At 39.7% G+C, this 288,358-nt stretch overlaps 3 protein-coding genes across 26 annotated transcripts; all 3 read left to right on the forward strand.

The window, feature by feature from the left end:
* The first annotated feature begins 12,026 nt into the window (after positions 1 to 12,026).
* On the forward strand, positions 12,027 to 44,144 carry SINHCAF (SIN3-HDAC complex associated factor). Of its 5 annotated transcripts, none has more exons than XM_045873673.3 (6): positions 12,027 to 12,422; positions 26,684 to 26,831; positions 28,418 to 28,517; positions 30,485 to 30,611; positions 37,926 to 38,076; positions 42,088 to 44,144. In XM_045873673.3, the coding sequence occupies exons 2-6, from the start codon at positions 26,704 to 26,706 to the stop codon at positions 42,245 to 42,247; spliced, it is 666 nt and encodes a 221-aa protein (XP_045729629.1). In that variant the 5' UTR covers positions 12,027 to 12,422; positions 26,684 to 26,703; the 3' UTR covers positions 42,248 to 44,144. The 5 variants fall into 5 exon arrangements, with proteins under 5 accessions (XP_045729629.1, XP_045729632.1, XP_064447502.1 ...); XM_045873676.3 differs by lacking the exon at positions 12,027 to 12,422 and adding an exon at positions 12,614 to 12,764; XM_064591432.1 differs by lacking the exon at positions 12,027 to 12,422 and adding an exon at positions 13,455 to 13,475.
* A 73,075-nt stretch (positions 44,145 to 117,219) lies between these two features.
* On the forward strand, positions 117,220 to 164,383 carry CAPRIN2 (caprin family member 2). 19 transcript variants are annotated; one of them, XM_064591444.1, is made up of 19 exons: positions 117,279 to 117,412; positions 118,549 to 118,814; positions 120,769 to 120,831; positions 132,282 to 132,368; positions 137,478 to 137,716; positions 139,043 to 139,125; positions 141,544 to 141,711; positions 142,757 to 142,800; positions 143,660 to 144,331; positions 146,760 to 146,882; positions 148,015 to 148,096; positions 149,317 to 149,372; positions 151,955 to 152,059; positions 154,365 to 154,511; positions 157,344 to 157,512; positions 158,815 to 158,997; positions 159,727 to 159,827; positions 162,029 to 162,092; positions 163,418 to 164,383. In XM_064591444.1, exons 2-19 carry the CDS (start codon positions 118,563 to 118,565, stop codon positions 163,486 to 163,488), a joined length of 2,709 nt encoding a protein of 902 aa, XP_064447514.1. In that variant the 5' UTR covers positions 117,279 to 117,412; positions 118,549 to 118,562; the 3' UTR covers positions 163,489 to 164,383. The 19 variants fall into 19 exon arrangements, with proteins under 19 accessions (XP_064447516.1, XP_064447514.1, XP_064447503.1 ...); XM_064591433.1 differs by having other exon boundaries at positions 163,462 to 164,383; XM_064591445.1 differs by having other exon boundaries at positions 158,818 to 158,997.
* Positions 164,384 to 174,900: 10,517 nt separating this feature from the next.
* IPO8 (importin 8) lies at positions 174,901 to 242,674 on the forward strand. Of its 2 annotated transcripts, none has more exons than XM_054507130.2 (25): positions 174,901 to 175,183; positions 180,904 to 180,985; positions 188,145 to 188,301; positions 191,991 to 192,149; positions 193,432 to 193,588; positions 197,075 to 197,164; positions 198,336 to 198,430; positions 199,039 to 199,123; positions 202,468 to 202,602; positions 204,232 to 204,331; positions 207,431 to 207,507; positions 207,772 to 207,888; positions 208,327 to 208,416; positions 210,543 to 210,708; positions 211,697 to 211,857; positions 212,683 to 212,808; positions 216,491 to 216,557; positions 219,909 to 220,034; positions 220,698 to 220,795; positions 224,787 to 224,882; positions 227,752 to 227,972; positions 229,176 to 229,381; positions 231,661 to 231,861; positions 232,406 to 232,575; positions 240,718 to 242,674. In XM_054507130.2, the coding sequence occupies exons 1-25, from the start codon at positions 175,100 to 175,102 to the stop codon at positions 240,874 to 240,876; spliced, it is 3,225 nt and encodes a 1,074-aa protein (XP_054363105.1). In that variant the 5' UTR covers positions 174,901 to 175,099; the 3' UTR covers positions 240,877 to 242,674. The 2 variants fall into 2 exon arrangements, with proteins under 2 accessions (XP_054363105.1, XP_045729633.1); XM_045873677.3 differs by having other exon boundaries at positions 232,459 to 232,575.
* Positions 242,675 to 288,358: the final 45,684 nt, after the last annotated feature.

Raw genomic sequence — 288,358 nt, forward strand, 5'->3', positions numbered from 1 at the left:
ATTTTATTTATTTATTTGACAGAGAGAGACACAGCGAGAGAGGGAATACAAGCAGGGGGAGTGGGAGAGGGAGAAGCAGAATCCCCGTGAGCAGGGAGCCTGACCTGGGGCTCGTTCCCAGGACCCTGGAATCATGACCTGAGCTGAAGGCAGACGCTTAATGACTAAGCCACCCAGGTGCCCCTAAATAAATAAATCTTAAAAAAAGATGTCAAGACTACCCAAAGTGATCTACAAATTCAGTGCAATCCCTATTAAAATCCCAATTTTTCAGATATAGAAAAACTCATCCTAAAATCCATATGAAATCATAAAGGACACCAAATAACTAAAATAATCTTGAAACAAAGCTGAAGGACTCACATTTCCTGATTCCAAAATTTACTACAAAGTTCCACTAATCAAAACAGTGTGGCACTAGCATAAAGACAGACATATAAACCAGTGAAATAGAACTGACAGCCCAGAAATACACCCTCACATATTTGGTCAAATGATTTTTGACAAGAGTGCCAAGACCATTCAATTGGAAAAGGACAATCTTTGCAACGAATGGTGCTGGGAAAACTGGATATCCACATGCAAAAGAATGAAGCTGGACCCTTTGCCAACACCATATGCAAAAATTAACTCAAAATGAATTAAGGACTTAAATGTAAGACCTAAACTTATAGAACTCCTAGAATAAAACCAAGGACAAATCTTCATGACATTGGGTTTAGAAATGATTTCTTGGATGTGACAACAAAGGCATGGGCAATAAAAGAAGACAGGCAAATTGGACTTCATAAAAATTTAAACATTTTCTGTATCGAAAGACAATTTCAACAGTAAAAGGCAACCTAAAGAATGGGAGAAAATATTTGCAAATCATATATCTGATAAAGGAGTAATATCCGTAATATATAAAGAATTTCTAGGGCGCCTAGGTGGCTCAGTCGTTAAGCGTCTGCCTTTGGCTCAGGTCATGATCCCAGGGTCCTGGGATCGAGCCCCACATCAGGCTCCCTGCTCAGCGGGAAGCCTGCTTCTCTCTCTCCCACTCCCCCTACTTGTATTCCCTCTCTTTCACTGTGTCTCTCTCTGTCAAATAAATAAATAAAATCTTAAAAAAAAATAAAATTAAAAAAAAAATTTCTAAAACTCAGTGACAAAAACCAAACAACCTGATTCAAAAATGGGTAAAGGATTTAAATAGATATTTTTCCAAAGAAGATATACAAATGGCTAATAAGCACATGAAAAGATGCTCAGTCTTACTAATCTTCAGGGAAATGAAAACCGAAACTACAATGAGATACCAACTCACACCCATTACAATGGCTACTATCAAAATGACAGAAAATAAGGTGCCTGGGTGGCTCAGTTAGTTAAGTGTCTGACTTCAGCTCAGGTCATGATCCCAGGGTCCTGGGATTGAGTCCCATGTTGGGCTCCCTCCTCAGTGAGGAGCCTGCTTATCCCTCTCCTCCCAGCTCATTCTCTCTGTCACTATCTCTGTCTCTATCAAATAAATAAATAAAATCTTTAAAAATAAAAAAAATTTAAAAAACAGATAATTAAAAAAAAAAGACAGAAGATAACAAATGTTGGTGAGGATGTAGAGAAATTGGAACCCTTGTGCACTTTGGTGAGAATGTAAAATAATGTAATTCCTGTGGATAACAGTATGGTGGTTCCTCAAAAAAATTAAAATAGAATTACCACATGATCTAGCAACTCTACTTTTGAGTATATAACCCCCCAGAATTGAAAACAGGTTCTTGAAGAGATATTTGTATACCATGTTCACAGCAGCATTATTCACAATTACTAAAGCATGGAAGCAACCCGAATGTCTATTGATAAGCTAAATGTGGTATATAAATACAATGGAATATTATTCAGCCTTCAAAAGGAAGAAAAATTTCACTTATTCTACAACATGAATAAACCTTGAGAACATTATGCATGTGAAATAACCAGTCACAAAAAGACAAATACTGTATGATTTCACTTATGTGAGGCAGTTAGAGTAGTCAAAATCATAGAGACAGAAAATAGAATGGTGGTTGCCAAGGGCTGGAGGAGGGGAGAATGGAAAGTTATTTTTTAATGGGTAGAGTTTCAGTTTTACAAAATGAGAAGAGTTAAGGAAATAGATGATAATGATTTGCATAACATTATAAATGTATTTAATATTACTAAGTTGTACACTTAAAATCAAGATGATACATTTTTTATGTCATATGTATTTTACCACAATAAAAAAAATTGGAAAAAAGAAGTTCACAGATGATTTTCATGCCCTTCAAGGATTGAAGCTATTAGATTTAGTTCTCATTGTCATATAGAGAAACAAGGCTGCACATGAGTAACTGAAATAAACTGAAATAAAGTAGAAATTGATGGGTGTCTTAAGATGCACTGACAACATGTTAGAAGGGTTTGAGAGGAGGAAAATACTACTTTCTGTTTGAGAAGTCAGCGTGAAGTCCGTAGAGGAGTGCAGGAGAATGAATCTGGGATTCGAACTCAAGAGACCTGGTTTCCTTGCACCTCCACCACTTACTATGATATGGATTAAGCCTCATAACTGCTAAGGCCCGTTTCATTATGTATGAAACAATAAATGAATTTATTATTGTTTCATACATAAATGAGAAGGACTCATATCTATGTCACAGGATTATCACGAAGATTTTTATTTTATTTATTTATTTATTTATTTATTTATTTATTTATTTATTTATTTATTTATTTGAGAGAGCGAGAATGAGAGAGCGTACATGAGAGGGGGGAGGGTCAGAGGGAGAAGCAGGCTCCTCGCCGAGCAGGGAGCCCGATGCGGGACTCGATCTCGGGACTCCAGGATCATGACCTGAGCCAAAGGCAGTTGCTTAACCAACTGAGCCACCCAGGCGCCCTATCACGAAGATTTTAAACAATGAAGAGAAGAAATAAAACATGCACATAGAGCAATGCTATATACAGAGCTGGCAATAAAAAAATGGTAATTATGTCTGAACCTGAGCTGGCATTTGAGTCAGGCCTTGAAGCATGGGTAGGATTTAAACTTTCAGAGATGAGGGGAAGGAGAATTCCAGTAAAAAAAAGAAGAGTGTTTATGGGCTGTATGGTTTTATAGCTGTTTATATGCACACATCATACGAAGTATTTCGGAAGCTTTAAAGCCAAACTGGATATGGATCTAACAGTTACCTCAGTAACTCGTCAAACTGATACAGACACTTTTCTTTTTTGTATTCCTAATGTGCTACATGTGTTTCAACAGGTGTTTTTCTACCTTAAATTTTTTGTTATAGAAGTAATTGATGCTCAGAAAAGTTCAGAGAGGAAAAAATTATATAAAAATTATTTAAAATAAAAATCACTACTCCTACTTGCTTTCTGATTTCTATCCTCAGAGGTAACTGTGATTAACATTGTGGTATGTCTCCTTGCAATCACTTTTTATGCACATACAAACGTGATATATACATATATGTATATACACTTTCCCCTTATATTCTTTTTTGCTCCTCAAATGAAATTATACTTTACCTACTATTTTAGAAGTTTCTTTTTATCCACATACCTGTGTTTCCTGTATGAATATATCTCAAGGAAAATTCCCAGAAATGGGACAAAACAAAAGGTTTTACATTTCAATAGATAATATTAAACTGGTGTCTTACTTTTTAAATTTTTTTAAATTAAAAAAAATTTTTTTTTAAACTGGTGTCTTAATGGAATGAATACTTTATACTCCCAATAACAGAGGATGAAAAATTTTTTTTCCTACATGGTCATCAACTGGATATTATCAAACAAATTTATTTACAGTCAAATCTAGATTAACAAATAATTGATTCATGGGGCACCTGGGTGGCTCAGTCGTTGAGCGTCTGCCTTCTGCTCAGGTCATGATCTCAGGGTCCTGGGATTGAGCCCTGCATCCGGCTCCCTGCTCAGTGGGAAGCCTGCTTCTCCCTCTCCCACTCCCCCTGCTTGTGTTCCCTCTCTCGCTGTGTCTCTCTCTGTCAAATAAATAAAATCTTTTAAAAAATGGTTGATATCATTTACATTAAAAATTATTAATAAATTTTTTATTATAAAATTTTAAAAAAGATTTTATTTATTTATCTGAGAGAGAGAGGCAGAGCGAGCACGAGAGAGAGAGGGAGAGCATGTGAGAGAGAGAGAGAGAGAGAGCACCAGAAGGGGGAGAGGCAGAGGGAGGAGAAGCAGATTCCCAGCTGAGCAGGGAGACCCATATGGGGCTTCTCCCTCTCCCTCTGTTCCTCCCTGCCCTGCTCTTTTTCTCTCTCAAATAAATAAATAAAATGATAGCAAGAGAGAGCATGAGCAGGGAAGAGAGAGAAGCAGGCACCGCACTAAGCAGGGAACCCAATGCCTTTGCCGGGCTTGATCCCAGGACCCTGGGATCCCAGGACTCTGAGCCAAAGGCAGACACTTAGCCTACTGAGCCACCTAGGTGCCACAATAAATAAAATCTTAAAAAAATTTTTTTTGATATAAATTTTTAATTCCATCCTTTAATTGCAATATTCTTTTTAAGTAATATTTATGACATGCCAAAAAGAGGAAAACGTTTATAAATTTTCTCTTTTGATTATATTATATCAGGTATGAGAAAAGTTAACAGGAATACTTGTGATGAGCACTGGGTGTGGTATGTAAGTGATGAATCACAAAATTCTACTACTGAGGGGTGCCTGGGTGGCTCAGTCGTTAAGCATCTGCCTTCGGCTCAGGTCATGGTCCCAGGGTCCTGGGATCGAGTCCCGCATCAGGCTCCCTGCTTGGCGGCAAGCCTGCTTCTCCCTCTCCCACTCCCCCTGCTTGTGTTCCCTCTCTCGCTGTGTCTCTCTGTCAAATAAATAAAATACTTAAAAAAAAAAATTCTACTACTGAAACTAATATAACACTACATGTTAACTAACTGGAATTTAAATAAAAACTTAAAAAAGAAAAAAGTTCATAGGGATATGTTTTGTTTATATTCAGTTTTCCAAATCAAGAATTTGGATAAAAAATAATTATTTAAATCTGAAATTCATTCCAGCATGACTGGCAACTCTTCTGATTTGAAGAAATGAGAGAAGGTAAAATTTTAAAGAATGCATTTTTTCAGAAATGATTTTTTTTTTTAAGTGGTCTCCACATGGAGCCCAACGTGTGCTTGAACTCACAACCCTGAGATCAGGACCTGGGCTGAGATCAAGAGTCGCACACTTAACCGACTGAGCCACCCAGATGTCCCCAGCATTGGCTTTTTTAAAAAAAATTTATTTTTATATTTAAAAAATATTTTATTTATTTATTTGTCAGAGAGAAAGCACAAGCAGGCGGAACACAGGCAGAGGGGGAAGCAGGCTCCCCCCTGAGCAAGAAGCCCAATGCAGGGACTCAACCCCAGGACTCTGGGATCATGACGTGAGCCAAAGGCAGACGCTTCACCGACTGAGCCACCCAAGCGTCCCAATGGCTTTAAAGATCTTGGCATTCTCTATTCTCTTCCACAAAATCTTATTTTGTAAATTATTAGTTTAAGTGTAAATTATATTATTAGCATTACATTAGCACTTTAGTTGTCAACAAACTGAGTACAAATACCTTCCCCTATTTTCAATACATCCGAGAATGTTTCCTAATTCTATTCCTGTAAAGAAATTTAAATTATGGGGCGCCTGGGTGGCTCCGTCGTGAAGCGTCTGCCTTCGGCTCAGCTCGTGATCCCAGGGTCCTGGGATTGAGCCCCGCATCGGGCTCCCTGCTCTGCGGGAAGCCTGCTTCTCCCTCTCCTGCTTCCCCTGCTTGTGTTCCCTCTCTCGCTGTGTCTCTCTCTGTCAAATAAATAAATAAAATCTTAAAAAAAAAAAAAAAAAGAAATTTAAATTATGTTCATATACTAAATTTTGCCTGCTAAGAAGATAGTATGCAGTATATTTTACTCTCTGATGGTTCCATCTTCTCTAATCACTGCCATAAGTGCAGTATGGTACATTAATTACCTCTGTCTCATCTGCTTTGTATTTCCATTTCTGGAACACTACAGCACTGCTAAATTAACAATATAGCTAGATAAACTTTTTTTTTAAGTTTATTTATTTTTTTTAGTAATCTCTGTACCCAACATGGGGCTCAAACTCACAACCCTGAGATCAGGAGTCATATGCTCTCCCCAAGCCAGCCAGGAGCCTTCAGATAAACTGTTAATGTTTGTATCATCTAAACTATGGGATTGCATTCTATTTTTTTAAAATTAATGTATAAGAATTTAAATTCTTAAAAATATATATTAAAAAGTTTTAAAAAATAACTATAAGAAAATATTAAATTCTAGATTCCTGAATATTTTATTCCCAAAGCTCGTAGAAATGGCATGTTTCTTTGACTTTCTGCACCATGTGTCTGCTTGTTCACTTGTTTATCTGTTGATGATGTCGCATGCTTACCTTCAGGAATGATTTGAATAATTAGAACAGGGATTCTTCCAGGAAGTGGACTCTGTGGAGGGGGGATCAATTTCTTATTGACATTTAGAAAAATAAATTTTCATAGAAGAAAAATATATTGATTAAACCAATTGTAATCCAATCATATAGGGTTTGATTCTGGAATACTTTTTTTTTTTTTTTTTTTAAGATTTTATTTATTTATTTGACAGAGAAAGACACAGCAAGAGAGGGAACACAAACGGGGAGTGGGAGAGGGAGAAGCAGACTCCCTGCCGAGCAGGGAGCCCGATGCGGGACTCGATCTAGGGACTCGATCTAGGGACTCCAGGATCATGACCTGAGCCGAAGGCAGTCGCTTAACCAACTGAGCCACCCAGGCACCCCTGATTCTGGAATACTTTTGGCATGTAACTACTTCTGACTCAATGTTCCAAATGCATAGGGCTTAAATCCTGATTTCTCTTGGTCTCCAGCACCTGACACCTACTTTTCCCTGAAACAGGATTCATGTATGACTTTTATTCAATCAAAGACATGCGTCTTCTCCTAATCATGTCTTTCCCACCACCCAAAGTACCACGGCTAAGAACTTGTTCCTGATGTTGCCACTTCACATTCTCCATCTTAATCCTGCTCTAATAGTTCAACTTCACTTCCTCAAAAATGATTTTTCTTACTTCCAGTTTAGATCAGATTCCCCTTCCATACATGATTAGGCTCATAGTACCTTTTTTTCCCTTTTATTTCTCATAGTTCATAATTACATTTGCGTGGTTATTTGGAATGTCTGTGTCCCACATTCCATGAGAGACTGTTTCTGCATTTCATATCATTTTATTGTCAGAGACTGGCAATTAGTAGAAACTCAGTAAGTATTTGTTGAATGAATGAATGAATGAATGAATGAATGAAGTTCAAGCTCAAATCCCATCCTCTCCAAAGACATTCCTAACCTCTTTAGCCACAGTGATAAATCCCTCTCTTGAACTTGAGGCGCTTATTGATGGTACCACTCATTTATCCCATGGAATCATAGATCCATAGAATTCTATAGGAGTTCAGAGGTAGCAAGCTTTATACTGTAAATAATGTCTGTAATTCATTGAAATAAAATTTTTGCTTTTATTTTTGTGAATACCATCATTAGTGATGGGGAGTTAATCTATGAAGTGTTTTGAACAATCTTTGGACTTACTCGTATGTGTCAAGATTTTTCTGATGTTTAGCAGAAATTTACATTCTTGTGATTTTCAAAACAAATTTGGTTCCTAGGCATAAAAGAACAAGCCCATTCGTTTTACTAATGATGGTCCTTCAGATTGTCGAAGATTGCTCTCTTGCACAATCAAAACACAGCCCCTCCTTCAATTACTGCTTTTATGCTGTGGTTTTCAGCTCTTTCATCATCCTGATTTACTCTCCTGTGAACTGACTCTAGTTTGTCAATGTCCTATTCATTCATTCATTCATTCATTTATTTATTTATTTATTTATTTATTTGACAGAGAGAGAGAGAGAGAGCACAGCAAGGGGAGCGGGAGAGGAAGAAGCAGGCTCCCCGATGATCAGGGAGCCTGATGTGGGGCTCGATCCTAGTACCCTGGGATCATGACCTGAGCCATAGGCAGACGCTTAACCTACTGAGCCACCAAGGCGCCCCAGTCAATGTCCTTCTTAAAATAAAATTACTTTTGTTACCAGTAATTTTATTTTTTTTAAGGAGCTATTCAAATGTCATAAGATGGTAGTATAAGACTTAAAATTTCTATAAATTTAGAGGTTCCTCTAAGAATAAATTTGTGATGATTCTTTAAATCTTTAAATTCAAAAATTTGAAAAGCTAACTTTAATTAAGTAATAGATATATTTTTCTGGCAGCTGTCAAACGGTTGTTGGAGGATTGCTTAGATCACATAACCAAATCTATTCCTTATAGTATATTCCTTATAGATTATCTGGCTTGCTCTGACCACTTGCTAGTTGAACTTCAAAAGGATTTAAACAAATAAGTAACAAAATACCATGTTTGTTTTAGTGTGAGGAAAAAGTTTAGTCCTATGGCTATTACCTGCTAGGAACTAAACCCAATGTTTTTTTTTTTTTTTTCTAAGATTTTATTTATTTATTTGACAGAAAGAGAGAGAGCGCACAAGCAGGGGGAGTGGCAGGCAGAGGGAGAAGCAGGCTCCCGCTGAGCAGGGAGCCCGACTGGGGACTCCATCCCAGAACTCCCGGATCATGACCTGAGCCCAAGGCAGCCACTCAACCAACTGAGCCACCTAGGCGCCCCTAAACCCAATGTTTAATAATAATAATCAGCTCTTTCCTGGGCTAAACAAAATGTTTTGATGTGGTTGGTACAAGCCTCTAATGAGGGTATTAGCCTTCATTTAAAAACGATCATTAGTTTGAGTTGGCATTACAAACATTACTAAATTGCTGATAATATCCTTCATTACCAGGCAAGAATTGTCCTTTTCAGTCCTCTACATATAATTTATCATTATGCCAAGAATATTATAAGAAATTGTAAAGTAGCTTAATCGTTCAGTCTCAAAAGAAGGCAATGAATGCTACAGAAGAAAAAGTAGCCAATAAAATAGAATTATATAGAAATAAGTTAGAAAACGTAAGGAGGGCTTGAGCTCCTCTACTTCTGAAGTGGTTTTACTATCTGGCACATAGTTATGATCATTAAATGTTTGCTAAATGAATAAAAATGTTCAAGCACTAGGGATAATTCTACAGTGAGGACAACAAATTATAAGGAAGGTAGTTGGCTTAACCAGAATATCTTGTAATTTATTTTCAATTTCAATTTCAATTTTTACTATTTATTTTTAATTTATTTTTATTTATTTTTAAAGATTTTGTTTATTCATTTGAGACACAGATACAGAGAGAGAGAGAGAGCATGAGCAGGCGGTGGGGAGGGAGTCAGAGGGAGAGGGAGAAGCGGGCTCCCCGCTGAGCCAGGAGCCTGATGCAGGGCTCGATATGGGCTCGATCCCAGGACCCTGGGATCATGACCTGAGCTGAAGGCAGACGCGTAACCGACTGAGCCACTCAGGCGGCCCTACTATATTTTTAATTTCAACATTTTTGAGAACTCAGTATGAGTTCAACGTAGCACTATAGTCATTAAAAATACTCAAATATTTTAACATTGTGTAATTTAATCTCTTATTAACCAAATTTATATATTATAAATTACTTCTTTTTTCCCCTTCCTTCTTTCTTTCTTTTTCTCTTTCTTTCTTCTTTCTTTCTTTCTTTCTTTCTTTCTTTCTTTCTTTCTTTCTTTCTTTCTTTCTTTCTTCTTTTTTTCCCTTTCTCCCTTTCTCTCTTTCTTTCTATGAAAAATTCACTTGGGATATTTAGGTAATAGTATTTTAAAGTAGCCCATAAATGAGCTATTGGACCTGTAGAGACAGTCATAACAACATGTTCAAGCAACAAAATGAACAAAAGAACCTTTGGAATGTATCTGGTTGTTCAGAAATAGGAGGTTCTTTCTTTTTTTTTTTTTAAGGCTCTAAGAAACTAAAATTCCTTTTTAAGGATTTTGTTGCTACCTTTCCTACAAAAAATTACCTGGATTATTCTACTTTGAGAGCACAGGAAGTCTTGCTATACAATATTAAGTAACTCAGTAGCTCTGAAGCTTACAGGTAGTTTTTTATCTGAATAGTATATCCTAAATACTGTATGTAATTCCTGAATTTCTTGTACATTTGAACCTATTCCATCCCTGGATTATAGTATATATTCCTTATATAAACTTTTAAGAGAAAAGGCATTCAAGGTACATTTTTATATTTTATATACATATATAAAATAATATATATAGATATATCCTGTAAGCAATAATTGAAGTTTGGAAAATATTATCACACTTGCAACTTTCATACTTGGAAAAACATATACTAATTTGAAATTATTTTTGGAAGATCTATCATAAGCCAAATAAGTATGTGAGAATCCAGGACAACTTAAAAAATTTTCTTCAAAAAGAAGGTAAGTGTTTATGCTCAGGGTCCAGTTTGTTACCAACGAAAGCCCAGAAACAGCTAGGAAGCCTACTCCACTTTATTTATTATGATAAGAACCATTTGAGCATCATAGGCATCATATTAATCGAGGTGATCACTATAACTTCCAAACTCATTTTAGTGTAAATACAAAAATTTTACACTAAAGTAAAGCTGTTTTGACTTGAGATAAGTCTGATAAATAATTTTGAAAATGTCCATCAATTTATTATTTTGCAAGCAGTTTTTCAATTTTTCTGCTATGCACTGTTTTAGGCAGTGAAGTACAAAAATGAACACAATATAAAATTCTTGCCCTAAGGGAGTTCAGATTTTAGTGAGGGGTGTCTTTTTTTTCTCTTTTTCGCAGGTATTTAATATGTAGTTTTCATATACAGTTAGGGAAACAGTATGTTACAGGACCCAAAGAAAAAAAAAGAAGCATTAGTTGAAAGACGTTGGAAGTGGGTTTGTCTTGACTGTACTCTGAATTGGTTGTTGAATTAAATTAGCGTTTCAGAAGTATCTACTTAAATCCATATTGCTGACATTACAGTGAAAGCAGTGAAACTTGTCAGCAGATGATTAAGTTTTATGGTTGATGTCCACACTTTTGTAGCTTGGGAACAATATCAAGTTTCTGGGAAAAACATCCTTCCTCTCTCCTCACCCTCCCTCTATCATTTCATCAGGGGCTCAGTCTGTTGGTGTTAGGTGTGTTCTCCAAATAAAGGTGTATCACAATTATTCTTTTTTCATTTTTCACTTAGCATGAGAAGAGTTACTTCAATTTTTCAGTTTTTTTTTTTTCTTTCCTCCTGGGACAGGAAGCTTTTCAAGTGTTGGTTTATTATATATTTCATTAGGGAAAGTCTGCACTTGACTGGCTACTTTTCCATTCCCAAGACCACCAGTTACTGGTATTAGTTCTGGGTGAGTGGAACACCCTTTACAAGCAGCTGGAGGAGGGATGCATGTTCCTAGATTACTGACTTTCCACCGACTAGTCTTTTAGGAAAGCTACACTGTTCCCACGGAAATTAACAACCATTCAACTTGAAATCTTAAGGCCAAAGTGGGGGAAAAATTGGATCGTTATCGGCTGGGTTACTGCTTGAGGAGGGCAGGCGGGAGTTAATGGACAGAGTGTCAAAATGGGACTTTATTAAACGTCTCATTAAAACTGCAGGAAAAACGAACCTCTCCTGGTCCCAAAGGACTAAAAAAAAAAAAAAGCTTCAAAAACCCAACTTCAAACAAAATTTAGGAAATATAGGAGGCATAAATTCAGTCTGGTTGCTTGGAAGACCACCTCCCCTGTCGCCTCCAGCCTGAAAGTGGGCACAAGTGTGACAATTTTGCAAAAACAGCTTCCAAAACTATTTTTCAACGAGAAACGGTGCGTCCCAAGAACTTCAGGGTGTTTCGAAAGCACGACACGCAGCCAAACGTTCTCCCTCCGCCGCTAACCTTTCCGCCTTTCCCAGCCCGCCACTCCCCCTCCACCGCAGCCTCCAGCCAGGGGGCGTTTGTTTACGTGACGTCAGCCGTAGTAAGCAGTCCCCGCCCCCGTTTCCCTCTGGCCGCCTCGTTTCCCGCGCCGCGGCGCTTCTCCCCTTAAAAGGACAATAGAGGCCCCGGGAGCGCGCGCGGCCGCCGGGCCTTCTCCCCTCCCAGCCCTCTACGCGCGCGCGCCCGTATGCAAATAAGTTCGATTCAGGAGAATTTTGTACCGGGAGACGCGCGTGCGCAGAGGGAAAGCGGAATCTACACCTTCCCGGCCAGCGGTAGCAACTGCAGAACTGCAGGAGACAATCTTTCTAGACAAGGCAGTTGAGGAGGAGGGAGCGATTGGAGGGGGGGTTGGCTTGGCGTGCACTCCGCACCTCGGGAACGTTATTGCGTGTGGAACGGCTGCCTTTGGAAGGTGAGTGACTAACCATTACTCTGGTGCAAAACTGTCTCATAAGGCTTTGATTTCAGAGTGTTTTTTTTTTTTTTCCTCTTTTCACCTCCCCCACCTCCCCCAGTCCTTCCACACACACGCACACACACACGCACGCACAGGAAGTTTTGTCTTGGAGATGGCATTGCTGGGAGCAATGTTCTCGTGATTTTCAAACCCCGGGTTCTTTTGTATACACATGTTTAGTGTGTCTTTTTAATTGGGGAGGATACTGGAGGCAAACCGAAAGTCTTGGGGTGGGGGAAGTGAGTGGAGGCTGCAAACGAGTGAGGAGTCGCCGGAGTTGAGGGATCCACGTTGAAGGTGACAATGACTTTTCTCAGCCGTAGTGTTCTCTGGCGGAAAGGAGCTCGGTGGCTGGAAGGCCCGAGAGAAAAACGACTTGCTGCCAATTGCGGAGGGGCCCCGGGCTGGTGCATCCGCGTGGGCGCGCGCCCCGGGAGTGGTCGGGCGCCGTGGTTGAACCTCGTGGTTTAGTTTCATTGCAGCCCCCCGCGCGTGTTTGAGAAGGGTGGACAATAAACGCCATTCGCTCGGAAACTTAAGTTGCCGTCTCCTTGCGAGCTGGCGGGCGTGAGGGGGTTTTAAATCGGCCATTTGGGTCAGCGCCGGTGTGGCCGGGGTGCACGCGGCGTGGCGTTGTTTGCCGAACTCCGGAGGGATGCGGATGCGACAATGAGAGCCAACACGCGGCAGCTCCGAAGCAGCCCGGCTCCCAACGCCTCTTCCCCCCCGGACCGCGCCCAGGCGGCGCGGGGGGGCCGATGTGTCTGTGGAGCCTCAAGTTTTGTTCGCAATTTATTCACCTGTAGCGTAGATGTGGGCGCCACGGCGGGGGCTTTCTGGGGTAACCGTGTGCGGCTTAAGATGGCCAGTCAGAGCCAAGTTGACTTGGGGATGGAGGCAGCGGCGTTGTCTGCGCCGAAGGAGTGAAAGAACTCTTGAGGGCACAGCTTTTTGTGCTGAATATGACAGACCACGTGCTTGGGGCTGCGACCCTGGTTTTCGCCGGAGGTCTGTGTGAGTGTCCGGCTCCGGGCCGGCACTGAGATGCGGGTGGTGGTGGGGCCGGCCGGCCGGCAGGACAATGTGATTTGCTGATGATGGCGTCTTGCCAGTTTAAAAAGCAGAGTGAAAGTCGCCAACTCTCCGCCGGTGCGGGGCGGGTAACCGGGCGTTTCTCATCAAGGACACTGAAAAACTTTGATTAAATGGGCTTGCTGCTGAGGGGAGGAAGGGGGGACGGGCTCCGGGCTTTCGGGGCGCGGGGCCCGGACCCTTCCCCAGGGTGATCGTCAAGTGTCTCGCCTCTGAGAAACAATCCGACATCCCTGATGCTGCACGTAGGCAGCGCCCGGCTGGACAGAAAACAAAGAGCTGCATGTGCCCGTGCGGGCCCCGCCGGCGCTCGGGGCGGCCGCGGGGCGGAGGGCCGTGCGGGCCCGGGCCCCCGAACTTCGGGCGAGTTTCGAGAGGGGCTTTTGTTCCTCAGCCCCTCGCGGGGAAACTTTGGCGGCGCTGCTGGTGTGAGGTGCCATGCTGGTGCGCGGCGAGGCGCCGTGCTCCGCGCTCCGGGCGGGCAGGGAGGCGGCGGTGTCGGGGCCCCGGCGCTTCAGCACGGGCGCCGAGTGCCGCGACGGCCGAGGGGCCGGGAGAGCGTGGCCCCGAGTTCTTGGCCCGTTACCCGCGGCCCGGAGCCTGTGTTTGGGAGGTCTGTGGATTCGCCTTTGAAGTCGAACTGTTGCCATGTTTGAATTACGTCAGGGCAGAGCCATGAGGAGGAACAAGCCCCGGCAGCGCGGCGTGCGGGAGGCGCGGCCTGCGGGAGGCGCCGGGCGGGCGGGCGGGCGTGCGCGGGGGCCCGTTGTTCCGGCGCAGGTGAGGGAGGAGGCGGCGGGGGACGCGGGTCGCCTCCTGCCGCCCTCGCCCGGGCGAGCGGCTTTCCGCAGGAACTTTCCGACCCAAGTTGTTCTATTTACCAACAAACCCACCGGGGAGCGTTTCTATTTGCTGCCGTGGTGCCTCTCTCTCGGCCGTCACCGCGTGCCGGGGTGGGGGGGGCGCGTTTGGGGGGGGCCGGAGGGCCGCGGGAGGACTGGGGAGGCATCTTGCTGCTTTCTGGGAAGCCGGTGCGTGCGGCGAGCACCGCCAACGCCCCGCAGTCGAGCCGTGGCCCGCACGTTAGGGGACCCAGCCCCGACGACACCCGAAAAAACCACCGTGGGGAAGTTTCGGGGCTCCCGGTTGTCCTACAAAGGGAAGTGAGCACTGTAGCTGAACTGTGCGTGCTGCCGTTTTCTTTGTGTGTTTACGTGTGGGAGGGGGATCCGGGAGGGGCGAGGTTTGTTTTGGTTGCGGGTGGGGTTGGTTTCTTGGGGTGGCAGGGCGGTGCAGTTTGTTCCGGTAACCAGACCTAGTAGGTTTCTTTGTTTTTATTTTCGCCGTCTAACCTGGGGTAACCACAGGCGCTGGGAAGACTAGGAATTACTGATGAGACCAATACGGAGCCTGTGTGAGGCAGTTCTACCCCAGCAGTGCTCCCCCAGTCCCCACGCCTCACGTTGTCGTAAGGAGGTTGAAAAAACTTTTCTTCTTCTTTTTCTTTTAAAAATTAAAAATATGAATTTGACCTTGTCATTAAAAGTACACCGAAAGCACCTGTTTTTGAACTGGAGTTTGCCAGACTTGAAAAGCCTTTTAATAATGTGGGTCGCAAAACCGAACATGTTTATTTAGTTGCTCAATCTAAAGTCTGGGAGTTTGTTTCTGGTGGAGTTGGAGAAAAGCCTGATGGCATTTAAAGTATTTATATAACCATTTGGGGAAGGGGAAAATCTCTCTTAGGCCTAAAGGTATGCCTGGCTCAATGTTTGGTGATTGTTCACTGCGTTATCTTAGGATGACCTTGAAGAAGCAAGCTCGTAGAGACTTGGGCCTTTCTTGGAGATTTTATATGGGGGTTGGGAAGGAAGCTAATCAGGGGGATGACAGGGTAAAAGCCTATACTATCCCTGCTAGCTGCTTCCTAGTTCCTGTGAACTGGGGTTGACCTTCTGGTTACCCCTCTTAGATTTTCTTTTCAAGCCAACTTTTTTTTTTTTTTTTTTTTTTTAGTGTGGCCCCAGGCATAGCTCAAAAATTATGCTGGTTTGACACATGGATGCTTCTTTGGTATTTGGGGTTTGCTTGCAGTCTAGACAGCCGATAAGCAGCACTGTATCTGCTGCTTCTTTCCTGATTTCTCCTGCATTTGGATCATGTTTAAGGGTTAGAATCTAAAAGTGGTCGTTACCAAAAAATAATATCCTTAGATGCCACGCCCAAACAACAACAAAAAACCTCTACAGATTGTGCTTTTCATTGTTCTGTTATTAAATAGACATGTTTCTCCCAAGTTTTGGTTGACCAAAGTACAAATACTTAAAGGCAGCCAATACTAGTAACAGTACATTTCTCAAGTGGGTAGAAGGAACATGTCAAGAAAATGAAAAAGTTTGTATTTAATAACTTTATGAATTTCTTTTGTGCAGTTATTTCTCTGGGTTATTTAAGAAGCATAAGAGATGCTTTAAGTACACTAAAATTCTTTGATTTGTTTTTCTTAATTAGTATTTTATATCTGGGATACAGCTAGAATTTCAGGGTTCTGGGAGATTTCAAATACAAGAGCTTAATAGTTTTTACTTTACATATCACATGATATGTGCAAGGGAGATTTGATTTATCAAGGTGAATGAATGGAGAGTGGGAAAGACTGACAGACAAGGTCTACCACCTTCCTTTTTGCGTTACTTTTTGAGGGAGTTTGGACATGAAAAGTTGAATAGGTAGCGCGTTCTGGAACTTTGGTGGGCAGCAGGCCTGGGTAGTGTGCAGGGTAGTGTGTAGTACCTGCACTAGGCAGCAGTGTTCTTAACTCCACAGGTCTGGAACCTGGATGGTCAATTTATTTTCCCAGTTGTAATCAGGCCCTGGAAAAACCTGGCTCACGGGGCTCAGACTCCAGCGGTTTCTGTCAGAAAAGCAATTTGAGAATGATTTTCCATGTAAAATAAGTTTTTCACTGGTGAAAGCTTAAGCTGACTTGAAATCTAAACCAACTGCATAAGCTGTTGGGACAAATTAATTTACCATGCTAACACATAGTAGGTTGCTTTAAAAATACGACCATTTATTTATTTATTTATACTTAAGGGGAATATAATTGGCTGAGAAAGAAGGGAACCCATTTGTGGATGCACTAGTGGGTTGTTGGGAAGTTGGGTTAAAATGCCTAGGTTTCAGAGCTGTGATCATGTTAAATAAGTCACTTTGTGGTCCAGTTTTCTCCTCTGCAAAATAGTAGTAATAATACCTACTTCACAAAGCTGTAAATAGTTAAGCAAGTAATGTACTTGGTAAATACTGGCTGTTCTCACAACTTTGGGAAGTGGACATTTTACAGGAGACAAAACTGAGGCCTGGGGCCAGTAACATTGCTGGAGGAAATAATTCAGTAAATGTTGAGTGGAAAGAATGAGTGTCTTTGGCCCTCTCCCCCACCTTCAGAAACTGGTTCTGGGAAGACATTGTCTTCTACACCAGGTTGCCTGTCCAGTTCTGATTGAACCATTTTATATCAGAAACTTGTGGAAATCAAGAAAATGCCATTTTCTTTCTTCTGATTTCTCTTGTCCACAAGAGTCCTGGATTTCCCACAGTTTTGACTCTGGAAGGTTATAAATGAAAACATTTCATTGTCTTTGGCTCTTCAGTTTCTTTTTTATTTATTTATTTTTTAAAGATTTTATTTGAGAGAGGTAGAGAGCACAAGTAGGCAGAGAGGCAGGGAGAGGGAGAAGCAGGCTCCCCGCTGAGCAGGGAGCCCGACGTGGGGCTCGATCCCAGGACCCTGGGATCATGACCTGAGCCACCCAGGCGCCCCCAGTTTCTCTCTTAATTGAGTCTATAACTAAGGTTTTCTGTATTATGGAAATGATCTGGAAATGCATCTAGTCCAAGAGAAGGCAGTTTGTTTTCAAGGAAGGTTTTCTTTTTGTACCAGAAATATGAGTTGCAATTGAACTAAAATAATTCATTGCTAGCTTTTTATTGAGTTGTTTCCACCTATTATAAGTTTGATCTGTCTTAATGTAATTTTAATTTGGTTCATGTTAATGTATGCTGAGTTTAAATAGCTCTCATTTTGAGGTTTCATTTTGTTCCACACTATTCTCCTAATCTTTCCTTCCTCCCCACATGCCTGCTTCAAATAAGAAATATTTTTCTACTGATTGTTATGAAAGCATTGAATTATTTACTGTTAATCTTCTCTAATTAAAGTAATTCACTTGGTTTACATTCCCTGGAAATCTTTGAACCTCACAATTTTTTTTTTCTGCAGAAGTCTATAGACAGTGTTAAAAATGACTCCATTCAAAATATCAGTTAATACACCTTTTTATTGTGGACGCCATTTCCCATCTGTGCCCTTAAGTATACTGTTCAGATCTGTTTTGCCTATCCCACTCTTCAGGTGTTCACAAATTCTTCGTGTATCTGTGTACCATATACAGGCAGCACCTGGTTGTAATATAAGACTTAGTTCCTGCCCTGCAACAGTTTACCATTGAGAGGAGAAGATAATATAGCAAACAAGTATGTAAAAATCCTATGTTAGGTATTATAATACAGGTATAGACAGCTTTTGTTTAAAAAAAAAAAAAAATATATATATATATATATAATTTCCTGAGTTAAGGCGATGGAGGTGAAACCATCCCAGACAGATAACAACCTGAGTAGAGATGTGGCTAGTTATTGAAGTTGGTTTGACACTCCTGGAATATCAGGATTCCAAGTTGGGAGCAGCTGGTAGGCAGGACCAGATCCTGAAAAGCTTTGCATTTCTTGCCAGGGAGCTTAGATATTATCCTAAAGCCCGTCTTAATAACTTGGAAGAGATGATTAATGTTTGAGCTTTAGGAAGGGACCACCTGTTTGAAGGTTCTGAGGAAGTCAGTTATGAGGCTCCAGCACCATAATGAGGAACAAATGGGCAGTGGGCACAGAAGGGACATGAACCAGAGAAGTGAAGGAAGAAGTAGAATCTTTAAGGACTTCATAGTAGAAACATGTTGGGAGCCATGCAGAGGATGAGAAAGGAGAGCCCAGTTGACTTCCAGATTTTTTGTGTGACTTTATAGGTCATAACTAAGGTGAACACCAGAAGAACATGTCTGGAAGAGAAGATTATAGAATTAGAGTATTTAAAGGTTAGGACTTGCCAGTCCTTGTGTTGATGCTTTAATAGGTACTATTCAGAAATGGAAGGGTCAGAGAGCTTAAGAAAATTTTCTGAGGTTTGGGTCAGACCAGGTATATGCTACCATGTCCCGTTTCTTAACATTTTTCATAAGTTTGGAAACACGACAGCTTCACAGAAAAGAATATGGTCCAATTTCATGACCTTAAAATCTCCCTGAAAAGACCAAGTTCCTCTTTTTCCACAAACCTGGGCTTAAAAGAAAACCTTCAGAAATCAGGATTCTATCCTCAGTTTAATTTGTTGGACATGTCCTGGGATAGATTGAGCTTATATTTCTATAATGTGCAACTCATTTTTTTTTTAAAGATTTTGTTTATTTATTTGACAGAGACACAGAGAGGGGGAACATAAGCAGGTGGAGTGGGAGAGGGAGAAGCAGGCTTCCGGCCGAGCAACGAGCCCGATGTAGGTCTCCATCCTAGGACCCTGGGATCATGACCCGAGCCGAAGGCAGACGCTTAAGGACTGAGCCACCCAGGCGCCCCTATAATGTGCAAGTCTTATAAATTCAAGGAAATAGATGGTATACAGACACTGGTATTTTCATACCCTTGCTTCACAGCATCCCTGGAAAGTAGAAGTGAGATTTCACCCTAATATTGCAGAGGGGCAAATAAAATTAGAAGTGACTTCCTATTCAGTTATAAAGACAAAAGCAGAAATAGACTCCAGCTTGACTCATTACAGTGCTTTTTTCACCAGACTCAACAGTAGTTACATTTCTTAAATGATAATAATCATCCCTGAGAAGCAGTCCCCAACCTTTACAATTTTCTCATCCATTGGAATCACTCCTAATCTAGAATTGGGATACCCCGTGTTTTTTCACACTATTAAAAAAATGGGAGGGGTGCCTGGGTGGCTCTTTCATTAAGCGTCTGCCTTTGGCTCAGGTCATGATCCCAAGGTCCTGGGATCGAGCCCCGCATCAGGCTTCCTGCTCCGCGGGAAGCCTGCTTCTCCCTCTCCCACTCCCCCTGCTTGTGTTCCCTCTCTGGCTGTCTTTCTCTCTGTCAAATAAATAAAACCTTTAAAAAAAAAAAAATGGGAGGACCTAGTATTTTTTTTTACACTATCTAAAACTCAGAGACCTGGATTTTTTTGATTTTTATTTTTAACTTATGCTATTTCAGTTGAAGACTTTATTTCTGAGTTTGACCTCTTTCCTGTAGGATGAGTTCTAGGTTCTTCTGCTAAGTGTGGATTCCATAGGCAGCCATAATAAATAATACTTAACCATATAAATTCTCAGAGACTGGGTGCATGTGTGAAGAAGCCAATGGCAAACAAGTGGGGTCCACAACCCTTTCTCATTTTTCCTCCAGGCAAGTTAAAATTTGTCCCTTAAAAGTGAATAAGTAAGTTCAGAACTTTTGATGTTGGGATATGGATTGGCATCAAGGAGGTAAGAGGGAATAATCATGTTCAGTTGCTCCATGGCTTTCCTTAATTGCTGATGAAACAGGGCTCGTTGTGAGGGAACATTGCAGCAAAGTGGCCTAACAGCATCAGAACACAAAACACACTTAGTCCTATTTGACTCCGTGAAGTGTTGCTCCAGTTACACTGTTAGTGTTTACTGGATCCTGTACTTACAGGTGATTGAAGATAGCATACCACTGACTAAAAATGGTGTCGAGGGTGACATTAGCAATTACAGCAACTAAAGGTTGCTCATAACTTCTGATCACGGGTGTTTTTCAGTGTTTATCTCTCTTCCTTTCCCATCATCCTGTCATTTAAGAAATGCCATCTCCTTCACTTCAAAGTTGTCTTTGGTTGCTTGGTTTCTTTTGTCTTTGTTCACCGCTGCTTCCTTCCCACTTTACAAATCTTTTGCTTGTCTCTTCTCTGCAGCTTCCTTCCCATTCTGCTCCATGTCTGTTCTGTACTCTCTCTGCTGTGGAGCCTATTTCCTAATGTGTATCTCTCCATCTTGTGTCTTTGAGGAAGTTTGTTTAAGCTCTCTGGGCTCTTTCAGATCCCTCTTTATTAGTTAAGTCAAGGTGTGCGATGATAACTAAGGTTTTGGGGCGTGGTGCTAGAAAGAGGAAAGTGAAAGTAAGCTGCTTTCATTCTTGCTCCCCTCAGAGGCAACCACTAGTTATTAGTTTTTAAAAACCTATTTTTTTTTAAAGATTTTATTTATTTGACAGAGAGAGACACAGCCAGAGAAGGAACACAAGCAGGGGGAGTGGGAGAGGGAGAAGCAGGCTCCCGGCAGAGCAGGGAGCCCGATGTGGGGCTCCACATCCCAGGACACTGGGATCAGGACCTGAGCCGAAGGCAGACACTTAACGACTGAGCCACCCAGGTGCCTCGAAGACATCATAATTTAACCAGTCTAAGAATCCATGGACATTTAGGATGCTTCCAGTATCTTGTGTATTTTTTTTTTTCTTTAAGGTCTGTCAGTTAGTTTTTAAGAAAAAGTGATGATTAGAAGCTGTAGGATTTTGGTCTATTGAAAATGAAAAACACTTTAGGAATACTTTTTTGGGAGGTTGCACTTGTAAATGTGTTAATCAGAATTTCATTTCCCTAAGTGGCATGGACAAATTGTGACATTAACTATAAAGTTGATTTCTCACCCTTGGCATACATAACTTCTCTTTCAGTTTTCTTCTATCCAGTCCATTCAGTGGCATTTTGAGTTTTGAAAGGTATTTTTGAAACTAAAAAAACCCTTTACTTCCTGAAAGGAATCTAGAAAGTGGAATTGGGGAAGTTGTATTTAGGAGGAACTGTTGGTGTCCTTCAAAGTGTACCAAAAAAGGTGAGCCAATTAGATGTTGTATTTATCATAAGAAGATAAATCTCTATTTTTCTAAATGTTAAATTAATACCCTTGTAAGATATAAAAGACAAGAATACTCTGTAGAATTAAGTTTTTCACCTCACTGTCTCCAATTCCATATTAAAAAGGGTACTAAAAGCTTTAAAATTTGCATTTCACTATTCTTCATACTGTTTCCTGATTAAAGTCAAGTTTAAAATTAGTATTGTTAAAAGACCCTCTTTAAGGCTAGAATTATTTATCAGAAAACTTGTTAAATAGCATTCCTTCAGTATTAACTATTGCTGTGAAGATTCCTTTTCTTTCCCATTTATATTGTGTTGCACTCAGTATACTTACCATCTGCATGTTGAATTAAGTGTAAAATAGATACCATCCCTGCTCTTTGGCTTCGTAATCTCATTAGATTAGATTAGAATTGGCCCTTTTGATGGGGCTCCTGGCTGGTTCAGTCAGTCAGTAGAGCATTGGACTCTTGATCTTAGGGTTGAGTTTGAGCCCCACATAGGGCATAGAGATTACTTGATACATAAATAAAGAATAGAATTGGTCCTTTTGTATCTTTGATACACAGCGTTGACCCCACTCTTTCCTTGTGTTAACACTAAGGTTGCATTCCCCATCCTTTAATTAATTTGATCATTAGATCTTATATGAAGTGTGCAGCTTTAAAGTGGGGAAAAAACAAACCCCAGGAAATTAATCAGATGTTTAGAATTAATTGTTGCATTTTTTTTAAATACACTTTTTGTTGTCTATATATGATATTTTGCCCATATAATTACAGTTCTCTTACGGTTTTTGCTGACTTAACTATTGACTTTAATCTTATTAACTTTGGGAGATTGGATTAAGTTGGACAGAACAGTAAAAATTTGTGGCTATTTGGCTGACAGCAGCCAAAGAAATAATGTTAACGAAAGTGCCTTATAAAACATGAAATGCTATATAAATAGCAACTTTTTAAAAGAAATAACTTGTTAAAAAAGTTTGATCACATTTATTGAGTACTTACTAAGTGACGGGGATTATTCTAGATGCTGAGGTTACAAAGATGTATAAAGACAGGAAAATTCCTAACCCAGTCTGTTTTCATTTTTATTTTTATTATTTTTTAAAGATTTTATTTATTTGAGACAGAGCATGAGCAGGGGAAGAGGCAGAGGCAGAGGGAGAGGGAAAAGCAGGCGCTCCCCACTGAGCCAGGAGCCCAATGCGGGGCTCAATCCCGGGACCCTGGGATCATGACCTGAGCCAAAGGCAGATGCTTAACCATCTGAGCCACCCAGGTGCTCCTGTTTTCATTTTTAAAAACAAGCTTTTTGAGATATAATTCACACACCATAAAATTCACTCTTTTAAAGGGTACAATTCAGTGGTTTTTAGTATATTTACAGAGTTTTGCAACCATCACCACTTTTCTAATTTTAGAAGATAAATGGCAGTTTTTAATAAGCATTTTAAGTCTTTCCTGATTTTTGGCTTTATCTCAAAGCTTAATTTTCTTCTTTCCCCACACACTTAAGAGCAAGATTGTATGGTGCCCATTCTCTTCTGTAATTATTCATCAATTAGGAAGCAGATGGTATTAGCTTCCGTCTGTGAAAACGGTGCCGAATGATGTGACTCCTGTGAGAATAGATGCAAAAGTCACAAATAGTTTAATAGCTTACAGTGCCTTTGAACAAATAAAATTGTTCTGGAGGAATCGTTTAATATTGCACAAATGTGGGACTAGGAAAGGAGTATTCCAAGGAACTACCAGGTTTGTTGAAATAACAGAAATTCCAGGTTTAAAATCTAGTTGTGTCACACCCACCTACCACCTTCTCAAATATAAAAAGTAAGTTGGTTTTAGAGCCATTTTGTGTCCTTTTCCTCCAGACAGTGGGTAGGTTTTTTAGGGTTGTTTTTGTTTTGTTTTGTTTTTTTAAACATTAGCGGGTCTGTAGATTCTGTGAAAATACTTTCCTTAATTTCTGGGCTCTCCAAAGCTCAAAATGGTTAAAACACCAACCACTGCTTAACTGGGTTGCTGTAAACAAAGCCCAAAATGAAACCCCTGTGTATTTGCTGCAGATTCCCAGGTGCCTCTCAAATGCAGGAATAAGCTCAGAAAAGGTTTAATAGGTTTTAAGTGATCCATTAAAAGGTTCATACACTACTTGTGTGTTGCATCAGGTGAGTGCCTTGTCCCTTACTGCATTTAGCACTGCCTAGAAGAGCGTGGACCCTAGGATTTACTCCCTCTCAGACATTGAAGCAGAATTATATCAGGACGAACATTAGAGGTCTCAGAGCTGCATAAAGGATTGTCAGTCAGAAGATATCAGGCGATTTCCCCTGATATCTAAAAAAATATTACTCAATCTGAAGACTGAGATGTCTTGTGGGGACTGTTGGGTAAGTTTTGTGGAGATCCCCACCAACAAAAAAATCATATTGAAGATGAACACTTGATTCACAATAGCTGCTTATAAAACGGAAGGCCTCAATATTTAGCTGTAACCCTAGCATTCCTTAAAAGCTTGCTAGTGTAATAACTGGCACAAACTCTGTTTCTTGGTCAAATCCAGCCTCATTGAAGATAGTTCCTATCTCGGAGATGACCCGAATGCTGTATGGTTTTGATGGTATGTTTATTTGTGGAGAGGGAAGGGGATTGTAAGTGGAGAGATAGGAATCTATCTGTTGTAATAGGATTTGGTCTGTGTATTAATGGAATGAACTGGCCTTTCTTGCTGTACTTCCTTTGTCCTTGCTGAGAAGGGAGGCTGAAGTTTCCTAGAGCTATTGATGAAGCTGGCGGCTGTAAGAGGAAGTGTGGACTTTTGACCTTGATGGTAGTAATGGAGAATGTTAGGGGAGTTTGGAGAGCCCACAGGTTAGTTGTGAGGACTGGAAAGAGTAACATTTTTGCCTCAAAACAGGAATACACAGTCATTTTCTTTAGGACACTTTTTTCTAAGATTTTATTTATTTGACAGAGCAAGAGAGCACAAGCAGGGGGAGAAGGAGAAGCAGGCTCCCCATTGAGCAGGGAGCCCGATGCTGAAATCAATCCCAGGACTCTGGGATCATGAACCCCCAGACGCTCAACCAACTGAGCCACCCAGACACCCCAGGATATTTTCTTTTCATTTATCGTTTGGGTTTGTTTGGGAGAAACTCTTATCTCATTTCACAGGCCTTACTTACTATACCTCTTCCTACTATATAGAGTACCTTCCTCATTTTTTTCTCTCAAAAAAATCAAATTCCTTAGTGCTCCATTTAACAAAAATAATCAACTAGGAATATTTTGTTTTCTTGTTTTAACAATTCTTAAATTGAAATAACTATTTAGGCTTAATTATTGAAATGCATCAGTGGCCTTCTGCCCCGCCCCATCTCCCTTCTTTGCCTGCCTCCCTCACCAACAATAACATTAAAGAACACTTGATAAACAATAGCCCCTGTTTAAAAGGAAAGCTTCAGTGTTTAGCTAATTGTTTGCTCATAAAACATTTTCTTAAAAATAAATCATAAATCCTCTGTCCATATTTCAGAATCCCTCAATCTCAGACACACACACAGCCTGGATATTAGATTATTCCTGTGAATTGCTTTTGTAAATACTTGCTCTGGTATACTAACCAGAATTGAGATGGAATGGGATCAGATAGATCATCCAAAGACATACCAAAGTTTTTGTTTTACTCTATATTTCAGTGTGTTTCTAAAAGACCTTTAAAAGCCTTTAAAAGAGGATGTTCTGTGGTTATGACTCCTAAAACTATGGGCACCAATCTAATTGGTATTAATTTTTTCTTACTGATGCTGTATGTGATGCTTTTGTGATGATTTGTATTTGGACTCTTAACACTTACCCATTGGGGTTTAGCTTCTATATTCATTGCCTTTTTAGTCCCTCTCTTATGGGATACCATAAAAGAACACCAGATGTTCTGGTGAAACTGGCCCTTGGTTTGGATATTCTTTTTTTTTTTTTAAGATTTTTTAATTTATTTTTGACCGAGAGAGAGTGTACAAGCAGGGGAAGCAGCAGCAGAGGGAGAGGGAGAAGCAGGCTCCCTGCTCAGCAGGGAGCCCAATGTGGGGCTGGATCCCTGGACCCTGGGATCATGACCTGAGCCGAAGGCAGATGCTTAACCGTCTGAGCCACCCAGGCGCCCCTGGTTTGGATATTCTAAATTTCTTCTAAGGTGGTTATTTACTGCCAGCTACATTTTTGTTTGCTACATGTAGCTCTAGAGTTGTGTCTTCCTTCCTTGCTTGATGTTGAGAATTTTTTTTTATCATGAGAATCATCATTTATCTCACTCTACATTTCTTGGACATCTGCCTCTCACTGTTTATTACTGCTTTCAGGCACAGGGCTTCATAGAAGAGCTCCAGAAACTTCTGTAACAGCTGAACTAGACCAATGGTCAAGAAATAGGAGCTTGTTTTTAATTCATAAAATTATTCTTCTTAAATCCTGACCCTGGATTTTTGTGAATTTTACATCCTCCTTTCAGTAGTTTTAATTCAGAGTCAACTTGCTGGCTTAGAGCTTCCCATTTATCACAGAAGAAATCCCCTCTAACTTCCCATAGGGCAGAGTATTGTGGATTGATGCATATTGAGCTACTTTTGTTCTTAGTATCAAATAGTGGTTATGGTAAATGCTCAGAACTTTCCCAGTGGGGAATCGTATCCATGCAAAGGTGCAAAATAGAAGGGGGTGCCTTATCTTAAATTTTAGGATGTGTCCTTCATTGTGTATGATTCCATCATTTTATAGTGGGGAGAGTTTGTTGTATTTTCTACTTAAAAAGTTGATTTCTAAAAAATGCCTCCCTCCCCTCATTTTTGGAATGAGTGTTGCCAGTGGGGTAGAAGGACGTGTGGTAGAGGCCTTGTTAAATAACTGAGCTATTCCGTGTGTTTTTATGCACTTGCCGTGCTAGTGCCAAGAATGGAGGTAGTTCCGGGAGGTCTTCCCCAGAGCCCTCCTGTCTGGCTTGGTCATGTAATAGCAAGTTGCTGGGGGTGTGGTGGAGCAGAGAACTCTTCTTTTAATGGTTCCTTGTTACAGCCCTCAGCAAAGCTGTGTCAATTCCCTTGGCTTTACAGACTATTGCCCAGAAGAAAAGATGTTTGGTTTTCACAAGCCAAAGATGTACCGAAGTATAGAGGGCTGCTGTATTTGCAGAGCGAAGTCCTCCAGTTCTCGATTCACTGACAGTAAACGCTATGAAAAGGACTTCCAGAGCTGTTTTGGGTAAGATCATCTGATGTTTTTTTACCATTCCTAGAGTGAAAAAGATCACAGCTTACGGAACTATTTCCAAGCAAGGCAGGCAATTGGAGTAACGTGCTAATAAATTAAAATCGCTTGCATTCTCGTCTAGGCTATTTTAAGGCTCTTGCTTTGAAAACGAACCAAACAATACTGACCACTTAACCCTTTTCCAGATTATAAGGAACTACTGTATTGGAAGCCCCTTAGTTATACCAAACAAACTTTTTTGTTTTTAACTCCAAGATATATGGAGACTTTACTCTTACTCTCTCTTAATAGTCGTCTTCGATAGTTTTCTATTCTTTGCATTGTTTTTCTAAATTATGGAAACGTATTTTAACTCAGCCTCCTGAGGATAAGAACAGGACTTACTGTTCTGCCCTGAAGTCTGTCAGGGTATGTTTCATTTTATAATTTTGTTCTATATTTATCTTTTTTTTTTTTAAGATTTCTTTATTTGGGGGGAGGGGCAAAAGGAGGGGTAGAGAGAGAATCAAGCAGACTCCCTGCGGAGTGCAGGCAGTAGGTGGGGCTCCATCCCGGGACCCTGAGATCATAACCTGAGCTGAAATCAAGAGTTGGACGCTTGACTGAGCCATCCAGGTGCCCCTCATTTATCTTTTGACAATAAACCTCTGGTTAATAGAATGGAATTTACTTTCTGACAAATACTTGGGTAAAATACTTAGTGTTGAACCATTTCCCATGTTAGAAGTTATTTTTACCACCTTTTTTTAATCAAAATATCTGTTGATTGTTTATTTGTTAATCCTGGATTTTGTAGTTATTTTGAAGGTTGTCAAAGAATTTCTCCTGACCTTGCCTTTTTAAATTACATTTTTCTCTTACTGTTTCCAGTGGTATACATGATAAAAGTTACCAGTATTTTTCTGTATGTATATATAATACAGGAAAGGTGTATTAAATGGAAGTTTCTCAAAGATAAAATTTAAAGAGCTTGGTGACTAGTCCTATAGATTTTTCCCCCTATGCAGATGCAGTCATTTTGAAAAAATTACAGTGCCTCTCCAGTTATGTGTCTTGTAAAACTAGAATATCATGATACATTATTTTACTTAAAAGGTGACATTTTGTTTGTGGAAGTACCTACACACTTCAGAAAGATTAACTGGACTACATTGTTTGAAACCGTGGTGACAAGGATCTTCTCTAGGTCTTAAATTTTACTATTATTTAATTTTAAAAACATCATTTTAGGATGACCAGATTGTAGTACATAGAATTGGTTCATTGGATCAAGGATTTAATTATATTTACAAAAAGTACCACAGAAACAATGGAACTGGGTCACCCAGGACAATTAGAAATAGCATCTATAAACTATAATCGGGTGTATTTTTTCCTAAAAGAAATGTAATTGCGTGAATTCTTTTTTTCCCTCGTAACATTTTATTTTTATGTAATCTCTACACCCAACGTGCGGCTCAAACTTAAAACCCCCAGAGCAGGAATTGCATGCTCTGCCAACTGAGCCAGCCAGGTGCCCCTGCATGAATTCTTTAACGTAAATGAGACTAATAAAGGCTTGATTGTTTTCTTATCAGGTTGCATGAGACCCGTTCTGGAGACATCTGTAACGCCTGTGTCCTGCTTGTGAAAAGATGGAAGAAATTGCCAGCAGGATCAAAAAAAAACTGGAATCATGTTAGTTCATCTTTTGTCTTTGTCAGTTGTACCTCTATTACATTTAAAGTAACTTTAGTTTTCCCCCTAATTTAGGAAGTAGTACATCCCTCAGATGGAAAAGTGGAAAAAAATAAAGAAAAACACTGGTTACTGCTCAGATATAATTACTTAACATTTTGGCATGTTTAGAAGCAAAATAGCTTGGTGTAGCATTTCCCTAAGGCTGTATCCAATATCCTCATTTTGGAGATTCACAGTGTACATTCACATATTTTTAGGTTTAACACACATTCCTCCAGTTAATTAGACATGGATCCTTTTTTCATCTCTTAGGATAACATTTATCCTAACTCACTGTGGTACCATCATGAGCACATAGGGTTTAGAATCAACTGGATTTGAATCCTGCCGTTACCACTTAGTAATTGTGAACTTTGGGGCAAGTTACATTTACTTATAAAGCGCAAGGATAATAGCTATCTCGTAGCTCTTAAGAGAACTGAATGAGATTATATAAAGTCTAACACATAGTGATCAATTATGTGGAAGCTATTCTTATTCTCTATATTTAAATCTAGTTGAGGTCATACTGGTATGTAAATGTGTGTTCTACTTGCTCATGGTCACTGGTTTTCAATGACCAAAAACAACACTGTTAAGTCTTACTTATTCTTTTGTATGCTAGCTTTTAGAACGTTTATGGCATTTATACAGAATACTTGTTTTTAAGCAGGCAGACATTTATTCTTTTACTTGACAGAGAGAGACAAAGCGAGAACAGACACACAAGCAGGGGGAGTGGGAGAGGGAGAAGCAGGCTTCCCGCGGAGCAGGGAGCCTGATGCGGGGCTCGATCCCAGAACCCTGAGATCATGACCTGAGCCGAAGGCAGACGCTTAACGACTGAGCCACCCAGGCGCCCCTCTTTATCTTTTTTCCTAACACTAGCCTTACATTGTTGTTTGGTGACCATGTTACATTATTATGATAGGTTTTTGTGGGTCTTATGACTTAAAAAAAGTTACTTAAAAAGTGAGTTTTCTCTTATTAATAGCTTATCCAGAGACAATCCAAATTGTGATTTTTGAAGGTGATGGCAACCTTTTTAAGGGTGGAAATTTGCAAAAATAGTAAAGGTGAATGAGTTCATGAGAAGTGGTACCATGCAGGGCTGGACCAGTGCCATGCTAGGCGGTGAGAGAACATACCATTGCCATGTAAATGACCTCAGGGATAAAAGCGTATAGTGAAAAGAGCATAAAGTGTAGGTGTGAAAACCTTGATTTGGTCTTGTACCCTTTCTACCCATTCTCTCCCATTTACTATCTTAGTGAAATAAGGCAAAAGAGAATTTCTCTTGTTTTCCTTCACCCTAAATTGGAGTAACAAAAATAGTTCCCTTACTACTTTGTAGTGAAGGGTAAAATCAAAAGTGTATGAAAGCTTTTTGTAAACCTTAAAACACTGTCCTATAGAAATGTTAGTTTTTGTTAGGCTTGATTTTCTTTAACCTCTTGGTCATTCTTTTTTTTTTTTAAGATTTTATTTATTTGCGAGAGAGAGAATGAGAGACAGAGCATGAGAGGGAGGAGGGTCAGAGGGAGAAGCAGACTCCCTGCTGAGCAGGGAGCCTGATGCGGGACTCGATCCCGGGACTCCAGGATCATGACCTGAGCCGAAGGTAGTCGCTTAACCAACTGGGCCACCCAGGCGCCCACCTCTTGGTCATTCTTACCATATATAAATCTATTCCGATTTTTTGTACAGCACACTGTTACTATTGCTTGCTTCAAAGGAAAAAATACTAGATGAACTGTTTATTCTTTACTATCATGTGGTGATTAAAAGTTCATGTGGACTCAAACACTCTGAGTAGAAAACTGGTTCTCAATTTTGGCTTCTTCAAATAGGCATTTATCTGAACCAAAGGAATACAAGAGGTGTCATTTTTTAAATGGTATTAAATATTCAGTATTTTCTTCCAGGTGGTAGATGCAAGGGCAGGACCCAGTCTGAAGACTACATTGAAACCAAAGAAAGTGAAAACTCTATCTGGAAACAGGATAAAAAGCAACCAGATCAGTAAACTACAGAAGGAATTTAAACGTCACAGTAAGTTTGATATTGAAATATGGGTACTTAAGGATAGTGTTTGGTTTTTATTTTTGTCTGGGGGTGGCATATGGTATGTATAGATTTCTTAAATTTCTTTTAAAAATGTGAAGGCATTATGTACTGTAGAGATATTTCTATGGACTCTTGAAACTCTAATTTTGATACCATCAAAGTACTTTGAGTAGCCACTTCTTCAGATTGTGTGGAGACCCCTCTGACTGCTCTGATCTCTTTATTACCATCTGAAATTTTTCTAGATGTGTTCACTTGTTTTTTATGCATAAAGAAATTGAGGTCTGGAGATGTGCAGAAAAGGTATGTAAATAATTAGTGGACAATATGAGACCAAAGCCCAGGTTTTCTGGAAAGTAACTTTAGAGATCATAACTCACATATTGCAGTAAAGCTAGCCTCAGGACTTTAGGTTTCTGGGGCAGTGTGTGTTGTGTGTGATGGAATGGGAAAGGAATGACAAACTAATATCAGGTTCATATACTCTTTTTTTTTTTTTTTTTTAAGATTTTATTTATTTATTTGAGAGAGAGATAATGAGAGAGAGCATGAGAGGGAGGAGGGTCAGAGGGAGAAGCAGACTCCCCGCCAAGCAGGGAGCCCGATGTGGGACTCGATCCCGGGACTCCAGGATGATGACCTGAGCCGAAGGCAGTCGCTTAACCAACTGAGCCACCCAGGCACCCAGGTTCATATACTCTTAACGGAAGTTGTTGAAGGAGAGAGTACCTGTAGTGGCACTTAAATACTTTGGAGTTTAGAATTTCAGGGTTTGAAAAGGAAATGCAGTGCATATAATGTTATATGTAGCCTTTGCATCAAGTGGGAGGGTTTCTAAGGCAGCACTACTGAATCACACACATTAGTATTTCTGTAGCACAAATTTAGGAGTATTCACATAGGTGGAATAAATAAAACTTGCATGGGCTAGTCAGGTTTAACTACCCTAATTTTTTTTTAATAAGATTTTATTTTTATTTTATTTATTTGAGAGGGGGTGGGGAAGAGAATGAGACAGAGAGCACAAGCAGGGGGAGCGGCAGGCAGAGGGAAAAAGCAGGTTCCCCGCTGAGCAAGGAGCCCGATGTGGGATTCGATCCTAGGATCCTGGGATCATGACCTGAGCCAAAGGCAGACGCTTAAGCGACTGAGCCACCCACGCGTCCCTTAGCTACCCTAATTTTATAATTCGGGTTAGGCCAGATTTTGTGGCCGAACTTTCTGTTTTCAGAGCTTTTTCAAAATTGTAGGTAAGGGGTTGTGGACTGGTAATAGAGTTTTCAGGATTAAAAGAACAATCTTTTGGACCCTGTAGGACAAATATAATAACAATTTGTAGGACAAAATATTACCAATCAAAGCTTGTTTTAGAATAATGGTAAAAGATAGTTAAATATACTAACAAGGTAGAGTGAGGAAAGGAGAACTATCATCTCTTGGGCATTTTGGTATATGTACCAAGCACTTTACATACATAACTATCTCAATAATTTGTTTTAGAGATTAGGATAGGAAGTAGAGTGGTGATTTAACCTTGACCCAGGTCACTTAGTAAAGATGGTAGAGATGAATTCGACCTCTGGTTTGTCTTGACTTCAAAGCCCTGTGCTCTTTCTGTAATACCACCCTGCTCTCTGGGGTAGTATAATCAATACCCACGACTCTGAAATCTTTGCAGATCTTCTGCTAACTTTCTGCTCTTTTAAGTAGGTGTTACTAGTCCATAGTTATTCTGATGATATATTTAATCTTTGGCTAAAATATTTTAATACTTTATAGTAAAATATTTAGGTAATATCAAATATGTGTGTATTTTAATTATACATGTTCTTTTTTATTTAAAAAATGTTTTTTTCCCCCAAGTTTTTATTTAAATTCCAGTTAGTTAAAATACAATGTAATTTTAGTTTCAGGAGTAGAATTTAGTGATTCATCACTTACATATAATACTCATCACAACACGTGCCCTCCTTAATACCCATCCCCCATTTAGCCCATTTTCCCCCCCGCCCGCCCTCCAGTAACCCCTAGTTTGTTCCCTATAGTTAAGAGTCTGTTTTCTGGTTTGCCAACCCCCCCATGTTCATCTCTTAATTTCTTACGTTCCACATATGAGTGAAATCATATGGTATTTGTCTTTCTCTTAGCATAATACTCTCTAGCTCTATTCAAATCATTGCAAACCTTCTTTTGTGTAATACTTCTGCATGTGTGTGTGCACATATACATACATGTGCAACCCCCCCATTTTTATTTGTTTATCTATATAGATGGACACTTGGGTTGCTTCCATACCTTGGCTATTGTAAATAATGCTTCAGTAAACATGGGGTGCATACATCTTTTCAAATTAGTGTTTTCATTTTCTTTGGGTAAATATTCAGTAGTGGAATTACTGGATCACATATTTCTATTTTTAATTTTTTTGAGGGAACCTCCATACTGTTTTCTACAGTGGTTGCACCGGTATGCATTCCCAACAACAGTGCACAAGGGTTCCTTTTTCTTCACATCCTTGCCAACACTTACTATATTTTGTCCTTCTTTTCTTTTTTTGGAAAAATGTCTATTAAGGTCCTCTGCCCATTTTGTTACTGGATTATTTGTTTACATATGTTCCCTTCTTAATCAGCTATCACCTGGGGAAAAGAAAAAGATTAATTCTACCTTCTTTTCCACCTAAGTTTTTTTTTTTTTTTTTTTTTTTAAAGATTTTATTTATTTATTTGACAGAGAGATAGCGAGAGCAGGAACAGAAGCAGGGGGAGTGGGAGAGGGAGAAGCAGGCTTCCCGTGGAGCAGGGAGCCCGATGTGGGGCTCAATCCCAGGACCCTGGGACCATGACCTGAGCTGAAGGCAGACACTTAACGACTGAGCCACCCAGGCACCCCTCCAACTAAGTTTTAATGAACATTTGGGAAATAGTAATTTCTTCTACCACTTGAAGGTTAGAGGAATTGATTATTCATATGTATATTCTTAGCTCCTCCCTTTAATTATAGGGAAAGTGATACCTGACTCAGTTTTGCCTTACCTAAGGGAATATTTCCAGTGTAATTTTAGATTTTTATTATAAAGCTGTGTTGTGGAGGGAGGGATTGGAGACTGAAAATAAGTCCCTTTGAAAAAGGTGTGTGGGCTTTGTACGCTTAGACTGAAGCAGGGTTTTCCCGTGTGCGTTGTGAATTGCTAGCACCTGTGTGCAACACAACAGTTACTTGAATTTTTATACATCACCCACTAAATGGTGTTCCCACCTCTGGTTATGTATTTGCTTCCATGCATCCTGTGTGTACCTGACCTTTATTTCTCTTTCTGAGATATTCTTTCTTTTGTGTGGTGTACTGGAAAGGCATTAGACCTAGAGCTTAAAGATCTGGATTTGAGTTACTGTTCTTGAAACTTAACAAATATGTGACCCTCGTGGCACTGAACATTGAACCATATTTTTCTAATCTGAGAAATGGGGATAAATCAGGTTAAAAAGGGTTTTATAAAACAAAACAAATTCCTATATAAATGTTATTCTTTTTGTCATCTTTTTTTTTTTTTTTTTTAAGATTTTATTTATTTATTTGACAGAGAGAGAGACAGTGAGAGAGGGAACACAAGCAGGGGGAGTGGGAGAGGGAGAAGCAGGCTCTCCGCCGAGCAGGGAGCCCGATGCGGGGCTGGATCCCAGGACCCTGGGATCATGACCTGAGCTGAAGGCAGACGTTTAATGACTGAGCCACCCAGGCGCCCCTGTCATCCTTCTTAAAATCTACAATGAATTCTGGTTGCTATGGAATAAAGTTGAAAATCCCTAGTGAGTCTTTTGGAGGTCCTATTTTAGGCAAAGAATATTTGGGCTGAGTCAGTTCCCTTCCTGTGCATGGTGAGTTCTGCTTCCACTACTTTGCTTATCATCTCTACCTGCCCCATGCTAGATAATTACTCCTTTGTGCCTTTTCAAATTCCACAATTTTTAACATTTTAAAAATTGTAGTTCTTTGAAGAATTTCTAGGCCTGCATTCTAGAAGGGAATTTTCTTCCTTACTGCATTCTTATATAGTTAGTTTTATTCTAGTATCCCAAGTGTTAGATTAAACCATATGAAATTGCCATTTTTATAGGTAGAAAATGGTTTAATAAACTGCAGCTTCAAAATTGTTTCTTAGATACTAAGCACTTCCTAGGATAGTGAGTTTTCTTCAAAACCAGCATCGAGCTGATTGCTGCTGCTTCTGATTGTTGGGGAAGTCTTTTAAACATTCCAGTAGACGTATTTCTTAAAGCCTGCTATTCTTGAGGATTTTGTAGGTAAACTTTTGTTAATACAAAACACTATAAGCTCTCCTCAGGGTTTTTTTAAGTCTGTTTCTTGCCATGTAGCATATGAAATGGGGTTTGATATGTAATAGGTACGTCCTTACTAAATACTAATTGGGGGGCGCCTGGGTAGCGCAGTGGGTTATGTGTCAGACTCTTGGGTTGTGATCTCTCAGGGTCAGGAGATGGGAGTCCCCATTTGGGCTCCATGCTCAGTGTGGAGTCTGCTTGAGACCCTTTCTCCCTTTCCCCCGCCCCTCCCCCCACTTGCATGGGCTCGCTCTCAAATAAATAAATCTTTAAAAAAAATAATTGGTTCTTTGAATTGGAGGATTGCTCTATCCACCTATCCTGGGATGGGGGAGTGTGGTAAGCTTGACCCTTATTTGTGATATTGTTGTGACTGGAAAATAGCAGCATGAAAGCCTTAGAGCATGGTGACCATCAACCAAAACATTTATTTTCTGGCTTGTAAATTTGACTTGTCTTTTAAGGGCAAAAATACTAAATCATGTTTAGCTTGTATCTGATGAACTGCCTTTATTCCATTTGAAATCAAAATCTTACTGTTTTTCCTGTATAGGTAAGGTATTGTTTTTTTCTTTGGTGGCTTTTAAGATTTTTTTCCCTCTATCTTTAGTTTTAAGAAATTTAGTTAATGGTGTGTCTTGGTATTGATTTCTTTGAGTATATCCTGTTAGGGGTTTGCTCAGCTTCTTGAATATATCGGTTTATGTCTCTTGCCAAATTTGGCGAGTTCTCAGCCATTCTGTTTCTTTGAGTACATTTTCGCCTCCACCCTCTCTCTCTTTCCAGGACTGCAGTGGCACAAATGCAGATTTTTTTTGTTATAGTCCCAGAGGTCTCTTAAGTCTCTATTCAGTTGTTTTCTCTGTGGTGTTCGGGTTGGGTAATTTTTGTTGTTCTTTCTTCCAGTTCATTGATTATTTCCTCTGTTCCCTCCATTCTGCTGTTAAGCACATCCACTGAGCTTTTTATTTCATTTATTCGTTTTTTTCTTTTTTTCCCAGTTCAAATTTCAGTTCCACTTGGTTCTTCTTTGTAGCTTTTATTTTTGAAACTGAGATATATTCATGGAGACTCTTATTTGTTTCAGTCATGTTCATGATGGCTCACTGGAGCATTTTTGTCATAGTTCTGTTAAAATCTTGGTCCGTTAATTCTAACATCCCTGTCATCGTGGTGCTAACATCTGCTTACCTTTTCTTTCAGTTTGAGATCTTGGTTCTGGATATGGGTTTTTTTTTAATTTTTCTTTTATGTATGTATGTATGTATGTAAACTCTGCCCTGGGTGTGGAACTCGGACTCATGACCCCAAGATCAAGAGTCAAATGCTCTACCAACTGAGCTCTACCATAGGTGCCCCTCTGAAGGATTTTTTTTTTTTTTTTTTTAAGATTGACTTATTTGAGAGAGAGTGCAAGGTGGGGGGAGGGAAGGACAGAGGTAGAGAAATCCTCAAGCAGACTGCCTGCTGAGCAGAGTTCTGGATGGGGCTTGATCCCATGACCCTGAAATCATGACCCTGAGCTGAAATGAAGAGTTAGACATTTAACCAACTGAGCCACCCAGGTTCCCCTCTTTTTTTTTTTTAAAGTAGTCTACATGCCCAGTGTGGAGTCCAAAGTGGGGCCCAAACCTGCAGGCCCTGAGATCAAAGACCTGAGCCCAAATCAAGAGTCGGGCCTTTAACCGGCAGAGCCACCCAGCCACCCCTGAGGCATTTTTTTATATTGAAACCTGTGGAATTTAAGAAACAAAACAGAGAACATAGGGGGAAGGGAAGGAAAAATAAAATCAGATGAAAATAGAAAGGGAGACAAACCATTAAGAGACTGTTAACTGTAGGAAACAAACTGAGGATTGCAGGAGGGGAGTTGGCTGGGGGGATGAGGTAACTGGGTGATGGGGATTAAGGAGGACACTTGAGGTAATGAGCACTGGGTGTTATATGCAACTGATGAATCACTGAACTCTTATCTCTGAAACTAATAATACCGTATATGTTAATTAAATTGAATTTAAATAAAAAATTGAAACCTGGACATTTAAAAATTATGTTATGGATCTTATTTAAACCTTTGATTTTACTGGGTTTTTTGGACACCCCTGTAGCAGAGGTGTTAAAAGTTACTGCCCAGTGGTGTTAAAAGTCAGGTTCCCCCCTCAACCTCCATTGACACCTGAGGTGGGAGGAGCGCCTCATTGCTATGGGATGGGGGTAGGAGTTAAAGCTCCCACATGGTGGGGGTACTCATTCCTGGTGGGCCATGATGAAAGTCCTGAGTTTTCAACAGGCTTCCTCTTGACACCCTGGTGGAGTTGTTGAGGGTTTCATACCAATCTTATAAGGATGGAAATCTTAGGCTCCCCACTTGGCCTATGCTGGGGTGGGTGGGGTTGGGTCCTTTTTTTTTTTTTTTTATGGTGCTTGAGTAGAGTGATTATTGTCTAATAAAAGTTTGCTGTCTTTTTAGGCTACCACTTTGCTCCTGGCCTTTTGTTTAGAGAGCAGGGTTTTGTTGGCACTTTTTATTTTTTTTTTTGGCTCTATACCCATTTGGCATTTCTGGGTTGCTGGCTTCTATAGCTCCAAGACTGGGATTTATGAGGCAAAAAGAAAACCCATAAAAACTAGGGAACTCAGCACCGTGTCTTTCCTTGGGTCAAGCTCTCTAACTTGCCAACTTTTAGAGTCTTTTAGGATTGTTTTATATGTAATATCCAGGGTTTTTAGTTGTACTTATTTAGTAGTAGTAGGAGGAATGGGGAAAAAGTGTGTCTATTCTTATCTTCCTGGAAGCTTATGTCCTCATTTTCTTTTAGAAACACTTTAGTACAAATGTCTTCAAATACAAGTAGTGAATAGAAAATAAATCCTTTTACTAATTCATTCACAGTTTTTTATGCTGAGCCTTAGTTGCAGATAATGAAATTATACATTTTTTTTCTCCTTATTACAGATTCTGATGCTCACAGTACCACCTCAAGTGCCTCCCCAGCTCAATCTCCTTGTTACAGTAACCAGTCAGATGATGGCTCAGATACAGAGATGGCCTCTGGCTCTAACAGAACGCCAGTTTTTTCCTTTTTAGATCTCACATACTGGAAAAGGTAAAAGCAACAGAAAATATCTCTCTAACCAGCAAACCTTCTTAATTACAGGCAATGGTTTCCCACTTCCTTAGCAATTAAATGGCATTTGGCCAACAGCTGGTAGCACACATGGTTGGAGGTGGATTAAGCAAGAATTGAGCTGAGAGTTGGGATTTTGTGTGCTTTTCCTATTAAAATTGATGTAAAATAAAAATCATGTTAGGGAACCTAAATTTCCTATAATGGAGTAGACTAGGTATTCTGACCAGTTCTCTCACTGAAAAAAGTAAAAGGTAGAAATACATATTTTTAAGTCTTTAAAAATAGCATTGATAGGTGAGTAAATTAAAAAGGAATAATCAAAGGCCAAAATGCTAAGTGAATGTGGGGCCCCAAAAGTCAAAAAAGAGAATAGACCAAGAAAGAGAATATTCAAAGAGAAAGTGATTAAGCGTTTTCTTTTTCACAGATTTGGGGAAAACTAACAAAAGTGGGATAATAAGCATTTATCTTATGGTAGAGAAAATTCACCCATAGATGACTTGTTACAGTGAAACTGTGGAACATGAAAGACAAAATAGATCTTTAAGCAGTGGGAAAATAAAGACATTATTATTATTATTATTTTTAAAGATTTTATTTATTTGACAGAGAGGGAACACAAGCAGGGGGAGTAGGAGAGGGAGAAGCAGGCTTCCTGCCGAGCAGGGAGCCTGATGTGGGGCTCGATCCCAGGACCCTGGGACCATGACCTGAGCCAAAGGCAGCTGCTTACTGACTGAGCCACCCAGGCGCCCCCCCCCCCTTTTTAATTGTTTTTTTAAATTTATTTTTTTGAGAAAGAGAGCGTGTACATGGGAGCATGCACGAGCAGAGGGGAGGGGGAGGGAGAGAGAGGGGCAGACAGAGAGGTAGAAGTGAACTCCCTGCTGAGCAGGGAGCCCCATGCAGGACTCGATCACAGGACCCTGGGATCATGACCTGAGCCGAAGGCAGACGCTTCACCGACTGAGCCACCCAGGCGCCCAAGACATTATTTTCAAAGGAACAACAAACATACAAAGCTGAGTTCTCAGCATGAACAAAGGAAGCCAAAAAACAATAGATTAATACTTTCAATGGACCAAGAGATAGAAATTCTCAACCTAGAATTATATGTAGCAAAAGTATCCTTTGGGGCGCCTGGCTGGCTCCGTTGGAAGAGCATGTGACTCTTGATCATTAGATTGTGTTTGAGCCCCACGTTGGGTGTAGAGATTACTTAAAATAAATAAATAAACTAAAAAAAAAATCTTTCATGAACAAGGGTATAAGACTTTTTGACTGGGGAAAAAAATTTGAGAATTTGCTGCCAAGCTGACCCTAAATAACAAAGTTCTACAGGCAGAAAAAGAGATCCTAGATTAAAATTCTGAGGATAGTTAAAGAAAGTAGTAAACATTTAGGTGAATTTAAACAAACACTGACTGTTTGAAATAACAATAGTTGCGGGAGTAAAAAAAAAAAAAAACGAATTACAAGACAGTAACATAAGTCTAGGCAATAATAGTGATAAGAGTTAAGGTATCCTAACATCCTTTGCATTGTTGAGAATAAATATATTGAATAACATTGGGACTAGATTAACTATGTCACCACTAGAAGAATAAAAAAAAAGAGTGAAAACCTCCAGAGTTGAGAAGGGCAGGGCAGAATATTTAAAAATATACCTAAATATACCTAGCAAAACAAGATGGAAATAGAAAACTTCTATGTATTTGTAAATTAAGAAACCATGAGTCCAAAGAAGAAAGTATAATATAAATGAGAAAACCTTTATAACTAAAGAATAACTGAAAAATACCACGAATCAGAACAAATGATACGAAGTTGCAAAGAGTTGGAAGAAGAGTTAATGCATTCATTCATTCATTCATTTATTTGACAGTGTGCGCAAAAGAGAGCACGGAGCACGTGCACAAGCAGGGGGATGCATAAGCAGAGGGGAGCAGAAGAGGGAGAAGTAGGCTTCCCACTGAGCAGGGAGCCCGATGTGGGTCTCTTATCACGGGACCCTGAGGTCATGACCTGAGCTGAAGACAGACGCTTAACCAACTGAGCCACTCAGGCGCCCCAAGTTAATGCCTTTAATGCTTAGAAAAAAAAGACTAAAAGTAAATGAAGTGATATGTGTCCAATTTAAAGGTTAATGAAGCCCAATACAAAGAAAAATGAAAGCAAAGTCTTAAAGATATGAGTAGAGGGGCGCCTGGGTGGCTTAGTCGTTAAGCGTCTGCCTTCGGCTCAGGTCATAATCCCAGGGTCCTGGGATTGAGCCCCACATTGGGCTCCCTGCTCTGTGGGAAGCCTGCTTCTCCCTCTCCTACTCCCCCTGCTTGTGTTCCCTCTCTCGCTGTCTCTCTCTGTCAAATAAATAAATAAAATCTTAAAAAAAAAAAAAAGATGAGTAGAAACAAATGGGAGTAGAAAACCAGTATGCAGCGAATAGGATCAGTAAAGAAACAAGTTAGATCTTGAAAAAGACCAAAAAAACTACTAGAGATGAAGCAGATAAAGAAAAAAGAGATAATACACATAAGCATCTTGGATAACGAAAGGGAGATTTAGCTATAAATCAAATTTAAAAGACACACATTATAAACAACTGTATGCCAATAAATTGAACATATAGGTGAAGTGGATACATTAGTAGGAAAAGTTTACCTAAGTTGTCTCAAGAAAAAATAGAAAAAAAATAGAAAACCTGTATAGTATAAAAAGTTGATTCATTGGTCAAAGTCTTGCCTCCAAAAACCCCAGACCCATTTAGGCAAGTTCTGCCAAACATTCTAGAAACAAATGATTCTGATCTTGCATTGGCTTTTTCAGATGATGAGTAAAAGAGAGCGTAGGCTCCAAGCATTCTATGAGGCTAACATAACTTCGATAGCAAAAGAGTGTATCATGACCAGATTAGATTTATTCTAGGGATATAAGATTGGTTTAAACATTAAAAATCAACTGATAGAAATTTGCCACATTGACAGTTGGTAAAGGAGGGGAAAAAATGCTTACCATCTTAGCAGTATTTTGAAGATGTTTGATAAATTTGAATGTTTCTTCAAAACTTAAAACCTTTAGTAAATAGGAATACAAGGGAACCACATTGATAAATAATTGGCATTTTTGAGTAAACATGAACATGTTTCCATTTCTGTATCCCAGCAACATAACCTAGAAAATGTTTAAGCATGCATTGATGTGTGTATAGCATATTTGTAGTAGTGGAAGTTGTCCCAGTAAAAGGACAGTGGATGAATGTATATTTACATGGTACAATTCTATACATAAAATGAAATAAAGGCTCTGCCTAACAATAGCTATGAACTTCAATGTTGAGCAAAAAAATTGCACTATAGAGTATAATTCCATATATGTGTTTCTTTTACATAGATAACCGAGCAATATCTGTCGAGATGCAGATGTGGTAAAACTATGAAGTGTAAAGAAAAAAGTAGTGATAGGCTTAAAATTAAGGAGGAGAGAATGAGATGGGGTAGGGTGGGATTGGAGAAGGGCATACAAGGGTACTTCATAAAAAAATGATTTTTTTTTTCCCCATAGAGTATGTGATCCATGGATGTTTTGTTGTACTGTCATTTTTTATGCCTTTATGTATATTTGATGGTATATATATTTACCAGTTGTATCAGCCTGTTTATGATGGTGGGTTTTGTTTTGTTTTGTTTTTTTCCAAGAGTCGGTGATTTTTAGAAGAAACAGTTTACAATGTTAGGAGCAGCTTCCGAAACTGCTGTCTCTCAGAATGACCCCTGCCCCCCTTAATATTTGATAAGATTCCAGTGTGAGATTTAAGGGACCTGGGTAATTCCCATAATTTAGCTAATTGGGGATCTCTCTAGGAGCCTTTCATTTGGAATGCTTGCTCATGTGGTACTTAGTTATAAGGATGTAGATTTTTCCCCCCTTTGTTTTCTTGTATTACTAGTTTTCTACCTTATTAATCTGTTTCCCATTTTTTTCTTTTAGACAGAAAATATGTTGCGGGATTATCTATAAAGGCCGTTTTGGGGAAGTCCTCATTGACACGCATCTCTTCAAGCCTTGCTGCAGCAATAAGAAAACAGCTGCTGAGAAGCCGGAGGAGCAGGGCCCAGAGCCTCTGCCCATCTCCACTCAGGAGTGGTGACTGAGGTTTAGGGAGAAGGGGAAGAAAAACGATTTAAATTTTGCAAAGAAAACAAAGCAACAAAACCCTTTTATTTTTAACTCTGATACCTGCTATTCTGCCAAAAGACAATTTCTAGAATAGTTTTGAATGGGTGGTTATTTCTCCTCCAGTTCCACAATCTCTGAAGCCAGTGTCTAGCTTACTAAAAGAAAAAAAGAAGTGTACATAATATTTAAGATGCTGAGTATTTCATAGGAAAGCTGAATGCTGCTGTAAAGTGCTCTTTAAGTCTTTTTTTTTTTTTAATCCCCTTCTAATGAATGAAACTAGGGGAATTTCAGGGGACAGAGATGGGATTTGTTGTATGATAAACGTATGTAGTTTTAGTCTTTCTATATTGAGAAGCAGTGGTTGGGGCATTTTTTAAAGATGGCTGGCTATACTTGTTTTCCTTCATGATAATAAATTTGTCATAACTCAGTAACATGGACTTGCCCCTAGAGGTAGTTGTTAATAATTTTGCAATAATAAGGTCTTGCCAAGGTTCTGATGATTCAAACCTGTACTACTGAATATGAAGCAGGACAGACTAAGCTGTCTGGTGCAAATACCTTGAAGGAGTAATTTCTAAATACACAGGTAACTTGACTGTATATGTCGCATCCTGTGTCACCTCCCTCCATATTGATATTTGATAAAGATTCTAATCTATATTGAAACTTCTAAAGCAGAATCAAAGCTCCTCTGGGGAAATGTCAGATTTTAGGATGAGCAATCCTAAATGAATAGTACCAAAGCATTACCACATGGTAGAGATCACATTCTATTAAGAAGGTTAAATTATCTGAAAAAATGTGCAAGTCTTCAGGATGGCATACACAAATAAAGGTTAATGCTTCTTGGGGCACATTTCTTAGAGGGCTTGCCTAGTGTGTAAATAATTGACTTTTGTTTGTGTTACATGACTGGTGACTTCATTGAAAATCTGCACAATTCAGTTTTAGCTCTGGATTACTTCAGTTGACCTTTGTGAAGGTTTTATCTGTGTAGAGTGGTTGTTTGACTTGTTTTAATCTATTAGGGTTTTGGGTTTCTTTTCACTCTATTAAAGTAAAATTCTACTAAAAGAAGAGAGGTGTGTGTTAATGCTGAGTGGGTTGGTTTAGGTTTGGCTTCTTATGGTCAGGCTTTGTGAACCTTGAGATATTAGATGATAAATCCTGAACACAGAGCTCTTCAGTTCTAAAATCTTCATTTGAAAGCCTTTTACTTGAACCCAAACCAAAGTACTCTCATTGCCTCTTTTCTAAACATTCAGGAAGAACATATCACCAGTTCAGACTTTTCATAATAAGGGAGGATCATTTGCCTACCTTACAGTAACATGACTCAGTGCTTATTTTTAAAACTGGATTTTTAAAATTGGATAGTATAAATAACAAGGAGTGAGCCACTTTCTATGGGCACCCTATAGTTTTATAGTTCTTAATCTAAACTTAAAATTTTATATTTCTTATGGCACAAACTACAAGCCACCATATGCATAGACTACGCAGTGAGTTGGGTTGGCTCTCCCACAGCCTTTGAGGTGTATTCCAAGAGTCCCAGCCATTACCATCTTCCTCCCGTTATTTTGAAATGGTTTTTTGGGGTTTTTTTTGTACATTTTGGCTACAGTATTGGTGGTAGAATATACTATAATATGGATCATCTCTACTTCTGTATTTATTTATTTATTACTAGACCTCAACCACAGTCTTCTTTTTCCCCTTCCACCTCTTTGCCTGTAGGATGTACTGTATGTAGTCATGCACTTTGTATTAATATATTAGAAATCTACAAATCTGTTTTGTACTTTTTATACTGTTGGATACTTATAATCAAAACTTTTACTTAGGGTATTGAATAAATTTAGTCTTACTAGAAAATAAAAGAAGCTGTTTTGTGGCTTTGTTTAAAAGGTGTTCTTAGGTAAGAATAACTAACATTTTTGGCCTTCACAGATACTCAGTTTAACTCCCTAAGTTTTATAATAAGCCATGAAGGAACAAAGTCCTCCTTACTGAGAAGTACTTTAAAATAAAAGACGTTTTAACAGACATGCCCAGTAACTAACCTTAGTAGATAAAATGATTTTAATAATGAAGGACAAACTTTCTCCAGTGGTTGGTTAGTTGATTTCTTTTTTTCTTTTTTCTTTTCTGCTCTTCTGTTTTTTATTTTTATTATTATTATTGTTTTTTAAAGATTTTATTTATTCATTTGACAGAGAGAGAGATAGCGAGAGCAGGAACACAAGCGCGGGGCAGCAGGAGAGAGAGAGAAGCAGGCTTCCCGCGGAGCAGGGAACCCGATGCGGGGCTCGATCCCAGGACCCTGGGATCATGACCTGAGCCGAAGGCAGACGCCTAACGACTGAGCCACCCAGGCGCCCCTATTTTTATTATTTTTTAAAAATGTCTCCGGTGTTTTAATGTCTATGATGTGATTTTATTGTTACTGTCTATTGGCATAATGGGAATCATCATTGAGACTTCAAAGAAATTATCAAAACTGGTTGGTTATAGGGAAAGGTGGATTTTGGCATTGGAGTCAGACGTGGTCTCTAATTTCTGGCTCTGCCCCTTTATTAGCCATTTGAGTCACTTGGCCTTTGTGAGCCTCCAAACTTCTGTAAAGTAATTTACTTAACAAAATTACTTCATAGAATTATGAGGAATCTAAAGGGGTGTAATCCATATCAAAGTTTTGTGGGTTTTTATTTTTTTTAAAGATTTTATTTATTTGACAGAGACACAGAGAGGGAACACAAGCAGAGGGAGAGGGAGAAGCAGGCTTCCCACTGAGCAGGGAGCCCGATGTGGAGCTCGATCTCAGGACCCTGGGATCCTGACGCGAGCCAAAGGCAGATGCTTAACGACTGAGCCACCCAGGCGCCCCTGTGGGTTTTTTTTTTTTTTTTAAGATTTATTTTAGAGAGCACAGGTGCAGGTGGGGGGCGGGCAGAGAGAGAAGCAGACTGCTGCTAAGCAGGGAGCCCTACATGGGGCCCCGGGACTCGATCCCAGGATCCTGAGGTCATGAAGCTGAAGGCAGACACTCAACTGACTTGAGCCACCCAAGTGCCACCATATCGAAGTTTTAAAAGTAGATTATTAGTTGGGAAAGGTGGATCCTGTGGGCCAAACTTTCTATGCTACAGCTAGAGCTTTTTTTTTTAAGATTTTATTTATTCATTTGAGAGAGAGCGCACAAGTGGAGGGGAAGGGGCAGAGGGCGAGGGAGAGAAGACTCACCGCTGAGATGGGAACCCAACGTGGGGCTCGATCCCAGGACCCTGAGATCACGAAGGCAGGCGCCTAACCATCTGAACCACCCAGGCGCCCCATAGGTTAGGGTTTAAATTTGGTTTGGGATAGTCCAGATGAGTTGCCAACACCTAATCCAGTTGCTGTGAAGTTACCAAGTTAACCTGAAGTTAAGCTCAGGTTGTTGGCAGAAATCATTTCCTGTGGCTTTAGGATGGAGAGCCCAGATTCCTCACCTGGCTGTAGGGCCCCTGGGTGGTTCTGAGGTGGCTGCTTCCTGCATCATGCCAGCAGGTCTCCAGAGCCAGTTTGCTAGCAAGTCTGTCTCCTCAGGTCCTGCCCACATTCAAATGAGGATTACACAATGAACACCCCGTGCTGGGGTGTGGGGCTCTTGAGGGACATCTTGGAGTGTTGTCTGCCACAGCACCTCATTTTCTTTTCTGACTGAATCACTTGAAATTGGGCCTCTTTGCCCTACATTACAAGTGCTTTCTGTAGCAAGTTAAAAAAATAAAAAAAAGCTCCCCTACCGTGGGTCAGGTGCTTTTAAACATTGTTTAAACAACTGCAAAGTTAAAAAAACAAACAAACCAAAAACCTGTTCACAGGTAAGTGGAGGTGCCAGGAGGTCTTTTGTAACTTAAATGAAATCAACTTCCCTGATTGCAAAGCCTTTCCTCACTGAATTGGCCCCGTCCCTGCTCTAGCAGTGGGACGGTCTTAACCTGCGTTTGGAGGTGGTTACCTTCCTCTGTTTTGAAGGCTGAAAATGAGAGGCAAATGTTACCCTTGCTGAGAGAATGACTTACACAGTTTAAATCAGTTGATCAAGTTAAGATTCTTAATTTTGATGTACCTATTAATATACTGTCTTTTTGTGTAGTGAAACAACTGGATATTCTAAAAATAAATGAAGGTAGCCAGAGCTCATGGCTTGCTCCGCAGTGAAGGATGGATGCCAGGGAGCCTCTCGATTCAGTGGTCCTGTAACACTTTTCCTAATTCTCCAGATTTAGCATTGTGGTACTCTGGCAATCAATTTTGTGTGATGTTCAGTGAACTGGGAAGGGAGGAAAAAGCCAAATTGGATCAAAGATAGATAATTTCACAGGCTTATGTTCTCAAAGAAAGGGATCTGAGGGTTCTAACAATTTCTCGAGCTGTGGAGTTTGGTTACTCATTGTGATCATGAGAATGCTTTGGGTTTCAGATATCTTGCACCCTGGTTAGAAGCTGCTTGTTATTGTATGTTGAGTTAGGGGGTCTTGGACATACTTAGTTGCAGGCTTCAGTGTAAAAGAGCTTAATCTTGTAGTTTAGAGAACTGAAAATATTTTGGCAAAGCCTGTCCTTTGTTTCAGTGCTTGAAAGGGGGGGAAATAATTAGCTCCATTTAGAACTTCAATTGTCTATACTCAGCTTACATTAGCTTTAACATTGCCCTGGGTTTTTGTTTTGCTTTTTTGTAATTACAAGAAAGAGTGGTTTTAAAAAACATATCAAAAATTAAGACTCAAAAATCTCAAGATTATTCAGCAAGTCATTGGTAGGATTAAAATAGGAACCTGAACAATTATGTCCGTCCCTCCCCCCCCCCCCCCACCTTTTTAAGGTAACAAGTGTATTCTTTGCCTCCAACCACCTTAACAATCCACTCCAGTGTTGATTCTGTCCCCACCACTCCAGGGACCACTGATGGCTTTCTCATGGGGAATTTCAGAGCCCTCAATTTTCTCATTCAGCCCCTCAACAGCACTTGATATTATGCATAGTATCTTCAAATATTCTTGGCTGATAACACTGCAGCTTCTAGGCTTTCCTATCTCAGATGCTCACTGGCCAGGGTCATCTTTGGCCCTCTTCCTGGGCCATCTCCATTCCCACCATCCCAGATACTATCTAAAATATGCTGGCATCTCTCAAGTCTATCTCCAGAGCTTTTTATCAGTCAGGGTGCTGGCAGGAAATAGATGACTTACTGAAAGTGGGTAATTTGAGGAAAGCTTAATAAAAGGAGTTTACAAAGCTGTGCACAGGGTGTGGGGAAATCCCAGGGGAGAATACAGTTCTGAGGCCCAGTAACACTGGGACTAGTAGTATTGGGGGGGTGTTACCACCTTTAGGTCTGAAAGGTTGAAGGGAGGAAGTGCTTAATGGGACCAGGAGACCAGCTACGTAGAAAGGGTGGGAGACTGGGAAGCAGCAGGAATACATACTCTTGTCACTTTCCAGATTGACCAACTCCATTCTTCGTGCCTTCACACATACTGTTTGGTCCCCCTGACCAATTCCCCCCCCCCACCTAGCTAGGCATCACCTACTCACCCTTCAAGTTCCCTCTCAGTACCACTTGGGGAAGCCTTCCAGAGCAGCCACCGTACCCCACCCCCATCACTCATAATTACATGCTGAGTAGGTTCCATGAAAGCTGGAACTATTTTTCTCACCACTATTGCTCCCACAGTCTAGTACAGTGATTACTATTATGTAAATAGCACAATACATATTTATTGATTATAATTTTGTATTTTCAGAAGTCCATAGAAGAGTTGGATTTATGCTAACGGTCTGTTTTTTAAAAAAATATTTTAGAGCACATGTGGGGAAGGGGGAGGGGCAGAGGGAGAGGTAGAAGCAGATTCCCCGCCGAACAAGGAGCCCTGTGCAGGGCTGGATCCCAGCACCTGGAGATCATGACTTGAGTCGAAGGCAGAGGCCCGACCGACTGAGCCACCCAGGTGCCCCTATGCTAATGGTCTCGATGAATTTCAAGAATTAAAAATACAGTTAAAGTTGAAAGGGCAGTACAATAGAATAACTTTTCCCTAGATCCACCAACTGTTAACATTTTACCACATGTACTTTATCTAATTTGTTTTGCTGAAGCATTTGAAAGTAAGTTGTGACAACATGGTACTTCATCCCTGGATACTTGAGCATTCATCTTGGAATAAAGATTTTCTACATAAAACCATAATGCCATTGCCACACCTGAGATAATTTTTTTTTTTTTAAGATTTTATTTATTTGTCAGCGCACGAGCGCAAGCAGGGGGAGCGGTAGGCAGAGGGAGAGGGAGAAGCAGGCTCCCTGCTGAGCAGGGAGACTGGATGTGGGCTTGATCCCAGGGCCCTGGGATCATGACCTGAGCCGAAGGCAGATGCTTAACGACTGAGCACCCGGGCAATCTGCCACACCTGAATAATTAACAATGACTCAATAACATTTAATATAATCTGTATGGGATAATTTGCCTTATTATCCCAAAATGTCTTTTAAAACCTTTTCCTCGAGGCACCTGGGTGGCTCAGTCGGTTAAACGTCTGACTTGATTTCAGCTCAGATCATGATCTCAGGATCCTGGGATCAAGCCCTGTGTTGGGCTCTGCTCAGTGCAGAGTCTTGCTTGAGATTTTCTCTCTCCCCTCCCTTTGCCCCCTATCCCCCCATCTTCTCGCTCTCTCAAATAAATAAAAATCTTTAAAACTTTTTCCTCTTGTAGGATCTAATCAAGGGTTTTGCATACATTTTAATCTGGAATAGTCCTCCCTTCCTTTTTCTCCCCTATGACATTGAATTTTTTGAAATGTCCCAGTCAGTTGTACAATGTCCCATATCCTGGGCTTTTTCTGGTTTTCTTAGTAGATTTGGACTATACTTTTTGGTAAGAATATAACAGGCTATGTGGTTCATCTCTTATTGTATCATATCAAGATGCACATAATGTCAAGTTGCCCCACTGGTTAATGCTAAGATTGATCATTTGGTTAAAATGGTGACTGCCAGACCTTTCCATCTTAAAGGACATTTTTTTCCTTTTGTAGATAGACAATCTGTGGGGTGGTAAGTACTGTGAGGCTTTTTAAACAAACTTTCAAGTATTCATTGAGCATCTATGTCAAGACCCTATTACATGTCCTAAATAGTCCCTTACACTTGAGAAATCATGCCATCCTTAACTCCTTTGAGGATCTCAGCTCACTTAGGGTGTTGTGCTTATTCTTGTCCTTTCATTGCCCTTGACTCATTTTCTTGATTTCTCTGTGGTTTTCATTCAGAAGTAAAGTTGTGGTGGATAAGGTGCAGGGGTTATGTTTGGCACATGAGCTTGTTAGTAAATATCGCCAGGGCATATATGAATAAACAATGGAATTAGAGTCAGAAGACTTGAATTCTGGGGAGCCTGGGTGGCTCAGTCGATAAGCATCTGCCTTCGGCTCAGGTCATGATCCCAGGGTCCTGGGATCGAGCCCCACGTTGGGCTCCCTGCTCGGTGGGGAGCCTGCTTCTCCCTCTCTCACTCCCCCTGCTTGTGTTCCTTCTCTCACTGTGACTTGCTCTGTCAAAAAAAAAAAAAAAAGACTTGAATTCAAATCTTGATTTTGGTACTTTCTGGCCTTATGATCTCTGATAATTTCTCTGAGCTCATTCCCTCCTCTGTAAATTGAAGGAAATATAGCAGAGCTGTAGTAAGAATAAAATGAGGCTCCTGGGAGGCTCAGTCGGTTAAGTGTCTGCCTTGGTTCAGGTCATGATCCCAGGGTCCTGAGCAGGGAGGCCACTTCTCCTTCTCCCGCACCCCATGCTTTTGCTCACTCTCTCTCTCTCAATCTCTCTGTCAAATAAATAAAAAATAAAATCTAAGAAAAAAAGAATAAAGTGAGAGAATGCATCATAAGGGCCCTGGCCTGAAATAGGTGCACAGCGAAAGGTGTGTGCCATCATTCGTTCTTTTCATCTTTATGAGGTCTAAGTGGTTACCAGAGGAATGAAAACTTTTATAATCTATTAGCTATGGTGAACACAGGAAAGGTCTTCAACATTGCACATCAAGACAGCTATCCCCTCAAAAAAAGCTCTAAAGCTTTCTTAAGTTTCAGTGCTTACAGGAGAAAATGTATTCACTACAAGATGATTATGCTTTGGCAGCACATGAATCCCAGGATTGGGAAAGTGTACAAAGGGCATGAAGTGGTGCCAGATATACAGTAATTAAGCTGCACAAAAGTGTGCTGAAATGCAGGGAGTGGCCAAGATAGGCTCTTGGGATGATTTTTGAAGGGTAAAATTTGGCTGTGTTGTAACAGTGGAACCAATTCATAAAACATGCTGAAATTGTTCAGAATACCTTTTAGCCTCGAGGCCCAAAGCTCTAAACAATTTAAGCCGGGCCAGTTGCCTGCTTCCACCAGCCTGGCCTCCTGGAACAGCTCCAAAGGAGCACCATTCACATTGTTTTTTTTTTTAAGATTTTATTTATTTATTTGACAGAGAGTGAGAGCAACACAAGCAGGGGGAGTGGGAGAGGGAGAAGCAGGCTCCCCACTGAGCAGGGAGCCCGACGTGGGGCTCGATCCTGGGACCCCAGGATCACGACCCGATCCGAAGGCAGACGCTTAACTGATTGAGCCACCCAGGCGCCCTGAGCACAATTCACATTGTAACCAAAATGCTGTCCCCTTTCCCCCGTTAGGCTAGTGCCGAAGACAGTGGCACCAGAGTGCAGAATTTCAGGGGTGCTCTTGGCTCTTGCAGCTTGAGACTCTGCTTCTTAAACTCTCCATTAGACAGATTTCAGATTTCTTCGTAATGTTTTCTTTCTTTTCCAAATAAGCCAGTGATGAGAGAGGAGTGCTGCCGGGATAGGTTTGGCTGTCTGTAGAGCGTCCTGGGGATGTCAGTCTGTCAGGTGTTAAGAGGAAGAAATCTGTCATAGCTAAAAATTACAATTTTCATTTTTTTTTCTGAAGAACTAAAAACATTTCACATATTCCCAGTAAACTATGAATTATCGAGGAGACTGCCAGGAAGAACTGAGCGACTAAGGCCTTCACTGCTATTTTAACCAGCAGCTTTTCTACTCTGGCCATGTAACTTCCCTTATCATGTATTTCTATACGAATGTCCACAAGGTGGTGCTAGTCACGCATCATACTTTGAGACGGTTTTAGCATCATCCAGGTTAGCACCCTCATTTTGCAAATGAAATTTACCTAGCGGTCACCTAGGTAGGTAGTTGTAGAGCTAAAACTGGAGCTAACCCATTGCTTCATCCATAGCTAAGTAGTCATCTAGCTTAAAGGTAAGCCTTAGAAACATGTAAAATGTTGGGAGAATCTTATTTCTAGTACCTTTTGGAAAAGACAATTTTACTCTTCAATAAGAACTAAAAGCCAGCCCTTACTATTTTCTGCAATTAACTTTAAATTACTACAAAGGAGAAAGAAAGTGTTCTCCTCTGAATGTCCTTATCCCAGAAGACTGCCATTTCTGTTTTTTTTTTTTATTCTTATTTCTCCTATCTTTTTTATTGAGGTATATAATTGACATGTAATGTATTAGTTTCAGGTATACAACACAGTGATTTGATATTTGTATATATTGCAAAATGGATCACCACAGTAAGTCTAGGTAATGTCTGTCACCATACATAGTTACAAAAATTTTTTTCTTATGACAAATTTTGAGATCTGTTTATGTATTGTTTTATGTTTTATATATAATATCAGCACAGTGCTACACATGCATAGTATGTAAAAAAAAAAACACGGGTATGTACTCATTTCTTTCCTAATGAAAAGTAAAGAGGGATCAGAAAGGTTTGGAGAGTTGTGTACCTCTCTGTATGTGCCTTACATGTCAGTAAGATGGAAAGTGTTTGAAGGAAACCATAGCGCCATGGAAGGTTGGGGGTGAGAGCTGTTTATTTTCAAGTCCAAGAGATGATTTTGATGAAACTGGGTTTATTAACTGTTCCTAGATTTGGGGGACAAGGAGGAGGGTCAGCAGCACAGAGCTGTTTTATATTACATGCTTATCAAACGGTTGTTTCTTCTTGCCTTTATCACACTGTGTTTTTCAGAATGAAATATCTTCCCTCAGGAGTAAAGTTATTAAGCGTGCCATGTCATCAGTGGAAAGAAAACAAAAACCTGGCTTTACCTGGGGACTTCTGGTTTCTTCCTTCGTCTCCCATTTAATTGGATGCCCACAGTTCTTAGCCCCAGATTTTTTTTTTTTTAAGATTTTATTTATTTGACAGAGAAAGACACAGCGAGAGAGGGAACACAAGCAGGGGGACTGGGAGAGGGAGAAGCAGGCTTCCCACGGAGCAGGGAGCCTGATGCGGGGCTCGATCCCAGGACCTGGGGATCATGACCCGAGCTGAAGGCAGATGCTTAACAACTGAGCCACCCGGGCGCCCCCCAGATTATTTTTTCTTAATCATGTTAAAACGTTGTAGAAATTAGTGGGAATGGCCAAACTGGTTTATTCATCAAAGATAAGTCTCTACATTTGGGGCCAGAGCAGGAAAAAATTAAGACTTGCAAGGCTTTTTAAAGAAGGTTGAGTGGAGAGTAGAAATGAAGTTACTTAGATTTAGTAGTTGTAAAACTGAAGTTCTACAGCTACCCTAACAAGAAGGTAATGAAGAATATGAGGGAATAGTAGAAAGTCAGAATATTCTGGGAGAAATTATTAGTGGATGATAGAAACCAAGAAAACTTGTTTCAGGGAAAATAAATGTGATTCCATAATTTAGCAATAAAATAGGTGCTGCAAAGTGTCTGAAATTTATTTTTTCAATCATCTTTTTAATAAATATCCAGTTCTTATTCTATACCAGGTGCTGAGCTGGACTCTGGGAATAGTGTATACTATGCAGTATCCCAGCTCTCAAGTGCCTCAGAGTCTTGGAAAAGAGATAGTAAAAAATGCTAAGACTGGGGTTAGTACAGGATGCTGTATTAGCCACAAGGGAAGTCCCACTGGTTTAGAGAAAAGTATTAAGTTACCATTGAACATTTTGTGTCAGGCACTGTGCTAAGCACTTTAAAAGTCCTTTTCTTTCTTTTTTTTTTAAGTTTATCTTTTTTAGTAATCTGTACACCCAACATGGGGCTCGAACTCACAACCCCAAGATCAAGTGTTGCATCCTCTTCTGGCTGAATCAGCCAGGCACCCCTAAAAATCACACTGGCTTTTAAATTCTACTGTTGTCCTCATTTTACAGATGAGAAAACAGAGGTTCGGAAAGGCCAACTGATAAGAAACAATTTTGATGCCAATATCAAAAATTTTGTAAGTAGAAATCCGAAAAACTAAAAAGTAATTTGAAAAGTATTTGCAGATAAACTTTTTTTTTTTTTGCGGATAAACATCTAGCCACTAAAAATCTAAGCTTCCCTGGGTACATTTATTTTCAAACTTTTCATCAAAGTATAATACATAAAAAGAAGGGCGCTATCGGGGCGCCTGGCTGGCTCAGTCAGTAGGGATTCTTGATCTCAGGGTCATGAGTTCAAGCCCCACATTGGGTGTGGAGCCTACTTAAAAAAAATAGAAAGGCATTATCATAAATGTATAGCTCAATGACTTTTGCTTACTGAGCACACCCATGTAATTTGCATCAGTTTAAGAAATGCAATATTACCAGGTTTTTCAGAAGCCCCCCAACCCATGCTCCTTTCCAGTCACTACCTTCCCCTGACTTCCAACAATATAGATTAATTTTGCCTATGTTTGTACTTTATATAAGTGGAATTGGATAACACTATTCTATCTGGCTTTTTTTGCTAAACTTTATTTTAAGATTCATCTGTATTGTTGTGTATAGTTTTAAATCACTCCTTTTCCTTACAGTATAATTTTCATCATTTGAATGTACCATAATTTTTTCATAGATATTTTGGTAGCTTTGATGAACACTGCAGTACATGTCTTCTGGTGAACATATGGATGCATTTATGTTGGGTATATAGTAGGGGTGGAATTATTGTGTCGTAGGATATGCGTATGTTCACTTTTCAGAGATATTGGCCAATGATTTTCCTAAGTGTTCGTACCATTTTGTACTCTACCAGCAGTGTATGAGAGTTCCATTTGTTCCATATCCTTGCCAACAATTGCTATTTAACATCTTTTCATTTTAGCCATTCTGGTCATGTTTTAGCTTTAATCCACATATCCTTGATGACTGATGAGTTGAGCACTTTTTCAGGTGTTTATTGGCCATTCATATAGCCTTTTATGAAATATCTGCAATATCTTATCTTTTCCTATTTGACTATCTTTTTTTTCTTACTGATTTGTAAGAGTTTTATACGTATTCTGTATATGAATCCTTTGAGGGATATGTTTGTGTGTGTATGTGCGCATGTGTACATATATGTATTGCAAATATCTTCTCCCACCGTGTAGGTTGCCTTTTAGATCTTTTTTTTTATTCTTATGTTAATCCCCATACATTACATCATTAGTTTTAGATGAAGTGTTCCATGATTCATTGTGTGTGCATAACACCCAGTGCTCCATGCAGAATGTGCCCTCCCTAATACCCATCACCAGGCTAACCCATCCCCCCACCCCCCTCCCCTCTAGAACCCTCAATTTGTTTCTCAGAGTCCATAGTTTCTCATGGTTCGTCTAGCCTTTTAGATCTCTTAATGCTATCTTTCAAATGTTCTTAATTTAATTTAATTTGTGTAGGGAGGTGTGCCTTGCGTGGTCAATTCCAGGTTTGGAGAAACTGAGACCTGAGAACTGTTTTTTATAGTAATTCCAAATACTTTCAAATAGATAACTAATTACTGTTTTTTTTTTTCCAGCTTTGAGGTATAATTGACAAGTAACATTGTAAGATATTTAAAGTAAACAATGTTATTTTATATTTATATATATACATACATATATATACACACACACACATATGTAGTCAAAGTATTCCCCAATTGATTAATTGACATAAATGCTCTTCATTTGAATACAAACTAATTTATCACCTTTTTCTTTCATGGTTATGTTTGTTTGTTTTTTTTAAAGATTTTATTTATTTAGGGGCGCCTGGCTGGCTCAGTCGGTTAAGCATCTGCCAGGGTCCTGGGATCAAGCCCCTCATTGGGCTCCCTGCTCAGCGGGGAGCCTGCTTCTCCCTCTCCCTCTCCCTCTGCCACTCTCCCTGCTTGAGGGAGAGGGACAAGCAGACTCCACGCTGAGTGCAGAGCACAGAGCCCGAAGTGGGGCTCGATCTCACTACTCCCAGACCATGACCTGAGACCAAATCAAGATTTGGAAGCTTAACTGACTGAGCTACCTAGGTGCCCCCATGCTTATGTTTTTATGTCTTCTTTAAGAAATCTTTGCTACAGGGCGGTGGGTGGCTCAGTTGGTTGGGCGACTGCCTTCGGCTCAGGTCATGATCCCGGAATCCTGGGACTGAGTCCCACATCGGGCTCCCGGCTCAGCAGGGAGTCTGCTTCTCCCTCTGGCCCTCTCCCCTCTCATGCTGTTTCTCTCTCTCTCAAATAAATAAATAAAATCTTAAAAAAAAAAAAAAAAAGAAAGAAATCTTTGCTACAGGGGTGCCTGGGTGGCTCTGTCGGTTGGGCATCTGCCTTCGGCTTGAGTCATGATCCCGGGTCCTGAGATCTAGCCCCTTGTCTAGGATCGAGCCCTGCATCGGGCTCCCTGCTCGTTGGGGGGTCTTGTTCTCCCTCTCCCTCTGCACCTCCCCCCTGCTTGTGCTCTGTCTCTCTTATGCTCTCTCTCAAAAAAAAAAGAGAAAAAAGAAAAAGGAAAAAAAAACTTTGCTACAAGGTATCTTGTGAAATGGACTTTATATATAATGGAGGCTTGCCATTGATAGGAAGTATGGGAAAAATAGCATCATGTGGAATGGTCTCTCTCCGATCAAAGAAGCTCAGAAAGCAGCATTGCTTGGGATTTGTAGGGTATGAAGTGGAACTGCAAAGTGTGCTCTCTACAGAAAAACTGCCAACTTGACCCTTACTGTAGTGCCTATTCCCTGTATCAGCTATGCCAGATGGCTTAGAGAACCAAGCTGCCTGGTGTTTTACTCATCTGAGGGAGAGAGCTTTTAGACCTTAACCATGTCTAAAGCCCACATTTTAGTTATTTATTTTTTCACATTGTGAGAGAACTCACTACTTGGTCAGATATAGGTTTCTTTTTTTATCAATTTAAAAGAATATATATGTATATATTAGGTGAGTAAGTTCACATGATTTTTTCCTTGACTGCAGATACCTCATGTTACATAGGGTGGCATGGTGCATTAAACATGACCCTGCTTGCATCAGAACAAATAACCATAGCCACAACGCCAAGCTGTCTGGCTTTAGAAACACGTATTCTCATTGTAAAGATAATGGAACAACATTTTTAAGAACAAAGTAAAAAAATCACTTGTAAATCCAACTTTCCATTCCCAACCCCCAGTGTACTAATGGCCTTGTCTTTGTCCTTGGCAGTGGAGTTCAGTATCTAGTCCTGCTTTATTTGAGAGAGAGATTGAGAGAGAGCACACATAAGCGGGAGAGGGGCAAAGGAAGAGAGAGAGAGAGAGAGAGAGAAGCAGCCTTCCTGTTGAGCAGGGAGCCCCACGCTGGGCTCAGTCCCAGGACCTTGAGATCATGACCTGAGCTGAAGGCAGATGCTTAACCGACTGAGCCACCCAGGCGCCCGTTCCCTAGTTTTGTCGGCACAACCCAAATGTCAGCCAAATATTCAGCCATAAAAAGGAATGAAACACTGATTCCTATGGCACCAAAGTGCCACAACATGGATGAATCTTGAAACGTGTTGCTAAGTGAAAGAAGCCAGACACAAAAGGCTACATATAGTATAATTCTATTTGTATGAAACCCCCGGGGATAGGTAAACCCATAGGACAGAAAGTAGATTAGTGGTTGCCAGGGGATGGGAGAAGAGGGGAATTGGGAGTGATTGCTAATAGTATGGCGATTCTTTTGGGGGTGATGGAAATGCTCTGGGACTAGATGGTGCTGATGGTTGCCCCATCTCGTGAATATACTAACAGTTTCTGAATTGTACATTTTAACACTGTTAAAATGGTAAATTTTGTTTTGTGAATTTTATCTCAAAAAATTTACGAAAAAAATTTGCCTTATAAGGATGTTCACTAATTTTTTAAAAAAGATTTACTTATTTATTTTGAGAGAGAGAGAAAGAGCATGAGTGGGAGGAGCGACGGGGGAGAGAATCTTTCACATAGACTCCCTGCTGAGCACGGGCCCATCGTGGAGTTCAATCTCACAACCCTGAGTTCACAACCTGAGCCGAAACCCAAAAGTCGGATGCTTAAATGACTGAGCCACCCAGGCGCCCCTAAACTGTTATTTTTAATATAAAAAAAGAAGGAAAAGAAAAAATTTTAAATGTTCCATGATGGGATATTCTTTTTTTTTTTTTTTTAAGATTTTATTTATTTATTTGACAGAGAGAGACACAGCGAGAGAGGGAACACAAGCAGGGGGAGTGGGAGAGGGAGAAGCAGACTCCCCACTGAGCAGGGAGCCTGATGTAGGGCTCGATCCCAGGACCCTGGGATCATGACCTGAGCTGAAGGCAGACACTTAATGACTGAGCCATCCAGGCGCCCCCATGATGGGATATTCTTTGAATAAATTGTGCTACAGACATGTGCAAATTTGTAGAAATTAATTTATTGACATAAAAAGAAGTTCATGTGGGTGCCTGGTGGCTCAGTTGGTTAAGCGACTGCCTTCGGCTCAGGTCATGATCCTGGAGTCCCTGGATCGAGTCCCGCATCGGGCTCCCTGTTCGGCAGGGAGCCTGCTTCTCCCTCTGACCCTCCCCCCTCTCATGTGCTCTTTGTCTCTCTTTCTCTCTGCCTCAGATAAATAAATAAAATCTTAAAAAAAAAAGTTCATGATATTGAGTAAGGAAGAGCTAATTAGAAAATAATAGTTAAAAGGAATAACAACAAAATAACACAAGAGTGAAAGATGGAAGGGCATGCACTAACATGTCAGATAGCCTTTGAAAGTTATGTTAAAAACAAAGCTAAAGGGGCGCCTGGGTGGCTCAGTCGGTTAAGCGTCTGCCTTTGGCTCAGGTCATGATCTCAGGGTCCTGGGATCGAGCCCTGCATCGGGCTCCCTGCTCAGCGGGAAGCCTGCTTTTCCCTCTCCCACTCCCCCTGCTTGTGTTCCTGTCTCTCTGTCAAATAAATAAAATCTTAAAAAAAAAAAAAAAGCTAAAGAGCCAGAAGATCTCTATTGAATGCAAAGGTGATCCCAACTCTAGCTCTACAATTCGCCCCCTAGGTTTCCCTCTACCCTTTTTCTTTCCCTTGACAGATTATGGTGAAAGAGTCGGCAGGAATGGAGGAGTCTAGAATTCTGAAGGCGTTGTCAAGAAAACATGACAATTGAAGGGGAAGGAGAAGTGTCTCTAGTAATAAAGAAATCGATTTAGAAAATATCATTAGGCAAATGGTGTCTGTAACTGCTAGACTGTCTGCTGCTTGACTATTTCCTCTGGCCCTTCATACCTCCCTAGTGTAGGAGGTAAAAGAGACCAGTGTGTTGGCAGTAAAATTGTTATAGCAGCACCTGGGAGTGCTACTGTAATTATGGGTCTCAGAGCGCTTTCCTGCAATTCCAGTTTTCAGATGTTTAGAACTACGTTGTAAACTCTTCATCCACACTGAAACTTAGCACCTTTGCCTGAAGCCCAGAGATTTAATTGTTAAAAACACCACCACCTTTTGACTGGAGGGAAAAGAAAAGTAGGACTGACCATTTCTGGAGCTTGGAATATATTCTCCCACATCATTTTGCTTTTCTAAAATGAAAACTTTTACAGAGTAGTCTTTATTATTTTTGGCATGGTGGTCTTTTTGTATACTTGGCAGATTTAAAAAACAATATGAAACAGTTAATATTTTATTTTATTTTATTTTTAAAAGATTTTATTTATTTATTTGAGAGAGAGAGAATGAGAGAGAGCACATGAGAGGGGGGAGGGCCAGAGGGAGAAGCAGACTCCCTGCCGAGCAGGGAGCCCGATGAGGGACTCGATCCCGGGACTCCAGGATCATGACCTGAGCCGAAGGCAGTCACTTAACCAACTGAGCCACCCAGGCGCCTGAAACAGTTAATATTTTAGAAAGGCAATTTTAAATGACTGAGTGATGAACGTTGAACATTTCTAAAAATCCCATTAAATTATAAAATAAGTTTTACTATCGGCCACAGGGAACAGAGGAGACATTTATTAGCTCTTTACTGGTTGTGTAACTTCAGGAAATTTACATAACCTCTATGCTTCATTTTACTTTCCGAAAAGCAGGGATCATAATAAAACCTCCCTCGCTGTGGCAGCTGTGAGATACACCACTCAGATCTCCCTGCAGGAAGGAATTTGCTGTTCAGCTCTGAGCAGTGCTTTTAGCTCTTAGGACCTTCAGGAGCCACTTCCGATTTTGAGGCGAGATCATGATCTTCCTAGGTAACCCCCTGGCCAGTGACTGAGCTCAGTGGCATATGGGCATTGTCATTTCAGCCCAAGATGAGACTCCTCCAATGGGCAAAGGTTGCTCCAGAGTTCCTGATGGCCAAGGCTCTGTCAGACCACGGCGAGGTCTCAGTGAGACTCTCCCCGTCCAACCTGACATTTAACAAATGTCAAATCTGCAGTGTGGTCTGAAGACTGCCTGCCCAATCCTAATTTTTCCACCTTTTATCTTTCACAGGCATTGTCCCCCAGTAAAGTTCCATCTGCTTCCCAGAGGATCCAGCTGACACAGTCATATTGGTTGTAAACTTTAAGTGGGATTGTACATAACGAATGGTACATGATGCCTGGCACATAGTAAACCCTCTCAATAAATGTTTAATATTACTGGCACTGTGTGATTGGTTTTAAAAATGAGTTTTTATTTTTGATCACTACTGTTTTCTCATTCCTGGTTTGTTTTTCACCATCCTTTTCTGCTGGTATATAAATGTGATTGCATATACACTGATTATGATTTTTAAATTTTTTTTTTTTTAAGATTTTATTTATTTATTTGACAGAGAGAGACAGAGAGAGAGGGAACACAAGCAGGGGAGTGGGAGAGGGAGAAGCAGGCTTCCCGCCGAGCAGGGAGCCCGATGTGGGGCTCGATCCCAGGACCCTGGGATCATGACCTGAGCCGAAGGCAGATGCTTAACGACTGAGCCACCCAGGCACCCCTGATTTTTAAATTTTTTTTATTTTTTATTTTTATTTAAAGATTTTTATTTATTTATTTGAGAGAGAGAGAGAGCGAGCACAGAGGGAGAAGCAGACTCCCCGCCAAGCAGAGAGCCGATGTGGGGCTCAATCCCAGGACCCTGAGAACCGAAGGCAGACCCTAACCTACTGAGGCACCCAGGCACCCTGTTGTTGTTGTTGTTGTTTTTAAATAACAGTTTTATTGTGGTAAAGAAAAAATTTAAATACTGGCTAGCATTTGGCAAAGAAGTTAAAGACAGTAGAACAAAGAGAGGAGAATAAATTGTGCATGAAGTGAATATAATAGATTCTGTGAGGAAAGAAAATTTTATTTAATATTTTTAAAATGTTACATGTTGTATTCTCTTAACCACTTACCTGCTTCCTCCACTCCATAAGAATTCTTTCTTGTCAGTATTTTAAGAAGATTCTTGGGTCCGTAGCTTAAATCTATCACCATCTTTTGCTAAGCTAGGCATTTTTATTTCCCAAATGATTTTCCAGAACTGTTGCTTTCATTAGTTTGTCCAGTTCAAATATAGGCTTCTTCAGCTTTTATCCTTTTCTAGTAGATTAGATTGGTTAGATTTTTCTATGTCATTCCCAAGCTTACTGACCATTTATTTGAAGTCATTTTTAAAATACCTTCTGTGACATGATTTCCATCATTTTCCATATTTGAAACACCTACTGGATACTGATGAATGCAGCTGGCCATCAGAGATTTTAGAAATCTTGTGTCCTTTTTGGTAAATCCAGTATGCAAATCCAACATCTAAAGAAGGCAAATATCCACTGCTTGTTTGCCATGAACGTGTGCATCAGAGTCTGTCCCTTTTTGATGGTAGTACACGCTTTATGAATAAGATCTACCACAGAAGTTGGTCAGGCAGCTTTTTGCCCTGAACATCCTTGGTAATTAGTTGGAACGTCAGAAATGTAACTTTGCCAGAAATATTCTCTCCAAGAAAAAAAAAAGAAAGAAAGAAAGAAAGAAATATTCTCTCCAAAAATACAACTGTAAAGAACATCGATACAATTTTGGCTCCTTCAGTCTTTGTGACCAATATTAAACATGGCTAGCATTTTCACATTATTTGTCAATCTAAACAGAGCATTGTCTGTTTTATTCTTCATTCTTTTTTGTTTGTTTTTTTCTATAAGATGCTGGTTCTTCCTCACCGTGGTTACTGGTCAGAAAAGCAAAGTCAGTTTACTTCTTAGTCAAACGGGGCAGAGTGGAAGTTACTATGAGTCTATAGGAAAGGCACAGCTCTCTAAGCTTAAAGATAGCTATTGTTCTATGTCTAATTGTATTTCCCATAATTCTTATCATTAGTGATGTGCACATCAGATTTCTGGAACAAATTTAGGGAGTGTGTTAAAATATATGTGTGTTTGTAAATTGTGGAGTGAGCCATAGTAGTTTATTAACTTGCATGTGTTTATAATAAGGTTAAACAAAATATATACACCCACAAAATATGGATTTGATTATTTTTTTAAAAAGATTTATTTATTTGAGAGAGAGGGAGAGAGCATGCGTGCATGTGCTTGTGCTCAAGCAGGGGGAGAGGGAGAGAGAAAACCTCAAGCAGGCTCTCCACTGAGCACAGAGCCTGTCCTGAGACTTAATCCCACGATCCTGAGATCACCACCAAGCCAAAATCAGGAGTTGGGTGCTCAACTGACTGAGCCACCAGGCACCCCTCCGTGATCTTAAACATGGATGACAACTGGCTCTTTTGGTATTATGTGGTTCAAATTTTTATGAAATCTTCATGAAATCTCCAGCCTGGTTAACCAAGTGTTTTCCAAGCTATTAGAATGTTGTCTTTGGCAACTAACATCCTTAAAGATGGGACCATTTGCTTTGCAGAGAAGTGAGCACCTGTTCCCTGGGGGTACTAAGAGGCTGGTCAGGGATACGACAGTAGGAATAGATAACTGCTCAATAAACTGTATTATGGGGAACACATTCCCTATCCTTGCAGCATTCAAGCCAAAACCAATTGACCATTTATTAGAATCCTGAAGAGGTGATTTGTATATGAGAATAGGACTGGAGGAAAAGACTGCTAAGATCCTTGTATTAAAAAGAACTGTATTTGAGAACTGGATTCATAAAATTGATAATGTTTAATGCTTCATCAAGGGCATTCTTTTTTTTTTTAAGATTTTATTTATTTATTTGTCAGAGAAAGAGAGAGAGAGCAAAAGCAGGGGGAGAAGCAGTAGAGGGAGAGGGAGAAGCAGGGAGGGATGCGGGGCTCAATTCCAGGACCCTGGGATCGTGACCTGAGCCAAAGGCAGACGCTTAACGACTGAGCCACCCAGGTGCCCCCATCAAGGGCATCCTTAAGTGAAATGGACTTTTTGTTCTGGTAAGTGCCCGGCAGTGAAAAATACAACGGCTATTAGTGTAGTTTGGTGTCACTGCATGGACTTGGGTCAGGTGCTGGCAGTTTTCCCACTGCTGTCTTTTTCGCCATCAGTGCAAGTGTCAACAGAGTGAAAAAGGCATATAATGTCTTATTTTTATTATAAAAACAGAATCATTTTTTAATCCAGTCTAACAACCATCCCCTTTTAGTCTGTTTACAATTAATGTAATTACTAATATATTTGGACTTAAAAATAACATCTTACGGTTTGTTTTCTATTTTATCCAATGTGGTCTGTGTTCTTTTTTCCTCTTCACGTCTTGCTTTCTTTTGGAGTAATTATCTTTTATTCTTTCATCGCTGCCTACTCCTTTTCCCATTAGCTTGTTATTTTTTACTATTCTTTTAGTGGTTACCCAAAACATTATAACATGTGGGGCACCTGGGTGGCTCAGTCGTTAAGCGTCTGCCTTCGGCTCAGGTCATGATCCCAGGGTCCTGGGATCGAGCCCCACATCGGGCTCCCTGCTCGGCAGGAAGCCTGCTTCTCTTTCTCCCACTCCCCCTGCTTGTGTTCCCTCTCTCACTGTGTCTCTCTGTCAAATAAATAAATAAAATCTTAAAAAAAAAAATTATAACATGAATCCTTGGTTAATTAAATTTGATAATTTTTTTTTAAGATTTTATTTATTTATTTGAGAGAGAGAGAATGAGAGAGAGCACATGAGAGGGGGTAGGGTCAGAGGGAGAAGCAGACTCCCTGCCGAGCAGGGAGCCCGATGCGGGACTCGATCCCGGGACTCCAGGATCATGACCTGAGCCGAAAGCAGTCGCTTAACCAACTGAGCCACCCAGGCGCCCAAATTTGATAATTTTTTTAAAAAAAGATTTATTTATTTGAGAGAGAGCGAGTGTGAGTGGGGGGAGGAGCAGAGAGGGAGGAAGAATCTCGAATAGAGTCTGCGCTGAGCACGGAGCCCAGCGTGGGGCTTGATATCATGACCCTGAGATCATGGCCTAAGCTGAAATCAAGAGTTGGACACTTAACTGAGCCACCCAGGTGCCCTAAAATTTTAATGTAAATATGTGCTTTTCCCACTTCCTGGATAGTGTGAGGACTTTGGGCACTTTTACTCCACTTACCTTCCTCCTGCCTTTACAAAAATTTTTGATTCTGAAAAAAATTTTACACCTTCAAAAAGTTACAATAACAGTGCAAAAAACTTGACATAGATTCACCAATTACTGACATTTCTCTCCCTATCCCCCCCCTTCTCTCTTTTAGTTTGCTCTTAAGGCCTTTCACCTGATTGTATGAGGCTCACCCAGATTTTCAGGATAATCTCTTTGACTTGAAAATCAACTAACTATGGATGTTAACTATATCTTAAAAATACCTTCACCTAGATTAGTGTTTAGTTGAATAACTGGGGTACTATGGCCAAGCCAATTTGACACATAAAACTAACCAGCAAAAAGCACGTCAAGTTTCTTTCTTGCTGTAGGTCAGGAAATATAACAGCCATTTCTACTTTCCATTTGTTTGTTCATTCCTTTATTCCTTTATCTTTTTTTTTTCTTTTCAAAGTTTTTTTAAAATTCTACTTAGTTAACATACAGTACAAATTTGGTTTCAGGAGTACAATTCAGTGATTCAGCATTTCCATATAACACCCAGTGCTCATCATAGCAAGTGCCTCCTTAATACCCATCACACATTTAGCTCATCCCCCACCCATCTCCCTTCATCAACCCTCAGTTTGTCAAGAACTATATCCTGAGCACCAGTCATTTACCAGACACTGTGATAGATGCATGGATACATATTCTACGATTCAGACGACTGACTTATAAATGACTATTAGAATATAACCTACTTGTTAGTTGGGACCCTATTGTATATTTTTAGGGCTATTGCCTTATTTCTTTTTGAGTTATTTTATTTCCCTCCAGGATGTAGACAGGAATGTATTCATTTTCATGACTTTCATAAATCTTGCATAGTTCCTTGTCAAGTAAATATAAATGTCTTATCAAAAACATTTAAACCAATTGTTTCATCAAAATGATTGAGCTCAGTGGTTACTGAAAAAGAAGAGAGGGGCACCTGGGTGGAGTGGTTGAGCGGTGGAGCAGAGGGGACACAGTTGAGCGTTGGATTCTTGGTTTCAGCTCAGGCTGTGATCTCAGGGTCCTGGGATCCAGCCCAGCATAGGGCTCCATGCTCAGCGCAGAGTCTGCTTAAGACTCTTCTCTCCCTCTCCCTCTGCCCCTCTCCCACGTGCTCATGCATGCAGGCGCTCTCTCTCTCTAAAATGGGTGAGTAAATCTTAAAAAAAAAAAAGAAAGAAAGAAAGAAAAAGAAGAGAAATCTCAACCTAATTTAGTAGCTTATTTCCAAAAACAGAAAGGACCAGCCTCGTTGCATAAATGCTTTTTTAAAAAAATTTTATTTATTTATTTGAGAGAGAGAGAGAGGGAGAGCAAAGAGGGAGAGTGAGAGGAAGAAACAGAGAGCCTGATTCGGGGCTCTATCGCAGGACCCTGAGATCATGACCTGAGCCGAAGGCAGACGCTTAGCGACTGAGCCACCCAGCCGTTCCATAAATGCCTTTCAAGCCGGGGCGCCTGGGTAGCTCAGTCATTAAGCGTCTGCCTTCAGCTCAGGTCATGATCCCAGAATCCTGGGATCAAGCCCTGCATCCGGCTCCCTGCTTGGCGGGAAGCCTGCTTCTCCCTCTCCCGCTCCCCCTGCTTGTGTTCCCTCTCTCGCTGTGTCTCTCTCTGTCAAATAAATAAATAAAATCTTGAAAAAAAAAATGCTTTTCAAGCCACTTCTTGCATCACAGTTGCTCCCATCCAAAGTAAGTCGCAAGGCCAGTCCAGATGCAAGAGGTGGGGAAATAGAATCAACATCTTTACAGAAGTTGCTGCAAAGAATTTGTAGTTATTTTTGTTTTTTTTTTTCTCATATACTACACAGTTTTGAACATAAAATGCAGCATATGACAGTTTGCAGCTAGTCAGAAAATCATCCCAATGGAACCCAGCTGGACATATTTTGGGTTATAAGGGCTTTCCCTGCCATTCTGTATCTGGTCACTCTTTAACATAAAGGAAAAAGCTGGGGATTATATAGTTAAATCGGACAAACCAGCTAATTCAAGCATAGAAAAAAAATCTTTGAAACCGGAATTATTGGTTTTCCCATTACATTAACCAGACACCTTGTCAACTGTGCCCCTCATTTTGAAGATCTTAGATCTACAATTTAAATTACTGCCTTTTTCCTTTATCCCTATGCACATAACCATTCCATTAACTGTTGGAAAAATACCCCAATGTCCTTCTTTTCCTTGAGTATACACCCTCTAAAAGATTGCTTTATCATTTAGATTCAGAATAAAACATTCTACTCACTGGCAGTACCATTTTATGTTTTCTTACATAAGTAAACTGAGAGATATACAATATGTGCTATGGTAATTGTTCCCCCGCACACCCCCTGCCCCACGGAGAATTACTTAGTTTCTGCAATAAAACATGCCGTGCTTTAAAATTTGGCAAGAAATAATGAAAATATACCCTTCCACAAAGTTCCGCTGGAGACACCTGAGTAGTAGTAGTTAAGATACTTAGCTAAGCAAATTCAACCATCAACTTTCTAATTCAACTGTCCACTAACCTTCAGGGTCTTGCAGTGTGACCCTAACTGACCTGAAAGAATGAGTGCGCCTTTAAAGAATGAGATTACTTGCTTCCCATCAGCAGGCTTAAAAGCTCAGTATTTTCATGGCTGTGTAATAAAGCTTTGAAAGGAGCACAGTTAAAATAACCACGTAGCCAGAGAAGGAAAAGATTCAACTCAGACATATTTCAGTTCTCTTAAATGACTTCTGCCTGCGGTGTGAGCTCGTACAGTTGCTTGCTTTCCTCCATGCATGTGGTACAACCACACGCCCTAGAAGAACCCGGCTGTGTTCAGTTCTGATTAACAAAGGGCATTTTTCAAACACCTCAAGAGTGGTATAAATAGTTGAGAAGGGTGTTAATTGCAGAAGTAAGCTGGCTTATCAAGTGAATATGTGAATGAGCTTTGTAAACTCCACAAAACACTCTAAAAATATTTGTGGTCATTCTTTTTGTATTTGTGTAAACAATACATGCACACAGACTTATACATTCCACCTTCCACAAAGTGGTTTTTCAGTGTGTTGGGCTGAAAATGAAATCATTTTGGTAATGTTCTTCCAAGATCAATGAGTTTTTTTATTTATTTATTTTATAGATTTTATTTATTTACTTGACCGAGAGAGACACAGCGAGAGAGGGAACACAAGCAGCGGGGAGTGGGAGAGGGAGAAACAGACTCTCCACTGAGCAGGGAGCCCGATGTGGGACTCGATCCCAGGACCCTGAGATCATGACCTGAGCCGAAGGCAGACGCTTAACGACTGAGCCACCCAGGCGCCCCCAATGAGTTTTTTAAAATTGTGCTTTTTTGCTTCTCGAATTTAGGCACAGTGTTCCAGCAGTATTTGTAGGTCCTTGGAAGTATTATTTCTGATGAGCTGCATAGTAGACATCCATGTTAGAAAATTTGGAAAATGAAGAAAAGTACAAAAAATAAATAATCACTCATAATCCCATCACCCAGAGGTAGTAGTCATTAATATTTTGGTGTGTTTTCGTGCCCTTTCTCTATACGTATAAGTATATACAGAAATATGAAAATTATATATTTTACATGATACTATGATACTTTATATAAGGCTATATAATGTAGTGGTTAACATTGTCAGATAATTTAGGTTTGAATTCTTTTTTTTTTTAAAGATTTTATTTATTTATTCATGACAGACAGAGAGAGAGAGAGAGGCAGAGGGAGAAGCAGGCTCCCAAGGAGCAGGGAGCCCGATGTGGGACTCGATCCCAGGACCCTGAGATCATGACCTGAGCCGTAGGCAGACGCTTAACCATCTGAGCCACCCAGGCGCCCTAGGTTTGAATTCTGGCTCTTCCACTTTCTAATTATGGTAATCTGGGCAATTTACTTATTATCAGTTGTAACTCAGTTTCCTTAGCTATAATATGGGATGATGGTAGTGATCTACTTTGTAGAGCTATAGTGAGGATTAAGTTAATACATGTTAATACTTAGAACAGTTCCTAGCACATTATAAAAACTCGGTATTATATTTAAGGTTTAAATAATTTTTACACATAACACCAGGGCATAAGCATTTTCCAAAATAATTTAAAACATTTATTTAATGAATGTATGAGCGAATATCATATTCCATTGGATAGCTATGCCATTATTTACTTGACCCCAGCTCTGTTGTTGAATATTGTGGTTCCAAATTGTTACTATTATCAATATTATTTTGGTGACTATCTTAATGCCTAAAGTCTTCTCTGCATTTCAGATTTTTGAATAAAGTAGAGTAAGTAGATTCCTACAAGTAGACTGTGGTGACCAGCCTCCAATATGGCTCCCAACAATCCCCTTTTTCTGGTATTCTTGCCCTTGTCTAAGTCTTCCCCACCTCCAACCCCCGCTAAATAGAGTTTTTTTGTTTAACCAATAGGATATTGCAAACATGGTGAAGGTTGACTTCTGAGGCTAGGTCACAAAAGTCATCGTGGCCTCTTTTTTCCCTCTGTGGGATCATACACACTGGCAGCAGAAAGCTGACATGTTGTGAAGACACTTTAGCATCTCCATGGAAAGATCCTTGTGGTAAGGAATTGAGGCACCTGCCAACTGCTACGTGAATGAATTGTCCTGGGAACAGATCTTTCAGCCTCGGTCAAGCCTTCAGATGACTGTAGCCCTGGCCAACAGCTTGAAAAACTCTGAGCCAGAACCATCTAGCCCAAGCTGCTCCCAGATTCCTAACCTGCAGAACTTAGGTGAGATAAATGTTATTGTCTATAGTGCATATAGACAACAATATTGTATTATAATCCTCAAACCTGCTAAGAGACTAGAACTTAGTTATTCCAACCACTAAAACGAAATGATAATTATGGAACATGATACAGTTGCTAATTATCACTGCAGTGGTAATCACATTACAATGTATAAATGTATCAAATTTACATGTTGTACACCTTAAATTTATGCAATATTATATGTCAAATATATGTCAATAAAAATGTGCTATAAGATGCTAAATTTGGGAGTAACTTTGTTATTCAGCAGTTAGTAATATATAGACAAACTGGATTAAAAACGTGGAATATTTAAACATGGCTGATAGTGTTAAATGGCTTTCCAGAAATGTTAGATTGATTCTCATCAGAAGTATGTGAGAGTGCTTATATTATTATACCTTCATCATCACTGACTGTTCAATTTTGTAATCTTTGTTAATTTCATAGAAAAAAGTGGGTATTTTGCCACTTAAAATTTTTGCTTTTATTTGATCTCTGGAAGGTTAATATTTTTTTCTTACAGTCTTTCTCTAGACTATTTTTCTTTTGAGCAGTTTTAGGTTCACAGCAAAATAGAGAGGAAGGTACAGATATTTCCCATACACTCCCTTCCCCATACATGCACAGCCTCCCACATTGTCAGCATCTCTCAACGGAGTGGTACATTTTTTACACCTGGGAACCTACACTGATACGTCATGATCACCCAAAGTCTATAGTTTACATTAGAATTCACTCTTGGTGGTGTGCTAGGTTAATTTCTTCATATTTCTTTTCCATCTGTATTTTCTTTTCTGGGAATCCTCTTTAATATATAATTTGCTCAATCTCCTTTTGGAATCTTAGTGTTTTTCTTAGTAATTTGTATGAACTCTTTATATATAAAGGACATTAATCATTTAAATTGTTTGTTATGTTTTTCAACTGGTTGTTGCTGTTTCATTTTATGTTTAATGATACACCGAGGTTTAAAATGTTTATGCAGTCAAATGGAATGTGATATTTTGTTTTGTGTGTAAATTTAGAAAGTCCTTTCCTATTCAAAGTAAATGTAAATGTTCACATTATAGTTTTTGTTTTTTTTATACTTGGATCTTCAATTCATTGAAGTTTATAATTGTTTGTATCGCCAAATAGCTAGCTATCTTTACAACACTATTACAACACTATTTATGCAACAAATAGAACAATTTCCCCCTCTTTCCTGTTGATAGTGATTTTTATCTATTAAGTTCTGTTAAAGTCTAGTGCCTGTTTCTGTGCCCTCTATTTTGTTTCAGTGAAAAACTCTTCTTGTGTCAGTATCACTCCGTTTTAATTATTGTGGTTTATAATGTTTTAGTAATTGGAAGGACTAGTCAGGAGAATGACCTTAAGAAGTATGACCTCATGGTCTCACAAAGCTGCAGAGCTTTCCAGAATGCAATCAAATGCCATTCAAAAATGTTGAAAAGTTGGGTGGCCCTTCACTTAGGAGTATGAAAGAAGGCAAAATTTCATAAAGATCAGAGGTCTGTGGAGCTGGCCAGAAAAAACATTTTAACATTCTAAGAGCCACAGAAATGAAAAGTGAAATCAAGTGTTTTAGCAGCCTGGGTGAGAGTCGCAGACTTCCATGAGTAAATAGAAGAAAGAAGTCATGATATGGTTCAAACCCAGGGATGTAAATGAGTTCTGCTGCATAAACAAAGTTTGGCCAATAATTAGTCTTCATATTTGTGTGCCTGTTGGTCAAACTATGGAAAGTAAAATTCCACTGCAAAACTAACTGAGCTTGGAAAGCTTCTGTGGACATTCCTTGGATAATTTAAACAATATTCAGTTATAAGTTTCAGGTTTTCAACTTTTGAATCAATTCTGGCCATTGCAATTTTTCTATTAATCATTCAATCGGTATTCAATTATACTGAGATTTCTGTTTATCTGCATATACTGATGTTCATTATTTTGTAATAAAACATTTCCGGTATATTGCTCACTTCTTATTTTATGTTTTTCTCTCCTTTGTGTGTGTATATCAAATTTGACAGGAAATGTTTATTTTGCTTGTTTTCTTTTTTTCCACCAAAACACCTATTGGATATATCCATTTTACTGGTTTTATTTTCTTTTAATTTAATTCTATTTTCTTTTTCTTTTTTATTTATTTATTTATTTATTTATAAAGATTTTATTTATTTGACAGAGAGAGATACAGCGAGAGAAGGAACACAAGCAGGGGGAGTGGGAGAGGGAGAAGCAGGCTTCCCGCGGAGCAGGGAGCCCGTTGCGGGGCTCGATCCCAGGACCCTGGGATCATGACCTGAGCCGAAGGCAGATGCTTAACGACTGAGCCACCCAGGCGCCCCCCCGAAGGCCTTGTTTTTAACCATCTCAAAACCAGATCTAGCTTTCTGGAAGCCGAACCCTTTAATAAAACCTTGGAAGTCTAGGGTCCCAAGTCAGTGAGAGGACCTCTCGGTTTCCTCTGGGGCCCTTTTGTGCCAGTAGGCATGCTGTCTCCCCTGTTGTGAGTCCTTTTGAAAGCCACATGGCCTCTCTAGTCCTGGTTTCATCATTTAAAAAAAAAAAAAAAAAGAGCATTGGGATGGATGATCTCTGAGGTCCCTTCCTGATCCCAAGTGCCTGGCTGGATTTCAGGAGTTTGGTCGAAGAACACAGCCCGGATCCTGTCATGCCTACGCCCCTGTAATTGTCTTTCTCCCTATCACAATGGCCAACATGTACCAAGGCTTTTCCCTTGAGGCACTATGTTGACTGCCTGGCATGCTCATATGTACTGAAGGCTTGCAAGAATCTCATGCCGTCTCTATTTGACAGAGGAGAACCTCGAAGCTTCCAGAGGTTATGGAATTCATCCAGCTCATACAGCTAACAACCAGTGCAACTGAGTTCAGATTCTGGTTGACCTGACTTTAGAGCCAAAGTCGTCTTCTTTGCACCACACTACAATGGACTCTGTTTCCTGCTTGCTTCGGGATTATTTTGTCCTAGTCTTTACACGTCAAGAAACTAAAATGAGAAAGAACAGAAAATGTACAGATTTTAGGAGTCAGTGAAGTTGTTATTTATTTATTTAGTTACTTATTTATTTATTTGACAGAGAGAGAGCGCGCACAAGCAGGGGAGTGGCAGGCAGAGGGAGGGGGAGAAGCAGGCTCCCTGCTGAGCAGGGAGCCCGATGACATGGGGCTTGATCCCAGGACCCTGAGATCCTGACCTGAGCTGAAGGCAGATGTTTAACTGACTGAGCCACCCAGGTGCCCCAAGAAGTCAATGAAGTTTTAAAAAGGAGGAGGAGGAGGAGGAAAAGGAGGAAGAGAAAAGCAACAGACATAACTCTGTTTGGGATAGTTCAGAAAAACAGCAATAACTGAGAATTCCACATGGCAAATTTTGGGAACTAGTTCTCCCCACCCAACCCCCTCACTCCCAGTTCCTTTTTGAAAGCAAGGGCTGTCTGTAGTTAATGACACATTAGAGGGCACTAAATCGATGGGATAAATCATGTTTAAACATGGTGTTGATAAAGTGTCTTCTATTTTCTTTTCTTTTTTTTTTTTAAGATTTTATTTATTTATTTGAGAGAGAGAGAGAATGAGAGACAGAGAGCACGAGAGGGAAGAGGGTCAGAGGCAGAAGCAGACCCCCTGCTGAGCAGGGAGCCCGATGCGGGACTCAATCCTGGGACTCCAGGATCATGACCTGAGCCAAAGGCAGTCGCTTAACCAACTGAGCCACCCAGGCGCCCAAGTGTCTTCTATTTTCAAGTTGTTGCCTTGTTTTATTTTTATTTATTTATTTATTTTTAAAAGATTTTTATTTATTTATTTGAGAGAGAGAGAATGAGAGAGAGCACATGAGAGGGGGGAGGGTCAGAGGGAGAAGCAGACTCCCTGCCGAGCAGGGAGCCCGACGCGGGACTCGATCCTGGGACTCCAGGATCATGACCTGAGCCGAAGGCAGTCGCTTAACCAACTGAGCCACCCAGGCACCCTGTTGCCTTGTTTTAATAAATGAAATCAAATCAAGACATGATAAATTTCTTATAGGTCATTGTGCTGTAGCTCCATTCATTACAAAAGCATTTAAAAGTAACTCTAACGTATTTCTAAATATTGCCTATGTAAATCATGCTTCTATACTTCATATACTAAACTTGATCATTTTATAGGTCACAGAAGGTTAAAGTTGGAGGGAAACTTACAGATCATGGATTTGATTTTCTCTCCCTAAATACTAATGTGACATCATATCTGTGAATGCTCTAGAATTACTGCACATATATTTCAATTGTTCTAAAATGTTTGGGAGTACCTGACTGGCTCATTGGAAGGGTGTGCGATTCCTGATCTTGGGGTCATGAATTCTAGCCCCACATTGGGTGTAGAGATTACTTAAAATAAATAGATATTTAAAAAATAAAATGTTTAGAAAGAGGTAAGAAGGAGATTTGTTAAGTTCACTTTAGGATTTTTGTGTAAGGTCTAATCTACAATTGAAATTATCTTTGAATTTTAAAAATATGCTTTAGTTTACACGTCTGAAATACGCTTAAGGTCAGAAACTGCTGCTATGTGTGCGAGCATTTATTTGTAAATAGCTCCCTCTAGTGAGAATTATTTAAAATTGAATGGTTCATTTCTGAATCTGAACTGGTAAGATTTTGTGGTTTTTTTTTTTTTTTTAGATTTCATTTATTTATTTGAGAGAGAGAATGAGACAGAGAGAGAGAAAATGAGAGGGGGGAGGATCAGAGGGAGAAGCAGACTCCCCGCCGAGCAGGGAGCCCGATGCGGGACTCGATCCCGGGACTCCAGGATCATGACCTGAGCTAAAGGCAGTCGCTTAACCAACTGAGCCACCCAGGCGTCCTGATTTTGTGTTTGTTTTTTTTTTAAGATTTTATTTATTTGACAGAGAGAGACACAGCAAGAACAGGAACACAAGCAGGGGGAGTGGGAGAGGAAGAAGCAAGCCTCCCGCCGAGCGGGGAGCCCGATGCGAGGCTCAATCCCAGGACCCTGGGATCATGACCTGAGCCGAAGGTAGACGCTTAACGACTGAGCCACCCAGGCGCCCCATGAACTGGTAAGTTTTTGAAGAGCCGTTTTCAATTTTCAAGAACTACAAATTCTTTTTTTTTTTTAATTTTATTTATTTATTTGAGACAGAGAGAATGAGAGGGAGGAGGGTCAGAGGGAGAAGCAGACTCCCCGCCGAGCAGGGAGCCCGATGCGGGACTCGATCCCGGGACTCCAGGATCATGACCTGAGCCGAAGGCAGTCGCCTAACCAACTGAGCCACCCAGGCGCCCCCCAGAACTACAAATTCTTGAATTGTATTCTCTGTAGAGCCCCAGATAATTTTTTTGTTATTGTAGGGTCTATTTTGGAAATAATTTATGGTGAAAAACAATCCAAAGACACACATAATAAATTAGCTATGTGTCAACACCATAACTGTAACTTTTTAGAGAAGTAATAAAATTGACTTGAAAGATAAATCTTGGCAGCAAAGTAAAATACCAACTGCTCTGGAGACGAGAATTGAGTGGGGAGCTTAACAGAAAGATGGTGAAGAGATTGCTACAGAATTCAGGCTGAAAAGAATAACCTTGTTAACAGTTTATGAATTGCTTGCACTTGTGTTTTCACTTGCTCTTTTGGATATCCTGTGAGGTCGGGATTATTCTCTTATTTAACAGGTCAGGGAACAGTCTCAGCAAGGTAAGTGACATGCCCAGTGTTGCAGAGCATTGTGGATGCTGTGGTTTGCCAGCCAGATTCCCCTCATTCCTCCCGTTCTGGGGTTGGGGTGTGGGGGTGCGGTCATTGGCGGATGCCTCTCAGCTGGACTGCTTTCTGCAATTGTCCTCAGCCAAAGAAAGACACTTTACCCAAGGTTTTGCGATACCCACCCTGAGCACCCCACCCCCACCCGGGGACGATGCATATCTGATGATTGGTTCATGTGTGGACAAAGACTTGTCCACCTTGCCTCTATGTGGGATATCTTGCTAGAGCTATGCCAGCTTCAGCGCTGCCCGTGGGATCTGCCGAGACCTCCCCTGAGCTGCGCTACAGTTTCAACCCTTTTGTCTGCTGGGTCTTTCTTCCTTCACCACCCACAGGTTCTGTTTCTGCAAGGACACTCTGATAACCTCTGCACAGAAACCTCAACATCTTAGAGTCTGTTTCCCGGTAAATCCACCCTGTGACAGCTGATCCTGGATGTGGTCCTAAGGAACTGTCTCTAAAATGGAATCTTGTTTCTGGACCTGGCTGAATGTAATAAAGATGCCCTTGCTGGCTGTAGGGGGACCCAGGTATGCAGTTCCAGCGCGACTGTTAAAGCTTATACAGGTGAGAACTGAGATGGGCTTCTGATGGAAGGCAATGAATGCATTGGTAGGTGCAATGTCCCAGGGATTTGAGGGTTTCGGGGAAAATTAAGTAAGAATTGTGGAATTAGATGGCAGTTGCCTGGAGCCACGGATGCGTTGGAGAGGGACAAGGAAAGGCTAGGATGATTACTCACCAATGCAATGGGAAATGTGAAGCCAGAGTGCTGCTTTGGCTGTATATAAATAGACTCCCAGCTCCCATAGCCTGGGGGCAGTAATGCTGGAGACTTAGAAATGGTAAGAGTAGCGGAGTTCTACAGAATGTTGACTTCTGAACAGTAGTGAGTCTGCTGTATCCAGGCCAGGGCCCTCATTTGGAAGAAGTGAGACTTTGGAGGGGACATCTGGGTCGACATGCTAAAAAATCATGAATCTTCAGATTCCCTTGGACCCTCTGGGCCTGCAGACAGGACCCACTCCTTCCTCTTTTTTTTTTCTTTTATTTTTTAAAGATTTATTTATTTGAGAGAAATACAGTGCATGAGTGGGGGTGGAGGGGGCTGAGAGGGGAGGGGTAGGGGGAGAGAATCTCAAGCAGACTCCCCGTTAAGTGCAGAGGCCCATAAGGTTGCTGGATCTTATGACCCCGAGATCATGACCTGAGCTGAAACCAAGAGTCCCACACTTTACCAACTGAGTCACCCAGGCGTCCCGCACTTCTTTAAAGACTAGTGCCAGGACGTCTGGGTGGTTTGGGTGGTTAAGCATCGGACTCTTGATTTCAACTCAAGTCATGATCTCATGGTCGTGAGATCGAGCCCTGTGTGGGCTCCGTGTTGAGCATGGAGCCTGCTTAAAATTCTCTCTCCCTCTGCTCCTACCCCCCTTCCCTCTTAAAAAAAAAAAAAAAAAAAGACTAGTGACTTTTGTTTATTTGCAGATGATGCAGAGGATCTTGCCTCACAAGAAAACCATGCCCTTCTCAGGAGGCTTCTCTGTCTCCTCTCTTGGCCATGAGGCCCCTAACTAGGGTCAAGTCACAACACAACCTGGCCGAGAAGTGCTGGGCCTGCTAAGGGAGAAAGGGACTATACCCTGCAGTAGTTGTAGGACCTGGTCAGCACCTGGCTTCAAGAAGTGGGAGTGTCGGGGCGCCTGGGTGGCTCAGTCGTTAAGCGTCTGCCTTCGGCTCAGGTCCTGATCCCAGGGTCCTGGGATCGAGCCCCGCATCGGGCTCCCTGCTCGGCGGGAAGCCTGCTTCTCCCTCTCCCACTCCCCCTGCTTGTGTTCCTGCTCTCGCTGTCTCTCTCTCTGTCAAATAAATAAAATCTTAAAAAAAAAATAAGTGAGAGTGTCTGCAGCAACTTCTTCCTAGAAACATCACCAAAGGCAAGGGAAGCAAGGGCAAAAATGAACTATTGGGACTTCATCAAGGTAAAAAGCTTTTGCACAGCGAAAGAAACAGCCAACAAAACCAAAAGACAACCGACAGAATGGGAGAAGATATTTGCAAATGGCACATCAGATAAAGGGCTGGTATCCAAAATCTATAAAGAACTTATCAAACTCAACACCCAAAGAACAAAGAATCTAATCAAGAAATGGGCAGAAGACATGAACAGACATTTCTTCTTTTTTTTTTTAAATCTTTTTTTTTTTTAAGATTTTATTTATTTGTGAGAGAGAGAATGAGAGACAGAGAGCATGAGAGGGAGGAGGGTCAGAGGGAGAAGCAGACTCCCTGCTGAGCAGGGAGCCTGATGTGGGACTCAATCCCGGGACTCCGGGATCATGACCTGAGCCGAAGGCAGTCGCTTAACCAACTGAGCCACCCAGGTGCCCTGAACAGACATTTCTGCAAAGAAGACATCCAAATGGCCAACAGACACATGAAAAAGTGCTCAACATCACTCGGCACCAGGGAAATCCAAATCAAAACCTCAGTGAGATACCACCTCACACCAGTCAGAATGGCTAAAATTAACAAGTCAGGAAATGACAGATGTTGGCAGGGATGTGGAGAAAGGGGAATCCTCCTACACTGTTAGTGGGAATGGGCAAGCTGGTGCAGCCACTCTGGAAAACAGTATGGAGGTTCCTCAAAAAGTTGAAAATAGAAAATAGAGTAAATACTACTGGGTATTTACCCCAAAGATACAAAAGTAGGGATCCGAAGGGGCATGTGTACCCCAATGTTTATAGCAGCCATGTCCACAATAGCCAAACTGTGGAAAGAGCCCAGATGGCCATTGACAGATGAATGGATAAAGAAAATGTGGTATTTATATACAATGGAATATTACACAGCCATCAAAAAATGAAATCTTGCCATTTGCAACGACGTGGATGGAACTAGAGGGTACTATGCTAAGTGAAATAAGTCAGTCAGAGAAAGACAATTGTCATATGATCTCACTGATATGAGGAATTTGAAAATAAGACCGGATCAAAGGGGAAGGGAGGGAAAAATGAAACAAGACAAAACCAGAGAGGGAGACAAACCATAAGAGACCCTTAATCTCAAGAAGCAAACTGAGGGTTGCTGGAGTGGTGGGGGGTGGGAGGGATGGGGTGGCTGGGTGATGGACACTGGGGCGGGTATGTGCTATGGTGAGCGCTGTGAATTGTGTAAGACTGATGAATCACAGACCTGTACCCCTGAAACAAATAATACATTATATGTAAATAAAAAAATAAAAAGAAGTGGGAGTGTGTGCGTGGGACCGGCTCCGGAGGGTGCACAGAATATAACATCGAAGAGGGAGAGTTTGTTTATAGGAGAGCATTCTCTCCTGGTACGGGATTTACACCTTGACAAGGACCCCAGGAGATGGCGCTAATACACTGTCAGTTTGCCTCTTCGGAACTGGAAAAAATATCCGCCCACAAAAGTGAGGCAGAACTGGAAGAACTGCAGGACAAATGGTGATGGATGGAATCAAAATGTCCAGAGAAGTGGGGATGCGAGACTGAATGTACTATATAGACTAGCAAACCCACCAAGAACTGTGTTCTGTGGATATCTCCATTTACCCTGGGATAAAGCCTAGCCTGGTAAGAAGGTAACAGCATCACTGAGAAACTCTTATTTATTTATTTATTTATTTATTTATTTATTTTTAAACTTTTTGGTTTTTTATTGAACAAATTCGACATATAACGTGTAAGTTTAAGGTGTGCAGCGTGTTACGTTGATGCATTTATATGTGGTAATATGATTGCTGGTGTAGCAATATTTATCACATTACATAATTGCAGTATGGTACTATTACCTATATTCATTACACTGTGCATTAGGTCCCTGTGGCCTTTTTACTACTCCTGACACATTTGTACCCTTAAATACCAGCAATCTTATCCCTCCCGTCACCAAATAGCTCTGGTAGCTACTCTCCGGAGTTCTGAAGGCCAGGGCTGATGGTAGGAGATGCTGTTCCAGAACTGGGCTCACTGATGGTAATGGGCTGGTAGGGTCCTGAAAGAATAGAGGCCAGGTGCCCCAGCTCAGCGCCATCAGCAAGGTGGGGGTAGTTACCCTAATGAGCCGCCGAGAGCACATTGGCTGTAAACACAGAATAACAGGATATCAGAGTCAGAACGGCTTACCCACCCCCCCTCCAGAATCAGACCACTTTGGCTCGGCGAGGCTTGGAACTGCTCTAGGTGAGATCTCCATGTTTAAGTGTTAGGCTCTAACTTTTGTTTTCTGTTCTTGTTAACTGTCTTCTGAGCCTTTCTCAACAATGAAGCCTCAGGGCCCTATGGCGTCCGTTGCATGAGATTCTTTTTTATTTATTTATTTATTTATTTATTTATTTATTTATTTATTTGAGAGAGAGAGAGAATGAGAGACAGAGAGCATGAGAGGGAGGAGGGTCAGAGGGGGAAGCAGACTCCCTGCCGAGCAGGGAGCCCAATGCGGGACTCGATCCAGGGACTCCAGGATCATGACCTGAGCCGAAGGCAGTCGCTTAACCAACTGAGCCACCCAGGCGCCCTGCATGAGATTCTTTAACTTCCACCCAATGTGTCAGAACGGGGCCACCCATTCCAGATTCTAGACTTACTGCTCTTGTGAGAATCTGGAACAGTCACTCCAGTTGTGTTATGGGTTCAGATGAGGAACTCCAACTGAGAAAATCTGCAGTCTACCTATACCCTTAACTTTTTCTTAACCTTTTCCAACAGTGAGTAATCTACTTCTTTCCTCTAAAAGAACCAGTTTCTCTAAAATTTTTGGGGGGCCATTCTCAACATACCTCTGTTTCTCAAGCTTTGAATTGGGCTGTCAAACTGTCAATAGCTTTCATGGCTGTTCTCTCACCCTTCAGCCCCAAATTCCTCATCCCTTTGGGATCACTAGAACTCATGCTTTTGAATTGCTCTTACTGAAGGCGGCATCTCAAGTGAACTCTCCTCTTTCCTAGACCTTTGTCTTCAGAACACTAATTATTTTGCAACATTTATATAAACACATAAATAATCTAGTTAATTATATAAATATAAAATTGCATGTAATCACTTTATTAGTAGTGAGTAGGAATCTCATTCCCTAAACTCAGATATGCAAGAAGGATAACTTTTTTTTTTTTAAAGATTTTATTTATTTATTTGACAGAGACACAGCGAGAGAGGGAACACAAACAGGGAGTGGGAGAGGGAGAAGCAGGCTTCCCGCTGAGCAGGAAGCCCGATGTGGGGCTTGATCCCAGGACCCTGGGATCATGACCTGAGCCGAAGGCAGACGCTTAACGCCTGAGCCACCCAGGCGCCCCTGCAAGAAGGATAACTTAAAGATTTTACTGTAACAGGAGAATTTCTGACTCTAAGCCTTCATTCAGCCCAAGTACGAGGCCTAATCTCAGTCATGTCTAGAGTTCTCTACTGGCCCCAGCCAGATGGTTTTGCAGAATTCCCTGGGTAGCTGTCACTCATCTGGTTTCTCTGGTCCTTGCTTCTCAGCCTCTTTTGCCTGCCCCTCCCCTTCTGCTAGATCCCTATGTTTTGGAGGTAGCTCAGGGCTCAGGGATGGCTCTGAGCTCAACTACACACTCTGTAGATCATTTGAGTCTATACCGCTGCACGGCCTGACCTGGAGGTATCAAGTAAGAGCTGAAGCTGGATGTCTTGGGAGAGGATTGGTCTGGGAAAAGAGATTTGAAGATGGAATTAATTAATCCTAGGGTAAGAGTCACAGTTGATTCCCACATTGTTTCTCTCTAGCACCCAGACTTCTCCAGTGCCCAGGAGATAGAGAAAATAGATTTAAAGCTTTTCCCCTGGTATTTATTTCTTCCTTCCCCACTCTCTCCCCTCCCTTCCTCCTTTCCTTTCTTCCTTCCACGAATACTGTCAGCCATGTATCAGGGGAAGGACTAGATCCTGGGGAATGTATTTTTTAGCTCTCTGGATACAAAAGATGTATCATTTAGAGAAGTTTTTGAACAACTTGTAGTCTTCCCTGAAATCATCTACTTAACTGTCATCTATTTCAACTTGAGCTATTTTCCTATTAAATGGACCACTATTAAGTGTTGTGATGGTACTAGAAAATAAGTAATTTGTAAAGCATTTGCACAAATGCTAACCAGGCTTACTACTTTGGTTTTCTCTATTATCCACTTAGCAATCAAAGCAACTCCTTAATTTAACATATGATGTTGAAAATAATTTTACAATATTTCCAATTAAGTTAATTTTCGTATTGCTTTTGTGTTCTTTGTCATCACATGTAGAATGACAATGTTCTGTTTTGCATATTATTAATGAATATGGGGTGTTTTTCCATTTGGTTCAATAAGAGCTCATTATTATCTCATTTCAGAAATGAGTTCAATGCTCAGTCTGCAAATCACACAGTAACCAACTCTTTTTTTTTTTTTTTAAGATTTTATTTATTTATTTGACAGAGAGAGACACAGCGAGAGAGGGAACACAAGCAGGGGGAGTGGGAGAGGGAGAAGCGGGTCTCCCGGTGAGCAGGGAGCCCAATGCGGGGCTCGATCCCAGGACCCCAGGATCATGACCTGAGCCGAAGGCAGATGCTTAACGTCTGAGCCACCCAGGCGCCCCCACAGTAACCAACTCTTCCGAATTAACCACAATTCAGAGTTAGCTCACAAGCCACTCTTCCTACATTTGTGCCAATCTGCAAGAAGCTAACGCTTAATGATCTACTTCAGCTAAATAGGTTGGACAGAATTTAAATGTTCATTAGCAAGAAGTCTGACCCAGAACCAAGATAGGTCATCACGGAAATGAAGAAAGTAGGAAATAACACAGTTTGGACCAACATTATCCAATCTCTGATTTGTGGTTGGAGAAGACCATTGAGGTGACAACACTACTTTTTTTTTTTTTTAAAGATTTTATTTATTTGTCAGAGAGAGACAGCGAGAGAGGGAACACAAGCAGGGGGAGTGGAGAGGGAGAAGCAGGTTCCCCGCTGAGCAGGGAAACTGATGCGGGGCTCAATCCCAGGACCCCGGGATCATGACCTGAGCCGAAGGCAGACGCTTAACGACTGAGCCACCCAGGCGCCCCAACACTACTTCTTATTTAATAAAAGACTTTAAAAATGGGAACAATATTTGTTGCATTTTCAAGTTCTCCTAAATATTTAGACTATTACCAAGAAAAATATGTTGTAAAAACCAATCTATGGAGACTATCAGGAAAGAAATTAATGTTGCATGGGAACATCTAACCAATGAACTTTGGTGTACGAGCTATCAATTTGGTTACACTGTTTGGATATTCTGATAAAAGATAACTATTTTTCTTTTTAAAGATTATTTATTTATTTATTTGAGAGAGAGCGTGTGCTCCCGTGTGAGATGGGGGAGAAGAGAGGGGCAGAGGGGAAGGGAGAATCTCAAGCCAACTCCCCGCTGAGCGCGGTGCCCCACCCATGCTCCACCCCAGGACCCCGACATCATAACCTGAGCTGAAATCAAGAGTCAGAAGCTTAAGGGACTGAGCCACCCAGGCGCCCCAAAAGACACTATTTTTAAAGGATAAATCTGAGAGAATCTCACAACAGCTTCATTTGGGCATTTAAAAAAGTCATGTTGTTGCCATGGAAATATTATGATTTACATGACTGTGCCAGAGCTTTTTTATTTGTCTATTAGAATAGATAAATTTGTCTATTCGAATAGACTTCCTTTACAAAAGTGTTCATTTTTATGTGGCTAATAGGCCAATACAGATATTCTCCAAAGAATATCATCATCACGAATCAAATAAAATTAGCATACTAAAGGATTCATATTTAACTGCTCAAAGTGTTGTTGGGTCTAAATCAATCCATCAGTAAGGCTTTATTAAACACTGACCAAGTGCTTAGCATACTTCTGGGTACTCAGGGGCTATGAAACACCACGCCAACCCAACACCAAGATCTAATGGAGAGCTTTATGAAGTAAACCAACACATACCTGCAATCCCAATTCTGAAGGTTCTAATTGGCAGATTCTGGCCTGAAGCTCCTGGTAAGGAGCAATCTCTTTTCTTTCTTTTCTTAACCTCCCAGGTGATTCTGATGATGAGTCAGGACCAGACCCATGTCAGCCGTAGTCATCCAAGTCTGGTCCCTGAACCCACGTCATCAGCATCACCTGGGAACTTGTTAGAAATGCAAATTCTCGAGTCCCACCCTACCAAATCATAGACTCTGCAGAGAACAATCTGTGTTATAAAAAGTTCTCCAGGCAATTTATGCTTGATAAAGTGGGACAATCATGGCCTTTTCTCTGGACTGAGACAGATGCCCTAGGTTCTTTCTTTGCTGCAGAGCTAAGGGAATAGGACTTCCTTTTTCTCCTTGGGTACGTAGCCAGGGACTCTGCCCTCCTCTTCATGCTTAGCACCCCCGAGGAAGTGGGGAAGGAAATGTGCTCCTCAACTTCCTACTTCCTTGCTGCTTAGGAAGATGATATACAGAGAGAGTCCCTTTTGTCTTCAAGGAGAACAGGAAGGGGATAGAAATATAACCAATCTGGGGAACTGGTCGAAATTCTGGGATTTGGAAAAGTCTGTCCTGGCCCCTGGGCTTTTATCCTCTGTTTTTATTCCTGAATAGGGGAACTCACACCCTCCTGGTTTTCTCACTCTACCTTTAGCAAAGCCATGGCTCTTTACAACAACTCAAGGCCTAAAAATAAAATAAAGCCAAGAAATTGATGTCCCCTTTCAGCATAAGTTTTCTTTTTGCTTTTTAATGGAAATCACTCTAAAACAAATTTTATTTAGCACATTCTGGATTATTCTTGATCATCTCATGTAATTATAATAAAAATGAACTGTCCTATCCTACAACAAACAATCATATAGACTATTGAAGATTGAAGACATGTTTGTTAAATAATTCTAGATGTCGAGGATGTTTTTTCTTGTATTTTTTTTATTTTTGTCTTTCCTCTCATCTTCAAGCTATCAGCAAACATGCCCAAGTATCTTTTTCAATATTCTTCCCTCTCTAATTGTTTGCTTTCAATTTCAGAGGGCTGGGAAACCAGAAAACAAGTTTGTCAGAACTATGTTTTAAGTGGGCATAATAAATTGGCAGATTTTATTTTTTACTGTTAATACTCAATGTTAGTGAAGTTGTATTAAAGTTGACACTTCCTGGGGTTCCTGGCTGGCTCAGTAGGTAGAGCATGTGACTCCCAAGTTCAAGCCCCACTTTGGGAATAGTGTTTACTTAAAAAGACAGAAATGCCTTAAAGTACATATTCAATATTCCACAGGTCTTGCAGAGAAAAAAAATGATTAAAATTCTTCAAAGAAAAATAAGGTGAATACTTCCTGATATTGCTCAAGAAAACATTAATTCATGTGATCCTTTGGGAAAGCAACTTGGCAATATATGCCAAGGTCCTTAAAATATTCATATTCTTTGTGGCACCTGGATGACTCAGTCAGTTAAGCATCCGACTCTTGATTTTGGCTCAGGTCATGATCTCAGTCAGGGTCTTGAGATCGAGCCCCATGACTAGCTCAGGAGTCTGCTTGAGATTCTCTCCCTCTGCCCCTTCCTCTGCCCCTCCCCCTGTTTGTAAAAGGTGAAAGATTTATGCGATCTGAAGAGAAACCAGAGCGTCCTCCCCCTGTTTGTGCCTTCTCTCTCTTTCTCTCAAATAAATCTTTAAAAAAGTATTCATATTCTTTAATATAATGTTTCTAGAACTAATGTAAAGAAATAATTTATTACAAAAAATATTTATCCACAATGAAGTTTGTTGTTTTATCATTTGTAATAGAGAAAAGCTGGAAATGACCTAAATACTTAATAATAGTAGAGTTTTTAAGGTAAATTATGGAACCTTTAATCAATGAAATTATAAATACTCACTGAAACTGATAAATACAAAGATTTTGAAATAACTTTAGCGTATGTGCATACAACATAATATTAAATTAAAAAAAGGCATTTCCCAGGGCGCCTGGGTGGCTCAGATGGTTGAGCGTCTGCCTTCGGCTCAGGTCATGATTCTGGGGTCCTGGGATCACGTCCCGCATTGGGCTCCCTGCTCTTTGGGGAGCCTGCTTCTCCTTCTGCCTCTCTCTCTCTGTCTCTCATGAATAAATAAAACCTTAAAAGAAAAAAAAAATAAGGCATTTCCCCTAACCACTGCAGAGCTTGGAAATAATATAATAATAATGGCTAAGTATTTTATATAAGTTACCTCATTCAAACCTCACAAAAGTCCCTGTTAAATGAGTACTCTTATAATCTCCATTTAATAGATGAGGAAACTGTTTCTAAGAGTTGAAGTAACTGGCAAACAGTTATCAGACCTGCTATTCAAACCCAAGCAAGGTGAGTCCAAGAGCCTCTGCTTCTAACCACTGAGGTTTTAAATAGTGACATCCCAGTTGGTGCTTGCTGGGCTAGCATAATTATTCATGACGCCCCATTTCATCCTCACAAGGCCCAACTGAGATGATAAATCCTATGGTTACACTAGTTCTAGGTGACCACAGCCATGCTCAAAAATGAGAAATTCTCCGAGGATGAGAAGCTGAGGGTGTTCTGGGACTGAATATACATGGAATCGGAGGTAAGAGGGAACTAGTGACCAGAACGTGACAGAGGTAAGAAAGAGTATGATCTCAAAGGATCAGTGACCAAGTGGCCTCATGCCTGGACTCGGTCACGCCAGCAGGGGGTCTAGGGGAAATCAGTGTGGGGAATAATGGTTACTAGAGCAGGAAGAATGTCTTAGGTGTGAGAGATTGCAAAAATGGTCACAGTACCTCTCCCACCAATAGGTGGTATCTATTTCTCCAACCCCTGAATCCGGGCTGCTCTTTTGACTTCCTTTGAACAAAAGAATGTGATGGAATCGACATCATCTGAGTTCTAAACGCTGCTACCATGTGAAACAGCCTTGGCTAGCCTGATGGAAGATGAGAGATCACACAGAGAAGGACCAAGGTGCCACAGTTAATAAGCCAGCCACCTGACAGACATGAAGCCAGGCCACCTAGGACCAGCTAGACCCCAGCAGACCAGCCAACTGACTGCATATCCAGCAGCTGACTATAAATGCATGAACAGGACCATAGAAGAACTGCCCACTGAGCCCAGTCCAAATTGCTGACCCACAGAATTGTGAGCTGAATAAACTGGGTGTTATTTTAAGCCTGTGAGCTTTGGGATGATTTGGGATGCAGCAAAGCTTACTAATATACCAGGAAACCCTTGCAAATATCTCCCACTTCCACTCCTCAAAGGTCTAGGCAGTGTTTCTTTGGGGTTATCTGTGCTGGGCAAGAGCAATGCTTGGGACAGAAGGGCAGTAACTGTGTATCTAAGATCCCTACCTGCGAAAAACTGAAAATCCCTGAGCCCAGAAACATCAGCCATGAAATATCTTACCCAAGAAGATGTGTGCTTCCCTTCTTCCAGAAGATAAATCACGTATATTGCAAAATGAGATAAGAACAGGGCAAATTTTGCCAATTACCTAAGAAGCCTTTTTTTATTCAGAAGCTATTCATTTTTGTTATTTCATGTTGCTGTTAAAGAAGAGCCTGCCCGTTAGGCCCATTCTTCTATGTAACTCAAGAACTAGAATTACAACTGAATTGTTACCACAGGCCATACTTGTTGTCCCAAGAGAGGTTATAAAAAGAGAACATTTCCACCCTTTGAAGCAGACACTTGGACATGCCACAGATTTGGCTGTAAATTGTAGACAAACCCCGTTTCATTGCCAAGATAAGTAAATGAGATCAGAACTGCTTACGTGTTCGCAAAAAGTAATTTATCTCACCAGCAGAAGGCAGTATCTAGTGTTGGTCTATGCATTCATTTTTTGTGGAGGTGAAATTTACCGATTACAGAATTAACCATTATAAAGTGTACAATTCTGGGGCATTTAGTGTATGCATAATGTTGTGTAACTACCACTTCTCTGTAGTTTTTTTTTCATCATAGGGGCACCTGGATGGCTCAGTCGGTTAAGCATCTGCCTTCGGCTCAGGTCATGATCCCAGGATCCTGGGATCAAGCCCCCCATCAGGCTCCCTGCTCCGTGGGAAGCCTGTTTCTCCCCCTCCCACTCCCCCTGCTTGTGTTCCCTCTCTTGCTGTGTCTCTGTCAAATAAATAAATAAAATCTTAAAAAAAAAAAAAGAAAAACATTTCATAGTGATAAAAGGAACATCAATCCAAGAAGGTATAATAGTTTTAACATGATGTGGAACCAGCCACAGGTCTGTGATACACACAAATCAAAAGCAGGTGGAACTACAAGGAGAAATAGACAAATTTATAATTAGAATGAGATTTTAAACATACTCTCTTTTGGAAACTGACAGATCATATTTGCCAAAAATCAATTTTTTGAGAATTTAACTAACACAATTAATAGGCTTCATCTAGTATGTATATATACAAATCTGAGTGAAATCCATTGCTTTCTAACCAGTAGTTTTTTTTTTTAAGATTTTATTTTTTGACAGAGAGAGACACAGCGAAGAGAGGGAACACAAGCAGGGGGAGCGGGAGAGGGAGAAGCAGGCTTCCTGGTGAGCAGAGAGCCCAATGCGGGGCTTGATCCCAGGACCCTGGGATCATGACCTGAGCCGAAGGCAGATGCTCAACTGAGCCACCCAGGCGCCCCTAACCAGTAGTTTCTAAGCAGTTGTTTGGCACACCCATGTAGCTGAAGCCAAGCTAGATAGTGTTGCAGAAGGAATGCTGGCTGATGGAGCCAAAGTGTTGGGCTTTATTTTATCTCCATCAATTTGCTCAATGACTTGGACCACTCATGCCCTTGACCTCAAATTTCTCATCAGTAAAATTCATAGTTTTACTGGATTCAATTAATTAGGCAAGTATATACGGAGTGTCTAAGTTGACTCAGGCACTAAGCCAACTTGGGGAATAAAATGTTAACCCAGACACAGTTTTACCTTCAAGGAGCTCTTGGTGGCAACAGGGAAAGATTTTTTTTCGTGCAGTGGGTTGAGATAAGAGCAGTGTGACGTCAGGGTTCTTTGGAAACCTTCTTAGAGGGTAAGTGATGCCTCAGTGGAGACTTAAGCTTGCCTGTGAGTGAGGTAGACAAACAGGGAGGAGGTGGAAGGCTTCAGGCCAACGGTCTGATGTGTGCAAAGGCCCCAGATGAGGGAGAGGTTGGCCAGGCCAGGGAATCATTTTGTTATGGTTGGAGGGCATCATTCTAGTGGGAGACTAAGTAGCCGTAGGGTTGCAGAGGGGCCCCCTCTGAAGGGGTCCTGTGAGTTTTCTCATGAATCCGGGGCCTTACGCTGGAAGCAATGGGGAGCTATTGAAAGATTTCAGATGAAAGATGGGGCAAGAACAGGTCCATTTCTGTATCAGTTAGGAAGGACGTTGTGTTTTAAGTTTGGTTTGAGGAGAATAACACGACTCATTGTTCAGGTTACATACCATTAACTATATTGATCAAAGGTGGCAGGGAAGCATACTTGTTTCTGGTACCTATAACTTTGGATTGATGAGTGAATGCTGAATGAATTCTATACAAACATACATTTATAAATATGTCTATATAAACAGGCATACCTCCTTTTATTGCACTTCTATTGGACTTGAAATATATCGCATTTTTTTTCCTTTTACAAATTGAAGGTTTGTGGCAACCCTTCATTGAACAACAGCATGTACTCTGTGTCTCTGTGTCACATTGTGGTAATTCTCACAATATTTCAAACTTTTTCATTGTTATTATAGTGATCTGTGATCAGTGATTACAACTCCCTGAAAGCTCAGATGACATCCTTTTTTAGTACTTTTTTTTTCAAATTTATTTATTTATTTATTTATTTATTTATTTAAAAGATTTTATTTATTTATTTGAGAGAGAGAGAGAGAAAGCACATGAGAGGGGGGACGGTCAGAGGGAGAAGCAGACTCCCTGCCGAGCAGGGAGCCCGATGCGGGACTCGATCCCGGGACTCCAGGATCATGACCTGAGCCGAAGGCAGTCGCTTAACCAACAGAGCCACCCAGGCGCCCTCTTTTTTAGTATTTTAATACTATTTTTAAATTAAAGTATGTACATTGATTTTTAGATATAACGCTATTACTCAGTACAGTGTACTATAAACATAGCTTTTATTTTGATTTTTGAAATTTTTAATTTTTTTTTGTGTTTGTATGTGAGTAAGACTATAGAGGTTTATTAAGTGAAGATACAGAAAAAGCTCTCAAGAGTGAGGGGTCCCAGGGCCTTTAGTGTTCGTCTTTTATAGAAAGCTAACCAGGGAACTTAAATCCTTTTAACATCTCTATTAATAACACCTTCAGTGGTTTACTTCCTTTTTAGGGGCTGATTATTCTTTGTTGGTCACAGGTGATTATCATAAAGACACCCACCCCACATGACCACACCTAGGGCAGGGTGGTCCGATTTGTCCCCTTATCTCTGGTTTCCCCACACCTCTACATTTTTGGGGATTTCTGTGAGCCTGATCACATAGCCCCCTATCTGTCTCTCCCTGCCTAGCCCCGCCTGTCCCTTACTCATTCCTCCCCCTGGAATAGTAACCCTAACTGCTGTTAGGGAATGGGATGATGAGCCCTCTGGCTGCTTCCTGCTGAAATGGGGCAGTGGGCTGTGTAGCAGTTAGAATCTCTCCAGGGGTCGGTCCAGGGGCTTGTGGTATGGCGCCAGGGGGTCATGATGGGCAGCAAACGGTACACGCATCAGCACATGCAAAAGGATGAACGCAAAGTATTAGGCCCCAAATTATGGTCCTGTGCCTTAGATAAGATCCCCAATTAACCAATTTTGTCAAATAAATTAGTGGATATCTTGACCTTATTTAATTGATCACACATGTCCTCTATTAGTTGGGACACCTTGCAGGAGCTAACTGTAATGTTAAAACAATACATGAGGAAATTTCACACCCCAAATGGTGTAGCAATAGTAGACAGTCAATAGTGTTTCTTGAGAAGTCCTTCTCTGAATTTAATTCTTGGCTGAGTGCATTTAATGCCTGGGAAGTATCATTTAGAGTACTGCTGAGCAACCAGACTGTTTTGCTTATTTTATATTGCAGTCCTAATGTAAGGCCTGGAAGTCCCACAGTGAGCTTTGAAGCTCTTTTTACCAGGAGGACTGTTGGATGCTTGGTTAAAGCCTTTGTTTGCAATTGTGTGTCAGTAGAAGTGGCTTCTAGGATAGAAGACTATGAGGGATGGAACCATCAAGAAGTCCTTTTTTTTTTTTGAGCTCCAGCCTTAACAATATCCTAATTACAAGGAATCACTGGCAAATGGGAGAAGACTTGTCTCAGGAGATAAGGGCATCCCCAGTGCATCATGCAATCTAATCATAAAGAAAGTGGGGCCATCCATTATCTCCATGGGGTACCCTCTGGCTTTTAAAGAGCAGTTTTTGTCATCCCAGCCACATAGAATTGGTCAAGGTGATAGCTGAGTTATACAATTGTTGGGGAACCTATCCCATTTCCCAGTTGTTCAAGTGATCATATGCCCATGGGGTCCTGTTATCCCCACAGAATGACAAGCAAGGAGATTGTCTATACATGAGCTATTGTGGCAATTTCTCTGAAGTTTACTTCAAGTTGTCTAGCTTAGGCAAACATTCAAAGACAAAACTAAAATTTAGTATCCACGAAGATGTGTTACTGAAACACAATTTTTCTCTCTATAATAAATAACCCTCATTCCCAGAGATAGCCAAATAGGACTAATTTGTTTGAAAAACAAGTCCAGTTTTAACAAATGGCATAATTATTTACATAAGCTCAGCAGCTTATCATATAGATATTTTTAGAATCTGCTTTGCTGGAACTTTTGTAAGGAATCTCTAGGTCGAACTTTTAGTAGCCTCTCCAGGCCAGAAGCCAAGCCAAGTCCTTGCCATCAGACATGCCTGCAATACCTGTAGATGTGGGTGGATTCCTCTTCCTTAGGTCCCCAATATATCCTGATGTTCCTGCACCTGCAGGTGGTGACATTCTTTACTCACCTGGTGAGGCTGCTGGGAACTCTCTACGCAGGTATCAGGCCAACATTTCCAAGGGCCTTAATGGCTCCACATTTCATAAAGTCAACATTAGTTCCTTAAAACTGTTGGTCATATCTGAGTCTACGCATGTCTCTCTCAAATAGGACTTTCCAGTCAAAGCCATGGCAAAATAACCAATGTTTCCAATGGTGTCCTGTTACAAGGAGAACAGATTCTTATTGAACTTATGCAAATGACCATGATTGCCATGGAATAAAGAGACCTTTTGAATTTCCGAGGGTTCAGGTAGAGAGAAAAGCTAAATGCTTCAGTATGTTTACAAATGAGTACTTCATCATGTTTCTGTAAGTCACATCTTAAGAGAAAGTTTCCTTAATCTGGGAGAGCAAACGTTGGAGAATCAGCAATGTTTCGCTATAGATGCTTGCTGCGTGTGGATGGGGGACCCAGGGATGCGCCAGCATGAGTTATTTTCCGTCTTGACTGTAAGGCTTGGAGTGAACATGGACTTTCCAGGTGATGTTGAGAGATCTGGTCAAGACTGGTACAATGTCGGGCGCCTGGGTGGCTCAGATGGTTGGGCGTCTGCCTTCGGCTCAGGTCATGATCTCAGGGTCCTGGGATCGAGTCCCACATCGGGCTCCCTGCTCCTTGGGAGCCTGCTTCTCCCTCTGCCTCTCTCTCTCTGTCTCTCATGAATAAATAAATAAAATCTTAAAAAAAAAAAAAAAGACCGGTACAATGTCTGCCACAAATGCGGGTCCATTGTCACTATGGATTGTTAATGGCAGGCCAAACTGGGGCACGATCTCCTGCAAGAGTCCTGCAAGAGGACTTTAGCTACCTCCCGGCTTTGTTCCATCCTGGTCAGGAAGGCTTCGACCCACCCGGAGTATGTGTATACTACTACTAGGAGATATCTGAACCCACTGCTCGGCTGCACATCTGTGAAGTCTACCTCTAGATCTTCGAAGGGGGTTGCTCCCATCCTCTGGACACCTGGTGGGGGCCGTGGTGCAGACCAAGCATTATTTTTAGCACATGTTATGTATCGTTCACTCGTTCCTCGGCATAGTGCCGGCAGCTGACTGATGTAGTAGTGCTTCTTGAGAAGGGCCTCTAATGCAGTTTTCCCAGATGAGTGAGTTGGTGGTGTTCCTTGACTAGATGCCCTCCAGTTGCTGTTGGAACAAAGATGTGCCCATCTAGCATTATCCACCACCCCTTTTCAGTAAGGGTGACCCCCTCAGCCATGGCCCATTCTTTTTCTTTCTTTTTTTTTTTTAAAGATTTTATTTATTTATTTGACAGAGAGAGACACAGCGAGAGAGGGAACACAAGCAGGGGGAGTGGGAGAGGGAGAGGCAGGCTTCCCGCCAAGCAGGGAGCCTGATGCGGGACTCGATCCCAGGACCCTGGGATCATGACCTGAGCTGAAGGCAGTCGCTTAACCAACTGAGCCACCCAGGCGCCCTATTCTTTTTCTTTTTTAGTGTAACTAGGTGGAGGGACTTCTTCCGGGGCTGTCAGGGCCATGATGAGGGAAGGGGCTCTGTCCATGTCCTCACTGGCTGTGGTCTTGGCTGCCTCATCTGTCAGATGATTTCCCCGTGCTTTGGGGTCGTCTCCTTTCTGGTGTCCCTCACAGTGCAGGATTGCTACTTCCTTTGGAAGCCAGATGGCTTCGAGGATTCTCAGTATCTCCTCTTTGTTCTTGATAGCTTCTCCTGCTGCGGTTAGGAGGCCCCTTTCCTTGTAGATGGCTCCATGTGTATGTACAGTAGCGAAGGCGTACCGAAAGTCAGTACAGATGTTGACTTGTTTGCCTTCACCAAAGGTGAGGGCTCGGACTAAGATATTAACTCAGCCCGTTGAGCTGACCATCCAGCTGGTAATGCCTTAGCTTCTAGGACTTCAGTGGTTGTGGTTACTGCATAACCCGCTTTCCAGGCACCCTCCTGTAGGTAACTGCTGCCATGGCTGAACAGCGTGAGCTCTGGATTCTTTTATTTTTTTTTAAAGATTTTATTTATTTGACAGAGAGAGACACAGAGAGAGAGGGAACACAAGCAGCGGGAGTGGGAGAGGGAGAAGCAGGCCTCCCGCGGAGCGGGGAGCCCGATGCGGGGCTCGATCCCAGGACCTGTAATCATGACCTGAGCTGAAGGCAGACGCTTAATGACTGAGCCACCCAGGCGCCCCAGAGCTCTGGATTCTTTATGGCTTGATCCCGCAGATCTGGACGGCTTGCGTAGACTTCATCAGTCACCTGAGAGCAGTCATGATCTGGTTCCCCCTCTTCCATGAGGAGAAAGGTTGCTGGATTTAATGTCCTTACTGTTTCGAGGGTGACCTGTGGGTTTTCGCAGGGGAGCCCTTGGTATTGTGCTAGCTGAGAGTTGCGAAGGAAGCGGTGTGTGTCCCTGTGCTTTCATGAGGGACACAACTGCATGAGGGACTTTGACGTTAAGTCCTTGCCCCAGGGTAAGTTTGTCCATCTCCTTGATGAGTAGGACTGTGGCTGTCAGCGCCGAGGCACGGTGGCCATCCTGCTGCAATGGGGTCCAGCTTCTTTTGACAGGTAAGCAACTGGCTGTTGCCAGGGTCCAACACCCCGGCAGGGGGTACCCCGAGCGCTATTTTTTCCTTTTTATGCACAAAGAGATTGAAGGGTTTTTCTACATCTGGTAGGCTCAGGGCTGGAGCCCACCCCAGGGCAGTCTTTATCTCTGTGAAAGTGGCTTCTGCTTCCTCAGTCCAGGCAGGGGGTTCTCGATCTGGTCCCCCTAAGACATCATAGAGGGTTCTTGCTATTGCTGAGAACCCAGGGATCCAGACGCGGCAGAATCCTGCAGCCCCCAGGAATTCTTGTAGGACCCTTTTTGTCTGGGGCTGTGGCAGGGAGATGATGACCTTTTTCCTCTCCGGCCCTAGTTCTCTTTTCCCTTGGTTGAGGAGGAAACCAAGGTATCGGTCCTGTTGTCAGCAGATTTGTGCCTTCTTCCATGAGGCTTGGTATCCCGAGTCTGACAGGAGCTGTAGGAGGGCCTTTGTGCCTTTTGTGCATTCTTGTGTGTCACTGGTGAGGAGGAGGTCATCCGCATACTGGAGGAGGGTGCATTGTGTTGCCTCTCTTGGGAAGCTGGCAAGGTCCATGGCCAGTGCTTCCCCAAAGAGGGTTGGTGAGTTTTTAAACCCCTACGGGAGGCGCTTCCAAGTCAGTTGCATCTGGCACCCTGTATCAGGTTCAGACCATTCAAAGGCAAATAGTGGCTGGCTCTGGGGAGCTAAGTGGAGGCAGAAGAAGGCATCCTTCAAATCTAGGCAAGTGAACCATCTGGCCGACCCTGGGATTGGCCAAGGAGGGTGTATGGATTCGCGACCACTGGGTGCAGAGAGATGGTCACCTTGTTGGCCCACAGGTCTTGAACTGGTCGGTATCCCCCTCCTGGCTTCTTGACTGGCAGGAGTGGGGTATTCCAGGCCAACTGGCACTCGACTAGAATATCTGCTTCTTTGAGTTTGGTCAAATGCTCTTGGATGCCGATCTTAGCTTCTTGTGGAAGGGGGTATTGCCTTTGCCTCTGAGGTTGGGCTCCTGGGATCAGTTCAACAATGATAGGGGCCTGATTCCAGGCTAGTCCAGGTGGGTTCTTTTCAGCTCATACTGAAGGGAAGGCGAGTCTGAACTCTGGTGGGCTGCTCGGTTGGGCCTGGGCACAGAATAGCCTCCATTCTTCTCCCTTGGCATGGTAATTGCTAGTATTAGAGACCCTGTCTCCTCTTGCCTTGGGTTCAATTGGAGGCTAGTGTGTCCAGTGGGCTCAAAGGTTATCTGAGCCCTAAGCTTGGAGAGTAGTTCTCGGCCCAGGAGAGGGATGGGGCAATCAGGCAGATAAAGGAATTCATGTCAGAACTTGTGGCCCCTGAGTTCACACTGGCGAGCCTGGAAAAAGGGCTGTTGTATCGCCTGCATCCCAGTGGCCCCAAGGATGGTTGCAGTCCTTTTGCTGAAAGGGGTCACTGGGGAGGTGACAACATAGTGCTCAGCCCCAGTATCAACCATAAAAGTCACTGGTTGGCCCCCCACCTTCATTCTGACCGTGGGCTCATGGGGGCCAAGGAGGAAAGAGCCCAGTCTCCCTCAGTCTGAGTCCATTCCCGTAAGGCCTATGAAGTCCTCCTCTTGGGGTTCTTCCTTGTAGTGGCTGGCCCTTTGAGCCTTTCCCCGGTTGGGACATTCGTTTTTCCAATGCCCTTTCTCTTTATAGTAGGCACATTGATCCCTTGCCAAGGGGGTTCTGGGCTTCCCCCCTTTTGGTGGTTGGGGTCTCCCCGTCTTTGTGTTGTCCTTTTCTTTCAGGGTGGCGCGAGGAGGCTGACTTTCTTTTTTATCTTTTTGTCAGCTTCCCGTTTGGCTGCAACCTCCCTGTTCATGTAGACCTTATTGGCAATCTCTATTAGATGGGTGATGTTCATCCCGGCAAAACCGTCTAGTTTCCGAAGTTTTTTTCTGATGTCTGGGGAGACCTGAGCCATGAAGGAGGTGTTTACCATCTGTTGGCTTTCCTGTGCTTTGAGGTCAAATGGAGTGTATATCCTGTAGGCTTCACATAGTCTTTCATAGTAGTCCCCGGGGGACTCCCCTGGTTGTTGAGTGACCAAGAATACCTTAGTCATGTTCATGGGTTTCTTAGCTCCTGCCGGATTCCCCGGAGGAGGGCCTCCTGGTACCAGTGGATGTGGGCCTGTCCCTCGGTTGTGGTGAAGTCCCATGCTGGGTGAGCTTTGGGTGTGGCCGTATTAGCCCAGGCAGCAGGGTCGATGACTCCCGCTGGTGCGTGCTCTTCCAGGTACCGTCGTGCACCTTTCGTTATTCTTCTCCTTTCTTCTGTGTTAAACAGGGTGCGGAGTAACTGTTGCCAATCTTCCCAGGTTGGCCAATGAGTCTGAAAGAGGGATTCTATGAGGTCTATCATGGCCTGTGGTTTCTTGGAGTAGGATGGGTTGTTATGTTTCCAATTGAGGAGGTCGGTGGTGGGGAAGGGCTGATAATACATCATGGAATGGCTGGGTGGGACTGTCTCATCTTCATCATGTCTCTCGGGTTCCCGCATCTCTCGTACTGGCATTTGGAGGGTGCTTGTGCCTGGCCTGGGGCACAGCCTGGCTGCTGGTCCTGGAGAAAGTGGATCCTTTGGGCCTGGGGGTGCCAGTGAAACCAATGGTGGCAGAGTTCTCAACATGCTGGGGTTCATCCTCACTCCATAGTCTCCCGAAAACCTCTTCTTGAAATTTTTGATCATGGTCTCTAGAACCGTAGGTTTACTCTGCCCTGACCCCATGGTGATGTCCCCATGTGCGGTGGTGCAGAGACAAAGTAGGGGGTGCCTCCTGAGGTGAGGGGACCGATCAGATGCCCATCTGGCCGTGTCCCGAAGGAGCTTAGGTGAGGCTTAGCCCTAGACGTCTCAAAGTTGTGACTTACAATCGGAAACTATTCCGATGCCACCATAGACTGTATGCCGTTCACCATGGAATCGCAGACAGGCCCACTCAGACTCTGTAGGCTTCTGGCGACCTTAAGGGTGCCTGCCTGTGGAGTCACACAATCAGTCTGCTTGAACAAGCCAGGTCGGACTGCACATTCACTCACACATTCACACTCCAGAAGTTATTACATTCCCTCCCTGGGAATCCCTACCTGTGAGACCTCTAAGAGGTCTCTGGGAGGTGATCAGGCTCCCCTTCCACCCCAATGGGGGTGGACCTGTCTGGGTCCTGGGGCCCCAGGCCTTACCGGAATCCGACGTAGGGACCAGGTCCTCACCTGCCAAGTCTCCTTGAGTCCGGCAGGAACAGTGGAGTGGGGCCAGCCTCAGGTGACCAGGGTGGGAGACTGGGGAAAATTAGGCAGGGCCGCCTTCTCCATTAGGATCCCTCCTTCCATCACCACCCCGCCATTGCCCCCAAACTGGTGGCAACAATGGGCCAGCGGGGTTGGGTTTCCCGGTCGGGGAACCAAATGTTACGGAACCTGGACTGGATCACCCGACGGAAGAACCAAGCAGCACCCGGAGATCTTGGAGGATAGGAGGTTTATTTATCGCCGTGGAGCTCAGAGGAGAGTGGTCTCCAAAGGTCTGAGCCCCGAGTGCAAAGGGGCAATTTATACACTCCTACTTCTGCATACTTGGCACTTTTGGCGCATGCACGAAATAAGGCAGGGAGAAGGACCCAGATTGGTGTGCATGGGAAGCAGAGCAGGGAGAAGAGCCAGGAAGAGCCCCGGAGCAGGGATTGGGACTCTCTTGCTTCCTCGGTAGGCCATCTTAGGACACAGATTTTCCTTATCAGTTTCACATTGAATGCTGATAACTTTAACGACATGTCTATCTTAATTAAACCAACAAACTTAGTTTAAATACCAAGTTATGTTCCACCTGGGTCCACTTTTATTATTTATTTATTTATTTATATTTTTAAAGATTTTATTTGACATAGAGAGACAGCGAGAGAGGGAACACAAGCAGGGGGAGTGGGAGAGGGAGAAACAGGTTTCCCGCGGAGCAGGGAGCCCGATGAGGGGCTCTATCCCAGGACCCTGGGATCATGACCTGAGCCGAAGGCAGACGCTTAACGGACTGAGCCACCCAGGCGTCCCCCAACAAACTTAAATACCAAGTTATGTTCCACCTGGGTCCACTTTTATTATTTATTTATTTATTTATATTTTTAAAGATTTTATTTGACACAGAGGGACAGCGAGAGAGGGAACACAAGCAGGGGGAGTGGGAGAGGGAGAAGCAGACTCCCCGCCGAGCAGGGAGCCCGATGTGGGGCTCGATCCCGGGACCCTGGGATCATGACCTGAGCCGAAGGCAGACGCTTAACTGACTGAACCATCCAGGCGCCCCTGGGTCCATTTTTAAAAGTCGATCATTTTGTTTCCCACCGTCAATTTTGACCTGAGACACTCCTGGGGAAGTCTGAAGTGAGCGGTGTACACAGGCTGCTCCCAAGGTGCAGAAACAGGCGGGGGTGGGGCAGACAGAAGAGGCAAAGTACTGCAGAGGACAGAGAAAAAGGGTTCTCAGTTCTAAAGCTCATCCACTTGGACAATGAGTAAACGCCATGTTTACCCACCAACAAGTGGGATTAGGCAGTCCATGTCAGGCCAGAGAAGACAGGGAATTTCCCCAAAACAAAGGGAGTTTCGGTAGCTGCTTGGGAATATTCCTTAAAGTCCCCGTGCTAAGGTAGACTAACCACAGTTGGCTCCACTTCTAGCCATTAACCTGGGAAATGAGTGAGGGAGAAGCCCCCACATCTATTAGGAGGAACAGTGAGAGTGAGAGTCAGCATCCCCTTTGCTAGGGAGGGTCTGTGTTTCCTCCAACACCTGGGTTTATTTGAAGGAGGCCTGTTTAGACAATTATCCAATATGTCAGGAGGGAGTTTACTGGTCTGGTTACCACCAAACACGTTCTGCAAGAAGCCCTTAGGTCTGGGTCCTGATTTAGAGCCCTGAAAGCCTAGATGGACCAAGAGTACCTGTCTATTCGCCCTGTCTCCTGCAGAAGAGACTTGATAGATCCCACTGAGGCCATGCAGTGAATGTTAGAGGAGCTCAATCCTTTCCTAAATTTGCAATCCAAATTGTTTCCAGTGGGTTAAAAGGCACTCCAAGGGAGAGTCCTTGGGAACTGAAGAAGAGACCATGACTTGCTAAGAAGGTCACGCCTTATTTTACCTTGCCTTGAAGAACCCGCCGTTCAACCCATGGAAAATACTAGAAAAGTTTTACAAGGGCTAATTACCCAATTTTGCAGTACGCAATCCAGAGGAGTCCCCATGGAGGATAGTTTGTTTCCCATCTTGCGATCCCGGAGGAGTTACCCTGTACCTATTATAGAGAGGTGACTATGAAAGAGTCCCTACATATCAGCTCTCCCCTGTGAACCAAGGCGTCCCATGGTTTCCTACCCAAGGTGAAAGAGTGGCCTAACATCTTGGGTTGAGGAGGGCTCAGGCAGGCGGGAGTAGCCACTCTTACCCATCTGTCACCTGATCCTCCTTTTCTCCTCTGGATACCCCCCCCCCAAAGTCTGGCCCAATCATAAAGGCTTAGTGAGGACAGCTTAAACTTTGATTTAATTATATTCCCTCGCCTTACCCCTAGGCGCTTTTTCTGTCTGTATACCTGAGTTCCCATTTGCAAGCATGGCCCTGTTGAGGGGTACAGATCCCAAGATTTAGCATCATCGTAATTTCGTATTTCTGTTGTTGGAACAAGAAAGCCTCAATTATATGACCCATTAAAGTCCCAGCCGCTAATCTAACCAATCGAGGAATTGGCTGGGGGTCTGTAATTCCCTCCTTAATGCCCAACGTATTCCATGGGTAGTTCAGTGGTAGAATTCTCGCCTGCCAATGTATTCCAAGGGAAGTAAATGCCCAGGAAATATTCGGCTCCCTCCAACTTTACATATAAAGAGATAGTCCTAATCCTGCTTGCTGATAACTTGGGTTTTGATCCCTGGCCCCGATTAAACTTAAACTGTACCTAACAGAAAAACATAATGTCTTAGCAAGCAGCAAAAATGAGGAAAAGATCCTCCTGACCTAAGTGCTCAGGAAACACATCTTTAAATGAAAAAAACCTTGTATCTACACAGGCAACACTTCCTGAAATGAATCCCTGATTAAAAGGGCATAGTGAGGGCGCCTGGGTGGCTCAGTTGGTAAAGCGACTGCCTTCAGCTCAGGTCATGATCCCAGGGTCCTGGGATCAAGTCTTGCATCGGGCTCTCTGCTCCTTGGGATCCTGCTTCTCCCTCTGCCTCTCACTCTCTGTTTCTCATGAATAAATAAATAAAATCTTAAAAAAAAAAAAAAAAGGGCATAGTGATCACTGGAGATTGAAAGGGCCCTACCATAGGCAAAGTCCCTGAGGTGGGAGAAGGCCATTTAAGAAAAGCCAATGAACAGAAAGCAGAACTGGGTAGGGTTAGGCCAACATTCCCTTCTTTTGAGGAAGGGGGGTTGATCAAACTTTTGTCCAGAAGCCTGTCACCTGAGACTTAAGACGGGGGGCTGCACTATTTGCCTTTAACTGGCCGACAGGTGCCCGGTTTTGCTGTTTATGAGAAGAAGTCATCTAAGGGAGAGACGTCTCCCAGGAAAGAAAAGAAGAGACCGCTTTTACTCACCCTTCGATGGAAATGATGCTGGGTTTTGGCACCAAAATGAAGTGGGAGAGCGAGGTTCTTGTCTCACGGAGTCGAAGAATGAATCGTGTGGACAACTGAGATGGAGTAAAGCGATAGAAGTTTATTAAGCGAAAATAAAGAAAAAGCTCTCAAGAGTGAGAGGGGTCCTGACAGGGTTGCCCGTAAACATAGCTTTTGTATGCACTGGGAGCCCAAAACATTCATTTGACTCACTTTATTGTGGTATTTGCTTTACTGCAGTAATCTGGAATGGAACCTGCAGTTTCTCCAAGGCATGCTTATATATAGCAATTATCTGCCCACCGAATGCTTCCCACATGCCGGACAGGGGGTAGTTGCTAGGGTCTGTTGAAGGAAAAGACTACCACTCAATACCTAGATAAAAAGCCAGATTGAATACTTACTGAAGCACAGCCTTCTCCGGCAAAGCAAGGAGCTGATCTAGAGAGTGTTTGGCAAGTGTGGAGTCGAGGGATTGGTGGACTTTCAGAGGCAGGAGTGGGTTGATGCTCCTTCCTGAATCCCCACCCGGATGGTATTTAAGGGATTAAAAAAGACTTAAACCTCTGAGGAAGTAGAGAGCTTGAGGGGAGACAGCAGAAGAGCAGTTGAGAGATGTAAATCAAACTTTGGAAGCCAAAAAGCAGTTGGGCTGGGCAATTGCTAACTGATCCAGCAGACCAGAGAAAGCTGAAACCACACTGCCTGCAGAGGGGGAAACCAAGAAGCAAACCCCTGTTTCAGGAGCCTGGAAAGTCTCAGGAATTGTGCTGCCGGTTATCTCTGAAGGCAGGGTGAGAGGCAGGGCTGAAAACAGAAAGATGGGTTGAAATGCTAGAAATGGAGCAGTTAGGTCCCAAATCCGTTTTCACACCACAGGCAACCAAGCAACCCCCCCCCCCCCCCCGCAGAAAAAGGAAGGGTATTGAGTGGAAGGATTCCAAGTTCAGGCAGGGGGAAAGACAGGGAGTGCTGCAGAAAGCAGGGGGACTAAGGAAATCAATATCTTGCAAAGTAAGATTCTCAAGTCTCTTCCTCTAACTTGACTCCCAGAATGCTGGCAGCCAGGTTGACACTTGCCAAGGTCAGGAAGTCTACCTCTTCCCCACACAGATTTTCTTGTTAGGTTTTAGTGCCTCACTCTAAACTATATATGAATACATAAGAATTACAAGACATTTGAGGAAAATCTCCAGCATGAAAATGTAGAGATAAAAACAAACAGAAAAGAATTTGGAGGAAACTGAGACAGTAGCTGAATCAAAAAAATTAAGACCTGTAAGTTATGGTCTCGGAGTGATAGAAGAAGCTTTTGCATTCATGAAGAGAGAATGAAACGTTTTTAAAAATATTTTATTTATTTATTTGACAGAGACACAGAGAGAGAGAGAGGGAGCACAAGCAGGGGGAGTGGGAGAGGGAGAAGCAGGCTCTCCGCCGAGCAGGGAGCCCAATGTGGGGCTCGATCCCAGGACCCTGGGATCATGACCTGAGCCGAAGGCAGACGCTTAACGACTGAGCCACCCAGGCGCCCCTGAAATGTTTTTTTAAAAGCCATATTTAAAAGAATAAAATGATCTCTTGAAAATAAAAAAACAGGATAGAAACAAAAAAAAAATCAATGGATAGAAATTAAAAAGAAAATGACTAAATGTCACATACTAGTTGTTTGACTTTGGGGATGTTATTCAACCTCCCTGTGTCTTAACTTTCTTTTCTGTAAACAACGGTAACTAACTCATAGGGTTGCCACAAGTATTAAATTACATGATATGAGCACATAGCTTTTGTTATATTATTTTTTTCACTTGCTATCTTACCATATTATAGCAGAGCAGATATCAGTTTGTTGTTCAGTCTTAGCATGTAAATAAGCTTATTTGAACAATCGCTACCTTTTAACTCATTGGTTTCTTAGAAAAATTAGTCTTTACAGACAACATGGAAAAGCATGTTATTTACTTAAAAGTACTTTTAAAACTAAACTAATAGTAATTATTTCTAAGAAAAAGAGGGCAATGGGAAATTCATGAAGTCTATTTTTTTTTTAAAGAAATAAAAAATTTTAATATAGTTCCAGTCAATGTGCCTGGTTCTTTTCAGCTCCTTCATTGCCAAACCTGGGGGCAGGAACTGCTTCAGTTTCTCTGCCTCCTCTTTGTGATGAACAAGGTATAAAAGTTTCTGCTGTACCAAACTTTAAACTTCATATTATCCTTATTATTATTATTATTCTTTTATCTTGACAGATTTGGCACCCTTTCACCTGGCTATGAGCAGAAAGTCCTTGAATTCCTGGCTACAAGGCATGAAGAGTGGAAGGTTGGGGGTTGAAATCCACTTATTTTTTATTTTTTTCTAAAGATATTATTTATTTGACAGAGAGAGAGAATGAGCAGGGGGAACAGCAGAGGGAGAGGGAGAAGGAGGCTTCCGGCTGAGTAGAGAGCCAGATGTGGGGCTCGATCCCAGGACCCCGGCTGAAGGCAGACATTTAACTGACTGAGCCACCCAGGTGCCTCCCAAGAATCATTTCATTGTCAGCCTACAGAAAAACAGTAAGCATTCTCTCACGATTCCTCCTGAGGTTAAGGTAAATATTCTTTTTGTTTTTTTTTTTTTTTTTTTTTTTTTAAAGATTTTATTTATTTATTTATTTATTTGAGACAGAGAGAGAGACAGAGAGCATGAGAGGGAGGAGGGTCAGAGGGAGAAGCAGACTCCCTGCCGAGCAGGGAGCCCGATGCGGGACTCGATCCCGGGACTCCAGGATCATGACCTGAGCCGAAGGCAGTCGCTTAACCAACTGAGCCACCCAGGCGCCCCTGTTTTTAAGATTTATTTATTTAATAGAGAGCACGAGCAGGGGTGGGGGAGGGTAAAGGGAGAGGGAGAGAGGGAGAAGCAGACTCCCTGCTGAGCATGGGGGGGGGCACCCCCCGTGGGGCTCCATCCCACGACTCTGAGATCAAACCTGAGCTGAAATCAAGAGTCTGACACTCAACCAACTGAGCCACCCAGATGCCCAGGTAAATATTCTTATTCTTTTATTTTATTTTTATTTAAATTCAAGTTAACATATATTGTAATATTGGTTTCAGGAGTAGAATTTCGTGATTCATCCCTTACATATAACCCCCAGTGCTCATCCCAACAAAATATTCTTATTTTTAAAATAGGTAATTCACTGAATTTATTCTGGCACAGACATCTGCTTTAAAGCTTTAATTAAAACAGCATGGTTTTAAAAAAAATTAAAAAAAGAAAAGGGCGCCTGGGTGGCTCAGTCGGTTAAGCGTCTGCCTTCGGTTCAGAGTCCTGGAATCGAGTCCCGCATCGGGCTCCCTGCTCTGTGGGGAGCCTGCTTCTCCCTCTCCTCCCCACTTGTGCTCTCTATCTCACTATCTCTGTCTCTCTCAAATAAATAAAATCTAAAAAAAAAAAAAATTTTTAAAACAGCATGGTTTTAAAGAGATTAGTTGCCAATAGACTGAAAAATATCAATATTGTGATGAACATGAAACAGATAGAGGAACATTGAGATCAAATAATAAGAAGCAGCTCAATTACTTTTGGGGAGGTGGACCTGGCCCACCCCACTTTTGCCTGATTTTAATTTCAAACAAAAAGAAACCAAGGAAGGCATTTCAAATTGGACAGCTAGAAAGGGACATTGGACAGGGAAGTGGGGACATGACATAGAGAAAGTAAGGTAGCTAATACAAGGGACATTATTAAGCCCCGAGCTACCTTGTGGGAAAGTTCTGGGAGATAAGGCAACATAAAAATTTCAGAACTGTCCCACCCGAGGGATGAAGGACCTGAAAAGTCACGGGTGAGGGCTGCTGTGTGTGTGTGTGTGTGTGTGTATGGGGGGGTGTGTAATTTTCTGTGCATCTGACCTCCCCCGCAATCCTACAGAGCACTTTCTGCGACTAGGGACAGGAAGGGTAGGTCCTCAGGCATGAGGATGCAGATGCTGACAGTTGTAAATCACAGGAACACACTGTCGGGTGTTTGGAATGTGAGCAGGGCACATGGCAGCTGCTACACATGTTCATGAAGGTGAGGTAAACGGGCTTCATTGTTGCTGATGGGAATCTCAGTGGTACTGCCTTTAATGGGGGCGGAGTGATTTGGCAACACTTACCCAAGTACAACTGATTCAGTAATTCTGCCTTTAAGGATTTCTCTGCCAGACACTCTCACAAATGTGCAAAATGGTATATGAATAAGACTATTCCTTGAGGCATTGTTTGTCACGGCAAAAGGTCAGAAATACCCTTAGTCTTCTTCACTAGAGGTGGGATTAAATAAAACTGGTGCCATAATACATTCATTCATTCATTCATTCATTTATATATTTATTTATTATAAGATTTTATCTATTTATTTGATAGAGAGAGAGATAGCGAGAGCAGGAACGACAAGCAGGGGGAGAGGGAGAGGGAGAAGCAGGCTTCCCGCCGAGCGGGGAGCCCGATGCAGGGCTCGATCCCAGGACCCTGGGATCATGACCTGAGCCGAAGGCAGACGCTTAACGACTGAGCCCACCCAGGCGCCCCTTCATAATACATTTAAACAGTGTGAACGAACCTGGTTTGAAAGAACAAGGAAGCGCCTTAGACGGTGACCCAGGAGGACTGCAGAGAGATTCCGTCAGGAGAGAAAAAGCCGAGCGGCAGTGTTTGTATGCAAACATTTGGCCAAAAAAGACGGCTAGTGGTGGGAGAATAGGTGTGTGTATTTACTGTATGTGCATCAAAATCTACGGAAAGATACTCAAGAAACAGTGCTGGTTGCCTTGGAGGAAGGGAAGTGAGGAGAAGAGCGAAGGGGGAGACGTTTCCTTCTGCAGAGTGTTGTACTGCATTAGCTATTCAAAAGTAAAATTTCAGGAATTTACAAAGAGCATTTTCTCTTGAAGGCAGGAGGGAGCTACTCAAAGTTTGTTTTGATCTTTCAGTGATGATAGAGAAGTGACATGATCAGACCTGTTGGGACAGACTGGCAGTGAGGAGGGATGAACAGGGCTTTAGGGAGGCAATGACTGAAGAAAATAAAAGTGGGAACACAAGTTTCATTCCCAAACAATTCCAAACAACAGGGAAGATTATTTAGCTGTTACGCTCTCAGACAGTGTACTCGGGTCGATGGGAGCCTTGGTCTGAAGGTAATAAGCAATGGGGTATCTGTTCTGTGCTTTTAGGTTCTGGATGTCTATATGGCATCCATGAATCACAGCCAGTGTTTACCCTTTTGCAAGTCAACTTGTCTGGAACTCACACATCTCTCTTTTTTTTTTTAAAGATTATTTATTTATTTATTTGACAGAGAGAGACAGCGAGAGTGGGAACACAAGCAGGGGGGGTGGGAGAGGGAGAAGCAGGCTTCCCGCAGAGCAGGGAGCCCGATGTGGGGCTCGATCCCAGGACCCTGAGATCATGACCTGAGCCGAAGACAGACGCTTAACGACTGAGCCACCCAGGCGCCCCTGGAACTCACACATCTTATCCTCTCACACACCAAGCCAATATTTCGCCTGCCCTAAATCACCCCCCAGCAACTAGAGACCACTCCCTATGGCACCAAGCCTGCTGAAATTATTCAGACTAACCAACTCTAAACTGGTTACTTTGCTTGGCCTTGTCTTTCCTGCAGAAACCCTGATCATGGCCCTGGCCTATGCCTTCCCCTCACTCCTGCTTCTGCCTCCTCACCAAAACCTGGTGCTCCCCATGCAGCCCTGGGTGGGGTGGCAGGCCCCCTCCCGGTGGGAAAGGTAAGGAACACAGATCTTCTTTCAATGGCATGGACCTCTCTGTGTTGTCACTCAGTCACCTCCACAAATTAAAACCCCAAAGGTACAAATGAGACAGTATTGAATTTTGGATAATAAACATTACTTGGGGCAAATTTTTGGGTCTAGAAGAATGCAAAGTATCTCAGACTGTTTTCTAGTCTAGGCTCTTCCTAGGAAATCTGAGAATCTGAAATAAACTGAGGAAGTAAGTGCTATAAGACAAGAGAGAAAGCAAGATTGCTTTGTCTGTGGCCCAGTTACAGAATTAAACCCGGATGAGACAAGGATTTCGGAGACAAGAAAGAATAAAAGACTCAGGAACCAATGGATTATACTGCCTGGCAGCTACAACAGTTGGTATGCTTGAAATATGAGTTCAGGCCTCCCCAGGAGAAATCTTCATGGTTAGGGCTTTCCTTCACCTTCTACACTTCGATGCTCTCTGCCATTAGAGTATATAAATTTCCACTTATGACAAAACTAAAACCAGGGTCCTTAAAAAAAACCTAAAAAAACCCAAACAGCTTCATTAGGATAAACCCCACACACCATATATGTTAGTTTCCTAGGGCTGCTGTAACAAATTACTATAAACTGGGGCGCCTGCGTGGCTCAGTTGTTAAGCGTCTGCCTTCGGCTCAGGTCCTGGGATCGAGCCCCGCATCGGGCTCCCCACTTGGCGGGGAGCCTGCTTCTCCCTCAGCCTGCCGCTCCCCTTACTTGTGCTCTCTCTCGCTCTGTCAAATAAATAAATAAAATCTTAAAAAAAAAAAATCCCAAAAACCAAACAACAACAACAACAACAAAAAAACAAGTTACTACAAAGTGCCTTAAAACAACAGAAATGTATTCTGTCACGGTTCTAGAGACTAGAAGTCCAAAATCAAGGTGTCAGCAGGGCCATGATCCCTCCAAAGTTTTGGGAAAGAATCCCTCCTTTCCTTTTCCTAATTTCTGGTGGCTGTTGGCAATCCTGGTGCTCTTTGCCTTGTAGCTCTGGGGCTTCAGTCCCTAGCTCTGTCTTCCTGTGGCCTTCTTTCCCATTTCTCCTCCGTGTCTTCAAATCTCTCTCTTCTAACAAGGACACCAGTGGATTTGGGGCTCGCCCTCATCCAGTATGACCTCACCTTAACTTGATTACATCTGCAAAGACCTTATCTCCAAATAAAGTTATATTCTCAGGTACTGGGGGTAGGCACTTCAACATACCTTTTTTGGTGGACACAAATCAACCTACAACACCGTACAATTCACCCCTTTAAAGTTTACAATTTAGCGGTTTTTAGTATATTCACAGAAGTGTGCAACCATGACCACTTTCAACCTTAGAACATTTTCATCCCCCTACCAGGAAGCCCTATACATTTAGCAGTCTCTCTTCATTTCCCCTCTAAAACTACCCCCAAGCCCTAGACAACTACTAATCTACTCTCTATGACGATAGATTTGTCTATTCTGGACATGTCACATAAATGGAATCATGCAGTATGTGGCCCTTTGTGTCTGGCTCTTTTTCTCATAGTGCGGTGTTGTCAAGGTTCAGCTTTGCTGTTTCCAGTGTGCTTCATTCTTTTTGATGGTTGAATAATATTCCTTTGTACGAGTACACCACAGTTTATTTATCCACTCGTCAGTTGATAGACATTTGGATTGCTTCTCCTTTTTGATTATTTGAATAATGCTGCTATGAAAATTTGTGTTTCGATTTTTGTGTGGAGATAGGTTTTCATTTCTTGTGGTATACAGCTAGGAATATATACTTTGCATTGCTGGGTCATATGGAGACTGCATGTTTATCTGAGGAACTGCCACACTGTTGTCCCAAGTGGCTACACCATTTTACACTCTCACCAGTAGTGAGAATTCCAACCAATTGATCCACAGCCTTGTCAACATTTATTATTATCTGTCATTTTGATTGGAGCCATCCTAATAGGTGTGAAGTGGCATCTCACTGTGTTTTGATTTGAATTTCTTTGATGAGCAGCGATGTTATGCATCTTCTTATGTATTTATTGGCTATTTGTACATCTTTGGAGAAATTCTTAATCAGATTTTTAACCCATTTAAAAATTGGTTTGTCTTTTTATTATTTAGTGTAAGAGTTCTTTATATTTTCTTATCTAAAAATGTGTAAGGGGCGGGTGCCTGGGTGGCTCAGTCATTGTGCGTCTGCCTTCGGCTCAGGTCATGGTCCCAGGGTCCTGGGATGGAGCCCCACATCAGGCTCCCTGCTCTGTGGAAAGCCTGCTTCTCCCTCTCCCACTCCCACTGCTTGTGTTCCCTCTCTTGCTGTGTCTCTGTCAGGTAAATAAACAAAATCTTAAAAAAAAAATGTGTAAGGGGTACCTGGGTGGCTCAGTTGGTTAAGCGTCCAGGTCTTGATCTCAGGGTCATGAGTTCAAGCCCCATATTCGGCTCCATGCTGGGTGTGGAAACTACTTAAAAAAAAAAATAACTGGAAGCAATCTCACTCTTGATTTCCTAAAGCACTTTTCTTTCGACTGCTGTGATTTAGTGACCCCTTACACTTGGCTTTCTATGATGTGTGCATTTGCCTCACCTCTTGATGATTTTTTTTTTTTTTAAGATTTTATTTATTTATTTGACGGAGAGAGACAGGAAGAGAGGGAACACAAGCAGGGGGAGTGGGAGAGGGAGAGACAGGCTTCCCACCAAGCAGGGAGCCCGATGCGGGGCTTGATCCCAGGACCCCGGGATCATGACCCGAGCCAAAGGCAGACACTTAACGACTGAGCCACCCAGGCGCCCCTTTGACAATGTTTTTAATGACTTTTGTATCTTCCTAGCTGCTCAATATTTTAATGATTAAAAAACAATAAAAAAATTTAAAAACATATATAATAATATATAATACGATATATATTATTGATGATACAAGTACCTTATGAGGTATGTGATTTGCAAATATTTTTCCAATTCTGTGGATTGTCATTTTTTTTTTTTTTTGGTGGGCAGCAAAGCAAGCAAAGTGATAATACAAAGCTCCCAAGGAGGGAGGGGACTTGAAAAGATTACCACCAGAGTTTCTAAGTCTAGGGGTTTTTAGGGGCTTGTTGACAGGCTGTTTTAATTTGATTAACCCTCCCTGAGCCTGTCATCCAATCAGGTTTTTGTCCCCTTATCTATCATGTGGAAAAGGTGGAGGGCTCCTTCCAGGGTGATACAAAATCCTTTCAAGGGCGGTTTCCTCGTAGGGCAGGGGTTTTGTCCCTGCCTGCCTGCCTTCCAGCTATCCTTCATCATTCTCCCCTCTGAAGAGGTAACCGTAACTGCTGTTAGGGAAAAAGGGCGATGACTGATCATAGCTACTTCCTGCTGGTCAGTGACATTGGTTGGGGCGACAGTCAGGGTTCCTCTCGTCCAATATATCAAGGGGTCCCCTGTAGATGTCTGGTTTGACTTCCACGTGAGGCTCCATCTGAACCACCACCATTTGGAGTTTGATGACCTTTACTGGTTGGTTGTCCTTAATGATGGTGGAGATCCTGGATGAGCCCCCCAAAATGTTGCAGGATTTTTTTCTCCCTCAGCGCCCGCGGTTCTTGGTCACACCACTTTGAAAAATGAAGAGGCAGACCAGACAGAGTGGTGGGCAGCAAAGCAAGGTTTATTGAGTGACAGCAAAGTGATAATACAAAGCTCCCAAGGAGGGAGGGGACCCGAAGGGTTGCCCCATTTTTTTTTAATACAATTCTACATTCACATTTATTTATCCAATACAATGGAAATACAAAGGAAAAAGCTACCGTGTCTCAATACGTAAGGGACAGAGCTTTTTTTCCAACCTTTTAAACCTTTCATATTTTACTCTGAAAGCTACTGTTGTCCAACAACATTTATGTATCACAGTGTATCCACATCAAAACTGATGGCAAAGTTACATGTCTCAAGGGACCTTTTTTTCATTTTCTTGATTGTGTCCTTTGAAGCACAGAATGTTTTCTATTTTGATGAAGTTCAATTTATCTATTTATAATTCTATTGCTGTGCTCTTGGTTGATGTGGTTTTGCAATATAGGTGAGGTTCAGTGGGGTTTTGGAATATAGGTGAGGTTCAGTGGGGTGTATATATACACCACCCAGGCTCAGTTGGTTATAGGTGAGGTTCAGTGGGGTCTCAAGAATTCTTGAGACGTCTGGTGGTTTTATTAAAGCACCGGGAGAGGCTCTCCTGTGGGCAGAAAGAGCTGCTGCGTGGGGGTCTTGAGGAGTGGCTGACCGGGAGTTGGGGAAGTAAGGAAAAGGGAGGTTTTGAAAGAACTTTCATACGCTAAAGACCACTGACATACAAGATACCTACAAGATACCAGAGGTCTTGTCATTGTCAAGTTAGGGTTATTTTCCCCTTTAGCAAGGTATTAACATTAAGATATTTGGGAGATCCCTGGAAGAATGTCACACATGTCCCACCCAGGAGTCGGGGGTAGGGGGAGGTTGCCGGGTGTCAGCTTGTGTTTTGTCTTCAGCCAGCCTTCTGCCCCCTCATCCATGTGTCACACTTATTGCTTATTAAAAATGAGTAAATAATTTATGTGAGAAGTTCTGGGATAACAAAGTGATGGTGAATAAGAAGTGTTTTTTAAAAAGATTTTATTTATTTATTTATTTATTTATTTTTATTTTTTTTAAAGATTTTATTTATTTATTTGAGAGAGAGAGAATGAGAGAGAGAGAACACATGAGAGGGGATAGGGTCAGAGGATGAAGCAGACTCCCTGCCGAGCAGGGAGCCCGATGCGGGACTCGATCCCGGGACTCCAGGATCATGACCTGAGCCGAAGGCAGTCGCTTAACCAACTGAGCCACCCAGGCGCCCAAAGATTTTATTTATTTAATTGACAGAGAGAGAGAGAGATAGCAAGAGAGGGAACACAAGCAAGGGGAGTGGGAGAGGGAGAAGCAGGTTCCCCACTGAGCAGGGAGCCTGATGCGGGGCTTGATCCCACGACACTGGGATCATGACCTGAGCCGAAGGCAGTCACTTAACCAACTGAGCCACCCAGGCGCCCCAGAAGTGTTTTTCAAATGGCAAAATAAGTTGTACTTTTTTAGGATAACTTTTTCATGTTTCATTTAGGATTCTTGTCCTTTTATGAGAGGAAGAATTATGCAGGTGACCATTTACTCAAATACTTACTATCATATATTACTGTTGTGGTTCCTATTTGGATAACTAACGTTTCTATTAAATAATGAGCTATCACATAAAAGCCTATTTTTCTAATTTCTTTTTTTTTTTTTAAAGATTTTATTTATTTATTCATGAGAGACAGAGAGAGAGAGAGAGGCAGAGGGAGAAGCAGGCTCCCAAGGAGCAGGGAGCCCGATGCGGGACTCGATCCCAGGACCCTGGGATCATGACCTGAGCCGAAGGCAGACGCTTAACGATCTGAGCCACCCAGGTGCCCTATTTTTCTAATTTCTAACTTGTTCACAGGAAAGTAAAAAGAAGAGAATTAAAATCATATGAAATTCTATCTCCCAAAGCTAACTCAGAGTTAAAATTTGTGGGGCACCTGGCTGGCTCAGTTGGTAGAGCATGAGACTCTTGATCTCGGGGTCTTTTTTTTTTTTTTTTATTCTTTGTATTTTTTAAAAAGATTTTTATGTATTTGAGAGAGAGAGAAAGCACAAGCAGGGGGAGGGGCAGAGGGAGAAACAGGCTTCCCGCTGAGCAGGGAGCCCCACGTGTGTCTCCATCCCAGGACCCTGAGATCAGGGACCCGAGCTGAAGGCACTCAACCTACTAAGCCACCCAGGCGCCCCTGATCTTGGGGTTTTGAGTTCAAGCTTCATGTTTGGTGTAGAGCTTACATTAAAAAATAAAAAGTTAAAATTTGTTTTAATAGAAAAATGCTTACTATATTTTAAGTGAAAATAGAATTACCACATATGTTTAGTTCATTCCCATTTTTGTAAATAAAATTATACACATATTTGCTTGGAAATAAATCTGGAAGATAAGCAAAAAAAATTAATAGTGGTTACCTTTGGAGAGAATTTTTTTCTTGTTTGATATCTCGAATAAACATATGCTATAAACAACAGAGGAAAATAACTTCTAACCTTTCCTATGCATATTTAAAATTAAACATTTTACAAAATCACGATTGTATTAATAATGTTTTATGTCATGTTATTATCCTACTTTTTTTTAAAACTTCACATATCATGTTATTGAATATTCTTTAAACAGATTATTTGTATTGCTGGAATTATAATTCATGGATCAGAGTCACCTTACTTAGTTATTACTCTATCATTGAATGCCTAGGTTGTTATCATTTTTCATCACTTAAGAAATGCTGTAATTAACATTTTTATAAATAAGCAGCAATGTCCACAATAGCCAAACTATGGAAAGAACCAAGATGTCCATCAACAGATGAGTGGATAAAGAAGATGTGGTGTAGGGGTGCCTGGGTGGCTCAGTTGTTAAGTGCCTGCCTTCGGCTCAGGTCATGATCCCAGGGTCCTGGGATCGAGCCCCGCATCGGGCTCCCTGCTCTGCGGGAAGCCTACTTCTCACTCTCTCACTCCCCCTGCTTGTGTTCCCTCTCTTGCTGTGTCTCTCTCTGTCAAATAAATAAATAAAATCTTAAAAAAAAAAAAAGATGTGGTGTATATATATACAATGGAATATTATGCAGCCATCAAAAAACCCAAAATCTTGCCATTTGCAATGACTTAGATGGAATTAGAGGTTATTAAGCAAAATAAGTCAATCAGAGAAAGACAAGTATCATATGATCTCACTGATATTAGGGATTTTTTTTTAAAGATTTTATTTATTTATTTGAGAGAGAGAATGAGAGAGAGAGAGCATGAGAGGGAGGAGGGTCAGAGGGAGAAGCAGACTCCCTGCCGAGCAGGGAGCCCGATGCGGGACTCGATCCCGGGACTCCAGGATCATGACCTGAGCCGAAGGCAGTCACTTAACCAACTGAGCCACCCAGGCGCCCTGATATTAGGAATTCTTAATCTCAGGAAACAAACTGAGGGTTACTGGAGTGGTGGGGGTGGGAGGGATGGGGTGGTTGGGTGATGGACATTGGGGAGGGTATGTGCTATGGTGAGCGCTGTGAATTGTGTAGGACTGATGAATCACAGACCTGTACCTCTGAAACAAATAATACATTATATGTTAAAAAAAAAAAAAAGATAGTAGGAAGGGAAAAATGAAGGGGGGGAAATTGGAGGGGGAGACAAACCATGAGAGACTATGGACTCTGAGAAACAAACTGAGGGTTTTAGTGGGGAGGAGGATGGTGATGGGTATTAAAGAGGGCACGTTCTGCATGGAGCACTGGGTGTTATACGCAAACAATGAATCATGGAACACTACATCAAAAACTAATGATGTAATGTATGGTGAGTAACATAATAAAATTAAATTAAAAAAATTTTATAAATTATTGTCTACATCTCTGCTTATTTCCATAGGTGAAGTTCCTAAAATAAGGACTATTGGGTCAAAATATAAGACTGTTTTAAGATGTCTTACTGACTGAATTCCTTTGAAGATGTAGTAATACTGAATTGTTTATTCCTTTTAGCTTCAATTCTGCTAGTGTAATTAATTGCCTACTTCTATATTTTCTATGGAAGTAGCAAGGAAAAGGGGTGAAAAACTTGGGATGCCCTTTGCATTAGTAGGCAGGAGACCTAGATTCTTTAGGTCCTTGGAAAACTCCCAGATGACCAGAACCTTTACTTGTCTTATCTTCAAGATAAGGGAGGGATTTCACAGCCCTAAAATTCTCTAGTTCTCCTCAGGCTAGCAGGAGAAATGTGGGGCTCTGCATCGTCAGAAAAGCAGCAAATGAAGATACCTCCATGAAGGATATGTTTTTGTGGTCCCTTACCAAGAGATATATGCTTTTCCTTTTTCTTTAAAAAAAAAAAGACTTTATTTTTAAGTAATCTGTATACCGGAGGTGAGGCTCAAACCCGCAACCCTGAGATCAAGAGTCACACGCTTCACTGACTGAGCCAGCCAGCCCCCCCAAAATATGCTTTTTCATAAGTGAACTAAAGTCTTTAAAAACACCGTTAAGCAGGTATTATTATGTCTGTCTTATAGCTCAAGGATCTGAGGCCCAGAGAATTTGAGTAACTTGCCCAAGATCACTCAACTAAGGGGCAGAAGTTAGAATGAAATATAGTTTTGGGGGCGCCTGGGTGGCTCAGATGGTTAAGCGACTGCCTTCGGCTCAGGTCATGATCCTGGAGTCCCTGGATCGAGTCCCGCATCGGGCTCCCTGCTCTGCGGGGAGCCTGCTTCTCCCTCTGCCTCTCTCTCTCTCTCTCTCTGTCTGTCATGAATAAATAAATAAAATCTTTAAAAAAAAAATATATAGTTTTGTGTGGCTCCAGTCTGTGTTCTTGACACTTTACAATATTTGGAAGTTGGACAGAAATTATATATTTATGGGCTTGATATTATTGACCACACACACATTCGCAAGTTCTACACTGATCCTTTCTCTCCTAAGAATTTTTATTCATACATATATATAAAGTTTATTTTTTTTGTAATCTCTGTACTCAGCGTGGGGCTCAAACTCACGACCCCAAGATCAAGAGTTGCATCCTCCTCCAATTGCGCCAGCCAGGCGCCCCAAGAATTTTTATTTCAAAGGGACTTAAAGGTGAAGTACTATTACTGCATTAATTCCAATACCAGAAAAACCGTATAAACCGAACCACTGGGAATGTGGTATTATAATTTTATGAAAAAATAAGCCCACACGAATATTAACTTTAGAAGCTATAGGAATTCTCTCAAAAATGCCTGAAACTATTATGGCAACTTTTTGTTTCTGCCTGAAGTCTATATTGGCCAGTCCTTTATTTTCATAAGTTTCTCTCCTCAGATATTTGAAAAGATACCTTATGAATCTGAAAGCATGTGAAAGTGCAATATTTTAAACAATTTTACTTGATTAGATGTTTCCTGAGAATCTCTGTCTTTCTTAGGCTTCTTGTTATTTTTCTTGGTCCCTTTTTTCCCTCATGTTAACACTTTGCAAAGCCTTGCAGAACCACAGAGAAGCAGATTTCTATCACCCATAACAAAATTTCTAAGATCATTTCTTGTATCTCCACCCATATGCTTCCAGCTTCAGCATCCTTTCGTGAATTCATCTTTTCCAGTTTCAACAACATGAAGCTACATTAATTTTCAGTGACTACAGTATAACCATCCCTGCGGGAACCATACATTTGCCAGACAATGCACATATAAAACCTTCACATTTTCAAGGGTTGTAAAGTTTGGCTGTTTTTATAGAAATCAAACAAACCATCCATTACAAATCTTTAGTATTTTTGTTTTTCTATTTTATTGACTTGGTTGTTTTTGCTATTTATTCCTGCAGCTTTTATTGAATTTCCTCTCAGCTCCAAGAGAGCAGGGGCTACCTGTGTCTCACTTACCATTATATCCCTATCACCCAACACATAGTAGATGCCCAGTCTGTCTCCCCCCAGGTTTATTGAGATATAACTGACATATAATGATAAATATTTGTTGAATGACTGAATGTATGTATTCTTTCCCTCTGGATTGGAAGTGACACTTTTAAAAAAAATCACATTTTAAATATAGTATTTCTTTGCTAAGTTTGAAGGGGACTTTCCACAAATTACCTCATAGTTGGCAAGACAAATCAAGGTGCTGTAGAAAATAGGGAGTGGGGGGGAGAGGAAAATAGATGATAAATTTGTGCTTTGGGCATGTTGTTCCAAAATAAACCAGATTCACTGGCTTAAAAGATCTTCTCTAGCAGGAAAGCTTTTTTCCTGAATCACTTTTTTCTTTTTTTCAGAAGACATCACTGCAATGTTATCTACTGAGCTACAATCTCCCGCAAATGTTATGTTATGCTGTACCTTACTGGACTTGAAATTTAATTATTTTTGTTTTTGCATTCCTTCTCGATTCATTTTCTGAGTCCATTTTGGGAAATAAATTCATACAGATTTACTCCAAATTATTCCATTTAATGGAATATTTAGGACCTATGGCCAGATCTATATGACCCAAGGGATAGTTTTTCCCTGGTCAGTTAGAAGGCAAATATATCATGATTAATATGACTGAAATACCATTTTTAGGTATTAGTTCAGGCTACAACAGTCATAACCTGTGCTGTAACTTTGTGCCTCCTCATTGATCCAAAAGTGTATCCTTCACATTTTTAAAACTATGTCCAGTTTTTTGTTTCCTTTCATGTTCAGCAGCTTCTGTTCTCTCTCGTTATAAACAATGAAACAAATGGACAGTCTAGTATTTGTCTTACCCTCAAGGTCACATACGGGATTCAGAGATTCAAAGCTAAAATGCAACATTCAGGTACATTACTTCAGGAGGGACTGAAAAGAACAGAGATAGTAAGTGGCAAAATACTGTATCAGGGAAATGTTAAAAATCATGATAATTTTTGCGTGGGCTTGGCTGACACTTTTTAAACTGGACCATTGTTTCCTTGATTATATTTTTGACTTTATTCTTTTCTTGCTGGTCTAAATAAATTTTATCAGAGCCTCAGGGACAGGACCTAAATCAATTCTATGTGGTGTAATACCTGGACACAAGTTGGGGCCCAGATGTTGCTGGGTGTCCCTCCCCCCCCATTATTAGTTTGGTATGAGAAACACCATGCCTTTCTTCAGAAACAGTGATGTGTTTCCAGCCTTTTCAGTTGATTTTATGCAACCTTACCAAGATTTTTATCAGTCTTTTCTCCGAGTGCCACAGATCCGTTTGCTTCAAAGCGGCAAATGACATAGCCTAAATAAACATAATCTTACATCGAGGGCTGCGCCGAGTCTCACTCACTCCGTTTTTATGGCAATGCTGATTCGGGGCATTCTGCTCTCACAGGCTGAGTCCTTTCTGAACAGTGATTTTCCCCATCCTACTGTGAAGGATGGAATCCGGGAGGGCAAAGGCACGCCAGCATTTCAAGAATGCGCACCTGAACCCCAGAGGCTCAAGCTCGTTTCACTGCTAATTCCACAAAGGGCGCGCTGCCCTCTTCTGACGATCGAAATCACCTGTTCAAGGTCGCACATCCACTAGTTACCCGCGCGCAATCAGCAAGGTCGGGCAGGGCTGCTGGGTGTGCGGCCCCGTTGACTCTCGGCGACACACCGGGCCCACCTGGGGCCCCGCAATCGGCGCCATCGCGGGGAGAACGCGCCCTCTCGCGACCGATTTCCCGTCGCAGCCCGGCCTGGAACAAACGCCCTCCGGGGCCGAGACCGCGGTGCGGCGGCAGAGGGGACTGGGGCACCGGAAGGAGGCGGTGCCGGGGCGGCCCGAGGCTGCGCGTGCGGGCGGGTGGGGGCGGGGGGCGCCCATATAAGCCCCGCGCGGCGGAAAGGGCGGGCCTGGGCGAGAGCGGCTTAGTCGGCGGAGTGCCGGGCGCCGCAGACGCCGCCTGCGAGCACAGGGAGGGGAGAGGGAGGCGGCGGGGGGAGGAGACGCAAGTGCGGGGTGGCGCCAGTCCCCCTCCGCAGCTCTCCTGGCTCCCGCCGGCTTTCGAAGGCGGGCCCGGGCTGCGGCAGCGGCAGCGGCCTCGGCGGCCTGCGGAGGTGAAGCCGAGCTGCGGCGGCCTGGGTCGGCGCGGCGTGGGGAGGCTGCCCACCCGATGAGGGTGGGCAGGGCTGGGTGGCCGCGGCGGCGGCGAGGTGGAAGGGCGGCCCGGCATCCTCGGGGCGGGGCGGTCGAGGGCAGGTGGCCTGTGCGTTTTCTTCCAGGTCGGCCTCCCCAGGGGCACCTGCAGAAGGGGCCCCAGCCTGGTGCCTTGGCGTCCGGAAGGCTTGTGGGAGGGGCGCGGGTCGGTGCCCTCGGGGCGCTGAAGTGGCCGCCCCGTGGAGGCGACTCTCGCGCTGGCCCTGCGGGGGCTGAGGATCAGCGCTGGCCTGCGTGGGGCCTGTTATGCCCTTGCTTCGGGGGTGCTCCGTAAGGTGATGCGCGGGGGGTAAGGGGGTGCGAGGACCACCTTCCAGGGCGGTGTCGGGCTCGCGAAGATGAGCCTTTAAACTGGTGTGGTGTGAATGGTTACGGTTTAGTCTAAACGGAACAGAAAACCAACTCGGGGCGCATGCAAGTACCTCGCTACAAATGTCCAGTAGTGACGGACTTGCCTTGTAGGCCCCAGACCAAGCGAAGGGAAGTTAGGGGTCTTGTTCAAGAAGCTACTCTTTACTTAGTGAATGAGGCTCTAAAAGAATTTGGTGTTCGGGATTTTCTCTTAAATGGCGTTGTTTATGATTGGGTTTGGGGCTAGTGGTGAGGGATAATGTAGAGAGGTTTGAAAGGCTGCCTTAAGATCCTAATGGGGAGAGCTTATTTTTTTGTGTGTCATCATTTGACCATAGAAATTATTCAGAATGTGGATTGCCCTTAGGAGAAGAGAGGAGCTCTGAAGCCATTGCTTGATTAGCAGTTCTCCCTCTGTGGAAAGTTGAATTTCTGGAAACATCCCCCGTATTGTAGATTTTGCCTACGTAAAGGCGCTAGTGCTTGGTACTAATCACCTTAAAAGTAGTGAAATGGAAGCACAGTACCTAAAGCATAGCTGGGTTTTGAGCTCACTTCTGTGGAAGAGAATTTTGAGGGAGTAGGTCTAGACTTCTCAAGGAAGTTAAAGCTTCCGTGTATTCCTCTACTCTGAATTTACTTTTATATCCGACTCTTTTTTTTTTTTTTTTTTTCCTTCCTTCAGCTTCATCTGTTTCAATGGTGCAACTCTCTTCATCTCCTTTTGGTTACCAGTCACCTTCAGGCCGTTCAGAGGAGGGAAGAGAGGGGAATATGAAGTCAGCCAAGCCCCAAGTGAACCACAATCAGCATGGGGAAAGCCAGCGGGCCATGAGCCCCTTGCAGTCTACTCTCAGTTCTGCTGCCTCTCCTTCCCAAGCATATGAGACATACATTGATAATGGACTCATATGCCTTAAACACAAAATTAGAAACATCGAGAAAAAGAAGGTAACTTTCTCCCCCTCCCATCCCTGTATATGGACCATCTTTAATTAAAGGGTCCCTTTAATTAAAGGGACATTTTTACTTTTCTGTCAGGGCTCATAGGTATTCTTTCCTAAAAGATGTAACCTTGGGATTTAGCTGGCTGGAAACATATGAGCAGGTTAAATATTAGGTATATTAAACATTTTCTGTTTGATATTTCAGCATAACTAAATACAAATATTCTTCATAGTAAAATTATTACGTATGCTACTGTTGAAATACTTGAAGAGGTAGCAAGCTCAGGTCAGATTAATTCCTTGAGTGTAGTATCAGTGTTTCCTGATTTTTTTTTAGCTTGTTTTCCTTGTGACTTTCTGCAGCAGTGTTGCAGTATAGCTCCTGCGGTCTTTGGAAGCTTCAGTGATGATAGAGCCAGGAAACGCTTTAGCACCGATTTTTGTGTTGCTAGGTGATCGTTTAAGACTGGCAGGTGAAAGCATTGTGGAAAGCCTTATGAAGAGACGCCTTATAATCAGCCTAACGTTACAGTAAATGCTGATGTAAAGCTCCTACTCATTGCTCATTTCCTGAGTCATGTAGCCTGTGAAACAGTAGTGCATGTTGCTTTGTTGTGTCAGGATTCTCTTGCCTGTGACAGTGAGGTGAGTGAGTGACTGTCTGGACCTGGGAACTCCTGCATATTTTTATTCTATGACCTAGTTAAACCTTAGGGAAGTTGCTTTTAATGGAGGAGTGTGAAGAGATGGAGTCTAGTTGACTCTGTGTTGTCGCCCCGCCCACCCAGGTAGTGAAGATAGTGAAGAAAGGCCAGTTATTAGTAGCTTCTCTGTGGCCCTAGCTCTCACCAGTTGTCTTTTGTTGTCTTTTGAATGCATGCAGTTAGGCAGTTGATCACAAGTGTGATAAGGTGAGTGTGCCTGGGTCAGCACAAATTTCCTGCCACTATGGGAAACTAGTAAAAAGCAGGATTCATTCAAAGCAGGATCTGTTGATGGAGACTAATGTCTTCCTCCCCAGGCAGAGGAACTACATGAATACATGTATTTATACTCTCTAGCTTAACTATAGTACTTCTTTAATTTTGAATACTTAATCTGATCAGTACCAATGCTTTTGTTTCAAGCTTCTGGGAAAGCACTTTAAAGCTATAAAGCCAATATGGGAGGAGCCTAAATACTGCTTTTAGAATACCATAGTGGGTCATGTCATTACGGGGACAATAAATGCAAATTGTCATGTATTTACTGAAATATCAAATTTAATGTGAAAAAACCTTTAAGTATTAATGCTAGAGAAAATACCTTATACCTTTTACATTTCTATACTTCCATTAAGAAGTTTGCTATTGGACAAATGCCACATAATTCAACAGGTAACTAATAGTTTAAGCATGAGGTTGGAGCAGGATTTCTCAGCCTAAATGCTACTGACATTTTGTGCCAGATAATTCTTTGTTGGTTGGGGGAAGGGCTATCCTCTGCACTGTAGGATGATTAGCAGCATCCCTGGCTTCTATGCACAAGATGCCAGTAGCACTCTTCACCACCTTCCCATCCTCCCAAGTAGTGACAACCAAAAATAATCTCTAGACATTGCCATAGATCCCTGAGGGTCAGAATTGCCCCTGGTTGAGCACCACTGGGTTAAGGGCATATGATTGACTAGTTAAGTCCCTATGTGTTAAGTAGTCTGATAATAAATAGAGGCCATGAAGAGAAAAGAGTTTTATTACTGCTTAACTTCGTTCTAATACCAGACTAATGTTGATTGTAATATTTTTTTCCCTGACTGGACCTTAACCTACAGTTGCTGCTTGCCTTATAGTAAACTGGTATTCTTACAGATTAATAGCTTACTTCAAGAACTTTGTTTTCATAAGAGGCACTCTGTTACTTAGTTTATTTCTTCAGAATTTTATATCAGACTATAGTAGATACAAGTTTCTCTTTTGTAGCTCAAACTGGAAGACTACAAGGATCGCCTGAAAAATGGGGAGCAACTTAATCCAGACCAGTTGGTAAGTGGTTTATGATCCTTTGGTCACACTTGCTGTTTTTTTTTTTTTTTTCTTAATAAAACTCTAGATGGGTTTGATGAGACCAAAGATTTGATAAGACCAATGAAGAAAATCCACTGGATTTTTCAAAAGACTGTCGTCTTCACCTATGAGATCTTACAGATTTCTTTTGCTCTAGCAGATGGTATGGATGGGGTGTGGGTTGTTACATTTAAGAGTGAAAATGTAGACCATCGCCAAGAGTTAACATATGGATTTAAATTAAACTTTCGCTAGGGTGGACTGAAGAAGAAGTTGGAGGGAAGACTAGCTTTCCACTGCTCACTGATTTATTCTAAACTGGTCATCTTTCTGCTCTAAAATGTCAAAGTATTTATTCTAGCTTGCCTAGGTTTTCCCCTTTTGCTTCCCCTTAATCCCTTTTGTGTTTTCTCCCTACCATTCTTTCCTAGATTGCCATGTTACCTCTCAGGAGGCATGTTTATCTGGCCTTTTTCTTTTTTAAACCTTACAATAAAAGAGTATTTGCAACTTTTAAAAATACTGTCTATGGTATACCTGGTAACTAAGTTTTATCTAATGTGGTGAAAGAGTTTTTGCAATATGGAAATAAAAGTGCTTTATTGATGTTTGCCTGATCACATGTCTTGGCTAAGAAGGGACAAAATTAAGTTATTTGGTCTAGTCTGTAGATCTGTTGTCTTTATCTTTTTTAACTAAGATTTTTAGTTGTGATTCACAGATACTGGCATTCAAGGTCCTTTCCCTTGCCATATTGACTCCTCTTCACTGACCTAGAATTTTTGTGATGTAGTAAATTATAATTTTGCTGAGGCACAGATTTGAATTGTGTGAGCTCTGAGAATGATGTGCTCACATAGCTGGTGAGAGGACTTAGCTGGACATCCAGCATTTCAACATAGCTTTGTTTTCAAGTAGTCATGGGTATGTTCAATAATTTTTAAGGTGATAATACTCTTCTTTGTGTAAATACCCTTGAAAGAAGTGTTCTGTTATAGTAGTATGTGATTTTTGGGAAATAGGGGGTTAGGGGTGGGGAAGTTGGTGGTTCTCATGGTAGCTGTCTAGGAAATAAATGTCTAGGACAAGCTATATTTCTGACTTCCAGCCAGGCAGACTCTAATCTCAGTCTTTCATTACTGTCTTCATAACTCTTATTTCTATAGTATTCACTTCGTTTTTTTTTTTTATAGTACTTTTTTTTTTTTTTTTAAAGATTTTTATTTGTCAGAGAGAGAGAGGGAGCGGGCATTCACAAGCAGGGGGAGTGGCAGGCAGAGGGAGAAGCAGACTCTCCACTGAGCAGGGAGCCTGATGTGGGACTTGATCCTAGGACTGTGGGATCATGACCTGAGCTGAAGGCAGACGTTCAACCGACTGAGCCACCCAGGCGTCCCTATAGTATTCACTTTGAATTCTTGAGTTAAATGCTGACAACTGCCAAATTTACATTGACAATAGATAAGTCCTCAAAACCTTAGGTTCCTATGTTCAATTGCCTATTCGACATCTCCTGACTTCACTGTGCCCCCCAAAACCTGTTCCTCCTCTAATCTTGGTGATGTCAGTTAATGGCTGGAGGAGTTAGAAGGATGGAGTTGGCCAAAAACCTTGGAGAATTTCTCATCTTTCTTCTGATACCACACATCTAGCCCATTAGCAAGGTCAGTTCTACCTTCAAGGTAAATCTGGAAACTGGCCCTTTCTCAAATTCCGCTTCTGCCATCCTGGTCCAAGACGCATCATCTTTCATCTACATTACTGTAATAGCTTCCTCACAGGTTTTTCTACTTCTCTTTTCTCCAAGCCTGTTCTTGACATGGTAGCTTCAGTAATCCTGTTCAGATGCAAGTCAGTTGGACATTCCTCTGTTAAGTCTCCATTGGTTCCCATCATGGTGGCAAAATGTCCTTACTGTGGCTGACAAAGTCCTATAAAAGATGCTCCCTATTTCCTTGCACATCTTTATTACATTTCCTGCGCTTCCATCCCTTGCTAACTTTGTTCCAGCTACACTGGCCTTCTTGCTGTTCCTCACACAAGCCAGGCACGCTTCAGCTTTGCACATGCTGTTTCTAGTGCCTGGGATGCTTTTTCCCCAGGTGTCTAAATGGCTCAGTTTTCAACCTCCTTCAGCTTTTTATTTTGAAGGTCATCTCGGTAAGGCTTTGTCCTGACAACGCTGTACCTCCATTCCCCCATTCAAACTCCTTAGCCCTTTGCCTTGCTTTCATTTCTTTTTTTTTTTTTTTTTAAAGATTTCATTTATTTATTTGAGAGAGAAAACGAGCTCTTGAGTAGGGGGGAGGGTAGAGGGAAAGGGAGAGAGACTCTCAAGCCGGCTCTGCATGCACTTGAGTTCAGAGCTTACTCAGGACTCCATCCCATGACCCTGAGATTATGACCTGACTCAAAATCAAGAGTCAGATGCTTAACCGACTGGGCCACCCAGGCGCCCTGCCTTGCTTCTCTGACCAGCTGTAAAGTTTATTTTGTTACTCTTTCTCTTAAAATGTCAGTTCCATTAAAGTGGAGATTCTGTCTGTTGCTGTTTTCCTAGTACTTAGGATAGTTTAGAGCATGTAGTAGACATGTAAAATATTTATTACATATAGATTTACTAAATATGAAGTGAATGTTACATGTTTTTAAATACAATTAAGCATATAGTTTGTGGTACTTTTGAGAATAATCTCATACAAGCAATGTATATTTGAGGTAGAAATTTAGAAAATGCAGATAAATGGGAAGAAAAAGTCTATAATCCGACCCCTCAGAACCATCATCAGTAGTGTAGTATTTAATTAAAAAACTCTTTTTTGTTTGTGAGTAAAGCGATAGAAGTTTATTAAGTGAAGATACAGAAAGCTCTCAAAGAGTGGGAGGGGTCCTGACAGGGTTGCGAACTTGGGCCTTTAGGGTAGGTCTTTTGTAGAAAGCTAATGGGGGAACTTAGGGAACCTAAATCCTTTTAACATCTCTATTGATAACACCTTGAATGGCTTACTTCCTTTTTAGGGGCTGATTATTCTTTGTTGGTCACAGGTGATTATCATAAAGACACCCACCCCACATGACCACACCTAGGGCAGGGTGGTCCGATTTGTCCCCTTATCTCTGGTTTCCCCACACCTCTACATTTTTGGGGATTTCTGTGAGCCTGATCACATAGCCCCCTATCTGTCTCTCCCTGCCTAGCCCCGCCTGTCCCTTACTCATTCCTCCCTCTGGAATAGTAACCCTAACTGCTGTTAGGGAATGGGATGATGAGCCCTCTGGCTGCTTCCTGCTGAAATGGGGCAGTGGGCTGTGTAGCAGTTAGAATCTCTCCAGGGGTTGGTCCAGGGGCTTATGGTATGGCGCCAGGGGGTCATGATGGGCAGCAAACGGTACACGCATCAGCACATGCAAAAGGATGAACGCAAAGTATTAGGCCCCAAATTATGGTCCTGTGCCTTAGATAAGATCCCCAATTAACCAATTTTGTCAAATAAATTAGTGGCTATCTTGATCTTATTTAATTGATCACAGATGTCATTTATTAACTAAGTTTATTTTTTAAAGTTGGTAATTCACATAGTTCAGAAATTAGGAGATATTTTATTACTGTTTTTTAAAGATTTTGAGAGAGTGCACGCAAGCATGAGCAGTGGGGAAGGGCAGAGGGAGAGGGAGAAGCAGGCTTCCCGCTGAGCCGGGAGCCCGATGAAGGGCTGATCCCAGGACCCTGAGATTACGACCAGAGCTGAAGGCAGATGCCTGACTGAGCCACCCTGGTGCCTCAGAAATTAGGAGATATTTTATTTTTTATTTTTATTTTTTAAAAAGATTATTTATTTATTTATTTGACAGAGAGAGAGAGCGAGAACAAGAGCACAAGTAGGGGGAGTAGGAGAGGGAGAAGCAGGCTTCCCGCCTAGCAGGGAGCCCAATATGGGGCTCGATCCCAGGATTCTGAGATCATGACCTGAGCCGAAGGCAGATGCTTAACGACTGAGCCACCCAGGCGCCCCAGGAAATATTTTAAAAGACAGTTTTTTGGGGGGCACCTGGGTGGCTCGAGTCATTAAGCATTTGCCTTCGGCTCAGGTCATGATCACGGGGTCCTGGGATCGAGCCCCGCATCGGGCTCCCTGCTCAGCGGGAAGCCTGCTCTCCCTCTCCCATTCCCCCTGCTTGTATTCTCTCTTGCTGTGTCTCTCTGCCAAATAAAGAAAATCTTAAAAAAAAAAAAAGTTTTGGGCGCCTGGGTGGCTCAGTTGGTTAAGCGACTGCCTTCGGCTCAGGTCATGATCCTGGAGTCCCTGGATCGGGTCCCGCATCGGGCTCCCTGCTCGACGGGGTGCCTGCTTCTCCCTCTGACCCTCCCCCCTCTCATGTGCTCTCTCTCATTCTCTCTGTCTCAAATAAATAAATAAAATCTTAAAAAAAAAAAAAAGTTTTTCTTTTCACCCTGTCCTTCCTCTGTTCACTTATCTTACAAAGTACAGTAGTCCCCTCCGTCTGTGGTTTTGCTTTCCCTGGTTTCAATTAACCTGTGGTCAGCCTAGGTCTGGAAGTAGAAGATCCTCTACCATTCCCTGTGCTTGTGCTCTGTTTCTTTCTCTCTGTCAAATAAATCTTTAAAAAAAAAAAAAAAGGGTCAATAGTAGCCTAACACTTTCAGAGTGCCTACGGCCTTCAGCTCACTTCATCTCATCATGCAGGCATTTCATCAGCTCACATCATCATAAGAAGGGTGACTGCGGTACAGTGAGATATTTTGCAAGACCACATTCATAAAACCTTCATTACGGTATATTGTTATAATTGTTACATTTTACTGTCAATCTTTTTACTGTGCCTAATTTATAAATTAAACTTCATCGTAGGGATGTGTGTATAGGGAAGGAAAAAACAGTATTATTATACGGTTCAATACTATCTGGTTTCAGGCATTTCCTGGAGTCTTGGAACACATTCCCGGTGGATAAGGGGGAACTACTGGAATGATCGCTAGTAGGTTCTTAGGTATCTGTCCAGAGTATCTTTAAGTCTCTATAAGCAAGCAAATACTCTTCCCTGCCTTCTCTTCCTCCATTTTCTATACAGTTTAGCTTAGCTATAGATATATTTGGGGCCTTTATTCTTGTCCCTTCCTTTTTTTAATTTTTAAACTATTTTTTTTTACTTTAAGATTTTATTATTTGACAGAGACAGCAAGAGAGGAACACAGTAGAGGGAGAAGCAGGCTCCCCACTGAGCAGGGAGACCAATGCGTGGCTTAATCCCAGGACCCTGAGATCATGACCTGAGCTAAAGGCAGACGCTTAAGGACTGAGCCACCCAGGCGCCCCTCTTTTTTTTTTTTCTTTTTTGAAATTGATTAGCTTTTTTTTCTTTTGGAGTCAACTTCTCAAAACTTTGAAAATCACTTGATTTCATCCAGTTTAAAAATTTATTTGCATAGATTGAGGCAAAGTAATTTTTGGTAAAAGTTTTTTATTTCTAATTTTGTGTGGTTCTGTATTTTCACTTTTAATTAGCTAGTTTTTTTTTTTTAAGCTAGGTTCTTGGTTTATTTTAGTTTTTCTCTTCTACTGCTTTTATCTTTCTGCTTTCCTTTGGTTTATTTGCTTCATTTTCTAAATTTGAATTGAGTGCTTAGTTCATTTGTTTCCTTTTTCCCTCGTTGGTATGCATTTAAGGATGTGAATTTTCCTTCAAGCACTGCTTTAGCTATAAATTGGATACTGTATTTTCAATATTGTAGGCTAGAAATTTTGTAATTTCAGTTTGTATTTCTTCTTTAACCCTATATATATATATATTTTTAAATTTATTTATTTTTTTTTTTTAAAGATTTTATTTATTTATTTGACAGAGAAAGACACAGCGAGAGAGGGAACACAAACGGGGAGTGGGAGAGGGAGAAGCAGACTCCCTGCCGAGCAGGGAGCCCGATGCGGGTCTCGATCCAGGGACTCCAGGATCATGACCTGAGCCGAAGGCAGTCGCTTAACCAACTGAGCCACCCAGGCACCCAACCCAATATATATTTTTAATATTGTAAATAAAGCTTTCTGTGATCGGCATGGCTATTATAACCTCTTTTTAGTAACTTTGAGGTAACTTGTCAAGACTAAGCTAAAGACTGACTAAAGATTTCATTAAGATTTTTAGCATAAACCTAGAGTTTTCCTTTGAAACAGTGAGAAGTTTGTCTTTTTTTTTTTTAATTAAGATTTTATTTATTTGACAGAGACAGCGAGAGAGGGAATACAAGCAGGGGGACTGGGAGAGGGAGAAGCAGGCTCCCTGCTGAGCAGGGAGGCTGATGCGGGGCTCTATCCCAGGACCCTGGGATCATGCACGACCTGAGCCCAAGGCAGGTGCTTAACGACTGAGCCACCCAGGTGCCCCATGAGAAGTTTCTTTTTAAGATTTTATTTAAGACAGTGTGCATGTGCGCATGAGTTGGGGGGGAGCAGAAGCAGACTCCCTGCTGAGCAAGGAGCCCCATGTGGGATTCAGTCCCAGGACCGTGGGATCATGAGCTGAAGGCAGCAACTTAACTGACTGAGCCACCCAGGTACCTCATTGAGAGGATTGTCTTAATGAGGTTTTTTAGAGTCCCACTTATAACTTCAGTATCTGTTTTGGTTCAGCTCTGGATTTGAAATGGAGAAGTGAGATTCAAGTGAGTGCTTGAGCAAGTGGCAAGGGGCACTTTCAGTTTCCTTGAAGTTTTTATTTTTAAAGAATTAGGATTTGGTATCCATCTCTAGTTGCTAAATTCTGACCCTATGTTATATTTAATGCATAATGCAAAACTCATTAAATAATATGGAATCTTTTGTGCTTTGTAGTCCCACAGCAGTTGGCCTAGTCAAGGCACACCACCCAAATGTTACGTAGGCTTTTCCTAATTAATATCCTTGTCTTGAGACCTTCCTTTTCAGTTCACCAGTCCTACTCCCGCTAGTGTTCTTTTTTTTTTGAAACCAAAATCTCAGTATATAATTCTGTTTAAAATTTTTAAAATTCTGGTCAGAATCTTTAGCATATTTGAGGCTGTAATCATGTTCTGAACTGCATTTTATTATTTCAACAATAATACATTAAGTATTTACGCTGGGAGGTTCGGTGCTTAATGTAAGGGTTATAACCTAAGGGGCAAATGTGATCCTTGTCCTCATGGATAATAGTGTGGTGGGAAATAAGTAAATACAAATGTGATGGATGTTAGGGAAAAGTACAGAGTGATGATGGATTATAATGAGGAATCTAACCTAGTTTGGAGAATTGAGGACAGCTTCCTTGAGAAAGAAGTGCTTTAGTTAAGACTTCAAAAAATGAATAGGACTTAGCAAGTTAAAATGGGAAAGGAGGAAGAAGAGCAGGCTAGGCTAGGCAGATGCTAGACTGTGTTAAGGGCCTGAGTAGGAAAAGAATGTTTTTAAAAGAGTCCTTCTAGGAAACTGGAAAGAAAGCCAGTATGGATAGAGTAATGTAGTTAGAGGGGGAAAGCCACAAAAACATCTTTGTTTGCCATTTAAAGACTTTGTGCTTTTTCTTAAGGTTATCAGAAGTGATACAGATAGGTTTTAAGCAGAGCATGACTATAGATTTATAATGAAAGAAAATCACTTTGTAGGGTGAGTAATGGTTTGGAGATGTTAAGTGTTGATGTAAGGAGACAAGATAAGTGTTGGCTATAGTCTAGGTTAGTGGTTATAGGTGCCTTGCTGGTACCAAGTTAGCAGCAGAGGGGTTTGAGTAAAGTAGCTGGATTTGAGAGGTAGAATTAACATAGCTTGGTGACAGGATGTAGAGGGAAGAGCTAAGAATGGTTTCCAGGTTTCTGGCTTGAAACTTGGATGGATGGCAAAACCATTTATTGGGCCTGAAAACACTGGGGGAGAATAAGGTTTTGGGAGGATAGGATAAAGAGCTCAATTTTGGACCATTTCAATGTGCCTGTGAAACATAAGGGGTGATATGTAGTAAGTATTTTAAGATACAGGTCTGGAGTACAGAGAAGTTTATAGTCTACAGATACCTCATCTCTGGATGGCTGCTAATTGAAACCATGAGAAAAGATGAGACTATCTTGGGTGAGAATATAGAAAGGAGAAAAGCCTAGGAATTTTGATATTTGATGTTTGAACTTTTGATATTTGATGTTTGAATAATAAAGACTAAAAATACCGTGAACTTAGGGTCAGGCATCATTTTGAATGATTTATAAGTATGAAATCATTTGAATTGCCCAACATCTCTCTGATATAGGTCCTATTTATTTCATAAATGTTAAAAACTGAGGTGAAAGGTTAATGGAAAAATTTTACTGGTAAACTAACAGCTGGAGAAATGGGAGAAGAATGGAAGTTCGTGTTATTAAAAACAAAGATGTTTGTAGAGCCAGAGGATGGCTTCATCTTGAAGTCTTCTGAGAAGTAAACCAAAAGGAGAGCTATAAAAGATCCATGGGTTTGAAAGATGGTATTGACATTGCTGATTTCAGCCAGGATAGTTATGGTGGAATGGTGGAAACGGAATCCAGGTTGATAAGGGCTGAAGAGGAAATGGAGACTGTGTAGACATTTTTGAAATTTTTCTGAGACTGGAAGGAGGTGGTTGCCAAAAAGGGATTTTTTGTTTTTCTAATTTAGGCGGGGGGTGGGGGGAACCTGAACTTTTTAAATGCTGGTTTAAGCATTGACAGAGAGGGAGAAACTCAAGATTTTTAAATGGGAATCAGAGTTAAAATTTCTTTTGAAAGCATAATTGAAAAGGATCCAGGGCACAGGTAGAAGAAGGATATCTCCTCTAAACAAAGGGAGGAAGAAAGGCTGGATCCACATTGGATAATGGGAAGTTGAGGTAGTAGTTCCCATTTGATGCTGCTTTTCTTGAATCAAAGTTAATACCATTTGGGGGTAAATATGGGAGGGGGGTTATTCCCTTCTGGTTTACATACCTCTGAGGGCTGTATACTATGATTGTATTGTCTGCAATCTTGGTTCTATAGTCGGAAAGCCTCTTTACCTTTTTTTTTTTTTAAGATTTTATTTATTTGACAGAGACAGCAAGAGAGGGAACACAAGCAGGGGGAGTGGGAGAAGGAGAAGCAGGCCTCCCGCTTAGCGGAGAGCCCGATGTAGGGCTTGATCCCAGGACCCTGGGATCATGACCTGAGCTGAAGGCAGATGCTCAACGACTGAGCCACCCAGGTGCCCCAAAGAAATAAAATCTTAAGAAAAGATTTAGTATTACCAGACTATTTTTAAAACAGCTTTTTGAAGTATCATGTACATAAAATTAACCCATTTTAAGTGTATGTCAATGATTTATAGCAAAAATTTGTAGAGTTAAGCAATTTCCAGGACAATCCAGTTTTCAAACATTTCTGTAACCCTCCAAGTTCCTTTTTGTGTTCTCATTTGCTTTCTAGCTCTATAAGTTTGTCTTTTAGGATATTTCATATAAGATAGTCTTTCCCATGTGGCTTCTTTGACCTAGCATTATGTTTTTGAGGTTCACCCTTGGTATAGCATGTATCAGTAATTCATTTCCTTTTATTGCTGACGAGCATTCCTTTGAATGGTTATACCACATTATGTTTATCCATTTACCAGTTGCTGGATGTTTGGATTGTTTTTATTTGGGGCTATAATGAATAATGTTGCTATAGAAATTTGCATGTAAGTCTATGTGGACATACGTTTTCATTACTTTTGGGTAGATAACTAGAAGAATACTATATTACTTCAATTATGAAGACTTTAGTTTTTTTAATTATGAAGACTTTAAAATATATCTATGTGGTTAGACAATTTTCCCATCTTCTGTTTCATATTATTCTTCCATATAGAATTAAAGTCCCATTAAAAAATCTACACTTAAAAAAAAAATCTACACTTTTTCTTTTCTTTTTTTTTTTTTTTTTAAAGATTTTATTTATTTGCCAGGGAGAGTGAGAGAGCACAGCAGGGGGAGCAGGCAGAGGGAGAGGGAGAAGCAGGCTTCCCGCTGAGCAGGGACTCGATCCCAGGATACTGGGATCATGACCTGAGCTGAAGGCAGAGTCTTGACTGACTGAGCCACCCAGGTGTCCCTGCACTTTTTCTAATTACCAACTTTTTTCACCAGTGAAATCCTTTTGTTGTTGTTGTTGATCTATGAAATACTAAAAAAAACTCCATTAAATTTACAGTATTTCTCTTTTTTTTCTTTTTTTAAAAAGATTTTATTTATTTATTTGACAGAGAGAGACACAGTGAGAGAGGGAACACAAGCAGGGGGAGTGGGAGAGGGAGAAGCAGGCCTCCTGCTGAGCAAGGGAGCCTGATGCGGAGCTCGATCCCAGAACCCTGGGATCATGACCTGAGCCCAAAGGCAGGCGCTTAATGACTGAGCCACTCAGGCGCCCCATATTTACAGTATTTCTTTACAATACTTAATTTTGCCTGTTAAGGTAATTATTGACAAATCTTTTCTATCATAGAATAAATTTTTTTCTTGAAAGACTATTTGAGAGAGGGAGAGTGCCTGCATGTGGGGAGGGGTAGAGGGAATCAGTAAGCTAAGCAGATTCCCTGCTGAGCATGGAGCCCAACATGGGGCTTAATCCCATGATCCATGAGATTACGACCTGAGCCAAAACCGAGAGTTGGATGCTCAGCTGACTGAGCCACCCAGGCACCAGAGATTTCTTGAAGTTGCTTATTCATCTGTGTGATCCTCACTGTGCTTCTTGTGTACTGTATTTGAGTAGTGAATGAATATTGACAGAGGAATTCTGTTGGCTTATTGCTCTTAAAAACAATAGGTCTCTGTTTATAGACAGGAATTCAGCTGTTGCTATGGCTCAGATTTCTAGTATAAAAATGAATTTTTATATTTTTTAATTTTTAGATTTTTTTTTTTAGGGGGGGCGAGGGGCAGAGGGAGAGCGAGAATCTCAAGCAGGGTCTCAATCTTGACAACCCTGAGGTCATGACCTGAGCCGAAACCAAGAGTCAGACACTTAAACTGACTGAGCCACCTAGGTGCGCCTAAAGATTGAATTTTTAAATTTAACTTTATATAACTTGTATTAAATGCTCTATCTCCCTCCTACTCTTTTTTTTTTTTTTTAAAGATTTTATTTATTTATTTGACAGAGAGCGAGAGAGGGAACACAAAGAGGGGGAGTGGGAGAGGGAGAAGCAGGCTTCCTGCCGAGCAGGGAGCCCGACACAGGGCTCGATCTCAGGACCCCGAAGGCAGACGCTTAATGACTGAGCCACCCAGGAGCCCGGCCCTCCTACTTTTTTGACTACGTATAGTAAATGACTAGTTAATAAAATTTGAAGTCTTCTCTATTATTTTTATAGGAACACTTATTCTGACATATTTGTACTTAGAAGTTAACAGAATTGATGTTTTCTTATCCTATTTGGTAGGAAGCAGTGGAGAAATATGAAGAAGTACTACATAACTTAGAATTTGCCAAGGAACTTCAGAAGACCTTTTCTGGACTGAGCCAAGATGTGAGTATGTTTGCTTTTTCTGAAACCACTTTATTGATCTTGAGGAAAATATTAGTGTCCATTAATGATGTTCAGTTACCATCATCTAATTCCTGCTGATACTTTATTGGGGTTGACAATAGCTAATGAAGAATTAGTGTTTTCAGATTTCTGGAGTCTCAAGAAAACACAAATGGTATCTGAATATGAGGTACCGTGATAAAGTATTCTCTAAATGTGTATTCACTGTGGAGTTATAGCAGTCATTGAGAAGGGGATACATTTATGAAGATTTTATTTTTTTAAAGCAGTCCTTTTTAAATTTATTTTATTTTTTAGAAATGGGGAGAGGGAGAGGGAGGGGCAGGGGAAGAGAGAGAATCTTAAGCAGGCTCCACGCCCAGCACAGAGCCTGACACAGGGCTTGATCTCACAACCTGGAGATCAAAGTTGTGAGGTCAAGACCTGAGCCGAAGTCAAGAGGTGGACACTTAACCGACTGAGCCACCCAGGCACTCCTATGAGAGAGATTTTAGAATACAGGTTTATAAATTTATATAGCATAGGCTTGTAAATTTAGCATTATTTAACATATTAGGAGACAGAATTGGTAAACTTTTTCTTGAGACCATGATAGTTATTACCAGGAAGATTTGTGATTGTTGTTAGAGTTAAGTCTGGTTTCATAGCTTGTTAGATTTTCTGTTGGCAGTTGAAACTTTTATCTCTGACAGATTTAGTTAGTAATTAATATGACACTTTAAGCATTCATTAATGAAGTATTCTTTGCTGCTTTACAGTTGTGTTAAAAGGCCTATAAAGATCATGTTTTAATAATTAAGGAAATTTTTTTGTAAATTCATTTCTGGGGTGGGGAGCATGCTTTCTAAGATAGTGTCTTTCACTTTTTGGATTTTTTTTTTTTTAAGATTTTATATATTTGATTTTTTTAAAAATAAATTTTATTTTATTTATTTTTAAACGATTTTATTTATTTGACAGAGATCACAAGTAGGCAGACAGGCAGGGAGAGGGAGAGGCAGGCTCCCTGGTGGGGCTCGAACCCAGGACGCTGGGGTCATGACCCCAGCCAAAGGCAGACGTCTAACTGACTGAGCCACTCACGCGCCCCTATATATTTATTTGAGGGAGACAGCATGAGCAGGGTGAGGGGCAGAGGGAGAGAAATAAGCAGACTCCCCACAGAGTGCGGAGTCTGATGTGGGGCTTGACCCCCAGGACCCTGAGATCATGACCTGAGCCGAAGTCAGCCACTTAACTGACTGAGCCACCCAAGCGCTCCTGGATATTTTCTTCTTTTATGGTGAACTAAAATTCTCGTTTCCATTCCTCTGGCATCAAAAAAACCTCCCCAAACAAAAAAAGCCAACGTACCATTTCTAGACTGAAGACATCTACCATCTTAATCCTTGTAATATCGTTGCTCTCTCTGGATGTTTGACTTAATTAACTCTTAAAAGGTAGTGTGTAAATCTAAAATAGCCTAATATAGAGCCATTACCTTCTGTTTTCTGGATAATTCTATTAATGCAAGTTTAAGATTCGGGCGCCTGGGTGGCTCCATTGGTCGAGCAACTGACTCAAACTCTCAGGGTCATGAGTTCAAGCCCCATGTTGGGGGTGGAGCCTACTTTAAAAAAAAAGTCCAAGATATTAGTTCTTTTTGCCAACCATAGCATATTTTAACTCAAGTTTACTCATTTATAACTTAATTTTAGTAGTTTCTGTGAATTCCATAGTAACTTAAATTTGTAGGCCATTTTAGATATACTTTTAAATCAAGTTATTTCTTTTTTTTTTTTTTAAAGATTTTATTTATTTATCTGACAGAGAGAGACCCAGCGAGAGAGGGAACACAAGCAGGGGGAGTGGGAGAGGGAGAAGCAGGCTTCCCGCCGAGCAGGGAGCCTGATGTGGGGCTCGATCCCAGGACCACGGGATCATGACCTGAGCCGAAGGCAGACGTTTAACAGCTGAGCCACCCAGGCGCCCCTCAAGTTTTTTCTTATACATGTATGATTACCCCTCCCATGTTAGATTTATTTAATTTTGACCCACTTTACTATAAAAAGTATTTCATATCTTTACTCTGGTTGGATGTTTGGAAGTACACATCTATAATACTTAAAATTTTCTATTAGCTCTCTTAACTCAGTTATTTGATAATTTTAGTTTTTTATTCAAGTGTTTATTTTTTCAAAGTATGTTTTTCTTTTTAGGTTTTTTTTATTTTTTAAAATTTTATTTTTTAAAAAGATTTATTTATTTGACAGCGAGAGCAGGAACATAAGCAGGGGGAGCAGCAGAGGGAGAGGGAGAAGCAGACTCCCTGCTGAGCAAGGAGCCTGATGTGGGGCTCAATCCCAGGACCCTGGGATCATGACCTGAGCCGAAGGCAGACGCTTAATGACTGAGCCACCCAGGTGCCCCTTTTTAGGTTTTTTTTTAAACACCTTCCGTGTGCCAGGTACTTATGTAAAGTCACTTGATTTTTACAGCAATTCAGGAAATAGATGCATATATAGTGCCATTTTACAGATAAGAAATCTGATGCTCAGAACAAGAGGAACTTCTTCAAAATCGTATTGCCAGTAAGTGGTAGAGTGGGTGTAGGGCCCTAACTATTTTTTGCTCCTAAAAACCTTGTTCTTTATACAAGGATATAGTATCTTTCTATTTACATGTTCTTCTGCTCTTGTCTAGAGGTAGTTACCAGTTAACCTCATTGGTTATTTTTTCTCACTTATACCGTGGATTTACTTTCACTTTAGGTGAGGTGTTAAAGTACTTTGGGACATGCCTTCATGAATCAAGACCCCAAAGGTGCTTGCCAGTTACCTTCCAACATAGTAATTTTTGGACTTTTACTAAAGTTTCTTTTGTCAAACCTCTTGAGAGTCAGTTTTGCATTGTATAACATTTCTTTCCCTTCAAACTAGTTGGAAGCCTTTCTCTTCTTCCCAGCTGTATCTCTGTCTTCATGACATGAGCTCTGTCCTGGTGGGGATTTATCATTCTACGAGGGATCAGAAGATTTTATTATTCAATATGATTTATTGATAGTGGTTTATTTCATGTCTTCTTCCTTCTTTACAAATCAGTCCTCAGCTGAAAGAAGAGAAGAAAATGTAACCTGACTTCTTAGTTTCTACATAAATAAGGAGAAATATGCTATTGTCAGTAGTTTTCTGATTATGATGTAAGAAACAACTAATTTTCTTACTTGATACTTGATCGATTCAACAAATATTTGAGGTCCTGTCATCTGTCAGGTTCTATGCTGGGCACTAGTGATACATATTGGTAAACAACAGAGATATAGTCCCTGTCATCAGAGAGCTGAAACCTAATGGAGATGCAGGTACATAAAAAGGTAACCATTTAATGTAATAGGTATTTGAGTAGGGGAAGTTCAGGGTATCCTGAATCCATAAGAACATCTACTCCAGCCTTGGGAATGGCTAACAAGAGTTCTGAGGTAATCATGGGATAGAAACTTGAAGATGCCCTCAGCATCAGTTGCCTTTCCTTGTACCATCATGAAACTGTCCCAAGAGAATCCCACTGTCTTGGAGAGGTAGAATTGCCACCTCTAATCTCTTTCCTTCTCTCAAGCAGAAACTGAGAATCCTGTACTTTTGGTAAATGTTACTGGCTTAAGTCCATATTGAGGTCTTGGAAAAAGCATTTCTGAGCCTTTGCCATCCTGAAAATATCCTAGCCCACATAACCCTAACCACTCCATTTCTCATTCTCAAAATTTTACCTTCACCTACTGTCTCTTGTCCCTGGTAGTAACACAAGTCAAATTTATTAAGTGACTTTCATACCTCCTTCTGAGAAAGGAATTAATAATGTCATAATGAATCTTTTCCTGAGGTTTCCTCCCATCTTAATCTGTTAGGATTTATGAACATGTCTTTTGGAGAGTCTTAAATATGATGGTATATCAAAGTACTTTAACCTGCATATAGGAAAACTTTTGGATTTTTGTTTTGTTCTCTTAATTTTCATAACTTGGAATATATCCAGTATGATAGAAATATTATAATTAGAAGAACAACTCTGGGGAGAAAAGACCTTTTAGATTTCTTACTGGAAATAGATGGTACTTTTTATTAATTGGTATTTTATAAATGGGAAGCGACTTCTGGGACCCATGTATTATGTCAGACTTTAAGAGATTACTGTTCTGAGCTTTAGAGCCAGACACAGGGCTGCTCAATCTGCATACATATTTATTTGATGGAAAATTTATGTTCTGCTAACTATCCATCTATGTTTGGTTAGCCAAATAATGAAAAATACAGCTCCGGGGCACCTGGGTGGCTTAGTCGTTAAGCGTCTGCCTTCGGCTCAGGTCATGATCCCGGGGTCCTGGGATCGAGTCCCACATCGGGCTCCCTGCTCAGCAGGAAGCTTGCTTCTCCCTCTCCCACTCCCCCTGCTTGTGTTCCCTCTCTGTCAAATAAAATCTTAAAAAAAATAAATTAAAAAAAAAAATACAGCTCCATCCAGACTGAACTATTATGAAAATCTCAGTCTTACTTAAAAAAACTATTTGCTGGGGATGTTTTTTAGCATTATGCTTGTAAGACATTTTCTGTTTGTTTTTCAGTTCCTTACACTTTAGCTAGTCTTCTTTGGTTTGTTGAAAATAGACCGTTTTAGTTGAAATATTCTCCTAGAACAAGAAATTTAAAAAAACCAGACTTCAAAACTGAACTGAAGCATTTTCTTAAAATCCTTGGCCTAAAAAAGGCTTGATACACATAAATATGGAAAAGTTAAGTTTTGCGATCGATATGTGTATCAGCTATAGGTACTTTGTTTATCATGGTGATACCAGAGGTACTAAATACAGCCTGGAATTGGGAGATACTTGGACTTTCTAAGCTCCGGTTACCTGAGACATACCACCATATTACTCAGTCCCTTCCTCAACTGAAAAAGAAAGGGGTTAAACGAACCTGTCAATTTCACAGTGTTTATATATGTATGAGATGTATCATCTAATCTCAACTCTTTGGGATTAGACTTTGTGGACTGTGAACTGCTAATACGGGGTGGTGGAGAGTTGGCAACTTTAATGAAAATTTGTTTTAACAGCTACTTAAAGCGCAGAAGAAGGCTCAGAGAAGGGAGCACATGCTAAAACTTGAGGCTGAGAAGAAAAAACTTCGTACTATACTTCAAGTTCAGTATGTATTACAGAACTTGACACAGGAACATGTACAGAAGGATTTCAAAGGGGGCTTGAATGGTGCAGTGTTTTTGCCTTTAAAAGAACTTGACTACCTCATTAAATTTTCAAAATTGACCTGCCCTGAAAGAAATGAAAGTCTGAGGTAAGCTAATGAAAATACTTTCCTAAAAGAGAACATAGAACATTTTAGCCTATATATATATATATATATATATATATATACACACACACACACACACACACATAATAACATATATGTATTACAGTATATATAGAGAGAGAGCGAGAGAGAGAAATTAAGAGAACATTCATTTGATTCAGCATGGGAAACATTGGTGGGACCAGACTGTGAGAGGGTTGAAAGGCTGTCTAGAAGGAAATCAGTTTGAAAGATCTCATTAATGTGCTTTTTTAATTGTAACATTGATTTTAAAAATGATGTCTGATCAAGTTTTGCCTCTATACAAGTGACCATAAAACTGATGATGTATTATACTTAAAGGTTTTTTTTTTTTTTTTTGTAATTATCTCAGGCTATTGTATTACCTGAGAGTCTTTCCCTTCTTACTACTGCTGTACTTAAGTGGAGGTAAATAAAATGTAACTTGGCCAGTATCATTAAACTTTCAAAGTGAGAATTATTTGGTGGTCTTTTTATGCTGTGAATAAATACCGAGAAACAAATCTGATAATTTAAGAGACAAAATCAGCAAAATTGAGGCTATCCAATTTTTCCCCCTATAGTTATCCATTTGCTGTTCTTGGTTTGATGGAGGAAATCAGCTAATGAACACATCTCTGCTTCTGCTTTGTTCGATGTAGATCCTTCCAGTGTTGTCTTTTGGCCATGCTAAAGCACAGTCCGATTTCAGTTGTTTTGGAACTCAGTCCTGTATCAGGAAAAAAACCTAATAAAACTTAATTTTAACATATATAGCCATATATATATTTTTAATTTCCATTCTGATAGTCTAGTCCATCATCATTATCTATTTGGTTGTTTCCTTCTCTTCACTTTGATGGATTTAGGGAGTGAGTGTAGCTTAGTTTAATATGTATAAGTGAAATATAATTTGGAAAACAAACTGCTGTGTTTTAAAGTCAAATGTAGATCTTAATATTGCCATTCCAGTCTTCTTTCCTCTAGGACATTACTTGATAATTAATGACTTTGCATTGAAAAGAGCCTTAAACTCTTTTTTGTCTATTCCTTAATAGTTCTATTTTGTAAAATATTTTAGTTGTTTTAAGAGAAAATGCTTACATTTGAAATCCCTAAAGTGGGCATTTAGTCATCTTTTATAAAATTTGAATTTTTTCATTTTGAGAGAGTAAAAAGACAAAATTAACATTGAATGTTTTGACTGTTGATGAGTTTTACTGTATACATTGTATTGCTCCATATATATGTATTTGTGTGTATGTACCTCTAAAGCTACTTTGTTCTGCTACTGCTTTTCCTTGTCAGTGTTGAAGACCAGATGGAGCAGTCATCCTTGTACTTTTGGGACCTTTTGGAAGGTAGTGAGAAAGCAGTGGTAGGAACGACATGTGAGTTTTCTCTACTCTTGACTTACATGCTGTAAATACTAGACTTTGTTTAGAAGTGTAGGGCTGATTTTGTTTTGATATTGAAGGCTGAAACTGTCAGTCCGTTAGAACTTACATGTCTGGCAATACTACATTCATGTGGAGAATGATAATCTGTTTAGTCCTTTTAAAAGCAGCTATTATGGGCACCTGGGTGGCTCAGTTGGTTAAGCGACTGCCTTCGGCTCAGGTCATGATCCTGGAGTCCCAGGATCGAGTCCCACATCGGGCTCCCCACTCAGTGGGGAGTCTGCTTCTCCCTCTGACCCTCTTCCCCTCTCATGCTCTCTCTCACTCTCTCTCTCTCTCAAATAAATAAAATCTTAAAAAAAAAAAAAAAACAGCTATTATGTAATGGTACTCACTCAAATGGAACCTAGGGAGAGTTTTGAAGTGGCAAGTCACTATGATTTGGGAAAAAGAGCTAAAGACTCATACTGGCTTGACCGTTTTGGGGTTCAGTTCTCTGCATGGTAGTACCTGTTCTATTTATGAACTTTAAATCCACACATTGTTAATGGTAAGGCTTATCTACCAGATATAAGAAAATATGAATGGTTTGGATATATAGTTTATTGAAACATTGTTGTCTATCGATGTGGTAATGATCTGGAGAGAAAAGAGTCCTTTTGGCTTCCTAAATAGACTTGGCCAAATGACCAAGTAAAAACGGTTATAAGTACATAGTTTTATGTATTAGTGTAGGATAATGAAAACGCTAGAGGCTAGTAAACTGTTTTTTTTTTTTTAATTTAATTTTTAAAAGATTTTATTTATTTGACAGAGTACAAGTAGGCAGAGCGGCAGGCAGAGGGAGAGGGAGAGGCAGGCTCTTGCTGAGCAGGGAATCTGATGCAGGGCTCGATCCCAGGATCCTGGGATCATGACCTGAGCTGAAGGCAGTCGCTTAACTGACTGAGCCACCCAGGCACCCCTAGTAAACATTTTTGTTTCTAGTGATTGCTTCCTTTTAAAAAAGATTCTAAGGATGCAGTATAACTATCTCAAAATTTCTAAGTCCTTTCAAGTTTAAATCATAGAGATTTTTTGCTTGGTTAGAATGCAAAATGATACAACTAACTTCGGGGGGACATTGTTTGGCAGTTCATAAAATTAAGGGTATGCTTACTATGTGACCAAGCAATTACACTTACAGTACCCAAGAGAATTGTAAATGTATATTCACATAAGTACTTGTACATGAATGTTTGTATCAGCTTTATTAATGATAGCCCCAGACTGAACACAGCCTAGATGTACAGCAACTGATAATTGATAAACAAAATGTGGTATATCCATACAGTAGAATCTACTCAATAATAAAAAAGGAATGAACTATTGATACGTGCAACAACATGGATGTAAATCTCAATTATGCTGAGTGAAAGAAGCCAAACCAAAAAATGAGTACGTACTGTATGATTCCATTTATGTGGAATTCTAGAAAAGACATAACTAGAGTGAAAGCAGGTCAGTGGTTCTCAAGAGTATGGGTGGAGGAGATTGTTATAAAAGGGGCATGAGGGAACTTTTGAGTTGATGAGAATGTTTTATATCCTCGTTCTGGTGGGAGTAACGTGGCTATGTATCTGTTAAAACTGTACACTTAAATGACTGAACTTTGTTGTTTGTAAATTATACCTCAAAATTGATTTTTAAAAAAGCTATGTCATAGTACTCCTATGAAAGGAATAATAGACCCAAATCAAGTATGGACACTGTTTAACTTTGGAATTATATTTTTAGTGGGTATTAAAAATGAAAGACTTTAGATCTGTTTATGGTGCAGCGACTTTAACATCATTTTAATAAGATTTTTCTTACTAATCAAATGGTGATACTCTAGGAGTCACAGAGACCGTAATTCAAGAGTAAAATTTTTATCATGGGATTTTATAATTTAAAAATCCTTTAGATTGTCCAAGATAGGGTTTTCTAATGGTTATGTTTGAGGAGCTTTTTCACTTCTCTAAGACCTTAATTACTTGGAAGGTAGAATAATGCTAGTTGTGAGATCTTGGGGACAGATAGGAGAAATGGCTTCACTCTCAGCTCAGGGAATAGATGTGTGCTTTTGTAACATATTAGTCTTTGATTAGGGTCTCTGATTTTAGTCATTTTTCAAATGGTGGAAATGGAGGCCAAGAGAAACTTAAGTGACTTGCTAAACTTTGGGATTCTGATCCTAATTTTGATTCAGCATGACAAAAGGATGGACTGCATATTTACTCTGGTACTGACCAGTTCTTTGAATTCCCCCAGTGTAGGATATTATGACAGACTGTAACTAGGATAAAATTATATTAGGATATCTGTTCCAAATAATTGCCATGAACTATTAGGTTATGTGATAACTAAGTCTTAATCACTCTTTCTTAGACAAACACATGAAAGATCTGCTGTCTAAATTGCTGAACTCAGGCTATTTTGAGAGTATCCCAGTCCCAAAAAATGCTAAGGAAAAAGAAGTGTCATTGGAGGAAGAAATGCTAATAAAATCAGAGAAGAAAAAACAATTACTGAAAACTGAATCTGTCAAAGAGTCAGGTTTGTTATGATCTCAGAAATTCTTTATAGTGGTTCCGTTTTTAATAACACAAAATGAGTCGTCATTGTAAAAGGATTGCCTTATTTTGATTTGTTAATTTCTACATGCATGGAAATCTACTTGCAGCAGGATAAGCTTAGGCTTAGAATATGTATGTAGGCTTTATTACCATATTTACGGAGTGAATCTTAGCAGAAACATAAGGTTATTCTTTGTTATAAGAGAATACGCTGTTCAAATGAGGCCTTTATGGAATTTGAATGGATTTCTTTGTTAAATTGTTAGTAAGATAATTCAGTTTAAAATTGTTGATTAAAATCCTCATAGCAGAATTCAAAATGGTAGTAGAATGAGATTATAAATAATCTAAGGTTAGCATATTTGGAAAAAACGTGCCAAAGTCAATAAAGGAAATAAACTTTGCAAAATCACACTTTTCTGGGGGGGAAGAGATAGTTTGAGTCAGTGGCACTTTTGTTCTGGTTTGTTGGGACTCAATTTATTTAAAAAATATCATTTCTATGTAGGTAGTCCAGGGCAGGGTTCCAGTAGCCTCTCACTAGCATGATTCAAGTTATTTCTTAGGTTTACTTTCTATTAGTCTAATGCTTTAGTGTCTCCATTCCCTTACCAACTTCCATCCTTAAGCTGGCTTTTAGGAGGCCTTTAGGGGCCTGTGAAAGGCCTTTAAGGCCTTTGTTTCAAGCTGAGATGACTAATTTTTACCCCATGGCTTGGAGTTACATAGTTTCAACTTGAATGGAACTGTACTTGTGCATAAGAGGAGATAGTCTTTATTTTCAACCAAAAATCAGTTTATAGGTGGAACATGACTTTAGAAAAGTGGCATTTAAGGAGAACTGCTAGCTTCAGCTAGCTTCAGACCACATGCTTTATAGTGGGGATTACTTTTGCCATGAATATATTTCACTGTACTATCCTTTCTTCTGAAATATGTCACTATTAAATACAGTTGTAATCAGCCTAAAAACATGTGGTTTATTTAGTATTTATTTAATACTCAAGGGAGTATTATCTTTCCAGAGTCTCTTATGGAACTTGCACAGCCAGAGATACAACCCCAAGAGGTAAGTTTCTGAAAGGTAATTTGCTGATTTTGGTTTTTGAGACTTTGGTACAGTGAGTTTAGGAGCTGAGGCTCTGGAACTAGATTTCAGCTTGAATCCCAGCTTTGCAGCTTACTTAGCTTAGTGACTTGGGTAAGATGTTTAGTCCAGCTGTGTCTGTTACCATCATATGTAAAATGGGGATAATAGTAATGCCTGCCTCGTGTTAGTGTGAGGATTAAAGGAGTTCAATTCTAAATTGCTTAGAATTTGGCCTAGTGCACAATAACTGCTCAAGTGTTAGCTGCTGTTCTTGGCCCTCGTGTTAGAATTTAAAGATGGGTAGGATTTTGCTTTTGTCAGAATTTATTCACATTGGTAATTCATTTGCTTTTTGAAGTGACATTAAAATTCTTGGAAGCTGAAAAGAAGGAAGAGTCAGAGTCACAGTATGATTGATGCGTAATAGAAATAAAGAAAGGGCTGGTAATTCCGGAAACCTACGGCCGAATAATGTGAATGTGTGTAATTGAACTGTCTCCTGCCTTAACATGTTAGGGAGTCAGGTGGGTGGAGTGGTCTAAGGTTGGCAGAGGCAGAATAACCTTGGTAAAAGAGCCTGAATCAAGCAAACTTGGCACTGTGATGTTCAGTTCTTACTAGTTTGAGGTGAGTCAAGTATAGATTGCTACGTTTGAAGTGTCGAAGGTGGTATTGGACAAAAAAGTAGGATGGTCTTCTCAAGTAGGATGAGGACAGAAATTTCCTGTTAGCATAGTGACTCAGACCAATGGACATAGGAATACTAAAAGAATTCAGTGTTCCCCTCAAGGTCTTTTACAGATTTTGTGTCTCAAGCACATTTTTTCCTCTGGTCTAGTTTCTTAACAGACGCTACATAACAGAAGTAGATTATTCAAGCAAACAAGATGACGAGCAATCTTGGGAAGCAGATTATGCTAGAAAACCAAATCTCCCCAAATGTTGGGATATGCTTACTGAACCAGATGGTCAGGAAAAGAAACAGGAATCCTTCAAATCCTGGGAGCCTTCTGTTAAGCACCAGGAGGTATCAAAGCCTGCAGTTTCCTTAGAACAGAGGAAACAAGATCCAAAACTCAGGTCCACTCTGCAGGAAGAGCAGAAGAAGCAGGACGTCTCCAAACCCAAGCCAGCTCCTAGCCATTGGAAGCAAGAAGCTCCTAAATCCAAAACAGGGTATATTCAAGAAGAACAGAAGAAGGAGGAGACACCAAAGCCTTGGCCAGTTCAGCTGCAGAAAGAACAGGATCCAAAGAAGCAATCTCCAAAGTCTTGGACACCTGTGCAGAATGAACAGGACATCACCAAATCATGGACCACTAACATGTGTGAAGACCAGGATTCAAGACAGCCAGAGACTCCAAAATCCTGGGAAAACAATGTTGAGAGTCAAAAACACCCTTTAACACCACAATCACAGATTTCTCCGAAGTCCTGGGGGGTAGCTCCAGCAAGCCTCATACCAAATGACCAGCTCTTGCCCAGGAAGTTTAATACAGAACCCAAAGATGTGAGTTTGTTTGTATCAGTCTGCTTTGGTCAATGTAGGCATAAATAAGCACTTGTAATAATTTTTTAGTCCTCTTAAAAAAAAATTTACAAAACCCATGTTAAATTAATGTATATAGCATTTCATTTAACTTTTCCTTGCATAATTTATCGTTTTCCCTAGATAATTGGAAGTAGACCTATTCTGTGTTTCAAGCCTAACCTGAGATGAAATTTCCACAGTTAGAACATACTGTTTGAATGCTACAATTTTAATGACATGGTATGACATAAAAATAGTGGATGGTTTAGATAAGATCATAATGTGAACAAGTGAGAAAAGTAAATGCATGTCACAGGATGAGAGGCTTGTTTTACTATATTTCACTCATTTTCTTCCAGCTGGCACACAGATGACTTTTTCTGACAGAAGTTAGAATTTTTCTGTATTTTCTTGCTTTTCTTTCACTCATTTGTAATTGCTCAGATTAGCCTGTACTCTTTGGTGGTTTGGTGGTTGCAGATATTCCAGAAGGTGGGGCAGTATCTGAATTAGTTCTCTATTTCTGTTTCAAAATGAGAAATTTCAGGAGATGGAAACTATAGACTTTAAATATTCTGTAACTAGGTTTTGGAGTATGAGATTTGCTTCAAATATGAGACCTAATTCTGTTAATGGTAAATAACCTGTTTCAGGAAGATAAGCTTATAATAATACTTGGATGTGCTATTTATTAAATTACAAGTTATTTACCCCTATTTAAATGCAAACTTGTTAAAAGCTTGTTTGCTAAGAAATGTGAACTTCTCATCTTCCCAGTGTTTTCTGTCTCTGTCTAGTAATGTTCCCTGCACTTCCATGTCGTTTTAGTCAGAGGCTTTCTTTTTGTTTTAAAGATTTTATTTGACAAAGACATAGCGAGAGAGGGAGCACAAGCAGGGTGGGTGGAAGAGGGAGAAGCAGGCTTCCTGCCGAGCAGGGAGCCTGATATTGGGCTGGATCCCAGGACCCCGGTATCATGACCTGAGCCGAAGGCAGACGCTTAAATGACTGAGCCACCCGGGCACCCCAGCCAGAGGCTTTCTGATAAATCTTTGGCCCTCTAACAGGATGAAAAACATTTGCTTGGAGAAATCAAAGCATTGCATTTTATAAATAAATTGCCCCTACCTCAGTCCTACCTTAAGGGAAGAGAATTTTAGTGTTGTCTCCTTTTGCTTGCCTTTCTTCCTCTTCTTCAAGTGTTAATACCAATTTTAACTTCTGACCCTGTAGAAGATTGATAGTCTTATTTCATTAACCAGATACACACAACAGTAATTGTAATGAAAACTACTGTTTTCTATTTTGAGAAACTTATTTTAGAAACCCAATATTTTAGTAAAGCCTGTTTTAAAAAACCTAATTTAAAATTCCATTAGGTATTGTAGTGCTGAGCCTTTACCATACCAGAATATGATGCTCTTTGTTGAATAATATTTAAAATCAGGAGTGCTTAGTTGGAAAGGCTGAAACTCATTTAATTTGCTTTTATGGTACAGACAGCATTATATTGAAGTTGCAGGGCCTTTCAGTGACTGAGAGGACATTTCTCTACAATACACTTTCTGTCTTGCAATCTCAGCCATATAGAACATGACTAAGTACAGTCAAGGCCAAAATAGAATTCAAAGCTAAAAGACTAGATAACATGAAATTAATCACTAAAGCTCGTACTTTTCTTTTAACAGTCTTTCATATATTCACCTAGGGTCTATTAATTCTTATTTTATGACACTTCTGACAGGCTTAGCTGAGTGACTTCCCAGTGAATTAGAAGGTGGAGAAGAGCTGGTAGGGGAGGCACACTGGCAGCTGTAACACGTTAACTCTGTAAGCATTAGGTCTAATTCAGGGTATACAGCATTTGTAAGCTATTTAGTGTAAGGGCTAACCTCTTAATAGCCCCAAAGTATAGTTGCTCAGTAACAAAATGTGATAGCGTATTTCCTCAATTTTAAGATGTATATGTATATATTTTTACATCTTAATGTTTCTGAAATCAGACATTTAAAAATGGGATGTATATTTAATTTGGTATAATTTTTTCTCTGGGGAAAAATCTTTTATGTGTCTTAGAGTTGGTGGCATCTGATAAAGGACAAGCTGATTGTAAACAATGAAAAATTTTTTATCAAGGAAGTTCTGTTACTTTGGGTCTTCCCTTTAAAAAGAGGATGTTTTAGAAATACTCCCATTAAAGGGGATCTGAAGGGGAAAAAAGTGCTTAAAATTTGCTTAAATTATTTAGAGAATGCATTTATGTGGAAGTTTTTCATCTGAGATAAATCTGATAAATGGACTTTGCTTTGTGTTTTGATTTCATTAAGACGTAGTGATAAGCTGAATTTCCTGAATTAGGCTGTTGAATGTGAATTTCACTCTTACACATTGTGGGTTTATTTTGTAGGTGCCTAAGCCTATGCATCAGCCTGTAGGTTCTTCCTCGACCCTTCCAAAGGATCCAGTATTGAGGAAAGAAAAACTGCAGGATCTGATGACCCAGATTCAAGGAACTTGTAACTTTATGCAAGTATGAGTCATTCTTAAATGAATCTTGAATGAAATTCATGGGGCTACTAGCTTCTCATCTGAAGCATTTTAATGAAATTGTTAGGAGCATAAATTCCGGTGTTCAGAATGCGGGCGAATCCTGGCCCTGCCACTTCCTAGCTCTCACAGTTCAGGCAGGTTACTTCACTGTCTCTGTGTCTTTTTTGAAAAATGAGGACAATAGTTTCTTGTTTGTTGTAATAAAATGAATTAAACATGTAAAAAGTATAAGTGCTCAAATATAATTTCTGCTGTAGATCTTTGGTAGTTTCCACTCAGACTGTGAGGACCTGCTCTGTGCCTGGTATCTGGTAGGTGCTGTTGTGCATAGAAAATTTTAAGACATTTATCGCCTTCAAGGAGTTGATACTCCAGTTGTAGAAGATTGTAGTGTTATGGCAATAGTTAATGTGCTAAATTGTGTCAAACTGAGTCTTAAAGAATTTCAGAATAGTATGATAATTACTGAGGGAAGAAGTAGACAAATAAGATATTTTAGTGTACTAAAAAGATCCTGAACTTTGGAAGTAGACCTGTGTTTAAATCCCATTTCTGCTATTTACTAGCTGTGAAATCTGTGGCAAGGTATTTAGCCTGTGAACCCTCTACTTGTAAAATGAGGGAATTCCTTACCCATTTAGGTTATGTGAAGATAAATGAAAGAATTAAAGTGGTTACTACAAGTGTAGCTTAAGTATTCAAAATGTTGGAAACATTCCTGGGAGAACCAAGATACAGAATGGTTTCTTATTATGAAAGGTTTAATAATAGCATGAGCTAGTTTAGTGGTTGAGATAATTAAACCCTCATTGGTTGGACATAATAAAAGTGAGGTTATAGGATTAATGCTAATGTTTAAGACCTCAAGTCAAGTGGGTTTCCCCTTCCCCCAAGGTAAGCCTTGGAATTATTTGACATAATTTTAAGGTTTGACAGTTTAGATTTTATTTTTAACTCTATTTTTTCTCTTAATAAAGACTAAGTTATTGACATTTTGTGATAGTTACTAGCTAGATTCTTTAATAGCTATGGATGGCATCATGAATAATTTAATGGCAATAGCTTTTAAATGACTAATTGTTTCTAGTCATGATTTAAAATCTTGTCTTTAGGAATCTATTCTGGATTTTGACAAACCTTCAAGTGCAATTCCATCGTCACAACCGCCTTCAACTACTCCAGGTAGCCCAGTAGGTATGTACTCATCCTTAATACTCAGAATAAATATGCATAGGTTTAATAGTTGTTTCCTTTTACAGGTAATTTTATTCTGGATATCTTAAGGGTTAGACTATGTCTATATGCTAATTTATTCTAAATGTATCTATATGTCATCAGTTATGTAAGGGTAAATTACCATTAAGACATTAGTACACTCATCTTTTTGCATTCATTTTATTTTATTTATTATTTTTTTAGAAGACATTTTGTTTTAAAGATTTGTTTGTCAGAGAGAGAGCATGAACAGAGGGAGAAGCAGGCTCCCCACTGAGCAAGGAGCCCGATGCGGGATCATGACGTGAGCTGAAGGCAGAGGCTTAACTGACTGAGCCACCCAGGCGTCTCTCTGTTTGCATTTTAGAGAAAGTCTCCACATGTTTGAATGGAGATGTGCAATGGCTGTTTTTGCAATTTATGTTCTTTTTGAAGTGACTGGAGTCCTTTCGACTCTATAAATCTAGTGTTGAAACTTTTCAATCCTAATTATGAGTGAAATTACCTCAGTCAAATTTGGTACACTGATTAACACAGTAAGTAATGATGGAACTTAGAATTGAATCTGATCTGACGTTCAAACTTTCCTACACTCATTTATCTCAGGGGAGGAATGAGGTAATTAAAGCCCTAGTCCAGTTTGTAGTGAGTAGCAGACACCAACTAGAGGATTGGTGTCGTAATTCCTGGGTGAAGTAAGGATAATAGAGAGTAACAAAAGTGATGGACATTAACAAGAAGAAACTAAACCAAAACTGTATAATTGAAAAGTATATTAATATACATGATCAAAGAGAAAAAACCTGAAAAGACCTATGACCCAGCTAAGACTTAGTTTGAAACTTGGAACTTGAGCGTAAGCAGTTGATTACTATTCATAACAGCTCAGATTTATCTTCCAGATTACTATTACTAGTTATTTTTTAAAGTAATAGTGCTTTTGGGAGCCTTGCAATGCTGCTTTTGCCCCTTTAACCTTAAAAACATCATTATGTATTTTATAGAAGGGACTAGTATTCTATTCTTCTCTGATCCTCGCTGACTTTTTAAAGCTCTAATAGAAAATTCGTGATGAACTTCAGATCTGGTTTTCCAGCTACTGCTTTTTTGGTAAAGTAATAACTTTAGTTTCCACTCCGTTGATATGCATAAACTTTTCTCTACCCTCAGTAGTTTACTGTTGATTTCACTCTCTGCAGCATCTACAGAACAAAATCTACCCAATCAAAGTGATTTTCTTCAAGAGCCATTACAGGTAACTTCTCTAAAGTAATCTTTCTTGGCTATTCAGGAAGAAACTCTTGCTTTGGTAAGAATGATCAGACTTGCTGATTTCTAATATACCTAACTAAATTACTGAAAATGTTCTAGGGGTATCTAGTTTTTTAGATAAACTATAAGTAGTCCTCAAAAGGTTACCTAACGACCATGGGGAAGACATCTGTTAGAAAAGAGAAGGCTAGCTCATGCTAGCAAGGAAAAAGCAAGTCTGAAGAATTCAGAGGTACCTTGTCTGGGAATCTTACTTTGCCACTGAGCTCCCTGACTCACTTGGTGTAGCAGCATTGTAAAGGGTCTAAAGAAAGGTAGTAATTTTGCTTAACCCATGGTTAGCTAATCTCCCACGTCCCTCCACACATAAAGAGTTAACCTGAGGAACGGATTTTCACAGAACACATGTAGAGATATAAAGGGACCAGATCATTGAGATGCCTGATGCCACATTGCATTTCCTTCACTAGTAAGTTTGAGGTTTGCTCGTTTTCTGCTCATTACCTTAAAAAAGCAAAAAACAAAAACAAAAAAACCTGTCATGATCCATCTGAAAACCTTATGGCAATTTTCTTTATAGTAACAGCTCTGACAGGTTAAATATTTTGACCAGATGGCTCAACAGTTGTTGTCTTCCTGTCCAAAAACTTGAGTAAATACCATTTGTTTACAGTGGTTTATATTTAGTTTGATAAGGTGTGGCTCAGTTTTCAAAATGTATTTGTTGAGCTGAGTTCCTCACCGCACTCACTGCTTTAAGGGCTCCATTTTATCTGTTTTAGCTGTTAGGTTCTAAATGAGGCTTGCATTTGACAAGTTAAATTTTTTTGAAAAGTCACTGGTCTAGTTTAGTTCTCAGGGACAGGTCTGTGGATGGCTGCATCAGGAGCACTTGATCACTTTAATAAAGATACATGTTCCTAGATATCACCTAAAACCTACTGGATCAGAATTTACCTAGTCATCTGTATTAGTCATAAGCTTCCTGGGTGAATCTGCACATCCATTTTTGGGAACCACTGGTCTCCAACATCATGTTTACTCACTAAAACTTAAAACTACCTTCAGCTAGTCTGCCTAACAATAATTTGGAAGCAAGAACTGCCATAACTTCTGAATAATACTGATGTGAAGAATGTGTCTCAAGTCGTTCAGTGAATCTTCTAACTAAAATTCAAAAGCTTAAGTATCAAGTGCCCTGAGTTGCCTTAACATAGCTTGTGTAAGTCTTTCTGGCAAGAGAGAATTACGTCCCCACAACAGCCAGTCTCAGTTGTTTTGGGCAGTTGTCTCGTACTTTAATGAGAGGGCCAGAAGAAAGATGTTTTAGAAACGCTACATCGTCATAATAGTTCTAATATTTTGGTCAGATCTAAATTATACCTATTTATTTAGGTATATATAAAATGTTCCAAAGGATTTCAAAAAAAATTTTAAGACCTTTTTAAAACTTGGTCTCCGTTTTCCTTCCCAGGAAGTGGCCTATTCTGATGACCACCTAGAAGGTCACTGAAACATAACTGCTCTGGATATTTGGTTGCCCTTCATTAGTTTCCAGTTTACCCATTATGTTACTTGGGCTTCTGAGAATCACATCAAAGCATTTATTTATTCATTTTAAAAGATTTTATTTATTTGTCAGAGAGAGAGAGAGCAAGACAAGCAGGGGGAGAGGCAGGCAGAGGGAGAAGCAGGCTTCCCGCCCCGCGGAGCAGGGGGCCTGACACCGGGCTCCATCCCAGGACAACTGGGATCATGACCTGAGCCAAAGGCAGATGCTTAATGACTGAGCCACCTAGGCGCCCCACATAAAAGCATTTAGATAAAAGGAGCAGATTCACTGACACATGCAATTGCTAGACTTTTATAGATCTCTATGTTCTAATATCGTGTCATAAAATTCTTCTCTGGCCACTTTAGTTTTTTATTGGCAACAGTTGTCACAACCTTAGTTCCTGCTGTGTTCCCAATTTTTGTTTTATAAATATTACTAGCTTTAATTTTTTAGAATTTTGATGCTACTGTGATTTGTGTATCCTTTCTATTTGTACTTCTACCTACCTCTTGAAGACATTGGGAGCATTGAGTCAAAGCATAGTTATTAGGATCCCTGGCAGAAGTGTGCCTAGAGTGTTAAGTGTACCCTGAGCTGCTTCTGGTGAACTGCTGTTGAGTGCCAGATGCAAAATCTTGGCCCCAGTTTTCCAGGGCCAAGAATCTTGACAAGTGAGGACGGGATTAGATGTGTAGCTTTGGTGACCAGCCCTGGAAAGGCAATTTAGCTGACTGCTTGGGTTTGACTCTCAGCTCTAGAACTTGATTTTCATGTGGTCTTGGGTAAATTACCTAACCTTTCTCTGCCTCTGCCTTTTTGTCAATAAAATGGGGATAGTTGTATCTGCCTCACAGGGTTATTGTTAGGATTAATGTGTATAAAGTGGTTGGCCTAGTTACTTGGCACTAGTGAGTGCGTGCTAAGAGTAGCGTGTTAGGAAGCCAGGGCCCAAGAAGTAAAAAGTGAAGAAAATACGTCTTTTACAATGTTTTATATTTTCCTGTGTCTAGGCTGCTGCTGCTGCAGTTACTTGTAGCTCAAATGCTTGCTTGGTTACTACTGATCAGGCTTCTTCGGGATCTGAAACAGAGTTTATGACCTCAGAGACTCCTGAGGTAATAAGAGACCAATTAATTTCTTTTCTGTCTTAAATAGCGGAACCGGTTTATCTTATGCATTTATGCATTGCAACCACAATCAGTTGAATGATTTTTAACATTTATACTTTACTCATGTACTGCTTTCTGTAGATGTTGTGGTCCTGGAGCTTACACAGGTAACTTTGCTGTGCCTTTGCCATATAAATAGACTTAGTCGTGTATTGCCTTATCAGCTACAATAAATGTGGGAATTGCTGATGTCAAAAAAGGTGAAAAGTTCTAGGTAGGATTAGGTCAAGTTTCTCATTATGTTTATATTGAAGGAATCCTTAGTGGAAAAATCTACTTCTGTAACTGCAGACTCAGTAAGTTTATAGTGTTAGTGTTAGCACTGCCTTGGTTGGAAAGAGTTACATTCTCTTTGTGAGAGCATTTTGACAGTACCGTTGACCCTTGAACAACATGGGTTTTGAACTGCAGGTCCACTTATGCGTGGATTTTTTTTTTTTTTTAATTAATACAGTATAGTACTGTAAATGTATTCCTTATTTTCTTTTTTTAATTTTTAATTTTAATTCCAGTTAACATACTAACTGGAATATTATATTAGTTTTAGGTATACAATTGAGTGATTCAACACTTCCATAAATCACCCGGTACTCATCACAATAAGTGCCCTGCTTAATACCCATCACCCACTTAACCCATCTCCCCACTCACCTCCCTTCTGGTAACCATCAGTTTGTTCTCTATGCTTAAGAGTCTGTTTCTTGGTTTGTTTCTTGGTCTTTTTTTGCCCTCTTGCTCGTTTCTTTTGTTTCTTAAATTCCTCATATGAATGAAATCACATGGTATTTGTCTTTCTCTGACTGGCTTATTTCGCTTAGCATTATACTCTCTAGCTATATCCATGTCGTTAGATTTCATTCTTTTTTTTATGGCCGAATAACGTTTCATTGTGTGTGTGTGCGCACATACCTACACACCACATTTTCTTTACCGATTCATCAATTGATGGACACTTGGGCCTTAGGATTTCTTTTCTTTTCTTTTTTTTTTTTTTTAAGATTTTATTTATTTATTTGACAGAAAGCGAGAGAGGGAACACAAGCAGGGGGAGTGGGAAAGGGAGAAGCAGGCTTCCCTCCAAGCAGGGAGCCCAGTGCGGGGCTCGATCCCAGGACCCCGAGATCATGACCTGAGCCGAAGGCAGTTGCTTAACCGACTGAGCCACCCAGGCACCCCGGGCCTTGGGATTTCTTAACATTTTTCTCTAGGTTACCTTATTGTAAGAACACAGTATATAATACATATACCTACAAAATATGTATTAACAGACTATTTGTTATTGGTAAAGCTTCCTTTCTGTCACAATAGGCTATTAATAGTTAAGTTTTGGGGGAGTCAAAAAGTTATATGCAGATTTTTGACTGTTGGGGGGGTCAGCACTCCTAACCCCTGTGTTTTTCAAGGGTCAACTATATTAAGTTTGTGCTTTCAATTCCAAAGTGATAAGTTTTGCTAAGTTTGAGCAAATCCTTGAAGTAGATACAGCAAAATACCATGATTTTTTTGGATTAATTTAACAACTCTTATGGTTTATTATTTTTGGTTAAGTATTGTACAAGAGAATGTATTCATTATAGGATATAAGAAAATATAGATGCACATTAAGTTTTATGGTGCAGACTTCGTCTGAATTAAAATTACTTGGTTCCTCATTTTAAGAAGAGGAAAGTGTGACCAAGTGAGTCATAGCTCTGCTTCATAATCTGATTGGGATTGGTTTTTTGGTATTTTTAAGCCTTTGGATTTGTAATCTGTTATATCAAGGTCTCGCTTATTACCGTAGGTAAGGATTATTTAAATTAGATCAGGTTTGGTTTTCTTTTTTAGGCAGCTGACGTAGAGATCCAGGAATAAGACTTTAAAATCAAGAAAAATTAACACTGACTAAGCAACTAACCTAAGATTTTTCTTAATTCTTCTGTATAGATTTGAAATATTAGATTCTTAGCTGGAAAATACGATTTCATGATTTGAAAAGAACTAGGTACTCATAAAAAGTTGAGCACCTCATTTGTTAGACTGATTAATAGTAAGACTCTTTCACCTAGTCAGCAAGCTGTGCAAAGCAAATGCTAGTGTGCATCCTCAGCAGTTGTGATTTGAAATTGTAAGCAAAAGCTATTCTTTTGCATTCCTGTGTCCAAATGTCATCCTATAGAACTTGCTGACTTATGCCAGTCTGGGGTTTAGTGTAAGTTAACTGCTTGTTATGTGGCAGGTGATTGGCTGATGCTGCATTTCTCCTCCCCAGGCAGCAGTGCCCCCAAGCAAGCAACCGTCTTCACTAGCTTCTCCAAATCCTCCCATGTCAAAGGGCTCTGAACAGGGCTTCCAGTCACCTCCAGCAAGTAGTAGTTCAGTAACCATTAACACAGCGCCCTTTCAAGCCATGCAGACAGTGAGTATGAAACATGAATGATTGCAGTTCATTATTCCTGTTAAAAAAAGCCATTGTTTCTCTTACATCCATTATTGGGTACTTAGTATGTGAAGAACTTTGCCTTTGTATTACTCTTATTTGGGTTGATAATTTACTTTTGTCCAATGCAAATATTATTTGTAGTCGAAGACTATTAAATCCAAAGCCTTGCGAATTTTGAATGGGTATTTTATCAGAACATTTTCCCCTCTCAGAAAATTAGTAGCAGGCAAAGCGGAGGATCCATATTAATTAAATGAAATGTGTGGCTGAGAAACATAATTTTCTTTCTTTCCTTTTTTTTTAAGATTTGTTTGAGAGAGAGAGCAAGTGGAGGGGAGAGGGAGAAGCGAGTGGAGGGGAGAGGGAGAGAGGGACCCAAGCTGACTGAGCACGGAGTCTGACCCAGGGCTTGATCTTATGACCCTGAGATCAGACCTGAGTGGAAACCAAGAGTTGGGACACTTTAACCGACTGCACCACCCAGGCACCCCGAGAAACATAATTTTCTATGAACAGCTTAATAATACTAACCATTACTAATACCACACTAGTGATGTTCCATAGCATCAAACTTGAAATATAGGACACATACTTGGGTGTTCTGTCATTCCTGAAACTTACGTTTGATTTCATCTTGATCTTCTGCTGGTTTTTGGAGAATTGTTGCAATCTGGTATTCTGAATTACAAATTCCTCTACAAATGTTTAAGTTTAAAACTTTTTTTAAGGTAATACTACAACTAGGTTTATATGTTTATTCTGTAAAGCAGGATACTATAAAACAACTCTTTAGGAAAAAAACCAAATCTTAGTGAATAGGTATCTGATGATGCTTTAATGCCCCACTCTAGGTACTTTTGAGTGATGGAGAGGTGGGGCCAGTGGAGTGGCCATGGAAAGCAGGTACAATGCAGAGAGATAGGTTGGTAAATTCAGACACCTGAATTCACTAATCTTATCACTTCCTGCTTGGCCACTTGGAACTGCTTCGTTTTTGTTTTCCCTCTTAACCCTGTCAGTCCACCCTGCACAGTATTGCCACATTGGTTTTAACTGACTTTTTCTCATTCCTAATTAAAAGCAAACAGTGATTCATTACAGAATGAAATTGAAAGTCCTTTGCTTGACACCTAATAACTTTTGTAGTCTGCGATAACTTTCCAGGCAAGTCTCACATACTTGCCTTGTATGTTCTTGTCACAGTATCTTTTTTGCTCATGCCAGTCTATCTTCTCTACCTGTTTGAATCCTATCCAGTATGAGTTGGTTCTCATTTGTTCCTTTATTTGTTCATTCAACAAACAGGTAGTGATGAAATCAGACACGGTTCTTAATCACTTGGGTTGGGTTTTAGCAATGAAAAAGAGACAAGTCTTTGTGCTCAAGAAGCTTAAATTTCAAAATAGAGGGCTAGAGAGAAAAATATTTATATAATACTATCAAGTGCTATGTGTTAAGGGAAAAAATGGAGCAGGGTAAGGGGACTAGAGAGTAATGGAAGTGCTATTTTATAGACAATGGCCAGAGTCTGGACAGGTCATTGCCTGCCATATGGTAGAAATTTAGTAGGTAGCAGATTTTTTCATTCATCTTTAATTTTTGAAAAAGTACCCTCTTGCCCTATGTAGCTTTCTTTCTCAGTGTGCATTATAGGATATCATAGTAGCAGGAACATTAATTTTTGTACTTGAGTTTGTGTCTGTTAGAAACCAAATAGTGTTTTCTATGCCATGGTAAATATTCATAACACAAAATTCACCATTTTAGCCATTTTTAAGTGTATAACACAGTGGCATTCAGTACATACACAGTGTTATACAGCCACTTCCACTATTTCCAAAACGTATTTCATCATCCAAAACAGAAACTACTCATTAAACAGTAACTCTTTATTACTTCCTCTCTCCAGCTCCTGGTGACCTTTTTGCCTCTTACGACTTTTACCTATTCTAAGTACTCATATAAATGGAATCACAATATTTGTCTTTTTGTGTCTGACTTGTTTCACTTAGCATAATGTTCTCAAGGTTGTCCGTGTTTGTACCATCGATCAGAATGTCATCCTTTTTTTCATGGCTAAGTAATATTCCATTGTATGCATATACTGCTTTTTTTAAGTAGGCTCCATGCTGTGCATGGAGCCCAGTGTGAGGCTTGAACTCAAACCCGGAGATCAAGACCTGAGCTGAGATCACCGACTGAGCCACCCAGACGCCCCTGTACTGTATTTTTCCATTCAGCTATTGATGGACACTTGGGTTGTTTCCACCTTTTGCCTATTATGAATAATATTTTGTGCTTATGTGTAATAAGTATCTAAGCTATATGGATTAGAACCAAGCTACAGCTGTTTTAATCTTAGCGTACAAAACTGGAGTCACTGCTTTCATTCTTTTGCATATATGTTAGAAGTGGAATTGCTGGATCACACAGTAATTCTGTGCTTAACTTTTTGAGGAACCACCATACTGTTTTCTACAGTGGGTTGCACCATTTTACATTTCCACCAGCAATGCACAAGGTTCCATTTACACCACTGCTTAGATTTTGTGGGTTTTTTTTTTTTTTTTTTGTAGCAGCCATTCTAGTGGGTATGACGTGGTATCATTGTGGTTTTGACTTGTATTTCCCTAATGATAAGCATCTTTCATGTACTTATTGACCATTTCTTTTCTTTGGAGAAATGTCTGTTCAAGTTCTTGCCCATCAAATAGAAGTTTTTGAAAGTTGCAGAGTTTTGTTAGATGTCACCCTTAATAATTTTCTATGAAACTTCACAAATGACTAGGTGTACCCTTGTCTTTTAAGGTATTCAATGTTAATGCCCCTCTGCCTCCACGGAAAGAACAAGAAATAAAAGAATCCCCTTACTCATCTAGCTACAATCAGAGTTTTACTACGGCAAGTACACAAACACCACCCCAGTGCCAACCGCCGGCTGTCCATGTGGAGCAGGCTGTCCTTTCTCAAGAGGCGGGTAAGGTCTCTGCATGTGACACTTGGAACACTTAGATGACAGCTAATTGAATGGAAAGCAGCTCAGTCGTGATAGTTGAGGGGTTTTTTCTTGACTAGTCAAGCATTATTTCTCCACATGTTCAAGTGTCGAGAAGCACTTATGTGCCTTTTCTTCTTAACTTTTGTAGAGGTAGCACTTAGGTGGTTGATTTAACCTAGAAGTAGTCGCATATTTTTAAACCTGATTGCTTTGATTACCATGGACAGTAATAGGGAGGTAGATAGGGCACTATAGAGCTGCTTTTAAAATCTTCTAGCACAGACAGACAGCTCTTTGGTCTTTTCTCTCTTCTTCCCTCTTAAAGCATTGATAAGGTGAAGATATAACTTAGTGTGCTTATTCCACTGTTTGCTTGGAGATGAACTGTTGTGCTTTTCATGCTATTCTAATACATGAAAGAATAGGCAACTTTGTAATTCTTTCCTAATTTAATAAACACCTGTAGATTTTTAGTGTTGGTATTTCAGACCCCTTTTGAGTTTTCTAAAACTTAAGCCTGAGCAAATGAATTCGGGCATTCTCGGTACTTGGTTAATCACAAGAGGTACTAAAAGTAAATCCTTGGACCTGTCACCCATGCCCCTATTCTGTTCGCATCTGTACTACGTGAAAACATAGGGCAGATGATTTACCTAGGGGATATTTGTCACACGCGTTCTCAAGTACAGTATTAACTAAAATTCATTGTCTTTTGCTCCTTGGTCTGGAATAGTTAGCTTTTTTCCCCTTTAATTGTGGTAGAATACACATAAAATAAATTTTACCATTTTCACCATTTTTAAGTGTACAGACAGATTGTTGTGCAGCTGTCACCAGCATTCATCTCCAGGACTTTCTCATCTTCCCCAGCTGAAGCTCTACCCACTTAACACGAACTCTCCATTCCCTCTCCCGACAGCCACCGGCACCTCCATTATAGTCTATGAATTTGACCTCTCTAGGTACTTAACCTAGAGTAAGTGCAGTCATTCAGTATTTTTCCTTTTGTGACTGGCCTGCTTCATTCATCATAGTGTCTTCAGGTTCATCCATGTAGCATGTGTCAGAATTTCCTTCCTTTTTAAGGCAGAATAATACTCTGTTACCTAAATATATATATGTATAGATACCAGGATCTCTATAAACATACATATATAGTACCTGTTTTTTTTAAAGGAGGAAATTGTATTAAAGGTTTTGATATACAATTACTTTTAAGTATAAAGCATATTAAATCTTTGTTACCATTTAACTCTTGGACTCTAAAACTGTTTCCTTAAGCAGCAAGTTATCCTGATGGAACTATTCAAGTAAGCAATGGTAGCCTTGCCTTTTACCCAGCACAGACGAATGTATTTCCCAGACCCTCTCAACCATTTGTCAATACCCGGGGATCTGTTAGAGGATGTACTCGTGGTGGGAGATTACTAACCAATTCGTATCGGTCCCCTGGTGGTTATAAAGGTATGCTCTGAACAAAATTCAATTATACTGAATTATTTTGTTTATATTTACTTAACTCAAACTATTTTTACTTTACCTTGTTCCTTTTTTAGTTGCCCTCCATATTGTGGTAGAGAATTCCCTATTTCTGCAAAATGCAGTATTTGTAATATGCCTGTTGTCTATATAACAGAGGAACTTTTTGTATGAAAAACAGATTGATCCTGTGACTTGCTGAAGGGAAATATTGAGCATCTTGTTTTTCCAGGGATGAATTTTGGTTTTCATATTTAAATACTTACTTTCCTTTGTTAATTGACTTGACTGTTCAAAATGTCATAATTAGGCAATGCCCACTTTCTAGTTGTCTAACAGAGGATACCGTAGATAAAAACATAAACTTTGAGACTATTGATAGTGATATTCTCTTAAGACTTAAGAGTTCCAAGTGTTCTGTCACTGCTTGGTTTTAGCAGAAGTGCTCTAGACAGGCCTTAGCTACTCCACTTTCTGAACCCCACCTGCATTCCAGCAATAGTAAATTTCTACAGTTGGCTTATTTGAAGTCAGTGATATTTTATAAGTATGTGGTGTATTGTGGAAGCAATGTCAGTAGTTTGCTTAAAGAAGAAATAAATCTAATGATGGTATTATAGGATCAGTTTAACTTTTAAAGTGGTACAGAATTAGACTATTTTAAAGTTTAGTATAATTTTGCCCATAATTTTATTTAAGTTGTTTATTTATTAGGTTTTGATACTTATAGAGGACCACCTTCAATTACCAATGGAAATTATAGCCAGCTACAGTTCCAAGCTAGAGAATATCCTGGAACACCTTATTCCCAAAGGGTAAGAATAGTTGTCGTAGTTGCATAGTAGTACAGTTGTTGATGTTAAGCCGGTGATTAAACTACAGCAGAGTCACAGTTGATTTCATGTAAGGCGCTCTTTGTTTGAGAACTACTTGTCAGGACTGTGGGGGAGGAGTTGAGTTGGAAGCCTTTTCAGTAACCCATAGAGGGGTTGCCTGTTACACAGAACTTGGAAGGTCTTAAGGACTTTATCATGTTGTTTGTATTAACTCATTTACTCCTCTACCTCATAAGAAAGACTGGGGTTCAGAAACCGGTTAAGTAACTTGTCTGAGGTCACTCAGCAAGCAGGTGGTAGAACGCAGATGAGCGTGCATGTTCCTAACTCCAGACCCTGTGAGCTTCACTTTATTGTGTTGCTTTCGATTTAACTTTTCTAGGTATCAGGTGTAGGAAAGGCCTTTTTTGGAAGTTTAAATTTTTTTTATTTGAATAACTCAGCAGATTTTCTTTGCAACTGTGATAAAAGACTGATAACAAAGGGAGATCTTGGGATCCCCCTGTCATTGGTCGTATGTGGCTATGACTGTATACATCAGAATTTTCAGTTTTGAAGTTTTACAAGCCTTTTAAGTATGTATTTGGTACCAAACTGAGTTCTCTTGTAATATATAAAGTACCTGTATTTGAAGAGCTTACAGTTACATGAAGTCAGGTAGATGTCTATACAGAGGCAGTATTGAAAAGGGGTTTAGAACACACTTCAGAGAACACACCAAATCACCTAAATGACTTGGGTTCGATCCCTGATTCCATTACTTCCTTTGTTGTGTGACCTTGGGTATGTTGCATAAACTTTCTGAACTCTGGTTCCTTATCTGTTAGATGATGACTCATCTGCGAGTTACTCATCTCACTCTGATGTGTTGTGAGGATTATTCTATGAGCTATCCTGAGGATTAAGTGAATTAATACATATAAATGCTTAGCACCACAATGCCAGATGTATATCAAGCATGCAAATATTAGCTCTTAATAACATGTATGTGAAGGGAATGAGTTGATTAACACAGACATCAGTAATGGAGCTGTTTTTTTTTTTTTTTTTTAATTTCAAATGAGACTAAAGGATTGGTTCTTTATTTAAAGATTTTATTTATTTTTAGAGAGAGAGCACGCATGCACACAAGCAGGGAGAGCGGCAGGCAGAGGGAGAAGCAGGCTCCCCGCTGAGCAAGGAGCCCGATGAGGGACTCGATCCCAGGACCCTGGGATCATGACCTGAGCCAAAGGCAGACGCTTAACCGACTGAGCCGTTCAGGCGTCCACTGGAGCTGTTCTTAACACCAGTGTTAAAGAATTTCTTCCTGGGGCACCTGGCTGGCTCAGTCAGTAGAGCATGCATGACTTTTGATCTCAGAGTCATGAGTTCAAGGCCCATGTTAGGTGTAGAGCTTTACATTAAAAATAAATACATAAATCTCTTCCTGAAGAAACATAAGATAGAAATAGTGGTTGCTACTGGGAAGAATATTAGGAGTTTGGGGTTGGAGAGTTAATTGTTGTGTACCTTGTCCTGTTTAAAATTTTTTTATTGCATATATTAATCTAATCACACCATTAAATATTCTTTTCATGAATTGTTTGGAGCGGACTTTCACCATATTCAGGAGTCTGTTTGAAATGTTGCCTCCTGAACATTTTTTCTTGAAGATACTAAGTTATGTTTTCAGGCAATAGTACATTCATGCAATATAATTCTTATCGACTCCTGTATCAAAACAGAAGAAAACCCTAATGTAGTTCATAATTGTCTTCACAGTTTGATTTATAAATAGGGCAAGATTGAAATAGTCTGTGTTCTTGCCTTACTTCCTTTTATCTTGATTTCTAAGGGGTAGAAGACCATGCCATATTTCTGAATTTCCCCTTATTACTTAGCATTGTATTGTATCTTTTACATAGTGTTTCCTAGACGCCTTATCATTTTTGCAAATATTAGCATACCTAGATGGTCAGGTTAATTAATAGATGAAACAAGTATTGCTATTGTGGCCCTTGCTTTTGTTTTTCTTGGTGTTTGGAAACATATGAGCCTCTGTGGTTGCTGGGGAAGGCCAGATAAAAGGCTATGAGGACTTGAATCTTACGGTTTTACCAGCCAGTAACACTGGGAAATAACTAGTTATCAATCTTGCAGTTTTGGTGCCAAGGTTAAATACTACGTGTTCGTTTCAGGATAATTTCCAGCAGTGTTACAAGCGAGGAGGGACATCTGGTGGACCTCGGACAAATTCAAGAGGTAAGGATTATTAACTGGGTCACCCAAAACATAAATCTCTAGATCTTTCTTTATCTTCTGTGAAGTTCTCCCCAGAGTGCATTGTTTTCACCGTTTATCTTTTAAAGTTTTCATTTTGTGTAAGTGTAGTACTGAAGACCCGAGGGAGATACTAGACTACTGGAACGGCTGTGGCAGTTAGTTGTCCGTTTAATTAAAAGTCTGTGTGTGCTTCTTTCAGTTTGCCTGACACTGCAGTACATTTCCACCTTTGATACATACTCAACTATGCATGCTTCAGATAGTTTCATGTGATGATTCAGGATGATGGTTCTTGTAATAATGGGAACTTCTAGATACTCTAATGTCACTACATTGAAAGATAGGAATAAATAACAGTTTAAGACACCATGACTTGGGCACCTGAATGGCTCAGTCGGTTAAGCGTCTGCCTTCGGCTCAGGCCATGATCTCAGGATCCTGGGATCGAGCCCTGCATCGGGCTCCCTGCTCAGTGGGGAGCCTGCTTCTCCCTCTCCCTCTGCTGCTCCCCTGCAAATAAATAAAATTTATTTACAGAGGTTATAGAAGTACTCTCTCTGTCAAATAAATAAAATTGTAAAAGATACCATGACTTGAAATTTCCACAGCAGGGTATTATAATACTTTTTAAAAAAATGTGACGGTACTATTAAAAGATTCAGTGTAACTGAAAATTAAGAATTATTGAAGATTAACTAACTTTATCACAAGAAAACAATCTTTTCCTTTTAAGAAAACAGTTGCTATTCATGCTGTCTTGGCTTTATATCTGAGCTGTGTTTTGTACAGTACTTAATGCATTAAAATTTCACGTTCATTAACTTGGAAATGTAGAACCTTCATCGTGGGTCTTAGTGCCATTACAAAATATCTTTGACTGTCTAGCAGTTCTGAAAGTTGGTTCTTTTATTTAATCTCCGTTTTCTTGAGTCCTCATACATTAGATACTTGGAGTGGATTTGTCATTGAGGAATGAAGAACGGAGTGAGAATTATGGAAGAAAGATAAAGAAGTAGAAAGAATGTTCAAACCTGGGTTTTAGACTTGGCTACCTAGCCAGCATTTTCAGGAGCCTCATTTTCTTTAAAAAAAAAAAAAAAAAAAAAGACTTTAAAAAATGGGGCTAGTAGATAAGATCATCTTAGGTCCTTTCTGGCTTTAGAATAGTACACAAGCCTATTGCTAGAAAAATCTAGAAAAGTATACTGTAGCTATACTTTGTTGCTTTTGTTTTAGAATTTACTATAAAATGTATCTTTATCTGTGTTTCAGTAGCCGACTAATGTTAAATATTGTGTTCAAAGCTAACTGCTTCATTATGAGAAACTCACTGTTGCTAATAAAACAGCAGGGTGGAGTGATTCTTCTCAGGTGAGCAGCCCAGAAAGAGACAACGAAACCTTTAACAGTGGTGACTCTGGACAAGGAGACTCGCGTAGCATGACCCCAGTGGATGTGCCCGTGACCAGTCCAGCAGCCACCATACTGCCAGTACACGTCTACCCCCTGCCTCAGCAGATGCGAGTTGCCTTCTCAGCAGCCAGAACCTCTAATCTCGCCCCTGGAACTTTAGACCAACCCATTGTGTTTGATCTTCTTCTGAACAACCTGGGAGAAACCTTTGATCTTCAGCTTGGTAGATTTAATTGCCCGGTGAATGGCACTTACGTGTTCATTTTTCACATGCTAAAGCTGGCAGTGAATGTGCCACTGTATGTCAACCTCATGAAGAATGAAGAGGTCTTGGTATCTGCCTATGCCAATGACGGTGCTCCAGACCACGAAACTGCTAGCAATCATGCAATTCTTCAGCTCTTCCAGGGAGACCAGATCTGGTTACGTTTGCACAGGGGAGCGATTTATGGAAGTAGTTGGAAATACTCCACATTTTCAGGCTACCTTCTTTACCAAGATTGAAAGTCAGTGCAGAATTGATAGTAGAAGGATGGTGTTTTAATTAGTGCGGTTAAAGGAGACGTAGTCTTTGCCCTTGTGACTGACTGGTTTAGGAAAATGGTTTCATTCCTAGAGGAAGGAGGAGGTCCTTACTTTTTTGTTTTCCTCCCCAAGGTGAAAAATTCAAGCTGAATGACAATTAGCACTAATCTGGCACTTTATAAATTGTGATGTAGCCTCGCTAGTCAAGCTGTGAATGTATATTGTTTGCACTTAATCCTTAACTGTATTAACGTTCAGCTTACTAAACTGACTGCCTCAAGTTCAGGCAAGTTATAATGCCTTGTTGTGCCTCAATAAAAAAGTTACATGCACCTTCAGTGGTCTTACTTGATTAAACATTTAGTTGAGAGGTAAAATACTTCATATTCATCACTGATAAACTTGAATGAATATTTATTCATGGGTTCATGCTATTTTAAAATAAGACTGTAACAGATCTTTTTACTCTGATACTATACATGTCATTCATCAAAAGATTTCCTGTCTTCTGTTGGCTATTAAATACCATATTTCTCCTTGAAGCTGGACATGTTATCACCCGTTCACTATCTTTAAGTACCTACTACATGTATAATAATAACAAGATACAATAGGAGATACATGGGTAATAATACTGGTCCACCATCAGTTAAGACTTCACTTTCTAGTGGATTCTCAGTTTGAGGAGGTAGAATGTTTAGTCATCAGAAAGTATAGATCTCCCGTCAGACAATGCTGTGTTTGAGTCCTGATTTCACTCCTTGGTTATTGATCTTGGGCAAGTTATTTTACCTTTAAGATCTCTATTTTTTCTTCTTCTTCTTCTTTTTTTTTTTTTTGTAATACACCAGTTCTACAACCTCATAGGGGCAAACGTGAAGTTCAACTAAGAATATATCTAAAAGACTTAACACATGTCTGGCACACCTAAGCATTTAATAAATGTTAGGTGCTGTAATTTTTCATTCCAAAAACTACAGAACTGTGTGCATGTATATATACTGTCTTATGTAGTATTAGTGTAGCAAGCACTGCCAGGGTCTCGTATTCATTCTAGACACACATTGTTTCTTCACAATTCAAGCTTATGTATGTTTCTCATGAATAAGTACTTCTATAACCTAGTTAACTGGAATACTAATATCCCTAACCCAAAAAATACCCACCATGATTTGAAAAAATTCTGTTAATCACATTACATCCTCTATACTAACATTTAACACCATGGAGAATTAATGTGGCTTAAGAGTTTAACTGATGAGCCCATGCCCAGCTCAAAAAAATATTAATTATAATTTAATGCTCTTATACCAACTCCCTGAAATTATTTAACACTTCAGGAGAAGAGGTGTTAATAACTTTCAAAACAAGATCAAAACAAGAACTTTCTGCCTTAGCAAGTTGGTTACAGGGTTAATAATGCCCTTCTCTAACCCTTCCCTATATTCCAGGATACTGCAATCAAAATGCTTCCTTTTAAAAACTATTCTTGGGGCGCCTGGGTGGCTTAGTCATTAAGCGTCTGCCCCCTTTGGCTCAGGTCATGCTCTCAGGGTCCTGGGATCGAGCCCCGCATCGGGCTCCCTGCTCAATGGGAAGCCTGCTTCTCCCTCTCCCACTCCCCCTGCTTGTGTTCCCTCTCTCACTGTGTCTCTCTGTCAAATAAATTAAAAAAAAAAAAAAATTAATAAAACACTTTATACTAAATTCCCCCTGAAGTTTTCTTTCACTTTAAAGTTTTTAGTCTCTCCCCCAACAATGTGAGCTTGTGTTATTGCCTCTATAATTGAGTAAATAAATGCAGATATTTAAAGCAGGACATGTTTTTTTTTTTTTTTTGAGATTCGCCCACTCCTCCTGTACCAATGATTTGTCAACCACCTCATTGTTTTAACTTTCTCAACTCCATAATACCTATATTTTCACGCTGCTTTGACATCACATGCTATGTTTTTATATTATGATCTTTCCTGTTTGCAAATTTTTAATTCTTTAGCTTTAATGGCTGATGCTTTATTGTGATTCTCGTGATAACTAGGATGATAGTTTATGTATTTTATAAGGTGGAATAATTGTTGGCATATAGACAGTTTTTCCATATGAATTTCATTCTGCTTACCTGCCACACACTTTATTTTGATGAAAAATTTAGATTTGTCTCACTAGGTCCTCTACTTGCTAATTTATCTGAGGGGTATTCTTAATCACCCCTTCAGTTAAAGACTTCAGCTTTTGGGCAACTGTTGACAATTGATAGATACAGTGCGCTTTTTATCAGTGCAAGACGTTGAATGCCAGAGTATAAAAATACAGTTATCCATTAAAAATACCAGGAGGCTGTAGGCTCACTAATCCTAAATTTTCCAAGCATCATTTATTCATTTTATTTCAAGGGCTTCATTCCTTGAAATAAATGATTGACTTAGTCTTGAAAATATGTGGGTTATCTAATTTGTACCTGGCTCTGGGGCTACAAAGATAAATGATGTTCAGATGTTCAGACACATAGGTATATCAATTTCATCCGTTTCATTTGCTGAGAGCAAATCACTCACATTTTGCTGTGCTCACCACAAGTGTAGCTGCTATCTGTCACCATACGGTGCTGTTATTAACCATTGATTATATTCCCTATGCTGGACTTCCATTCTCACGACTTACTCCACAACTGGAAGCCTGTACCTTCCACTCTCATTTCTTTCATCCTAGCACCCCTTGCCCTCAGGCCACCACCAGTTCTCTGTATAGATGGGTATATTTCTGTTTTTTGTTCCACGTGTAAGTGCAATCATATGACATTTGTCTTTCTCTGATGTATTCCACTTAGCATAATGCCACCTGGGTTCATCCATGCTGTTGCAAATTGCAAGATCGAATTCCTTTTTTATGGCTGAATAATAGTCCTGTGTATATATACACACCACATCTTTGTCCACTCCTCTATCAGTGGGTCCTTGGGTTTCTTCCGTATCTTGGCTATTTTAAATAATGCTGAAGGACAATCTCTTGAATTATTTGACTCTATCACACTTTGTTTCCCCTCTGTTCTGTATCTGGAGCTCTTACTATTCAGAAGCTAGACCTCCTTGGACCAGTTCTTTAATCTTTTGTCTCAAAGTTTCACTTTCTGGGAGATTTCCTTCATTTTATCTTTCTACCTTTTGACAGAGTTTTAAATTTCTCCTACATTTAAAATTTATAAGGACACTGGTGTCATCTGAATGCTGTTTACGTGTGTGTGTTCTCGTTTTGAGATTGCATTATTTTCTAAGGCTAAAGTTTAAGTTTTCTTCCATCTGCAGTCTATTCCCCACACTTTTTCTGTTTGTTCTAATTTCTTATCTGTATTGTTATATTTGCTCAGAATCTTGTGATAATTGGTTGATTGTTCATATTTAAGAATGGGGCACCAAAAATACAATTGGAAACTTTGAATGCAGAGGTGGGACTAGTTGACTTTGGGGTTTATGGTAGTGTGATTTGGAGGGGAGGGTGGGGACATCAGTGTGGGAGTTTCTAAGTGGGACACAAAACCCAGAAGCCATAAAGGATGGACAAATTTTACACATAGAATTTATTCCCCTAAAACTTCTGTTTGGTGGAAATGATGTCAAAAGACAAATGACCCTCTGCAATGGGAGGAAATCGAGAAAAAGATGGCCAAAAGGCAACATGTATGAAGGGGCAGTTAATAAAAACATAAAAAATGATCAATAAGCATATATAAAGTTTTTAGGTGCATATTTTGGCAAGCGTGGGGAAATGAGCACTCATACTGTAGATGGGAATAAAATTGGTATATTTTTGGAGAGTAAATATCAAAATAAGAAAGCATATGTTTTTTGACCCAGAAATTCCACTGCTGGAATATACAAATAGTTGCAGAATTATGCCATGATACATGCATATAGATACTCTGTATAGTATTAATTATAATAGGAAAATCTGGAGAAACAACCTAGATGCCTACCAGTAGGGAACTGGTTAAGTCAGAATGGAAGATAACAGAGCAGAGTGTGCAACAATGTTTAAACATTTCCAAACCTATGTGTGTATGATTACTTGGATCATTTTTTTATGGTAGTTTATACAAGAAATTTGATAATGTTGGCTCTAAGGAAAGAGGGTTGTAGGTTGAGGGAGGAAGACTTTTACTTTTTATTCTGAATCTTACTGTAGAACTTGAAACGTACATACCACTTTTTTTTTTTGAAAAATTTTAAAGTAAAAGATAAAATGGTAGGTTTTATGGTTCTTTATACCACCTTGTCTGGTTGGAGCTTGAGGATTTGTTTTCATTATCATTAAGCCTGGGATAACACACGGAAGGGTTTTACCATAAAAACCTAACTGCCAGGGCACCTGGGTGGCTCAGTTGGTTAAGTGTCTGCTTCCAGCTCGGGTCATGATCCCCAGGGTCCTGGGATCGAGTCCCGCGTCAGGCTCCCTGCTCAGCAGGGAGTCTGTAACTCCCTCTCTCTCTGCCGCTCCTCCTGCCTGTGCTCTCTCTCTTGCTCTCTGTCAAATAAATAAAATCTTAAAAAAAAAAACCCTTAAAAACAAACAAACAAACCTAACTGCCTTCCACCTTTCACTAATATTTGCATTTTACCTCATTATTTACAGAGTACCCTTATCTATGTGATCTTACTGGATCCTCAGATCCGAGATACTGTTTAAGGACATAAGAAGATGGAGACTTTTGGAGATTGACTTTCTCAGGCCACTAGCAGAAATGCCTGCGCCAACCTAACTCCCTCAAGTCCAAATACAGCCTGTCATTTTCTACAGTAGTTTTTTCCTCTTCTTTAGTTCTCAGGTGCTGTTGCTTTTACCATATTCCCCATTGTTTTGCACACACAGGTGTTTTTGGTTCACTATTCAGTTTTGCTGTGATTAACTAAACACTTTGTGAACCGGACCAACTGGACTCTGTTGAGCTGTCGTCACAGGTGTAGTTCCAATAGATCCTGAAGTTGAGATGGATGACTCCTTTTCCAGTGTGAAATGTGGAAAGCCTGAGGAAATAAACATTTTGAGGAAAAAAACCCTGATTTGAAACGAAGTATTTCTTTAGTCCTAGTTAATATTACTATCTTTAGGTTCTAACCCTTCCCACCACCACTACCATTTTAGTCCCTTGGAGGAGAGACTGACTTCTGGTCAGAAACTTCCTAATCCCCTATTACTTTAGCTTACTGATCACTGATTTTTAATTTTTAAAACTGAGAGGTCTGTCACATTCTTTTAGAAAAGTGCACTCAGGGCTTCTGGTTACATGGTTACATTTTAAAGGAGACTATCATTGACTTCTAAAGATCTTAAATTTACAAGATGTGTGTATATACTCTTGCATATATTTCAGATGCTATGTTGTAGAGCCCTGGCAATATAGACACTTTCGGGGTAGAAGTATTCCCTTGCAGATTATTTATCATGGTTTAAAAAAAAATGTATTAAACTTAAAAATAGGATTTTTTGTCCATTGGGCTTTAACTCCCATTATCTCGTTACCGTGTGCACTAGATTCAAGCCTAGTAACACAGACCAGCAGATGAGCTGCCACCAACAGATGGGGAGGACAGCTGTGTGATACTCCATTTAGAGGACTAAAATGTTAAATCTCAAAGGCCACAGTGACAATGCTTGGAGTGAAAACTACTTCCTGTAATTGGAGTTGTAATCATGCCAGTTATTCTCACTCTATGCTTTATTTCTTGAGTGATGTCCATGTCTGTGTGCCAGCTAACCTATATACACAGATGACTCATACTTCTCTAACAGCATCCCTGTGTTCCTTCCTCTAACCCCTGCCATAGCTCTTCTGGGAGTGCCAGATGGGAATTTCCAATTGTCACTGGAAACCTCTAGATGTCTAACCCTTAAGCACTTTTTTTTAAAAAGATTTTATTTATTTATTTGACAGAGAGCGAGAGATGGAGCACAAGCAGGGGGAGTGGAAGAGGGAGAAGCAGGCTCCCCGCTGAGCAGGGAGCCCCATGTGGGACTTGATCCCAGGACCCCAGGATCATGACCTGAGCCGAAGGCAGTAGCTTAACCAACTGAGCCACCCAGGCGCCCCCCTTAAGCACTTCTAGTTCAACATGTTGAAAAGCAAACTGATCTTCTCTCCAAACTTTAATATTCCTTCGGGTTGCCCCAGTTAATGAGTTCCATACATCAGCAAAACTTGAAACTTCAGAATCATTCTTGACTTCCCTTTGTTACTTTATGTATTGTATAAGTCACAAATTCCTGTTGATTCAACCTGTGAAATGTCTCATATCTGTCTTACCTTCTTTTTTTTTTTTTTTAAAGATTTTATTTATTCATTTGAGAAAGAGAGAGAGAGCACAAGAAGGGGGAGAGGCAGGGAGAGAGGAAGAAGCAGGCAGAGGGGAGCCCGATGTGGGACTAGATCCCAGGACCTTGGGATCACGACCTGAGCTGAAGGCAGATGCCTAACCATCTGAGCCACCCAGGCGCCCCTCTGTCTTACCTTCTTAATTGCTGTTGTGGATGTCCTGTTTCAGACCCCTTATCTCTCTCACATGCATTCATTTATTCATTCAACCAGTATTTCTTGATTGCTTTTTATGTACCAGGCATAGTATGAGACTAGGTCTCACTATGTCTCATTCAGTAAAGGTTGGACAAGGTCTGTCCTCTCTTTTAAATAGAATACAAAGATAGTTAATACTGAGCATGTACCCTGGGCAATGTACTTATCTTATTTAGTCCTTACAACAGCTCTTGGAAGCAGATGAGGAGACAGAGGTATAAAGAGGTGAGGCATATGCAAATCATGATAGTACAAGAAGACAATATAGCTGGCTCACATTCTACTGTAAATAATGTTAGTGTATCAAGAAATAGACATCCTCTCATGTAATTAAAAAAGGGGACTCAAAAACAATGAACTATATATAAGTTAAACCTAAGTTAGAGTTTAGGGAAAGCTATTTTAAAATACTTGGAAAGAAATCTGAGAGCAGAATCATAGATGCTTATGGTTTTTTTTTTTCCTGTTGCCTTAGACACTGCTAACTTGACAGCATTGTTTTTTTAGTAATTTATCTTCACTGAGTCTTTCCAAAGCCCACAAAGTTTTAATCGGAACATCAGCTCTCTTTAATTAGGCATTTTGTTAAAATATTTATGCTAGATAATTGTAGATTCTCATGTAGTTAGAAGAAATAATACACATGGATCCTGTGTACCCTTTAATTTCCTTAGAAATTAAGTGGCAACATTTTGTAAAACAAGATACAATATTACAACCAGGATGTTTGAGGTTGGTACAGTCAAGATAGAGAACATATCCATCACCGGAAGGATCCCTCATGTTGCCCTTTTATAGTAATGCCCCTTTCCTTCTTGTCCCCATCCCCATTTAAGCCCTCACAGCCACTGATCTGTTCTTTCTGTGATTTGTTATTTTAAGAATGTTATTTATTTTTTTAAAGTAGGCTCCATGCCCAGCATATGAGCCCAAATCGGGCTCCAACTCACAACTCTGAGATCAAGACCTGAGCTGGAATCAAGATTCGGGCACTTAATTGACAGAGCCACCCAGGCACACCATTTAAGAATGTTATATTAGTAAAAGTTATATAAATGGAATCAGATAGAATGTGAGCTTTTGGGATCGGCTTTTTTCACTTAGCTTAATTCTCTGAAGATTCATCCTGGTTGTTGAATGTATCATTCCTTTTTATTGCTCAGTAGTATGTATAGATGTACCAGTTTGCTTAACCACTGTTTTCCAGAGAGGTGGTATCATTTTAAACCCCTATCCATAATATATGAGTGATCCAGTTTCTCTGGTGTCACTATTTTTTTTTTGTCTTTTCTCTCTTTTTATGTTATTAAAATAACTGCATCAAGTCTCTCCCCACTCCAAACCATCTTCAGTGCTATCACAGTTCAGTTTTAGACATGTGCCTTAAAGGATTTGGGTACAGCCAGGTAGAAACACGGAAGGCATTTGGATGCATCTAGTTTAAGAAAGGAGATCTTGGTTAGAAGCAGTTTTCTATGTTGTCCCTGTTGAGTTGATGGTTAAAGTTATATAAGTGGACGAAATGACCAAAGCAGAACGGGTTGAAGAGAAAAAAAAGAGGGCAAAAGAGTCCTGAGAAGCACCAGTGTTTAAGACTTGGGTGATCAAGTGAGCAATCAAAATATTACAGATATAGGGCACCTGGGTGGCTCAGTCAGTTAAGCGTCTGCCTTCGGCTCAGGTCATGATCCCAGGGTCCTTAGATGAGCCCTGCATCAGGCTCCCTGCTCAGCAGGGAGTCTGCTTCTCCCTCTCCCTCTGTGTGTGCACGCTCTCGCTCTCAAATAAATAAATCTTTAAAAAATATTACAAGTATATTCTTTAAAACAAGAAAACATATTTTTAAAAAAGAAGAGCATGTAATACAGTGTCAGATACCAGAGAGAGACATTTTCAGATGAGAACTGAAAATGTCTCTTGCATTTGGTATCTAAAGGATCTAAAGGATTTTTGCTCAGCAGCTTCAGTGGGGGAAATGAGGGCAGAACCCTGGGGATAGCTGATTGAAGCATGAGTAGGAAGTAAAGAAGTAGAGACAAGGAATGAAGACCATTCTTTGGAATGAAAAGTGAAAGAGAACAATAATTAGCATTATTGGAGAAAGATTGTTTTTTAACTGGGGGAAATGTTTTTAGGCTGAGGTTGAATCAGTGGAGAGAAAGGGGTTGAAAATATAAGAAAAAGTTTTACAAAATTGTCAACTGTGAGCATGTAATTACTCAAGATTTATTTTACTTTTTTAAAAGATTTATTTGAGAGAGAGAGAGAACATGAACAGGGGGAGTGGAAGAGGGAGAAGCAGACTCCCTACTGAGCAGGGAGCTTGGAGGGGGTCAATCCAGGACCCTGGGATAATGACCTGAGCTGAAGGCAGACGCTTAAGTGACTGAGCCACCCAGGCGTCCCCTCAATATTTATTTTAATGAAAAATATATAGAAAAGGGAGATTTATTGAGCAAGGTCCCAGAAGAGATGGGAGAGAATTGGGTTCAGATTGGAGGTAAGGAGGTGAATAGGGGTAAGCAGAGATTAATTTCTGTTTGAGTGAGTTGAGCCTGATGGCTTTGCTCATCTTTGCAGGGCTCTATGAAACAGGGAGTTTGAGAAGAGTCTTGAGGGTTGGAACAGTTGCTGGGAAAATGGAAGATTGTTCTGATCAAAGAAGGAATAGGATTGTTGAGCCTAAGAAAAGAACACACATGGGGGCACCTGGGTGGCTCAGTCTGTTGGGCGTCTGCCTTCAGCTTGGGTTGTGATCCCAGGTTCCTGGGATGGAGTCCCACATCAGGCTCCTTGCAAACCAGGGAGCCTGCTTCTCCCTCTGCCTGCCGCTCCCCCTGCTGTGCTCTCTCTGACAAAAAAAAAAAAAAAAAGAAAGAAAAGAAAAGACACACATTTGTAGCGGTGTCGATTTGCATAGTGGGTCAAGGGTAGACTTAAGTTGAATTGGGCTGCGCCTGGGTGGCTCAGTCGTTAAGCTTCTGCCTTCGGCTCGGGTCATGATCCCGGGGTCCTGGAATCGAGCCCTGCATCAGGCTCTCTGCTCCGAGGGAAGCCTGCTTCTCCCTCTCCCACTCCCTCTGCTTGTGTTCCCTCTCTTGCTGTCTCTCTGTCAAATAAATAAATAAAATCTTTTAAAAAAAAGTTGAATTGGGAGTTCAATAGCAGAGAAGTATGTGTAGTAAGGAATGGGGAGACTAAGGAGAACTAAAAAAGTAATTGAGTTGGAAAACAGGTGAACAATTATTGAGGGAGAGAGAGATTGGAGGAATACGTCCTAATTTGAGAAGAGGATATTGGATATTCAGAGGTCAAGGAGCTTTAGATTATCATGAGGTCCAAAAAAGTGGGTTAATGAAATAGTGTGGAGATGAAAGCACTACGTTTCCTAAGACCCTGGAGTGCTAAGGAGTTTGAATAGTATCTTAAAATTGATGGGAAGTTATCAAGGAAGGGACATGACGGTATTAACCTTTAAGAAACATTACTCCGATGGCAGTGTGGAGAATGGACTAAAGAGGGGGAAAACTGGAAGCAGTTGAGAGACATTGGCAACCACTAAGCGATTGAATTTATTGGGCCAGATAAGGCCACAGTGTGTGGAAATTGTATAATCCTTCTTGCCTTTTCACTACTTTTCACATCTTTCAGAAACTCAGGCACATAGTTTCTCTGTTCTCTTTATTCTCACAATTACTCTGTAAATATTTGTACACTTGTCTCTTCTATCAGATTGTAAGTTCCTTCATAATAGCCTGCATCTCAGTCATCTTGTTATAATGTGGTACCTAAATAGCTCAGTACTCCGGTCCAAGAACGTATGTTTAACAAATGTTCAGTGAATGAATGAATGATGGCTCCCATAGACCAAGGGAACCCTGTTCTACTGTGGGCTAGATGATCTTAAGTTCCCAACAAGTCCGCCCTGGAACAAGTTCGGTTGTGATGCCCAGTTTCGTACTGACAAAAAGTGCTATTCCATCTATATATGCTTAATTAGGAAGTATCTGTTAAGAGACCCCGAGCCCGCTTGTTTCCTCCTCTGGGAAGCGGCGGAGGCTGTTTTCCGTAAGGCAGCATGGCGGCCGCCTGCCGGAGCTAGTGAGCGCTTTTCCCTCCCGGGAAGAAGTCAATTACTGTTTTCCGTACAGCAGCATGGGGGCCGCCTGCGGGAGCAGCCATAGCATCACGCCCTGGGGAAGAGGCCGCCGTAAAGGAAGCGCCGCTTCCTCTTCTCCCTTCTCCCGCCTCCCACCGGCTGTCGTAAAAGGGTGAATGGAGAGCGAGTTGTGGGGGGTAGAAAGGGAGGACAGGGGGCGCGGAGTCAGAGTGGCGCAGCAAGTGGCTGCAGGTGGCGACGGTGGCGGGGGGTGGGGAGTGAGGTAGTCCAGGGGTCGCGGAGGAGAAGGCTGAGAGGGTCAAAAGAAAAACTAAAGCTGCAGTCTGGCCTACTGGTCCGGGGGCCGCGGAGCCCCCACCCGGGGAGATGGACCTCAACCGGATCATCCAGGCGCTGAAGGGCACCATCGACCCGAAGCTGCGGATTGCAGCGGAGAATGAGCTCAACCAGGTGAGGAGCGGGCCTGTGGCGCCCCCCTGGCGCTCCCCGCGGGCTCGCCCGGCTCTCCCTCCTCTGCGCCCCTGATCTCCACCCCAACCGGGGCTCCAGACCCTGGAGCTCGTCTCGGCCCCGCCCGCCCCCCGCCCCCCGCCCCGGGGTCCGGCTTAGCGGCACTCCCCGGATCTTTTCTGAACAACTCGCGCACCTGTTGGCCACCTTTGCATCTTTTCGTGTCGTTTTCCTTCCCCAGTGCAGTTTGTTCAGTCCCCTTGATCCGCAGAAAGAGGCTTTGGAAAGCTTTGCTAGTGTTTGCAGGGTGTGATTCCCTAAGTACGCTGATTTAGGGACGAGGGTGGGAAAATGCACTTAAAATTCAAATCTGAGTTCAGCTTTTCTCCAGACCCAGCCTTTTTTAAGTGTTGCGCTGGGAAACCCTGCCCATCGCCTGCTTCTGTGGGGTTGGCAGGACTCTTTTGACACTGATTGGCAGAGTTGTGTCGGAGCGCTGGGAAATGCTGCCTGGAGAGTGCAGGGGAGGCAGTTTTCATCGTGGTACGATTTTTTAAAAGATAAGTCGAGTAATATGCGTCTGGAGGGATTTCTTTCTTTTTTTTTTTTTTAAAGATTTTATTTATTTATTTGAGAGAGAGAATGAGAGAGACAGAGAGCACATGAGAGGGGGGAGGGTCAGAGGGAGAAGCAGACTCCCTGCCGAGCAGGGAGCCCGATGCGGGACGCGATCCCGGGACTCCAGGATCATGACCTGAGCCGAAGGCAGTCGCTTAACCGACTGAGCCACCCAGGCGCCCTGGAGGGATTTCTTATAAGCGCTAAAATGTGTAAGACTTTCTTTTATCTTCCATCCTGTGTTCTTACTGGCCCTGACCTTGTTCCAGCGTTACCACCGACATTTCGAAATTGTAGTGATCCCAAAATTTAGCTCATGTTTTCCCTCCTCACCTGTAAGAATGAATGATAGACCTCTTAACTAAAAAGTACGAATTAAGGTCTACTCCCCAGGGTAGAGTGACAGCTGGTTGAGGTTGGGGCAATCCTTAAAATGTAAAGGAATAAACCTACATTAGTGGTTTTCAAAGTGTTGCCCAGGATGAGCAGCATCTACATCACCTGGAAATGGAAATTATTGGGCTTCACATTTAGAGAATCAGAAACTCTGGGGGTGGGTCCCAATTATGTTTTAATTAGCTAGCTAGGTGATTCTGTGCTTCCTGAAGTGTGAGAGCGGTTGTCTTAAGTAAAAGTTTCTGTGGGAGTTCACTAAGGTTTTCCCTAGTTGGAGTTGACTTTAAAGTGCAGCTGTGCATTTTAAATCTTTGAAATCCAGTGGGAAATCTGGATGGTGTTTGGAGTTAAGTGTGAATCAGAATCCCCAAGAGATAAAGGGAGAGTGAAAACACTGGAGAGAAGGTTGAATTAAACTGAAGCCTAAAGAGAATGTGTTGTTACCTCAAAAAGAAAAGGACTCTCACTCAGAATAGGGGAAAGTTAAAGTCAGTACCTGTCCCAGGCTTTGCAGAGCAGAGGTACTATATGGTGATTGGCTAGAAGAATAGTAATCCATGGGTTGGTTAGAAGGAACAAAGCAAGAGCTGAACTTGCATCTATTAGTATGAACAGGGGAGTTGGCCTGTTTGTGACCCCCTTCTTTTTACAATGAGGCCAGATGTTATTTTGATAGTGTCAGTAGGGATCATATCTTTGATATCATGTTATACCTTCCTGCCCCTGTTAGCCTGTCCTTGCTTTGTTTCTGATTCATCAGTGTCTAAGTGCAGTTGACTGTAGAGAAGGGGAGAAAGGTTGGTGGGAAAGCCTGCAGAACTAGAAGAGACACTTGGGACCCAATTCTACATTTTTCTTCATAGTATTTCAGTTCAAACCCATTTCATCCTCCCTTTGCCCTGCCCCATATCCACCCATTTCATCACAGACCATAATTTCCTCTGCAACTTCTAAAAGTAGCTTATCGCTATGCCACTCATTGAGCACTTATATTTTGTATATTTTGTGTTGTAATATGCTCTTACTAAGTATTTTTTTTTTTGAATGTCTGTAAGTAGGAGACAAGTATAAAGTCACATAACTGTATAGTAAAATACGGCTACAATGTTGGGTTTTGTATACTTATTGTAATATCCTGCTTTGTTGGACAAATGGGTGGGTAATCTACCATAAGTGATTAGGGTCCAGCTAGTTTATTTTAGTCTAGGTCCCCCCTCAGCAAATATGCTCTGCGTAGGAATTGGGGGCAGCTTCTGCAGTGTACTGATGATTTACCAATTGCCTTGTAGAAGAGTAGGCAGTTTCAAAACATAACAGCCTCTGTTCTGAAGGATAAATTCTTGCTTGGAGCTGTATTTTTCTCTAGCTGTTACTAGTGACTGGTTCCTTGATTGCTGTGTGTGATACTGTTTCTATGGGAAAATGCATTTTCATTTTTTCAAAAAAGATTTATTTGAGAGAGAGAGAGAGAGAGAGAGCTTGTGAGCACGGGGAGGGGCAAAGGGAGAGAGAGAGAAACTTGAGCAGACTGCACTGAGCCTGGAGCCCGACACGGGGCTTGATCTCATGACGCTGAGATCACAAGCTGAGCCGAAACCAAGAGTTGGATGCTTAACCAACTGAGGCACCCAGTGGTCCCCAGAGAATGCATTTTCAGTTTTATCTCAGGATATTAAGAATGCATCCTGTGCGCATTCCTCCTTGTCTCTAGGCCCAGCAGTCCCTTTAGCAGCTGCAAAGGGAAGTAGGAATAGGTAGCTATCTTGCTCCAGTAACTCATCCACAAAGGTATCTTCTTTTAATAAAGCATTCTCCACATGGCCTCAATAGGGAAATAAAAATAATTACTTTCATTGCTGAGCTTTGGAATCTCTGCTTTTCCATGCATCTGTTTATATCATTTTTATTGCCCTTTAAGCAAGATTGCTTATACGAATAACATATTTATTGAGTTCTAATGCAGACACTAATCCAAGACTCTGCTTTCACAGAGCTTGCATTCTAGTGGGGAATAGAGACGAGTAAATAATATCAGGTCATAAGTGCAATAGATAGTAAAGTCCCGGAGAGACAGCGTTGGAGTGTATAAATGGGGTGGTCATTCTCTGAAGAATGACATTGAGCAGAGACCTAGATGTTGTGAAAGAGTGAACAAGGTGAAGAACTGGGAGAGAAACAGAGGGAAGAGCAAGTCCAATAAAGGCCTTCAGTTTGGCATGTTGGAGCACTAGAAAAGGTAATGTAGTAGGAGCAGTGAGGCAGAGAATGGGAGACAGCAGGTCTTTGCTTTAAAATGAGTTCTTGTTGAATGCAGAATTATGCTAAGTAAACTTTATTTTCAGAAAACTTCACAGATAGAAAGTAAATATTGAGAAATGTCTTTTTTTTTCTTAGAAACTTGAACCCCAAGATGGAAAAAAATTGGATTAAATACTTGTGAGGAAAGTAGTATGAGACTTTATCTGAATTTACTCCTGGATGTTTTAGCTGGCCAAATTAACATAGTTTCAATCAAGGCTGAAAGGAGAAGACAAAAAGTTGCACAAGGTCATTGAAATGGCAGGCAGTTGCAAAAAGAGGAGTTCCAAAATGTGTACAAAGGCAACAGTGTTGAAATGAAAGCAGTCTCTACAATAACTGCTTTAAAATAGGTACCATTAATCTAAGTGTACAGGTTATTTTGTCCTTATGTGCAATAAGTATCTAAACTATAGAGATTAGAATTAAACTATAGATGCTTTAGTCTGTGATTCACTACAGGATCTTTCTGTAGCTCAGATGTTACAAACATGAGTTATTTTATAATTACACATAGAAGGTTAGAAGATTGGGCTAAATCTGTATTAATTTTGCCTCCTGTAAACTACTGTTAAAAGAAATCTGTTTTCTTAAAAATTACTTTAAAATGGTGGTTTCATTTTTAAATAAAAGAGAATTTACTTTATATACAACAGATTTAAGATTCTGAGCTTTATACAGGATGAAAAGAAGAACAATTATAAGATAATTCAAAAAAATTTTTTAAGATTTTATTTATTTGACAGAGGGAGAAACAGTGAGAGAGGGAACACAAGTAGGGGGAGTGGGAGAGGGAGAAGCAGGGTTCCTGCTGAGCAGGGAGCCTGATCCTGGGCTCGATCCCAGGACTCTGGGACCATGACCTGAGCCAAAGGCAGACGCTCAACGACTGAGCCACCCAGGCACCCCAATAATTCAAAATTTTATAGAAAGATTTGGAAAGCAAAATGTTCTTGGATGGAAGAGACCGACATTTTAAGATACCAATTTTCTCCAGATTTTGTAGTCACACAGTTTTCTTATTAATGCTATTATGAATAAATGAGTAGGAAAGGTGATAAATTAAAAAGTTGAGTGGTATGCATAAACCTAGTGGTATGTTGAAAAGGATGCCACTGTAGGTCCAGGCTTCTGGGAGAAGGGAAGCTGAACAGATTCTCTTCATCACTGTCGGCTTTAGCCTTACTGAGAATTTATGAGTCTTTTCTGGGAATGTCAGCAGGCAAGGCCAAGTATAAGCTCTGGGAATGTGGCAGAACGGTAACCTGGTCCAGGTACTAGACATTTAGAGGGAGTATTATCAGAAGGAACAGGCTGCTCTGTATTTTTTTTTTTTTTTTTTTACTTCTAAAGTCAGCATGTCCAAACTCAGGAGTAGGTCAAAGTAGAACCTGTGTGGGGGGGGAGCGACCCAGGCAGCAGGCACGTCAGCACAGGCTCATTTGGGTGTCAGGTTTAAAAGATGCTCCACTGGGCGCCTGGCTGACTCAGTTGGTTAAGCATCTGCCTTCGGCTCAGGTCATGATCCCAGGGTCCCAGCATCCAGCCCTGAGTTGGGCTCCTTGCTCAGCAGGGAGCCTGCTTCTCCCTCTACCTGCCACTCCCCCTGCTTGTCCTCTCTGTCTGACAAATAAATAAATAAAATCTTAAAAATAAAATAAAATAAAGGGTGCTCCACCAACAGAGGGCAGCTGGTGATGACAACTCTCAACACTGTCTTGTGAGGCACATTGTTCCAACCTGGACTGGTTCTTCTCCATAGCTCATGCACAGATAATTCACATTATCTTGTCTGTTTTCCTACATTGGATCTGCTGTTTTCTGTGGCCCGTGTTTTCCATGTTTCTGTTTGTCAAAAATACCATAAGCAAAATTAAAGTACAATAAGCTGGGAAGAAACACTTGCAATGTATAGGTCCAATAAAAGGTTAAGATTTTAAATCCATAAATAGCTCTTAGGATTTATTAAGAATGAAACAAATATTCTGTTCCAAAAAGGATAAAGGGAATAAGAAATTTGTAGAAGAAAACAAACAGCCAACAGGAAGGATAAATTTTAACTTAGCAGAAATGTAATTTAAAATATGAGTCAATTTTGAAGGAATGATAATGCTAAACCTTGTATTGGATAAATGGGTATATATTACTTTTGGGAGTGTAAATTGCTACACACTTTCTGGAGAGCATTTTGACAATATAAGTTAAAAAACAAAAATATTCATACCCCTTTATTCATCAATTTATTCCAGTTTTGATTTGAAGTATTTCAGTAATCTTATTTTTGCCTTGGAGAATTTCTCTCACTTTAAAAATTTTCCTTTTATTTGGATAGTAATGTATTCAGTAACAGTGCTAACAGTTATTCATTTATATTGGCCTATTTTATAAATACTTCTTTGTAATTTCAGTCCTACAAGATTATCAATTTTGCCCCCAGTTTACTTCGGATTATAGTGTCTGACCATGTGGAATTCCCAGTACGCCAGGCGGGTGAGTAAGTTTTTCATCCTTTGTAAAATTATTTATTTCTGTGATTTCTTTGAAAAATAGGAAGCACACATAAAGTATTGCTAATGGCTTAAAAACTCACTTTCTTTTTCCCTGGAAATTTAGAGGTAGATACTGAGCTCTTACATCTTCCCTAGCTTTTCCTCTCCTTCTCTCCTTTTCACCTACCAATTCCTTGCCTCTGTAACTTTGCCATTTCCCCCCTTAGCTTTCACAATTTCAACGGCTTAATCTCCCTAATTCTTTTTTTTTTTTAAAGATTTTATTTATTCATTTATTTGAGAGAGTGAGAGAGAGAGAGAGCACACGAGAAGGGGGAGGGTCAGAGGGAGAAGCAGACTCCCTGCTGAGCAGGGAGCCCGAAGCGGGACTGGATCCAGGGACTCCAGGATCACGACCCGAGCCGAAGGCAGTCGCTTAACCAACTGAGCCACCCAGGCTCCCTAATCTCCCTAATTCTTTATGATTCCTGGTGGCCCACCCTTTGTGTCCATAGATGAAGACCGTGAATTTATGTATGTGGATTTGAGCTCCATTCATAAGTCAGATCATGGAGGTAATATGTGCACAGATGTTCCTAAACACATGTTTGGGGAACAGGACTTTTATTTTAAACATGAGACTTACTTTCAAGTCTGTGGAACCTTATAGTTTCAGGATTTTGTGCCTTCCTCTTTTTGCCTTTTTTTTTTTTCTTTTTTTTAAAGATTTTATTTATTTATTTGACAGAGAGAGACACAGCGAGAGAGGGAACACAAGCAGGGGGAGTGGGAGAGGGAGAAGCAGGCTCCCCGCGGAGCAGGGAGCCCGATGCGGGGCTCGATCCCAGGACCCTGTGATCATGACCTGAGCCGAAGGCAGACGCTTAACGACTGAGCCACCCAGGCGCCCCTCTTTTTGCCTTTTTAATGAGCTGGTCATTAGAGCCCAAAAGGTAAAAAATGGAGAAAGTCTTGGAATGTCATGAGTCTGAAAAGATAGTAATTTGAAGATAAACGGAGTAAAATGACAAATGCTAATTTAAAAAGTAGATATTAAAAAAAATTTTTTTTTATTAGGTCACTTGATTTATATTCATTATAAATAATTTGGGCAATACAGAAAAATACAAAGATGAAAGTAAAAAAAATTACCCAATATTCATTGCTCAGAAATGGCCATCCTTAACATTCGGCGAACAATTAGTCTTTGCAGGTTCAGGTAGAAGGATAGATCAACAATTTTATACAGATAGGATTATACTCTACATGTTGATAAAAGTATTTAATTTTCCTTGAACATAAAAAGGTAAGGAATCATTAGCTTTGGGAAAATACTTGTAGCAATATGTATGATTCCCTTTGTTGTTAAGAAAAACTTATGGAAAAGCCTACATGTTGCAATTATTTGTTATTTTAATAAGGTTTATAAAACTTCTTGTTTTTTGAAACCGTAACTCTCAGTTGTTTAATCTTTGTTTTATGAAATAAGGCTGTTCTGAAATCACATTTTGCTAAATGGAACTATTTTATTTATATTACTTACTTATTTAAGATTTTATTTTTTTTGACAGAAACACAGGGAGAGAGGGAACACAAGCAGGGGGAGTGGGAGAGGGAGAAGCAGGCTTCCCACTGATCAGGGAGCCCGATGCGGTGCTCGATCCCAGGACCCTGGGATCATGACCTGAGCAGAAGGCAGATGCATAACGACTGATCAGTGCCACCCAGGTGCCCCATGGAAACTATTTTAATAATCTAAGTGTTTATAGGGCCATCGTGGAGGTCCTGTGAAGCTTTGGAGAAACAGTATTTTTAAATATTTTTATGTATTTTTAAGTATTTTTAAAGCAGTTTATTGATGTAATATGTCTTCTTTACATGACATATGAACATTATAAACACTCATTGGATTGCCCTTAATTACACCCTCAAAGATCGCTGCTATCAACTTTGGTGCAAGGTTCTCCAATTTCTTTTTTTCCCATAGATATGATGGTTTAAAATGTAAAGAAGATGTGGTCCATATATATAATGGAATATTACTGAGCCATCAGAAAGGATGAATACCCAACTTTTGCATCAACATGGATGGGACTGGAGGAGATTATGCTTAGTGAAATAAGTCAAGCAGAGAAAGTCAATTATCATATGGTTTCACTTATTTGTGGAACATAAGGAATAACATGGAGGACATTAGGAGAAGGAAGGGAAAAATGAAGGGGGGGAATAGGAGGGGGAGACGAACCATGAGGGACTATGGACTCTGAGAAACAAACTGAGGGTTTTAGAGAGGAGGGGGGTAGGGGGATGGGTTAGCCCGGTGATGGGTATTAAGGAGGACACGTACTGGCGCCTGGGTGGCTCAGTCGGTTAAGCGTCTGCCTTCAGCTCAGGTCATGATCCCAGGGTCCTGGGATCGAGCCCCATATCAGGCTCCCTCCTCAGCGGGAAGTCTGCTTCTCCCTCTCCTTCTGTGTGCTCGCCCTCACTCTCTCTCTCTCTCAAATAAACAAATAAATCTTTAAAAAAAAAAAAAAAGGACACGTACTGCATGGAGCACTGGTTGTTATACGCAAACAATGAATCATGGAACACTACATCAAAAACTAGTGATGTACTGTATGGTGACTAGCATAACATAATAATAATAAAAAAATATATACATTAAAAAATAGGAAAAAATATAACAGAAATCTATTTTTACTCCACATGGTGTTTTATAACTTTTTTCCCCCCCATTTCACCATATACCCTTGGGGGGTTGTTCCATATCAGTGTATATGCATATACATGTACTTTATAACAATTGTTCATTATTTCTTTGTACAGAACTACTTTAGTTTATTTAAACAATTTGATATTGATGGATATTTCCTTTATTGTTCCTTTTTGTTGTTGTTGATAGAAGCTAAGCTTTAAAGATTTTATTTTTATTTATTTGAGAGAGAGAATGAGAGACAGAGAGCATGAGAGGGAGGAGGGTCAGAGGGAGAAGCAGACTCCCTGCCGAGCAGGGAGCCCGATGCGGGACTCGATCCCAGGACTCCAGGATCATGACCTGAGCCGAAGGCAGTCGCTTAACCAACTGAGCCACCCAGGCGCCCCGATAGAGGCTAAGCTTTAATCAGAATCCTTGGAGGGGTGCCTGGGTGGCTCAGTCGTTGAGTGTCTGCCTTTGGCTCAGGTCATGATCCCAGGGTCCTGGGATCGAGCCCCACATTGGGCTCCCTGCTCAGCGGGAAGCCTGCTTCTCCCTCTCCCACTCCCCCTGCTTGTGTTCCCTCTCTCGCTATGTCTCTCACTGTCAAATGAATAAATAAAATCTTTAAAAAAAAAAATCAGAATCCTTGGACATTTTTCTCTGGATACTTGTAGGATGTTAATGATATTTAAATTTTGAATTTTGAATCTTCTCACCAAGTTGCTTTTACTTACTTTTTCTATCATAACTGCAATAATGCTGGGTTCCTCATATCCTCTATACAACTTTGAATCTTAATAACTTAGATAACTAAGTTTTGATATGAAATGTAAATAGCATTTATAGGTAGTTTTTCTTCATAATTTATGTAGATTTCAAATCTGTTCGTCACAGGACAGAGTTTATCTTGGTTAATTTTTTAATAGGACAGTTTTCTCTCTTAGAGCATCCATTTCATCATTGAATCTGAAATACACAGTATAAAATTCTACATTATATCTATCCTAAACTTCATAAATTTTTTGTCCTATTTAATCTATTATTAAAATACAAAGATGCCCCAAGAACCTTATGGTAACACGTAGACAGGTAATTTATCATTTTATCATGACATTTAAAAAAGAATGATATGATTTTTGCTTTAAAAAAAAGTCAGCCTGCATAAAACTGTAAAAAATTATGCTAATATTAAGTGGAAAGACATAGTTCTGCAGAATATTCAGTTCTTGATTTTTTGGCTTGTGGGCAATCTTAAAATATTCTTGCTACCATCAATCAAGCTCATTAGTGAATGTCCCTTATTACTTTACTGTGAAGAAATAGGAAAAAAATGTAATATTTTGATATTGGTAAGCAGAACAAAATAAATTTTGATGTCCTGTTTTCCTTTTGAGGTATTAAGAGTCATAATAGCATTATTAATATTACTATGTAATGTACAGAGAAAGGAGCCCATCTTAAATTTAGTACAGTTAGGATAAGAATCTCTCAGGTAACTTTGTTTCCAGTTTTTTACTCCTTGCCTGTGAGGAGACCCTCTAATATACATAAACCTAGTTTCAGAAATGTAGTTTCTTTAGTACATTTTGGAGTTGCTATGAGCAGAAAAGTAGTTTGGACTTGAAAGTGGTAGTTGAGGGGCACATGGCTGGCCCAGTCACTAAAATGTGTGACTCTTGATCTCAGGGTTATAAGTTTGAGCCCCACGTTGGGTGTGGAGATTACTTAAAAATAAAATCTTTTAAAAAAAGATTAAAAAGTAAATAAATAAAAGTGGTAGTTGAGGGTTGGGTGTTATATTAGACCTGATGAAGTCGTTGTTGGTGACTGATGTGGGGACCCTCATTTGAAAAATAGCATGGGTTCTGTTTTCTGTAAGTTGCTTGCTTTTTTTTTTTTTTAAGATTTTATTTATTATTTATTTGAGAGAGAGAGACTGAGAGAGAGAGAGAACATGAGAGGGGGGAGGGTCAGAGGGAGAAGCAGACTCCCTGCTGAGCAGGGAGCCCGATGCGGGACTCGATCCAGGGACTCCAGGATCATGACCTGAGCCGAAGGCAGCCGCCCAACCAACTGAGCCACCCAGGCGCCCAGTTGCTTGCTTTTTGTTCTTCTTTTTGTATATATTTCTAAAAGATGGATAGGGAGGGATATAAAAATTCAGCTTATAGCTAAGTTATTCACAAGTTATTCTTTAAGGTTAACCTCAGTGTTCTAGAATACAGAACGTAGAAAAAACTGGAAAGATGCCTCTGATCAGTCCAGAAGCATTACAAGAAACTCTTTCATTAAAACTCATGTGTCTTATATGTAGGAAGCTCCTTGGCTCTTACTCAGAATCTACTTAATTTTGTTTTGGATATAATTTACATACACTATTCGATTTCCTAGCCTTCAACAGATTAATAAGGGAGGGAGGGACTACCAAATTACAATGAAAACAATGAAACATCAACTCAGAAAGCACAGCATTGTGCTTCATTGAGTTCCCACTGGCATCCTTTCCCCTTTGAGGTTATGGGACCAACTGGCGTGTGTCGTTGTGAGTCTGGATCCATAGGGCTTAAGTGATGATTTGTTGTGCTTGAGAAGGAGAGAACTGTGTGTATGCTTTAGAAAGTTAATTTTAAACTTAAGATGCTTGGAGTGGTGGATTTTGCAGAAAAACAAAGTTTAATTATTTCCATATGACTGGATTAAGATGATATTTGTCTTTTGTTAGCTCTGGCAAATGGTTAGATAGATAACTTTAATTAAATGATGAAAGGGAGGTCTTTAGATTATTGATAGTTTGAATTATCTTTGGTGCTTTTTCTTCATTATTCTTAGCAATCCATGATTATCCATAAGAGAAATTAATATTCTTATTAACTTATTATATTAAGTTCAATTTTATTTTAACTAATTGAGGATTTATTTATTTTTTAAAAAAGATTTTATTGAGGGAGAGAGCGCATGTGTGAGAGTGCATAGTGGGGAGGGAGTGGGACAAGCAGACTCCTCAGTGCGGAGCCCAATGGGGGCTCAATCTCAGGACCCTGACTGAGCCACCCAGGTGCCTCTAATTGAGGATTTATTTTTATTTTTTTTTTAAGAACTTTTGAAAAATTTTATTTATTTACTAGAAAGAGAGAGAGAGAGAAAGAGTGTGCTCAAGTGGGGGGTGTACAGAGGGAGAGGGAGAAGCAGGCTCCTTGCCGAACATGGAGCCCCACATGGGGCTCCATCCCAGGTCCCTGAGACCATGGCCTGAGCCGAAGGCAGACACTCAACCGACTGAGCCACCCAGGAGCCCCAAGGATTTATTTTAACATATACAAATTAGTGTGCCTTTTTTGTAGGCCATCTTGTATGGTGCCCAATAATAAAAATATTTTTTAGTGGTAAAATTAATGGTATTTAATGACTGTATTATAAATAAGTCCATGATTTTACCATGTCTGTATCTTTGCTGTCTGAAAGTTGCTGTTTGTCAAGTTCATAATTTCACTACATTTCAGTTGTATTATAGCCAATGTAGAACATGTTGGTTTATTCTCTGTGTCATAATGCTTCTGTGAACCAATTTAGTTTTATGTAACATTGGGATGAAGGTGAGGTGGGGGAAGAAGGGAGAGGAGAAACTCAAGGGAAGAAAGTTAAAATGCTTTGCAGATCACATCTCTTCATCCTTACATATCATGTATATATAAGCATATGATGTTATAAGTATTTATATTCACTGTTCAGCTGCGATAGTTAGAAAGCTTCACCTTCCCTATCAAAACTCTATCTAAAGTATGTCAGCTTGTTTCTTTCGGAACCCTTTGGCTAACTGTTGGAGATGGGTAAACAGAATAGGAGCAACATTATTATGTATTTTGATAGAAATAAACAGGTAAGAAATTTCCTGAGATTTTACAAAGATATTTAAAGGTTGATGTCTTTTTCCCTATTCTTATATTTACAAGGGATAAATATTTCAGAAGGGTAAGGCAGAAATTAGGGATATTTCAAATGTGGTGGTATAGGATAGTGGCCAGTGAAAGAAAATAAACATGAAAAGCAGTATCACATGAGGGACGGTGGAATTTCACTTGTTGTGGACTCAGCTTTAGGCATTAGAAGCAGTATAATCTTTATGCTATGAAAATGCAGTTAGTTGAGTTTCATTTAGACTACCTTATATTTAGTCTAAGGTTATATACTTGATTACTGGGTCATTTTTTCTGTCCTGTAAACTCTGATGCTTGATTTAATGAAATGTTTTCTGCTTAGATTAGTTTTACTAGCTAAAGGGAAAGTTTAAATTCTTATACATTTTCCCTTCCCCAGTTGGCTATTTATAATTGTAAGATTTTCCCATTTTTGCTGAGTACCGTGTTTAGCAGTGAAGGGCTTAGCCTTTCACGCTCTGTAAAGCTGAATTAAAGCCATCTTTTCAATACTGCCACGCTAGCACTTTCTTTCTCTACCTTAGCTGCCATTTACTTGAAGAACATGGTGACACAGTATTGGCCTGACCGAGAACCTCCACCGGGAGAAGCAGTGTTTCCATTCAACATTCATGAAAATGATCGCCAGCAAATACGTGATAACATTGTGGAAGGAATAATTCGGTCTCCAGATTTAGTGAGGTACATTATACTATATATGATTAGTAGGAAGCGCAAAATGTTTGGATGGGAGAGGTTGGATTTAATCATCAGCCTCAAGTTTGTATTGCTGAAGAGGTAAAGTAATGAAGGTGGGCACTCAAAAAATATTGTTTTTTTTTATAAAATTTTTTTTTTTTTTAAGATTTTATTTATTTGCGAGAGAGAGAATGAGAGACAGAGAGCATGAGAGGGAGGAGGGTCAGAGGGAGAAGCAGACTCCCCGCCGAGCAGGGAGCCCAATGCGGGACTCGATCCCGGGACTTCAGGATCATGACCTGAGCCGAAGACAGTCGCTTAACCAACTGAGCCACCCAGGCGCCCAAAATCTTTATTTTTTTAAGTGTTTTATTTTTTAAGATTTTATTTATTTATTTGAGAGAGAGAGAGAGAAAGCATGAGAGGGAACACAAACGGGGAGTGGGAGAGGGAGAAGCAGACTCCCTGCCGAGCAGGGAGCCCGATGCGGGACTCGATCCCGGGACTCCAGGATCATGACCTGAGCCAAAGGCAGTCGCTTAACCAACTGAGCCACCCAGGCGCCCCCCAAAATACTGTTTTACTTATTTGTCTTTGCATTTGTAATTCTTTGCCTCAGAATATTTTGGAAAAGATTAGGTGCCCTAAGTTGCCAATAAAGACTTAAGGCAAAAATCAAACTTAACTAAAATTATATAAATCCCTGCTATATAAATAACCTATGTTCTTAGTTATGATCTCTTTACTTTTTACCATCTGCTTTTTTCCCCCCAGTACAGGGAAATTGACTCCTGGCAGTTTTAACCTACCACTTTTCTTTATACTTTACCTATCTTTTCATTCATTTTTTTATGAACTGAGTATCTTTTTCTTTGGAGAAGACATGATAGAGTAGGGATAAGCTAGAACACTGGCTCCGGTTTTTAAAATTCAGGTTAGATGCCGAAGGGCAGCACTGTCCAATAGACCTTTCTGTGATGCTGGAGATTTTCTGCATCCACCCTGTCCAGTGTTTAGCCACGTGACATACATGGCTATTGAGTACTGGAATGTGGCTACGGAAACTGAGGAACCGGATTTTTAATCTAATGTTGGTTAAAGTGTGCACATAACGGTAGCGGCTTTCCCCCTTACACCGCAGAGCTGCAGAGTCATAAACAGTTTGCAGTTTTATTTTTTTATTTTATTTTATTTTTTAAAGATTTTAGTTATTTGACAGAGAGAGAGACAGCGAGAGAGGGAGCACAAGCAGGGGGAGCGGGAGAGGGAGAAGCAGGCTTCCCGCGGAGCGGGGAGCCCCATGTGGGGCTCGATCCCAGGATCTGCAGTCATGACCTGAGCCGAAGGCAGATGCTTAACAGCTGAGCCACCCAGGAGCCCTAACAGTTTGTGGTTTTAAAATAGGAAACACAGATTCTTTTCCATGTGAGCTAGTAATTAGATTTCTGTTGAAAACGGAGGAGGGAAAGAGGTGAAACTGAGGTAGGGGAATGAAATTGTTTACCGCCAAGAGATGAGATATAACTTTATCCCTGAGTGTCTAACGTACATTATGTCATAAGCGGTAGGAATAGGGAAGAAAGTGTGAGGGGAACAGCGAGGAAGGAGAACAAACATTGAACTCCTCTTCGTGTAGTTCCTTTGTTAGTTAAGAGGAGAAAGGACATGTACTGGTGAAAGAAAATCCCCGTTGTTCTCGGTGGGTGCCCACGTGCCAGCCTGGCAATGGTTCCCCTCTGACACCATCGTGTGTCTGAGTCTTGTCCGAGTCTTTACACTTTCAGTTCTTTCTGAATCTTGTGATGCTCCTACAGTAACATATGGAAGGATGGCTGCTCAAAGCCATCCCTTTGCTTGCTTGGAATAAGAAGAGATTGGGAGGTCTCCTGAGGATGAAATTTGAAAAAAATGAGAAGTTTAAGTTTTATTGCACACAGATAGGACGGATTTATTGTTCAGGAACAACTGCTGGTGGTACAAGAGGAGACTTTTTATCATAATACAGTTGCTTCTTGTATGTCCTGAAGGCTTAATCGTAATCACTCTTGAAGAACTCTTCTCAAAGTTCATTTAAGAGTATGGCCAAGGAAATTTTTCAAATGGATTTGGTAACAGAAAGAAAAGGCATTATTTTGTGTGTTTCATTTCAGCGAATGCAAGTTATTAGCCAGCTGAACACACACCTTTTCTTTCTTTTTTTTTTTTTGGCATTATGGAATCCTGATTTAGCCAGGTTCACTTTCTAACCATTTGCAAACAGCCATATAAGGACATATTGATAGTTTGTGGAAGAGAAATTTTTTTCCTCATTTTTTTTTTCCCCAATCCCAATTACAGTAGGGATCCCATTGAGGAAATGGTTACTGACATAAATGTTATGAGATCACATCTTTTATTAACTTTGTGGTTTTATTAAAGAGAAGTCTCTGTGTTTTAGGTCTTTCTTACTGCTTTTTTTCTTTATTTCTTTACAAATAACTTAGCTTTCCTCTTCAAGAATTGCCAGCTAATACTTGTTTCTTATTCTAAAAGACAAACATTACTGTCTTAGGAAGCTTTGATAGGGGCAACATATTGTGTTGGCTCTTTACTGGTAATGGTTGGCTCAAGCTCATAGAGATGCTTCCCACTGTTGTATCAGCCTCCGTTTTACGTACTTTGACTATTCTTCGGCTAAGTTTTTCCAGTTGAAATGACACAATACTTTGTTTTGTTTCCCCCTTAGGAAATGATAACTAAAATACAAAAGGTAACTATGTGGGAAATTTTGCAGCACAGTGGTGTGTTCATTCTTTGTTCTTTTGGAAAAGTTTTAAATGAATTTTTATTTTTAAATTCTTTTTTCCCTCCAAGGCTGTATTTAGGATAATCCCGTTTCAAAGTTTTCATTCATTATAGGAAATGACCCATTCTTTTTTTTTTTTTAAAGATTTTATTTATTTATTTGAGACAGAGAGAATGAGAGAGAGAGAACACCTGAGAGGGGGGAGGGTCAGAGAATGAAGCAGACTCCCTGCTGAGCAGGGAGCCCGATGCGGGACTCGATCCAGGGACTCCAGGATCATGACCTGAGCCGAAGGCAGTCGCTTAACCGACTGAGCCACCCAGGCGCCCTATTTATTCATTTATTTGAGAGAGTGAGAGAGAGAGAGAGCACATGAGAGGGGGGAGGGTCAGAGGGAGAAGCAGACTCCCCGCTGAGCAGGGAGCCCGATGCGGGACTCGATCCAGGGACTCCAGGATCATGACCTGAGCCGAAGGCAGTCGCTTAACCAACTGAGCCACTCAGACGCCCCCCCCCTTTAAATTTTATTTTATTTATTTGAAAGAGAGAGAATGAGAGAGCATGAGAGGGGGGAGGGTCAGAGGGAGAAGCAGACTCCCTGCCGAGCAGGGAGCCCGATGCGGGACTTGATCCCGGGACTCCAGGATCATGACCTGAGCCGAAGGCAGTCGCTTAACCAACTGAGCCACCCAGGCGCCCGACCCATTCTTTTTATTTTCAGTAAGTGGAGCTACTGAGGAGGTTTTTCTTTATAGGAGTGTTCTTTTTTTCCCCCTGCCCGAGATATGTAACTATATAATACAGGTAAATAGAGGCTAGAGTGCTTTTGTGTAAATATTAGAGGTGTTTGAAATCTGATATTTATAACCACTTAGATTTTGGACTTTTTTTCCCCCCCACCTTACAGAGTCCAGTTAACAATGTGTCTCCGTGCCATCATTAAATATGATTTCCCTGGTCACTGGCCAGCAGTAGTCGACAAGATAGACTATTACTTGCAATCACAGAGCAGTGGAAGCTGGCTTGGCAGTTTATTGTGTCTGTATCAACTGGTGAAGACATATGAGTAAGTTGATTTCTATTGGCTGAAGATACCAGCCTTGTGTTACTTAGAATTAAATTGCATAGAGAGGTCTGCTGTATGGGTGTTCTGCAAAATCAGGTTAGTTTGGGAAATGTTGGGTTAAGCACGTCAAACATGTTTATTTACTATAGTTATTCAGAGAACCTTTAATCTGCTAAAGTACATTGCTAATCTCTAAGGCAGTGATAAGATATGCAGTGTTTCTTGAATTTATTTGCCAGTTTCAGAGGCCCATTTATTAACAGCTTTCCTTGGAAACTCATATAGAGGTACCTTAATATTTAAGTTCTTCAAGTGAGCACATTATTAAGTAAACCAAACATTTAACTTTTTGGATGCAGGGTAGAAAATGTTAAAGTTTCCTTGCTAGCGATGTTCTTTTCCATGAAAGTTGCTCGGGAGGTAGGAGACTAGTGAGCGTCACATTTAATAGCATTGCTTTCTGGTTTCTAGGAGGGTTGCTCCTTATGCATGCAGTCTTGTAGTTTTCCTTTTAAAAAACGAGTTAGTTCAGACTCTGTAGAGTTTTTAGAAGATATTTGAGACTTGGAGCAATTGAAGTAATCTAAGAGCACCTAAGTTTGCAAACTATTTTTAACATTTCAATTTAGCATATTATAAGAAGAAATTTTTTCCCTACATTATTTGTTATATGATAGGAATGTCTATTTATTTTTTTAATTTTTTAAAATTTATTATTTAAAAAAAATTTTTTTTTTAAGATTTTATTTATTTGCGAGAGAGAGAATGAGAGGCAGAGAGCATGAGGAGGGTTAGAGGGAGAAGCAGACTCCCTGCTGAGCAGGAAGCCCGATGCGGGACTCGATCCCGGAACTCCAGGATCATGACCTAAGCCGAAGGCTGTCGCTTAACCAACTGAGCCACCCAGGCGCCCAGGAATGTCTATTTAAACAAGCATATCAACTTGTGTTTTATAGGAAGAATTGTGGTATGATGAAAATTAATTTAAGTAGTAGAAAAAAATCACTTAGGAAATTTGCAAACTAGTCTAGAATTCTTTGAAATCAATTTAACCCTTTCTAGAAAGATTTTAGATTTCTCTGCCTAAAGGAGGGATGTGCTTTTTCAGTTTCTTTCAAGTTTATTCTGACAATCCAAACAGAAAATGTAAGCCACTGTTTTTGGAATGTTTTTGTTTCGTTAGCTGTATCTAGTTTAAAAAAATTTTTTTTTCATTCATTATTTATAGTTCTTTTGTAGGGGGAGAAATTATTTTTTTCTCTTTTTGTCTTTGCTCATGTAGATATAAGAAAGCAGAGGAAAGAGAGCCTCTTATAGCAGCAATGCAAATATTTCTGCCTCGTATTCAGCAACAAATCATGCAGCTCCTTCCTGATTCCTCACATTATTCTGTTTTACTACAAAAGCAGATTCTGAAAATCTTTTATGCACTTGTTCAGGTAAGTTTCTGTTGCAGAAGATAAATATGGGACCTTGTATTTCTGCCTGATATATGGAAAATGTGTATTATGTGTAAGTTATTGTTAAAAATTATTATATATTCTCACATGTATTTCTTTAAAAAAAATCCTATGGGGGGAAAATCCTATGGCAGAACAAGCTCACAGAAATCAACTTTATTGTCCAAATTTATCTTAGTGGCAGAGCTGAGATTCACTGACTGTGCCTTTCACTCCAGTGTCTGAAGTGCTGGATGAGGGAGAACCAGAGTAATTAACTGCCTGTGATTACTTGACTAATCTGTCGGTAGCGTTCTGCCTGTTGATAAGTTAGGATTATAGGAGAAGGGGAAGGAAAAGAAGAGGGTCCCTCTTTTACTGGGAAATCATACTGATGACAGTTTTTTTGTAATTTGACCCAATTTAAAGCTAACAAAGATTTAGTGCCTTACTTTCCTTCATTTAAAATACTTCCTTTTTCTGGGCGCCTGGGTGGCTCAGTCGTTAAGCGTCTACCTTCAGCTCAGGTCATGATCCCAGGGTCCTGGGATCGAGTCCCACATCGGGCTCCCTGCTCAGCGGGAAGCCTACTTCTCCCTCTTCCACTCCCCCTGCTTGTGTTCCCTCTCTTGCTGTCTCTCTCTCTATTGAAAAATAAGTAAAATCTTAAAAAAAAAAAAAACAACACTTCCTTTTCTTATCTGAAAGTTATAAAGAATATTAATATGAGAGTCTAAAAAATAATTAGAAGAGGACAGAGATGGAATATTTTAAATATAAAAGTATTTAAAATGTAATCCTTGAAAGATTTGGATAAATTATTTAGATCTGGGTGGAGGAAGAACAATTGTTGTCAGTCTGTAAAGTGTTTGATGATGAATGAGTCAAACCTCTGTTACATGCTTTTTTATTAGATCAATCATGCGAGAGGGTAGTGTTGTCAAGCTAGAGAGCCAAGACGTTGGATTTGTTCTTGGCTTCATGTCCCTTAGGTACTTTTGTAGTGTTTCAGAATATTTCACTTCAATAAAGATTTATATTTTTAGACTCCTCTTTTAAACTTTTTTTTTTTTAAGATTTATTTATTTTAGAGAGAGGGAGACAGTGAGAGAGAGTGGGGGGGGAGGAGCAGGAGGGAGAAGGAGAGAGAGAATCTCAAGCAGGCTCCACACTCAGCATGGAGTCCGATGCGAGGCTTGATCTCACCACCCTGAGATCAAGACCTGAGTTGAAACCAGGAGTAGGACACTCAACTGACTGTATCACCCAGACACCTCATCTTTTAAACTTTTAATAGAGGATGGTCTGAGGTAATTTTTTTTTTTCTTTCAGCTTAGCAGGGAGAGGGAAGGGGAAGGAGCTAAACCTGAGGAGAGAAGAAGCTAGGATACTAGGAAACTATATTCTACCCCCCCCGCCCCCCCGCCCTTTTTAAAAAGTAGTAGGGAAGGAAGATATATGGTGCCTTTGGCTTTTTATTAAAGCAGTGTTCAGAATTTTTCCTCAGGACAATCACTTTACTCAGAGGCATAAACATTTTTTATTCAGTGAGATGTTTGGCAATTAGATATAGTAATATCCCATTTATACAAAGGCTAGACTTCCCCTTCCCATCAGGAGAAGCATAGTAGGAATCAGGAAGTGAGACAGAGGCTCATGAAATAATTTTCCTAAAGCCTCCACCTCTGTTTGATTTCCTACGAGGGCAAAATCTAAAATGTTTTCTCTCAACAAATGCTGCTACAAACCTAAAAAACCAGTGCAGAACCTCAACATTTTTAATCGTTTTGGTGATCTATTATATGCTACCAAAGTAATATGCTCCCTCTGGGAATCCTGGAAGCAAAAATTTAGGCAGCTTTAAGAGGCATGATACAATAATAGCGTAAGTAAAAAGTTAATGTCTGGTAATTTAGGAAGAGGCAGAAAAGTTCATTTTAAAAAGCATGATACAGGGGCGCCTGGGTGGCTCAGATGGTTAAGCGTCTGCCTTTGGCTCGGGTCATGATCCCAGGGTCCTGGGATCGAGCCCCATATCCGGCTCCCTGCTCAGTGGGGAATCTGCTTCTCCCTCTCCCTCTGCCTCTCCCCCTGCTCATGCTTGCTCTCTCTCTGTATCTCTGTGTCTCAAATGAATAAATAAAATCTTTAAAAAAAAAAAAAGCATGACACAATTGGCTTTGTCTAAGTAGCATTTATTAAATGTTTATTGTGTACAGGGCACATAGATGTTCCATATATACTTCAGAATTCAGTTGGTCCAGAAGTGAACTCCTCGTCACTCACCCATTAACCCAGAATCTGTCCCTCCTCTGCTCCCTATCTCAAGCCCGAACAACTCCCCATTGCACTGCAACTGGGAACTTCTTAACATAGCCTATAGCTCTCATCTCTCTACCTTATCTTTTACCATTCTTACCTGTGTACTTTACACTCCGGCCATACTGGAATTCCTTCAGCTTCATGAATAGGTCATGTCCTCTCTCTTTCTGAGCCTCCGAAATTCTGTCTGGAGCACTCTTGTCCTTTATGGCTGGCCAGTTCGTGCTCTTTCTCCAGGTCTCAGCTTGTGTGTAACTTCTAGAAAGATGTCCCTGATACCACCACGCCAGCCTGGATGAGGTGATCCTCTTACGTGTGCCTTTAACAATATTGTACTGTTTTTGTCTGTGTTGTATATCATACCATATTGTAATTCCTTGTTCATATATGTGTTTTCCCCAACTAGTGTGTAAGCTTGGTGAGGACAGAGACTGTGCCTCTTACTTGTCATTATGTCCTTAGCATGTAGCAGGTTTTGGAATGCATGGACGCAGAGGCGCTGCGTCTTACAGGAGTGGAACTCATGGTGTAGCACGGGAGACCCATAGTGATAACAGTAGTTGTGTGATGCTGCAGTGTAGAGAGAGTAACTGAAGAAAATGTTTATGAGGTGAAGATTTTCATTAAAGTGGTTAAAATGAGTTCTCCCTATAAAAAAAGGGTGATTATGGGAGGTGTTGACCTTATTTTAGTAATCGTTTCACTATATATACGTGTGTGTGTGTATCAGATTATCACATTGCATATCTTATGCTCACACAATGTTATGTCAATGGTATCTCAATAAAGCTGGGAAAAAAGTGGTTACAATGAAAATCTTGACACACAAAGGGGTAAATGGTAAAAATCACTTTTCTAGAATCTCATGCTGAATAGATGAAACTTTACTGTATTAAAGTTTTTTTTATTTAAACAAATAGCCCAGAGAAAACAGTTCATGGCATGCATATTTCACATATCCCTAGATTTTCAAAATTTTAATTTATTTGCATATGTTTATAGATCTATTTTAAGTTAAATTTTAGGTTAAGCCATATGAGATTACTATTTTCATGGTCAAATGTTAGCCATTTCATTTATTTGAACCTTTGAATATAGATGAAATTGCTGGCTTTTTTGGAGAGGAGGAATTATTGTTTGATGATGATGTTCTTCTGTTTTCAGTATGCATTGCCTCTTCAACTAGTGAATAACCAAACCATGACTGCGTGGATGGAGATCTTTCGAACTATTATTGACAGGACGGTTCCTCCTGTAAGAAAGGGCTTCTTGTTGAGAAAAATTGGGAAAACTTGGGTTTGGGATTTTTATGGTAGACTGATTTATTATCCTGGCTTGCTATTTGGAAAAAAATTACTATTGTAATAAAAATAGTAATACATACTCATTTTTATAAAGTTCAGATAAGCAAAATTAATAAAATAACTATATTTAATCTTACTAAAGATGATAAAAACCATTTTTAAAACTTGGTATTTATTCTTTTGGCCTTTTTTTCCCTCTGAGTCTATATATAGCCACATTTCATTTATAAAAATTTATATATTAAATATAAAAATATTCAGGTCCTGTTTTGAAATTTTCACTTAAAATCTCTTATAAATATTTTTTATGATTACGAATGTTTTTAAACTGTCATTTTTATGGAGTGTTTCATTTGCTGGACATTTAGGTGGCTTTAGGGTGTTAGTGTAACTATAAGGATGTAGTTAAATTTTTATGCATATACATGATTATTTTCTTTGGATAAACTCCTAGAAGTGTTTAGGGCTTTGACAAATCTTGTAAAGTGCTCTCCAGAAACATTGCCCTGGCTTATACTTTAATAAGTAGGGACTTATTCTTAAGTTTGCCAGTTTGATAGATGAAAGATGGTGTCTCGTTTTTATCTGTAATAACAATGATGCTATATGTCACTTATCAAATTAACTCAATAATTACTCAAAATAACTAAATTAAAGTACATATTTTTAAATTTAAGCTTGTCTTCAAATGTGCAGTATTCTTTCTTCCGTACATTAGGACAAATTATACTGAGGTTTACTTTATATACAAAATGCACAGAACTTAGGGAACAGATCAGTGAATTTTGACAAACACACACCTGTGTTACTATTACTCAGATCAAGATATAAAACCTTTCTGTCGTCCCAGAGCTTCCTCAAGGGACATGGTGTTTTGTATTTTGTTTTCCACTTATTTGGGCCTTTTGAAGATAGGAGATAAATGTGAACAACAGCATTAGTTGGTTGAAATTTGCTTTGCTTATTTAATTCCTATGTAGCAATCTGTCAGTAGGAATCTGCATTTGCTATCTAAACTCACATTTAGTATTATTTAATCTATAACAAGATTTATTCTGCCTTTGTTGTTTGCATAAACCTTTTTATTCAGAAATTTAATCTGGGTGTTTCTGTCCTCTTAGGAGACTCTGCAGATTGATGAGGATGATAGACCGGAACTAGTCTGGTGGAAGTGTAAGAAATGGGCACTGCATATTGTAGCTCGTCTCTTCGAACGGTAATTGTTTATTAGATTTACGATCTTATGATCAATACCTCAGCATTGGATATAATAAAACTGGATGGGTCTTTTGATGCTCCACAGTAGATCATTATTTGTCTTTAAAAGCCATAGTGGGGCAAAAAAAAAAAAAGTCACCCTCCTTTTTAAGGTAGGCTTAACTGTATGTTGGCTTTGAGATCATAATGATGTGGACAGTCTTCTCTGGATCTTTCTGTTCTTCTGTGAGAAAAAAATGGAGACATGACATTGTTTAGCTCATTGGAAATATGTAGGAATTGTACAAGAAGGTGCATGGCTACTCAGCTCCATAGGAAAGTTAGTCAAATTGAATTATAGAAACATTTATTAAAAAAAAGTCAGATATAACATTTTTATTTGTAATATGTGCCCTTTAGAAACTCTTGGTTAAGTAGGTGGAAGCCTCTGTCTGAAATTTTAAGTATGGCCCGGAACCTAAGTACAAGCTCATCATGATTTCATCTTGGGGCTTGTGGAAAAGGGGAAAGTGTTAGTTTTCTGCCCAAATAGATCTTTCAGCAAGGGACTGTATTTAAACTAGTGAGCATGCTTTGTTTTAAAACATTTTCTCTTTGTATTTTAAGATATGGAAGCCCAGGAAATGTCACAAAAGAATACTTTGAATTTTCTGAATTCTTTTTGAAAACCTATGCGGTGGGAATTCAGCAGGTAATAAATGTATGCTTTTTAAATGGAAATGCTTATTATTGAAAGTAGTTAAGTTGGGGCACTTCGGTGTTGCAGTCAGTTAAGCGTCTGCCTTTGGCTCAGGTCATGCTCCTGGAGTCCCCGGATTGAGCCCCTATCGGGCTCCCTGCTCAGCAGGGAGTCTGCTTCTCTTTCTCTCTCTGCCCCTCTCCCCCGACTTGTGTGCTCTCTTGCACTCTCTCTCTCTCAAATAAATAAATAAAATCTTAAAAAAAAAGAAAGTTAAGTCCTTTCTATCCATTTAAAAGTAGATTATGAACATATTAATACATTATATATTAATAGGGGATGAAATGGCAGCTCTGGGAATCTAATACAGTGCAATCAGTTTTAAAACCAAATGTCCTAGGGTAGCTTCCACAAGAAGTGTCCTTCCAAACTCCTAGATGCTAGACTCAAACCTTTTTTTATTTTTTTTAAAGATTTTATTTATTTATTTTGAGAGAGCGAGAATGAGAGAGAACACATGAGAGGGGATAGGGTCAGAGGGCAAAGCAGACTCCCTGCCAAGCAGGGAGCCCGATGCGGGACTCGATCCAGGGACTCCAGAATCATGACCTGAGCCGAAGGCAGTCGCCTAACCCAACTGAGCCACCCAGGCGCCCTAGACTCAAACCTTTTAAGCTTGTTGATACTCATGTCACAGTGACCGGTGCTTAGATTGGGTTCTTCTGTTAACTCTCTGACCTCTTATGGGTTTCTTATTCTCTATTCCTTTGATCCTCACCTCTTTGTTCTAAGCTTTTATATCAGAAGATTTATGTAATGAATTGATCTGTTTCAAGAGGGTTGGCGCTCAGAAGTTAAGACCTTCAGCTGAGAACTTACACATTTTTGTGGAAGTTTGGGAACCATTCTGTACAGTGAAAATTAGTTCTTGGGAAATAATCCAAGTTGGTATTAATACTTAAAACCTACAAAGGACATTTGAGTGTGAAGATTGGTTGACCTGTATTGCCATTTAAGTCACATTTTTCTTTATATTTCAACAAATGAAGTTTAATAACTATTCCAGCACTGGCTGTATCAAAACCACAGTGAGGAAGCAAAGATTAATCAAACACGGTAAAAGCCATTAATGATATAGAGGGTGTTTCTAGATTTTTATAAATCTGTGCATATTAGTCTTCTTTATTGTCAGTGATATCAAGTTAAATACTTCAGTGCTGTCATCATAGATGGAATACTTCCTTTTATGGATGATCATTTCTAAAAAAGTACCTCGCAACAATTCAGGAAACTATGGTTGTAATTTTCTCACAGATTATTTTGTTGGTCCGTAAGGCAGTCTGTAGGGAAAATTAGAATAATGATCTATTAATGAACTAATGAAAATTAGTGAATAAAATGACCTGTTCAGCCATTCTCTATGGAAACTGGGATAATCAGGAAGTGGGTCAACTCTGTCTTCTGCTGTTTCCACTGCTGTTACAAGCATCCTGAAGTTGATGCCCTCTTGAAGTGTGCTCAGCCCAGTTTTTCCAGTGCCACCTAAACATATATATGTTGTACATACATACACTTTCAGATTTCATGGCCTTTCATTCATGTCATAAACTATTTGTACCTTGGTTACTTCAGGTATATATTCCTAGTATTTAAAAATTGTTTTCTTATGAAAAAGTGTTCTCCCCTTCACTGTTGTTTCCTCTCCCACCACCTCCACCTTATAGAAGCCACGGCCGGCTTAGGAAGAATCGTGTGCAATAGCATCCACCTGTAGCTTGCCTCGCAGAAAGGGCATCTAAGTGATGGTGGGACTTCTGACAACTTTGATGAACCTGAATTTTACATAACTTGAACTGAATTCATTCTGAGTATATAAATTCTGTACATGTTTTGAAAGAACTCTTATTTATTCAGCAGTTCAGTTTTAAGCTTGCTATAATGACATGCTCTGGGACCAGGAATTGGAAGATTTGGACTTTGTTGTAGTGCTACCTCTGATGGAGGATCCTTGGGACAGTCGCAGCTGCTTTGGGCATGGTTCCTTCCTCATAAATAATTTTTTTTTTAAAATAAGACTTAAAAAATAACTTCAGTTTTGTGTTATGTTTACAAAGACTTTCTGTGGTCTGAGATTACAAAATAAAATTCTTCGATATTTTCTATTTTCTTTATTTTTATTTTTAAAGGTTTTGTTTATTTATTTGAGAGAGAGAGAGAGAGCACACGAGAGGGGGGCGGGTCAGAGGGAGAAGCATACTCCCCACTGAGCAGGAGGCCCAATGTGGGACTCGATCCCGGGACTCCAGGATCATGACCTGAGCCAAAGGCAGACGTTTAACTGAGCCACCCAGGCGCGCCCCCCCTTTTTTTTTTTAAGATTTTATTTATTTATTTGAGAGAGAGAGAGAGCATAAGCAGGGGGAGGGGCAGAGGGAGAAGCAGGCTCCCCACCAAGCTGGGAGCCTGATGTGGGACCCTGGGATCAGGACCTGAGCCGAAGGCAGACGCTTAACTGACTGAGCCACCCAGGCGCTCCTTTAATATTTTCTTCTAGACATCCTATGCTTTCATTTTTTTGTTGACCTTGCTGAAATAGCTCCCCATCTAGAATTAATTTTGATATGGAGTTGAGTTAGGGAGCCGACTTACTTCTTTTTTTTCGTAGAGCTGATTTGTTGTCCTGATACTATTTTTTGGATAACTTACCACTCCTCTTCCAATTTGAAATTCAACTTTATCAAATATTACAATCTGTTTATGGTGTCTCTTGCTTTGTGGTTGTTTTCAATTTTCACTTAGTGAAGTCTGTTATTATTTCTTTTAATAGGAGTCTTAACTTATTTGAAGAGCTCAATTACATGGAATAGAGTGTAGACTTATTCTGAGTAGTTCCCTAGGTTAGAAGTGGGACAAATGGCTGGAAACTATAGTGAGACACTCTGGAATTCAATATAACATGAACCTATCTAATAATTAAAACTGTCCTAGAGTTTTCTTTTTTTTTTTTTTAAGATTTTATTTATTTATTCGACAGAGAGATAGCACAAGTAGGCAGAGAGGCAGGCAGAGGGAGAGGGAGAAGCAGGCTCCCCTCTGAGCAGGGAGCCCGATGCGGGACTCGATCCAGGACCCTGGGATCATGACCTGAGCCGAAGGCAGACGCTTAACGACTGAGCCACCCAGGCGGCCCTGTCCTTGAGTATTCTCACAAAATGTTGATTTCCCCCAGAATCTGTTTTTTTTTTTTTTTTTAATCTCTGTGGATTGTGGGTTTTATGTCATATCTAAAATGCCCCTCCCCTTAACCTTAAAATTATTTATGTTCTCCTGAACTTTTTCCCCCTCTTTTCCTGTAGGTACTACTAAAAATTTTAGACCAATATAGACAGAAAGAGTATGTAGCCCCCCGTGTTCTTCAGCAAGCATTCAACTATCTTAATCAAGGGATTGTTCATTCTGTCACCTGGAAGCAGATGAAGCCACACATACAGGTTAGTGTCGGGGAGTGACTCTCCAAGATTTTTCTCTGGTTAAGCTAGGTTCTCCAGACAAAGTAGGTTACTAATCCTATATTATATATTTAATATATTTTTATTGCCATGAATAATTTCAAATGCATGCAGTCTTATATCTGATATGACAGGCTTGGGAATTTAAGTATTTGAGAAGAGTGAGGCCTTCAAGTTTAATGAGTTGTAAGACCTGGATTCACTTGGTCTTGCTTGGAGTCTCATTTAGCCTCAGTTTCTTTTCTGTTCAGTCAGGTAATATTTTTCTGTCCTTCTTATCTAAAGGTTGCTAGGCTCAAATTGGTATTTTATGTGATAACATTTTGAAAAGAGTCACCAAGACTCTACTAAGGTAGTATTATTTTGCAGGAAATGAAACAAGGTCATTTTCTTTTGTAGGTATGAGCTAACAAGGTTTTTATCTCTCTTTGGGGATTAAATTTGAGGTTTTCTGTTAAATCAGTTGTTTACTTAAAGATAGAATTCAGCATCATTGTTTAATTAAAGAACAAATGAGAATGAAAAATTATTGGCCATTAATAAATGAATTCTTATTTGCATATAGATAATTTTGGATAATTCAAAGATGCTAGGAACTGAATTTTTTCCCCTCTCAAACTAAGAATTCTTAAATTCTATAATCTCTATGATAATATCTAAAAAGGAAAATAAATTCTTTTACTTTGCCTTTGGTGTTCAGGATAGAATTTGTTTAGTGTTACCTTATTACTGGTCTTATAAATGTAATATATTTTGTATTGTTTCTGTGGACATCTTAATAGTATTTGTCTAATCCCCTTGATCAAATAGTGATAGTTTCTTTGCAACTAATAAAGATACCGATTTCATTTTATATACTATGTTGTTACAAATTAAGAGTGGATTTCTTTTCTTATTGCCTTTCGCCTTATTTTTTTACATTGCTGTAATGTAGGAATAAGAAAAGTCCAGTCCCTCAGTTGAATTTTTTCTCCTAGAATTTAATTTGGAATAAGTGAGAAGAGATGATCCTGTTTTTACATATGTAGTTGTTAAAGCACAAACGGGCTTAGTAGAGCTTTAGCAACAGAGTACATAGAGGCTATTAGATATGATTTCTTTTTTTCCCCACCTGAAATCTACATTTCTAGAGTAGGAAATTTTTTTGAAAATGGAAGAGGAAAAGAAATTTTAATATTGCTGGTACATTGACATTTAGGGCCAAAATGGAAATATAAAAATGTTTACAATAAGAAACACAATAGTAAATATAATCTTGGCTTGATATTTATTTTTCTTTCTTAAAGAATTAAGGTGTGTTTAATATTGATTTGTTAGTAAAACTTTATTATCGCCACTGTTGCTTCAAAGAATAGCATTTCCATTCATCTCTTTCACTATACTTCTAATCAGTTATTGTTTAAAAGCAATCTTAAGTTTAACTCTTTCTCCCCTGCTCCCCCAGGCTCTTGCCTTTCCCGTTTTCCCCTCAGCCAGTGCAAGCTTACCACAAAGATTAATATAACAGTCTGGAAAACTAACATCATAAAGCCTGTCAGTAAATACGTTATTAATATTTCCCAAATTTGAATAGCCCATAGCCATTTGTTATTTTGTTTTGTTTTTTCTCAGAATATCTCTGAAGATGTGATTTTTTCTGTGATGTGTTATAAAGATGAGGATGAAGAACTGTGGCAAGAAGATCCATATGAGTACATAAGAATGAAATTTGGTAATCAAGATGATTTTATTCCTCATCAGTTCCTGGATATGTAGAGTAATATAACTAAATTTATATTTTTAAGCTGATTTTATTTGTTAAGTTCCCAAAGTTCTGCATTGCCTGATAAACTCTGAAACTCATGAGAGTTTGATGTTCTATTGAGCCAATGGACTTGAGGCCTTAGCATTTTGACTTTTTTTTTTTTTTTTTTTTTTAATTCATGAGAGATAGAGAGGCAGAGGCAGAGGGAGAAGCAGGCTCCCCGCGGAGCAGGGAGCCCGATGTGGGACTCGATCCCAGGACTCTGGGATCATGACCTGAGCTGAAGGCAGACGCTTAACCAACTGAGCCACCCAGGCGTCCCAAGACCTTAGCATTTTGATGTTGGAAAGCCGTCTTGTTCATCCCTCTTAGGGGTGCTGAAGCAGTCATGGAACTGTCTACAACTTTTTCTGTTGTGATGCTGATCTGGAGGGACCATCCCTTTCTCTACCTTTTGGGGTACCCATTTGTAGATTGGGTTGTTCGTCGTCTGGGAGATTATTTGGATTTCTGCATATTTTGGGAGCATCCCAATTTAGTATGCCTCTTAATCTTAGTGGCTAAGTATTCCACAAGAGAGTGAGAATATCACTGTGTGACCCTGTTCTCTGGAGGAAGCTTTTCACTTATATCTTTCTGGAAGTTCCTGAACTGTGTAGGTCGCTTGAGTTCATTCCCTTTTATCCTTGGTTTAAACTAATTGCTTCTTGGAACACTCAGGCACTTCACATAGCAGAATGTTACTTGTGTACCTCTTTCTCCTGCAACTTAGTGCTTTTTGAGGGCAGGGACTTTATCTTGTTTACTTGCTTTATTTTGCATTCTCCATCCCTTCTCCACCTCTCCATTCCTCTACTAGTGCTTGGCTCTAGTCTGCCTTCCATAAACGTTAGAATAAATAATCGATAAAACTAGCACTGCCCCCCCGCACGTTGGAGATAGTGAGAACGCAGTGCTTTTCCCTTGTTGCGCCAGGTGTCTCCGGCTACTTGAGTTAAGCCTGCTGGTAGAGATGCTAGATGATTGGGTTATGTTGCTTTTACAGTGCTTTGTATTTGGTATCATTTGATTCAGTAACCGAGGGAGTGCCTCTTCTCTTGGAGACAAAGTACCGGAGAAGCAAATGAAGGAGAAACAATATTTACACATCTGACTTATCCCTCCGTTCTGTTTCCTTTTGAAAATCATTTTACGTATGCATGATTTATTATTTCCCCTTCCTAATGCCTTTGTTTTCCTGGGAGTGGAATGATTAGCCAGTCTTTCTTCTATTTTCAAGGTATTCTTTTAGTGTTTAGTTTGTCTATAATACCTGTGTGTTTTTTGTAACGACCAGAGTATTTGTTTAGTGTTCAGAAAGCTACCATTATTTCACTTACTCTTTATGTCAAATAGGATAGTATCTCAGTTTTTAGAAATATAATAATAAAGAGTTGTGAGTGTTGATTGACAGAATTTACATTTTATTGATTAAAAGAGAATATGGATAATTCAAGACTGAAGTGCTTTTTTGAAAAAAATCATTTTCTTTTGTGGACTAGGATAAGTGCCTACTATTTGATATGTATATTTTACTTTTGGATAACTATAGGGAAGAACAGTTACACAATTATGTAGTTTTCTTTTTATATTTTTGTCATTTACAATTATTTATATGAATGAAGTATTCTTAATCTAAATGCATTGACATTAATAATGTTTTTAGATTTGGTAGAAACTATGAGAGCGCAGGCTCTTTTTTTTTTTTTTTAAAGATTTTATTTATTTATTTGAGAGAGAGAATGAGATAGAGAGAGCATGAGAGGGGGGAGGGTCAGAGGGAGAGGCAGACTCCCTGCCGAGCAGGGAGCCCGATGTGGGACTCGATCCCAGGACTCCAGGATCATGACCTGAGCCGAAGGCAGTCGCTTAACCAACTGAGCCACCCAGGCGCCCGAGAGCACAGGCTCTTGATGTTAAGACAGTGTGGGTGCAATTCTGTCTTGGTGCCTTACTCATTGTGTGACTGTGGGCAAGCTACTTAGTCTCTGAGATGCACTGTTTTCAGCTATAAAATCAGCAATATTAATAGTGTTGGGAGGATTAAGTCGGTTAATACATGTATACTACCTTCTTTAACTGCTTAGAGTAGAATATAGATGCTTGTCAAATCTTAGCATAGTGCCTGCTAAAGAGTAAGTTCTGGGCACAGTAGGTCATCTCATGAGTATAGTGTCTGGCACTCTACGTGTTAGTTATTAGTATTATTACATTTGTATTTTATATTTTGGCAAAGACTTAGATTTGGTTTTATTTTTCTATTTAAATATGGACATATGAGATACTTTTCAAATATCTGCCTGTTCTGAAATTTGTGAAAATTTTCACGATGTTCAGTGGTGTGTTTTAAATAGGTGTATATTCAATAAATACCCATTGAACACCTGCTGAATCTACCTGTTGACAGAGCCAAACCCTGGCCTAGTAGTCCCCCAAGGCTTTTACACGTGTGGTTTCCTTTGTTTGGAGAGCTTTCTTTAGATTTCCATGTAGAGTTTTCTCCCTCCTTCATTCAATTTCTGCTTAAGTGTTACCCCAACAGAGAATTAAAGAGGCTCTCCCTGACACCGTATTTAAAGTAGCACTCTATATAATGTCACTTTCTTTCTCCTTACCCTATCATACCTATTATGTGTGTATGTGTGTGTATGTGTATAATCTGTTTCTTTCTCTCACCTTGTGATTTCTGTGAGAACCCTTTTTGTTTGTTCTTTGTATCCCTAGAGCCTTGAGCAGTGCCTGGCACATAGTAAGCACTAAATAAATTTTTGTCCTCAGTGAAACAGATATGCCTAATATATATTGTTCTCTTTAATATGATTGTTTAAAAGGACAACATATAGAGTTTGATAAATAATTGTTGTGCATGGGAGCACTGATGATATATCCTTCACCTTTTTATCTGTAAACCAGTGTCGTATATGGGCAGTTTTATTTTTTTGTTTAGGAATAGTGGTCAGTCGGGTTCAAAATCTATAATAAGTAATTGTATTTTTGCTAATGTGGTTTAACCTTTTAAAATCCTAGATATTTTTGAAGATTATGCTTCTCCCACCACAGCAGCCCAGACTCTCTTGTATACTGCTGCAAAGAAAAGAAAAGAGGTATACAGTTAATTCTTTTTAAGTCCAAAATTGAAACATTAGTTATACCCCTACTATTTAAAAAATTATATTATTCATTATAATCTATCACTTGAATGTTTTCCTGTCCTAGTTAGGGAAAAGGGTTGTTTTCTTAATTATAATTGCTTGATAAAACACAATAAAATGGCTTTACTTTTGAAAATTTGTGTATCATACTTAATACTGTAGTAGTAAGGCAGTGAAAGCTCACATAGACTAAAATGGACTCTTCTGTTTCTCTAGGTGTTGCCCAAAATGATGGCATTTTGTTATCAGATCCTAACAGACCCGAACTTTAACCCAAGGAAGAAAGATGGAGCCCTGCATGTGATTGGCTCCCTGGCTGATATTTTATTGAAGGTCAGGCTACTCATAATATAATTTACTTAAGCACAGGCAAATGAGAGAATATGAAAGTTGTGAATAATTTAAAACCTGTGACTGCTTCTGCATAATTGAGTTGACTGTAAACATCCTTTTTTCTGTCACCTGTTTCTTTAATTAAAAAGAAAATTTCACTTGTGTCAGTTTTTCAGTGTGAAACTGTTGCCATATGAAAAAAGGGTACAAAATGACTAGTGTTATTTATTGCTACAAAAATCGATCAGTATCAAATTATATGTAAGGTACTGTTTCTGTCTTGTTTAAAAATATACAGTATGTAGGTCAAATAATTTCATAAAATTGCACATAGAAATATATTAAGCATAAGTCATAATAAACATACTGTATTAGTTTTGATTTTTATATATGAACAAGGCATCACTAAGTTGAAACTTCATTTCTGCTTCCTTACAGAAGAGTTTATTCAAGGACCAAATGGAGTTGTTGCTGCAGAACCATGTATTTCCGTTACTGTTGTCTAACCTGGGCTATCTTCGAGCTAGAGTAAGTTTTCCATATTTCCATTATGTATCTTTTTTTTTTTTTTTTCCATTATGTATCTTAAAGTGTTCATTTGAGGGGCGCCCGGCTAGCTCAGTCAGAAGAGCATGCGACTTGATGTTGGGGTCACATTGGGATTGTGAGTTTGAGCCCCAAACTGGGTGTAGAGATTATTAAAAAAAAAATAAACTTAAAAAAATTTTCATTGGTAAGATAATTATTGAACTAAATATTTTTGGATAAATTGACCTTTTACCATATATTGGGATAAAATGAAGTCAATTAGAATGTCCCTTATGGGGCGCCTGGGTGGCTCAGTTGGTTAAGCGACTGCCTTCGGCTCAGGTCATGATCCTGGAGTCCCGGGATCGAGTCCCGCATCGGGCTCCCTGCTCAGCGGGGAGTCTGCTTCTCCCTCTGACCCTCTTCCCTCTCGTGCTCTCTGTCTCTCATTCTCTCTCGCAAATAAATAAATAAAATCTTTAAAAAAAAAAAAAAAAAAAAAAAAAAAGAATGTCCCTTATGGTCACCCAAGCTAATAAAAAACAAACTAGTAAATAAGGGATTTACAGATTTTAATTCCAGCTGCTTTAAATGTTCACCCTAGCCTTACTTGCTGCATTTGTAACACATGCAGGGAGGGGGATAATGTTACAGCAATAATATAATGTAAATTCATAAACTGATTAATTTTCAGTGTCTAAAACAGCATGAAATTCTAGTTTGGCTAAAAACTTGATTAGTATAAATTGTATATTAGGTTGCTATATACGCCTTAGAAAATAATAATCCATTTAAACTTATTCATGTTCTAAGTATATATTACTTCTGAAATCAATATCTTTTATGGAGAAATAAAAATAGAACATTAATTCAAGAGCCTAGTATTTATCTTTATAACTACATCAACACAAAGAATGTCTTGCTATGAAGAACGTATGTTAACAATGTCTTACACACAAAAGCATTTTATAAACAGAAGGCAGTGTTCACTGGGGAAGTATTTGGGCACATGCAGATTAGAGGTGCAGAGGGTGTACAAGTATTTTTATAGGTAGGCTCTTGTTTTTGACAGGCTCTATGAATTGTAACTCTCTTGCTAAAAAGTCTGTGGCGATTCAAATTACCGGTAATAGTGTTGTATGTACATAGAGAATTAAAGTAATAATATGATTCTGTGGTCTAATAGTTTAAAATTTGGTAACCTCTAGAAGGTTTAAAATTCTTCATAGCTCAGGGGCACCTGGGTGGCTCAGTCGTTAAGCGTCTGCCTTCAGCTCAGGTCATGATCCCAGGGTCCTGGGATCGAGCCCTGCATCGGGCTCCCTGCTCAGCGGGAGGCCTGCTTCTCCCTCTCCCACTGCCCCTGCTTGGGTTCCCTCTATCGCTGTGTCTCTCTCTGCCAAATAAATAAATAAAAAATCTTAAAAAAAAAAAAATTCTTCATACTTTATATGAGCAAAAAAAAAAAAAAAGGAACCTTGCTAAGTCCTGATGCTAGTAAGGGAAAATAATGTTTCATTTGTTTGATGTGAAGGCCAGCAAATGAAAGTCAAATAATGGTTTGTAGTAGCTCTTACATATAACTAAATAACAAATTAGTTATGAATCATAGTATTTATTAAGCTTGAACAGGATTTCCTTTTTCAGAGACACTTCAATTTGGTTCCATTTTCTTTTCCTTGTGAAAAATTCATATAGATAATTTAGAAGTTACAAAACTGCCTTTTTTTTTTTTTTTAAAAAGATTTTATTTATTTATTTGCCAGAGAGAGACACAGCAAGAGAGGGAACACAAGCAGGGGGAATGGGAGAGGGAGAAGCAGGCTTCCTGCTGAGCAGGGAGCCCGATGTGGGGCTCGATCCTAGGACTCTGGGATCACGACCCGAGCCGAAAGCAGACGCCTAACAACTGAGCCACCCAGGTGCCCCCAAAACTGCCTTTTTAAATAAAAAAAATGGGAGATCCAGAAGTTAGCAACCAAGGCTAATATGCTACCCTCCCAAAACAAACAGTACTTGGTAGAGTTAACTATATTTTACTTAGTAAGAAGTTCCTTTATGCATGACTTTATTATGGAATGCCATAATCCTAATAGTTCCATACTTAATTTCTTTTTCTAACATAGTCCTGTTGGGTACTTCATGCATTCAGTTCTTTGAAGTTTCATAATGAGCTCAATCTAAGAAATGCAGTTGAATTGGCAAAGAAGAGCCTGATTGAAGATAAGGAGATGCCTGTCAAAGTTGAAGCTGCCCTTGCTCTCCAGTCACTAATTTCTAACCAGACACAAGGTAAAGCCAAAAATACCTTTTAGGAGGTTTATTCTATTTTTATTTTTGACATAGTCTTCTCAAATAGTTTCTTTACTTCCTTCCCTAATAAGGATGATTCTCTGTGTCTTAAGGTGCAGGGTTTAGATTTCTGAGCCTTTGTCCCCTCAGAATTTTATAGAATTTTATTCTTCTCCTTCTCTGGTTTCCAGAAAAATTTTAGAGTAGGAAATAAGTTGGTAATCGTTGGGCACTGGGGTATACTGGGAATCCAGTGACCTGGTGTCTAGTTTTGATTGTGCTACTAGGTTGCTGTGTCAACTTGGGCAAGGCACAGCATATGTCAAGGGTTGGATAGCCATATATTTAAATTCACGGGCTTGGACTAGATGGCCTCAGGAGTCCTTTCAGTTCTAGGATTCTATGATTCTACTAGTTGTGAAAGTAGCAAGTGGTATTTCTAGTGAGTGATAACACAGATAAATCATTTGTTTGTTTAGAAGATTATTGTTTAAAGTTCAGGTTAACCCTTGAAGGTAAATTCAGTTTTATGAAGAACATGAACCTAGTTTACCTCTATTCAACAGTGTTTCAGTGGATATTGTACAGGGATATGTGGTGGGGAACGGGCACGTGCCCATCACTATTGGGCATGGTTTTTATGTACATGATTTTTTTTTTACACTTGTATCTTGATGACATAATCATGTCCTATAAGTCATGCTGATGATAGAGCATTTGTATAATTAGAATTTCTCAGTGAAAGCTTTTGGCATTTTGGGTAGGACAGTTCTTTCCCATGTGTAGGATTGATACCCCAATTACTTAAAAGGAAATGGATATATTGGTGAAGATTATTTTGGTACAGCTTTGTGTCTTATTTACCCTAGAGCAAGTATCTGCCAAGAATCTGTTACTCTGTGCCACTTTACCTTGTGACCAAGTTGATTCCTTTCACCACTTGTGAATGCCTAAGTTTTTACTGATTTTGTTTGTTTTATTGCATTAGCTAAGGAATATATGAAGCCGCACGTGAGGCCTATCATGCAGGAGCTGTTGCACATTGTTAGAGAGACGGAAAATGACGATGTTACTAATGTTATCCAGAAGATGATATGCGAATATAGTCAAGAAGTAGCCTCAATTGCTGTTGATATGACCCAACATTTGGTAAGAATGGGCAAAGTCTTATGTTAGTTTGAAAGTAAATTCAGCCTTGAATAATAAAAATAAAAAGCCTTGACTTATCTGAATAAATTAAATTCCAAAATTTGGAGTTTAGTTTATAAGCCTTTGAAATGTTAATATAAAAATGTTTGCTCTAGTAATTCTGACAGTTGTTAATTTCTGTGGTCAGTTGTACTTAAATCTAATAACATTGGGATCATTTCATCTGTAATGTTTTGAGATTTCATAATGATGTGCTTTGATGTGAGCCTTCTAAATTTTCACTTTCTGAGCTTTGAATCTGGAAACTTTCAGTTTTGGGCAATTTCTTGAATTACTTATTTGATTAATTTATCCCTACCATTTCTTCCCCCTGTTCTATAGTTCTGATATGGAATATTGGGTCAGGACCAAGTCTTTAATTTTTCTGCCTTTTTTCTCCTGTCTTCCATGTCTGTCTTTTTTGTTTCATATTCTGGGTGATTTCTTGACTTTGTCTTCTACCTTTCACCAAGTTTTTCATTTGACTATTGGTAGATTTCACTTTTTCCCAGACTTTGGATTTATTTGTTTAATGATAACCGGAAGTTTTAGCCATCTAATTGTTATAACTAATGTATATTCCACTCTAGTGATTAGATAAGGAAAAAATGGCCATATTTTAAACATACAGTTTCTGTCATTGATTTACTCGGCAAAGTATGTAACTTAAGTTTGAGCAAGGCTGACATCTAGATGAGTGCCCCTGCCTTTTTATTAACTTATATCAACAGCGAGGGGTAAGTATAATAGTACTGATTGTTGAATATGTGTATGTTATGTTCATAGGCTGAGATATTTGGCAAAGTTCTTCAAAGTGATGAATATGAAGAAATTGAAGACAAAACAGTAATGGCTATGGGAATTTTACATACTATTGATACTATCTTGACAGTTGTAGAAGATCATAAAGAGGTGGGATTTCTTTATGTTTTATTATGTCACTGTAATAACATTAACTGAAATTTACATGATCAATGGGCATGACTTTAAAATTGCTATTTTGTTATGTTGCTAGATTTTAAAAATTACCTTCAAATATTAAAGGAACATACTAAAATAGTTGAAGGGGGGAATATTACATATTGTTGTAAGATACATAGTATATTCCTTTGTACTAAACTGAATTTAGTTTATCACATCTGCTATGTTCTAGACTAGATTGTTGGGGAATATCAAGTTGAATAAGACATGAGCTCTGCCTTGTGGAACCCACAGTCTGGTCTTCTTGGTAGAGAGAGAGAGCCATTCAATCACAGTGGCAGATATTAAATAATGGAACAAAATTCGAATGTAAGAAACATCATGAGAATGGAAGGAAAGAAGAGCTTAAAACATCATCTTTCCTAAACTGAATTCCAGAAGAATATTGGGATAAGAATTTGTGTAGACAGTTATTAAGTGCTTTCCCCTCTATTAGCTGATAGAATTATACTAATGTTACTATGCGATCACTAGAGCAAGTAAATGGTAGTGTCCCTGTGCAGAAGTGGAAAACAAGTTCAGGTGGTATTGAGAGACTTGCTCACAGCCACAGAGTTTTGGGTTTGCAGTCAGATTATTCTGATAATATATCCATTCATCTCCACCTGAAGCATTCTTCTCTCCTCCCCAAGCATTACATAGCCTCTCCTTAAAAATCAGATTTGAGTTCGTTATTTCTGTGAGCTCAAGCTGACTTGCTCGGCAATGGTGGCAGCTCCTGTTTTGAACAGTGTGACTTAGGAAGCAGGTGCCGGTTCTTTAAATAGCATTGTTAAACCCTGTGGCTGTTGATTTATCCTGTGTTTATCACATACCAATGGAAGAGCACCAGATTATTTTTTTTTTAATTTTAAAATATTTTATTTATTTATTTGACAGAGAGAAAGCGAGAGAGGGAACACAAGCAGGGGGATGGGAGAGGGAGAAGCAGGCTTCCTGCGGAGCAGGGAGCCTGATGTGGGGCTTGATCCCAGGGTCTTGGGGTCATGACCTGAGCTGAAGGCAGATGCTTAATGACTGAGCCACCCAGGCACCCCTGATTACAGTTTGATATTCTTTTCCTGGGCAGGACTCCTTCACCTAAAAGGCTGAATGTGAATTTTTACTTCCATATTCGTTATTTTGTTTTATTTTTGTATCCTTGTTAAAACTGTATGGGCCATTCAGAATAGTGAGATGTTCCAAATTAAATTACAGTAAGTATACTTAAGGATAATTCTTTCGCCTAATATGCAGAACTTGTATTTCAAATTTGGAGAGACCTTAGAAATCCCCTAGTCCAGTTTTCCAGAATATGTGTGTGTGGAGGATGGGCAGGAGTAAAATGAGCAGCAGGATCAGTTTGAAAATAAAATAGTATTTTACCTTTTCCTTTATAATTTTTTTACTCTTGATGTTAAATTTATTTTGCATTACAAGTAAAAGAGCATGTGAACTTACTGTGATTGTCAAAGGAGGCACGGTTTAAAATTGAGAAGCACTAATCAAATCCAGCTTCCTAACCTACAGATGAAAAAAAACTCAAAAACTGAAAGCCTTCAGTAAGTGGCTTTTCCAAGGTCATAGATAATTAGAGGCAAAACAAGGGCTGGAATCTTGGTCTCCTGACTGCCTGTCCTGTGATCTTGAACTTTGACTTATTAAAAGCAAACTTTGAGAAGAATCTTTCCTTAAAAGGAAAAATCACATGTGTATGAATACGTGTACAAACAATGTATGCAGAACAAAACTAGAAATCTAAACCAGATGCTTATGCATATGTAGTTTTTCTTTAATGGTTTTAAATATATTGACAGATTTTTAAACTGGGAGATTTTTGGATCCTTTGAACTTTAAAACGGAACTTTATTTTTTTTCTATTTTTTTTTTTTTTAACAGTCGTTGTTAACATTTATTGTATATTCTTCCAAATAATGTTGATGCACATATGTCTCTTTCCAGGGCTGGTTTTCAGGGATATGCAGTGATAAATAAGCATATCAGTTATTTACAACTGGCAGCTGTTCTTGGTGTCTCTGCCTACTGGTGGCAAAATATGTTGATTATTTAAGACAGTACTTTAAAGCTGAATATTCAGAGAATATGCCCCAAACTTGAAATAGGAGACTCAGATGAAAAATGTAACCCATGATGGAGTTTAATTTTTGCTTACTTAAAAAATATTTAGTATAACGTATGTTGAAAAATCCAAAAGATGTGAAAAGATAGTGAAAATTCACCTTCTCCCTCAGCTCCCCAGATCTAATTCTCTCTGGAGGTAGGTCCTCTACAAGGTTTTCCTTCCAGAGATTTTTTTCTATTGTAATAGCTAAGCAAAAAAACCGAGTGTGTGTATTTTTCTTTTATGAAAATGATAGCATACAGTTTTTATCTGCCATTTTTGAATTGCTGTTGGTGATCCTTCCATATTAGTCACTTAAGTTAAATATTTTTAGTAGTTGCATAATATTCCTTTATATAATATGTCAAGTTTATTCAACCGGTCCCTCATTAATGAATATAATTTAACTGTCCCTTGTTAAATGGAATCTTGGTTGAAACTGATCGCAAACATTGCTATAGTGAGTGGCCTTTTACATGTCATCTGCACAGGTAATAATATGTCTGGAGAGCAAAGTCCTTGAAATGGAATTGCTGGGTCAAAGGATGTATTTATGAGTAAGCTTGAGAGATATTGCTAACTTGGCCAAGTTACACTTTCCAAATCAATGGACAGCAGTGTCTCACTTCCCAGCCACGTACTTTTTGATCATTACCAGTCTGATAGGTGTAAAGTGGTAATCTGGGGCTTAGAATTTGTACTCTTACCATGTATTTGAGTGAACATCTTGTTAAAAGCTTAAGGTCTGTTTATATTTCTTTTTCATAACCTTTGCCTTTTTTTCTGTTGATTTGATTTCATGGGAGGGAATTTGATCTTTGTGGTACCATTTGAAAATAATTCCCTCCATTTTTCATTTATCTCTGACTTCCCCCTACCCCATGCAGATATTAATTTTTGAAATCAAGTGCCTTGATATATTTATTTCTGATTTCTGTGCTTTGAGCCATTTTCCATCTTCAGGATTATACACAACTTCTTCTCATTTCTTCTAGTATTCTTATGGCCCAAGTTTTCACATTGAAATCTTTCATTCATTAGGAACTTATTTTGGTATAAAATATGAGCTAAGGAACTAACTTAATTTGTAATTTTATTACAGATTTAACTCCCACTTTTATCATTAGTTTACTTTTCAGAATTTCTTCATTTTATATATATATATATATTTTAAAAATATTTTATTTTTTTATTTATTTGACAGAGAGAGAGAGTGAGCGAGAGCAGGAACACAAGCAGGGAGAGTGGGAGAGGGAGAAGCAGACTCCCCACCGAGCAGGGAGCCCGATGTGGTACTTGATCCCAGGACTCTGGGATCGTGACCCCAGCCAAAGGCAGACACTTAACGACTGAGCCACCCAGGCGCCCTCTTGGTTATATTTTTCACTTGAAATTTAGAACTGTCAACTTCTCCTCTCAAAAAAGTCCTGTTGGTATTTTTATTGGGCTAATATTTATAGAGTAAGGGTTATCATGATGAATTTTAAACTAAATGTTTAAATTTGTCTTTAGGTTACTCAGCAGTTAGAGAATATCTGTCTACGGATCATTGATCTTGTTTTACAGAAACATGTAATTGGTAAGTTCAAAGGTAGAGTAAAAAGGTAAACTGATTTGGTTTACTTAAAGTGCATTTTTAGCCCTTCAAATTCAACAATATGGACAACTTGAGGAAGAGAAGCTTGCATTTTCTTCTGTTTTTGGATATACTTTCTAGTATTGTATATTTATATTTTCATTTAGAGAAAAATTTAATACATCCAATGAAGAATTTTTAGTCTTGGAATTTTTAAAGGACAGAGAACTTTAAATTTTATATTTTTAGAAAGGAAGAACTGGGATGAGGTTCAGGTGAGTTACTTTAATCTGGAATTGAAAAATGTGAAATGACAGACCTGTGTCCTGTCAGAAGTATGAAATAATTGTTGTTCTATTATAGTGCCTGACTTCTGAGTAGAATGAGTAACTAATAGAGTCAGGGTGTTGCAAACTGATGGCAATTTGTAGAGGAGACTGTTTTCGCATAGTATCCAAGCATTTTAAAGGCGGCAGCCCCAAGTCATGTGGGCAAGAGGGAGATGCAGCCTTTATAGTGTGCAGACAGAAAGGTGGAAGAAAAGCATGTGACTGCTTAAGAGCGGTTGTCTCCGAACTTTTTATCATTCATACCATTAGTAAAAAATTGAGCATGTACTTCTAATATAGGTGAATAATATTTGAATGCATATTACAGGCAATATACATGCTACTAAATTACATTTACATCCGTAAAAATAGAAATGTAAAAGGATGGGATTAAATGTCTATATATATAAAGTGTTGTAATACATTATTTTCCATTCTCAGTGGATTATCTTGTACACTGCCTAGGTACATCCTCCTTCCCTTTGAAATCATTGCTATAAAGCAGTAGTTCTCAAACTTTGGTGTGCATAAGAATCACCGGGAGCCACTTAAAATGACATTTCTGGACCGTAACCCTAGAGATTCTGATAAGCAAAAAAAGAATATATTCACTGATGCCCTTATTCACGGAAGAGATTGTAACTGAAGATTCTCCATTTAAATTTAACTGAAGATTCTCCATTTAAATTTAAGTAATCAATCTTGAGGAGTGAAACCATGAAGTAAGGCGAAGAGAAATAGTTTATACCAACCTTCTAATCTACCTCCCCCAGCTGTTTGATTTGAGCAATTGCAACATCAGGATGTTAAGGAAATGGCCCAATTTTTGGCTGCAGTGGGTAGAGGAGAAAGCCATGGCTCCAGTTGCCTGTCTGATACCCCATCCCTAGCCCTACGGTGATGGATGATCTTTCTTATGTTTTTAGCTGTAATGTTAATGGCCCATTTTGAGCCAATATTTGGCTATATAGGATCTTAGATAAGAAAAAAAAAAAAAATATATATATATATATGGGCTGACTCTCTTACTCCAGGACCTCCACCCCAGCAGCCTGACTTCATTTGTGTCCATGGTCTAGTCTCTTTCCATTGTCCCACTTTATTTTTTCCCTGGCCTGTTTTCATTGCTCATTTACTCCTAAAATTTCATTTATTATTAGAAGCCAGGGCTAGCTATTAACTGCTTCAACCGCTTTATCTTACGCAGGAAGTCAAAGTAAAGTACAACCATTCTATCCTAACAGTCAGTCTTCTTGGTTGAGAATGCTTGAAATAACTTCTGCTGCATTCAGGCGGAAATGGAATTTAGCGGAAGGATGTTTGGTAGCTCACTGAATCTGTGGGGAGGCTGGAGTTGGCTGGAGCCCCACTTCTAGTTGCCCTAGAAGTGGTTTGCCGAGGAGGCCAGTGCTGCCTTTATCAACACGGGGTCCTGCGCTACTGCCCACCACAGTCCAGACTCTAGTACAGCTACAAAAAATAATCTGCAACAGCTTCACGCCTTCTAGTTTCTCTGTCAAGTTTCAAAGGCCTGATCTTCAGCATCGGAGTGGCTGGGTCGTGCATACGTGCTGAAGCTCTCAAGGGTATGCAAGGAAATCTTGGGCCCCTTTTCTGTCTTTAGGCTTCATGTTAGGAAGAGGCATTTGCTCTCCTTTCCTCATATCCAAGGTGTGGGGTGATGATAAACAGAACTTTCAGATATTTCATATTCAGATAATGCTGCTTTTCAAGTGATTGTCTCATGTAACAAATTATTTCCCAATATCTGTGATTTCCATCTTATTTTGCTCTTGGTAAGGCAAATATCTATTAGTTTTTGAATATAGTGTTTTAAATAATGTTACAGAAAAAAACTCCAAGCATGTCCAGGGTGAATATGAGTTCCTTTTATTTTTCAAAGATTTTTAAAATTTTTTGAGCGAGAGCATGCACGAGTGGAGGTGGGGGGACAGAGGGAGAGGGAGAGAGAGAATCTTAAGCAGGCACCACGCTCAGTGCAGAGCCCGATGTGGGGCTTAAACTTAACGACCCTGACATAATGACCTGAGCTGAAATCAAGAGTCAGACGCCTAACCCACTGAGCCACCCAGGCGTACCTAGTTCCTTTTAAATAAGAGAAAAAAAAGAAACCTTTGAAGTTAACAGACTTTTGCTTAGTGACATGGTAGGAATTCTTTGAAAATTTTGTATTGAGAATTGTGTTTTCTCATTGTGTGTTTAGACATGATTTCCTTTTGACAGAGGGTAGTAATAAAAAATATATATGCAAATACAAGAGCATTCCCTTTGGACTCTTTATAGTAGGTATAATTGGCTTGTGGTAAATAGAAATTTTACAAGGTTTGTAAATTGACAAAATATAGTCCAGAATATAGTTTGTAAACATATGTGAGGCAGGAAGATATTTTAGCCTAGCTTAATTAAGCTTCCCAAAGAATTTTAATTATTTGTAGGTTAAAAATCCTGTACATGAGAGATATACCACAATCTATTCCTTCTTGTATGGTTTTTTTTTTTTTTTTAAGATTTTATTTATTTGACATAGAGAGACACAGCAAGAGAGGGAACACAAGCAGGGGGAGTGGGAGAGAGAGAAGCAGGATCCCTGCCGAGCAGGGAGCCCGATGTGGGGCTTGATCCCAGGATACTGGGATCATGACCTGAGCCGAAGGCAGACGCTTAACGACTGAGCCACCCAGTCGCCCCTCTTGTATCCATTTCTAACATAGCTTTAGAAGTATGAACTATATTTTATTTGTTACACAGTATCAAAAATACTGGGTAAGTTCAGTAAGAACGAATCTTTGCGCTGTCTTATTGGGTAGGGGGCAGGTCCTGGTAAGAAATGTAAGGTGGCAAATGTAGTAGCTGAAGATGGGAATGCCGAGAAAGGGGTGCTCAAAGTATATTGGGTGTAAGAGGAGTGTATGCGAGTGGGTAGCCTAAATCTTCCTCGCTGTGGTCTTTGTGTTTAATTTTTCCTGTTTTCTGGGATTCTAACTAGAGATTTTCTTCCTTCTAGAATTCTATGAAGAAATTCTTTCCCTGGCATATAGTTTAACCTGCCATGGTATTTCCCCTCAAATGTGGCAGCTGCTAGGTATATTATATGAGGTTTTTCAGCAGGATTGTTTTGAATACTTTACAGGTATGGCTTTGACATCTAACATTTTTGCTTTTCTGTGTCTAGACATTATTTCCTTTGACACTTGACATAAAGACACATGCGATTCCAGTACTAATCAGAAGATAATTGTTCTTGCCCCGTGGAGGAAAGGGTGGTGCCATCGCAGCAGTGTTCTGCAGCTCTGGGAATATAGGCAGTAGAAGGGAGACTGTTTCCTGGTGGATCTTAAATTAGTTTGCAGTCAGAACATATACCCATACATTAATTCAATTACTATTTTCTGAATACTGCCTATATTCCAAGCACTGTTCTAAGCACAGCAGTACAGCAGTGAGCCAAATAGCTCTTGCTGTTTTGATGCTTCCATTCTAGTTGGGGGGAGGGCAGGGAAGGTGGGGAAGCCAGAAAATACGCAGTTTGTCAAATGGTGATGACTCCTATGGAGAAAAAGACAAAAATTTGGAACAATCACTCTAATAAATGATGAGCATTTTAATCTTTCTGATCCACATCTTCCTCGTCTATAAATAGAGCAGCTCTGTCACTTCTGTTACTACATTTTGTGGTTGTGGGGGAAGATAGTAATGTGTGGGTGCTACAGAAATATGGTTCTGGTGGGAATAATTTATTTCTACTCTTGTTACTCAAGTCTCACTGGGCTTTTGAATTTTTCTTTTTTTCCAGATATGATGCCTCTTTTGCATAATTATGTGACAATAGATACAGATACTTTATTATCTAATCCAAAGCATTTAGAAATACTTTTTACCATGTGTAGAAAGGTAAGTGTGCCCTAATCAGTTGTTAGAGTGGTTCTTACTAATGTTTGAGTGTTTTACTTCAGGACGCTCTTTCAATTTGTTTCTTATACTTTAGTTTTGTGTTGCCTTCAACATATATTTGCTATTTTTTATTTTCTAATAGGCCCTGGAATCGTAATTTGAAAATTTTATATTGTGTGTTGTGCTTAAGAATGTTTGCCACTTGGGCACCTGGGTGGCTCAGTTGGTTAAGCGACTGCTTTAGGCTCAGGTCATGATCCTGGAGTCCTGGGATCGAGTCCTGCATCGGGCTCCCTGCTCCTTGGGAGCCTGCTTCTCCCTCTGATCCTCCTCCCTCTCACGCTCTCTGTCTCTCATTCTCTCTCTCTCAAATAAATAAATAAAATCTTTAAAAAAAAAAAAAAAAGAATGTTTGCCACTTTTATTTATTTAATTTTAAAATTTTATTTATTTTTATTTTTATTTCTTTAAAGATTTTATTTATTTATTTGAGAGAGAGAGACACAGGGAGAGAGGGAACACAAGCAGGGGGAGTGGGAGAGGGAGAAGCAGGCTTTCCATGGAGCAGGGAGCCCGATGCGGGGCTCGATCCCCAGGACTCTGGGATCATGACCTGAGCCTAAGGCAGGCGCTTAATGACTGAGTCACTGAGCCACCCAGGCGCCCCTTATTTATTTTTTTAAAGATTTATTTATTTTATTTTAGAGAGAGGGAGAGAGAGAGAGAGAGAGTGTGTGTGTGTGTGTGAGTACGAGTACGAGTTGGGGGAAGGACAGAGGGAGAGAGAGGATCCCAAGCGGACTCCGTGCCAAGCACACAGCCTGATGCGGGGCTCGATCCCATGACCCTGAGATCATGACCTGAGCTGAAACCAAGAGTCAGATGCTCATCCATCTGAGCCACCCAGGCCCTCCTGATGTTTGCCGCTCTTGTAGCTGTGTACTTTATAATGTTTAAGATAAATAATTTTGTGTTTTTTTCTTTCAAAAATGCAGACTTACTACTTGATTAAAGTGTTATTAAAAATCCCAATAAAAGGGCACCTGGGTGGCTCAGTTGGTTGAGCGACTGCCTTCGGCTCAGGTCATGATCCTGGAGTCCCTGGATCGAGTCCCGCATCGGGCTCCCTGCTCGGCAGGGAGTCTGCTTCTCCCTCTAACCCTACCCCCTCTCATGTGCTCTCTCTCATTCTCTCTCTCTCTCAAATAAATAAATAAAATCTTTAAAAAAAAAAATCCCAACAATAGAAAAGCACAGTGCTAAGAAAATAACCGCACAGTTTGTCAATCACTGATTTTCTTTTAATTGATGCCGTTACAAAAACGGCATCATTTAGCTCAGTACAGGATGATTTATTAGCCATATATTGGCTACTGTTACATTTACATACAAACAGGATCGTCTATTATGTTGTCTTTGTCACAGATTAGATTTCACCCTCCGTTGGTTATATCTTGCAATCATTATGAGTACAAATAATGTTTTCCTTCTCCTTTAGGTAAATATATATACATAAATATAAAAAAAACTGCATTGCATAGAGCTGCCCGATACTTAAGTTTGGCCTTGGGAGTAAAATATCTAGTGTACAACCTATCTTCCTCACTAGAGGAGATGTGTACCAAGATGTTAAGAGCTCTGAACTGATAATCAGCACATCTGATTGAGGTCTCAGTTCAGTCATAAAGAGCCTGGGAGATTTTGGGAGGTCACTAAGTTTCATCACATATAAACTGAAGGAGTAGAATCATGATTTTTGACCTGTTTAGCCCGTAATAACCTATCTTATTAAATCATAATCATTTGGCAGTCTTCAGTATCCTCTCCTCAGTTGTGGAGACCGTTGCTAGTGAGGCAAAAGGGAAGAGAAAGCAGCAAGTAGAAAACATAGCAGTCCTACACCTACAGCTGCTCTGTATTATAGCAGCTGGGGTAAAAGTGATATTCACAGTGATGTCTTAGACTTAACAGGTGGTTAAAATATATGTCATATTCGTGGTTTTTAATAATAGCTAATACTTACTGAACTCTTACTGCATGTGAGGCATTTCCTAAGTACTTTATACATATTAATTTATTTTATCTTTACAACATTATGAGGGAAGGATCACCTTTTGGTCAAAGACGAGACCGAGGCACAATTTTTTGCATCATGCCTGAGTCAAATTGTCCTAAGTCACAGAGCTAGTCTATGTAGGAGCCATATTTGAGGCCAGGTAGCCTGGCTCCAGAGCCCATTTTTAAAATTACCGAAATATTTTTTTTCTTCTCCTTCTGGAGGTGGGGACAAAAACCAACCAACCAACCAACAAAAAACCCAAGTAAATGCAATTTGGGGCAAAGGGAGTGACTTTTTTTTTTCTTTGTGTTCTATAGCCCCGCCATGTAAGTATATTATTATCGCCCTTTTACAGATGGGGACAGTAAGACACAGAGGTTAATTAGCTTTTTTTTTTTTTTAAAGATTTTTATTTATTTATTTGAGAGAGAGAGAGCATGAGAGGGGGGAGGGTCAGAGGGAGGAGCAGACTCCCTGCCGAGCAGGGAGCCGGACGTGGGACTTGATCCCGGGACTCCAGGATCATGACCTGAGCCGAAGGCAGTTGCTTAACCAACTGAGCCACCCAGGCCCCCCTTAATTAGCTTTTTTAAAAGCACAGATAATAAGTGGCAGAGCTAGAATTTGAACCAAGGGAATCTGGTTTCAGAGCCCATTCACATTTAGAATCTAAATGTAGATATATTGCCCTAAGAAGCAGAATTTTAAATTTTATAGAGTTGATTTTTGGCTTTGCCAGCTTCCTGTTTGCGATTCAGTTCACTGATCCATCTGTTTTCCAATTTCCAAAATTGTATAGCTGTCTACTTTTTTCCTTTCCTCTGTCTTTGTGGATTCATGCCTCTAAAACCTCTTTATTATTTTAATCTTTTGGGAAGTAATAAAAATAAATGAGAATGTTCAATCTGTCTTATCTGGAATTTCTTTTTAATTCAGTTTTCTTAAATTGTATTTGTCTAGGAAATTATCCAATTCATCTGAGCTTTCAAATATATAAGGAATATAATGTTCTCCATAGTATTTGCTTATTTTAATTTCTCCTTTACCTGTATTTATGCCTTTTTCATTTCTAATATTTTTATAATTTTGCTCTGTGCTTTTTAAGAATAATTTTGACAAAAGTTGTCCACTTTGTTGTCTTTACTCAATGAGTCTGTCTTTTGTTTCTCCCTGTTACCTCTTTCTGTCTGTATTTTTAATTTCTGTCTCCTCTTCAGGTTAAGTCTGTTCTTTTTCTTATAGCTCATGTTTGAACTCTTATTAATTTTTCCATATTTTCTTATTTCCAATATAAGCATGGCTCTACTCTATGAATCTCTTTTCTGGGAACCTTATTGTAAGGCAATTATATTCCAATTTTTATGTTTGAGCCTGTGCATTGTAGAATTATTTATAATAGTAGATATACAAAATTGACAATAGAGGAATGGTCTGGTAAACTGATAAATTTATGTACGGTAATACTTATAGTCCTAAATGGTTATAACATCCATGGAAGATGTTTGTAGTTATAGATTCCATATGGAGAAATTAAAAGGTGTGTGATAGTAAATTATGGTTATTATTATGAAAAAATGAACTCAAAAGAAACAGAAAACTACAGGGTTTGTTTCATTGTTTAAATGGAAGGTTTTTTAAAATTTCTTTTGATTTCATTTTATTGTTTTGTTGCCTTTAAAGGGAAGCTTCACTTATCTGGACAATTAACTCATATAGCTTACTTTAGTGTGATTGTGATGATTGTGATGCAGGGTTGGATCCCAGGACCCGGGATCATGACCTGAGCCGAAGGCAGACACTTAACTGACTGAGCCACCCAGGTGCCCCAAAGCTATGATTCTAATGCCCGAATTTTTATGGGATATTTGCTTCATGTAGACTCAAATTCTATGCAATGCCATTCATTGCTGAGCTGAATTGTAATTATTGTAGGTACTATGTGGAGATGCAGGAGAAGATGCAGAATGTCATGCAGCCAAACTTCTTGAAGTCATCATTCTTCAGTGCAAAGGAAAGGGAATTGATCAGGTAATACATGTATGGAAAGTTTGTACTTGATGTTTATATTGAAAATTTACATACCTGAATGACATTTTGTTTATATTATGATGGAAAATTAAAAAGATAGCCTGTAGTTCGTGCTTGCTGGAACAAATTCTATTTAAATGACAAAAGAAAAATACCCATGCAGTTTGAAAATTGCACCTTGCTTTCTAGTTGAGAAAGAAATAAACAGGAAACTATGTAATAATTTAAGAGGCTATCAAGCAAATCCTGAAGGAGATAAATATGTAAATTCTACTTACTAGGTTTTCCAGAGATTTGCATTTTCCCTTTATTTTTTGTGGATTCTGTTGAAATATTCTCAGATATCTTTTTTTAACCAGAATTGAAGATACTATGCAAAAAAGAAAAGGTTTCTTTTACTGATTTAAAAAGCACTATAAATTTTCAACAAAGATTAATTTGACGTTTGCTGTAATCATGGTATAATAGTTACTGAGAAGTGTTGAAGTGTTCAAGTAAAATTGTGGAGTTGTCTTTTTTCTTTCAGTTCTGTAACTTTTTGCTCCATGTATTTTTTTTTTTAACAGCTTTATTGAGCTATAATTCACATACCATATAGTTCACTCCTTTACAGTGTACATACTTCAGTGGATTTTAGTATATTCACAGAATCATGCAAATATTACGACAGTTTTAGAGCATTGCCTCACTACCCCCCAAAGAACTCTATACCCAGTAGTAATCATTCCTCATTTCCCCTCAACACTCACCCCCCAGCCTAGGCTACCATTATTCTACTTTCTTATTTTAGAGATTTGCCTATTCTAGACATTTCACATAAATGAAATCATGTGGTCCTTTGTGAATGACTTTTCTCACTTAGCATAATGTTTTAAAGGTTCATCCATGTGGGAGCATGTATACTAGTACTTCATTTCTTTTTATTGCTACATATTCCATTGGGTGGATATATCACATTTATTTTAGCTATTCATCAGTTGATGGATGTTTGGATTATTTCCACTTTTTAATTATTATTACTATTATTTTTAATTAAGTGCCTAGCGTGGGGCTTGAACTCACGACTCTGGAATCAAGAGTTACATGCTCGACCAACTAAACAGCCAGGCTCCCCTGATTATTTCCTCTTTTTGGCTATTATGAATAATGTTATGAACATTTGTATGCAGATTTTTGTGTGGACATGTTTTCATTTCTCTTGGTATATATCTACGAGTGGTAATTCTATTTTTAACTATTTGAGGACCTGCCAAACTATTTCTCCAGAGCAGCCACATCATTTCCCATTCCTACTAGCACTGAATGAGAGTTCCAATTTGTATGCTCATCAACTCTTGCTTTGTCTTTTTGTTATAGCCATGCTTATAGGTGTGAAGTAGTATCTTGTTGTTTTGATTAGCATTTGCTTGATGGTAAATGATGTTGGGCATCTTTTCATATGGCCATTTGCTTATCTTTTTTGAGAAATGTCTATTCAGATTCTTTGCCCATTTTAATTGGGTTATTTGTTTATTATTGAGTTATAGAGGTTATTTATAGATTCTAAATTCAAGTCCATTATCAGATACACAGTTTGCAAAAATTTTCTCCCAATTTTTGGATTGTCTTATCACTTTCTTAATGGTGTCCTTTGAAGCAGTTTTTAATTTTGATGATGCCCAATTTATCTATTTTTTTTCTTTTGCTGCTTGTGGTTGGTGTTATATTTAAGAGTCTGTTGCTAAATCTGAGTCCACGAAGATTTCCTTCCTTTTTCTTCTAAGAATTTTATAGTTTTAGCTGTAACATTTAGGTCTTTAATTCATTTTGAGTTAGTTTTTCTGTGTGGCATGAGGAAGGGGTTTAAATTCATTATTCTGCATGTGGATAGAAAGTTGTCTCAGTACCATTTATTGAAAAAGCGATTCTTTCCCTATTGAATTGTCTTGCCACCGTTGTCAAATGATGTGACTATAAATGTGAGGATTTATTTCTGGATTCTCATTCCGGTTAATTTTTTAATCCTTAATCCAGGACTATACTGTCTTTATTATTGTAACTTTGTAGTAAGTTTTGAAATTAGGAAGTTTGAGTCTTTCAGTTTTGTTCTTTTGCAAGACTCTTTTGGCTGTTCTGGGTCCCTTGAGTTTCCATATGAAATTTAGGATCAGCTTGTCAGTTTCAGCAAAGGAGTCAGCTGGCATTATGCTGAATCTGTAGATCATCCTGGGAAGTGTTACCAGGGCTCAATCCCATGTCCGTGAGACCACCACCTGAGCAGAATCAAGAGTCGGACGCCCAACAAACTGAGCCACCCAGGTGCCCCATTCAATTTGATTTAACAAAGAAAAATTCCAACCTAGTCATTTTACCTTAAATGTGGAAGTGGCTGAGTCTACATTTGGATTATTGCCATCATTTGAGTGTGGACTCTTGTGGGACAATCTTCAACTAACTGTAATCTGCTCTCAGAAAGGAAGGAGACTTCCTCACACTGCTTCTCTCGGACCTCTTTTTGGCCATTTAATTTTTGGGTTTTATGAGAATATGAATTTATTGAATAACTCAAAACAATTTAAGCAAAGGTTTAATTATCATTAAGACTGTCTTATTTTTTTTTTTTAAAGATTTTATTTATTTATTTGAGAGAGAGAGTGAGAGAGAGAAAGAGCACAAGAGGGGGGAGCAGGAGAGGGAGAAGCAGACTCCCTGCTGAGCAGGGAGCCCGATGTGGGACTCGATCCTGGGACTCCAGGATCATGACCTGAGCCGAAGGCAGTCGCTTAACCAACTGAGCCACCCAGGCGCCCCAAGACTGTCTTACTTATTGATGACACTCTACCTGGTTTCTATGTATATGGTTGACTCTTTTTTTCATTTTTTCCTCTAGTGCATTCCACTCTTTGTTCAACTTGTTTTGGAGAGATTAACCCGAGGAGTCAAAACTAGTGAGCTCCGTACCATGTGTCTTCAGGTTGCAATTGCTGCCTTGTACTACAACCCTGATTTGCTGCTACATACTTTAGAACAAATTCAGTTGCCTCACAACCCTGGACCTATAACTGTACAGTTTATAAATCAGTGGATGAATGATACAGATTGTTTTCTTGGGTATGTGTCTTTTGGATTTTACACTACATTTCTGTTTCTGGAAAGTTGACTTTTAAAAGTGTATAATAGCATATAGAAAGATGATTTTCATTTTTAAGAATATTTAGGGTATTAACATAATATTTACTTTTTGGAAAGAATGCAGTCTCTGAAAATTAGTTATAGCCTATCCCTACTTGTTTTTGACTTATGTGCTAGCAGTATATCTTGAGGCTACAAGAATTAAGTGTCCATCTGGTTCCATGACTATTAAGTGTCTGTAGGCAAAAACATTCTCAATGGGGTCAGGTTTCTAAGGAAAATGCCAGTTTGGTAAAGATGTCTTGTCCCAGGATATTGAACCCTACAGATCTCACGGGAGCTTATTCTCAAATATGAGGTCAGAAAGAAGGAGTGTTCATTGTAGCCCAGGTGCTGGCCCAGTGGGAGAGTGTGTCTTTATGTGAAGTACTCTCCTAGATGTTTTTGAACTTAGGAAAAGTGAGATGCCAAGTAGTAGGTACATGCCCTCCTCCAGTGACTGAACACCTCTTCGTGACTGTTATGCTAGAATTTCAGCTCTGACAATGGCTTACTGGGAGTGTTATACCAAATACAGTAGTCTTGCCATTCTTAATATTTTTAAACCACTTAGAAGAAACAGAAAAATGTATATAATGTATACTGTCAAACTTTTTTCCTTCAGAATCAGATTTTTCTTATCCTATGTTAAAGCAGAGAACATTTAATGGATTTAGTTAGAGCCATCAAGTTCACCTTATATGCTGAGTTTCTGAATAGCTTTTGGCACCTGCGGTTTTCGTACAGTATATGTGTTAAGAAACCTTGTAGACCAATCTAATGCAGAAGACAGAGTCTAAATTTTTCCTTTTTCCCGTTGGTTAGGAATTTCATGCTGTCAAGTACAGGTATTCTTGCTTTAATAGAACTTGTATGCCAAGGCCCAGATATAGCATTCATATCAATCATAAATTGATATTATATCAAGATTCACCATATTAATTACAGACTTCTGTAGCGCTTTGATGATAATTGGTTTTTACAAAACTTGATTTATGTAGGATTTCTTATGGTACAAAAGGGGGGATACCTCTGTAATTCTATTGAATGAACCCTAAAATATTACCTTGGCCATTTTTTCTTGTAGTTTCTTCCACTATCCTCATTTCTCACGAGCACATTTTTTTTCTTTGTAATTTGTAGGCATCATGACCGGAAGATGTGTATAATAGGACTGAGTATCCTTTTGGAACTGCAAAATCGACCTCCTGCAGTAGATGCCGTAGTGGGACAGATTGTACCCTCAATTCTTTTCCTTTTCCTTGGCTTGAAGCAGGTCTGTGCTACCAGGCAACTGGTAAACCGTGAAGATCGCTCAAAAGTGGAGAAGGCTGATATGGAAGAAAACGGTAAAGTCTTCTAATTGCAATGAGTGCTAGAATTGATTTTGATTTGAGCGTGTTTTTTTTTTTTTTTAATTTTAGTCTATTTGGAGTCATTAAACAGAGTTACATTTGGCTTGTTGCACATTTAACAAATACTTTGGGGTGGGTTTACATCTTTTAGATTTGTTCACTTTCTGACATGTAAGTAATTATTGAACTTAATGAATGTTGTTACACCCTGGGAAATACAGATGCATTTGTAACAGAATCAGATGGTTTTGATCATAAGTTAGCAACCAGTTATTTCATTTTCTTGTTTGTGCCAACAGTGTCAGTGAAATCAGCAACATGAATTAAATGAACCATTAGTTAAGAGCATAAGTGTCAGCCTAGCAGATTAATAGAGAGTGCTGGATATGTTTTTTTTTTTAATGGTTCTTAAACTATATTTGGGAGATGCTTACGGTTTATGTATTAATAAATTTAGAATATACAAATGAAGGTTATTTGCTTAACTGAGAGAATAAGATTGTTAGAGTCAAGGATATTAGATCTTTATTTTATTTAATGATACTGCAAAAAACTACTTACTTGGGCCAGGAAGTAATATTATCCAACACCAAATGGAGTTTTTCCTCTTCTGGTTAAAAACAGACATTTCTTTAAATGATAAAAATCAGAACTTATCATGGAAAACATAAATCTTTATTTTTGATGCTAAATTCTATAATTTTGGCGACTGTAGATTTAAAATATTTTACATTTAATTGGCATCATCCTGGTTTGTTCATGTACAAGGAATGGTACCATTCCCTAACCCCTAAAACTGAGCACATCTTCTGATCTAATTTTTCTTTCTCTCAAAATAAAATTTAAAAGAGAGAGAGCATGTGCATGTGTGCTGGGGGGGAGGGGCAGAGGCAAAATCGTAAGCAGGCTCCTTGCCCAGCGTGGAGCCTGATGTGGGGCTCAATCTCTCAACCCTGAGATCATGACCTGAACTGAAATCAAGAGTCAGACACTTAACCAACTGAGCCACCCAGGCTCAAAAAAAATTTGTTTTTCTGAATACCACGTAGAACTTTTGCAGTAATACTTCTTCATTAGAAGGGTTTTGTTTTTTGCTAAGTGTAGGCCAACAATTACAGAATTCCTTTTTTCAGAATGTTATAATCTAATTTTTTGTTTTGTAAACTGTTGGTTTATAACTAATATGACTTGAGAAAAAATTTTCTAGTACTTTCCCAGATTTTCCTGTTGAATTTCCACTGAAGTATAGAATGATTAATTAGGAAAGGTATTTCTTGCTCTCTTTGTAATTATACCTTTGCCATATATATATACATACATACATACATACATAATGATCAAAACTAGGGTTTCTTGCCTTACCCCTAAACTGCTTCACAGTTTAATTCAGGTGCTTCAGTGTGGTATGTTTTATAGAACTGTTTTTGGAGTAATATTGCCTAGATTGGGTTTACTCTAGGTCTTTCCCTCTTAGGTTGATTTTGTTCTGCATTTACTGTCTTCTGGTTATTTACAGTACTGGGCTAACTGCTTAAAACAGATTGGCACTGAAAATAAAACAATCCATGATGATATATAATTCAGCTTTCAACTTTTCACCCTACATGTAGCTAATTTTTCTTTATTTCTGTATTTTTCTGTTAGCAGAAATGATCTCATTTGAGCACTTCTAAGCAGTTCATAATCAATTTAGGTAACTGTTAAGAGACCATAACATTCTTGGGGCGCCTGGGTGGCTCAGTCGTTAAGTGTCTGCCTTCGGCTCAGGTCATGATCCCAGGGTCCCGGGATCGAGCCCCACATTGGGCTCCCTGCTCAGTGGGAAGCCTGCTTCTCCCTCTCCCACTCCCCCTGCTTATGTTCCCCCTCTCACTGTGTCTCTCTTTGTCAAATAAATAAAATCTTAAAAAAAATAAAAAGAGACCAGATTCTCAATGGGAGGTCATTGTTATTTAAAACACATGCACTGACCATACACTTGTCTTTTTTTTTTGGACAGAAAAGTCAATTTGGGACTCTGATTAAATAGCATTTTTGTATTAAAGAGTATGAGGCAGCCATAGCAAAACAGTAGTAATGGCCAGCAGACTTTAGATTTAGGGATACTTGGAAATTGTTTTTAGTGAGGAGGATAAAGTCATTTTCAATTAAGCAAACTACAATAAAGGTTTATTTTTAGAATTTCATGTAAAAATAGGTGGCAATTTTTCCATTTCCAGAATGTTTTGTCCTTTTGTGTTTTCATTCGTCTTAAATAATTAATGGATTCACAGAGGAGATTTCAAGTGATGAAGAGGAGACAAACGTAATCGCTCAAGCAATGCAGTCAAATAACGGAAGAGGTGAAGAGGAGGAGGATGATGATGACTGGGATGAAGAAGTATTGGAAGAAACTGCCCTTGAGGGATTCAGCACTCCACTTGACCTTGACAACAGTGTGGATGAATATCAATTTTTTACACAAGCTCTGCTAAGTATGTCTTTACTCCCTAACTCTTCAGATATTTTCTCTAAAGTCTATCTTAATTTCCTTCAGTTAGAAGGTGGTTTAGATGTTAAATTTGGTTTTAGTTGAGTTTGTGGTAAGCTGTCCACCTGGAAAAACCTGGGAGGTTTGGGGGCTGGTTTTGCCTAAAGCACCAATTTGAGTTCTTGGTGTGGGAGCGGTATTGAAGCTGCAGGTACTCTGAGAATCTGGAGGAAAATGGCAGCACCTGAGTAGAGGTGTGTGCCAAGATCTGGAATTTAGGGAGCATAGTTAGTAAACCCTCAGGAGGAAGAGAATGGCGAAGGAGACAGAGACCTGGGTAAAGCAGAGATTGGCAATGTGTTAACCATCCTCTGATAGTCCCACGTGGTTGGATACAGAGTGCGTATTTTTGTTTTGTAAACTGTGGGTTTACAAAAATAATCCTTTGCTGGAGTAAGTTTTACCACCTTGTGTTTGTTATGGTGGTGTACTCTTTGTCTCTTACTGTTTGCAGTCATCTCATCGTACTTCTATTATCATGTCACTAGACTCTCTTTCTTCTTCTACACCCGCCTCCCCCGCCCCACCCCCCATGCAACAGCTGTGCAGAATCGGGATGCTGCCTGGTACCAGCTCCTCATGGCACCGCTCAGTGAGGACCAGAGGAGGGCGCTGCAGGAGGTGTACACCCTGGCAGAGCACCGGAGGACCGTGGCAGGTCAGCTCACCACATCTCCACACTGGAGTGCACATGTCCACGTGCCAACAGTCAGCCTTATTCATGTGTTTTGTGGCACCTGAAGGCTGTTTTAAAAATTGTTACAGGCCACCCTTTCATGATAATAACGAATTATTATTGTATGATTTTTAAAAATTTTCTTTTTAATCACTTGTGATATCTTAGCTCTGCAAAATCCCGTGCATTAATATGTGTCTTTTAGTGGTGGTGTTATTCATGAGCACTTACCCTATATTTTAGAGCCCAAGTTAAGACATAAAGGTGAGGATGCATCTTGCTGAGGGAGAGTTAGTCAGTTGGATCACCCATCTAAACATCTTAATCCCAGATAGACTGAAGGTACTTCATGAGTTCTTGCAAGGAGCTTGTCTTCCTGGAAATGAAACACTCTTCATTTCTTTTTGCTGGGCTTTACATGTTGGTGATTTTCAGTTTTTTTGACCTGAAGAAATTATTTTATCCTAGAAAACCAATGGAAAAGATTTTGTACTTACAAAAATATTTTAGTGGAAAACATCATGGAACAGGCCCCTGGGACTTAGAGCCTAAGTTCTTCCGTATGGACTTCAGTTTTCAGTCCTGCATAGTCTGTGTCAGTCCCTGATAGGAGAATTCTGGGCTCACTTCCAGCAGTAGACTATGGAACTATTAAAACACAACTTTGAGACTGTTTTCATTTTGCTTATTTTTACCTCCCCCATCTCAACTTCCAGTAAAGTCTTTTTAGCAGTTTTTCTGTGATAGCAAACATAACTACTTACTTACATAGTCCTGTTAAAGGTTAATGCTCAGGGACTTCGGGGGGAGATGACAGAGCAGGAGGACCCTACACTCACCTCATCTCATAGATACAACTAGGTAACACTCACATCAGGGTAAATAACCCAGAGAATGACTCAAAGACTGGCAGAACAGACTCCACAACAAAATGTAAAGAAGAGTCCACATCAAAGAGGATAGGAAGGGCGGAGATGCAGTGGGGAGCAAAACGGACCATGGGTCTGTCCACTGGTGGGAGGGACCTGCAAGCATGGAGAGGGGAGAGAAACAGACTATCATACTGTGAGCCTGCATGCAAATGTGGCTTTGAAAAACAGAGGGGCTAAATTTCATGAATTCTTACAACCAGTGTGACTTACAGCCTAGAACTTTAAAAAAGCAGGTTCAGTTCCGGGAGAGCCTTGAGGGCTATAGAAAACTGACCGCACAACAAACAGCCTACAGAGATAGAGCATAGTGGCAGCACTTTGAAAAAGGCCTGGGGCTCACTGGAGGGAGATTTATTTACTAATCTCAAAGTATGTCCCAGAGGGATAGAGATTACTGGAAGACTCCACCAGGAACAAAGTTGTTGGTGGGTGCCGTTCCCCTTCCTCACCCCCCTCTCCCCCGCCCTCCAGCATAAACACTCAGATACCTGCAGGGGCTAGCCTAGAGCTAGCATTCACTACCTAGCTTGCATACATTATGCACCCAGCCTTTTCAGCGGGGCCTGCCTCAGGCCTGGTGCTGTGGGTCCCCTTCCCCAGAAGACTAGTGCAAACCTTGTCAACACTGTGTCTCTCCACTGTGCACGTTGTGGGGTCTCAGTCCCAGCAGGAGTGGCCAGTCTTAGTAAAATTGTGCACCCTGCCTGTGTGTGCCTTGTGGATTGGCCTGGTCTCAGAGACGGAGACACATCTCCTCTGGGAGAGGACCAGCGCCACCTTGTTAAAACTGCATGCTCCACCCATTACTTTCAAGACAAGATATGTAGCTGAATTTCCTAACAGAAACACAGAAAGTTAGACAAAATGAAGAGACAGAGGAATGTGTCCCAAATAAAAGAGCAGGACAAAACAATAGCAAGACACCTAAGCAAAACAGAGATAAGTAATATGCCTGATAGAGAATTTAAAGTAACCACCATAAAGATACTTACTGGACTTGAGAAAACAGTGGAAGATTTCAGTGAGATCTTTAACAAAGAGAAAACATTGAAAAAGAACCAATCAGAGATGAAGAACATGATAATTGAAATTAAAAATACACTAAATGGAACAAATAGTGGACTAGGGGAAGCAGAACAGATTAGCAGCCTGGAGGACAGAGTGATGGAAAGTAATCAAGTTGAGCAGGTGAGGGGAAAACAAATTCTGTAAAATGAAAACTTAGGGAACTCAGTGTCCCCCTCAGGCATAATAACATTTACTTATAGGGATCCCAGGAAAAGGAGAGAGGAAAGGGGGCAGAAAATTTATTTGAAGAAATAATAGCTGAAAAGTTCCTTAATCTGGAGAAGGAAGTAGAAATCCAGATGCAGGAGGTACAGACATCCCCAAACAAAATCAACCAAAGAAGGTCCATTCCAAGACACATCATAATTACAGTGGCAAAAAGTGGTGATAGAGAATTTTAAAAGCAGCAAGAGAAAAGAAGAAAGTTATGTTCAAGGCTACCAGTGGATTTTTCAGCAGAAACTTTGCAGGCCAGACATATTCAGATGCCTGAAGGAAAATATCTGCAACCAAAAATACTCTATCTGGTAAGGCTATTATTCAGAATAGAAGGAGAGATAAAGTGTTTTCCAGACAAACAAAAGTTAAAAGAATTCATGACCACTAAACCAGCACTACAAGAAATGTTAGTGGAAAACAAAAACCATGAATAATCAAAGTAGGAAGCACAAAAGAAATTAAAATAAGTATATCTGTAAAAACCAGTCAAGAGACTCACAAAGTAAAAGGAAATGAAGTAGGACACCATAGACCTAAAATATGGGAGTGGGGGGAGGGACCGATGTAAAGAATAGGTTCAAACTTAGGTGACCATCAGCTTAATAAAGACTGCTATATGGGATGCTTGGGCAGCTCAGTCATTAAGCGTCTGCCTTCGGCTTGGGTCATGATCTCAGGGTCCTGGGATCGAGCTCTGCCTCAGGCTCCCTGCTCGGCAGGAAGCCTGCTTCTCCCTCTCCCACTCCCCCTTCTTGTGTTCCTGTTCTCACTGTCTCGCTCTCTGTCAAATAAAATCTTTAAAAAAAAGAAAAAAGAGCCCCACATCGGGCTCCCTGCTCGGCAGGAAGCCTTTCTCCCTCTCCCACTCCCCCTGCTTGTGTTCCTGCTCTTGCTATCTCTCTCTCTGTCAAATAAATAAATCTTAAAAAAAAAATTCTTAAAGACTGCTATATGCAGAATATGTTGTATACAAACCTAATGGTAACCACAAATTAAAAACCAGTCTAGATATACCAAAAATAAAGACAAAGGAATCCAAGTAGATCACTAAAGAAAGCCAACTTATGGGGAGAGGAGAGGAAGGGAAGAAAGGAATGGAGAAGAACCTCAAAAACAACCAAAACCAAGTAACAAAATGGCAGTAAATACATACCTATAAATAACTACTATTAATGCAAATGGACTAAATTCTCTAGTCAAAAGACAAAGGGTGATGGAATGGATAAAAAAAACAAGACCCATATATATGCTGTGTAGAAGAGACTCATTTCAGACCTAAAGACACATGGAGACTGAAAGTGAAGGAATGGAAAAACAGTTATCATGAAAAGAAAGGGAGGGTAGCAATACTTAATATTGGACAAAATAGACCTTAAAACAAACATTGTTACAGAGACAAAGAAGGACCTTCCTAATCATAAAGGGAACAATCTAACAAGAGGATATAACAATTTTAAATATTTATGTACCTGCCATGGGAGCTCCCAGATATATAAAGCAGCTATTAACAAACAAAGAAAGTAATCGATAGGAATACAATAATAGGGGACTTTAACACCCCACTTATATCAATGGGTAGATCAAAAGAAAATCAAGAAGGAAGTAGTGGCTTTAAAGGACACATTGGATCAGATTGATCTAATAGATATATTCAGAACATTCTATCCTAAAACAGCAGTGTGCACATGGAACATTCTCCATAATACATCACATGTTAGGCCACAAAGCAAGTCTCAACAAATTCAAAAAAGTTATACCATGCATCTTTTCTGAACACAACACTATGAAAGTAGAAATCAACCACAAGAAAAAACCTGGAAAGAACACAAATACATGGAGATTAACATGCTGGTAAACAATGAATGATTTCTTGGTTGACCCAAAGAAGAAATTAAAAAAGATACATGTAAACAAATGAAAATGGAAGCACAATGGTCAGAAAAGCCATTCTAAGAAGGAAGTTTATAGCAGCAATACAGGCCTACCTCAAGAATCAAGAAAAATCTTAAACAACCTAACTTACACCTGAGGGAGCAAGAAAAAGAACAAACAAATCCCCAAACCAGGAAAATGAAGGAAATAATGATTAGAGCAGAAATGAATGATACAGAAACTAAAATATAGAACAGATCAATGAAATCAGGAGCTGGTTCTCTGAAAAGATCAACAAAATTGACAAACCTTTAGCCAGATTCATAGAGAGAGAGAAGACTCAAACAAAATCATAAATGAAAGAGAAATAACAACCAAAACCACAGAAATACAAAGGATTGTAAGAGAATGGTACAAAAAATTATATGCCAACAAATTGGATAACCTAGAAGAAATGGATAAATTCCTAGGTTCACACAATCTCCCCAAACTGAACCAGCAAGAAACAGAATATTTGAACAGACTAATTATCAACAATGAAATTGAATCAGTAATCAAAAGACTCCCAACAAACAACAGTCCAGGACCAGATGGCTTCATAGGTGAATTTTAACCAAACATTTAAAGAAGAGTTAATACCTGTGCTTAAACTTTTCCAAAAAATGGAAGAGGAAGAAAAATTTCCAAATTCATTCTATGAAGCCAACATTACTCTGATACCAAAATGAAATAATTTGTACCACAAAAAAAGAGAACTACAAGGCCAATATCTCTGATGAACATAGATGCAAAAATCATCAACAAAGTATTATTAGCATATTAAATCCAACAATACATCAGAAAAAATAATTTACCACAATCAAGTGGGATTTATTCCCAGGATGCAAGAGTGGTTCAGTATTCACAAATCAATCAGTGGCATACATTACATCAGTAAGAGAAAGGATAAAAACCATATGATCATTTCATTAGATGCAGAAAAAGCATTTGACAAAGTACAATATCCATTCATAATAACAACCCTCAACAAAGTTGTTGCAGATGGAACAGAGCTCAATATAATAAAGACTCTGTATGAAAAACCCACAGCTAACATCATACTCAATGGTGAAAAAGTGAGAGCTTTTCCCATAAGGTCAAGAACAAGACAACGATGTCCACTCTCACCACTTTTATTCAACATAGTACTGGAAGTTCTAGCCACAGCAATCATGCAAGAAAAAGGAATAAAAGACATCCAAATTGGTGAGGAGGAAGTAAAACTTTCACTATTTGCAGATGACATGAGACTATATCTATCTAAAACTTTAAAGACTCCATCAAAAAATTACTAGAACTGATAAATGAATTCAGTAAGATCACAGGATACAAAATCAATGTACAGAAAACCTAATAATGAAGTAGCAGCAAGAGAAATTAAGAAAACAATCCCATTTACAATTGCACCAAAAAGAACAAAATACCTAGGAATAAACTTAACCAAGGAGGTAAAAGACCTGTACTTTGAAAAGTATAAAACATTAATGAAAGTATTTGAAGATGACACAAACAAATGGAAAGATACTCCATGCTCATGGATTGGAAGAATTACTATTGTTAAAATGTCCATACTACCTAAAGCAGTCTCCGTTTTTTTTTTTTTTTAAGATTTTATTTATTTACTTTTTCCTTTTTGCCTACTGTTGTACTTCTGGTTCTTTTTTTTTTTATTATTATGTTATGTTAATCACCATACATCATTAGTTTTTGATGTAGTGTTCCATGATTCATTGTTTTTGTATAACACCCAGTGCTCCATGCAGTACGTGCCCTCCTTAATACCCATCACCAGGCTGACCCATCCCCCCACCCCCTTCCCCTCTAGAACCCTCAGTTTGTTTCTCAGAGTCCATAGTCTCTCATGGTTCGTCTCCCCCTCCGACTTCCCCCCCTTCATTCTTCCCTTCTTTTTTTTTTTTTAACATATAATGTATTATTTGTTTCAGAGGTACAGGTCTGTTATTCAACAGTCTTACACAATTCAGAGCGCTCACCATAGCACATACCCTCCCCAATGTCTATCACCCAGCCATCCCATCCCTCCCACCCCCCACGACTCCAGCAACCCTCAGTTTTGCTTCTTTGACAGAGAGAGACACAGCAAGAGAGGGATCACAAGCACGGGGAGTGGGAGAGGGAGAAGCAGGCCTCCTGCTGAGCAGGGAGCCCAATGCCGGGCTCGATCCCAGGACCCTGGGACCACGACCTGAGCCAAAGGCAGACGCCTAACGACTGAGCCACCCAGGCGCCCCAAGCAATTTACAGATTTAATGCAATCCCTATCAAAATACCATCAGCATTTTTCACAGAACTAGGAAAAACAATCTTAAAATTTGTATAGAACCACAAAAGACTCCAAGTAGTCAAAGCAGTCTTGAAAAAGAAGAAGAAAACTGGAGGTATCACAATTCCAGATTTCAAGATATACTACAAAGCTGTAGTAATTAAAACAATATGGTATTGGCACAAAAATAGACACAGATCAGTGGAACAGAACAGAGAGCATAGAAATGGACCCACAATTATATGGTAATTAATATATGACAAAGGAGGCAAGAATATGCAATGGAAAAGAGTCTATTCAACAGTGGTTTTGGGAAAACCCGACCATTTTCTTAAACCATACACAAAAATAAGCTCAAAATGGATTAAGGACATAAATGTGAGCTCTGGAACCATAAACTGCTAGAAGAGAGCAAAGGCAGTAATTTCTCTGACATCGGCCATAACAACATCTTTCTAGATAGGTCTCTTGAGGTAGGGAAACAAAAACAAACTGTTGGGACTACATCATAGTGAAAAGCTTCTGCACAGTAAAGGAAACAACCAGCAAAACTAAAAGAACCTATGGAATGGGAGGAGAGATTTGCAAATGACAGTCCAATAAGGGGTTAGTATCCAAAATATATAAAGAACTTATACAACTCAACAGCCAAAAAACAATCCAATTAAAAAATGGGCAGAAGACACGAATAGACATTTGTCTAAAGACATACAGATGGCCAACAGACATGTGAAAATATGCTCAACATCACTCATCGTAGAGAAATGCAAATCAAAACCACAATGAAATATCACCTCACACCTGTCAGAAAATCAACAACACAAGAAACAAGTGCTGGTGAGGATGTGGAGAAAAAGGAACCCTTGTACACTTTTGAAAGAAATGCAAATTAGAAATGTGGAATTTGGAAATTCCACTGTGGAAGACAGTATGGAGGTTCCCCAAAAAGTTAAAAATAGAACTACCATGTGATCCAGTAATTGCACTACTGGGCATTTACCCAAAGAATACAAAAACACTAATTTGAAGAGATAGATGTACCCCTATATTTACTGCAGCATTATATACAATAGCCAAATTATGGAAAGAGCCCAGGTGTCTTTCGGTAGATGAATGGATGAAGAAGATTGTGTGTGTGTGTGTATACACAATGGAATATTATTCAGCTATAAATAAGAATGAAATCCTATCATTTGTAACAGTATGGATGGATCTAGAGAGTATAATGCTAAGCAAATAAGCCAGTCAGATAAAGACAAATACCATATGATCTCACTCCTATGTGGAATTTAAGAAACAAAACAAATGAACAAAGGGGAAAACAAGAGAGACAAACCAAAAAACTGACTCTTAACTATAGAGAACAAACAGATGGTTAGTTACTAGAGGGGAGGTGGGTGGGGGGAACAGGGGAAATAGGTGAAAGGGTTTAGGAGTACACTTATCTTGATGAGCGCTGAGTAATGTATGGAAGTGTTGAATCACTATATGGTACACCTGCAACTAATATAACACTGTATGTTGTTAAGTACACTAGAATTGAAACAAAAAAAGGCGAATGCTCAGTTGGGCAGAATAACTAATATCATGAGTCACATGCCTTCACAATGCTAAGTATAAAGAAATCTAGCTCATTTGAGGTTATTTCAACTTTGTCACCTTAAATACTCTTCTCCCCCCCCCCCCCCCCTTTCTCTTGGCAAATGCTAGAGGCAAAGAAGAAGATTGAACAACAGGGAGGCTTCACCTTTGAAAACAAAGGAGTCCTCTCTGCATTTAACTTTGGGACTGTGCCCAGCAACAACTGAAAGAGGGAACATCAGCCTACCAAATGTCATCACTACATTTTACTTCACCAGGGGAATGTGAAGGTCAAGGGGAGGGACAGAGTGGGCTGTGCCAGTTAACTCTGGCATTAGGCAGCACTTTTATCCACTGCCTCTTCCGCTTTGACCTTTCTCCCCCCAAAATATACATTCTCAGCAGCTACTGTAATGTATGAAATTCAAGGAAAACAAAATCAGCGGACTGAAAAGGACAAATCATATTCTCCAAAGGACGAATGACCAAGGTGGTTTTAGAGGACTGATTGAATTGCACGTCTCAGGTTTTTGCCATGCAGAATCAGTGGATTTATGCGGATAACAGTGCCTTCTGTTGTACATGAATTATCTGAAAAATTTTTTTGGAGTGCATTGCAATTTTTTTTAAAGCATAAAACATATTTCTAGATATAATGTAAACCTTGGCTATATGTTGACTTATTCTGCATTTTACTATGTGAATTTACTGTTAGGCAGTTAGCTACAAGTCACTCTGGTTTCAAAAACATCACCGCTCCCCTCACTCACCCTGCTGCTGGGGGCTGTCTTCAGGGGTTGTAAAATATGCACTGGCTCTGGTTTTTCATCAGATGTTTTGTGGCTTTCCTAATAAGTGTCTTATTCCCTCTTCCATCATATTTTTGAGCCCAGAAAGAGGTGGTATTTTTTTTTTTGGAGTCAGCAAATATGAATATAAATTTCATCTATAACATGGTAAGTTCAGGACTCAAAAGTTTCTTGGCAGCAAGTGGCAGGAGCTCTTTAGTCACTGGAATTAACAGTAAGTCCGAGTGTATTCTGAATCATGTACTTAATTATGTAATGAATTGATAATTATACTAAAGCACATTGAACCCTTAGGAGAAGGGTGCTACATAAGCACGTGGTCTTTCTGGATAGAGGCTTGCATTTTCAACAGTGTATCATTCCAGCTCTGTTGGACCTGGGTCCAAAACATTTTCTAACAAAATTTTTTATCCAGGATAAAGAGCCAAATGAATTTAACTTCTACTTTTCACACATCTGAATTTTCTCCTACCTAATTCATTCTAGCCTTTATTATAGCTAAGTTCAGCTTGTTATATTTTTCACGGGTTGGGATGTTGGTCAGCTGCCCTCTTGGATGGTAATGATGCCTATAGGAAATATTGCAGATGGAGGTTACGGCTGTTTTTCTGAACAAATTCAAGACTAAAACATGGATCATAGTGTTTCATACAGTAAAGTGAAAGTGTATTTTCAAAACCTAATGTATTGCTGGACGTGATACAGTTTTCCATTTTTGTGAAATGTCTGCAGCTTGTATTTCCCCTCAGTGACTGGAGGAATTTTCTCCAGGTGCTTCCTATATTACCATCCCTTGTTAATATTAACTCTTTTTAGAAGTTTAGGTTATTTAAGTAGTTTTTACAGAAGTAGCCTAAGAAGCCATGAGTTTCAGAGTTAAAGGATCCCTCGCTTTCCTCGTCCCTCTTCCCAAGGCATTGATTTTGAATGTACCAGCTGGCAGAAGAGAAAGATGGCCCAGGGGGACATTTTAGATATCTTAAGCTTTGAAACTCTTCTTATTCTCCCCATGTCCAAAATGGTTTATTTTAACATAAATAATATGCCTTCACACTGGATTGTAAAAGGCATGTGATTTTATTTTTGTGAGGTATTGTCTTCTGCAGTATTAAAGGGAAAGAGATGTTAATGTGTATCATCCTATCTTGTTTTTGAAGCCAGGGTAGTTGTATAATTTTGTTACCAGCAGTGCTAACCTGAATGTGATCTGGTTACCTTGGAAATGCAGGAACTTATATGAATGTACTGTAAAATAAAACACGGACTGATTCCCAGGATTCTGAACCCCTCTGTCTGAAATGTTTTCTGAAATGTGGAGGTGCTTTAAGCAGGTGATCAAAATCCATCAGTATGTTTTCTTGATTTTGGGGGGAGGTGGAACAAGGTAGCTACTGGCTTGGGAGGGTAAGAAGGGTTCATCAGGAGAAGCTAGAGTGGAGAGTGGTTGGGAGCTAGGGCCTATCTCATAAATTGTGGTGTACAAATGAGAAAGACAGATGCTCTGAAAAAGCAAAAGTCATTAAAGCCACATCAGAACCTTGAAGGAAAATAAAAAAGGGGCTGGAAATATAGCCATTTTCTGATTGACTTCTCCTAATCTAATGACAGCCTAAGTTGAGTGGGAATGGGGACTTCCAGGGAAGATGGCAGAGTAGAAAGATCCTTAGCTCACCTACTCTCATGGCTACACCTAGATAAAACCCACATCAGTGTAAATGAGAGAACAACCTAAAGACGGGCAGAACAGACTCTCCACTGCTAAATATAGAGAAGAGGCCACTTCAAAGAGAGTAGGAAGGGCAAGATGCAGTTGGAAACCAAACTGCCCCTCAAAACTGATCATGGGAGGGAAGGACACCTCAGGCATGGATAAAGACTAGTAGACCCCATGCCAGGCACCCCAGCCATGGGGGACCCACAATGGGAAGACTAATCCCCATAACATTTGCCTTTGAAAACCAGAGGGACTTTGTAAGTTTTTACAGTCAATGGGGCTCAACATTGGGAACTTTAAAAATCAGCAGGCTCAGCTCAGACAGCAAGAGGGCAAGAGGAAACGGAGTCCCCATGCTTAACGAGCATAGCAAACAACCCCACTGAGATGTGGCGTAGAAGCAGCAGTTTAACAAATGTCCAGGGTGTACAGGAAGCTATATTTACTAATCTCAGGATGTGTGCTGGAGGGGCAGGGATCTTTAGGATATTTCTCCAAGAACAAAAGAGCTTGCAGGCACCATTTCTCTCACCTGGCCCCTAGTCTAGATAACACGCACACCTGCAGGAACCAGCACAGCATGAACACTCTCCACCTAGCTTTGCTAACAAGTGCACCCATTCCTCCAACCTACACTCAGAAGTCCATCCAAAGCAGTGCCACAAGCTTGGTAGTATGAAAGCAGCCCCATCAGGGGCCAGCACCACCCCAAAATGACTCCTGCCCTGAGGGGAGGGGAAGAAAGCCACACATACCAGTCCGAACGTGGTGACAACAGTAGCTGTGGGCAGACATCCCATCTGACTGTAGGCCCTGCCCACTAGGGAACATCTCTCAGGGGACAACATAGGGAGCGTGCCCTACAGCTCTGGCAAATGCCTGGTCTGACCCAACTCAAGCCCAAGGTAGTCCCAGACTGGCCCATTAACAACATAGGGACCAAACCCTCCCCACAACAGGCAGAGAGAGCCATTGCTGATGACTGAAAGCAAATGCAGCTCAGCCATAATAATAGGGTGCATGCAACACACATGGGAGTTACCCCTAAAGCACCAGGTTCTGGTGAACAGGAGACACTGCACTGCAGGGCACTACAGGACCTCTTCATAAGGATATTACTTTCAAGAGTAGGAGGTTTAACTAACTTTACTAACACCCAGAAACAGACCCAGAGTTAGACAAAATGAGGACACAGTGGAATATATCCCAAATGAAAGAACAGGACAGAATCACAGCAAAATAGCTAAGGAGATGGAAATAAATAATATGCCTGATAGAGAATTTAAAGAATGATCATAAAAATACTCATTGGACTTGAGAAAAGAGTGGAGAATCTCAGTGAGACCCTCAACAAAGAGATAGAAAACATAAAAGACAACCAATCAGAGATGAAGATCTCAATAACTGAAATTAAAAATACACTAGAGGGAATAAGGCCAGAGAAAGCAGAAGAACAGATCAGTGACCTGGAGGACAGAGTAATGGATGGAGGTCAATCATGACAAACAGGAAAAAGAAAAAAGAAAAAAACGAGACTAGATAAAGGGAACTCAGTGATACCATCAAGCATAATAATATTCACATTATGGGATCCCAGAAGAGAGAAAAGGGGGCAGAAAATTTATTTGAAGAACTAAGAGCTGAAAACCTCCCTAATCTGGGGAAGGAAACAGTTATTCAGATCCTGGAGGCACAGAGAGCCCCCAACAAAATCAACCCAAGGAGGTCCACACCAAGACACACAGTAATTAAAATGGCAAAAAGTAGTGATAAAGAGAGAATCTAAAAAGCAGCAAGAGAAAAGAGTTACATACAAGGAAACCCCATAAGACTATCAGCTGGTTTTTCAGCTGAAACTTTGCAGGCCAGAAGAGAATGGCCTGATTTATTCAAAGTGCCAAAAGAAAAAGGCTGCAACCAAGAATACTCTATCTAGCCAAGCTATCATTCAGAATAGAAGGAGAGATAAAGAGTTTCCTACAAAAACACAAGTTAAAGGAATTCATTACCATTAAACCAACCTTACAAGAAATATTAAAGGGGATTCTTCAGAAAGGAAAGACCATAGGCAGGAGTAAGAAAAATAGGAAGCAGAAGAGCAGTAAATCAAGTATATCTACAAAAATCAGTCAAGGGATTCACAAAATAAAAGGATATAAAATGTGACAAGATATACCTAAAATGTGGAAGAGGGAAGAATAAAACTTTAATGCTCTTAGAATGGGTTTGAACTGAAGTGACCATCAACTTAACATAGACAGCTATACATATGTTATATATAAACCTAATGGAAACCACAAATCAAAAACCAGTAATAGATATGCAAAAAATAAAGAGAAAGGAATCCAAGTATTACAGAAAAGAAAGCCAAAAACTGCAGAAGAATAGAGAAGAACTTCAAAAACAACTGTAAAGTAACAAAAAGCAGTAAGTACATACCTGTCAATAATTACTTTGAATGTAAATGAACTAAATGTTCATATCAAAAGACAGGGTGACTGAATGGATAAAAAAGCAAGACCCATCTATATGCTACCTACAAGAGACTCATTTCAGACCTAAAGAAACATGGAGACTGAAAGTGAAGGGATGGAAAAACAATTATTATGAAAATGGAACTGAAAACAAAGGTAGGGTAGCAATACTTATATTGGACAAAATAGACCTTAAAACGAAGACTGTTAAAAGAGGTAAATGAGGAGGGAGATGAATCATGAGAGACTATGGACTCCGAGAAACAAACTGAGGGTTTTAGAGGGGTGGGAAGGTGGGGGAATGGGTTAGCCCAGTGATGGGTATTAAGGAGGGCATGTATTGCATGGAGCACTGGGTGTTATATGCAAATAATGAATCACAGAACACTACATCAAAAACTAACGATGTACTGTATGGTGACTAACATAACATTAAAAAAAAATAAAGTAAGGACCCCACATAATCATAAAGGGAACAATCCAACAAGAAGATATAACGATTGTAAATATTTATGCACCCAATATAGGAGCCCCCAAATATATAAAGCAGCTATTAACAAAGAAATCGATAAGAATACAATAATAGGGGACTTTAACACCCTACTTACATCAATGAATAGATCATCCAAACAGAAATTCAAGAAGGAAACAGTGGCTTTGAAGGACACATTAGACCAAATAGATTTAACAGATATATTCAGAACATTCCATCCTAAAATAGCAGAGTACACATTCTTTTCAAGTGCACATGGAACATTCTGTATAATACACCGCATGTTAGGCCACACAGCAAGTCTCAACAAATTCAAAAAGATAGAAGTCATACCATGCATCTTTTCTGAACATAATTCTATAAAACTAGAAACTGACCAAAGAAAAAATCTGAAAAAAACACAAATACTTGGAGGTTAAATAACATGCTAGTAAACAATGAATGGGTCAACCAAGAAATCAAAGAAATAAAAAATATACATGTAAACAAATGAAAATGAAAACACAATGGTCCAAAATCATTGGGATGCAGCAAAAACTATTCTAAGAGAGATTATAACAATACCAGTCTACCTCAAGAAACAAGAAAAATCTTAAATAAAGAACCTAATCCTACACCTGAGGGAGCAAGAACAAACAAATCCCCAAACCAGCAGAAGGAAGGAAATAATAGAGTAGAAATAAACGAAATAGAAATTTCAACAACAACAAAAGAAAGCAATGGAATAGACCAATGGAACTAGGAACTAGTTTTTTGAAAAGATCAACAAAATTGAAAAATCTTCAGCCAGACACATCCAACAGAGAGAGGGAACTCAAAATCAGAAACAAAGGAGGAGAAATATCAACCAACACCACAGAAGTGCAAACAATTGTAAAAGAGCATTATGAAAAACTGTATGCCAACAAATTGGATAACCTAGAAGAAACATATAACCTCCCCAAACTGAACCAGCAAGAAATAGAGTATTTGAGCAGACTGATTACCAGCAATAAAATTAAATCTGTGTTAAAAAAATTCCCAACAAACAACAGTCCAGGACCAGATGGCTTCACAGGTGAATTCTACCAAATATGTAAAGAGTGAATACCTATTCTCAAATTATTCAAAAACACAGAAGAGGAAGGAAAATTTCCAGATTCATTCTACGAGGCCAGCACTACCCTGATACCAAAACCAGATAAAGACACTACAAAAAACGAGAACTGCAGGCCATTATCTCTGATCAACATAGATGCAAAAATCATCAACAAAGTATTATTAGTACATTAAATCCAACAATATATTTTAAAAATCATTCACCATAATTAAATGGGATTTATTTCTAAGATGCAAGTGTAATTCAATATTTGCAAATCTATCAACATGATAGATTAGCACTGTACATTAATTATACTAGAATTAAATAAACAATGGAATAATAATACAATAAAGCTGAGTGGGATGGTAAATGCTGGCCTTTAGATTCTCATGTACTTACCTAGCATGACAGTAAGCTCCTTTCCCCATCTCTTATGTTAAGACCACGTTGAAACCAGTAAATCGTTGATCAGCAAAAATTCCTAAGATAGAAAACAATTATTTTAAATTATGTCATTTAAGTAATATAGTGAATTACAGTCCACTTTTCAGTAAGGGAGAATGAAAACTAAAAACTCCATGGAGGAAATCAAGGGGCAAACTTGGCCATATGATCAGAGACCACTACATGTGTGTATGTGTTTTGTCTGTTAAAAAAAATTCCGGGAGCACCCAGGTGGCTCCGTCGGTTAAGCCTCTGCCTTTGGCTCAGGTCATGATCTCAGGGTCCTGGGATCCAGCCAGGCATGGGGCCCCTTGCTCAGCGGTGAGTCTGCTTGTCTCTCTTCCTCTGCCCCTCCCCCCTGCTCGTGCTCTGTTTCTCTCTCAAAAAATAAATAAAATCTTTGGGGCACCTGGGTGGCTCAGGTGCTTAAGCATCTGCCTTCGACTCAGGTCATGATCCCAGGATCCCGGGATTGAGCCCCGGTGTCAGGCTTCCTGCTCAGTGGGGAGCTTGCTTCTCCCTCTCTGTGCTCTCTCTCTCTGTGTCAAAGAAATCAATAGAATCTTTAAAAATAAAATAAAATCTTAAAAAACCTGGGCTTAAATGGTAATCCTTCCTGATCCCGTTTCATTCTCTCCATTAAGCCGAAGGCAGTCGCTTAACCAACTGAGCCACCCAGGTGCCCTAGTTTTTTTGTACACATTTTGTCTTCTTTATATACCCTGCAACTGGTGGCCAGCCACGGTTAATGTGAACAAATGAATGGGTATTTGAGGTTCTGCCATTGAGCTTGGACCGTAGAGCTTCTCAGAAGCTAAATTAAGAGACAGGTAGGGGCGCCTGGGTGGTTCAGTCAGTTAAGTGTCTGCCTTCGGTTCAGGTTATGATCCCGGAGTCCCGGCAGAGAGCCTGCTTCCCACTCTGCTTCTCACTCACGCTCTCTCTCCCTCTCTCGCGCTCTCTCAAATAAATAAATAAAATCTTAAAAAAAAAAAAGAGGCAGGTAGCAGGCATCTGGCTTTTAGAAGGAGAAAACAACTGTACCGCCCTTGGATGATGAAGTAGATAATATGCTGCTGGAGGGAAGGTGTTGACTGTGGATCACTCTGGTCTCTACTGTAAGAAGGTGTGTGGGGGCGGGGGGGGGGGGGGGAAGCACACATTAAGGAATTCCCCAAACTGAGAAGGCTCGGCGAGACCAGAAATGAAGCAGGCGACTCCATACAATTTACACAGTTTTATCAGGGTAACTTACTGATAGCAGGGATCAGATGGAAGACGATCCATGCTCTGTACAGTTATTCTCTGCAAAGTGTGATTTTTTAGAGCGAGGAGATGCACAGAAAGGCACTATAGTGAGATCAAAGGGTTCACATGCACTTAATTGACAGCTAACCTTTAATTAGATCTTGTGGCACCACCTGTGTATCAGGAAGGGGAAAGACTATGTTATCTCTAACAGATTCAGGGAAGGCCAAAACAAGCCTCCTTCTGTCCTGGCCTTGGTGGGCATTTCTGAAGCAGAAGCCCAGTTTCTGATGTGCAAAGTGGTTTTTCAGGATTACAAAAGACATTCCTGGTTACCTTCAGTGACAAGGTTCTCTCAGGATTCAGGAGCATGTTAGGTCTAGCAGGACATCATCTCCCTCTTAGTTACCAGTCACCCTTGGTCCCAAAGATGGCTACACAGCAAGCTTCGGGAACTGGTACACATACCTCAGCAAACCTGGGTTATAACTTCCATTTCTGCATATCTCCTTGAATCGGTGTCTATTATAAAGAAAGAATGAAATTGATCAGTTTGTCATTATCCTCTGTGGAATTCCCCTATAGAGCATGGTTTTGCTCAAACCCCAAAAAAGTATCTGGACTCCCTCATTGTCTTCAGAGGAAAGAGATGGGTATGCTGGGCAGTGATGAGTGGGTCATAGCTGTTAATTCAAGGCGAATGATACAAGTAACCCTGCTCTTGTGCTGTGTTCCCTGAAATAATAAGCATACAGGCTTATGGGTTTTGTTTTTTGTTTTTTGGGTGGTGTTTTTTGGGCACAATATAACCCTGATATCTCATGTGTTTTTACATTTTTAAAAAAATCCTTTCAAGCATCAAAGGACCTCAGAGCACTTATTTTTAATTCCCCCTAGCTACCCTGTTTCTCTACCACATTCTCCCAGCTTTGCCACTCATAGTGTGTTGATCCAGAATTTAGCCAGTAAAGGAAGAGAAACATCCATGCTATTATTTTTTAAATGACTCCGAACCCATTTCAAAAGCAGCACTCATATGTAGTTATCGCTTATCATTAAGGCATTATAAAAACCCCTGAAATAATCATTTAAAAAAACATACAAATTATCAGTGGGATATATTATTTACTGTATTTTCGAGTTTCATGAAAAAATCTGGAAACAGTCTGGTCTGTAACTCAAGGTTTGAGTGTTTTCAAAATAAAAAATACCTGATTTTAAAATATATTTTAATATATTACAAAGGGAGAGTCATGCCTATTGTATTCAAAGTAACTTAATATCATTCTATTCTATAACACTGTTATAAAGAAAGATTAGTAGCTCAACAGCTGCAGTGTAAGTATAGCAACTGTGGTTGTTGCTGGCATTCCGCTATCTATGAACTACTCCATCACACTGAACTAAATTAAAGCCTATACAGAGCGTTGTTGAATCAATATAGGATTAAGAAAGAATTGTTCACATTACATCACTTTAAATGATAGATCTTAATCCCTATAATAAAGCAAACATTGCCATGTTTGCAAAAGAATAATGAGATCATAGGACTGGCCTTTTCATCTAAGATTAAAGAATCCATCTGGAGAGATCACATTACCACAGCAGCCCTTGGTGTTGCCCCTCATCCCATCTTGGCATTCTGTTTTAGACCTTCCTTTTTTTTTTTTTTTTTTAAGATTTTATTTATTTATTTGAGACAGAGAGAATGAGAGACAGAGAGCATGAGAGGGAGGAGGGTCAGAGGGAGAAGCAGACTCCCCGCCGAGCAGGGAGCCCGATGCAGGACTCGATCCTGGGACTCCAGGATCACAACCCGAGCTGAAGGCAGTCGCTTAACCAACTGAGCCACCCAGGCGCCCAGACCTTCCCATCTTGTCTGGGTGAGTTTATCAGGGGCTATTAGCACCACACTTAGGGGCCAAGAATTATTAGACAGCCATCTACACTGTGATTTGGAGGATTATGAAAAGGATCCCCATCCACAAATATATTTCTACTACCCTCAATTAGGATATCTAAAATCCAGGTCTTGAAAGCATTTCAGACTTCCTGACATTTTTCTTGCTAAAGAAGTTGGTTGTTTCTTTCTCCAAAGCACAAGATTTGCAGAGCTGACCTTGTTATCTGGTCATTGGTGATGCGTACAGTACTAGCAATGCAATGAATTTGGAATGGATAACTGACACACGATGAAGTTCAGAATCTCATCATTTGTGCCTTTTCTGTTAAAATGAGTACAGCTAAATGTGCAATATAACAGAGAGGAAGAGTTAAAAGAATTACATGATACTTTTTTTTTTTAAAGTTTTTTCTTTTTTTAAAGATTTTATTTATTTATTTGACAGAGAGAGACACAGCGAGAGAGGGAACACAAGCAGGGGGAGTGGGAGAGGGAGAAGCAGGCTTCCCTCTGAGAAGGGAGCCCAATGCGGAGCTCGATCCCAGGAACCCGGGATCATGACCTGAGACGAAGGCAGACACTTAACAGCTGAGCCACCCAGGCACCCCCATATGATACTTCTTTAACTTAAAATTTATCAGTTGTACCTTGACCTACTCTTGGCTTACAAATTTAAAATGAAAATTTTCCGAGAATATCACAAGGCTCTAAAACTTTGTTTTATGTCAAAAGCCCATCTGGGGAAGATGCTAGAGTAGGAAGATCCTAAGTTCTCCTGGCTCCATGGATACACCTAGGTAACACCCACATCACTGTAAATAACCCTGAAAATGACTAGCAGACTCTCCACTGCTAATCATAGAAAATAGGCCACATTGACAAAGGGTAGGAAGGGTGGACATGTAATTAGGAATCAAACTAAAGAGTGAAGATGCAATTAGAAACCAATCTGACCTGTGAGACTGGCTGTGGGAGGGAGGGACACCAAAGGCACAGAGAAGGGGGAGGAGCAGATCCCACAGCAGGCACCCAAAGCACATGGGACCCACAATGGGAAAACAAATCCCCATAACACTTGGCTCTGAAAACTAGAGGGGCTTAATTGGTGAGCTATTGCAATCAGTGGGGCGCAACACCAGAAACTTTAAAAATCAGTGGCTCAGCTCTGGGAGAGCAAGAGGGCGATAGAAAAATGAGTCTCTGTCCTTAAAGGGACAGCATAACAAACAGCACTGCAGAGATACAGGATAGAAGCAGTAGTTTGACAAACACCTGGAGTATATGGGAAGGAAATCTATTTAGTAATCTCAGAATGTGTGCTGGAGGGGCGGGAATCTTTAGGAGACTTCTCCAGGAACTAAAGAGGGGGTGGGGGCACCATTTCCCTCCCTGCCCCTCCCAGCCAAGATACACAGACACTTCTGGAAACAAGCGTAGTGTCAACACTCTACACCTAGCTTGCTAACAGCGGCCCACTCCATGGTCTTCTCTGGACCCACCCCCTACAACCCACCCTTGGCCGTTCTCCAAAGTAGCAACAGATGCCCTCCCACAGCAGACCTGCATACACAATGCTAACACCCTTTGCCCTGCCCCATGTACTCCAGTGGACCTATTACTCCCTTTAATATGATCTCCTCAGGAGTTCTCCAAAGTGGCTCCAGGCCACCTCCCAGCAGAAAGCGCAAACCTTGCTAACACTGAACTCCACCCCATGTTCTCCTGCAAAGCCACCTCTTCCAACCTGCCCTCAGCAGGGCTTCATCCAAAGTGGTGCCACAAGTCTGGAAGTGTGCAAGCAGCCCTGACAGGGGTCAGCATCACCCCAAAGTGACTCTTGTCCTGAGAAGAGGGGAAGATACCACACACACCAGTTCCACTGGAGCCCTAGCAGTGAGTTGGGGGCAGACATTTGGTTTGACTGCAGACCCTGCCCACCAATGAATGCCTGTCAGAGGACAACACACGGAAAGTGCCCTGAAGGTCCGTGTGACCACAGTTCTGGCAAATGTCCAGTCTGACCCAACTCAAGCCCAGGGCAGCCCTAGACTGACCCATTAACAACCCAGGGACCAAACCCTCCTCACAGCAGGCAAAGAGGGCCACTGCAGATGACTGGATGGAAAGCAAATGTGGCTCAGTCACAATAGCATGGTGCATGCAACACACATAGAAGACACCCCTGAAGTGCCAGGTTCTGATGAACAGGGGATATTGTGCCACGGGACAATTCAGGACCTCTTCATAAGACCACTAATTTCAAGAGCAGGAGACATAACTGACTTTCCTAACACCCAGAAACAGACCCAGAGAGTTAGACAAAAAGAGAAGAATATGTTCCAAATTAAAGACTAGGACAGAATCATGAGAGCTAAGTGAAATGGAGATAAGTAATATGCCTGATTGAGAATTTAAAGTAATGGTCATAAGGGCACCTGGGTGGCTCAGTCAGGTAAGCATCTGACTCTTGGTTTTGGCTTAGGTCATGATCTCAGGGTTGTGAGATTGAGCCCCACATCAGGATCCATGCTCAGTGGGGAGTTTGCTGGTGACTCTGACCCTTCCCCTGCCTGCCCCCCTCCTCTTTCTCAAATAAAAAAGAAATAAATCTTTAAAAATATTAAAGTAATGATCATAAAGATACTCACTGGACTTGAGAAAAGAGTGGAGGATCTGAGTCCCTCAACAAAGATATAGAAAACATAAAAAAGAATCAATTAGAGATTAAGAACTTAACTGAAATTAAAAATACGTAGAGGGAATAAATACTAGACTAGAGAAAGCAAAAGAATGGATCAGTGACCTGAAGGACAGAGTACTGGAAAGTAATCAAGCTAAATAGGAGAAAGAAAAAAGAATAAAAAAGAGAATAGGGGCACCTGGGTGGCTCAGTCGGTTAAGTGGCTGCCTTCGGCTCAGGTCATGATCCTGGGGTCCTAGGATCGAGCCCCGCATCCGGCTTCCTGCTCAGCGGAGAGCCTGCTTCTCCCTCTCCCTCTGCCTGTCACTCTGCCTACTTGTGCTATCTATCTGTCAAATAAATAAATACAATCTTTAAAAAAAAAAAAAAGAATAGATTAAGGGAACTCAGTGACACCATCAAGGGTAACATCATTTGCATTATAGGGATCCCAGAAAAAGAGGGAAAAGGGGGCAGAAAATTTATTTGAAGAAATAATGGCTGAAAACTGCCCTAATCTGGGGACTGCTATATGCATGTTATACATATACCTAATGGTAACCAAAAATCAAAATCAATAATAGATACACAAAAAATAAAGACAAAGGAATCTAGGTATATCACTAAAGAAACCTAGCAAGCCACAAGGGAAGACAGCAAGAGAAGAAAGGATCAGAGAAGAAGTATAAAAACAACAGTAAATCAAGGAACAAAATGGCAATAAGTACATACCTATCAATAAGTACTTTGGATGTAAATGGACTAAATTCTCTGACCAAAAGACACAGGGTGACTGAATGGATAAAAAAGTAAGACCCATCTATATGCTGCCTATAAGAGATTCATTTCAGATCTAAAGATACATGCAGATTGAAAGTGAAGGGATAGAGAAGCATTCATCATGCAAATGGAAATGAAAAGAAAGCCAGGGTAGCAATACTTATATTGGACACAATAGACCTTAAAACAAAGACTGTTACAAGAGACAAAGAAGGACCTTACATAATCATAAAAGGAATAATCCAACAAGAAGATATAATAATTGTAAATATTTACACTCAACATGGGAACACCCAAATACATGAAGCAGCTATTAACAAACATAAAGGAACAAATTGATAGGAATACAATAATAGTAGGGGACTTTTACACCCTACTTATATCAATGGATAGATCATCCAAAAGGAAATCAATAAGGAAACAATGGCTTTGAAGGACATGTTGGATGAGATGGATCTAACATATATTCAGAACATTCCGTCCTAAACAACAGAATACACATTCTTTTCAAGTGCACGCGGAACATTCTCCACAATAGATCACATGGTAAGCCACAAAACAAGTCTCAACAAATTAAAAAAGATTGAAGTCATACCATGCGTTTTTTCCAACCACAATGCTATGAAACTAGAAATCAACCACAAGAAAAAAATCTGGAAAGAACACAAATACATGAAGGTTAAATAATGTGTTACTAAACAATGCATGGGTCAACCAAGAAGTCAAAGAAGTAAAAATAAAAAAATACATGGAGACAAATGAAAATGAAAACACAACGGTCCAAAGTCTTTGGGACGCAGCAAAAGCTGTTCTCAGAAGGAAGTTTATAACAATACAGACCTACCTTAAGAAGCAAGAAAAATCTGGGGTGCCTGGCTGGCTTAGTTGGTAAAGCATGCAACTCTTTTTTTTTTAAAGATTTATTTATTTATTTATTAGAGAGAGAGAGCATGAGAGGGGGGAAGGGCAGAGGGAGAAGCAGACTCCCCGCCGAGCAAGGAGCCCCATGTGGGACTCGATCCCGGGGCTCCAGGATCATGACCTGAGCCGAAGGCAGTCGCTTAACCAACTGAGCCACCCAGGCGCCCAAGCATGCAACTCTTAATCTCGGAGTCATGAATTCAAGCCCCACATTAGGTGTGGAGCCCATTTAAAATTAAAGAAAAATTAAAGAAAAAAAGAAGAAAAATCTCAAATATACAACCTAACCTTAAACCTGAAGGAGCAAGAAAAAGAACAAACAAAACCCAAAACCAGTAGAAATGTTGCCGGGTGAACTGGGGAGACCCCAGGCCCAGAGGCCTTGACCCAGCCCATCCCAAAGATGCTGCTGATGGCTCTCGGTTTTGTTACAAGAAAGATACAACAGAGTGTATGAGCAACACAAGCAGGAAAGTTTATTAAAGCAATGTACACTTTTCGGATGTAAGAGTGAGAGGGAGAGGGAGACAAAGAAAAAGTGTGTGTGGGTGAGTGAGCTGATGTGCCCTGGAGTTTGAGTTTCTATCTTTTATTGGCAGTTGTTAGCAAGGGGGAGGCATATTCATTACTTGCGGGGAATTCTTGGAAGCAGTGTTTCAGACTTTCTCTTCCTTAATTTCTCTGCTTATTTTGTCAGCCATTTTGGACCTGTCTGATTTGATCCAGTGGCTTGTGGCTTTGTTGTGGAGCACTGCCAGAACAAGCCTCTGACTTTCCCAAGAGCTGGCCATGACTTCCTCTTCGCTGGCCTCCAGGTATCTTGTTAGAACCTAACTGCCTCTAACATTCACCCCTCAACGACTCTGGGCCCTTAAAATCTTTAAAGGGGAAAATGGGTGATGGTCCATCTCCTGTAACTACTTCATGCTGTCAGGGGATGTTGACCCTGCCTGAGGGCTCCAGAAGTCCTAGCTATCTAAGTTTTAGGAAACCTGAATGGACAGTGGGGTGTAGAAGTCATGGCTTGGTCTAGTGGGTATAGACAGTCATTTGTTTTGGGGTTTCTTTGGGGGTTGTTGTGGACCACCGTCTGGAGATTTACCTGACTGAAGGCCTTTAACTTCTGTGGATGAAGTGATCCATACACAGCACGACGTGTTAGCTCTTGTGCAGTCTTGCTGATTTCTGTAAGAATGTAGTCAAGGGCCTCTTGTAGCCAAGTGGTTTGGTGCCTGATTTTATCTCTATGGATTCTTACTTCTCAGGAGGAGGTAATACAGGTGCAGCAGGTGGCATTAGCTGTCATATAGACTCTGTCTTGTTTAGCATGCGATCAACTGATGAGAGGCATTTCTATGGAAACAAAAGAAAAACATAGATTAATGGTTGGAGCAAACCTAGTGTCTGAGCCTTAAATGCTGCCAGTGGAAAGATTTCTAGAATCTTGAAGCATCCTCAGATTGGGGAGTGGGGAGAGCAAACAGTGGCAATCTGATGGGTCCTTTTGGTTTGTAGCTCAAATGCCCCTGGTGATCCTTTTGAGTGGCCCATAGACAGTAGGCACTAAGATTGTCTATCCATGGCATGGATATCCATGTGGCAATTTCTCTGAAGTTGATCTCAAGTTGTCCAGCTTCAGTTTGCAGGGCTTTGGGAAAAAGGGAAGTTTTGGTTCTCAATGATTCCAAGTCAAGAGAATGAAAGAAAATTGGAAATCTTCGTTTGGAGAATCCTAGCCAGATATTCAAGGAAATCAGAACAATTCAGGACCGAGCCCAGCTTTATAGGCAAACAAACACTAAGACAATCAGAACTAGAATCTAACATCCATGAAGACATGTTATTGAAACATAATCTTTCTCTAAAATCACCCTCATTTTCATTAAAGAGAGCCAAATCAAGACTAATTTGTTTGTAAGACAAGTCCGTTTTAACAAACCTGGCCTAATTATTTATGTAAGCTCAGCAAGAATAGTGATCGACCATTTGAGTTTTCTTTTAATCTGCTTTGCTGGAATCTTTCTAAGGAATTTCAGATTGAACATTGCTCTCAAGGCCAGAAGCCATGCCAAATACTTGCCACCATACGTGCCTGCAATACCTGTAGGATTGGGGGGATTCTTCTTGAGGTCCCCCATATATCCTGGGAAGGAATTTGGCACCTGCCAGGAGGTAACATTAATTTACTCACCTGGTTAAGGCTGCTGGGAACTCTAAGCAAGGCATCTGGTCAACATTTCCAAGGGGCTTTGTTGGCTCCATCAAGTCAACCTTAATTCCTTAAAGCTGTGTGGTCATATCTGAGTCTATGCATGTCTCTCTCAAATATGACATTCCAGTCAAAGCCTTGATAATATAATCAATGTTTCCAATGGTCTCCTGTTACAAGGAGAACAGATTCTTATTGAACTTATGCAAACAACTGCAGTTGCCATGAAAGAAAGAATACTCACTGACAGTTTCTGAACTCTGGAGGGTTCTGGTAGAAAAATTAAATGTTTCAGTTTGTTCACAAAAAAATATTTTATCATATCTTATCACATTTATCTTCTTAAGAGAAGACATTTCCTTGGGCGCTGGGTGGCTCAGTTGGTTAAGCAACTGCCTTCGGCTCAGGTCATGATCCCAGGGTCCTGGGATCGAGTCCCACATTGGGCTCCTGGCTCAGCGGGAAGCCTGCTTCTCCCTCTCCCACTCCCCCTGCTTGTGTTCCTGCTCTCGCTGTCTCTGTCTCTGTCAAATAAATAAATAAAATCTTAAAAAAAAAAAAAAGACTTAAAAAAAAAAAAAAGAGAAGACATTTCCTTAAATCTGGAAGAGCCAACATTAGAGAACCAGCAATGTTTTAAACAAGAGTCATAAAAACCATAACCATCTTTCTCAGTTCATTCAGTCCCGTGTTACTAATTCTTGTTCTGTTTGAGTGCAGCTTTTCTATTAGTTCCAGAAATTCCTACCCAGGTAGTTTTTTGATCTTAAAGATATTAGAAATCTGTATTTGTCAAAAGTCCTTTTCATGAATCTCCTTGAAGACAAGAAACATTCTGCAGGAGCATCAGAACAATAACTATAAATGGCAAAAGATTCAAAAATGGATATGGTTAAAGATGTGGTAAGAGTTCATTGTAATGCAGGTGACAAGGAAATCTGGTTATTTCTGTGACACATAACATTTTAATAATTAGAATGTGAAGTGATGACCTTATGCCAGGACATATTAAAACTTCAGGAATTTGATATATTTTCTGGAACAGTTATATCATGTACTCCTAAAATATAATCTAAAAAAGGTTTGTCATCATTTTTTGGACAATGCTTCCTCTATAATTTAACATATCAAATAAACAAGCCTAATTAGTCAAAAAGACTTCATTTAGAACTCAAATCTTGGGAAATTTGTTAAAAACCTGAGAAAGTTTTAAAGTGCCTAGATAGGATTGCAGATTATAAAACTTATTATTTATCTAATTAAACCAAGGTGGAAATAAGAGATTCTACAGAAGGTTATATAGTTGTTAGCAAAACTTAACTATTTTAATACTGAGAAGTTTTAGTTCTCTTAAGTAATCAAAGACCTGATAAAGACAAAACACAGAAACCGGTTTTCTGGGCTGAGAAAGAAAAGAAAAAAAACACATTTGTTTACAATTTCTTATCAAGAACAGACCAACAATCCAAGAAAACTTTGTATTTTTAACAGAGAGTAAACCAACTTCAATCTTATGCCAGTGTACTCTTAAAAACTCACCCATTCCAATCTTAGTCTTGACCACACAAAATTCTTTTCCAAAGTTTTTCCTTTATAAACTTTCTACAACTCTCTTTTTCATTCAGATTTTAGAAACATGGTTTTTTCCCATAATACAACTTTAATAAAGCATACAACATGTTTGCTAACAGACCCAGCGATCCTCAGTTTCTCTGCAATAAGAAGCCCAAATCAGACAAACCTACATTCAGTAATCAATGCTTTAGTATTCTATCTTATTTGGAAAAGTCTTAGATATCAAATGAATTTAAACCAATTTATCATTTAACTTAGCAAAACTTGAATGTTTTAGGTTAGCAAATATTTTGAAAGCTATATAAATTTTTGGCTGCAAACCTTTTTATCTGTTTAACCTACCTGTTCTTAACAATTGCTCATGAAAACTTTTATGAGAGAGACAAGTTAATCACCAATTTAAGTTGTCTTTTTGCTGACAAATTGCAATGGAGATAACATGAGCCTATTTGATCTCTAGTAAACCTTGGAAGAATAAAAGTTTTATATTTACTGTTGATAACTCTAAAAACATCTTTATTTTAATTAATTGAACAACCTTGAATGTAGTGCTTGTATCCACTAAAAAGTCAATCCAGGGCGCCTGGGTGGCTCAGTTGGTTAAGCGACTGCCTTCGGCTCAGGTCATGATCCTGGAGTCCCGGGATTGAGTCCCACATCGGGCTCCCTGCTCATCAGGGAGTCTGCCTCTCTGACTCTCCCCCCTCTCATGCTCTCTCTATCTCATTCTCTCTCTCAAATAAATAAATAAAATCTGAGGGAAAGCACAAGTGGGGGTGGGGGACGGTGGGGGGCAGACGGAGAGGGAGCAGCAGACTCCCAGGATCATGACCTGAGCCAAAGACAGACACTTAACTGACTGAGCCATCCAGGTGCCCCAGGAACTCTACTTTTAATTCTTTGAAGAACACCATACTATTTCCATAGTGGCTGCACCATTTTACATTCCTACCACCAATACACAAATGTTCTGATTTCTCCACATTTTACCAACACTTGTTTTCTTCTTCTTCTTTTTTTAATAGTGGCAATCCTAATAGGGGTAAGATGGAATCTCATTGTGGTTTTGATTTACATTTTTCTAGTTAGTGATGTCAACCATCTTTTCATATGCTTGCTGGCATTTGTGTACCTTCTTTGGAGAAATGTCTATTCAAGTCCTTTGCCCTTCATTCATTCATTTATTCATTCATTCATTGCAGTATAATTAACATAGAGTGTTACAGTAATTTCAGGTGAACAATATAGTGATTTATCAATTCCATACATTATTCATTATCTTATCAAGATAAGTTTATTCTTAATCGTCTCCACTTATTTTATCCATCCCCTCACCCACCTCCCCTCTAGAAACCACTAGTTTGTTCTCTATAGTTAAGAGTGTTTTTTGTCTTTCCCCCCCTTCATTTGTTTCTTAAATTCCACTTATGAGTGAATCATACGGTATTTGCTTTATTTCACTTGGCATTACACCCTCTAGACCTGTCCATGTTGTTATAAATGGCAAAATTTCATTCTTTTTATGGCTGAGTAATATCCATTTTGTATATATACCACATCTTCATCCATTCATCCACAGACGAACACTTGGGTTGCTTCCATATCTTAGCTAGTCTAAATAATGTTGCAATAAACATAGGGGTGCATATATCTTTTTTAATTAATGTTTTCACATTCTTTGGGTAAATTCCTAGTAGAGGAATGAATGGATCATATGGTAATTCCATTTTTAATTTTTTGAGGAACCTCTATTCTGTTTTCCATGGTGACTGCACTAGTTTGCATTCCCATTAACAGTGCACAATGGTTCCTTTTTCTCCACATCCTCAATAACATTTGGTGTTTCTTGTGTTTTAGGTTTTAGCCATTCTGATATCGTATTGTGGTTTTGACTTGCTTTTTCCTGATTAGTGATGATGAGCATCTTTTCACGTGTCTGTTGGCCACCTGTATATCTTCATTGGAGAAATGTCTGTTCATGTCTTCTGCCCATTTTTAAATTGGATTACTTGTTTTTTTTGTTTTTTTGTTTGTTTTTTTGGTGTTAAGTTCTTTATATATTTCTGGATATTAATTCCTTATTGGAAGTATCATTTGTAAATATCTTGTCCATTCAGTAGGTTGTCTTTTAGTTTTGTTGATGGTTTCCTTTGTTGTGCAGAAGCTTTTAATTTTGATGTAGTCCCAAGAGTTTATTTTTGCTTTTGTTTCCCTTGCCTTAGGAGACATATCTAGAAAAATGTTGCTAAGGCCAATGCCAGAGAAATTATTGGGTTTCAGGATTTACATGGTTTCAGGTCTCACATTTAGGTCTTTAATCCATTTTGAGTTTATCTTTGTGTATGGTGTAAGATAGCAGTCCAGGGGGAGCTTGTAAAGATGGCAGGGTAGGAGGACCCTGACCTCATCCTATCCCATGTTTTCAACTAGATATCATCCATATCCAAGTCAGCAAACCAGAGAAGGATCCAAGGACTGACAGAACAAATTCCATGACTAAATATACAGCAGAAACTGCATCTGAAAGTTTTGGAAGGTCAGAGGGAGCTGTGTGTGTGTGGAGAGGGCAGAGAAATGGGCCTGCACACCAGGGAAGACTAATCCCTATAATGTTTGGCTTTAAAAATCAGAGGGGATGAATTCTGTGTTTATAAAACCAAGGTTACTTGGAGCCTGGAGCTTTGAAAATCTGCTAAATCAACCCTGGGTGAGCTGGGAGGGTGACAGCTCCATTACCACCCTTAAAGATAGTAGCCTGCATGGAAAGGCAACATAAAAATGGCAGTTCACATGATGTGGGGGGGTGGCCAATGGGTGACAGACCTTTTCATACTGATTTTGGAGCGTGTTGGGGGACTTCCCTGAAAATGAGGGAGCTGGCAGGTGCCATTTTCCTCTCCTGCCCCCCCAGCATAAACACAGAGCCACCCATGAGAGGTGGGACTGCACAGACACTTGCTACCTAATCCACTAGCAGTGTGCCATGCCCATGAGTTCTCCTGAGAATTAGCTCAATCCAAGCCTGCTACCCCCAGCCATGGGTCCAGGGCAAATTTTGCTAAAGCCAAGTATGGGCTGCAACCAGCCACGGGGTGTGCACAGTTGCCACAGTGCACCACGCTGTCCACAGCCACATGTCCCCAGCTGCTGTTCATTGTGTGCTGTGCCCAGCTGCCACACCGCACCCAGGTACACACTCTCAGCCATTATCATGTGCTGCACCCAGCTTTGTGTCCCCAGCAACCCCCAGCTACCAAAGCTCCTTGGAGGATCTGACATAGGACTAGTGGCACAGGGCAAATTTTGCTAATATTGCTGCCCACTCCCACATTCTCTAGTGGGCATGCTCCCTGCCTGCCTGGTTCCCGCTAACACCATAGAAAGTAAGCACAGTCCACAACAGCCCACAAAAGTTACTTAGAACAGCAGGGCATAAGCAACACGTATAGGATACTCTCCTGAGCTGCCAGGTGCTGGTGAACAGAGGCCTGCAGGGCACTCCAGGGTCTCTTCTTCATAAAGAGCAATGAGCTGACATTCAAGAGCAAAAGACACAGCTGACTTAACACACAGAAACAGACACAGAGAGGCAGACAAAATGACGAGACAGAGAAATTTATCCCAATGAAAGAATAGGCCACAGCTAGAGATCTAAGCAAAAACAGATATAAGTAACATGTCTGGTAGAAAATTTAAAGAAATGATTATAAGGATATTCACTGGACTGGAGAAAAGAGTGGAAGACATGCACGAGACCCTTAACACAGAGATAAGGAATATCAGTGGAGACAAAGGGCACAATAGGTGAAATGAGGAACACATTTGATGGAATGAACAGAGGGATGGAAGAAGCAGAGCAACAAGTTAGTGACCTAGAAGACAGAGTAATGGAAAGTAATCAAGCTGAACAAAATAGGAGAAAATAATTATGCAAAATGAGAATAGACTTGGGGAACTCAGTGACTCCCTCAGACATAATAATATTTGTATTATAGGAGTCCCAGAAGAAGAGAGAGAAAAGGGGGTAGAAAATTTATTTAAAGAAATAATAGTTGAAAACTATTATTTGGAAACAGATTATCTGGAAACAGATATCCAGATCCAGGAGGCACAGATAATCCCCCACAAAATCAATAAAAACAGACAAATAAGACATATTGTAATTAAACTTGCAAAATATAGTAAGAAAGAGAAAATCTTAAAATTAGCAAGACAAAGAAGTCAGTAACTTACAAGGGAAAACCAATAAGGCTAGTAGGAGATTTTTCAACAGAAACTTTGCAAGCCAGAAGAGAGAGGCATGATATATTCAAAGTGCTAAATGGGAAAAATCTGCAGCCAAGAATACTCTATCCAGCAAGGCTATCACTCAGAATAGGAGAGATAAAGCGTTTCCCAGACAAACGAAACTAAAGGAGCTTGTGACCACTAAACCAGCTCTGCAAGAAATATTAAAAAGGACTCTTTGAGTGGAAAGGAGAGACCAAAAGTGACAGTATAGAGGTAGGAAACACAAAAGCAGTAAAAAAAAATATTGCTGTAAAAAAATCAGTCAAGGAACTCACAAAAAAAGGATATAAAGATAACATATACCTAAAATGTGGAGAGGAGAGAAGAATGGGTTCAAACTTAAATGACCATCAACTTAAGATACACTGCTATATACAGAAGAGGTTACAAACACAATGTTAACTATATATTGAAACCACTAATAAATATGCAAAGAATAAAGAGAAATAAATCCAAATATATCACTAAAGAAAATCAGCAAAACATGAAAGAAGAAAAGAGAAGAAAGGATCAGATAAAATCTTTAGGAACAATTATAAAACAAGCATTAAAATGGCAATGCATATCTATCAATAATTACCTCGAATACAAATGGACTAAACATTCCAAAGGGTGTCGGGGTGCCTGGGTGGCTCAGTTGTTAAGCATCTGCCTTCGGCTCAGGTCATCCCAGGGTCCTGGAATCGAGCCCCGCATTGGGCTCCCTGCTCGGCAGGAAGCCTGCTTCTCCCTCTCCTACTCTCCCTGCTTGTGTTCCCTCTCTTGCTGTGTCTCTCTGTGTCAAATAAATAAAATCTTAAAAAAACAAAAAAAGATATAGGGTGTCAAAATGGAAAAAAAACCAAGACTCATCTATCTATATGCTGCCTATAAGAGACTCATTTTGCACTAAAGACACATGAAGATTGTTAATGAGAGGATGGAGAAACATCTATCATGCAAATGAATGTTTAAAAGACAGCTGGAGTAGCAATACTTACATCAAAGTAGACTTTGAAACAAAGACTGTAACAAGAGACAAAGAAGGATACTGTATAATAATAAAGGGGACAATCCAACAAGAAGATATGACATTTGTAAATATTTATGCATGCAGCATAGGAGCACCCAAATACATAAAACAGTTAATAACAAACATAAAGAACTAACCAATAATAATACAAAAACAGTAGGGAAATTTAACACCCCACTTACATCAGTATACCATCTAAACAGAAAAACCAACAAGGAAACAATGGCTTTGAATGACACACTGGTACAGATGGATCTAACAGATATATTCACAGCATTCCATCCTAAAACAGCAGAATACACATTCTTTTCAAGTGCACATGGAACATTCTCCAGAATACTCGCATATTAGCCCACAAAACCAACCTCAACAAATTCAAGATCAAAAATCATACCATGCATCTTTTCTGACCACAACACTATGAAACTAGAAGTAAACCACAGGAAAAAATTTGGAAAGACCACAAATACATGGAGGTTAAATAACATGCTAAACAATAAATGGGCCAACCAGGAAATAAAAGAAGAAATTAAAAAGTACACAGAGGGGCACCTGGGTGGCCCAGTTGTTAAGTGTCTGCCTTCGGCTCAGGTCATGATCCCAGGGTCTTGGGACCAAGCCCTGCATTGGGCTCCCTGCTTGGCAGGAGACCTGCTTCTCCCTCTCCCACTCCCCCTGCTTCTGCTTGTGTTCCGTCTCTTGCTATCTCTCTGTCAAAAAATAAATAAAATCTTAAAAAAAAAAAAAAAACTAAATAAAAAGTACAAGGAAATGAATGAAGATGGAAATGGTCCAAAACCTCTGGGAGGTAGCAAAAGCTGTTCTAAGAGGGGGAGTTTCTAGCACTACAGGCTTACCTCAGGAAGCAGAAAAATCCCAAATAAGCACCTTACATTGCATTTAAAGGAGCTAGAAAAAGAACAACAAACAAAACCTAAAGCCAGCAGAAGGAAATAAATAATAAAGATTAGAATAGAAATAAATATTTTATAGGAACTAAAAAACAAAACAAAAAACCCCCAAAACAATAGAACAGATCACTGAAACCAGGAGCTGGTTCTTTAAAAAAAAAATTAATAAAACTGATAAATCTCTTACCAGACTTACCAAGAAATAAATAGAAGGGACGCAAATAAATGAAATCACACACAAATGAGAGTGGAGAAATCACAACCAATACCACAGAAATACAATCATAAGAGAACATTGTGAAAAACTATATGCCAACAAATTGGACAACCTAGGAGAGATAGATAAATTCCTAGAAACATATAACTTCCCAAACTGAATCAGGAAGAAATAGAAAATGAACAGACCTGGGACGCCTGTGTGGCTCAGTCGGTTAAGCGTCTGCCTTTGGCTAAGGTCATGGTCCCAGGGTCCTGGGATTGAGTCCAAGGAGCCTGCTTCTCCCTCTGCCTGCCTCTGTCTCTCTCTCTCTCTCTCTGATAAATAAGTAAAATCTTAAAAATAAAAAAAAAGAAAAAAAAAAAAGAAAGAAAATGAACAGACCAATAACCAGCAAAGAAACTGAATCAGTAATCAAAAAACTTACAACAAACCAAAGTTCAGGACCAGATGGCTTTACAGGTGAATTCTACCAAATATTTAAAGAAAAATTAGTACCAATTCTTAAACTATTAAAAAAAAAAAAAGAAAAGGAAGGAAAACTGCCAAATTCATTCTATGAGGTCAGCATTACCCTATACCAAACCAGAAAAAGACACTACAAAAAGAGAACTACAGGCCAATATCCCAGATGAATATAGATGCAAATTTCTCAACAAAATACTAGCAAACCAAATTCAACAATATAAGAAAATCATTCAACATGATCAAGTGGGATTTATTCCTGGGTTGCAAGGGTGGTTCAATATTCACAAATCAATCAATGTGATACATCACATCAAGAGAAAGGATAGGAATCATATCATTTCAATAGACACAGAAAAAACATTTGACAAAGTATAGTGTCCATTTATGATAAAAACTCTCAACAGAGTAGGTTTAGAGGGAACATACCTCCACATAATAAAGCCCATATATGAAAAAATCATAGCTAACATCATCCTTAATGGGGAAAACCTGAGCTTTTCCCCTAAGGTAAGGATGTTGATTTTTACTTTTGATCAGTGTACTAATGGAAGTCCTAGCCACAGCAATCAGATGAGGAAAGGGAATAAAAAAGCATCCAGATCATTAAAGAAGTAACACTTTGACTATTTGCAGATGACATGATACTATGTATAGAAAACTTGAGAGACTCCATCAAAATACTGATAGAACCGATACACAAATTCAGTAAAGTCACAGAATACAAAATCAATGTACAGAAACCTGTTGCATTTCTATACACCAATAATGAAGCAGCAGAAAGAGAAATTAAGTCCTATTTTCAATTGCACCAAAAATAAAAAGATACCTAGGAATAAATTTAATCAACGGGGTGAAAGACCTGCACTCTGAAAACTATAAAACACCGATGAAAGAAATTAAAGATAACACAAAGAAATGGAAAGAAATCATGCTCATGGATTAGAAGAACTACTAATCTTATTTATTTTATTATTATTATTTTATTTTTTAAAAGATTTTATTTATTTATTTGACAGAGAGAGAAACAGTGAGAGAAGGAACACAAGCAGTGGGAGTCAGAGAGGGAGAAGCAGGCTTCCTGCAGAGCAGGGAGCACAATGCGGGGCTTGATCCCAGGACCCTGGGATCATGACCTGAGCTGAAGGCTGACGCTTAATGACTGAGCCACTCAAGTGCCCCGAAGAGCTACTAATTTTTTTTTTTTAAGAGCTACTAATTTAAAAATGTCCATACTACCCAAAGCAATCTACAGACTTAATGCAATCCTTATAAAAATACCACCAGCATTTTTCACAGAGCTAGAACAAAAAATCCTTTGTATGGAACCATAAAAGACCCTAAATAGCCAAAGCAGTCTTGAAAAGGAAAAGCAAAGCTGGAGGCATCACAATTCCGGACTTCAAGCTATATCACAAAGCTGTAGTAATCAAAACAGCACAGCACTGGTACAAAAATTGACACGTAGATCAATGGAACAGAATAGAAAACCCAAGAATGAACCCACAACTAGGAGGTCAGTCAATCTTCAAAAAAGCAGGAAAGAATATCCAATGCAAAAAACACAGTCTCTTCAATAAATTGTGTTGGGAAAACTGGACAGCCACATGCTAAAGAATGAAACTGGACCACTTTCTTACACTATGCACAAAAATAAATTCAAAATGGACTAAAGACCTAAATGTGAGACTTGAAACCATAATAATCTTAGAACACAGGCAGTAACTTCTTTGACATCAGCCATAGCAATACTTTTCTAGATAAGTTTCCTGAGGCGAGGGAAATAAAAGCCAAAATAAACTATTAGGATTACATCAGAATAAAAAGATTCTGCACAGTGAAGGAAACCATCAAGAAAACTAAAAAGCAACCTATGGAATGAGAGATGATATTTGCAAATGACATATCCAGTAAAGGGTTAGTACCTAAAATATATAAAGTACTTATAAAACTCAACACCCAAAGACCAAATAATCCAATTAAATAATAGGTAGAAGATATGAACAGACATTTCTCCAAAAGAGATTTATGGAGATGCCTGAGTGACTCAGTCTGTTAAGTGTCTGCCTTCAGCTCCGGTCATGATCCCAGGGTCATGGGATCGGGCCCTGTATCCAGTTCCCTGCTCAAGGGGAGCCTGCTTCTCCCTCTCCTCCCTGCTCATGCTCTCTCTTGCATGCTCGCTCTCTCTCAAAAAAAAAAAAAAAAAGACATACAGATAGCTGACAGACACACAAAAAAGACGCTTATCATCATTCATCATTAGGGAAATGCAAATCAAAACTACAATGAGATATCACTTTAGACCTGTCAGAATGGCTAAAATCAACAACACAAGGAATAACAGGTTTTGGTGAGGATGTGGAGAAAAAGGAAACCTCTTGCACTTTTGGTAGGAATGCAAACTGGTGCAGCTACTATGGAAAACAGTATGGAGGTTCCTCAAAAGGTTAAAAATAGAACTACCCTGTGATCCAGCAATCGCACTATTGGGTATTTACCCAAAGAATACAAAATCACTAATTCAAAGGGATACATACACACCTGTTTATAGCAGCATTATTTACAATAGCTGATGTATGGAAGCAGCCCAAGTGTCCATCAATTGATGAATGGATAAAGAAGTGGTATATATAGAATGGAGTATTATTCAGGCATAAAAAAATGAAATCTTGCCATTTCCAACAACATAAGAGTATAATGCTAAGTAAGGTAAGTCAGAGAAAGACAAATACCACATGATTTTACTCATATGTGGGATTTCGGAAACAAAACAAGCAAAGGGAAAAAATAAATATAGATATATTCTAGATATATATAGATATGGGTATAGATAATATATATAGATATATATAGATTATATGTATATTCCTTTTAAAAAAATTTTTTTTTAAAGATTTTATTTATTTATTTGAGAGAGAGAGAATGAGAGACAGAGAGCATGAGAGGAAGAAGGATCAGAGGGAGAAGCAGACCCCCCGCTGAGCAGGGAGCCCGATGCGGGACTCGATCCCGGGACCCCAGGATCATGACCTGAGCCGAAGGCAGTCGCTTAACCAACTGAGCCACCCAGGCGCCCCTATATATTCCTCTTCTATTCTTGGAACAGTTTGAGAAGAATAGGCACTAACTCTTCTTTAAATGTTTGGTAAACATTAAATGTAATATTTGGTAACAGGAAATGTTAGAATTCACTTTTGAAGCCATCTGGTTGGTCCTAGACTGTTGGTTGTTGGGAGTTCTTTCATTCTGATTCAATTTCATTGCTGGTAATCAGTCCCTTCAAATATTTTATTTCTTCCTGGTTCAGTTTTGGGAGGTTATATGTTTCTAGAAGTTATCCATTTCTTCTAGGTTGTTCAATATGTTGACCTATAATTTTTCATAATATTCTCTTACAATCCTTTGTATTTCTGTGGGCTCAATTGTTATTTCTTTTCTTTCATTTCTGATTTTGTTTACTTGAATCCTCTCTCCCTCTTTTAGATGAGTCTGGTAAAGGTTTATCTATTTCATTGATCTTTTCAAAGAACCAGTGGTTAGTTTCATTGATCTGTTCTATTTTTTTAAGTTTCTATTTCATTTATTTTTGCTCTAATCTTTATTAGTTCCTTCTTTCTACTGACTTATGGTTATTTTTCTAGCTCCTTTAGGTGTAAGGTTATGTTGTTTGAGATTTGTCTCATTTCTTGAGGTAGATCTGTGTTGCTATAAACTTCCCTCTTAGAACAGCTTTTGTTGCACCCCAAAGATTTTGTACTATTGTGTTTTCATTTTCATTTGCCCCATGCATTTTTTTTATTTCCTCTTTGATTTCTTGGTTGACCCATCCATTGTTTAGTAGCACGTTATTTAATTTCTATGTATTTGTGTTCTTTCCAGAGTTTTGCTTGTGGTTGATTTCTAGTTTCATAGCATTGTGGTTGGAAAAGATGCATGGTGTGTCCTTTCCCATTTTTAATCTGGATTAATTGGGTTATTTGGTATTGAGTTATAGAAATTCTTTATATATTTTGGATATTAACCCCTTATCAGATACATGATTTGCAAATAGTTTCTTCTATTTTGCAGGTTGCCACTTCACTCTATTAAAAATTTCTGTGCAAAGGAAACAATTAAATTTAATGCAGTCCCATTTGTCTATGGGTACTGTGCTTTTGGTGCTGACTTCCTCTTGTCTGCTGAAGCATACGTTCTACTTATTTTGGAAAAAATACATTAGAAACTTCTGAAGAACTTATTGAAGTAAATTATTTAATGAAGTATAGTTGATACACAACTTTACATTTGTTTCAGGTAATACAGCATAGTGATTTGACAACTCTGTATGTTATGCTCTGTTCACAAGGATATCTACCATCTGTCACCGTACGCCATTACAATAGCATTCACTATAGTCCCTATGCTGTACCTTTCATTCCCCTGAGTTATTCCATAACTGAAGCCTCTATCAGTCCCCTTCACCCATTTTGCCCATCCCCAGTAACCATCAGTAGCTCTGTTTCTGTTTGTTTATATATTTGTTTTGTTTTTAGGTTCTACATATAAGTGAAATCGTATGGTATTTGTCTTTCTCTGACTTATTTCACTTAGCATAATACCATCCAGGTCCATCTGTGTATTGCAAATGGCAGGACTGCCTTCCTTTTTCTGGTTGAGTAATATTTCTCTGCGTGTGTGTGTGTGTGTGTGTGTTCATTATCCATTCATCTATTGATGGACACGTGTATTGCTTCCATATTGTAATTAATGCTGAGATAAACATAGAAGTGCATGTATCTTTTTGAATTAATGTTTCATTTTCTTTGAATAAGTATCGGTAGGGGAATTAATGGGTAATACTTTATTTCTACTTTTAATTTCTTGAGGGACCTCCATACTGTTTTTCTAGTACTAATGGCTGTAACAATTTGCCTTCCTACCAACAGTGCACAAGTGTTCCTTTTTCTCCTCATCCTTGCCAATATTTATTTCTTGCCTTTTTGATTCTAGCCATTCTGACGGTGTAAGGTGATATCTCATTGTAGTTTTGATTTGTATTTACCCTGATGATGAGGGATGTTGTATATCTTTTCATATATCTGTTGGTCATCTTTGGATGTTGGACATCCAAAGATGTCTTTGGAGAAATGTCCATTCAGATCTTCTACCCATTTTAATTACTTTAAAAAAAAATGACTTTTCTGTTTCTTGTCTAATTGCTGTGGCTACAACTCATAGTGAAATACTTTTTGAAAATCTTAGGCAATTTCTTAAGAAATTTTATTTACAAATCATTACTTAGTTCAGCATAGTAAATATGAGAAGATAATTTATACAATTATATAAGAATTATGAGATAGAGAAAATTATCCCTCTCAATACCTAGAAGAAACATACCAAGTGCATAGCATTTATGCCACCATTTTCTCCACATACCTAGAAGACATGGCTAAAGAAATAGCATTCCTTTTTTGGTTGAACCCAACTGGGCTTTAGAGCTCTTCTCAGCACAGAGCTCCAAGCAACCAGTCACAGTCAACTGATGCAACATATTAGATGAAATGCATTTGTCATCCTGTCCTTGAAAACATTTACAAAAACACATTAGGTAAAGCAGAATTCCTCAGACATGCCACGTTGAGAAAGTCATAGCTATGACACATAATTAAAATGGAAAAAGTAATATGAAGAGATAATCTTAAAAGCAGCAAGGTAAAAGAACAGTTACATACAAGAGAAACCCCATGTGCCTATCAACTGATTTCTCAGAAGAAACTTTGCAGGATAGAAGGGAGTGGCATAATAGATTCAAAGTCCTTAACGGAAAAAATCTACAACCAAGAACACTATCTGGCAAGATTATCAATCAGAATTGAGGGAGAGATAATAAGTTTCTCAGACAAACAAGAGTTAAAGGAATTTATCACCACTAAACCAGCCTTATGAGAAATGTTAAAGGGAATTCTTAAAATGAAAAAAAGGTCATAACTGGAAGAAAATTCTGAAAGGAAAATATGAGTAAAAGCAAACATAGTTAAGGTAGTAGTTTATAAATTATAAAGCCTGTATGGAGGTGGTGAAACTTAAGAGTAGTTAAATCAATTGTATCTACAAAAACTAGTTAAGGGATACACAAAATAAAAAGATGTAAAATATGACATCATATGTATAAAACCTGAAAGGGTCAGAAGAATGTAGTGCTTTTAGAATGTTTGAACTTAAGTGACCATCAACTTAATATAGACTGCTCTACACATAGGTTATATGTGAACCCCATGGTAACCACAAATCAAAAGCCCAGAATACACAAAAAATTAAGAGAAACTAATCCAAGCATAACACAAATCACAAGGGAAGAGACCAAGAGAAGAAAGAAACAGAAGAACTACAAAGAACTGGAAAACAATTAACAAAATGGCAACAAGTACATACCTATAAATAATTATCTTAATAAATAGACTATATGCTCTAATCGAAAGACATAGGCTGACTGGATGGATAAAAACAAGACCCATCTCTATGTTTTCTAAAAAAAACTCACTTTACACCATGAGAGACTATGGACTCTGAGAAACAAATGGAGGGTTCTAGAGGGGAGGGGGGTGGGGGGATGGGTTAGCCTGGTGACGGGTATTAAAGAGGGCATGTATTGAATGGAGCACTGGGTGTTATACGCAAACAATGAATCATGGAACACTACATCAAAAACTAATGATGTAATGTATGGTGATTAACATAACATAATAAAATTAAAAAAAAAAAAGACTCACTTCACACCTAAAGACATGCAGATTCAAAGTGAAGTGCTGGAAAAAGAATTCCATGCCAATGGAAGCAAAACAAAATAAAACAAAAACAAAAAACTAAACCAAACCAAAACCATACAAAATCAAACAAAACAAAAGGTATGGTAGCAATACTTCTATCAGACAAAATAGACTTTAAAAACAAACAAAAGAAAATGGCAGAGTAGGAAGATCCAAAGCTCCACTATTCCCACAGATACACCTAATTAACACCCACATCAGTATAACTAACCCAGAAAATTACCCTAAAGACTGGCAGAACAGACCCTCCACAGCTAATTGTAGAGAAGAAGCCACATTAAAATAGTAGGAAGGGCGGAGGCATGGTTGGGAATCACAATGTCTGCAGAAGGGAGGGACACCATAAGCACAGAGAAGGGAGAGGAACAGACCGCACCTCAGGCATCCCAGGCACCCCAGGCACAGAGGACCCACATTGGGAAGACAAATTCCCATAACATCTGGCTTTGAAAACCAGAGGGGCTTAACTTGGAGAATTCTTACAATCAGTAGAGGCACAACACAAGGAACTTAAAAAAAAAAAAAATCAGGGCTCTGGCTCTGCAAGAGCAAGAGGGCAATAGGAAACTGAGTCCCTGCCCTTGCAAAGAGAGCATAACAAACAAGCTCACTGAGATATAGCATAGAAACAGCATTTTGAAAAACACTCCTTAGGAAGGAGATTTGTTTACTAATCTCAAAATGTGTACTGGAGGGGCAGAGAAATTTAAGAGACTTCTCCAGGAACAAAAGAGCTGAAGACACCGTTTCCCTCCTCTGCTCCCCAGCACAGATACACAGACATCTGTGGGAACCAGAGCAAACACTCCCACCTACCTTGCTAACAGTGTACTCACCCTCCATAATCTCTTATAGATCAGCCCCCTTTAACCTGTCATCTGCCGGAGTTCTCCAAAGTGGCTCCAGGTCACTTCCTACAGCACAGTAGGAGACTTTAATACCCCACTACATCAATGGATAGATCGTCCAAACAGAAATCAACAACAAAAAAGTACCTTTGAAGGACACATTGGATAAGATGGATCTAATAGATATATTCAGAACATTCCATCCTAAAATAGCAGCACATACATTCTTTTCAGGTGTACATGGAACATTCTTCAGAATAGATCATGTTAGGCCACAAAACAAGTCTCAACAAATTCAAAAAGAATGAAGTCATAGCATGCATCTTTTTCAACCACAATACTATGAAACTAGAAATCAACCAGAAGAAAAAAATCTGGAAAACCCCCCACAAATACATGAAGATTAAATAACATGCTACTAAACAATGGGTAAACCAAGACATCAAAAGGAAATAAAAAAATATGTGGAGATAAATGAAAATGAAAACACAATGGTCCAAAATCTTTGGGATACAGCAAAAGTGGTTCTAAGAGGGATGTTTATAGCAATACAGGCCTACTCCAAGAAGCAAGAAAAATCCCAAAGTAACCTTACACCTAAAGGAGCTGGAAAAAAAGAACAAAACCACAAACCAGTAGAAGGAAGGAAATAAAGATTAAAGCAGAAATAAAATAGAAACTAACAAACAATAGAACAGATCAATAAAACCAGGAGCTGGTTCTTTGAAAAATCAACAGAATTGGGGTGCCTGGTTGGCTCAGTCAGATGAGCATCCAACTCTTGGTTTCAGCTCAGGTCATCATCTCAGGGTCATGAGAGAGACCCCTGCATTGGGCTCTGTGCTCAGTGGGGAAGTCTGCTTGAGATTCTTTCTCTCCCCCTCTGCCCACCACCCCATGCTCTTTCTCTCAAATGTTTTTTAAAAAAGAAAAGATTTTATTTATTTTTAAATTAATATATAATATATTGTTTCAGTGGTACAGGTCTGTGATTCATCAGTCTTACACAATTCACAGCACTCACCATAGTACATACCCTCCCCAATGTCCACCACCCAGACACCCCATGCCTCCCACTCCCCTCTGCTCCAGCAACCCTCAGTTTGTTTTCTGAGAAAAAAAAAAAGATTAACAGAATTGATAAAACTTTAGCCTGATTCACCAAAGAGAGAGAGAAACTCAAATTAACAAAATGAGAAATGAAAGACAATAACCAACACCACAGAAATACAAAAGATTGTAGAATATTATGAAAAATTATATGCCAACAGACTGGACAATCTGGAAGAAATAGGAAAATTCCTGGAAACATATAACCTCCTAAATTGAATCAGGAAGAAATAGAAAAATTTGAACAGATTAGCAGCAATGAAATTGAATCAGTAGTCAAAAAATTCCTAATAAACAAAGGCCAGGACCAGATGTCTTCAGAGGTGAATTCTACGAAATATTTAAAGAGTTAATATCCATTCTTCTCAAACTACTCCAAAAACAGAAGAGGAAGGAAAACTTCCAAATTCATTCTTTAAGGCCAGCATTACTTTGATACTGAAACCAGATAAAGATACTACAAAAACAGAACTACAGGCCAACATCTCTGAGGAATGTAGATTTAAAAAAATCCTCAACAAAATATTAGTAAATTGAATCCAATACATTTAAAAAAAATCATTCACCATGATCAGTTGGGATTTATTCCTGAGATACAAGTGTGGTTCAATATCTGCAAATCAATTAACATGATACATCACACTGACAAAAGAAAGAATAAGAACTACATGATCTTTTCAATAGATGCATAAAAAGCATTGACAAAGTACAACATCCATTCATGATAAAAACCCTCAATAAGGTAGGTTTAGAGGGAACACCCCTCAACATAATAAAAGCCATATATGAAAAACCCTCAGCTAACCTAATACTCAATGGTGGAAAACAGAACTTTTCCCCTAAGATCTCCAGGAACAAAACAAGGATGTCCATTCTCACCCCTTTTATTCAATATAGTACTGGAGTCCTATCTACAGCAATCACACAAGAAAGAGAAATAAAAGGCACCCAAATTGGTAAGGAAGAAGTAAAACCTTCATTATTTGCAGATGACATGAGACTACATATAGAAAACCCTGAAACTCCATTGAAAATCTACTAGAACTGATAAATGAATTCAATAAGGTCACAGGATACAAAATCAATTTATAGAAACCCATGCATTTTTATATACTAATAATGAAGCAATAGAGAGAGAATTTAAGAAAACAATCCCATTTATAATATCACCAAAAAGAATAAAATACCTAGGAATAAACTTAACCAAGAAGGTGAAAGACCTGTATTGCAAAAACTATAAAGCATTGATAAAAGAAACTGAAGATGACACAAAGTGAAAAGATATTCCATGTTCATAAATTGGGAGAACAAATATTGCTAAAATGTTTACACTACCGAAAGCCATCTACAGATTCAATGCAATCCTTATCGAAATAGTAACAACATTTTCACAGAACTAGAATAAATAATTCTAAAATTGGCATGGAACCACAAAAGACCCCAAATGGCCAAAGCAACCTTGAGAAAAAAAAAAAAAAGCTGGATTTAAAATTCCAGATTTCAAATATACTACAAGCTGTAGTAATCAAAAACAGTATGGTACTAGCACAAAAATAAACACATAGATCAATGGAACAGAAAGAAGAACCCAGAAATAAAACCATGATTGTATGGTCAATTAATCTATGATAAAGGAGACAAGAATAGGCAATGGAAAAGAGTTAGTCTCTTCAACAAATGGTGTTGGGGAACCATGTTGCATGGGTACAGCTACATGCAAAAGAAGGAAATTGGACCACTTATACCATATACAAAGATAAAGTCAAAATGGATTAAAGATGTAAAGGTGAGACCTGAAACCATAAAAATACTAGAAGAGAGCACAAGCAGTAATTTCTCTGACATCTGCAGTAGAAACATTTTTCTAGATAGGTCTTCTGAGGCAAGGGAAACAAAGACAAAAACAAAAAGCTATAGGGACTACATCAAAATAAAAAGCTTTTTTTTGCATAGCATAGGAAACCATCAGTAAGACAAAAGACAACCTTCTGAATGTGAGAAGATATTTGCAAATGATATATCTGACAAGTGTGTAGTATCCAAAATACATAAAGAACTTATACAATTCAACATCTAAATAACAGATTATCCAATTAAAAGTGGGCAGAAGACATGAACAGACATTTCTCCAAAGAAGACATCCAGATGGCTAATAGACACATGAAAAGAGCCTCGATATCACTCTTCAGCAAAATGCAAATAAAAACCACAATATGTTACTTCACACCTGTCAAAATGGCGAAAATAAAAACCACAAGAAACAGCAAGTGTTGGCGAGGATGTAGAGAAAACAGACCCCTTATGCACTGTTGGTGGGAATGCAAACTGGTGCAGTCACTGTGGGAAACAGTATGGAGTTTCCTAAAATTAAAAATAGAATCACCACATGATCCATTCATTCCTCTACTAGGAATTCACCCAAAGAATACAAAAACACTAATTTGAAAAGACATATGCACTCCTATGTTTATTGCAACCTTATTTAGAATAACCAAGATATGGAAACAACCCAGTGTCCATCACTCGATCAATGGATAATGAAGAGGTGTGTATACGCATGCATGCACGCACACACCCCACACTGGAATATTACTCAACCATAAAAATGAAATCTTGCCATTTGCAACAAGTATAATGCTAAGCAAGATAAGTCAGATAAAGACAAGTACCATATGATTCACTCATATGTGAAATTTAAGAAACAAAACAAATGAAAAAAGGAAACAAAAACAGACTCTTAAAATCAGAGAACAAACTGGTGGTTCCCAGAGGGGAGGTGGGTTGGGGGGTGGGTGAACAGGTAAATGAGATTAAGCATACACTTTTCATGGTGAGTATTGAGTAATGTATAGAGTTGTTGAATCATTGTATTGTACACCTGAAACCAATATAACACTGTACATTAATTGTACTGGAATTTTGCAAAACCATCTGTCCACTTTTATGTGACTGCTTGTCTAATCAGAAAAAGAAATCACTTTATTTTTTGGTCCTACTCATTAGCCCCAAGTGTCTTCTCCATTTGCATCTTCTATTCCCTCTGCAAAATCCATTGCCCTCTTTCTTTGCATCTTTGACTTCTTTCCCCAAGATTAATTGAAGATAATCACTGAAAAATTATGAAATTCTCATATTTGATGTTGGTCCTGCTAAGCGATTTTCCCAATCCTGTTCAAAATTCACCTTAGACATGTGACCAACCTCCTGTAACATCACTCTGATCCCAACCCCCTTAAAAGTCATGTGGTGAAATGTACAAAACAACAGTTCACAATATCTGACTGAAGCTCAGAGCCAGCTTTGTTTTTGTTGTTTTTTCTTTCTTCTGAACATTGTACATAGATTTTGAAAATATGCTAGAAATTTTTGCACATATTTTAAGGACATTTGGTATAAATATGCTGTTTATATAAATTATAATTATATAAACACATTATAAATTATAAATCTTCCTAGGACTTCTTTTGAAAACCATAGGAAAAAAACATTTATAAAGCCACAAACTCAATTTTCATGAAACTAGGAAACAGAAAATTCACTAATTCTAAATTGAATGCAAGTGTTTTCAAAAGCAATTGAGGTCAGCAGAACTTTTCAGAAGTCTAGGTAGAAGGCAGAAATGAGAATAGCAGAGGACAGAGGGATGTGGCAGCAACAGGCCCTAGAAATCATCAGCAAGAGGAATTTTCCAGATCAGCAGGACCTCATTCTTAGACCTGCTGTGGACAGGACTGAGTTTGAATGGGTTTCAAGTTCTGGCAAAGAGACAGAGAAAGGTAGAAGGTGCTCAGGGGTATCCAGAGTAGTACATATCAAAAGCAGCAACCAAAGCACATCTCTAAAAATGAAGGGATCACCTTCTCAGGTAAGCATATCATAGGGTGAAGCAATGAAAGGAGTGCAAAACAGACTGTAACATGAACCAGATGAAGTAGAGAGAGGCATACACAGAGGAAAAAAAAAAAAAAGGCAGAAAAAATATTTGAAGTAGTAATGGCTAAAAACATCCCACATTTTTTTTTTTTTTAGATTTTTTTTTTTTTTTTTTATTCATGAGAGACAGAGTGAGAGAGAAAGGCAGAAGGAGAAGCAGGCTCCCAAGGAGCAGGGAGCCCGATGCGGGACTCGATCCCAGGACCCTGAGATCATGACCTGAGCCGAAGGCAGATGCTTAACCATCTGAGCCACCCAGGCGCCCAACATCCCACATTTGATTAAAACATTTATCTACAAAACGAAGCAGCTCAACAAACTCTAGGTAGGATAAATTTAAACAGATCCATACCTACACACATATTTATTTATTTGTTTATTTATAAATTTTATTATGTTAGTCACCATACATCATTAGTTTTTGATGTAGTGATCCACGATCCATTGTTTTCGTATAACACCCAGTGCTCCATGCAGTATGTGCCCTCCTTAATACCCATCACCTGATGAATGGATAAAGAAGATGTGGTATATATACAATATAATATTACTTAGCCATCAATGAAATACCCATCGCCGGGCTAACCAATCCCCCCTCCCCCCTCCCCTCTAAAACCCTGTTTGTTTCTCAGGTCCATAGTCTCTCATGGTTCATCTCTCCCTCCAATTCCCTCCGCCCATTTTTCCCTTCCTTCTCTTAATGTCCTCCATGTTATTCCTTATGTTCCACAACTAAGTGAAACCATATGATAATTGACTTTCTCAGCTTGACTTATTTCACTTAGCATAATCTCCTCCAGTCCCATCCATGTTGATGTAAAAGTTGGGTATTCATCTTTACACACATATTTAAATTGCCAAAAGACAAAAAGAAATTTTTGGACATACCACAAAGAATCCCCATAAGATCAACACCTGGCTTCATCAGAAACAATGAAGGCTAGAAGGCAGTGGGATGACATATTCAAAGTGTTTTTTTCTTTCAAATTTTTATTTAAATTCTAGTTAGTTAACATATAGCATAATATTGTTTTCAGAGTAGATATTTAGTGATTCGTTACTTACATATAACACCCAGTGCTCATCCCAACAAGTGCCCTCTTAGTGTCCATCACCCAATTACCCCATCCCCCCACCCACCTCCTCTCCAGCAACCCTTATTTTGTTCTCTATAGTTAAGAGTCTCTTATGGTTTGCCTCCCTCTTTTTATCTTACTTTTCCTTCCCTTCTCCTATGTTCATCCGTTTTGTTTCTTAAATTCCACATGAGTGAAATCATATGGTATTTTTCTTTCTCTGACTTATTTCTCTTAGCATAATACACTCTAGTTCCATCCACGTTTTTGCAAATGGCAAGATTTCATTCCTTTTGATGGCTAAGTAATATTATATTGTATATATACCACATCTTCTTTATCCATTCATCAGTTGATGGGTATTTGGACTCTTTCCATATTTGGCTATTGTTGATAATGCTGTTATAAACATTGGGGTGCATGTACCCCTTTGAATCTGCATTTTTGTATCCTTTGTGTAAATACCTAGTAGTGCAATTATTGGATCATAGGGTAGTTCTATTTTTAACTTTTTGAGGAACCTCTATATTGTTTTCCAGAGTGGCTGCACCGGTTTTCACTCCCACCAAAAGTGCAAAAGGATTCCCTGTTCTCCACATCCTCACCAACATCTGTTATTTCCTGAGCTAATTTTAGCCATTCTGACAGGTGTGAGGTGGTATCTCTTTGTGGTTTTGATTCGTATTTCCCTGATGATGAGTGATGTTGAGCATCTTTCCATGTGTCTGTAAGCCATCTGATGTCCTCTTTGGAAAAGTGTTTATTCATGTCTTCTGCCCAATTCTTAACTGGATGATTGTTTTTGTTTTTGTTTTTTTGGTGGGGAGGGGTGTTGAGTTTGATAAAAAAAAAAAGAAAAAAAAAAGAACTTAAGATTTTATTTATTTATTTATTTGAGACAGAGAGAATGAGAGAGAGAGAGCACATAAGAGAAGGGAGGGTCAGAGGCAGAAGCAGGCTCCCTGCCGAGCAGGGAGCCCGATGCGGGACTTGATCCAGGGACTCCAGGATCATGACCTGAGCCGAAGGCAGTCGCTTAACCAACTGAGCCACCCAGGCGCCCTTGATAAGTTCTTTATAGATTTGGATACTGACCCTTTATCAGACATGTTATGTGCAAATATCTTCTTCCATCCCATAGGCTGCCTTTTTGTTTTGTTGATTGTTTTCTTTGCTGTGCAGAAGTTTTTATCTTGATGAAGTCCTGATTGTTCATTTTTGCTTTTGTTTTTGTTTTCTTTGCCTCTGGAAATGTATCTAGTATGAAGTTGCTCCAGCTGACGTGCAAGAGGTTTATGCCTGTGTTCTCCCCTAGCACTTTGATGGTTTCTTGTCTCACATTTGGGTCTTTCATCCATTTTGAATTTATTTTTATGTATGGTATAAGAGAGTGGTCCATTTTCATTCTTCTGCATGTTGCTGTCCAATCAGTGTACTGCTTCTCCTTGTGTGACCCAGGGGATCCTCAGACCACACTGCCCACTCCTGGGTCACTACCCTCCTTTCCCACTCACTTAGTGAGCACCACTAAGCCTACCAGGCATGACCCTGGTGATGGCCTGGACTTCTGAAACTTCAGACTCTGTGCTCCAATGTTTATAAAAATGTGTGGTATTCAGCCCACTCCTTTTCCTGGGCTATGGTTTTGGGGAAGAGTTTTTCTTATGCAATTCCCTGCATGTAGTTTCACGCTCTTTCTCTTTCACTTTCTCGCTCACTCCTCTCTCTGTGATCAGGGCTCCCTCCCCATCGCAGCACCCACAGCTCTTCTCTCCCCCAAAATCCACTCTATGCAGCTCCTACCTTCCACAATGTGGCAGTTTTTCACCCCTAGTTGTGTATTTTTGCTCTCTTGGTCCTCAGATCGATTTCTTGAGTGCTCAAAATGATTTGATACTGTATGGTGACTAACATAACATAATAAAAAAAGAAAAAAAACCAAAATGATTTGATATTTACCTAGCTATGTTCAAAGGATGAGGCAAGGATGAGGTCTCCCTATTCCACTGCCATCTTAACTCCTCCTCCCTTAAAGTGTTAAAAGAAAAAAGTCAACTAAAAATTATACATCCAGCAAAACTATCCAAAAATGAAGGGAAATAAAGACATACCCAAGTTTCAAAAAAACTAAGGGAATTTGTTGCTAGCAGGTATACCCCCATAATAAGTTCTAAAAGAAGTTTTTCTGGCTGAAAAGAAAGGACACTAGATAGTACCTTACATCCTCATGAAGAAATAAAGAGCACAAATAAAGGTAATTACATAGTGGGTTAGTTTCCTATGGCTACTGTAAAAAAATTACCAAAAACTTAATGGCTTAAAACAATGCAAATTTATTATCTCATGATTTTCAAGTTTAGAAGTCCAACACAGGTCTCACTGGCTTAAAAATCAAGGTGTCAGCTGGTCTACATTCTCTTCTGGAAAGCTCTAGGTGGGAAATCCACCAAATTCCCTTTTCTAACTTCTACTTGCACTCCTTGAATCATGGACCCCTTCCTACATCTTCAAAATCAGAAATGGTGGGTTGAGACTTTCTCATATCCTATCACTCTGACCTCTTCTTCTGCTTCCTTCTTCCATTTTTAAAAACACTGCTTACATTGTATCCATCTCACTAATCCAGGATAACCTCCCCTCTCTTAAAGTTAGCTGATGAGCAACATTAATTCTTTCTGGAACCTTAATTACACTTTGCCATGTAACTTAACATCATCATAGGTTTCAAAGATTATGACAAGAACATCTTTGGGGAGCCATTATTCTGCCTAACACACATAAGTAAATATAGAAGACAATACAAACATATTTTTTGTTACTTATCCTCTTAATTGATTTAAAAGACAACTGCATAACATAATGACACAGCTATATTGATATATTTATAATATATAAAGATGTAATCAATATAATGATAATACACAATTAATAACACAAGGAAGGGGAAAGGAAAGGGAACTATATATATATATTAGGAATTTAATATTATTTTAAACTAGATTGTTTTATGTTAAGATGCATATTGTAATCCCCAGAGTAACCACTAAGAAAATAATTCCAAAAAATATATAGTAAAGAGGAAAGAAATTAAAATAGTACACCAGAATGTATATTTAACACAAAAGGTGATAAAGGGGGAACAAAAAATGTCATGAGATATGTAAAGAAAAATCTTTCACTAGAGGAGTTGACCCCTGCCCCTACCTACCCACGCTTCCCTAATCACATGCCAGTAGCTAGTCAAGGAAAGTACAAGTAAATACAAATTCATCAGATATGAATTATAAAATATAATGATAGTGCATCTATTTTTAAAATTCTATGCAATAAGAAAAATATGAGAAAATAGAGCAAACCTTGCCTATAAAAATTAAAATCCATCAGAAAGAACTGTCACAGAACAGATAAGATTTGTATTCAAATAAAATTACATTTATGAAGTAAGAGAGCAAAGCACAAATAGAATTGAGATAACAGATGTTGATAGCATGATAGAGAACAGGAAGAGAAAGCGGCATTGGCAGGACTTAAAAGGAAAGCAAAAAACAAAAATCAAATATAAAGAATATGTCATTTAAAAGCTCAAGGAAAACAGACATTATGAAAAGCATAGTAAGAGATAGACAGGAAAAAAATGGGGAAGTGAAGCAAAATAAAACCAAAACAGAGAAAGAGCTCAAAGGAATTAGAGACAAAGATCATAGATATGTAAGACAGGCAAAGGATAGCCTACTTATGCATAGAATCCAACAGAAGAAAGTGAAAACTGTGGAATGGAATACACATTTGAAAATATAATTATAGAAAATATTCCTGAAATATAAGAGTTAAATCTACCTATTGAATGGACACCCTGTATCTGGGAAATGTGGCCCCATATTAACAACACAGGCACATTTTAGTAAAGTCATCACCTTTAATTAATTAATTAATCTTTAAAATAAACTTTTAATTTTTACTTTTAGTTGGATATCTGGGTCTGAAATGTCAAGCCATCACCTTTAAAGAAGAAAATCATTTGGAAACCCAAGTGAAAGGATTATATCGCTTATTGAAAAAAGAGAAAGAAAATCAGGCTATCACATTACTCAAGAACAACATTCAATGCCAGAAGATAGTTTAAACACTTATAACTCAAAGTATGAACCAGCCATTTTACTTCTAACATAAAGCCTATAGAAAATAGCTTAATTTAATCAGAAGTGTTGGTTCACAACATAGGACATCCTTAGTCTATATGTGTACTTCATTTATACATATGTATTTATTGTAATTTTATGTTAAATTATTAAAATGAACCATTAAATATCATTAATACTCATGAAACCAACACAAGAACTCAATAACTTTCATCTATTTTTCCTATTCCACCAGAGGTAATTATCAACCTGACATATAAAAAAAATTATTCCCTTGTACATGTATATTATCATATATATGTATTCACAAAAATTGCTTAGTTTTAGCAATATATAGTTATTTATAAAAATTGCTTAATTTTTTATACAAGTGCATCACATTGTAATCTTCTCACCCTTCATTTTATCACACATTACCATATTTCATTGAATATAAGGACTCAAATGTAAGATACAGCATTACTTTATGTAATATTACATATTACAGTTTTACAGATGTCAAAATGAAAAAGATGAGAATAAAACACAGCACATTGCTAAGATTAATCTATAACTGTGGACTATGGCTATCAATCATTAATTTTTTTTAAAGGTTTTATTTATTTATTTGAGAGAGAGAGAAAGAGAGAGAGCACAAGAGGGAAGAGGGTCAGAGGAAGAAGCAGACTCCCTGCTGAGCAGGGAGCCCGATGCGGGACTCGATCCTGGGACTCCAGGATCATGACCTGAGCTGAAGGCAGTCGCTTAACCAACTGAGCCACCCAGGCGCCCCCTCAATCATTGATTTTGACTGTTAAAAATTCAGTTTGAGGAATATACCTTGATTTATTTATCCATTTGCTTTTTGATGGTCATTCAATTTTTGCTATTATAAACAGTGCTGTTGTGAACATGCTTGTATGTCACTTCTGGAATATGCAAGAGTTTCCCTTGAGTAGAAGTGAAATTTCTCGGTTATAAGGGAATAAATGTTTCACATTGCAAGTTACTGCTAGACTGTTTTCCAGTAGTTACAACAATTTATACTCTTGGCAGGAATAGAGCTCTTGATTATATTTCTTCCAACAATAAATACTACGTTCCAGATTCTTGGAGTTCAGATGGCAGAGTAGGAAGGGGACCCTGAACTTGCCTCATCCCTTAAACACAGCTAGATCAACATCAAATCATTTTGATCAACTAGGAAATCAATCTGAGGATTAAGAAAATAATCTGCACAAATGGAGGGAGAGAAGATGGCAGATGCAAGTTTCAGAACTGTGAACTGGGGGAGAGAAAAGCTGTGGTGTCCCAAAGAGGAGGGAACCCTTTGTGCAAAGTCAGGGAGAGGGAGAGAGGAGAGAGAACAGTCCTTTGGGTTTGTACAACACACCATGGTGAGGGGATCCCTTGGGTTGCACTGGGAGAGATTTCTCCCCTTCCTGGAGTACATTTGAAAGAAGGTATTTTGCCTCTCCAAGGGCAAAAGGCCCACCAGAAGCCATTGAGTGGCCATTCAACAGCCGGGGATAAAGGCGTGCATGTAGAGGATAGATAACCTGGTTGAAGCTTTTTGCTGTGCATCACAATAGACTCTAGCCACCAGGGATGCACCATGTGACAGTTTTTCTGGGATGCAACCATGCCAGGCATGCTTCAAGACTCTCTTCCAGGGGAGGGGAGTGGGTCTCCAACTTGCCAGACACTTTCAGACTTGGAGTTTTGAATTCCAGCCACCAGCCAGAGATAAAACACAGGAGAACTGTAGCACCAGGTAGGCCAACAGCTGGGCACAGTGAGGTTAAAGGAAGGGATCTGACAAAAGCTTGGGACACAGGAGAGGAAACTGTTTGCTTTTCTGTGAGGGCCTCCTGAACAGTGTTGGCCACAAGTTCCCCTCCTTGGGGACAAGAAGGCAGGGTAACACCATCTTCTTACCCCCCCCACCCCCGCCCCACCAGCATGGTCAGAAGTCAGAGAGAAACACCAGGTCTCCAGTGGAGGCTGGAGTCGCTTACACCAAAACCCAACCCCCTGCACCTGGCAGGGGCATCTTTACAAGGGCAGTTCTGACTGTGAGCCAGTGCAGTGGGCCTCTTCTGAGGGAGAGGGCCAACAGAGGCCCCCCACATGTACCAAGTCTACTGATCATAGAGTGCTCCAGATCATTAGCTTCCATTTCTGGTGGACATAGGACCAGGCTTTCCCGTTTTCTTTTTCTATTTTCTATTTTTTCTTCTTCTTCTTCTTCTTTTTTTTTTTTTTTTTGCCTCTTTTTTCTTTGGTATCAGACATAGGTTTTGTTCATTTTTTGGTTTGTTCCTTTGTCTTTTTTTCGGATCAAGTGCCCCCCACCACTTTTCTTATTCTTTGCAATCAGGTGGATAGTTTTTTGTTTGTTTGCTTGCTTTTTAGTTCCTTTTCCTTTTCTCTTTTCTTGGATTAGCCTTTTTTTTTTCTTTCTTCCAGGCTTATTTCAACAAACAAATCAAAGTACACCTAGTTAAAGGTCCAAACACTCCCCACTGCAAGCAAGGAGGAACTCTTTAGAGGCCTGACCAGTGGAAAAAGGCAGCAAAAACACAACAGCAAAGTGCACACAGCATACACCAGAAACACTTCCTGAAGCATCAGGCCCTAGACAGTGTAGGACCCCTTCTTAAAATAGTGTTATTCTCAGGAGCAGGAAACGTAACAAGTTTTCATAATACACCAAAGACAGAAGCCTAGTCATAATGACAAGATGGAGGAATTCTCCCCAAAAGAAAGATCAAGAGGAAATCACAGCCAGGGATTTGATGCTCAAAACAGATATAAGCAATATATCTGAATAAGAATTTAGAACAACAGTAATAATACTAGCTGGGCTTGAAAGAAGCATAGACGACATGAGAGAAACCCTTGCTGTAGAGATAAAGGACCTAAAAACTAGTCAAGCTGAAATTAAAATATAGTGTAACTGAGATGTAAAACCAACTAGATGTAATCATAATGAGGATTGAAGAAGCAGAGGAGACAATAGGTGATATAGAAGATAAATTATGGAAAATAATGATGCTGAAAAGAAGAGGGAAAGAAAACTATTAGATCATGAATACAGAGACTTAGGGAAATCAGCGATTTCACAAAGTGCAATTATATCTGGATCATAGGAGTCTCAGAAGAGGAAGAGCAGGAAAAGGGGGCAGAAGGTTTATTTGAACAAATTATAGCTGAGAACTACCTTAATCTAGGGAAGGAACAGGCATTCAAGTCTAAGAGGCGAGAGAACTCCCCTCAAAAATCAAGAAAAACTTGTCAACACCAAGACATATCATAGAGAAAATTGCAAAATACAAAGATAAAGAGAATTCTGAAAGCAGCTAGGGACAAAAGGTCCTTAATCTACAAGGTTAGACACATAAGATTAGCAGCAGACCTGTCCACAGAGACCTTGCAGGCCTGAAAGGAGTGGCATGATATATTCAACGTGTTAAATGGGAAAAATATGCAGCCAAGAATACTTTACCCAGCTAAGCTGTCATTCAAAATAGAAGTAGAGATAAAAAGCTTCCAGGACAAATAGGAATTAAAAGAATTTGTGATCATAAAACCAACCCTGCAAGAATATTAAAAGGGATACTTTAAGCAAAGAGAGAGCCCAAAAGTAACATAGACCAGAAAGGAACAGAGACAATATACAGAAAGGTATATTGTCATCACTTTACAGGTAAAACAATGGCACTAAATTCATATCTTTCAATAGTTAATCTGAATGTAAATGAGCTAAATGCCCCAATCAAAAGAAGCAGGGTATCAGATTGGATTAAAAAGCAAGACCCATTGATATGCTGTCTGCAAGAGACTCATCTTAGACCCAACAACACCTCCAGATTGAAAGTGAGGGGGTGGAAAACCATTTATCATGCTATGGACATAAAAATAAAGGTGAGGTGGTAATCCTTATATCAGACAAATTAGATTTTAAACCAAGACTGTAATAGAGAAGAAGAAGGACACTATATCATAATTAAAGGGTCTATCCAACAAGAAAATCTAACAATTGTAAATATTTATGCCCCTAACATGGGAGCAACCAGTTATATAAACCAATTAAAAACAAGATTAAAGAAACACATTAATAATACAATAATAGGGGACTTTAACTTCCCACTCACAGCAATAGACAGATCATCTAAGCAGAAGATCAATAAAGATCTGGCTTTGAATGACACACTGGACCAGATAGACTTAACAGACATATTCAGAGCATTTCATGAAGAATACATACTCTTTTCAAGTGCACATGGAACATTCTCCAGAAGAGATCGCATACTGTGTCACAAGTCAGGCCTCAACCAGTACAAAAAGATTAAGATCACACCGTGCATATTTTCAGACCACAATGCTATGAAACTTGAGGTCAATCACAAGAAAAAATTTGGAAAGACCACAAATACGTGGAGATTAAAGAACATCCTACTAAAGAATGAATGGGTTAGCCAGGAAATTAAAGAAGAAATAAAGTACATGTAAGCAAATGAAAATGAAAACATGACAGTCCAAAACCTTTGGGACACAGCAAAAGCAGCCCTAAAAGGGAAGTATATAGCAATATAGGCCTTCCTCAAGAAGCAATAAAAGTCTCAAATACACAACCTAACCTTACAT

Source organism: Mirounga angustirostris, unplaced genomic scaffold (assembly GCF_029215605.1).
Source record: "Mirounga angustirostris isolate CCGP_5_RB_7025 unplaced genomic scaffold, mMirAng1.0.hap1 SCAF_5, whole genome shotgun sequence".
Taxonomy (NCBI): Eukaryota; Metazoa; Chordata; class Mammalia; order Carnivora; family Phocidae; genus Mirounga; species Mirounga angustirostris.

Bases quoted from the DNA above. Each gene is read 5' to 3' on its own strand.
- SINHCAF (XM_045873673.3), top strand. From the start codon at position 26,704: ATGTTTGGTTTTCACAAGCCAAAGATGTACCGAAGTATAGAGGGCTGC. The intron at 26,832-28,417 runs GTAAGATCATCT...TTTTCTTATCAG, and splicing joins GACTTCCAGAGCTGTTTTGG to GTTGCATGAGACCCGTTCTG. The intron at 28,518-30,484 runs GTTAGTTCATCT...ATTTTCTTCCAG, and splicing joins CAAAAAAAAACTGGAATCAT to GTGGTAGATGCAAGGGCAGG.
- CAPRIN2 (XM_064591433.1), top strand. From the start codon at position 118,563: ATGGTGCAACTCTCTTCATCTCCTTTTGGTTACCAGTCACCTTCAGGC. The intron at 118,815-120,768 runs GTAACTTTCTCC...TCTCTTTTGTAG, and splicing joins GAAACATCGAGAAAAAGAAG to CTCAAACTGGAAGACTACAA. The intron at 137,717-139,042 runs GTAAGCTAATGA...TTTCCTTGTCAG, and splicing joins GAAAGAAATGAAAGTCTGAG to TGTTGAAGACCAGATGGAGC.
- IPO8 (XM_054507130.2), top strand. From the start codon at position 175,100: ATGGACCTCAACCGGATCATCCAGGCGCTGAAGGGCACCATCGACCCG. The intron at 199,124-202,467 runs GTAATAAATGTA...CTTTTCCTGTAG, and splicing joins ATGCGGTGGGAATTCAGCAG to GTACTACTAAAAATTTTAGA. The intron at 208,417-210,542 runs GTAAGTTTTCCA...TTTCTAACATAG, and splicing joins TGGGCTATCTTCGAGCTAGA to TCCTGTTGGGTACTTCATGC.